Source organism: Hylobates moloch, unplaced genomic scaffold (assembly GCF_009828535.3).
Source record: "Hylobates moloch isolate HMO894 unplaced genomic scaffold, HMol_V3 SCAFFOLD_21, whole genome shotgun sequence".
Taxonomy (NCBI): domain Eukaryota; kingdom Metazoa; phylum Chordata; class Mammalia; order Primates; family Hylobatidae; genus Hylobates; species Hylobates moloch.
In genome coordinates this window covers 25,104,848-25,333,113 of record NW_026652296.1, presented here as the reverse complement: position 1 = coordinate 25,333,113, position 228,266 = coordinate 25,104,848, and the positions used below count along the sequence as shown (strand labels likewise).

The following is a 228,266-nucleotide window of genomic DNA, read 5'->3' as shown; positions in this document are numbered from 1 at the left end:
GGTAGTCCCAGGCAGTCCGCGGCGCGGGGCAGCAGCGAGACGAGGAGATTGCAGCCCGGGCCACAGAGGGAAAGGAAAGAAGGAAGGAAGGAAGGAAAGGAAGGAAGGAAGGAAGGAAGGAAGGAAGGAAGGAAGGAAGGGCTTCTCTTTTAAACTTTATTTAAATACTCCTTTTGTAGTATTTTGGATGAGAGGGGACCGAATACATAATTTATCTCACTCTTCTGTCACTTTCCACTCCAGGTTCACAGGTGGCTATTGGTCTTTAGTAAGGGTGCTGTCTTCCTCGTCTGATCCTTAGCAAAAGTAGGAAGGTAGGTCTTGTTCATTTCTGTACCACTGTGGCAGACTCCTGATACTGAGTTGAAATTCATGAGTGTTTATGGGATAAATTAATGTACAAAAGAAATGAATCTTTTCCCTTTTCCTGCAGTAATGATAACATTGGCTCAGTGGTTTACAGCTTAGAAGTACACTGACACTCATTATCTTATTTAGATGTAATCCAATTTGTTACAATTTGCCAGCTACTGTTCTTTTCCGTTTCTCAGGCACATTGAAATTTGCCTTCCCTTTGGGGGCTCTGCTAGTTTATTCCTAGCAGATCTGATCTGGCAGTGTGTTCGTAAAAGGATGCTGAACTGTGTCTTGAGGAAGCTCAGAATGAAATCTGAATTTCAGAAATATTCCTGAGATAATTTTTCTCTGTCTCTTCTCTTTTATTCTTGTTTTAATAAATTTTAGTTTTATGAGGATTGTTTTGGTTTTAGGTTTTAAGAAACTTTAAATCTTTTTTTTTTTTTTTTTTAATTTTATTTGAGACAGTCTCACTCTGTCTCCCAGGCTGGAGTGCAGTGGCACGGTTTTGGCTCACTGGAAGCTCCGCCTCCTGGGATCACGCCATTCTCCTGCCTCAGCCTTCTGAGTAGCTGGGACTACAGGCACCCGCCATTACGCCCGGCTAATTTTTTGTATTTTTAGTAGAGACGGGGTTTCACCGTGTTAGCCAGGATGGTCTCAATCTCCTGACCTCAGGATCCACCCTCGGCCTCCCAAAGTGCTGGGATTACAGGCGTGAGCCACTGCGCCCAGGCTAAATCATTTTTTACAACAATTTTAGGGTTACAGAAAAATTGCATAGTACAAAGAGTTGCTGTACACCTTGCACCCAGTCTCCCTTTTTAGTATGGTATATTTGCTATAATGCAAATCTTTTTTTTTTTTTTTTTTTTTGAGGTGGAGCCTTGCTCTTGTCGCCCAGGCTGGACAGTGTTGGCCAGGCTGGTCTCGAACTCCTGACCTCAAGTGATCTGCCCGCCTCAGCCTCCCAAAGTGCTGGGATTACAGGTGTGAGCCACTATGCCTGGCCATGTAAATCATTTTTTGAGATAAGTGGGGCATATAAAAATATAAACAAAATGAAGTTGCTTTATCTCTACAAGCCTCAGTTTCCTTATCTGCAAGATGAGGGAGGTTGGGCTAAATTTCTAAATAGCTTTAAAAATTTTTAATTATCTGCTAAAGTAAAATAATTATATAATTCTAATATAATTTCCTTTATTTGTTTAAGTATTACTAATACTATCTTGCCAAATCATGTTTGCAAGTTACTGACAGCCATATCCTAAAAGAAAACTTAATGAGAATTCATGGAACTATGTGTGGTAGGACTGCTTATTAGAGATATTAGGTTGAACGACGTGAAATTGCCATTTTTGTAGATAAAAAATAATGGGTGAGGCTGGGCTTGGTGGCTCATACCCGTAATGCCATCGCTTTGGGAGGCTTGGGCCAGAGGGTGGCCGCCTGAAACCAGGAGTTCAAGACAAGCTTAGGCAACATGGCAAAACCTTGTCTCTACCAAAGAAAAAAAAAAAGGCTTGGTGGCACACATCTTCAGCTCCTCTGAAGGCTGAGGCTGGAGGATCCCTTTAGCCTAGCAGTTTGAGGCTGCGGTGAGCTATGATTGCACCGCTGTACTCCAGCCTGGGTGACACAGCTAGATCCTTTCTCTAAAAATAATAATAATAATAGGATAATATTAGCAATTTCATATGGTTCAACCTAATGTTTTGGGATAGGGATTCAACAAAGTGTGAGGGGGCCTTTGGGGCCTCATAAACTCCCACTGCATGCAAAAGCCTGGTTCAGCCCTCACAGTACTAGGAGAGAAAAGGCTCCTCAGTTCCCTTGAAGTAACTTGGATCTACATTATTGTAGGTAGAGTTGTTGGCAGAAATCCTGGGATAAGAGAACAGTTTCCTGGAAGGTCTGTGCCTCCAACCAGCAGAGAGGGATTGAGCTTCATTGAACTCAACAGAGCCAACATTTCATAGCACCATGGTGAGTTGGTCACATAGCCTTGGCAAAAAGGCTGAAAAGGAGGGTGCCATAGTATGGGGAAAGGTTGTATTACCCTGGTTCTTAGGCTAGGAAGAGGCCTGGAGTACTGGTGCCACCAAGCCTTTATTGGTGCCATTCTATTCTCCCTACTTTATGCACTTTCCTTACTGCCTAGTACAGGCTCTGCAAACTCAAGTATCTTCGGTTGTTCAGGAGGTAATGTAAATTAGTAGCCGAGTTTTCATCTATAATGCTACTATAACAGAAACAATAGCACAGTCGCAATGATAACTGACAACTGAAATATGCTATCATTGTGAGGGAGAGAATCGGTGTGCATATAGGGGAGGCCACGATGAACTGGAGAGCACATGCCCTATCTAAAGGGGGCAGGCACTATTCAACTGTGCAGAGCACACACCCTGTCTAAAGGAGGCAGGCGCTGTTCAACTGCACGGAGCACGTGCCCTGTCTAAACGAGCAGGCACTATTCAACTGTGTGGCTGCTTGTTGCTTTATTGAAATATGGGTCAAGCGTCACTAGGTATTCTAATTTTCCAAAGGAGCCAGAAATATGGATTTTATGTACATTCTCCCAATGATAAATGTTGGCACCTAATTTGAATTCTTAAAAACTATTATGTGGACCGCATAGTGGCTGAAAAGAGCTAGCAGGGCACTGATTTGTCATCTCTGGCCTACGGCTTAGCTCTGCCAGGAGTGAGGCTCACATGCATTTCTTCATTGGACATTGTTGACAAGTTACAATTAAAATGAATTAGATGGCTCCTGCCTTTGAGGTACTCATGGATTAGCAGAGAAAATAGACAAGTAATGACGATAAGATGTAGAGTAGACATCAGAACATATGTATTCTCTCTGTGTATATAGCTATAAAAGTGATTAACTCTTCCTGGGTTCATCTGGGAGGACATGATAGGACGTGGCATTTGAGCCAGGATGTGGGAAATCAATAGTTTGGTGCATTAAAGGGATTTGGGGCCCTTGAAATTTCTACTGTATGTGCAAATGTTAGGTTTGCATTCGCTGTATATACCATTTTGTTGATAGGTAGTTGAAAATACAGATATTCCTTAGCCTTGCTGGTGAGAGTCTTAGGGTTAATAAAATGAGAGAACTCTTCCTCTGGCCCAGGTTATGGGATAATTGTGTGTTTTAGAGGCCTAAGTAACTCAGAGGTCATGATGCCCTCATTTCTGGATGAGGAAATTGAAAGGGAAGTAGCACATCTGAGGTCACAGAGCCCACTGGAGGCAGAGCTTGGACTAGCACCCAGAACTCTTCTTTACCACCATGCCTTCCCCTGTCCTGGGTATCTCTGATGAAGGTCACCGTTAGGCTGGCCGCCTCTGCCTGTGGTGGCCCATTGCCCTGTTTTGGCCCAGCTCCTGGTGGGTGAGGGGGTTTGGCCATCCTGCTGCCACTGGTTCTTTCTCTTTTGGATCCTTTGCCTGAAATGCCTGCTACCCCTTTTCTTTGTCAGATAGACTACTTGTGTTCAAATCTCTCATCAACCATATGCCAGCTGTGTGGCCTGGCACAAGTTTTTTAACCTTTCTAAGCCCCAGTTTCCTCATCTATATATAAAGAGTTATAATAGTACATTTGGTGAAGTGTAATGGGAAGGCATTGGAAGGTTTCAAGATTTTTGTAAAAACAAAATGACGTAATGCACATAAAGCACTTAAAGCAACAGCCCTCCAGAAGCACTCAGCAAGTGTTAACAATGATGATGATGATGCTTCACACAGTTCATAGGCTCCCAGGCTGGGTTAAGTTCTCTTCCTTTGCTTTCTCATACTATCCTATTATTTCACATGCTACATTGTATGTATTGTAACAGTTTGTGTCTATTTCCCCTGCTAGACTAAGAACACCTTCAGCAATTCATTCAACAAATGTTTGTGAGCCACTGTGCCAGGAACTAAGGATGCAGTGATAAACCAGGAGCTCTTGGTTTAGTGCAGAGTTCGGAAAGGCATGCCAGGAGACACTAGTCCTGTGAGCTTGTCTCATGGTCAGTTAAATTTGGGGGATGATGCTCATCATAGCGCCCTTCAGAGATGAGGGTCCCTTTTAGTATTTTAAAGTTCTGAGGAGTCTTGTGTATAGTAAAAGAACAGTCCTTTCAATTTGACTATGTGCTTTGTTCCCCAGTTCAAGAGGAGGTTGAAGTGGCATGGCAATGGTTAGAGACCCTGCTGGGCGTGAACACCCTCTGGCTACCTATTGACCTGTGGGCCTACCACCTGGTGCCCTCATGGAGACAAGAAGCCCTGGGTTGAACAACATGAAGCCCCAGTCACTGCAGCTGGTACTGGAAGAGCAGGTGCTGGCACTACAGCAGCAGATGGCAGAGAATCAGGCAGCCTCCTGGTGGAAGCTGAAGAACTCCCAGGAGGCCCAGCAGAGACAAGCAACCCTTGTGAGGAAGCTGCAGGCCAAGGTGAGGCAGCTGCCCTTTTGGGGAGGGGAAAGAGAACAACCCCCAGAGCTGGGTGCTGAGGTGAGATAAGGGTTGTAGGAGGCAGAGCCTTGTGGTGGGAGTGGCCTACATCTAGCTTGGTGAGATAAGACCCAGACCTTCTAGCTTTCATGTACAGCTTCTCTTTTGATGCTCACAACTGTTCCATGAGGTACGTATTATATCCTTTTAATTATATTTTATTTTTAAGATAGGGTTTTGCTCTGTTGCCCAGGCTAGAGTGCAGTGGTATGATCACAGATCGCTGCAGCCTCAAACTCCTGGGCTCAGGCAATCCTCCTGCCTCAGCCTCTGGAGTATCTGGGACCACAGGTGTACACCGCCGCTTTTGGCTAATATATCTCTTTTAAAGATGAAATTCACAAGGGTTAAGTTAGTTATCCAGGTTTCCTCAGCTAGTCTAAAGCCAAAGCCCATGATCTTGCCTCTGTGATATAAAAGGCTTATAGAAAGTATTTATTTATTTATTTATTTTTGAGACAGAGTCTCGCTCATATAGAAAGTATTATTTAAATGCCCAAATAAGGCCAGGCACGGTGGCCCATGCCTGTAATCCCAGCATTTTGGGAGGCCGAGGCAGGTGTATCACCTGAGGTCAGGAGTTCGAGACCAGCCTGGCCAACATGGCAAAACTCTGTCTCTACTAAAAATACAAAAATTAGCTGAGTGTGGTGGCGCGTGCATGTAATCCCAGCTATTCAGGAGGCTGAGGTAGGAGAATCACTTGAATCTGGGAGGCGGAGGTTGCGGTGAGCCAAGATTGCGCCACTGCACTCCAGCCTGGGACACAGAGCGAGACTCCATCTCAAAAAAGAAAAAAATGCCCAAATAGAAACTATAAGATGTTGTGGCCTTACCTTACTGTCACCACCCAGTTCCCCTGTTCATAGCAAGTTTGCCTAAGATCCTCAGGGGCCTTTGCTTTGGGCTGTTTGTGCCAGCTGTGTTCATTGCCCAGGGCCTGTTCTTTTTGCCACAGGTGCTGCAGTACCGGAGCTGGTGCCAAGAGCTGGAGAAGCGGCTGGAAGCCACCGGAGTGAGTGAGGCTGAGCTCTCTGTACCCCCTGGGTCCTCAGTGGATATACTTGTTAGGTTTCATTTGTTGACTGAGGGAGGTTGGAGTGTACAAGTGAGGTGTTTAGTAGAAGTCTCTCTTTCTCAGCCTCTGAGAAGTTTATCACACTGATATCTTCATTGGACCTAGCTGGCCTGTCAGATTCCAACCCTTGGTTCTCAAAGGACGAAATGTAAATTAGATTGGAAGTAGTGTGGTATTAGCGGGAAGAAGTGCATGTTTCCTCCAGCAGGTGTCAGTGTTTCTCGTAGAACACAGGCCTTTGCGAGCCTACAGCATGTCTGCAGCAAAGGGATGTCTGCTATTAGAACTGGCTTTGAAAAACCCATTTATTTGCCTTTGTTCCAGCTCCCTCTCAGTACCTCCTCACATTTTCCTCAGAAAAGTTCTCTCAGAGGAAGGAAAGAACCAAAACTTATTGAGCACCTTCAATGCAGGCCAGGCAGCATGAGGCACTGTCATATGACACTGTATATACAGATGGTCCCCCCCCAACTTAGGATGGTTGCAAGTTTTCAACTTTATGATGGTGTGAAAGCTATATGCATTCAGTATGCTCCTTGGGTTATGATGGGGTTACAGCTGGATAAATCCATTGTTTGGGGTTGTTTTGTTTGCTTGTTTGGTTGGTTTTTGTTTGGTTGGTTGGTTGTTTTGAGACAGGGTTTTACTTACTCTGTCGCCCAGGCTGGAGTGTACTGGTGCAGTCATGAGTCACTGCAGCCTCAGCCTCCTGGGCTTAAGCGATCATCCCACCTCAGCCTCCCAAAAAGTAGCTGGGACTACAGATACATGCCTCCACACCTGGCTAATTTTTTTTATTAGGGTCTCTCTAATAAACACAGGGTCTCTCTATGTTGCCCAGGCTGGTCTCAAATTCTTAGACTCAAGCAATCCTCCCACTGCTGGGATTACAAGTGTGAGCCACTGCGTCTGGCCCGAACTCACTGTTAAGTTGAAAATATCATAAGTTGAAAATGTCAGCCAGGCACAGTGGCTCACGCCTGTAATCCCAGCACTTTGGGAGGTTGACGTGAGTGGGTCACGAGGTCAGGGGTTCAAGACCAACCTGGCCAGCATGGTGAAACCCCATCTCTACTAAAAATACAAAAAATTAGCCGGGCATGATGGTGCGTGCCTGTAATCCCAGCTACTCGGGAGGCTGAGGCAGGAAAATCACTTGAACCCAGGAGGCGGAGGTTGCAGTGAGCCGAGATCATGCCACTGCACTGCAGCCTGGGCAACAGAGCTAGACTGTCTCAAAAAAAAAAAAAAAAGAAAGAAAAAGAAAATGTCATAAGTTGAAAACACACCTTTAAATTATGTTCAACTTGTGATGGGTTTATGGGATGAAATTCCAGCATAAGTCAAGGAGCATCTATAATTGTGTCTCTTAACCTGCACAGCAACTTTCTGAAGGGAATGATACCACTTTCATTTTGTAGCTAGAGACACTGTAGCTCCAAGAAGTTAAGTGACTTCACAGGCTGGGTGTGGTGGCTCATGCCTGTAATCCCAGCACTTTGGGAGGCTGAGGTGGGTGGATCACTTGAGGCCAGGAATTCAAGAACAGCCTGGCCAACATGGCAAAACCCCGTCTCTACTAAAAATACAGAAATTAGCCAGGCGTAGTGGCGGGTGCCTATAATCCCAACTACTTGGGAGGCTAAGGCAGGAGAATCACTTGAACCTGGGAGGCGGTGGTCGCAGTGAGCTGAGATTGTGCCATTGCACTCCAGCATGGGCGACAGACGGAGACTCCGTCTCCAAAAAAAAAAAAAAAAAAAAATGAAAGAAGTTAAGTCACTTCCCAAGGTCAAACCATTAGTGTAGTGGAAGTTAAGGCCATTAGTGAAAGATACATCACTTTTAGATTGAAGATTCTTTTTACTACCGAAGGCCGTCTTTCAGGAGAGGTCATCAGTTTACTTTTGGAGTGAGGGATGCAGTGATTGAGAAGAGAAGCATATTGCTAACAAAGGGGAGAAAGAATAAAAAGAAAGTGGACTGCCATGGAAGGGAGCCTTAGGGAACTGATCTGAGTGATGTTCTCTTTGGAGGTAAGTAAGGCTTGTCTCTGTCTGGCGCAGGGACCAATCCCCCAGAGGTGGGAAAATGTGGAGGAGCCAAACCTGGACGAGCTACTGGTCCGATTGGAGGAGGAGCAACAGAGGTGATGGACCCCAAACTTTATGACCTGGGTGATTGGCCAGTTGGTGGAGAAGGCTGATGGGAAACCTCTGTCCTGAGGGCTAATGTGGATTTCAGCCATAGCCCTCTAATTCCCGCAATGGAAAATTTCAGTGGTTGCCATCTTACTCCCAGGAGGTCCAAGGGTTGGACTAGACCTTTATTTTGCACCCGCTTTTACCCCTCCCAAGTGCAGGTGTGAGAGTCTAGCAGAGGTGAACACCCAGCTTCGACTGCACATGGAAAAAGTTGACGTGGTGAATAAAGCCCTTAGGGAAGATGTGGAAAAACTGACAGTGGACTGGAGCCGGGCCCGGGATGAGCTAATGAGGAAGGAGAGCCAGTGGCGGATGGAGCAGGAGGTAGGAAGAACAGGGACTGGAATTGCGAGAGGAAGGCTGTGTATTCTGGATGCTGCCCTGGTCGGTACTGGAAGGGGTTAACTTCAGGACTTGGATGGAAACTGAGCTGTTGCTGTTAAAGTCCCTGACCATCCTTACCTGCGCATGCGGGCAGCCTCACCCTTCTTGGGCCTTCAGCTTAGACCTGCCACTACCCGCCTAGTCTAGGTTCTGCTGGGAGGTAGCATGACACTCAGAGCAACTCTGTTCCTGCAGCAGTGACAAGCTTAGGTTTTCGATGGATCTGAAAGCTTACTGACTCCTGGTCTGGAGGTCTTGCATATTTAGATGCTAAGGAGGTAGATATGAAACTGAATGGGAAAGAAAGAGCAGTTATGGGCCCTGGGGAATTTTCAGGTCCCAGCTGAAGGAAACAAATGTTTCCTACATTTTTGCTTTGTGCTCAGTGGTTTATGTATATCATTGACTCCTCCTCAGAAAAGTCTGTGGTAATAGATCCCATTTGTTAAGCAGCTACTGTGTACCCTTTTCTAATCTGGCCCAGAGGAAGGCGATATACCATCCTAGGCCCTCTGACCTCTCGAATCCCACTGCCAACTTTATTAAGCCCTTCAGCGTAACCTGGATAGATATCCATTCATAAACTACCTCCTGTAAGTCCCTCCTTCCTTCCCTCAGTAGTCAGGAGGAATCCAAGACTCTTGTGTTGGCAAAAGATAGCCCTCTGCCTTTGGGTATGACCTGGGTTTCTGAACACACAGTTCTTCAAGGGCTACCTGAAAGGGGAGCACGGTCGCCTTCTCGGTCTATGGCGGGAGGTTGTGACGTTCCGACGCCACTTCCTGGAAATGAAGTCAGCTACTGACAGGTCAGTGTGTGGAGAAGAAGGGAGGAGGTTTGCCCCTACCAATTCTGGACTAATAACAGTGGGCTGCTATAGAAGCGGGATCAGCTGTGGGGGTGGGGTGGGTGGGGGACTTGGTGGTGTTGGAAGCAGATGATTTTTCCCAGCCCTGCTCCTCAGGCTTCACTGGGCCTGATCACCACACTCCTTCCCTGGTTCCTAATGGAGTCCGCTGTTTTCCTTGCTTGTACTCAGAGATCTGACGGAGCTAAAAGCTGAGCATGTGAGGCTTTCAGGGTCTCTGTTGACCTGTTGTCTGCGCTTGACTGTGGGAGCACGGTCTCGGGAACCCAATGGATCTGGAAGAATGGATGGGCGGGAGCCGGCCCAGCTGCTGCTGCTACTAGCCAAGACCCAGGAGCTGGAGAAGGAAGCCCATGAAAGGAGCCAGGAGTTAATACAGCTGAAGAGTCAAGGGGATCTGGAGAAGGCTGAACTTCAGGACCGGTGAGATGGCCTGGGGTCCCAGGAAGGGTTCGCTGAGAGAGAGCTGACTCCTTTAGAGGGTTAGGGACAGGCAGGGGAGATGCCAGGAACATTCCTACCATGGAGGGGTAGAAGATGTGCCCAAGGGAATCTACTTTGAAACCTGATGCCACGGTTGGGGCTTGTACTGACCTCTGCCTTCAGCCTGTCTTTCAGCCCAGTTTCTCTCCTGTTGATTTATGGAGCTAGCTATGACTCCATCCTCCATCAACACCAAAGCACTTGCCATTCCCAGAACAGCCAAGCTCTTCCCCTTCCCTGTCTTTGTACCTGCTGAATTTAGTCTGGAATGCCTCCCTCCCTTCTCTCTCTGCCTTATCCTCTAAGGCATAGTTCAAATATTAGCTTTTTTTTTTTTTTTTTTTTAGACGGAGTCTCATTCTGTCGCCCAGGCTGGAGTGCAGTGGCATGATCTCAACTACTGCAACCTCTGCCTCCTGGGTTCAAGTGACTCCCCTGCCTCAGCCTCCCAAGTACCTGGGACTGTTTACAGGTGCACGCCACCACACCCAGCTAATATTTGTATTTTTAGTAGAGACAGGGTTTCACCATGTTGGTCAGGCTGGTCTCAAACTCCTGACCTCAAGTGATCCACCTGCCTCAGCCTCCCAAAGTGTTGAGATTACAAGTGTGAGCCACTGCAACTCACCGAAATGTCACCTCTTCTATGAAGCCTTCTCTGACCTCAGTAGCCTACTAAGTTACAGTGCCCTTGCGGTCTTTTGACCTCTTATTACAGCATTGATCTCACTGATGATTTAGTTTCCCCTACCTTCTTTTTTTGGTTAGGCGGTTTTAAATTTTGGATTATAATGAAGTAGGTTTTTAAAAAATAATGATGTAGAAGGGCAGGGAAATGAGCAGAGAGCACCATTGAATCTCAGGACAAAGTTCATATATGCCCATGACGAGGGTTGTGTCTTCACCTGTTGGAGGTACATACATAAAACGCAGGGCTATTTTGTTTTGTTTTTGCTTTTGGAGGCACTGAGAAGTACAAAAGCAGAGGCCATGTCTTAGTAAGTTTTTATTTCTAGTACTTTGTACTTCACCTGCCAAATACTAGACACTCAATACATTTTGTTTCTTTGTTTTCTGAGACAGAGTCTAGCTCTGTTGCCCAGGCTGGAGTGCAGTAATGTAAACACAGCTCACCGCAGCCTTGACCTCCTGGGCTGAAGCAATTCTCTTGCCTCAGCCTCCAAATGGCTGGGACTGCAGGCACGCACCACTATGCCTGGCTAACTTTTTAATTTTTTTGTAGAGATGGGGTCTTGCTGTGTTTCCCAGGCAGGTCTGGAACTCCTGAGCTCAAGCAATCTTTCCACCTTGGCCTCCCAAAGTTCTAGGATTACAGGTTGAGCCACGGTGGCTGGCCAATGAATGTTTGTTGAGTGATACAATATTTAAACAAATGACCATACAGTTTGTTAAGGTTCTTAGAGATGGTATAGAATAAAATTATTAAGACTTTTGCTGAGCCAGGAGGATCGCCTGAGCCCAGGAGTTTGAGACCAGCCTGGGCAACATAGTGAGACCTTGTCTCTACTAAAAGTAAAAATAAAAAACAGCCATGTGGTGGCATGCGCCTATAATTCTAGCTACTTGGGAAGCTGAGGCAGGAGGATTGCTTGAGAGTGAGCTATGATTACACCACTGTACTCCAGCCTGGGCAACAGAACAAGACCCTGTCTCAAAAAAATTTTTGAAAAAAAATTGGAAAAAAATTTAAACTTTTAGATAGCATTCATTCAAGAAATACTTATTTACCCACTCACATAATAGCAAGCAGTAAGCTCCAAGATATAGCATTAAGTGTTTGGTGATTTTGCTGGACGTTGAGATTAATATCAAGAAGGTTGAACATAATCTTCCCCAAATTGCCCTTCCTTTTTCCCTATCAGAGTCAGAACCTCGGGCTGGAGGGACCTTGGGACTATCCCATGTGCAATTCTGATGTTCTTATTGGCTTCAGGGTGCTTGACTTCAAGATCAAGCGAGGCCTGGAAGGGCCTGGGCCAGGGCTTTCCTTCAGCTCTCGGGCCCCCAAACACGTGTTCCAGCCTTGAGATGTGGTAAATCCCTGCATGTGTCTGAGTGGTTTTTTGCTTCCCCACTTCAAGGCTATAGCATCATGTGGTATTCAGGGAGTGCAGAGGGGCTGGGGGTGCCTAAGGGATTTGGGGGAGGCTGCAGTTGGGAGTGGTTGGGGTTGGGGCTGGGGCTAGGGTGTGCTGCATCGTAGCTCTTTCCACATCCATGGGCTGTTCTGGTGACAGTGCTATGCTCTTCTCTTTAGGGTGACCGAGCTCTCTGCTCTGTTGACCCAGTCTCAGAAGGAAAATGAAGATTATGAAAAGATGGTAAAGGCTCTGAGAGAGACAGTGGAGATCCTGGTACATGATCCTTTGCTCTGGAAAGGAGTTGGGCGTGGGCTTGTAGGTTCCTTGTCCTTTATGGACAGATAGTGCAGGATACCAGTTACATATTCCGTGATGAAATCCTCTAAAGCTAAAAAATAAATTTTGGCTGAATCTGAAAATTAATTAACTCATTCATTTATTCATTGAATAAATACTATTGACTGTGTACTATCCCTACTGTATTCCTGGGGAAATTGCAATGGCATATGTACGCAGTGTGTCCTTACCAGAGAATTGGCACATACATTCGGAGACACATTGGCAAATTAGTGAGTTACCAGGAAGCGGATGTGTGGAGAGATTTAAAATCTAGTCACATGGGAAACAACTGAGCAGTATGGCAGTTTTTAGCTGGGAGAAGAAAGAGCTTGAGGCCCTTTGAAGGCCCTTGAAGACATGATAGCCGCCTTCACATAGCTGAAGGACTGACACTGGGAAAAGACAGTTTCAAAGGGCTGGGCGCAGTGGCTCATGCCTGTAATCCCAGCACTTTGGGAGGCCGAAGCGGGCGGATCACCTGAGGTCGGGAGTTTGAGACCAGCCTGACCAACATGCAGAAACCCCATCTCTACTAAAAAAGTACAAAAAAATTAGCCGGGCGTGGTGGCGCATGTCTGTAATCCCAGCTACTCGGGAGGCTGAGGCAGGAGAATCACTTGAACCTAGGAGGTGGAGGTTGTGGTGAGCCGAGATTATGCCATTGCACTCCAGCCTGAGCAACAAGAGTGAAACTCCGTCTCAAAAAAGAAAAGAGAGTTTACATATTTAATGTTTTCCAGGGCAAAACCAATGTCAATAGCTAGAAGTTAATAGGGGAGTAGATTCTGGCTCACAGCTAGACCTGTTCAGTAGTTGAACAGCCTGTCTTGTGAAGGAGTAAGGTTTTGGTCATTGACTTAACATCTGCCAGGGGTATTATCAGAGGGCTTCCCTAAGGTTGGATGTTAGAACCCTCTGGCTTAATACCATGTTTCATCTCTACAAGTTTTCAGATCTCTGATTTTAGGTAGCTCCTGAACCCCTATTCATATGCACACCCCTAGTCTTCTCATCCAAGCTGAGATCAACAGGAATTGTAGCTTTCTGATTCCCTCTTTTTTTTTTTTTTTTTTTTTTTCAGGAATTTGCCAATTCAGAATATCCATGGGGCTCAGATAATGTAAATAAATGAAATGGGTTCAGTTGTAAGAATTCTGGTTTTCCAGTGCTGTTGTATTTAGTTTTCAGTACTGCAGGGGACACTTGAGCTCAGTATTAAGGAAACCATGAGGAGCAACAGGGATTGTGGGACCCTCAATAATAAATGTCTCATCTAGAGGAGGCATCCACCATTCAACTTCAGTAAATCGTTTCCATGTAGGAATGGGGGCTGGGTGTGGCCCATTTGTTAACTTTTTGAGAGAAGCCAGAAATTTATATTTTTATGTAAAATCTTTCCATTTATAAATGTTGATTCAAATTTTGTATAAGCCAGATAAAACATAGTTGCAAGTCTGTGTCTTCAGGCCTTCACTAACACAAATAAGAAGGAAGAGAGGAACTCTTGAGTCTTCAAGATTATGTCTAGCTTTGGGGCTAGAGGATTCTCTGGTTTAGCGTTAGGTGTCAAGCATCCATTTACTGTTCAGAGACAGCACCCATCCCCTATCTAATAATAGTTTACATTTATTGAACATTTGCATTGTTCCAGACACTATGTTGAATAATTTACATGCATTTTTCATTTAAGCCTCAAAACAAGTAGTTGCTGTTAATTAATTCTATTTTAAAGAAAAAGAAGCTCAAAGAAACTGTTGCCTATGGTTACCAAGCTAGTAAGTGATAGAGCAGGAATTCTAATCTGTGAAGTCTAATTTGGAACTCGTAATCACTTAATCTAAACTTGTAATCACCACATCACATTGTCTTCAGACTCTTCAGACAACATTGGCATTGACGTATGGTCAGGGAAAAAGTGGGGCTGATAGAATAGACAAATGAGACTTTGGTTGTTTGGGGTCCTGGAATAATACATTCACTTTTGAGAGTTTGGCTCTGAGGCTCTATTCTGTTCACTGTTCAGGAGACAAATCACACAGAATTAATGGAACATGAAGCATCTCTTAGTAGGAATATGCAAGAGGAGAAGTTGTCTTTACAGCAGGTGATCAAGGATATAACCCAGGTACTGGGAAGCCTCCTGTTCATGGTAACCAGTTTATGCCTCCACTCCCCAGGTCTCCATGTCCTTTCAGTCCTGCCTAGATTTCCAGTCTCTGAGGTTCGGGTGTTTAAAGTCTTGTGGGGATGAGTTTTGTGTGTTTGAAGACCAGAACCCTAAGAGATAGCTAAGCATTCACATCTTAGCACTACCTGATGGGACAGGCTGTTCTTGTTTCTAGCTGCAGTTCTCGGGCTGGAGGCTAGATTCTGGTATTCAATATCTCAATCGTTTCTTCTTTCATTTCCTCATTTATTGTTACCTCAGACAGTGTTCTAGCCTTGTTGTTAGTCCTAGACTTGGGTGACCAAAGGTGGAGACTTGAAGGAGCCAGACTTTTATGCTCTCAGATACTCCCCTCCTTCCCCCAAGGGAGAGGACCTGAGAAGGAAAACATCAGGTTTGTCCAGCCTATAGGGTTAAGTCCCTGTATAGACTCTAGGCTTTGGTCAGTAGGGTGGTGACCTTGCTGTACTGGGTTTCAGGTCATGGTAGAAGAAGGGGACAATATAGCCCAAGGCTCTGGTCATGAGAACTCTTTGGAATTGGACTCTAGTATCTTCTCCCAGTTTGATTACCAGGATCCAGACAAGGCTCTTACTCTGGTGCGTTCAGTGCTGACTCGGAGACGCCAGGCTGTGCAGGTAGGAACCCTCAGCATTCCACCTCAGTCACAGGGGTGTGTGTCTAAACTGGTTTGTGCCTCAGGTACCTCCCTAGCCTGGACTATCCCTTTCACTTTTTTGACCAGTCATGAGGTGTTTTATCAACATCCCAGAGTAAATCTGCCTGTGTCTGCTGAATTGTGCTTGTGAGTAGCAGGCACGTCCTCCACGCCAATGGCATGCTTCACTTTGTGTACAATCTTTGCATAACGCTATGCAAAGACTGGGAACCAGAGCCCTGGGAGATTATCGGGTCAGTGTTCTCCAACTCTGAGAGTCCTAGGCACACTTAACACTCCCCCATGCCACTGTACATTTGGAGATGACAAACTCTAAGAATCTAGAGCCGCAGAAGCCCAATGACCTCTGATGGCCTGTCTTCTTGAATAGTTGCATCTCCCTTCTCAGCTTACTTTTGTTGCACCAGCCCCCGACCCCCTTCTCCAGCCCCACTTTCAGGGTTCTGACATCCCTCCTTTGCCCTTGTTCATCATCTGGTTTCTCTTGCTCTCCCTCCACAGGACCTAAGGCAGCAGCTTGCAGGCTGTCAAGAGGCTGTGAACTTGTTGCAACAGCAGCATGATCAGTGGGAGGAAGAGGGCAAAGCCTTGAGACAGCGGCTGCAAAAGCTCACTGGGGAGCGGGACACTCTGGCAGGGCAGACTGTGGACCTCCAGGGAGAGGTGGACTCTCTCAGCAAGTGAGCAGACAGGCTGTTCATCCCACCCTCCCAGCCTGGTCTCAGTCTCAGTCATCATCCAGCCATTTACCCATTCCCATTGGGTTTTTGGGGTGCTGATCCTGTTCTCCCTGAGACTCAGGGCTGTTTTGCCCTGTGTTCCACTTGTTTCTCCAGAACAAGCTTTTGGGGTTGGAGTCTTTGTGATGATAAAAAAGTTTCGCACTCAAAAGAGAAGATGGGATGTTGAAACAGGGTCTTTTGACCCTGTGATGCCTGCTTCCAGAAAGAATTTTAGGTCCCATGGCCTCTGCTTATCTCTGATTCCCTTCTTCCAGGGAGCGAGAGCTGCTGCAGAAGACCAGGGAAGAGCTGCGGCAGCAGCTGGAGGTGCTAGAGCAGGAGGCGTGGCGCCTGCGGAGGGCAAATGTGGAGCTTCAGCTGCAGGGGGACTCTGCCCAGGGCCAGAAGGAAGAGCAGCAGGAGGAGCTGCACCTGGCTGTCCGGGAGAGGGAGCGTCTGTAAGTGAGACTAGTCTCCTCCTCGGTGGGGCCCGGTCTTCCTTCAATTCTACACTCTCCCCGCCTACTCCCCTCTCTTACAAAGTAGAGTATGTAGAAGTCTGGCATGCAGTGGGTTCAGATTAGCTTGCTGCTTCTTCCTTTGCAGAAAGATGAATATGGAAAGTTCATGGTTGGTTAAGTCTTAGTTGAGCACCCATATGGGATGAGACACTGAGGGGGATACAGAAATGAGTAAGACAAAAGCCCTGATTTCAGGGAACTTGCCAGAAGACAGACAACTCACTGTGACATGAGGCTGGATGAAGTATGAGTTAGATATGTTTCAGACTAAGTCCTTTGGGAGCACAGGAGTGACAGCTAACTATTGAAGACTAGGGAATGCTTTATGGAGGAGAGAGTAGACTTTGAGCTGGGCCTTTACCTATTTGGTTAGCAGAGAGTGGGAGAAGAGCTCAAGGAACAGATTAGCAAAGAAAAGGAGGCAGGAAGCTTCATGGCATGTTCAGAGTAGGCTGGGCTGGCTAAAGGGTAAGATTTATACAGGGAAGTAGTGGGAAATGTGCTAGCTGGTCAAGAAAGGGAAATCCAGAATCAGTGGCCCCAGCTAATCTGTAAATTCCCCTATATGATGTCACAGAAAAAGCAAGGACTTTGAGCTGGGCAAAAGCTTGGTTTGAATTATGGCTCTGTCACATGGACAGATTATTTGTAGAATGATGATGATAATATTTACCTTGAAGGATTGCTGGGAAGATGAGAGCAATATTTTGGAAAACGCCAGCATAGAACCTGGCGTATGGTAGGTCTTTAATAACTGGGAGCAGGGATATATCGTCATCTTTGCTGTATTTCCCTCCTCTCCTGTGCCCCAGTTCCTTGTACCTGGTAGGCATGAATAGTGGAAGCTTGAAGGGCTGCCATAAGGGTCATGACTTATGCTAAGAATGATCTCCTTGTACCAAGGAGCAGGGCAGACAATCCACAGAGATCATAATATGTTTTTAAATTTATTTATCTGACTTGATAATACATTTATATGATTCAAAAGTCAAAACTATTTTAAGGCTAGGCACATTGGCTCACCCCTGTAATTCCAACCCTTTTAGAGGCCTTAGTGGGAGGATCACTTGAGGTTAGGAGTTTAAGACCTGCCTGGGCAACATAGTGAGACCTCTGTCTCTACAGGAACAACAAAAAATTAGCTGAATGTGGTGGCATGTGCCTGTAGCCACGGCAAGGTGAGATGGGAGGATCACAGCCCCCAGGAGTTTGAGGCTTCAGTGAGCTAAGAAGATATACAAAGAAGTCTCACTCTTATTTGTGCTTTCTCCATCCTATTTCCCTTCCCCCTTTAGGCAACCATTTTAGCTGACTTCTTGTTTATCTTGCCAGTGCTCCTTCATGCAAATACGGGCATATATTCTTTCTTCCCCCGCTTTCTTGCATAAAAGGTAGTGTATTATGTATATACTGTTCTGCACCTTGATTTTTTTCACTTGACATGTCTTAGAAATCTTTCCTTATCAGTGTTTATAGACCACCCTCATTCTGTTGCATAGCAAAGGTGATTATATTCCTGTTACCTTTGGGGTTATGGCCCATCCCTAAGAGTTCCTCTAGACCCCTCTCCTTCCCATCTTAGTCAGGAGACGCTGATGGGCCTGGAAGCCAAACAGTCAGAATCACTCAGTGAACTGATCACTCTTCGGGAAGCACTGGAGTCAAGTCGCCTGGAAGGGGAGTTACTGAGGCAAGAGCAAACGGAAGTGACCGCAGCGCTGGCTAGGGTGCGTGGCCTCCTCTCCTCACTTGCTGGGTGGGCGGCTTCGAAAGTGTGTTCCCATGCAGCCTGCCTCATTCTTCACCTTCAACCCAGGATCCCTCATCTTTCCTCAATCATTAGTCTGCTTCTGGGTTCTCTATTCCAACATACCCTCTATACTGGAATTAGAATGGGCTTTCTAAAGTATATACCTGGTTATGTCAGTCTCTTAAAACCATTCAACGGCTTTCTAGCTCTGTGGTGCCACATTCAAAGCTTTTTGTCATGTGCCCCAAAGTGTGTTTTAGCCTCCCCTTCTACTGCAAAACCCATCCTAACACCTCATATCCTTTGCTCCTGCCACAGCAGTAATTGCCTTCTCAGTTATTCCATGTTCTTCATGACTCTAATATTCTGCGTATACTTTTCCCTTTCTCTGCACTAATTCTTTCCTCCTCCTTTATGTGCAAACTGTTCCTCATCTCTCAGTACACAACTTAATTGTCAACTCCTCTACCAAGCATATTTGACTCTTCCAAACTATATTAATAGTTTTTTTGAGTTCCCAGAGCACTTTGTGCTTACATTTTCTGTGGCATCATTACGGTCATAGCCATTTCTCTATCCTAACATTGGTACCTCTATACTGTGAGCTCCTGTCTTACTCCTTAATGAATGAATGAAGGGAAAACTTTTTTTAGAATGCAGGAGAGGGAATGCAGTATTAACTGATCTCTGTACCAAAAAGCAGCAGTGTTGTGAATGTGAACTGTTTACTGTTCCAGGAAAATTGGAAATATGAAACTCTTTAACCCTCTTTGTTTTTTAGGCAGAGCAGTCAATTGCAGAGCTGTCGAGTTCTGAAAACACCCTGAAGACAGAAGTAGCTGATCTTCGGGCTGCAGCTGTCAAGCTCAGTGCCTTAAATGAGGCTTTGGCGTTAGATAAAGTTGGGCTGAACCAGCAGCTTCTCCAGGTGAGCAAAGATTTTCCTGGTCCCCACGGAAGGGCTGGGCCCTAACTGAGGGCAAGACAGATCAGCTCCCAAATGTAGGTCTGAAATGAGCAAAAGGAACATTTACAATGCAGAGGAGACCAAAGACTGTAAGGATTGGGCTTAGCCATTATAAATATTCCTCTCCCACACCTCCAGCAGAACCACCTCTGGACTTTAGGGTAAGACACCAAGGTTGGGAAGGGGCCCATGTCCTCTGGAAGGAAGACTAGGTTTTTGCTGGGGTTTTTTTGAGATGGATCTCCCTCTGTCACCCAGGCTGGAGTGCAGTGGTGCGATCTTAGCTAACTGCAGTCTTCATCTCCTGGGTTCAAGCAATTCTCCTGCCTCAGCCTCCTGAGTAGCTGGGATTGCAGGCATGTGTCACCACACCTGGCCAATTTTTTTTTTTTGAGATGGAGTTTTGCTCTTGTTGCCCAGGCTGGAGTGCAGTGGCACGATCTTGGCTCGCTGCAACCTCCGTATCTCGAGTTCAAGCAATTCTCTTGCCTCAGCCTCCCGAGTATCTGGGATTACAGGCATGCACCACCATGCCTGGCTAATTTTGTATTTTTAGTAGAGACAAGGTTTTACGATGTTGGTCAGGCTGTTCTCAAACTCCTGACCTCAGGTGATCCACCTGCCTCAGCCTCCCAAAGTGCTGGGATTACAGGTGTGAGCCACTGCACTTGGCCGCCCTGGGCTAGTTTTTGTATTTTTAGTAGAGATGGGGTTTCACCATGTTGGCCAGGCTGGTCTTGAACTCCTGACCTCAGGTGATCCATCTGCCTCAGCCTCCTGAAGTCCTGGGATTACAGACATGAGCCACCATGCCCGGCCTAAGACTAGGTTGTTAATCCTATTAGGTGAGATAATAGCAATCACCAGAAAAGAATCTGCTGAAGAGCCTAAGTCCCAAAGAATCTTTTCTATAGGTTATAAATTTAACCTATAATTATAGCGAGGGAACCTCCTTGCAACCTCTGTTTCCTTGAGTGTTCTCTATTCTATTATTCTGAATTATTTGAGAGCAGGATTTTGCCTTGCATATCTTCATCCCCAGCATCCAAGCCATCTAGTACCTGGAATATAGGCAAAGATCAAATGAATGGATTTTCCCCCCTCTTATAAACACTCCTTTGTTCATCTTTGGAGAATGGATTCATATCTCACTTGGATTTCAGTCTTAGCATTTGATTCCTAAACTAACCATTTGTCTTTGATGCCTGTACTCCCTTCGCTTTTTGGCCAGTAGTTAGAGGAGGAGAACCAGTCTGTGTGCAGCAGAATGGAGGCCACAGAGCAGGCGAGAAATGCTTTGCAGGTGGACCTGGCGGAGGCAGAGAAGAGGAGGGGAGCCCTGTGGGAAAAGAACATTCACCTGGAGGCTCAGCTGCAGAAAGCTGAGGAGGCTGGGGCTGAGCTGCAGGCAGATCTCAGGGACATCCAAGAAGAGAAGGAAGAAATTCAAAAGAAACTAAGTGAGGTGAGAAGGCAAAATGGACACCATCACGTCTAGGTGTAATACATGCTTATTATAAAAAATTAAAACACTACAGAAATTATCTGGAAAGTGGGCCGGGCGCGGTGGCTCACGCTTGTAATCCCAGCACTTTGGGAGGCCGAGGCGGGCGGATCACGAGGTCAGGAGATCGAGACCACGGTGAAACCCCGTCTCTACTAAAAATACAAAAAATTAGCCGGGCGTGGTGGCGGGCGCCTGTAGTCCCAGCTACTTGGAGAGGCTGAGGCAGGAGAATGGCGTGAACCCGGGAGGCAGAGCTTGCAGTGAGCCGAGACTGCGCCACTGCACTCCAGCCTGGGCAACAGAGCGAGACTCCGTCTCAAAAAAAAAAAAAAAAAAAGAAAGAAATTATCTGGAAAAAAAAAAAAAAAGAAAGAAATTATCTGGAAAGTGAAAAAGTCTTACTTCCTAGAAATGACCAGTGTTACTAGTTTGCAGTATACCTTCCAATTTTAAAAAAGAATGCCTATAACAATTCTTCACTGAGGCTGGGCGCAGTGGCTCATGCCTGTAATCCCAGCACTTTGGGAGGCCAAGGTGGGCGGATCATGAGGTCAGAGGTTCGAGACCAGCCTGACCAACATAGTGAAACCCCGTCTCTACTAAAAGTACAAAAATTAGCCCAGCATGGTGGCACACTCCTGTAATCCTAGCTACTCAGGAGGCTGAGGTAGGAGAATCTCTTGAACCTGGGAGGTGGAGGTTGCAGTGAGCCGAGATTGTGCCACTGCACTCCAACCTGGGCGACAGACTGACACTCTGCTCAAAAAAACAAGAAGAATTCTTCACTGATTCTCCTACTTCACACCACCCAGTTTGAATTAGAAGCTTCTCCTTATACTCTGATAGCACCTCATGCTTATTTTAACTGCCACATTCCTCATGCTATAATTATCTGTTTATGTGTCTCTACCATTAGACCAAAAGCTCCTTGAAGGCAAAGCTATATCTTATTTGTTTTTATTCCTCCAGCTTTTAGCATAGTGCCTACCACATAACAGGGGCCAAGTAAATTTTTTTCCTGAGCCAATGAATGACCTGGCTCAAAGGTCATCTTTCTCCTCTACAAAACCTCTCAGTGTCCTAAGAGTTGTACAGACTCTCCCTTCAGAGTCCATTTCTTGGGACATTGATGACTTTCTTCCTGGTATTATGTGTGCATCTTCTCAAGGCTAAAACCTCCTTAGGGGCAAGTCTTCTGCTGTCCCTAGCACAGGGTCTTGCTCACAGGGGAGCATTCTTCCTGGGCTGGGGGCTCTGTGGGCTGATCAGGGAAATAGATAAATGCCACGTGCTATTGGGTAAACAATCTGGGCTCACAGAGCTGGGTCCAGAATCTCTGAAGAGCCAATGACCCTAACCTGGTGGTAGCGGCCCCAGGGGAATCCAGCCTCTGCTCCATCTCTCACCACATTCTTCCCCTCAGTCACGTCACCAGCAGGAGGCAGCCACGACTCAGCTGGAGCACCTACATCAGGAGGCAAAGCGACAGGAAGAAGTGCTTGCCAGGGCAGTCCAGGAGAAGGAGGCCCTAGTACGAGAGAAAGCGGCTCTAGAGGTGCGGCTGCAGGCCATGGAGCGCGACCAGCAGGACCTCGCTGAACAACTGCAGGGGCTCAGGTAGGGCCCAGACTCAGTTCAGCCAAGCACAGAGAGAGCTTTGCAAGGCAAAGGCGTGAAGCTAAGCTCCCTGCCATAAGTATGTAGGTCCTAAATTGATTATGAATTTATAATTGCCCCCCTAACTTCTCCAGGTAGCCAGTACTTAGAACCCAACTCCTCTTGAGGAAGGGTAAGGGGCTTGATGGGTAAGAAACTCTTCTGATTCCTGAACCTCACAGCTCAGCCAAGGAGCTACTGGAGAGCAGTCTGTTTGAAGCCCAACAACAAAATTCTGTGATAGAGGTCACCAATGGGCAGCTGGAGTTCCAGATTCAAACTGTCACTCAAGCCAAGGAAGTAATCCAAGGTGAGAACCCAACTGGGATGGGGTGCACTCCATTCCATGGAGATGTTGAAAGGCAGGAAGACGGTGGGAGACTATTAGAGGTCCTTCTCAAGCAGGGTGCAGGGCCTCTGAGATGGGAGTTGCTCATGAGGTCAGGGGAGAGGGAGAATTTTATTAGGTAAAAGGAGGGGGCAGAGGCCTGATCCTGTCCCTGGCATGTTAGGGGAAGTGAGGTGCCTGAAGCTGAAACTGGACACTGAACGGAGCCAGGCAGAGCAGGAGCGGGATGCTGCAGCCAGACAGCTGTCCCGGGCTGAGCAAGAAGGGAAGACTGCCTTGGAGCAGCAGAAGGCAGCCCATGAGGAGGAGGTGAACCGGCTCCAGGAGAAATGGGTAAGTGGTCGATGTGGCCGGGGATGGTCTCCCTTCCATGAGTGCTCCACCTGCTGCCTCTTGGTCCGGTTATTGTTGCTCGTATGAGTGAAATTTGGTCACTAAGCTGTAAAATCCAACTTCCTGCTATTAAATGAGTTAATATATGAAAAGTACTAAGAGTAGTTCGTAGCATATAGTGGGCTCTCTATCTGTGTTAGCCATTATTATTGTTGTTGTATTGGTGTGTACAGAGAATTGAGAGTGGACCCTGGGATTTAGGATTATTAAACTGGCCTCAGGATGAAAATGGGGGAGAGGAATATCTTGGATGCATTCTTGTGCAGTTCAGAACTGTGTTTTGTCTTTTAATTATGTAATTTAGTCCATTTGGTTTTATTGTGATTTTAGGTGTATTTGGATGTATTTGTGCCATCTCATGTTATTTGTCTTGCCTTTTTATATCTTTTTTTTTTTTTTTTTGTCTCGAGACAGAGTCTCACTCTGTCCCTCAGGCTGGAGTGCAGCAGTGCAATCTTGGCTCACTGCAACCTCCGCCTCCTGGGTTCAAGCGATTCTCCTGCCTCAGCCTCCTGAGTAGCCGGGACTACAAGCATGCGCCACTATGCCCAGCTAATTTTTGTGTTTTTAGTAGAGATGGGGTTTCACCATGTTGGTTGGCCAGGATGGTCTCGATCTCTTGACCTCATGATCCACCCGCCTCAGCCTCCCAAAGTGCTGGGATTACAGGCGTGAGCCACCGCACCCAGCCACCTGGCTTATTTTTATTTTTATTTTAAATTCTGAATTACATTTGCATTGGGTGAAAGATAGTGGATTTTTTTTTTTTTTTTTTTGAGACACAGTCTTGCTCTGTTGCACAGGCAGTGGTGCTATTTCAGCTCCGCCTCCTGGGTTCAAGCAATTCTCGTGCTTCAGCCTCCCAAGTAGCTGGGATTACAGGCGCATGCTACCACACCTGGCTAATTTTTGTATTTTTAGTAGAGACTGGGTTTCACCACATCAGCCAGGCTGGTCTTGAACTCCTGACCTCAAGACAAGGTCTTGCTATCGCCCAGGCTGGAGTGCAGTTGTACAACTCTAGCTCACTGCAGCTTCAAGTTCCTGGGCTTAAGCAATCCTTCTGCCTCAGCCTCTAGACCAGCTAGGACTACAGGCATGCACCATCATGTCTGGCTAATTTTTTTTTTTTTGGTAGAGATGTGATCTCACTTTGTTGCCTAGGCTGGTCTCGAACTCCAAGCAATCCTCCTGCCACAGCCTCCCAAAGTACTGGGATTATAGGTGTGAGCTACCACACCTGGCCTACACCACAAGTCTTGCTTTGCTTTTGGCTTCTGTGGAATTTTTATTATTTTCCTGCTGGTTCTGTGATACATTAAAATACATATTTAATATTTTATCCAGCATTTTTTGCTGTTTCGTAGCTGGAGGGTTCAGAGATCTTGTTTATCAAGTATCTGGAAATGGAAGTTGACTTGTGCTTTGTGTATTTGTAATTTGTTATTATGAGGCAGGCTTGTTGGCAAGATGATAACCAGAAGTTTGCTTGTTTTTGGAATTATGTGCCTAGTCTACAGTCGGTGCTTAAAAGTATTTGTTGAATGAACACTGTCCAGAAGGCAGTTCCCTAGCAGGAATCAGATGTATACCATGTACTAAAAACTCCGTAAATAAAAGATGCTATAAAACTTCTGAATGATAAGCCAGCTACCTATGTGGCCTTGGTTTCCCTAAAAGGATTGACTATAGTGGCCATATCTGGGTCATGAAAGGGCCTTTTCTCTCTTTTCCTTTTCTGTCAATCAGCTAATCCTCCTGACTTCTGATTGTCCCACTTTATTATTTCTCTATGATTGAGCAGATTAACTGCCCTCTTAAAACTCTCCACAGCCTGTTCGTTTTAACAGTGACTGCCTTCTCCTGGAATCCTGGCAATTAGAAGCACTCTTGGGAGGCTGCGTGTAGTGACTCACACCTGTAATCCCAGCACTTTGGGAGGCCGAGGTGGGCGGATTGCCCGAGGTCAGGAGTTTGAGACGAGTCTGGCCAACGTGGTGATACCCCATCTCTACTAAAAATACAAAAAAATTAGCTAGGCGTGGTGGCATGCACCTGTAATCCCAGCTACTTGGGAAGCTGAGGCAGGGGAATTGCTTGAACCAGGGAGGTGGAGGTTGCAGTGAGCCGAGATCACGCCACTGCACTCCAGCCTGGGCGACAGAGTGAGACTCTGTCTCAAAGAAAAAAAAAGAAAAAGAAACACTCTTGGCAGTTGTATTCTTTATGCTTCCATCTACTGTCTGTCTCCCCTTTAAGAGTAATGATATTGGGCACTTGTTAAGCACTTCCCCATGCCAAGCACCATGCTGAATGCTTTATTCACACAATAAAGGTGAATAAATGCATAGAGAAGTCACTCAGGGCTGGGCGTGGTGGCTCACACCTGTAATCCCAACAATTTGGGAGGCCAAGGCAGAAGGATGGCTAGAGGCCAGGAGTCCGAGACCAGCCTGGGCAACATAGCAAGATCCCCATCTCTAAATAAATAAAATATAAAAAGAGAAGTCAGGGTTACGTGGCTAATAAGGGGTAGAAAAGGGATTCAGGGCCCAAACTCCTAACCATTTCTGCTTTGTCCACCTCTATAATGTCCCTTCCAAATGGTTGCTTAGCTGCTGTTATATTCCATCACTTGGCTGCCCATTTATTTTAGATAGATCTAATTATTAGGAAATTCATGTTGAACCAAAACCTATTACCAGGAACAAATGAGCCTTAGATTTGCTTGAAATACCCCACCAACATGCTTGCTTTCTTCTAGGCATGTTACAATGTACTCATGTCCCAGTGGTGTAAAGGTGGCACTTTGAACTGGGCAGAATATTCTGTTTATGGTCATACCAGCAATGTTGGACTGTTACTTCCTACACATCACAGAATTAGCTCTTCTTGTAGCTATAACACACTTCTAACTCACATAGAGCAAATAGATTAGTTTTTTTAACACTTGCAACTGCTATTAACATTCATCTTTTTTATATTTTTACAGTTGGCTTTGGCTTTTGGCAGTCACATACTCTGCCACTGAGCTATACCTCCTGTCTTTGGCTTCTTGAACCAGAGGGTGAAATGATTTGTCATTCATGACTGTCCTGTAACTGTGACATTACACATTGCCGGGTTTTATAAGGAAGAACAAAGGAAGACCTCTTTTTTTTCTTTTTATTATTATTATTTCTTTTGAGACAGCGTCTTGCTCTGTTGCCCAGGTTGGAGTGCAGTGGTGTGATCAGGGCTTACAGCAGCCTCACCCTCAAGGCCCTCCTGAGCTCAAGTGATCCTCCTACCTCAGCCTCCCAAGTAGCTGGGACCACAGGAGTGAACCACCACACCTGACTAATTTTTGTATTTTTTGTGGATAAGGGGTTTCACCTTGTTGCCTAGGCTGGTCTCAAACTCTTGGGCTCAAGTGATCATCCTACCTCGGCCTCGCAAAATGTTGGGATAATATGCGTGAACTACCACGTCCAGCCAGACCACTGTCAATTGTATGGTCTGGGAAGGCTTCACCAAGGGAGTGTTAGTTTAGGCGTGAGGAATGATGGAGCAGGGTGGAGAAGGGCTTTCCAGGTAGAAGGAAACATGAGTAAAGGCTCTAAGGCATGAACATGTTGGCTGGGTACAGTGGCTCACACCTGTAATCCTAGCACTTTGGGAGGCCTAGGCGGGCAGATCACTTGAGGTTAGGAGTTCAAAACCAGCCTGGCCAATGTGGTGAAACCATGTCTCTACTAAAAATACAAGAAAAATAGCTGGGAGTGGTGGCAGGCACCTGTAATCCCAGCTACTTGGGAGGCTGAGGCAGGAGAATCACTTGAACTTGGGAGGCAGAGGTTGCAGTGAGCCGAGATCACACCACTGCCTGCCAGCCTGGGCAACAGAGCTAGAGTTCATCTTAAAAAAAAAAGTGGTCCAGGCGCGGTGGCTCATGCCTGTAATCCCAGCACTTTGGGAGGCCGAGGCGGGCGGATTATGAGGTCAGGAGATCGAGACCATGCTGGCTAACACGGTGAAACCCCGTCTCTCTACTAAAAATACAAAAAATTAGCCAGGCGTGGTGGCGGGCGCCTGTAGTCCCAGCTACTTGGGAGGCTAAGGCAGGAGAATGGCGTGAACCTGGGAGGCGGAGCTTGCAGTGAGCCGAGATCGCGCCACTGCACTCCAGCCTGGGCCATAGAGTGAGACTCCGTCTCAAAAAAAAAAAAGTGTTTAGTGTGCTCAAGGACCTGCAAGGAGGCAAGTGTGTATAGGCAGGGTGTAGTGAATGAGGGGGAAAGCTGCACAGGATGACACTGGGAAGGCTGAAACACTAGAGGCATTCCCATTACGTGAATAAGCAATGACAAACTTACAAGCATTTTAAAGGAAAAGTGCAGGGAATACTAATGTGATGTTGATGCTGGCTGTTGTGTATTGCCCGCTTTCTGTGTGCTAAGAACATTTAAAGTGATTCACACGACTTATCTCCATCCTCAGTACAACCTGAGGAGAATGACACTGTTGTTATCCCCATTTTAATAGATGAAGAAACTGAGGCACAGAGTTGTTTAGAAATTGAGATCATGCTAGTAATGGTAGATTAAAGATTTTCACCCAGGCAGCCCAACTCCAGAGCCCTTCACCTCTATCCTGGACACCTAATAGAGGGTCCTGAACTAGTCAGAGAGCTTGGCAAAGCTTTGGTTGCTGGAGGACCGCTAAGACAAGCAGCACCCCTATCCTAATGCTCTTATATAATACAGGGAGACATCCTTACTGGGCCAGGCCTGATTCTTCAGGGGCTAACTCTGCAACTCTGAGTAGAGGAGAGCAGGCAGCAGACAGCCAGAATTGGCCACCTCAGTTCATTGTTATAACTGTCAACCATGATGTGGCTGCTTTAAAGATAACAAATACGGAGCTGTGTGTGGTGTTATGCCCCTGTGGTCTTAGCTACTCAGGAGGCTGAGGCAGGAGGACCACTTGAGCCCAGGAGTTCGAGTCCGGCCTGGGCAACATAGTGAGACCCCATCTCTAAAAATAAAAATTCCTAGGCTAGGCACAGTGGCTCATGCCTATAATCCCAGCACTTTGGGAGGCCGAGGCAGGCAGATCACTTGAGGTCAGGAGTTCGTGACCAGCCTGGCCAACATGTTGAGACCACATCTCTACTAAAAATACAAAAATTAGCGGGGCATGTTGGGGGGCACCTGTAGTCCCAGCTACTAGGGAGGCTGAGACAGGAAAATCACTTGAACCTGAAAGGTGGAGGTTGCAGTGAGTGGAGATCATGCCACTGCAGTCCAGCCTGGGTGACAGGGCAAGACTCCATCTCCAAAAAAAAAAATAAAAAATAGAAATACATTTTAAAACCCAGATACCTGTAGCATATGTAAGGGACAATTGCAGTTTGGAAGGTACTTCCACATGTATTATATAATTTTATTTTTTAAAATTGATCTCATTTGGTTGTCGTGAAATTTGGTAAGACAGATAAGGCAGGGATTATTAGCCTTGCTTTACAGATGAAGCAACAGGCTTAGAGAGGTACCAAGGTCACCCCGCTAGTGAGTAGTAGAGAGACTTTGTTTTTCCAATCCAGTACTCCTGCCTCCCCTCCTCACCCATTTGGTTCTAATAGTGTTTCCTTCATGTGGCCAGGAGAAGGAGCGCTCCTGGCACCAGCAGGAGCTGGCAAAGGCTCTGGAGAGCTTAGAAAGGGAAAAAATGGAGCTGGAAATGAGGCTAAAGGAGCAGCAGACAGAAATGGAGGCCATCCGGGCCCAGAGGGAAGAAGAACGGACCCAGGCAGAGAGTGCCCTATGCCAGGTGGGAAGCTAGGAGGATTGGAGCTGCATGTCCAATCAGTGATCTCCTTACCTTTGACCACTTCCTTTTCCACTCCCAAGAGTAGTGCTGCAGAGGGGCTTCCAGAAGAGAGCGTAGCTACCCACTTTGCTGCCAGTGAGCAGGGTGGTCCGCACCATTAGCCACAGTTCCGGCAGTATGTCATACTTCCTGAGGGAGGGCTGACATGTACCACATCCTGTCAGCTTGCAAACCAGTGGTAATCTTTGCACTTCCTTGTTCTGAACCCATGGGCTCAGACCTTCCTTTGCCCTCAGCCCCTTCGCATTTGCTAGAAGAGCCCTAGAGCAGCTGGGATGTGCTTGTGGCCTCATTGGTGAGCGTGGTAACCCTGAGCCCACAAGTCGTTACCCCCCTACCCCTCCACAGATGCAGCTGGAAACAGAGAAGGACAGAGTATCCCTCCTGGAGACACTGCTGCAGACCCAGAAGGAGCTAGCAGATGCCAGCCAACAACTGGAACGACTGAGGCAGGACATGAAAGTCCAGAAATTAAAGGAGCAGGTATGGAGGGTGGTCTCGGGCATAGGGGAGAAAGAGGCACTCATTTACCCATTCGACCATGAAGAGTTCTTGGACACTTCTTATGTGCCAGGCCCTGTGCTAGGTGCTGACACATGACAAGTACATAAAGGTATGGCACAGGCCGGGCAGGGTAGATCACGCCTGTAATCCCAGCACTTTGGCAGGCCAAGGTGGGTGGTAGATCACGCCTGTAATCCCAGCACTTTGGCAGGCCAAGGTGGGTGGATCACCTAAGGTCAGGAGTTCAAGACCAGCCTGGGCAACATGGTGAAACCCATCTCTACTAAAAATACAAAAATTAGCCGGGCATGGTGGCGGGCGCCTGTAATCCCAGCACAGTGGGAGGCCGAGGCGGACAGATCAGTTGAGGTCAGGAGTTCCAGACCAGCCTGGCCAACATGGTGAAACCTCATCTCTACAAAAATACAAAAATTAGCTGTGTGTGGTGGCATTTGCCTGTAATCCCAGCTGCTTGGGAGGCTGAAGCAGGAGAATAGCTTGAACCCAGGAGGCGGAGGTTGCAGTGAGCCAAGGTCATGCCACTGCACGCCAGCCTTGGTGACAGAGCGAGACTCAAAAAAAAAAAGGTGTGGCACAGCAGTCAGCATGACAGACATTGCCCCTGCTCTCAACAAACTTACATTCCTGTGGCAGAAATGGATGACAAATGAGCAGACACAAAGTAAATGAGATTATTACAGTTTGTAATAAGTTCTGTAAAGGAAATAGAATGATACAACTGAGAGTGATTCAAAGGAGGTTCACTTTGCACTTAGTGGTCAGGGAAGCCTCACTGAGAAAGTAACATCTGAGCTGAGACTTGAAGGTTAAAAAGAAACCAGCTCCGGCCAGGCACGGTGGCTCAAGCCTGTAATCCCAGCACTTTGGGAGGCCGAGGCGGGCGGATCACGAGGTCAGGAGATCGAGACCATCCTGGCTAACACGGTGAAACCCCATCTCTACTAAAAATACAAAAAATTAGCCGGGCGTGTTGGCGGGCGCCTGTAGTCCCAGCTACTCGGGAGGCTGAGGCAGGAGAATGGTGTGAACCCGGGAGGCGGAGCTTGCAGTGAGCTGAGATCGCACCACTGCACTCCAGCCTGGGGGACAGAGCAAGACTCCGTCTCAAAAAAAAAAAAAAAAAAAAAAACCAGCTCCATGATACAATATAGGTGAACCTTGAAAACATCAGGTTAAGTGGAAGAGCCAAACACAAGAGGCCATATATTATATATGATATGCTTCCATTTATATGAAACACCAAGAATAGGCAACTCTATAGAGGCAGAAAACAGATTTATGGTGGGGAATGGGGATTGACTGTGAATGGGCACTGGGTTTATTTTGGGATTGATGGAAATGTTCTAAAATTGATTGCGGTGATAGTTGCACAACTCTGAATATCCTAAAACCCACTACATTGTATACGTTAAATGAGTGAATTGTATGGTATATGAGTTATATCTCAAGCCATTTGAAAAAAAAGAAACGCCTGCCATGTGAAGAACACTTTAGGCAGAGGAAACACCTGTCGCAAGAGCCCTGGGACACAGAAGAGGGCTTGGGAAGTTCAAGGACAAAAAGGAGTCAGTGTGGCTCCAGCTTGATAAACTCAGGGGCGAGTGGAGTGGTAGCCAGAAGCCCTGTGTCAGCCATTGTAGGAGCTTGGATTTTGTTCTAAGAGCAATGGGAAACTGTTGGGTGGTATATATGTATGTATTTATTTGTTTGAGACTGAGTCTCGCTCTGCCACCCAGGCTAGAGTGCGGTGGCACTATCTCAGCTCACTTCAACCTTCGCCTCCCAGGTTCAAGCAATTCTTGTGCCTCAGCCTCCCAAGTAGCTGGGATTACAGGTGCCCGCCACCATGCTTGGCTAATTTTTGTATTTTTAGTGGAGAGAGGTTTCACCATGTTGGCCAGGCTCGTCTCAAACTTCTGACCTCAAGTGATCCACCCACCTTGGTTTCCCAAAGTGTTGGGATTACAGGTGTGAGCCACCGCGCCTGGCCAGTTGGGTGGTATTTAAAAAGCAGGGGTGGGATATGATTTATTTATATATACGTATACACATGCATATACATATATGTGTATGTATTCTCTACTCTCCTGAGTAGAGAATAGTGTGTGTGTGTTTTTAGGGGATCGTGGCATCAAGTGGAAGTAGGGATATGGTTAGGAGACTGTTCCCATGGTCTAGGTGAGAGACTATTACCAATTCATGGACTCTGACCAAGAAACCTGGGTGAGCCAGTGCACTTTGTGAGGGAGGAGAGGGACTAGGAAGTGAGAAGGTGAGGTGGAAACAATGTGGATTGCTGGCTTCTGCCTCAGCTTTTGCCACCCCACCAAAAGAAACAGTATTTCTACGACACAGATTTCCTCTACTCAATGATTTCTTATCCCTCTTCAGGAGACCACTGGGATACTACAGAACCAGCTCCAGGAGGCTCAGCGGGAGCTGAAGGAGGCAGCCCGGCAGCACAGAGATGACCTTGCTGCCCTCCAAGAAGAGAGCAGCTCCCTGCTGCAGGATAAGATGGACCTGCAGAAGCAGGTCCCCTCCTCCTCCCCATCCAGTCCCATGGTCCTTCCCCAACACAGCCAGGCTTTCCCACTTCCTCTTGCAGGACAGGGAGAACCTTGGCCCTGCTGCCTGGTTTGGGAGGGTAGATGGGTGGGCCACAGTACTGAGTGGAAAATTAGAGGGTGCTCAGAGTTGAGCATGTGCTTGGAAGAGCCCTGGGCTGGTAATCTCTTTCTCTGTAATGGCCGCAGAGCTTGTGTTTTCCCTGGCTGTCTCAGTTTCAATTGTTCTTTCCGTCCTTGCCATAAATCTAATATTTTTACATACTAGATTGCTTCTCCTCAGAATCCTATATCAAATGATGTTCTGACTTTTCATTTTTAAAAAAGCAATCACAATACATGTTTTGCCTTTGGGAGTAGTTATAGTCAGCCTTTTTTTCCTTCTTTTTGGTGGGGGAGACAGGGTCTCACTATGTCACCCGGGCTGAAGTGCAGATCACAGCTCACTGCAGTCTTGACTTCCCAAGCTCAAGCAATTCTCCCACCTCAGCCCCCTGAGTAGCTGGGACTACAGATGTGTGCCATCACACTGGCTAATTTTTAAATTTTTATAAAGACAGGGTCTCACTCTGTTGCCCAGGCTGATCTCGAACTCCTGGTCTCAAGCAGTCTGCCCGCCTTGGCCTCCCAAAGTGTTGAGATTACAGGTGTGAGCCACCGCACCCAGCCCAGCCAAGATTTTTGTTTGTGGCTGCCTCTGTGCAGCGTATGTGAGGCTGGGAGGCAGATGACCAGGCCGAATTGTATTGAGGAAGGGGGTGGTTAAGAACAGTGTGTAGGGATTGGTGGAATCGCCACAGCATTGGAAATGGCCACTGACTATGGTAAACCTCGAAGGACCCTGAAGCCCTAGGTGAGGAACATCTTCCCACCGGCCCCCTGCCCTGCCATCTTGGTCTTCATGCCCTTAATTTTCCAGGTGGAGGACTTGAAGTCTCAGCTGGTGGCCCAGGATGACTCCCAGAGGCTGGTGGAGCAGGAGGTTCAGGAGAAGCTGAGAGAGACCCAGGAGTATAACCGAATTCAGAAGGAGCTGGAGAGAGAGAAAGCCAGGTAGGCTAGATAGGCCATAGAGGTGGCTTTTGTCTATCTGGCTGCCATGGTCACTGTGATATTGACAGTTGTTTGCTCAGGCCACCTTGCCTTTCATGTCTGCAACTCTGGGATGTACATGTAGCCATGTGGAGAGGACATGGTTCCTGTCTTCAAGGCTTGAACTTCATTTATTTAGTAAATATTTCGAGAACACCCATTATGCACCAGGCACCATGCTTGGGGATACAGTGATAAACAAGACTGTATGGTCCCTGCCCCAGTAGAATTTATAGTTTTGTGGGGAAGACATTAATCAAATAATAACTCAAATTATTACAGGTTATGACACACGGAGGAAACAGGGTGAGAGAGAGAAGAGACCTACTTTAGAACCGTTGTTAGGGAAGGCCTTTCTCAGGAAGTTGCATTTAAACTGAGCACTCAGCATGAAGTGGAGCTACCCATGTAAAAGGGTGAGGGGGAGTTCTATTCTGTAAGAGAAATAATATGCAAAGGCCATGAGGCAGATAAAAGTTTACAGTGTTTGGTGGAACTGAAAGAGTGGTTGGAGCCTGACTGGATTGTAATTGGAGCCTGGTGAATGAGCAGAGTGGCATGAGCTGGGCAGGTCCACAGCATTCAGGATTTGGTAGGCCACAGCAAGGAGTTCGTAGTTTGAGTTTCACAGGAAACCTCTGGAGAATTTCAAGCAGGGAAATTGATACAATCCAACTTATGATGTATTTGAAGGGATTGTAATGATATGAGACATCAGGAGTGAAAGAAGACCATTCAGAGTGAAGAGCAGCTTGTATTCTTAGTGCTGTGGGAATTTGAGAAGGGGATGGGCTGGGTGCGGTGTCCCACGACTGTAATCCCAGCACTTTGGGAGGCTGAGGCAGGCAGATCACTTGAGGTCAGGAATTCGAGACCAGCCTGGCCAACATGTTTACTAAAAATACAAAAAAAATTAGCTGGGCTTGGTGGTGGGTGCCTGTAATGCCAGCTACCTGGAAGGCTGAGGCAGGAGAATTGCTTGAACCAGGAGGTGGAGGTTGCAGTGAGCTGAGATCACACCACTGCACTCCAGCCTCGGTGACAGAGTGAGACTCCATCTCAAAAAAAGCAAAAAACAAAAAAAACACAGTTTGAGAGGGGACACATTATTTTGGTGATGAAACTAGAGGCAGGAAGACAAGTTAGGCTAGTACACTTGTCCTGATGAGAGATCCTAAAGCTAAACCAAGGTAGGGTAGTGGGGAAGAGGAGGAGAGAAGCAAAGAGGTTTAAAAGATGTTAAGGGAGTTAGAATCAATTGTATATAATCATAGATTGGATGTAGGTAGGTTGAAGGGAGAACTCTGGAGTGGTCAAGGTCCTACGCTGGGACACTGTGTGGATGGAAGTGCCATTCACTGAGCTAGGGAACATAGTAGGAGATGATTGAGTGGGCAGGGGAGTAGAGGAAAGGGGCGGGGAAGATTTGGACATGTTGAACGTGAGGTACTAATATAAGGTATATGTGAAATTTGCCAGAGAAGAATAAGGTTGATAGCTAGGCATGGTGGCGCATGCCTGCAATCCCAGCTACTCGGGAGGCTGAGGCACGAGAATCATTTGAACCCGGGAGGCAGAGGCTGCAGTGAGCCAAGATCATGCCACTGCACCCCAGCCTGGGTAACAGAGCAAGACTCTGTCTCAAAAAAAAAAAAAAAAAAAAACCTGTGAGGTTGAAATGGGGCATCATCTGCAGGAAGTACCTAGGAGCACTTATTATAGTAAATGCTCAATAAATGATAGCTTTTATTGTTACATCATAATCATTATTACTATTTCTATTTTGATTATTAATGCTGTGTTTAGAATACTCAGATGAGAAGGTAATTTTTCATTCCCTAAGAGAATGGCCCAGCACTCTCCCCCTACTCTTTTTAGCCTGACTCTGTCACTGATGGAAAAGGAACAGAGACTCCTTGTTTTACAAGAAGCTGACTCTATTCGACAACAAGAGCTGAGCGCCCTGCGCCAGGACATGCAGGAGGCCCAGGGAGAACAGAAAGAGCTCAGTGCCCAGGTACTTCCCACTCTGGTTATGAGCTCTGCATCCCTGGCGGAAGCCTGATTCTGAAGCGGTGGATTGATTGCTCTGAGTCCTCTCGTGGAGAGGACCCATCTATTTTTCCTGATTACAAGATAGGCTGGTGCCTCAACACCCCTACAGGAGGGGGAAGCCAGGACTAGACAAGGCGGGGGCTTGGGAACCTGACCCAGAGATGGGCATGGCTCCTGTGGGAAACCTGACAGCCCAGAACAAAGTGCACACAGGAGTGGAGCCCACGCAGGCCTGGTTCCAGCACAGCCACTTCAAAGTATGCTGGGTCTGGTTGGCAAGATGTAGCAGGGAGAATGAGCAACCAGAAATACTCCAGATCAGGCAGGCAGCAGCAAGACTTCCAGGGACTCAGTCTGCTCCCATCAGAACCCCAGATGTTGTATACAGAGAAAAGATGGAACTAGGAGGGAAGGAATGGGGTGTAAGAGCCAGATGGTGGATGGCAGGGGTTAAGGGCACACAGGTTTGGCTGTTCAACAGTCTTGAGTTTGAATGTAAGCTTTCTAATTGTATGAATGTCAGCTTCTTCATCCATAAAACAAGGGTGATAATTCTTGTTCCTAATTCCTATAACCATTATAGGAATATGTAAAGTGTCAGGAACACAATAAGCATTCAATACATGGTAGCTATGTTATTGTGACTGGTCTTACTAGGCGCAGCGTCGGGGTTTCAGGGCAGAGTTCTGATCATAGCAGGGAGCCAGCATATCTGCCCAGGAAGCCAGGGCTGAAGCCCATTAGCATAGCAGCCTGGGCCCATGTATTCAGTAGTCGGCAGGCAGCCAGGTGTTAGATCTAGGGTAACACTCATTTCAGAGCCCCTCTACCTGCCTGAGAGCTGAGCTGAAATCCTCTCAGCCCTGACCAGAGTTTGTACAAGGATTGAGTGGGGTCTGGCCTGGGAACGCCTGAGGAGAGGGTATCCACTTCCTGCTTATAGTATGTACAATTCTTCTTTGTCAGATGGAATTACTAAGGCAAGAGGTGAAGGAAAAGGAGGCTGACTTTCTGGCCCAGGAAGCACAGCTGCTGGAGGAGCTGGAGGCATCTCATATCATGGAGCAGCAGCTGCGAGCTTCCTTGTGGGCCCAGGAAGCCAAGGCAGCCCAACTACAGCTGCGACTGCGCAGCACAGAGAGCCAGCTAGAAGCACTGGCCACAGAGCAGCAGCCCGGGAACCAGGCCCAGGCCCAGCTGGCCAGCCTCTACTCTGTCCTGCAGCAGGCCCTGGGGTCTGTTTGTGAGAGCGGGCCTGAGCTGAGTGGTGGGGGAGACTCTGCTCCTTCCCTCTGGGGCCTTGGGCCAGGTGAGACAGCCTCCCCAGAACTAGGTCCTTTGGGCCAAAGTCAGGCCTGGCTCCCAGAGGAAAGGGAGAGGAATGCTATTTATATTGCTTCGGGGTTAAGATTACATACTTGGGAATTAATTCTGAGTTCAAGCCCCAGCTCTACCGTTCGCTAGCCATGTGTCCTTGGGCAAGTCACCTATCCTCTCTGAGCTTGATTTTCATCAACTACAAAATGAAGATGTTAAAAGTACTTACCTTATAATTTCACCAAGGAGTTATGAGGCTGCAGATGTGAATCGCTTACACGGTTCCTGGCACTTATTAAGTGCGTAATAAGCGATAGCTGGTGTTAATCTAGCACCCACCATAGTGCCTGGCCCATACTTACGGAGAAAATATGTGATGAGTGAACTGCTGAGAAAGGGGTTCTTTGCGGAGAAGAGGGACCAGTGGGAAGAACAGGGCTGTGTCTGGGGAGGTCTGGCTGTTTCTTTTCATAGTGGCAGCCAGGTGAGAAGGTTTTCCTCATTTTTTCAGAACAGAATGGAGCTAGGAGCCTCTTTAAGAGAGGGCCCCTGCTGACTGCTCTCTCTGCTGAGGCAGTAGCATCTGCCCTCCACAAGCTTCATCAAGACTTGTGGAAGACTCAACAGACCCGGGTATGTTTCTCTGCTCCCCTTTCCTGAACTCTACATCCCTCGAAAAGCATGAGGCAAAGACATATGAAGCAGTTTGACCTATTTTATTCCTGAGATCAAGTTGGGATGAGTTTCACCTCTATCACTTACCACCTGGCAACCACAAATGAAGCATTTGGAGTTCCTGGGCCTTGTTTTCCCTTGCAGAGTAGGGCAGATAGTGCCTGCTCAGGGTTTTGAGGATTACATGAGAGAGGATCTTGAATGAGCCCTGTAAACCAAAAAACCCTGGGTAGGCCGGGTACGGTGGCTCACGCCTGTAATCCCAGTGCTTTGGGAGGCTGAGACAGGTGGATCACCTGAGGTCAAGAGTTCGAAATCAGCCTGGCCAACATGGTGAAACCCCATCTCTACTAAAAATACAAAAATTACACAGGGGTGGCGGTGAGCACCTGTAATCCCAGCTACTCAGGCTGAGGCAGGAGAATCACTTGAACCCGGGAGGTGGAGGTTGCAGTGAGCAAAGATTGCGCCATTGCACTCCAGGCTGAGCGACAAAAGTGAAACTCCATCTCAAACAAACAAACACAAAAAAACCCTGGGCAGATGTATGGCATTGTTTTCCATCGTTTTCCACTCATCCATGAATTTATTCTTGGTACCCAGGCTTCCAAGAGAAACCCTAGAAATCAGTGACCACTGAGATTTGAGGTTGGCATTTATAGGCATGTTCTAGGCCTAGGTCTGAAAGAGCTCATAAATTCCACCTCACAGTGAACCTATCAATCTATACAAATTGAGTGTCATCCATATGTCAGCCACTGTGGGCTGGGTCTACAAAAAGGAGAAAGACCTGATCTCTGCCTAAAGAAGGCTTGTGACATGGTGGAGGAACCAAACTGCATTCTGCTGGAAAGCAGAACTGAGAGAATTAATTGGATCAATAACAGATGCAAGTGATGCACTGTTGGAACTAGGAGGAGGGGGCAATTCATCCTGATTTGGGAAGGGTCAGAAGGAAAGAAGAGATGACCTTTGGGCTAAGCTTTGAAGTAGGAGTGTTGAGAGGGAGGAGGTGACCCCTGGGCTAACTTTGAGCAGGAGCTCTGTTTCAAAAGACATAGATAGGTCAGAAGGGGATGGATTCTCACTCCATCCAAGTGGAACAGAGCCTGTCATCACTTCAGGGAGCTAAATACACATGTGTTCACAGGAAGTAACCTGGCAATCTGGGAGTAGGTCCACAATGGCGGCCCACCACAGAGGCTGAGAATGAGGAGAGAGCTTGAGCCCTGCATTGCTTTGTGGAAGATGAGGAACTCACGTTTAGCCATGCCCTTCCTTTCCCAGGATGTTCTGAGGGATCAGGTCCAGAAACTGGAAGAGCGTCTAACTGATACTGAGGCTGAGAAGAGCCAGGTCCACACAGAGTTGCAGGATCTGCAGAGACAGCTCTCCCAGAATCAGGAAGGTGAGAAGCTCAAGACAGACAGGGAGATTCAGAGGGAGGAGAAGGGATAGGTGGGGAGCCCAGAAGTGGCAGGCACAGGCCTAGCAGCCACTCTGTTTATTTTATTTTTATTTTATTTTATTTTTGAGACGGCACCTCACTCTGTCACTCAGGTTTGAGTGCAATGTCACGATTTCAGCTCGCTGCAATCTCTGTCTTCCGAGTAGCTAGGATTATAGGCATGCACCACCACACCTGGCTAATTTTTTGTATCTTTAGTAAAGACGGGGGTTTTACCATGTTCACCAACCAGCAGAGCCACCCAGGTCTCTAGGAGCTCCTGCACAATTATAGGATTGGGGGCTAGAAGGGACCTCCAGTGTCATCTGGCTCAACCCTGTCTGGAATTGAGGGCCAAGGCTCTCTGTGATGAGGATGAGGACATATTGGGATGATTACCAGGTAGTGCTGCCAGGCAAATAGAAGCAGCTGGCGGATGGTTGATGTCTCTAGGACACTGGATATAATTCTCTCCTTCTTGGCCTTCCCTTTGAATCTGTTCCCCATACTCCATCTGCCTCTATATCCCTCTATATCCCAAACATGGGTCTTACTCCACTATCTCTCCTCTCCTCTCCTTTTCTCAAAGAGAAATCCAAGTGGGAAGGAAAGCAGAACTCCCTAGAATCTGAGCTGATGGAACTACATGAAACTATGGCATCCTTACAGAGTCGCCTGCGGAGAGCAGAGCTACAGCGAATGGAAGCCCAGGTAAAGTGGTACTGGTTTCAGGGAGGGGTTTGCCTCAGGAGTAGTCCCTTGGGCCCACCTTGGCCTGTGGGCATGTGTCCCACTTCCTTCAGCAAGTCTATCAGTTCCTCTGGCTGTCTCCACGTCCCTGGGGGCCATTATTAAGGTTCCAGTGAATCCTCCTTCAATTGCTTTTTCTGAATTGAGGTTGATATTTTTGCCCCTTGTCCTGAAGGACCAGCGTCTCCCCTGGGCATAGTAGAGTCCTGGGAGGTGTTAGGGATGCCTTTTTACAGTATCAGCTTAAGTGGAATATACCACCACTTTTTTGCCCAAGTCCTTATCACTGCAGCCACAAAATAAGAGAAGGGTCAGTGTTGGGGTGACAGTAGCAGAGAAGTGTAGTCTAAAGTGGCTTTTCATCTTGTCTTCTAGGGTGAGCGAGAGTTACTTCAGGCAGCCAAGGAGAATCTGACAGCCCAGGTGGAACACCTGCAAGCAGCTGTCGCAGAAGCCAGGGCTCAGGCAAGTGCTGCTGGCGTCCTGGAAAAAGACCTGAGAACGGCTCGCTCAGCATTGAAGCTGAAAAATGAGGAGGTGGAGAGTGAGCGTGAGAGAGCCCAAGCTCTGCAAGAGCAGGGCGAGCTGAAGGTGGCCCAAGGGAAGGCTCTGCAAGAGAATTTGGCCCTCCTGACCCAGACTCTAGCTGAAAGAGAAGGAGAGGTGGAGACTCTGCGGGGACAAATCCAGGAACTGGAGAAGCAACGGGAAATGCAGAAGGCTGCTTTGGAATTGCTGTCTCTGGACCTGAAGAAGAGGAACCAAGAGGTAGATCTGCAGCAAGAACAGATTCAGGAGCTAGAGAAGTGTAGGTCTGTTTTAGAGCATCTGCCCATGGCCGTCCAGGAGCGAGAGCAGAAGCTGACTGTGCAGAGGGAGCAGATCAGAGAGCTTGAGAAGGATCGGGAGACTCAGAGGAACGTCTTAGAGCATCAGCTTCTAGAACTTGAGAAGAAAGATCAAATGATTGAGTCCCAGAGAGGACAGGTTCAGGATCTGAAAAAGCAGTTGGTTACTCTGGAATGCCTGGCCCTGGAACTGGAGGAAAACCATCACAAGATGGAGTGCCAGCAAAAACTGATTGAGGAGCTGGAGGGCCAGAGGGAAACCCAGAGAGTGGCTTTGACCCACCTTACGCTGGACCTAGAAGAAAGGAGCCAGGAGCTGCAGGCACAAAGCAGCCAGATCCATGACCTGGAGAGCCACAGCACCCTTCTGGCAAGAGAGCTGCAGGAGAGGGACCAGGAGGTGAAGTCTCAGCGAGAACAGATGGAGGAGCTGCGGAGGCAGAAAGAGCATCTGACTCAGGATCTCGAGAGGAGAGACCAGGAGCTGATGCTGCAGAAGGAGAGGATTCAGGTTCTCGAGGATCAAAGGACCCGGCAGACCAAGATCCTGGAGGAGGACCTGGAACAGATCAAGCTGTCCTTGAGAGAGCGAGGCCGGGAGCTGGCCACTCAGAGGCAGCTGATGCAGGAACGGGCAGAGGAAGGGAAGGGCCCGAGTAAAGCACAGCGCGGGAGCCTAGAGCACATGAAGCTGATTCTGCGTGATAAGGAGAAGGAGGTGGAATGTCAGCAGGAGCATATCCACGAACTCCAGGAGCTCAAGGACCAGCTGGAGCAGCAGCTCCAGGGCCTGCACAGGAAGGTAGGTGAGACCAGCCTCCTCCTGTCCCAGCGAGAGCAGGAAATAGTGATCCTGCAGCAGCAACTGCAGGAAGCCAGGGAACAAGGGGAGCTGAAGGAGCAGTCACTTCAGAGTCAACTGGATGAGGCCCAGAGAGCCCTAGCCCAGAGGGACCAGGAACTGGAGGTTCTGCAGCAAGAACAGCAGCAGGCCCAGGGACAGGAGGAGAGTGTGAAGGAAAAGGCAAACGCCCTCCAGGGAGCTCTGGAGCAAGCCCATGTGACACTGAAGGAGCGTCACGGAGAGCTTCAGGACCACAAAGAACAGGCACGAAGGCTCGAGGAAGAGCTGGCAGTGGAGGGACGGCGGGTCCAGGCCCTGGAGGAGGTGCTGGGAGACCTAAGGGCTGAGTCTCGGGAGCAGGAGAAAGCTCTGTTGGCCCTCCAGCAGCAGTGTGCTGAGCAGGCACAGGAGCATGAGGTGGAGACCAGGGCCCTGCAGGACAGCTGGCTGCAGGCCCAGGCGGTGCTCAAGGAACGGGACCAGGAGCTGGAAGCTCTGCGGGCAGAAAGTCAGTCCTCCCGGCATCAGGAGGAGGCTGCTCGGGCCCAGGCTGAGGCTCTGCAGGAGGCCCTTGGCAAGGCTCATGCTGCCCTGCAGGGCAAAGAGCAGCATCTCCTCGAGCAGGCAGAATTGAGCCGCAGTCTGGAGGCCAGCACTGCCACCCTGCAAGCCGCCCTGGATGCCTGCCAGGCACACACTCGGCAGCTGGAGGAGGCCCTGAGGACACGAGAAGGTGAGATCCATGACCAGGATCTCCGATACCAGGAGGACGTGCAGCAGCTGCAGCAGGCACTTGCCCAGAGGGATGAAGAGCTGAGACATCAGCAGGAACAGGGGCAGCTGCTGGAGAAGTCTCTGGCCCAGAGGGTCCAAGAGAATATGATCCAAGAGAAGCAGAATCTGGGGCAGGAGAGAGAAGAGGAGGAGATAAGGGGCCTTCGTCAGAGTGTAAGGGAGCTACAGCTGACTCTAGCCCAAAAGGAACAGGAGATTCTGGAGCTGAGGGAGACCCAGCAAAGGAACAACCTGGAAGCCTTACCCCACAGCCACAAAACCTCCCCAGTGGAGGAACAATCTCCAAAACTTGATTCTTTAGAGCCCAGGCTGCAGTGGGAGCTGGAACGGCTACAGGCAGCCCTGAGACAGACAGAAGCCAGGGAGATTGAGTGGAGGGAGAAGGCCCAGGACTTGGCACTGTCCCTAGCGCAGACCAAGGCCAGTGTCAGCAGTCTGCAGGAGGTAGCCATGTTCCTACAAGCCTCTGTCCTGGAGCGGGACTCAGAACAGCAAAGGCTGCAGGTGAGTCACTCCACCGGGAGTAAGGGCCAGGGGAAACACCCCTGTCTGGCTGCACTCAGGGACTGCCCACCACCCTGGGCCCTGTGGCACCTCAGGAGTATGAGAAAGCTGAGATCATGAGCACCTCAACATCAGTGGGATTCAGACTACTGTGTTAGGGGAGATAAAAAGAGGATAAGACCCCTACAGTCCCTGCCCTCACAGAGTTCACAGTCTAGTGGGTAAACAACAATAACGCAGTGTGGTTGGTGCCTAATAGGGGAAGTTCAGTATGCCCCAGGCATGCTGGAGGCATGCCCACCCTTTCCTGGGAGTGGGTCCTGGAAGGCTTTCTGGTAAAAGCGGTGTTTAAGATTAGACCTGAGCCAGGCGCAGTGGCTCACGCCTGTAATCCCAGCACTCTGGGAGGCCGAGGCGGGCGGATCACTTGAGCCCAGGAGTTTGAGACCAGTCTGGGCAACATGGCAAAACCCCATCTCTACTAAAAATACAAAAATTAGCTGAGTGTGTGGTACGTGCTTGTAATCCCAGCTACTCAGGTGGCTGAGGCAGAAGAATCGCTTGAACCTGGGAGGCGGAGGTTACAGTGAGCTGAGATCACGCCACTGTACTCCAGCCTGGGCGACAGAGTGAGACTCTGTCTCAAAGAAACAAACCCATAAATGGCAGGACTGGAATGAGATCTGAGTCATCTGCCTCTAGAGCCCAGGCTTTCTATCACCAAGCTCTTCGTCTCTCCCAGGCAACCCGAATCCACATGCGTACACTTATTTCTCTTGTTCATCTCTTCTTGACCGTTATCATTTATGAACCACAGGGCACCTAGAAAGTATCTAGCATGAGGCTTCCCCGCTTATCTAAAGGGACTTAACCCAAGGACTTGATCCGTGTTTCATGGTGCATGTAGTCATTTTATAAATGAGGAAATTGGGGTTTGGGGAGAGCTTGTGCTTTTACCGGAGTCATATAGCCACTGAGTGGCTATATGGGCCACTGGGTGCTCCACAGGACACCCAGCCCTGTGTGACTCCAGAGTCCATGCTGTTCCCACAGCACATCAGTGCTCTGTGTCATTGCTCAGCCTTCTAGGAGATGTGAAGTGAGCTGGGGGCTCTGATCCTAGCTTCCTTGCTAGCTCACCGCATATCCTTGAGTAGAGGCCCCTCTGCTCTTTTGTTTTACCCATCTGTAAAATGAAGGTTCTGTACTAGAATGACTCAGAGCCTCTAGGAAAAATAAGACAAAAGCCTGAGGAGAACATTGAACCGCTGTTTGTGTGGAGGGTGGGTTGGTCTGGATATGAGGTTGGCAAGGTGTGATTTTCTCCATACCTCGGTACCCTAGGATGAACTGGAGCTCACCAGACGGGCTCTGGAGAAGGAGCGGCTACACAGCCCAGTTGCGACCAGCACAGCAGAACTGGGGTCCAGAGGGGAGCAGGGCGTGCAGCTAGGAGAGGTGAGCTAGGGGCTCTGGGGGAACAGGTGACCCAGCAGGGAGCTCCTGTCCAGGGGTTTGTCCCCTTCCCTTGGGAACTGGGTTCCTGAAGCTTAAACCTGCCAGATTGGTCTGTGTGTCCTCTATCTGTTCCCTACCTGTCTTAGGGGCTGCCCAGGTGAGATTCACAGGTCTTTCTCACAGGTCTCAGGAGTAGAGGCTGAGCCTAGTCCTGCTGGAATGGAGAAGCAGTCATGGAGACAGAGGCTTGAACACCTGCAGCAAGCAGTGGCCCAGCTGGAGATTGACAGGAGCAGGCTGCAGCGCCACAATGTCCAGCTGCGGAGCACCTTGGAGCAGGTGACCCCTCTTCTGGTCCAGTGGGCATGCATCTCCACTTCTCGTGTGGCCCCTAGAGCATAGGCTCAGTAAATTATAGCCTGTGGGCCAAATCCAGCCTGCTGCCTGTTTCTGAAAATTAAGTTTGTTTGTTTTTTTTCCCGAGACGGAGTCTTGCTCTGTCTCCTAGAGCTGGAGTGGAAAGGTGCGATCTCTGCTCACTGCAACCTCCACCTCCCAGGTTCAAGCAATCCTCCTGCCTCAGCCTCCTGAGTAGCTGGGATTACAGGCATGCACCACCATGCCTGGCTAATTTTTGTGTTTTTAGTAGAGACGGGGTTTCACTGTGTTGGCCAGGCTGGTCTTGAACTCCTGACCTCATGATCCGCCTGCCTCAGCTCTCCAAAGTGCCACCACGGCCAGCCCTGAAAATTAAGTTTTATTGGAAAACAGCCATGCATTGTCTATGGCTGCTTCCCTGCTATGCCCCACAAAGCCTACTGTACTTACTGCAGAAGTTTGCTGGCCTTTGCTCCAGAGGCCTGAGAGGCTGGCCCTGCCTCTTCTGCTTCAGGAGCACTTCTTTGCACTGAGGCCTGCCCTAGCTGTGCCTTCCTCAGCCAGGAGTTCTCTTCCCATGGTTACTGTCCCCTCATACACCTGCACAGGCATTGGCCACCTCTGGAGAAAGGCAGCTCTGCTCCAGCCACAGAGCCAAGCCAAGCCCTGATTTCTTATTTGCACTTTGGCAGGTGGAGCGAGAACGGAGGAAGCTGAAGAGGGAGGCCATGCGTGCGGCCCAGGCAGGGTCCCTGGAGATCAGCAAGGCCACGGCTTCTTCACCCATACAGCAGGTTTACCCGTTTTCCTCAACTGCAGCCTTAGAGAGCCCAACCCCAGCCACCAGAAACTCAGCCCTCCTCATTGCATATCCTGGGCCAACAGCACTTCAGCTAATCCAGAGAGCCCCTCCTGACTGCATTCTGCCCTCCTCGGCACAGCTCAGTCTGTCCCTGCCCTGAGAAGGAGGCCCAACATTGGGGTGGGGGTTGGGGTGGCATCAGGTCTAGTGGTCCTGCCTTCTGACGGACTTAGATCTGTGCACTCCCAGACCAGTGCCACAGGCTGGCCCGGGAGTGGGGCTCATGGGGCTCTGCTTAGGATCCCTGGTGTATGGGGGTTGTGTGGTGCTTGCCAGCTCCTGAGGAGCCTAGGACTTGATCACAGCTTGATCTCTTAGACCTTTTTACAATGTTGAGTTTACAGGCTTAGGGTCCATGGGCTTTCCTGGAGCCAGTGTCCCTTTCTTGGGTAAGAGGCTCGGGGAAGACTCCCCAAACCACTCGTTTATGTGAGGTATCCCTACCAACAGGCACAGGCTTGCAGCCTGGCAGGGAGGTGCTGTTTATGGTGGCTGAGCACTAGATCTCCATCCCCTGTTCTTTCATTAAAGTTCTCAAGGGCAGGCACCGTGTCTTCCTCTCTGCATCCTTAGCTCACAGCCCAGGGCTAGCACAAAGCAGATACATGGTGTAGTTCTGTTAAATTAAAACATGCCTCAGAGAAGCAAATGCCATCCAGGCCTTTTGGGTGTTTTGTGTCAGGTCTCCATGGCATTGCCCATTATGCTGGTGTGGGGCCTCTCCTTGCCCCAGGGCCTGCTGCCCCATAGAGGTCCAGTCTGAGTTCAGATGCTTCTGGTCCATAGCCCTTGCCCAGGCCCCTAAGATTGTGATGAGGTTCTGCAAGACAACTTGCAGAAACCCCAGAGTGGGAAGGCCTATTCCAACAAGAGTGCGGTTTGTCTTCCTTAGGATGGGAGAGGAGGACAGAAGAACTCAGATGCCAAGTATGTGGCTGAACTGCAGAAAGAGGTATGTTCTGGATTTTCTAAGCCCATATTCCCTCCCTTGCACTCAGGCCCTTTGTGCATCTCCAGCAGGGAGAGGGGAAGTTCCTGCCTTCAGAGAACTTCAGTCTCCATGGGAGGCAAAAATAGTCCCAGTCCCAACCCCGTCTCTCATATGCCTAGGGTGGGAGTGGGGAAGAAAGCATGATCCTGGCCTCCGACTTCCAAATCCATACTTAGAAGGGGAAAGGAGAAGGAAGAGGGCTGAGGAGCAGGCAGAAGATTCTAGGAGGACAGGTGGGAGCAAGCAAAGCCATCCTGGCCTCCCTGCCCTCAGAGGTGCCCTCGCAGCCAAGACTGTTGCCAGCGTCCCAGACAGAGGAGCCAGGCACCAGTACAGGCTCCAGGCCACACAGCTCAGCTCAAGCCGCCACTCGCAGAGAAGCGACTTGAAGAGGCTTCCTGCTTCTTAGGCCTCACCTAAAAGTCCACTCTCCCTTTCAAGGCCCAGGAGTCATAAGTGTTACCTTTTTATTTCTGAGCCTATTTCAGAAATCAGTAGTCACTACTGACTGGCAGGGCCTGACTCTGTAGCTAGACCTAGGCTATTACTTTGAACTCTATTAAACTCAGAATGTTTTTCTATTTTATTAAAAAGTCAAAGGCGGGCACAGTAGCTCACACCTGAAATCCCAGCACTTTCAGAGGCCAAGGTGGGCGGATCACTTGAGGTCAGGAGTTTGAAACCAGCCTGGCCAACATGGCAAAACCCTGTCTGTACTAAAAATACAAAAATTAGCTGGACGTGGTGGTGCACACCTGTAATCCTAGCTACTCAGGAGGCTGACACACAAGAATCACTTGAACCTGGTGGGGTGGAGGTTGCAGTGAGCCAAGATTGCATCACTGCACTCTAGCCTGGGCAACAGAGCAAGACTCTGTCTCAAAAAAAAAAAAAGTCAGATAGTGGTTATACTTGAGTATATATTGTTATCAGCCTCATCAAAATGTACATTTAAAATTGGGCATTTTTCACATGTAAATTATCTTTCAGTGAAGTTAATGAATAGCTTTGTTGTTTTCAAGCTCCCTATTTGAGTCACATGTGCAGCCAGGATTGCGAATCACTGGATTCTAGAATTCCTAAGCGCCCTTCCTCTAAACTCTCCAAAGCCTGTTTCTGAGATTCGTGTATGTGGTAGAGTTGATTCAGGTGCTCAGCCAACGAGCATCACAGGAACACAGAGCAGGAAAAGCTGGGACAACTTCAGGGCCCTCAGCTGCTCTCCCTCTTTTTTTTCCTGCCCACCAGGTGGCCCTGCTGCGAGCTCAGCTGACTTTGGAGCGGCAGCAGAAGCAGGACTACATCGCCCGCTCAGTACAGACCAGCCGTGAGCTAGCAGACCTGCACCACAGCCTCTCACACTCACTTCTTGCCGTGGCCCAGGCCCCTGAGGCCACTGTCCTGGAGGCAGAGACCCGCAGACTGGATGAGTCCCTGACTCAAAGTCTGACATCCCCAGGGCCAGTCCTGCTACACCCCAGCCCCAGCACTACCCAAGCCGCCTCCAGGTAGCAGCCGCAGCCAGGAGCACACAGACAGAAGACTGTACCATGGTTCATGGCCCCTCTGCACACCTACAGGTTTGCCAAAGGAAAAGCCTGGCTCTGTTAGGCACCCAGGGGCCCCAGGTCAGCGGGTGTTCCTAGGAAGAGGAAGTAAATCTGCAACCCTGGGGAGGGCCCCAACTTACCTGGGAATGAGGCAAATTGCATTTGCTTGCTTCCTATGGAATCACTCAGAGGAGTGCCTTGCCCTGGCTGAGGGACATGTACTGCCTCTCATCTAGAATTTATTTTCCTAGCACTTCACCACCTCCTTCAACTTCCTCTTCAACAATAAACCCTGGGATCTTTGCGTTAGTTTTCTGCTGCTGTCTCCACTTATGCAGCTGGGCGGCAGCACAACATCAAGGGAGTTTATCAGGGAAGAACTTGCCAAACATTCCTGTTGAGGTAGCATGCATTTATTGTACACCATGCACTGTGATAGGGAAGGGTTACAGAAAACACACAAGACAAAGCCCCTGTCCACAGAGAGCCTGCAGTCCAGTTGGTGAGAACAGGCTAACACTCATTTATGAGTCAGAGGCAATTCTGTATACTGACTAGAAGAACTGTAGAAATTCCAAGGGCTGAGGAAGGGAGGCATGAACTGGCCCTTGAAAGATGGAGTGGAGTCGGAGGTGTTGCCAAGCACGCAGTGAGAAGACTGGTCTGACTGTGGCAGGGGGTTGGGGCTGAGCTTGGGTGGGTTGAGCGGGGAGATTATGGAGGATTAAAAGAAGTTCTGGGGCCTCAAAAACACAGCGCTGACCTTTAGCTAAAGTCAGAGTCTGAGTTCAGAAGCTCCACATGGCCTCATTCCTCTTCTACTCTGGGTGAATGTCCTTGAGATGTCCCTTCCTGGGCATATCAGCTGGAACTGATCTGGTCACCTGTAGTGCAACTATGTGTGAAGCCAATCAGAAGGATGGACTATGGCGGAACTTCTCATCCATGGACTGGTCCTAGTGGAGGCTGGACAGAACCCAGCTCACAGGCTTAAGACCTATTGCTGGCAACCTCCTCAAAGCCTAAAAATTGTTTTTTTTTTTAAGAGATAGGGTTTTGTCCTGTCTTCCAAGCCTGAGTGCAGTGGCACAATCACGTCTTACTGCAGCCTGAAACTCCTGGGCTCAAGTGATCCTCCCACCTCAACCTCTCAAAGTCCTGGGATTACAGGTGTGAGCCACCATGCCCAACCAGAACAGTTTTCCTTAAAGAAGCAGGCCATTACCGTCCTCTGACACTCCCACCATAATCTGGAATTCCACTTCACTAAGCCTGGGGATGGAACTGAGACCTAGCCAAGAATCTAGGGGGGTAAGAGCAGCACCCACTCACCCAGACCTCCTAATTTGGGGCTCAGCCCCATTATGTCTCATTGCACCACACGGAGTGGAAATGGGGCTGTTCACAGCGACTAGAGCTTTGTTCCAGAAACCTACACATGCAGCTCAGCAACAGATGCTTAGTGAAAACTTCTGAAACCCCAGAAACGGATCTGGGGCCCCAGAAATGCTGTCCTCGTCCCTACTTCCAGTCAGAGTCCCTGTAGCTCAAAATCCTTACCTGGCTTTTAGGCCATTTCTTTTCCTTTTTTTTTTTTTTTTTTTTTTTTTTGAGACAGAGTTTTGCTCTTGTTGCCCAGGCTGAAGTGCAGTGATGTAATCTCGGCTCACCGGTGGCAACCTCCACCTCCTGGGTTCAAGCAATTCTCCTGCCTCAGCCTCCTGAGTAGCTGGGATTACAGACATGCGCCACCATGCCCGGCTAATTTTGTATTTTTAGTAGAGACAGGGTTTCTCCATGTTGGTCAGGCTGGTCTTGAACTCCCGACCTCAGGTGATCCACCCACCTCGGCCTCCCAAAGTGTTGGGATTACAGGCATGAGCCACTGGGCCCAGCCCTTTAGGCCATTTCTATGCTAGGAGTTGTCAGAGACAAGACTTCTCTTGGTTGTTCACTTGTTACGTCCTCCAGCCCTGGTTCTCAGGCTCAGGCTGACAGAGAATCCCTGTTTTTTACCTTAGAGTTTCTTCGCAGCATCATTTTCTGTAGGTCATGAGCCAGGGCCTCAGGCCCCACATACTTTCTGGGCCTCAGAGAGGTTCCAGCAGCTGAAAGACATCTTAGAGGCTGCCAAGCAGGGTCTTTATTCAGGACTAGACTAATGTGTATTTGCTCTTCTCTTTCCATCCAACCCTCAAGAGCCCCCCAGCTCCATTACAGACCTCGGCCTAGGGTCTCCCCTCCCCACCAGATATTCAGAGCAGGGTTGGCCTTCAGTTCAAGTGTAGACCGTGCTCTTGCCCTCACACTCGAGCTTGTGGACGATCTTCCGCTCCGGCTTTCTAAAGTACACTTTCCTTGCCCAGTAGCAGGATTGCCTCTGTGGAGTGTCCCACCAATAATGGTGACAACTGCTGTTTTCATCAGCTCCAGACCCAAAGAGACCTGAAGTGGGGAAGCGTGAAGGAAGGAATATGTGTCATCCAGGGGGGACCCAACTTTGCCTAAGGGCATGAGGCCAGAGCCTCCTTTCCTGACCTTGTCACATGTGGCGGGGTATAACCAGAATGGTGAATCCAGCGGATGGGAGGAGTCCCTGGCAGTCCAGCCAGTTCTCGTGGATGTACTTGAGGAAGGTGCAATTGGTCACCAGAACATGCAGGAGTAGAGGTTAGAGCTCAGCCACAGAGGTTATCTTCTTGCAGAAAACTTTCCCACTTCCTAATCTTGTCTGCTTTGATAGAAGCTGGTACTGGCTAGAAAGGCCTGAAAGCAGAAGGAGACAAGAGTCGTCAGAGGCTGGGCAATGTTCTTGTTTCCGGGGAGTACTGGGGTCTGGCGGGTGCTGCCCCTGTTCTCTCAAGGATTGCGCGTGCTTTGTGTGTTAGAGCAGTGACCATCACCTCCCAACCCAATGACCTTTGCTCCTCTGCTTCCCACATGGGACTGCCAGCACCCTGAAGGCAGAAAAACTGCCTGGCATGAATATACCCGTTAAAGGAGGAGAAGCTGGTGGTATATGTTGAGATAAGGAGGGTGGGGAGTGTACAGTTACAGGCTGCACAGGGAGGGCAAGATCAATGTTGACACCAAAGTGCCAAAGGCTGTCTGCACCAGGTCTTGGGGCCCCCACTGGTCATACTGCCTGATAAAACCATGAGTATTCTGGGTGCTTTAACTGCAGGGGGGTTCTGTTGTCCACATTATTCTCAAAGCCCAGAATAGGCCCTGTTTCATTCTACAGAGATAGGAAGGCACTGGGGCTCACAGAGTGGTGCTGCTTCCCACCCTCACCCTCCTGCCCCCACCTGAGCACAGTGTGGCGCTCAGCGATGGTTACCCTATATTCCAAATACCCATGGCCCAGCACTGGCAGAGGCGGAGCTCAGGGTCTAGCTGTGACCTGGAGGTCGGTTGGAGTAGCTTCTTGACCAGCTGGAATTGGGTTAGGTGTCCTAGCATTGGTGCCTATGGAGAAGAACACAGAACTCACCCCTGGTTCCAGTACCAAGGAAAGGCTGGAGCCATTGCAACTGGAGGCCCAGCAGTGGAAGGGATCAAGGAGAGGATGCAGCCCAGAGCCCAGGACCGAGCATCCACCGGCCTCTGGATTTGGGGTGGTCTCCAGTTGCATCGGAGCTTCAGGGCCCATCTGAAGAGCTGATTAAACCAGGCAGATACACCGTGCTGGTGAAGGCAAGCTTTGTAGATGTGGGGCTGAATTGAGCAGCCACAGAACCTCTGCAGCTCTGGGGCCAGTGGCAGAACTTCTAGAAGTACCTGTGGGGTGGGAAACCCCAGCCACAAAAGCAGCAAGCTGACCTCCAGGCCTGAGGCTTAGCCTGCAGGCCTCATCTCAGCCCATGGGACAGATTCCTGGTTTTTTTAGTTTGGCCTTGGGGCAGATGACACCTTCAGCTGTCCACCCTGCAATACCTCACCTCCTGCCTTCTGACTCACTACCCTGCAGAGCAGGGGAATGGGGCCAGGGGACGGGCAGGGAAGAGGAAGAAGCAAGAGCTTCCAGTGTGCTCCAAACGAAGAGACCCCTCCGCATGATTATGGGCACAGCTGAGGAGGAGTGCAAGCTCAACTCTGCTCACCACACTTAAGAAGCAGGCAAGGGAGGACGAAGGGCAAAAACATGGGGTCCTGAGGCCCTTTTACTCCCTCTACCCTGCTGGAGGTGAGGATGAGAGGTGAGACTTCGTTGGACTGTGCTCCTGGCCAGTTGATGTCACCCAACTCATTACATCAGTAGGCTGGTCACAGGGTGGACACTGACCTCTTCTTAGCCTTTCATTGCCAATACTACCAGCTCTATATGTGCCCTTATAGGGCCTGAACCTTGGCTCAGGTGGGTGGGCTTGAAGGTAAAATAATTGAATGGGTCGGGGTAGGAGGAGAGATGAGTCTCTGCCAAGGCTATGTGATGTGTCATCTGAGAGAGTGGGTATCCCCCTATTCCCAGCACATGGCCATTTATTTAGAGCCAGGGAGGGGGACGAGAATTCATATTCAAATGTGATTCTTTCTTAATTACTACTAGTTGTTCAGGTGAGGGAATCAGGGAAGGCTGTTTCAGTGCCAGATTAATAATCCACACATTGCCCCTGCACCTCCTGTCTTGGTTTCCTATCAAAACCTCTCCCGTATCTATGAACATTCCAGCCCTGCAGGTCAGATTGCTGGCCAGGAGTAGTCTCACATTCTAGCTGACTGATAGCCTCGGCTTCTGCTGTTGCATGTGGTTTGATGATTCATGCTGGAGCCTTTGGCTATAACCCTTTTCCCTGTATAAGGGCCATCTCTGAAGTTTGTCTGCCCGACTCCATTACCTGGTGAATGAGATTGGCTGGCTGCTGCTCCTGCCCCAGCTCTTCAGTCATTTGACAAATACTCATTTAAACAAAGCTCCACAAGGAGCTCTGAAAAGGAGCTCACCTCTAGGCACACAGAACCTGGACGCAGATGAAAGTTTGCAGAATGACCCGGTTGTGCAGAAGAGACCCACTGGCTGCTCTCAGTGAGGCCAGGGAGAGTCAAACAGAGCATCTTGGACAAAGAGAGGACTTGAAGCCCCTTTCAAAGTGTTTGTCAAGCCAGTTGGATGCACGGGATGTGTGGAGTTGAGGGGTACATCCAGGAGCAATGGCAGGTGTTATCCATTCATTCAGGTTAGACCTCTGAGCAGACAGCAGAAACGTCAGCTACAGGTGAGCATAAGCTCAAACCCCCCATTGAAGGCTACATTCTTGTCCCACAGGGCAGAGCACATGACAAGTGGCATGCTGATTCAGACACCGGGCACTGGGAAAAGTGGGAAGCCATGATCACAGACTCTACATCCCCCTCTCCTGTTGGCCTCCATCCCTTCCTCAACCGTCCACAGAACACCTCCTTCCAGCACCTTAGCTCCTGCCTCCCTCTGGACCTATTCAGTCCTCAAGGGTGCCCTGCTAAAGGCTGGGCTGAAAGCTAAGAGGAGAGGTGGCATTCAATGTGTCCTGTGGCCTCCCTGGGGTTGATGAAGGGGTTGATGCCCAATGGAGTCCTTCATCTTGGCATTCAGCCCAGGGTCCGGCTGCCAAGGGAAGGCTTGACAATCAAGGATGATGGAGATAAGAATGAAAAGGGGCATCACCCTGTACCAAGGCTGGCATGGTGTATATCTGAGAGAGGAGTTGCCTATTCACAGCATAGGGTTGTCAAGCTGGAGGCAGGGAGAGAAAAGCAAGAGCTTTTTGGTTCCTCTTGAGGATAGAATCTATAGGAAAACATTGTAATAGGGTTAAAAGTAAATTTCCCATGCATCCAACTTTTTTCTTTGGTAGCCTTTCTTGTCTATTTAAAATGAAACAAGTGCATGTATGTGGTTAAGAAATTTTAGCTAGGAATGATGGTGCGTGCCTGTAGTCCCAGCTACTTGGGAGGCTGAGGCAGGAGGATCGCTCGAACCTGGAAGGTGAAGGCTGCAGTGAGCCGAGATCATGCCACTGCACTCTAACCTGAGTGATAAAGTGAGACCCTGTCTCAAAAAAAAAAAAAAAAGAAGAAGTTAAACAGTGCCGGGCTTGGGAGCTCACACCTGTAATCCCAGCACTTTGGGAGGCCCAGGCAGGCAGATTGCTTGGGCTCAGGAATTCAAGACCACCCTGGGCAAAAAATATAAAAATTAGCTCGGTGTGATGATGTGCCTGTAGTCCCAGCTACTCTGGAGGCTGAGGTGGGAGGATCACCTGAGCCCAGGGAGGTCAAGGTTGCAGTGAGCCATGATCATGTTACTGCACTCACTCCAGCCTGGGCAACAGAGCAAGACTGTCTCAAAAAAAAAAAAAAAAAAAGAAAGAAAGAAATTAAATAGAAAGGAAGACAGCAGTTTCCCACTTAATTCTTCTCAAACTCCTCTTCAGAGGCAGCCGGTTGTTTGTTTTTTTTTTTAACTGTTTTTCTATTGGCTCACTTTATTCCTCTAAAATAGTAACTTGTCTATGTGGTACCGTAACAGGTCCAGTATCTGGACACGATGCCACACTGCCTACACCTTTGGGGATTCTTGGATCCTGACTCTGAGCTACCTCATTCCTAGACACCTGGTACACCACAATGTGTCAGGGATGTGGGTAAATGTGCTTTCGGTTTATGTGGGATATTTGCATTTTGTTAGGTTGTGTGTGGTAGTTGAGCAGCCAAGAGGGTAGCATGCGGTGGATATTTGTTTTAGATACACAGCAACTGGAAACTCATCTACTGAGGCTATTTGGTTACCCTGAACTACTGTTTCTACCAAAAAGGCAGGATAAATGCTCCCTCAACACACACCTTTAATTACCAATTTTCAGAGTAAGGGGTTGAGGTAACAGCCACCGCCAGTTTTCCCTTTCTCTTTGAGTATCATTATGAGCTCAAAGTTTTTTATATATTCACTATGATTCAATCATGACAGTTGCTATTTTTGATGCTCAAATTGCCGCAAATCTAATGTCCAAGTGTTCTTTGTACTTGTCTAGGCCTAGAATCTTTTAGTGGAAAAAAAGTATTTAGAAGACAAAAATCAGGCTGAGCGCAGTGGCTCACGCCTGTAATCCTAGCACTTGTGGGAGACTGAGGCAGGCGGATTGCCTGAGCTCAGGAGTTCAAGACCAGCCTGGGCAACACGGTAAAACCCCGTCTCTACTAAAATACAAAAAATTAGCCGGGGGTGGCAGCGTGCACCTGTAGTCCCAGCTACTTGGGAGGCTGAGGCAGGAGAATTGCTTGAACCCAGGAGGCGGAGGTTGCAGTGAGCTGAGATCGCACCACTGCACTCCAGCCTGGGTGGCAGAGCAAGACTCCGTCTCCAAAAAAAATACAAAAAAACAAAAAACATAATCTGGATTGCAGGGTTGATCATTGTTAATGGGGTGTTATGGCTGTTCAGATGACAGGAAGAAAATGTACTTTGTAAATTGTTAGTTCAACGAGGTTATGATTGCACAACAATGTGAACATACTTAATGCCACTGATCTTTATTGCCATTGATAACTTTTAAATGGTAAATTTTATGTATATTTTGTCACAATAAAAAGTTTGAAAATCGAGTTCATAATATTTCCAGTTTGGGCCGAGCATGGTGGCTCACGCCTGTAATCCCAGCACTTTGGGAGGCTGAGGCAGGTGGATCACAAGGTCAGGAGTTCGAGACCAGCCTGACCAACATGGTGAATCCCCGTCTCTACTAAAAATACAAAAATTAGCCAGGCGTGGTGGTGTGCGCCTGTAATCTCAGCTACTCAGGAGGCTGAGACAGGAGAATCACTTGAACCCAGGAGGCGGAGGTTGCAGTGAGCCGAGATCATGCCATTGCACTCCAGCCTGGGCAACAAGAGTGAAACTCTGTCTCGAAAAAAAAAAAAAAGCCAGGCGCAGTGGCTCATGCCTGTAATCCCAGCACTTTGGGAGGCCAAGGCTGGCGGATCACGAGGTCAGGAGATCGAGACCATCCTGGCTAACACAATGAAACCCCGTCTCTACTAAAAATACAGAAAAATTAGCCGTCCATGGTGGCGGACGCCTGTAGTCCCAGCTACTCGGGAGTCTGAGGCAAGAGAATGGCGTGAACCTCGGAGGCGGAGCTTGCCGTGAGCTGAGCTCGCGCCACTGCACTCCAGCCTGGGCGACAGAGTGAGACTTGTCTCAAAAAAAAAAAAAAAAAAAAAATTCCAGATAGAATTTAACATCACAGAGTTTTTAACCTGTCCACCTGCCCAATTTTGTATTGTTTCTTTTTTTTTTTTTTTTGAGACGAAGTCTCACTTTGTCACTTAGGCTGGAGTACAGTGGTGTGAACTTAGCTCACTGCAACCTCTGCCTCCCAGACTCAAGTGATTCTCCTACCTCAGCCTCCCAAGTAGCTGTGATTACAGGCAGCCGCCACCACGCCTGGCAAATTTTTGTATTTTTAGTAGAGACAGAGTTTCACTATGTTGGCCAGGCTGGTCTCGAACTCCTGACCTCAAGTGATCCACCTCCCTTGGCCTCCCAAAGTGCTGGGATTACAGGCGTGAGCCATCACGCCCAGCCTGTGTTTAGTTTCTAATGTTGTTAATATAAGTAGTTATTTACTTACTCAAGACCAGCCTGGGCAATATAGTGAGACCTCAACTCTACAAGAAAATTTAAAAATTAGCTGAGGGTGGTGGCACGCACCGATAGTCCCAACCATTCAGAAGGCTGATGTGGAAGGATCACCTAAGCCTGGGAGGCAGAGGTTGCAGTGAGCCGTGATCATGCCACTGCACTCTATCCTGGGTGACAGAGTGTCCTCCTGTCTCTAAATAATAATAATAATACCAACACTATAATGAAAATACTGAATCAAGTTTCAAAAAAAAATTTTTTTTTTTGAGACAGAGTGTCACTCTGTCGCCCAGGCTGGAGTGCAGTGGTGCAATCTTGGCTCACTGCAACCTCTGCCTCCCAGGTTCAAGCGATTCCCCTGCCTCAGCCTCCTGAGTAGCTGGGATTACAGGCACGCACTGCCACACCTAGCTAATTTTTGTATTTTTAGTAGAGATGCGGTTTCACCATGTTGGTCATGCTGGTCTCAACCTCCTGACCTTGTAATCTGCCCGCCTTGGCCTCCCAAAGTGCTGGGGTTACAGGTGTGAGCCATCGCGCCTGGCCTAACATTTCTTTGTAGTTCTTTTTGTCCACAGAGACTATCCTACAAAGAATATACAATCAAGGTGTTGAGTTAAAGGAACTTGAAATAATTATTTCTCTGGTGTTTATATTATCAATTAAATATAGTTAGGTCCGTTTGATGTGTTTTCAACTTCAGGGTTCACTTTTTTCTCATTTAATTTTATTTTTTGATAAGATACAGCATAAGAGAGTCACATGGTGATAAGACAGAATCAGTAATAGAATGTAGCCCTTTAATGCCACCAGAAATCCAGAGAGAGAAATAAGCTAGGGTTTTATTCAGTAGCAGAGTGATCTCCATCCAGGGTCTGCTTGGATGGACTCCCTCTCTGACACCACCAGGTCCCCTTGGCTACCTGTCAGCCTCTCGGAGACTCCAGTGGAAACATCTCAGCCATAGACAGCAATCTTCCTCTCACACTGCAGTTTCAAGATGATCTGGTATTCTGCTGGGAAATTTTGCCTGGTGTTCTCAAACTCATATTTGTCATCCCAGTAATGGGACTACTTTCTTCAACTGTCTGCCCCAAAACCAAACGAGGATACCTGGGAGATGGGATAAGACAAGAGATGGTGGTGGGGTAACGGGCTGGATCCTGCCCTGCCCCCATGCACACCTATCATGCCTTCAGCACCACTCACTCAACCGCTAGTGTGCCAGCCTTCCTCTTGGAGCTGGGAGGAGACTGGAGTTCACCTTCTTCAAGGAAGACAGACTCTAAATACTTATAGTGACCCCAGAGCCCAGAAAAGAGAGCACCAACTAGTTGTTCTTCATTATATATTGAGAGAAGAGAGGATTCCCCTGGGAGACAAGGGAAGCGCATTCCAGGCAGAGGGAGCAGGGTGTGAGAAGGTGTGAGGCAGCTGGTATGTCTGGGGAACCCCAGGAAGTCCGGTGTGGGAATCTGGGAGAGAGGAGAGGGGTCAGATCATGTAGGGTGTTGAAAGCCAGGCAGAAAGTTTTAGATTTAATGGGAAGTCCCTGGGAAGACAGATTTTTTTTTTTTTTTTTTTTTTTTGGAGATGGAGTTTTGCTCTTGTTGCCCAGGCTGGAGTGCAGTGGCACGATCTTGGCTCACCGCAACCTCCGCCTCCCAGGTTCAAGCGATTTTCCTGCCTCAGCCTCCCAAGTAGCTAGGATTACAGGCATGCGCCACGAAGCCCAGCTAATTTTGTATTTTTAGTGAAGACGGGGTTTCTCCATGTTGGTTCAGGCTGGTCTCAAACTCCTGACCTCAGGTGATCAGCCCGCCTCGGCTTTCCAAAGTCCTGGGATTACAAGGTGTCAGCCCCCATGCCCAGCCAAGAAGACAGAAATTTTGAGTGGCAGAGGAGTGAAAGTCTGTGAGTTGTAGGAGATATCTTACCTGGTCACAGGTATGCAAGGCATACAACAGAGCCACAAACTCCAAGGATGGATACTGACCGTGGTTCTCCAGGCAACTTTCCTGGATATACCTGAGGAAGTAGAGGCTGATCACCAGCACCTAGGAAGATGGAGAAGGGGACTGACCTGAAGCCTGTCCCATGGCTACACACCGTCATGTTGTCCTACCACTTTTCTCTTTCCTTCCTGGGACCCTCACCTTATCTTTGCTGTCTTTGGTTCCACCAGGAACCTGGACCATCTGAAATCTAAAAAGAAATTGAGGTTTGGGAGGATTTCAGAGTCATTTGACAAGCAGACTTCGGCCTTAAGTAAGCCTTGGGGGTGCCCCAGTATCCAGCCAGGGTCTCTTTGGAGTTACCTCTGTCACTCCCTACAGTGACCCCCCTCCCTGACATACCCAGGTTTTTTTTGCTTCCACATGCTTGTCTGTTTATGCAGTACACTTATGAACCACTCCAGACCAGATGAATTCAACGGAAGCAGCAGCAGTCGGGTACCGGGGTCCTGAGAGCTGGCAATCCCAGGGTACATAATGCGCATGATGATCCTGTTCCCCACATCTGCCTCAAAGCCTTGGACGGGGCCTGGTTCATCCTGAAAAGGAAGTTAGGATGGTCATTTAGAGGAGGAAAAGCCTTCGGCTTGGCCTTGGTCTCCACCTCCTACCCTGCACCCACCTGAGGACCACTTCATGTTGATTAATCCTGAAGCCAAGACCAGAGCTGCGTAGAGACCTTGAGTTTCCCACCACTGCACAGACCCGGCAGTTGGACACCACATGGCCCAGTGGGCATAGGGGAGGTGCTTTAATCAGCTGCTGCTGCTTATCCTCAACCTCCTTCTCTGATTTGACTCTCTTGAGTCCCTAGGAGCATAGGAGGGAAGAATTTAGGGGCTTGACCCATGCTCCACCTACCTATGGAAGAAGGTTAGAGCCTGGGGCCATGATAGAGAGATGGCTAGGACCTGGGGTTGGGTCAGAGACTGGACAAAGACCAATTTTGTGCACTGACCAGCCAGAATATCAGAGCATCATTGGACGTGGGATCTTGTGGCCTCTGTAGGGGTTCAGCGGTGCTGTCGAAGCGTCTGTCAAACCAATCAGACTTGCCAGGCATGTGGAGGCAGGCAGAGCATGTCTGGACCTCAGATGAGCAATTGCATTTTCTGGAAAAGTTGCTGGGACAGTGGCAGATTCCCAGGTGTATTTTGGCAATATTACAGAGGTCCTTCTGGCTGGAGTGTTGGTGTAGGAAGGAGGCGATCAGCCACAATGAAAGGACATAGGCAGCCACCAGGCCCAAACTCCTGTATCGAATCATGATCTCTGGCCCTGATGATGGTGCCCCTGGCAGACAGTAGATTGGCCCTGACACCTGGCACTGGGAAGGAGAAGAGGCTGGGGCCACAGACGTCCCCAGCATCCCCCATCCTAATGGCTTCCATCCCTCTCCCAACCCTTGACACTACACCTCCTCCCAAAACCTCGCTCCTGCCTCCCTGGCCACCTACTGATCACTACCAGAACTGCCAAAGCCTGGCCTAGAGGCAGAAAGAAAGGGATAGAGGACACTTTTTGTGTTCTGTGGCCTCCCTGAGGAAACTGATTCCTAATGGGGTCTTCTGTGCCAGCCCAGTGATATCAGGGACTCATCACAGAGGCCACATTGTGACCTACTACACCAAGGCCCCTCCTTCACCTTGGCATTCAGCCCAGAGCCCAGATGACCACGGAGGTGTGGTAGTCAAGGGTCCAGGGGACAGGAGGGCACACAGGGAGAGGTTGTGTCCAGGCTGGGGTGGGTGAGCAGGAGGCAAAGAGGGAAACAGAAGGGCCACCTTGGCGATGGCTCACACCTGTAATCTCAGAGCTTTGGGAGGCCAAGGCAGGAGGATCACTTGAGCCCAGGAGTTCAAGAAGGGCCACCTGGAATCTTCTGAAGAGAATTTACTATACTGATGAAAGTGAATATTTGATACTTTAGCTCTTAACACCTCTCAGGGGTCGACTTTTTAAGAACTGTTTTTTTTGGTTTTTGTTTTTTGGTTTTTTTTTGAGATGGAGTCTTGCTCTGTTGCCCAGGCTGGAGTACAGCAGTGTGATCTTGGCTCACTGCAACCCCCACCTCCTGGGTTCAAATGGTTCTCTTGCCTCAGTCTCCCAAGTAGCTGGGACTACAGGTGCATGCCACTGCGCCCAGCTAATTTTCTTTTTACTTTTAGCAAAGACGGGGTTTCACCATGTTGGCCAGGCTGGTCCCAAACTCCTGAGCTCAAGTGATCTGCCTACCTCGGCCTCCCAAAGTGCTGGGATTACAGGTTTGAGCCACTGCGCCCAGCCAATCCAGTGTATATCTTACACTTATAGTGTATCTAAATTCAAACCGTTTTGTCAGAAATACATGATTTATAAATTTGATAAAATTTTACAGTCAAAAAAGATTTACATACTCAAGTTATAACAAGCATACCGAAAAGTTTTCTAAGAACTGAATTGTTTTGAAATTTAGATTAATTAAAATAAATTTAAAAATTCCTTCCTCACTTGCACTTGCTACATTTCAAGTGCTCATCCATCATATTGGATGGTACAGAACTACGGGCTAATTTAATTCTAAAAGTCAACAATCTACTATCAGTGTTTACATTATTGTAACTAGATAAATATTTCCTATAGAATTTGTAAATGAACTAAGACTACTTTTTTTTGTTCATGATAACTTTTTTTTTTTTTTTGAGACAGAGTTTCGCTCTTGTTGCCCAGGCTGGAGTGCAATGGCACGATCTCGGCTCACTGCAACCTCTGCCTCCTGGGTTCAAGCAATTCTCCTGTCTCAGCCTCCCGAGTAGCTGGGATTACAGGTGCGCACCACCATGTCTGGCTAATTTTTGTATTTTTAATAGAGACGGGGTTTCATCATATCAGTCAGGCTGGTCTCGAACTTCTGACCTCAGGTGATCCACCCGCCTTGGCCTCCCAAAGTGCTGGGATTACAGGCATGAGCCACTGTGCCTGGCCTTTTGTTCATGGTAACTTTCTAAGAAAGGGTGTGTAGGAGATAAAACTTCTAAGTTTGCATGTCTAGAAAAGCCATTATTCTGCTTGCAGGAGGTAGAATTGTGTTACTAAAAAAATATATATATATTTAAGTTCTAACCCCTGATACTTATGTGACCTTATTTGGAAGTAGGGCCTTTGCAGATACATGAGAATGGGCCCTAATCCAATGACTAGTGTGTTTATAAGATGAGGGAAATTGTCCAGGCGCAATGGCCCATGCCTGTAATCCCAGAATTTTGGGAGGCCAAGGCAGGCAGGTCACTTGAGGCCAGGAGTTTGAGACCAGCCTGGCCAACATGGCGAAACCCAGTATCTACTAAAATACAAAAAATTAGCGAGGCGTAGTGGCGGGCACCTGTAATCCCAGCTACTCAAGAGGCTGAGGCAGGAGAATTGCTTGAACCTGGGAGGCAGAGGTTGCAGTGAGCTGAGATCATGCCACTGCACTCCAGCCTGGGTGACAAGAGCAAGACTCCATCTCAAAAAAAAAATATGAGGGAAATTTGGAAACAGAAGACACAGGGGAGTATGCCATGTGAAGTTGGAGGTAGAGACTGGAGTGATGCCTTTGATGCAGGGCAGGCAATCCCCAAAATTGGGGCTTAGCCTGAGAGGGTTCTTGGCTTTGCCCTGATGCAATCCAGTGGTGTTAGCAACCTGTATTGAAGCAGCATTGCACAGCAGCAGCAGAGGTACACTGCTTCTTGTGGAGCAGGGCTACCCCATAGGCAGTGTGCCCAGAGTTAGCAGCTCAGCAGCAGCTCTGCAATCCTATTTATACCCACTTTCAACTACATGCAAATTAAAGGGTTAATTATGCAGAAGTTTTCCAGGCACAAGCAGTCCTCCTGCCTCAGCCTCGCAACATGCTGGGTGTGAGCCACTGCGCCCAGCCAAAAGTCTGATTTTTTATCCTTTGTTAACTGTAGCAGTTGGATTCTTGGTCTTGTTCAACAGACTGGTAAACTTCAGAGAAAAACAATTTGCCAGCTAAATATTTAGTAGTTTACAGGATGATGCAAAAGCTAGAGAACCAGGCTCAGTCTATCATGAGATGCAAAACATGGCCAGACTACCCCAGGAATGGCCCACTTGGAATGCCACCACTGCTGCCAACACAACTGGGCCCTTGACACTGTGGTAGTCCTATTATGGCAGATTCTTTTCAGCTCTTTCCATAAGGAAGAGCAGTTCATTTCCCCACTTCTTGGATCTTGGATCACTTTATGACTTGATCTGACCAATAGAATGCTGCAGAAGTGACACTGTAAGGGCTAGGCACAGTGACTCACACCTGTAATCCCAGCACTTTGGGAGGCCAAGGCAGGAGGATTCCTTGAGTCTAGGAGTTCAAGGCCATCCTGGCCAACATGGCAAGACCCCCTTTCTACAAAAACAGAAATTAAAATTAACTGGGTGTGGTGACATGCATTTGTAATCCCAGCTACTCAGGGGACTTAGGTGGGAGGATCCCTTGAGCCCAGGAGGTTGAGGCTGCAATAAGCCATGATTGTGCCACTGCATTCCAGCCTGGGCAACACAGCAAGCTCTGTCTTAAAAAAAAAAAAAAAAAAAAAAAAAAAGCGAATTGGAACTGAGGCACCTAAAAAAAACTGGGAACCTCAAAATGCTAAACCTTCTGTGAAAAGCTGGGCAAAAAAAAAAAAAAAAAAAACCCTCACCCTCCGGCATGGGTGAAACAAGGAGGTTTACTTCTTTTATCGAAGTGAGTAAAGAGCTTCCCCCAACAACTCAAAGTCTGGGTTTGCACTTGGCATGAAATCGAATCTAAACTTATACCTCCTACATGATCCAGGGGACCAGGCAAAGAAATCAACTCAAATATTGCCCCTGAGATCTGGAAGGCACGTCTGGCCCATCCCTCCCGGACACTGTGGCTGCAGGTAAGACAATCAGGCCAGGATTTTATTCAGTACCAGACTGATCTTACAATTTCCTCCTGCCCTTTACCCACCCAGAAATAGGACTTGTATGGACTCAGCTAGGCTGAGTTTGTGTGAACAGTGAGCTTGTCCACACGCTAGCTGATGGATGACTTCGATTTCTGCTTCTGCACTAGATGTGGGCAGTATTTCCTTGGAGCCCTTGGTCTGATTATCCTCCTTCCAGTGATAGAAACACTTTCCTTGCTATTCTGATCCAAATCCAAAGAGGGTGACCTAGTGGATGAGAGAGGGACATGTGCGTCAGCAGGCAGATTCCTGTCCTCACCACTGCCTCCCTTCACTCAGCACCTAGGATGACAGGTTGCCCCTGGGAGCTGGGAGAAGACTGGAGCTCACCTCCAGGAAACAGACTCTGGACACTCTCCTAGAGTCACTGAGGATCCCAAAAAAGAGAATGTCAACTCGCTTCTCCTCATGATATTGGAGGAAGAGAGAGGAACCCCCCAGGACATAAGAGAAGGGCATTCCAGGCAAACGGAATGGTGCATGAGAAGGCATGAGGCAGCTCATGTGTCTGGGGAATTCTAAGAGCCCATTATGGGAGCCTGGGAGACAGGAGGCAAGGGGAGGAGTCAGAACATGTAACATGTAGAGTCCTTTTTTTTTGAAATGGAGTCTCGCTCTGTCACCAGGCTAGAGTGCAGTGGTGCAATCTCGGCTAACTGCAACCTCTGCCTCCCGGGTTCAAGTGATTCTTCTACCTCAGCCTCCCGAGCAGCTGGGACTACAGGCATGTCTGGCTATTTTTTGTATTTTTAGTAGAGATGAGGCTACCACCACACCTGGCTATTTTTTGTATTTTTAGTAGAGATGGAGTTTGACCATATTGGCCAGGCTGGTCTCGAACTCCTGACCTCATGATCCACCTGCCTCAGCCTCTCAAAGTGTTGGGATACAGGCATGAGCCACCACACTGGGCCTACATATAGAGTCTTGAAAGCTAGGCAGCAAACTTTAGGCTCCATGCTGAAGGCATTGAGGAGCAGGAATTTTAAGAGAAGAAGATACAAGAATCTTTCCTGCCTGGGCACAGTTGCGCAAGACACAGAACAAAGCCTTGGGCTCCAGGGATGACCCTGACCCTGGTAAGTCAGCCAGTTATCCTGGTTGCACCTGGGGAGGAAGCGGGAGGGAACTGACCTGGGGCCCTTCCCACAGCCACATCCTGCCCCTTTTCCTATTACCCCTCACCGTGTCTTTGCTATCTTCCACTCCACTAGGGAACCAGACCATCTTCCAAAATCTGAGAAAGAATTGGAGGTGGGGGAGTTTGGGCCACAAGACCTGGAAAAGTCCTGCAAGTGTCCCCAGTAAGCCAATAGAGGATCTTCCCAGAGCCCTTGCTGTTATTCCCTGCAGTGACCTCCCCTCACCCCCAAACAGAGAATGTCTGGGGACACCTCCTCCATCACCTCATCACTTAGAGCGTCTGAAGTCCACACCAGGTCAGAGAGCTTCCACAGTAGCATCTCCAGCTGCATCCAGGAGTCCTGGTCACTGGCATTCCTGGGATAGATGAAGCATTGTGTATGGTTTGGTTCCCCGCGTCCATCTCAAAGCCCTGGACTTGGGGCCCGCTTCATCTTGGGAAGGGGAGAAGAAACTGACAGAACTGTGGGGCAGGCCTGGCCCTCTTGCTCCCGCCCTCTCCCCAGCACCCACCTGAAAACCACGGGGTATTGGTCAATGTCGTTGCCAAGGCTGGAGCCCTGCGGGATCTGTGGGCACCCCAACAGCACACAAGTCCCACAATAGAAATCAAAATGGCTCACCGAGAGCCTGGGAATCCCTTTAAACAGCTTCCTCCACAATTTTCCAAGCTCGCTCCCTGAGTTCATGCCCTGGAAACAGCAAGAGGGAGATTGGGGGCTGGGCCCAGGGGAGAGAAAACAGAGCTGGGTGGGTGAGATCTCCATCCAGAGGCTGTGAAGACAGGGCCAAGGGCAGGGATTTGGGCGGAAAGTGGGAGATGGGTGAGGCCCGGGAAGTATGGGGGATGGAGCCGGGCCCAGTGTTGACCACTGACCAACCACCAGAGCACAGTGTCAGAGTTCATAGACTCTCTTGTCCTCATCAGGTACCCCATGGCCTTCCTGGAGCACACATCAAGCCAGTTCCATTCGTCGGCTGTGTGGTGGCAGGAGGAGCAGTTGAGGGTCTCAGAAGGGCAGCCACACTTCCTGGAACTGAACCAAGGGCAGTTGCAACGCCATGGTACCAAGTACATTCGTTTTTCCTGGGGTGCCGATTCAGGTGTCAGATCCAGATAGGGGGTCATCAGCCAGAGGATGAGCACCCAAAAGACCCACAGGACAAAAATCTGCCAGCGCTGCATGTCTGGCCCAGGCGGTGGCTCCCGTGGCGGGCCGCAGACTGGCTTCTCTACCTGGAAGGACGAAGGGCTGAGGCCACAGACAGCACCAGCTTCCCTCTGTCCTCTCGGCCTCCACAACTCCCCACCCTCCACCCTCCACCTCCTCCCAACCCCTCCTCTGCTGCCTCACTATCCATTTGCTCACTCCCAAAACGGTCTCTGACTGGGCATGGGGTAGAGAGACAGCATGTGGCTAGTCCTGTGAGGGGAAGGAATACCTCAGTGGGCCCTTGGTGTTATCCCAGTTATATCATAGATCTCATCACAAAGTACGCATTGTGACCTCCCTCCTTTAACCTGCCTGGAAAAAGCCACCACCCTTCCCTTTCTCTGACACCCAAACGACCTCCACTGGATGTAAGATCCATGAGGACAGGGCCTGACCTAGTCTCTCTTCTCCTCTGCAGCTCTAAGACTTAGAATCGTTTAATAAATATTTATGGGATAAATAAACGGGTTGAGAGGGAACTTTTTTTTTTTTTTTTTTTTTTTTTTTTGAGATGGAGCTTTTGCTCTGTCGTCCAGGCTGGAGTGCAGTGGCGTGATCTTGGCTCACTGCAACTTCCACCTGCCTGGTTCAAGCAATTCTCATGCCTCACCCTCCCAAATAGCTGGGACTACAGGCACCTGCCAACATGCCTGGCTGATTTTTGTATTTTTAGTAGAGACAGGGTTTCGCCATATTGGCCAGGCTGGTCTCAAACTCCTGACCTCAAGTGATCCACCTACCTCAGCCTCCCAAAGTGCTGGAATTATAGGCATGAGCCACCATGCCCAGCCGGGAACTTTATTTTTAAATTTTTATTATTATTATTATTTTGAGACAGATTCCCAAAGTGCTGGAATTACAGGCATGAGCCACCATGCCCAGCCGGGAACTTTATTTTTTTATTTATATTATCATTATTATTTTGAGATGGAGTTTCACTCTTGTCACCCCTGCTGGAGTACAGAGGCATGATCTCGGCTCACTGCACCCTCTGCCTCCGGGGTTTAAGTGATTCTCTTGCCTCGGCTTCCCAAGTAGCTGGGATTACAGGTGCCTGCCACCATGCCTGGCTAATTTTTTTTGTATTTTTAGTAGAGACGGGGTTTCCCCATGTTGGTCAGGCTGGTCTCGAACTTCTGACCTCAGGTGATCCACCCGCCTTGGCCTCCCAAAGTGCTGGGATTACAGGCATGAGTCACTGCACCCCACCCCAGCTGGGAACTTTAAATGTACTTGTGTGTGATGCCCTCTCTGGAGTTGTGTGACATCAACTCAATCCTCTCTTGTAGTCTCTAGACCCCATATCCAACAGCCTACTGAATTGCCACTTAGATGGCTCAGAGACATCTCACCTGAATAAGCCTGAGACTGAACCCAGGATTTTCCCTGTAAACCAACCCTTCCCAAAACTTCTCTGTCTCTTTTGTTTTGTTTGAGACAGAGTCTTGCGCTGTCACCCAGGCTGGAGTGCAGTGGCGCAATCTCAGCTCACTGCAACTTCTGCCTCCGGGGTTCAAGCAATTCTCCTGCCTCTGCCTCCCGAGTAGCTGGGATTACAGGTGCGTGTCACCAAGCCCGGCTAATTTTTTGTATTTTTAGTACAAACGGGATTTCACCATGTTGGCCAGGCTGATCTCAAACTCTTGACCTTAGGTAATCTGCCCACCTCAGCCTCCCAAAGTACTGGGATTACAGGCGTGAGCCACTGCACCCAGCTTCAAAACTTCTCTATCTCAATAAATGGTTCCACCATGTACCCAGTTATTGAAACCAGAACTCATGTATTCTTAATTCCTCCTACTCCTATGATACCCAAATTCTTTTTTTTTTTTTTTTTTTTAGGACAAAGTCTCACTCTATCACCCAGGCAGGAGTGCAGTGCCACAATCTTAGCCCACTGTAGCCTCTGCCTCCAAGGTTCAAGCAAGCCTTTCACCTCAGCCTGCCAAGATGCTGGGACTACAGAAGTGTGCCACCACACTAGACTTATTTATTTATTTAATTTATTTTTGAGACAGAGTCTCACTCTGTCGCCCAGGCTGGAGTGCACTGGCACAATCTCAGCTCACTGCAACCTCTACCTCCCAGGTTCAAGTGATTCTCATGCCTCAGCCTCCCAGGTAGTTGGGACTACAGGTGCACAACATCACACGTGGCTCATTTTTGTATTTTTTGGTAGAAACGGGGTTTCACTGTGTTGGCTGGGCTGGTCTCCATCTCCTGGTCTCAAGCAATCCGCCCACCTCGGCCTCCCAAAGTGCTGGAATTACAGGTGTGAGCCACCGAGCTTTGCCGATTTTTTTTTTTTTAAGTAGAGATGGGGTTTACCGTGCCAGCCCTGTCTCAAACTCCTGAGCTCAAGTGATCCACCCTCCTCGGCCTCTCAAAGTGCTGAGATTACAGGCATAAGCCACTGCGCCCGGCCTCAAATCCATTTTTTAATTCATTTGTTTCTATTTCTAAGTCATCTTCTTCAACTCCACTGCCACCCCCTTAATTCAATTGTAGTCTTGTAAAGACAGGAAAAAAATGAAAATTTTTGAGTTGTTTTTAAGGTTTAAGAAAAAACAGAACATTTTGGTTTTTTAAAAAATAAAAACATTTTATTCAATGGGATAAGAACAGTAAAATTCTTCATCTTAACTAGTGGAAGGCTGCACTGGATATTGTATAGCTTTTAAATCAATTCACCCAAAAATCTGAGTAAGGTCTGTAGGCTAGTTAATTATATCATACCAATGTCAAGTTCCAGGTTTTGAAAAAGTACCATATGGGCTGGGCATGGTGGCCCACGCCTGTAATCCCAGCATTTTGGGAGGCAATGTGGGCGGATCACCTGAGGTCAGGAGTTCGAGACCAGACTGACCAACATGGAGAAACCCCGTCTCTATTAAAAATACAAAATTAGCCGAGCGTGGCGACGCATGCCTGTAATTCCAGCTATTCGGGAGGCTGAGGCACGAAAATCGCTTGAACCCGGGAGGCGGAGGATGCGGTGAGCCGAGATCGCGCCACTGAATATGATTTTAGCTGGGCAAAAAGAGCGAAACTCTGTCTCAAAAAAAGAAAAAGAAAAAGAAAAATTACTATATGTACTATATGGTAAGACACTACCATTAAGAGAAAATGAAGGCCAGGCACAGTGGCTCATGCCTGTAATCCCAGCACTTTGGGAGGCCAAGGTGGGGTTTGAAGCTTGAAGCGAGGAGTTTGAGACCAGCCTGGGCAACACAGCAAGACCCCTTCTCTACACACACACACACACACACACACACACACACACACACACACACACAATTAGCTAGGCTTGGTGGTGTGTGCCTTTATTCCTGGCTATTTGGGAGGTTCAGGTGGGAGGATCACTTGAGTCCAGGAGTTAAAGGCTGCAGTGAGTTATGATAGCAGCCATAGCTGCTAGTGGATAGCAAGTTATGCACTCCAGGCTGGGTGACAGAGCAAGACTCTGTCTCTAAAAAAAAATAAAATAAAGCAAAAATAAAGAATAAAATGGGAAAATGGATGATGGGTACGTGGGAATTTTCTGTACTATTTTTACAATTTCTTCTGTGCCTATGGTTATTTCAAAATAAAAAGGTTTTAAAAATTATCTACCAGCCTGGGCAACGTAGGGAGACCCTATCTCTATAAAAAATACAAGAATTGGCCACTGCGGTCCCAGCTACTCAGGAGGAGACTGAGGTAGGGAATACTTGAGCCCAGGAGGTCAAGGCTTCGGTGATCTGTGATTGTGCCACTGCACTCCAGCCTGAGTGACAGAGTGAGACCTTGTCTCAAAGAAAAAGAAAATCATCTAGGAAAAGATGCAAAGCAAGTTTTATTGCTATTTCATTTACATCAACGGCTATATTTTTTTTTCTTTTTTGAGACGGAGCCTTGCTCTGTTGCCAGGCTAGAGTGCAGTGGCCTGATCTCAGCTCACTGCAACCTCTGTTTCCCGGGTTCAAGAGATGCTCCTGCCTCAGCCTCCCGAGTAGCTGGGACTACAGGTACGAGCCAGCACGCCCAGGTGGTTTTTGTATTTTTAGTAGAGACAGGGTTTCACCATGTTGACCAGTATGCTGTCGATCTCTTGACCTTGTCATCTGCCTGCCTCGGCCTCCCAAAGTGCTGGGATTACAGGCATGAGCCACTGTGCCTGGCCAACTTGTATAATTTTTAAAATTTTTGTAAACTCATAAAATTTACCACTTTAACCATTTTTAAAAATATTTTGGCTGGGTGTGGTGGCTTATGCCTGTAATCCTAGCACTTTGGGAGGCTGAGGCAGGTGGATTGCCTGAGCTCAGGAGTTCAAGACCAGCTTGGGCAACACGGTGAAACCCCATCTCTACTAAAATACAAAAATTAGCCAGGCATGGCGGCATGTGCCTGTAATCCCAGCTACCTGGGAGGCTGAGGCAGGAGAACTGCTTGAACCCGGGAGGCAGAGGTTGCAGTGAGCTGAGATCTAGCCACTGCGCTCCAGCCTGGTGACAGACTCCGTCTCAGAAAAAAAAAAAAAAAAAAAAAAAAAAAGAAAGTTCTAGGATACATGTGCAGGTTTGTTACATAATGTGTGCCATGGTGGTTTGCCGCACCTATCAACCCATCACGTAGGCATTAAGCCCTGCCTGCGTTAGCTATCCTGATGCGCTCCCTCCCATTGGCCTGCCCGCCAAGCAGGCCCCAGTGTGTGTTGTTCCCCTCCCTGTGTCCATGTGCTCTCATTGCATTTTATCCATTTTTTTATGTGCAACCATCATCACTATCTAGTCTCAGAACGCATTCATCACTCCAAGCATACTCTAGTGAATAATACATTGAATAAAACTAGAATCAATTATATGACATTCATATCCCCACTACCCATTTTTTCCAGATCTTAACATTTCTTTGCTTTTGCTGTTCTGGTGTTTAGGTATGAATATATGTTCATTTATCCTGTTACAGTACATTCAGGCTTCCTAAATATGAGAACTCTTGCCTTTCATCAATTCTGGGTAATTCTCAGCCATTTCTTTCAAATATTGCCTCTCCTTTATTCTCAGTATTCCCTCCTATTAGGAAATTCCTATTAGGCAAATGTGGGATTTTTTTCTTTCTATCCTTCAAGTATCTGAATCTCTCTTTTACATCTATGATTTTATTTCTCTATCTTACATTATAGGTAATCTTTTTTTTTTTTTTTTTTTTTTTTGAGATGGAGTTCTCACTTTGTTGCCCAGGCTGGAGTACAGTGGCCCAATCTCAGCTCACTGCAACCTCCACCTTCCAGGTTCAAGCGGTTCTCCTGCCTTAGCCTCCCAAGTAGCTGGTATTACAGACGTTCATCACCATGCCTGGCTAATTTTTGTATTTTTAGTAGAGAGAGGGTTTCACCATGTTGGCCAGGCTGGTCTCAAACTCCTGACTTCAAGTGATCCACCCGCCTTGGCCTCCCAAAGTGCTGGGATTACAGGTGTGAGCCACTGCACCCGGCCAATATTTCTCTCTTTAACTGTGCCTAATTGGTTGTTTAGCCCTTCTACTGGTTTTAAAACTTAAATGACTATTTTTCATTTCTAGAAATTCTTTGAAATGTATTTTCACTCTTTTTTTTTTTTTTTTTTTTTTGCTATGGAGTCTCACTCTGTCGCCAAGGCTGGTGTGCAGTGGTGCAATCTCGGCTCACTGCAACATCCACCTCTCGGGTTCAAGCGATTCTCCTGCCTCAGCCTCCTGAGTAGCTGGGATTACAGGTGTGCGCTGCCATCTTGGGAAAGTCAATTCACCTCTTGGCTTCCTCATCTATAAAATGAGACTTGAAGTAGCACCTAGGCTGCGCATGCGGTGGCTTACGCCTGTAATACCAGCACTTTTGGAGGCTGAGGCAGGTGGATTGCCTGAGGCCAGGAGTTAGAAACCAGCCTGGCCAACGTGGCAAAACCCCATCTCTACTAAAAATACAAAAATTAGCTGGGCATGGTGGCGTGCACGTGTAATCCCAGCTACTCAGGAGGCTGAGGCACAAGAATTGCTTGAACCTAGGAGGCGGACGTTGCAGTGAGCTGAGATCACGCCACTGCACTCTAGCTTGAGTGGCAGAGCTAAACTCTGTCTCAATAAAAAAAAAAAAAAAAAAAGCACCTAACTCCCACGTTGTTTGGAGGGTGAAATGGATTACAGCAATGGGCATATTGTCCATGTTCAGTTAGTATTAGTTTCTCCTTGCCTTTGTTCCTTGCTTGGTGAGCTGCAGTCAAGCTGCCACAAGTCACCCAACTCCAATGTCCCTCCTCTTCCTTTTTATGGAAGCATTCCCTAACCCAGCATGTTAGTTACTTTCTCTTACAGACTCCCATGGTCCCCTGTGCCACCTCTTATTAAAGTTTTGATCTTAAGTCATTGAATGATTTAAGCTATGCACTTTGAAATAAAACAGACTGGAGTTTAGATATTAGCTTATTAGCCACTCAAAGCTTTTAATCAGGGATAATAGTAGCAGTTAGCATCCAAGGTTGTTTTTGTTGTTGTTTTGTTTTTAGAGACAGAGTCTTACTATATTGCCCAGGCTGATCTCAAACTCCTGGGCTTAAGTGATCCTCCTTCTCCTGCCTCAGTCTCCCAAGTAGCTGGAACTATAGGTGTGTACCACTGTGCCCGGCCTAAGGTTGTTGTGAAGATGAACTGACATGATATAGATGAAGATAAAAGAGTTTACAACAGGGCAGATGCGGTGGCTCATGCCTGTAATCCCAGCAGTTTCGGAGGCCAAAGCGGGCAGATCACTTGAGGTCAGAGTTCGAGACCAACCTGGCCAACATGGTGAAACCCCATTTCTACCAAAAATATAAAGAATTAGCCGGGTGTGGTGGCAGACGCCTGTAATCCCACTACACGGGAGGCTGAGGCATGAGAATCGCTTGAACCAGGGAGGCGGAGGTTGCAGTGAACTGAGATTGCACAACTGCACTCCAGCCTGGGTGACAGAATGAGATTCTGTCTCAAAAAAAAAAAAAAAAAAAAAGAATTTACCACTGTATCTGCCACGTAGTAGCGGCTTGATAAATTCTAGCTATTTTTTTTTTTTTTTTTTAGATGGAGTCTCGCTCTGTCGCCCAGGCTGGAGTGCAGTGATGCAATCTTGGCTCACTGCAACCTCTGCCTGCTGGGTTCAAGCCATTCTCCTGCCTCAGCCTCCCAAGTAGCTGGGACTACAAGCACGCACCACCATGCCTGGCTAATTTTTTGTATTTTTAGTATAGACAAGGTTTCACTGTGCTGGTCAGGCTGGTCTCAAACTCCTGACCTTGTGATCCTCCCACCTCCGACACCCAAAGTGCTGGAATTACAGGTGTGAGCCACCGTGCTCAGCCAATGCTAGCTATTTAAAAAAATTATTATTAGCTTTTTTTTATTTTTATTATTTTATTAAGGGATATGTTAATATCCATTATTAGGACTGTAACTTTCTTTCTTTCTTTCTTTCTTTTTTTTGAGTCGGAGTCTTGCTCTGTTGCCCAGGCTGGAGTGCAATGGTGCGATCTTTGGCTCACTGCAACCTCTGCCTCCCAGGTTCAAGCAATTCTCCTGCCTCAGCCTCCTGAGTAGCTGGGATTACAGGTGCCCACCACCATGCCCAGCTAATTTTTGTATTTTTAGTAGAGATGGGGTTTCACCATATTGGCTAGGCTGGTCTTCTGGCCTGGCTGGTCTCAAACTTCTGACCTGGTGATCCACCCTCCTCGGCCTCCCAAAGTGCTGGGATTACAGGCATGAGCTACCGCGCCCAGCCAAGACTGTAACATTCTTGAAGGCAAGGACTGCTCTAATTCAACTCTCTCTTCGGAGGACTCAACACAGGGTGGGGAGCACAGTGTGTGTGTGTATATTTGAGTGTTGCTTGCATACATGGATATTACATTTTAAAATCTGAATTTAGTGCAATTTTTTTATTTTTATTTTTTAATACTTTTTATTTTATTTTATTTTGAGACAAAGTTTCACTCTTGTCCTCCAGGCTGGAGTGCAATGGCACGATCTTGGCTCACTGCAACCTCCACCTCCTGGGTTCAAGCAATTCTCCTGTCTCAGCCTCCCGAGTAGCTAGGATTACAGGCATGCACCACCACGCCCGGCTAATTTTTTGTATTTTTAGTAGAGATGGGGTTTCACCATGTTGGCCAGGCTGGTCTTGAACTCCTGACCTCAGGTAATCTGGCCTCTTCGGCCTCCCCTAGTGCTGGGATTACAGGCATGAGCCACCACGCCTGGCCTTTTTTTAAAAGTATTTTTGATACAGGGTCTCACTCTGTCGCCCAGGCTGGAACGCAGTGGCATGAACTCGGGTCACTGCAACCTCTGCCCCCTACCCCTGGGTTCAAGCGATTCTCCCACCTCAGCCTCCCAAATAGCTGGGATTAGAGGCACCCGCCACCACACCCAGCTAAATTTTTGTATTTTTTGGTAGAGATGGGGTTTTGCTATGTTGGCCAGGTTGGTCTGAAACTCCTGACCTCAAGTGATCCACCTGCCTCGGCCTCCCAAAGTGCTGGGATTACAGGCATGGGCCACCGTGCCTGGGTTTAGTGCAATATTTGAGGCACTCAGATTTTTTTTTTCCCTATGCTGCTGGTTTTGGTCCTATGTGGGCAATAAAACAAGGAACCTTTCAGGAAAGTACTTCTCACACTTTAATGTGCATGCTAATTATCTGGAGAGTCTTGTTAGAATGCAGATTCTGATTCTGCAGGTTTGGGGTGGGGCCTGGGATTCTGCATTTCTAACAGGTTCCCAGATAAGGCCAATGTTTCTGGTCCAAGGATCACACTTAGGGTAGCAGAGCTTTAAACTTAATTCTATCAGCAGATTCCTTATTACCTATTTCTGATAGAATTCTTGGTCCTCTCAGGAATCTGAAACGCAGATAATAGAGGGAGATCCCAGGTGTCCTCTGCCACCCTGTTAGCTGAGGGAGACCCAAAAACTTTGGCTTCCATGAAAAGTCCTCCTCCAATTGTCCCCAAAGGTGTAGCATGAGTCCTTCCAAATCTTTTCTCATGATTATACAAATACATATTTCCCCATATAAGATTAAGATTGTTTTATATATATATATATATATATGTTTTATTTTTTTATTTAGTTTTTTTTTTCAAGACGGGGTCTCGCTCTGTTGCCCAGGCTGGAGTGCAGTGGCGATATCTCGGCTCACTGCAAGCTCCGCCTCCCAGGTTCACGCCATTCTCCTGCCTCAGCCTCCCGAGTAGCTGGGACTACAGGCGCCCGCCACTAACGCCCGGCTACTTTTTTGTATTTTTACTACAGACAGGGTTTCACTATGTTAGCCAGGATGGTCTCGATCTCCTGACCTCGTGATCCGCCCGCCTCGGCCTCCCAAAGTGCTGGGATTACAGGTGTGAGCCACCGCGCCCGGCCTATGTTTTATATACATAACAATTTATATGTAACTATATATAATATATATAATGGTTTTTATATATATACAGAGAGAGAGAGACTCGCTCTGTCGCCCAGGCTGGAGTGCGGTGGTGTGATTATAGCTCACTGTGAGGCAGGAGAACAGGGAATCAGGGTAACCGGGGGTTAAGACATAAGCAAATGAACGGGTGCAGCCAGTTCTAGGCAGCATACAGGCCACATCTTCAATCCTATGATAACAAGACAGAAGTTTCCACTTCCGCCTCTGATTGACCGTGGGGCCAAATCTCCACTTCAGCCTCTGACTGGCTGTGGGCCAAGTCTCCACTTCAGCCTCTGATTTGGTCGCAGGCCAATCCTTCATAGGGTGTAGCCAATTGGAGGCCTCTAAAGGGCACCTGGGGGTGTTGCTGGGTCCCTTTAGCTTAATACAAACGCTGATTGAGGAGGCTCTTGAGCAGCTTGCTCTAACCAGCTGCAGCTCTGAATTGTCTTCAATAAATCTATGCTTTTGTTATTCCGTTCTTCTGCTGCTGTTTGTCTTTCGTTGCCCTTCTGTTACTTTATGCGCTTTGTTCAACACGCCAAGAACCTGGACAACTGTATCCTGGTAACAACTGCAGTTTCAAACTCTCCTGGGCTCAAGCCCAGCCTCCCAGGTAGCTGAGACTATAGACGCATGCCACCGCACCTGGCTAATTTGTTTATTTTTATTTTTATTTTTGGAGACAGAGTCTCACTCTGTCGCCCAGGCTGGAATGCAGTGGCATGATCTCGGCTCACTGCAACCTCTGCCTCCCAAGTTCAAGCGATTCTACTGCCTCGGACTCCTGAGTAGCTGGGTTTACAGGAGCACACTACCACGCCCGGCTAATTTTTGTATTTTTAGTAGAGATGGGGTTTCACCATGTTGACCAGGCTGGTCTCAAACTCCTGAACTCAAGTGATCTGCCTGGCTCGGCCTCCCAAAGTGCTAGGGTTACAGGTGTAGTTTTTAAAGTTTTTGTAGAGGTGGGGTCTTGCTGTGTTGCCCAGGCTGGTCTTAGACTCCTGGCCTCATGTGATCCTCCTCGACGTCCCAAAGTGCTGTGATTACAGGTGTGAGCCATTGTGTCCAGCCCAATTTTTAAAAAATGGAATGATAGAATGCACATTACTTTGCATCTTTTCCCCCTTAAAAATATATTCTTAGTATACCTAAAGGAGTAAATCTACCTCATTCTTTTGAAAAGTGGCCTAATAGTCCATAGAATGGGTGTACCGTGATTTATTCAATTTATTTAATGTATCAATGGGCATTCTGGCTGGTTTCAGATTTTTGCCATTGAACAATCTCATGCATACATCTTTATGATGTGGTGCACTTAAAATCTTTAAGAGACAGATTCAATATCCTAAGGTGTAACAACCACCCAGATCATGGTACTTTTATCCTTATATTAAAAAATTTTTTTTCTATTAACCTTGGATAGCTGCTTACATATTTTTTCTTTTTTTAAATTTTTCTGTTAACCTTGACATGGTGCTTTTACTTCCTAAAGTGGAATTCCTGTATGAAAGCCTATGAGCTTTTATATCTTACTCATTGCAACTGCATTACTGTGGGAGCTGTCCCTCTAGAGACACTGGGCTGCAATGGGAAGTGTCAGGAGCTTAAGCTCCACATCACTTGAGTCTAAACCTGGAGGGGTAGAGCGTGTCCGTGAGGATCCCAGGGCCTGGAGAGCAATTTAGGGTAATATTCAGAAAGCAGCGCTCAGGAGAAGCACTGGGACGCTGTTTAGGTAAAATCAACCCAGAAGAGCCTGGTTCCCAGAGTACTTTGAGGTCCAGAAAAACTGGGCTGGAAGCAGGTCCTGCTATTAATTGGCTGTGATCTTGGGCAAGTTATTTAACTTCTCCAGGTCACAGTTTGCTCTTTGGAAAACGGAGATATGTCACACCTGCTTTCAGGGCGGACATCCTTACTTTACATCAGAATCACCCGGGTGCCATTCCTAGCGTTTCGGCTTCAGCAGGTGGGAATCAATTATTTGCATTTCTAATAGGTAATCAGTTGATAATGATGCGGCCGGTCCGGTACACTCGAAAAACCACTGTTCCAGGATATTCCAGGATGTTCCAAGAGTCTTACACACCCGGCGCAGTTCCGAGCACAAGGCACACGAACGGTGCTACTAGCGTTTCTAACCCCGCAGAGAACTCCTTGCACCCCGGTCCTCAAAAAACCCGCCCTGGACAGCGGAGGCCCAGGCAGTAGCTTCCAGACCCAATCGCCCGCGCAAGGGGGCGTGGCAGCATCGGTGGGCGGGGCCGCCTGTAAGAGAACGCGGCTAAAGGTGGGGCCAAGCGTGCGGTTTGCTGCGCCTGCGTGAGGAAAAAGAGGGGGGCGTGGCTCCAGGCCGGAAGAGGGAGTCTGTAGGGGCGGGCCGGTTGGCGTCCCCTTTCCGGCCGGTCCCCATGGAGGCGCTGGGGAAGCTGAAGCAGTTCGATGCCTACCCCAAGACTTTGGAGGACTTCCGGGTCAAGACCTGCGGGGGCGCCACGGGTAGGCCGCGGCGGGGCCGGGGTCGCGGAAAGGGGGGCGTCCTAGAGCTTGGCCCGGGCTCCTGGACTCTCACTGGCCTGCCGGTGTCTGAGGGAGCGGATTCGAGGCCATTCTGACCCTCGCCCCTTGTCCTGCAGTGACCATTGTCAGTGGCCTTCTCATGCTGCTACTGTTCCTGTCCGAGCTGCAGTATTACCTCACCACGGAGGTAAGGGGCGGGGCTTAGTGCGTGGGCGGGGCTTGGCATTCTAGGAGTAGGACCTTTAGGGGTGGGAGTGGGGAAGGAGACGTTTGGGGCCAAGTCTTACTGAGGTAGCGCTGCCCCAGGTGCATCCTGAACTCTACGTGGACAAGTCGCGGGGAGATAAACTGAAGATCAACATCGATGTACTTTTTCCGCACATGCCTTGTGCCTGTGAGTACCTCACCATGGGTGGGACTGGAGAGACCCAGGGTTCTCATGTGGGCTGCCAGATTCACACCTCCACCCTTAGGTTTTGGACTGGACCCCAGGACAACCTCCTTCTCCTAATCCCGTTCTGCCCCAAGACAGGCGCAGTATCCCCTTCCCCTCCAAAACCCACATCGCCTTGTCCCTAGGGTCCCAGTACCTTAGCCTGATTTTCCTGCTTCCAGATCTGAGTATTGATGCCATGGATGTGGCCGGGGAACAGCAGCTGGATGTGGAACACAACCTTTTCAAGCAACGACTAGATAAAGATGGCATCCCCGTGAGCTCAGAGGCTGAGCGGCATGGTAACCAGGGGAGGGGGCCGGGTCTCAGATCCCAAAGCTGGACGTGCCCAAGCCTGCCTGGTAGCAAGTGAACTGTGGCAGGCATAGTGATACATTAAACAACTAAGAGCTAGAGAAGTCAAGTGACTTGCCTAGGGTCCCCCAGCCAGTAAGAGTCAGAGTGAGCTAAAATCCTCTATACATATTGAATCAGGTAATCTACTTGGCTATTATTCTCAGAGGTCCTCAATACCTGCAGATGGTAGTTTGAATACCAGAGGTTTGAAGATAGGTCTTATGTGCTCTTGCCTTGGTAGAACTGTCTAGATGGACCCAGGCTTCTCTGAGTGTTTGCTTTCCCAGCCAATTGGCTTAATTCAGCCCTTAATGCTCTTCCCCTTTGGAATGCAGGTGGTTTAAGATGAGAATTTAGGTTCTCAAGTCAGATTGCCTGGGTTCACATCTAGCTTTGTCTCCTGCAGTCTGTGAGCTTCAGCTAGAAAGTGGTGATAAAACAGTAGTACCAACCACATGGAATTGTAAGATCAAATGAAGTAATATGTGTAAAATGCCTGGTACAGAGTGGGTACCCACTTTTACCCTCCTTTCCTTTATCTTGGTGGCTTCCCAATGCCTCCATTAACTCAGTTTCCCACCACAGCAAAACTGTCCTCAAAGCTGGGATTTCTAACACCTTAGAGATTACTCTGGTGGGGAGTTTTATCATTTGTTGTTTCAGCAGATTAATGCAGGACACCAGTGGAACCAACATAATTTGCTATAGGATTGGATGTGGAGTGTAAGAGAGCAAAGTGATGGTTATTGATTCCAACGCTTTCAGCCTGAGCAAATGAATGACTTGAGATGGAGACGACTGGAGGAGAAGGTTTTTTTGGTGGGAGGGAGAGTGGCTATTAGATATCCACTGCTGTGTAACAAAGTACTCCAAAAGTTAGTAGTTTGATAGAATATTTGTTTTTTCAGTTTCCCTGGGTCGGGAATTTAGGAATGGCTTGTTTGGGTGATTCGGGATTAGGGTATATCACGAGGTTGCAGTCATCTAAGGATTGATGGGGCACTGCAGAATCTACTTTTATCTATCTATCTGTTATCTATCTGTCTGTCTGTCTGTCTATCTATCTATCTATCTATCTATCTTGAGACAGAGTCTCACTCTGTCGCCCAGATCGATCGATCTATCTATCTATCTATCTATCTATCTATCTATCTATCTATCTATCTATCTATCTATCTATCTATCTTGAGACAGAGTCTCACTCTGTCGCCCAGGCTGGAGTGCAGTGGCACGATCTTGGCTCACTACAATGTCTGCCTCCCAGGTTCAAGTGATTCTCCTGCCTGAACCTCCTGAGTAGCTGGGATTACAGGCGCGTGCCACCACGCCCAGCTAATTTTTTGTATTTTTAGTGGAGACGGGGTTGCACCTTGTTGGGCCGGATGGTCTTGATCTCTTGACTTCGTGATCCACCCACCTCGGCCTCCCAAAGTGCTGGGATTACAGGCATGAGCCACCATGCCTGGCCTACTTATTTAAATTTATTTTTTTTCTGTCAAGCTGTTCTTTATTTCAGAGAGAGGGTGGGGCAGGGGGCTCAGTCTTTCTTGGCATCGGCTTTCCTCGTGATGGCTGGGGCATTGCTCAGCTCCTCCTGCCTCCTCTTGGTGCGGATGTGTGTCCTCACTCTTTTCTTGATGAACTTGAGGGCCCGTTTGTCCTTGGAGACCTTCAGTAACTCCATAGCGTGCCGCTCATACGGGGCGAAACCACACACCTCTCGGATCATGTCCCACATGAATTTGGTAGGTTTGGCCAGGCGCCCGCAGCGGCAGCTATGCCTGGGCTTGCTCATGTTCTTGGTCATCCTTGCGGCCCTTGTCGAGGCACACAGCCATAGTGGGTAGCACAGAGCCATGGCTGCTGCTCTCCAATGGCAGCTGTGGCAGAAGGGCTGGTGCTGTGCGGGGATCTACTTTTTTTTTTTTTTTTTTTTTTGAGAGTCTTGCTCTGTCACCCAGGCTGGAGTGCAATGGTGCCATCTCAGCTCACTGCAACCTCTGCCTCCCGGCTTCAAGTGATTCGCCTGCCTCAGCCTTCTGAGTAGCTGGGATTACAGGTGCCTGCCACCACACCCAGCTAATTTTTGTATTTTTGGTAGAGACAGGGTTTCACCATGGTGGCCAGGCTGGTCTCAAACTCCTGACTTCAGGTGATCCACCCGCCTTGGCCTCCCAAAGTGTTGAGATTACAGGCATGGGCCACCACGCCCAGCAGGGGATCTGCTTTTAAAGGGCTTACTCATAGGGCTGTTGGCAGGATGCCACAGTGCCTCACCACATGGGCCTCTCAGTAGGGCTGCTTGTGTGTCCTTACATCATGGCAACTGGCTTCCCCCACTTGGATCTTGCAAGTGAGCTGAGAGAACAAAGTAGAAACCATAACCTTTGGCCTGGCGTGGTGGCTCATGCCTGTAGTCCCAGCACTTTTGGAGGCTGAGGCAGTTGGATCACCTGAAGTCAGGAGTTCAAGACCAGCCTGGCCAACATGGTAAAACCCTGTCTCTACTAAAAATACAAAAAAAAAAAAAAAAAAAAAAATTAGATGTGGTGGTGGGCACCTGTAATCCCAGCTACTCAGGAGGCTGAGGCAGGAGAATCACTTGAAGCCGAGAGGCAGAGGTTGCAGTGAGCCGAGATCACGCCACTGCACTCCAGCCTGGGCAACAAGAGTGAAACTCCGTCTCAACAACAAAAAAACCTGTAACCTTTTTTATGACCCAGCCTCAGAAGTTGTACACCGTCATTTCTGCAATATACTAGTGCTTACGCAGGTCAGCCTTATTCGTTATGGGAGAGGACTACATAAGGGTGTGAATACTAGGAAGTGGGGATCATTGAGGACATCTTGGAAACTAGCTTCCACAGAGTAAGGTCAGGATTTGTGGGAAAGAGGAATCTCAGGTTTGGGGTATGTTAAATTTGGGGTTCCTATTTTATACTCTGGTGATATTAAGAGTCAATTAGATGTACCAGTCTAGAATTTAGAGGAGTTATCAGCAGGTACAGAGTAGTTTAAACAATTGGACTAAGTGAGGAAACCTAGGGAGTAAATGTAGGTAGAGGAGAGGTCTAGGGCCTGTACCCTGGGCATCTCCAATATTTAAAAGTCAGGACAGTAAGGAAGATTGAGACGGATTAGCCATTGGCATAGAAGAACCAAGAGGTGTCCCAAAAGCCAAGTGGAGAGAGTTTCAAGAAGAGAGAGTGAGCAGTTGTATCAGAAGCTACTGATAGTCCAGTAAAATGAGGAGTGAGAATTGACCATTGAAATTAGCAACACAGAGATTCCTGGAGACTTTGAAAGGAACAATTTTGATACTGTTGAGGATGGAAATCGGATCAAAGAGCAATAAAGGAAGTGGAGACATTACCTATAGGTGACTCTTGGGAGTTTCACTGTAAGGGAGAGCTGAGAAATGGGGTGGGGTCTGAAGGAGAAAGTGGTGAGATGGTGGGTTTGGTGGTGAGAGCAAGTGAAGTTCTGTTGCTTCTCTTAGTGGAAATTGAAAGCAAGGACATTAGCTAAGTGAAGTAAGAGGAAGGGGTTTTGGGAGCCTAAGGAGAGAGGAGAAGGTCTAAGTCACCTTAGAGAGTGGGAGAGTGAACTGATTAGAGAAATGAAGTGGAATTGCCAGGCAGTCCTAAGGGAGCTTCAGGCAAGAAGTAGGTACAGAGAGTTGAATGGAACCAGGGTGTGGGTTTTGCTGGATTTGTAAAACGAAAGACGAGAGGAACAGGGAGTTGTGGTTATGTGCAAGAGAATAATTACAGTGGACCATGGGATTTCAGGAGGGAAGTGAGGACATGATAGTGTCAGTAGTGTCAAAGAATTGGTGGATTTCAGGGACTAAATAATGAACTTGGAAAATAAGGGTAAGTAGTTGAAGACTCAGACACTTGAAGTTGAATTTTGGAAGATTTGCATTTATTGGCAATGACAGGATCTAGGTATGAGTATGGAAATGGGCAACTGAGGTGAGATGGCAAAATCAAAAGATTATCATGAGTCGGGAGGTCAGTATTCAGTATTGAAATCACCAGTTATGATGGGGTGACTAGAGTGAGGCAAGGAGCCGGTGCAGAGGGAGAGGGCTGAGGGGAGGCGTCATGGCAAGAGGTTAGTGGCATACACGTTGGAATTAGCTGAAATCTGTTTCCTCGGTTGCATTGGGCAAAGTCACTTCTCATCAGTGAGCCTCAGCATCTTCTCAGTAAAACAGGGATAGTTACCTCCACCCTCAGAGAGTCATTGTGAGGATGAAATGAGATGATGGTTGTGAAGTACAGTGATCTGTACCCAGCTAATGTTCAGTATTTACTGTTGACTGTTTTCTTACTGTTTCTTTTATTAAAAGAATTGATATGTGTGTAGAAGTGCTTAATGCCTGACCTGTAGCATGTACTATATGAATATTAGTTACTATAAATTTTATTATCCCCAGGCCACTGGCCAAAGGGCTTGTGCAGGGACTGGGGCCACCGATTTCACTGTGTCTGGCCCCAGCTGATGCCTCTGCTTCTCCCCTCCCCTTAGAGCTTGGGAAGGTCGAGGTGACGGTGTTTGACCCTGACTCCCTGGACCCTGATCGCTGTGAGAGCTGCTATGGTGCTGAGGCAGAAGATATCAAGTGAGCCGGTGGGGAGCGGGAGCAGGGTTCCCATCAGGCACCATCTGTCAGTCAGCCTCAGCCTCAGTCAGACTGTGGCAGGTGGGGAGGTCAGACCAAGAATCTAGAGTGGGCAGGGTATGTGCCTCTGTCATTGATCCTGGTGCAAATGACTGAGGCTTTGTAACCAGGCCCTACCTGGGAGCTGCAGACCTAGAGATGAAGCTGAAGTGGTCTCTGCTCTTCCATCTAGAGAAATGGTTCAAAGGTGGTCTCTGGAGTCCAGTTGCCTGGGTTCTACCCGTTTCCTTGGGCCGAGCCATGTAACCTCTCTATGTGAAGAGGGATGATAATAACATCTTCTCATAAGAGTCACATATGGATTAGCTGTATACTGTATGTAAAGCACTGAGGTGGAAGGTCCGGCCCAGATTATTAGACCCTCAGTATCTGATAACTGCTGCTGTTTCCCAGGCCCTGACTTCCGCAAGACTGATTCGGCAGGTCTGGAGTGGGGCCTGGGAATGTGTACTTAGATTTTTTTTTATTGTGGAAAAATATGTGACATAAAATTTACCATTTTAACCATTTTTAAGTGTGCAACTCAGTGGCATTAGGTATCTTCACAGTGTCATGCGGTCACCACTCTCTGTCCTAAAACTTGTCATCACTTCAAACAGAATGGGAATATGTATTTTTCACAGTCCTAGTCTGGGCACAATGGCTCACACCTGTAATCCGTAGCACTTTGGGAGGCCGAGGTAGGTGAATCACTTGAGCTCAGGAGTTTGAGACCAGCCTGGGCAACATAGCAAGACCCTATCTCTACAAAAAATTTTAAAAATTAAAAAAAGAAAACAGTCCTTCTGCCACTGAGGAAACACATTTGGAGAATGTTTGGTGGTCAGGGATGAGGCTAGCAGAGCCTTCATTAGCAGGCAGAGCTGCTCGGGCTCTATTTCCCCAGATGCCAGCACTGGACTTATGCCTCTTTAACACTCTGACTGTCACTCCTTGCCCTACAGGTGCTGTAACACCTGTGAAGATGTGCGGGAGGCATATCGCCGTCGAGGCTGGGCCTTCAAGAACCCAGATACTATTGAGCAGTGCCGGCGAGAGGGCTTCAGCCAGAAGATGCAGGAGCAGAAGAATGAAGGCTGCCAGGTGTATGGCTTCTTGGAAGTCAATAAGGTATCAGGAGGGATCAAGGCAAGATAGGGCCAGCTGGGCTGGGCAAGCTCCGCTAGGAACTGAGGGCCCACTCAGGCCCTGAGTAGGCAAAAGGAGGACACAGCCAGAGAATGAGAGAGAATGTTCCTTACAGGTGGCCGGAAACTTCCACTTTGCCCCTGGGAAGAGCTTCCAGCAGTCCCATGTGCACGGTGAGTGATCTGCACTAGCTGGGGAGATTTAGATGCTGGCCACCTTCTTGGTGAGTTTGAGTGGTCCCCTCCTGCCTGCTGCTCATTTGTCTTGGGCAACCATTTGGCCAGAGCAGGCCTTCATCTCAGGGCAGCAGTTTGGCACGGTGGCTAAGAGCACAGGCTGAGGAGCCAGACTGCCTGCATTCAGATACCAGTTTCAGACCTTACTGGCTGTGTGACTTTGAGAAGGTTTCTTAATCTTTTTGACTCCTATTTTCTACTTTATAAAATGGTGATGAGAGCACTTATCTCACAGGGCGTGTGTGCAGGTTAAAGATGATGGCACGGAGCCTGGCTTGTGGTAGGTGCTTGTTGAAATGGTAGCCCCCACTGTCCAACGATGACCAGTGCATGAGGCTTTGGGAGAAGCAGAGCTAGGTTGGAGCACAGGTTCTGCCACTCCTGAGCTATGTCATATTTGGGAAATATTGAGCCCTATTTAGTTGCTTCTTCTGTAAAATGGGGATGATGATAATAGTACCCACTCACAGGGCTGTTGGGGTGAACAAATGAGATTTATTCTCATTCATTCATTCATTCATGCATTCACAAAATATTTAGTAATCACCTACTAGTCTAGTTGCTAAGGGTACAGTAGTGAACAGTCTGTGCCCTCAGAACATTCTAGTAAAGAAATAGACAATAAGTATATAAAATATAAATAGTCCCCAATTAACAATGGTTCAGCTTGCAATTTTTTACTTTATGATGGGTATTACATGCATTTTTCACTTAACGATATTTTTTCTTTTTCTTTTTTTTTTTTTTTGAGACAGAGTCTCACTCTGTCGCCCAGGCTGGAGTGCAGTGGCGTGATCTTGACTCACTGCAACCTCCACCTCCCGGGTTCAAGTGAGTCTCCTATCTCAGCCTCCTGAGTAGCTGGGTCTACAGGTGTGTGCCACCACACCCAGCTAAGTTTTGTATTTTTAGTAGAGATGGGGTTTCATTATGTTGGCCAGGCTGGTCTTGAACTCCTGACCTCAAGTAATCTGCCCACCTCGGCCTCCCAAAGTGCTAGGATTACAGGCAGGAGCCACCGCACCTGGCCGACTTACAATATTTTCAACTTGGAATGGGTTTATTGGGACGTAACCCCAGTGTAGGTCAGGGAGCATCTGTATATGGTATATCAGATGCTGTTAAGTCATATGGACCAAAGCAAGGCAGGATAAAGATGTTAGTGGGGAGGGGCTAGGGTAGGGCAGTGAGGGTCCTATTTTAAATATGGAGGTCAGGGAAAGACTCTTTGATGAGGTAATATTTGAGCAAAGACCTGAAGACAGTGAGGAAGCCAGCCATGTGGATGTCTGGGGAGGAAGTGTTACAAGCAGAGAGAACAGTAAATGCAAATTCCTAAGGCTAGAATGTGCTTGGCAAGTTCAAGATACAGTAAGAATGTTAGGGTGGATGGAGCAGAGGAGCATGCTTAGAAATGAAGTGAGAGAGGCCGGGTGCTTAAAAGCTCTCCAGCTGCTCTGTGGACAAGAATGGGCAGGGGAAAGGACAGAATCAGAGAGGTCTGTTAGGAGGCTGTTGCAGTGATCAATCCAGGCAAAAGATGGTGGGGCTTAGCCCAGATTGGCAGTGGAAGTGGTGGGAAGTGACTGGCTTCTGGATGTATTTTGAAGGTAGAGCTGAGAAGAGTTCCTGATGGGCATGAGGGATAAAGGAAAAAGGAGTCAAGGATGCCTCCAAAGTTTTGTACCTGAGTAGTAAGAAGGATGGAGTTGCCTGTAATCCTAGCACTTTGGGAGGCTGAGGCGGGTGGATTGCCTGAGCTCAGGAGTTTGAGACCAGCCTGGGCAACATGGTGAAACCTTGTCTCTACTAAAAAATACAAGAAATTAGCTGGGCGTGGGGGCATGCGCCTGTAGTCCCAGCTACTTGGGAGGCTGAGGTAGGAGAATTGCTTGAACCCAGGAGGCGGAGGTTGCAGTGAGCCGAGATCGTGCCATTTCACTCCAGCCTGGGCGACAGAGTGAGATTCCATCTCCATTTAAAAAAAAAAAAAGGATGGAGTTGCCATTTAGCAAGATGAGGAGACTCAGAGCAGGTTTAGATGTTCGGAAATGGGATCGTACAGCTGACATTTGGCTTTTGACGTGTTCAGACCAATAGCATCTGGGTGTCCTTCTAGATACCCAAAGTGTCAAGTAAGTTTTCCATTCAAGCCTGGAGTTCAGGGAGAGGACTTGCCTGGAGATGCAGGTGTTGGCGTCATCAGCGTGTGTATAGAGCCGTGGGACTGGATGAAATCACCCTGGAGGTGAGGGCAGATGGAGAGGAAGGGAAGCCCAAAGGGCTGGGTGCCAGGCCTCCCACATTAGAGGCCAAGGGTGTCAGGGGGAATTGGTAGGGGAGACTGGAGGAGGAGTGTAAGCCGGGAGTGTGGCATCCTGCCAGCCACGGACGGGTGTTTCAAATACCACATCAGATGCTTCTGGATGTCGAGCAGGAATTGACCATGGGATGTACATGCAATAGTCACTTATAGCCTTGACTGAGTCATTTGAGGGCTGTGATAGGACCACCCTAGAGTGGGTTCGGGAGGGAATGGGGGAGGAGTTGGAGCGAGTGAGTATTGACAGCTCTATAGTGGAAATTGCCTAGGGGAGGAGAGAGCATGAGCTGAAGCTGGAGGGAAATGTGGAATCGAGGGAGGCTTTTCTGAGGAGGGTGATGTAGCAGGATGTTAATATGCTGTTGGAAATGATCGACTAAAGAGAGCATAAGTGATGCTCCAGAGACGAGACAAACAGTGACCTGAGTGAAGTCCTGGAGAAGGAGAAAGAAGACAGAATCTAGTGCCTTACACACGTGGAAAGGCCAAACTTAGCAATAGGAGGAAGGGCAGGCTCTGTAGGAACAGGTAGGGTGGTAGCTGGGGTGGCAGAAGTACATGGAGAGTCTCTTCTGAGTCTTCCCGTCTTCTCCGTGTTGTAGGAAGGAAGGTCCTCAGTTGAGAATGAGGAGAGAGGGAGGTGTTGTAGGGACCAGCCCCACAGGGTCGGTGGGTCTCTCCCTGTGTGCGGCGACGAGAGAGTGCAGAAATAAAGACACAAGACAAACAGATAAAAGGCAGCTGGGCCCAGGGGACCACTACCACCAATGCGCGGAGACCGGCAGTGGCCCCGAATGTCTGGCTTCGCTGTTGTTTATTGTATACAAAGCAAAAGGGGCAGGGTAAAGAATGTGAGTCTTCTCCAATGATAGGTAAGGTCACGTGGGTCACGTGTCCACTGGACAGGGGGCCCTTCCCTGCCTGGCATCCGAGGCAGAGAGAGAAGACAAAGAGAAAGACGGCTTACGCCATTGTTTCTACATATCAGAGACTTTTAGTACTTTCACTAATTTACTGCTGCTATCTAGAAAGCAGAGCCAGGTGTACAGGATGGAACATGAAGGTGGACTAAGAGCGTGACCACTGAAGCACAGCATCACAGGGAGACGGTTAGGCCTCCGGATAACTGCGGGCAAGCCTGACTGGTGTCAGGCCCTCCACAAGAGGTGGAGGAGCAGAGTCTTCTCTAAAACTCCCCCGGGGAAAGGGTGACTCCCTTTCCCAGTCTGCTAGTAGTGGGTGTTGTTGCTTGACACCTTTTGCTACCGCTAGACCACGGTCCGCCTGGTAACGGGCATCTTCCCAGATGCTGGCGTCACCGCTAGACCAAGGAGCCCTCTGGTGGCCCTGTCCAGGCATAACAGAAGGCTCGCACTCCTGTATTCTGGTCACACCTCACAATGTCCCCTCAGCTCCTATCTCTGTATGGCCTGGTTTTTCCTAGGTTAAGATTATAGAGCAGGGATTATTATAATATTGGGATAAATAGTAATTACTGCCAACTAATGATTAATGATATTCATATATAATCATATCTAAGATCTATATCTGGTATGACTATTCTTGTTTTATATTTTATTATACTGGAACAGCTCGTGTCCTCGGTCTCTTGCCTCGGCGCCTGGGTGGCTTGCTGCCCACAGATGTTGGAGATTTGAAAGAAGAAAAGGTGTGACTGGTCATTTGGGGGTGGAAGAGTGCGTGGACTGGGGAGATTGAGTAGGACTAATGCAGCACTAGGGCCTCCCTGGAGTCTGCGGCTGTGAATGCAAAGAGAGCGGTCAGCGTGGTTGTCTGTGTGGGAATGGACTCAGTCAACAGAACATTGCAATCGCCTGGGGTTTGGTGTTGCCAGGTGCCTGCAGAGGTGAGGGAGTCAAATATGTAAAGAAGTCATCTTGATTCTGGACCACAGCATATAAGCTAGGAAAGGAGGAAAGACAGGATGTGGGGAAGCCAGTGAGGGGGCAGGAGGAACAAGGGACTGCAAGTCCTGAGTGTGGTATCAACAAGTTATTGGAATTGGGGGACTGGAGGAAATTAGAAAGCTGGTGGAGCATGAGTTGCTTAAAATTGAAGTCACAGAAGGGGCTTTGTTAATGACAAAGTTTAGGGAATGGCCAACAGAGCAAGTGGCTCAGGTAGGCAGAGCACAAGATCAGGGAGGAAAGGATGTCCAGGAACTGGGAGGCCCGGGTACTGGAAGGATCATCTACGTGGATATGGAAATCACTAGAAAGTGTGACAGAGGTAGTACAGGAGAGAGTGACAGGCAGTTGTCCAAGCTGTTGAAAAATGGCATGGGAAACTGTTCTGGAGGTTCCATATCGATATCTAGGTGACTGAAACAAGCAGGGCTGCTTTGCCCTGAGCTTCAAAGCTGGGGATTTTTTTTTTTTTTTTTTTTTTTTTTGAGCCTGGAGTGCCGTGGTGCAATCTTAGCTCACTGTAGCCTTGACCTCCTGGACTCGAGATCCTCCCACCTCAGCCTCCCAAGGAGCTGAGACCACAGGCACATGCCACCATGCCTGGCTAATTTTTTTTTTTTTTGCAGAGACAGGGTCTTGCCATGTTGCACAGGCTCCTGGGCTCAAGCGATCCTCCCGCTTGGCCCCCCAAAGTGTTGGGATTACAGATGTGAGCCATTGTGCATTTTTAAGGCAGATAAAGGGAAAGTGATCTGGAAGTGGCAGTAAGGAGCAAGAAAGACTTCTCTTTAGGCCAGGGAGGAGGTTGTGTATGGAGAGAAGATAGTCGCGCGTTGAGGGGATGCCAGGGAGTTACTGCCTGAAAGGAAGAGCCAGGCTGAAGCAAGAAAGTAAAGAGGAACCCAGGGGTTAAAGGCAGGGCTGGGGAAGGTGGGAGTTGGGGTCACAGTAAAGGATGGACAGAGCCGCACAGTGACAGAGCCCAGGGTATGAAGATAGCCTCTCAAAGTGGTTGAAGTGAACAGGAGGAAAGGGCCCCCTGGAGGGTAGCTCTGCTGGTCTTCAGGGCAGTCTGTGGGGGTGGGGCTGTGTTGAGGAGGGGCCAGTGTGGGGGCTGGAGGACCCTGCAGAACTCTGGAACCCCCTCTTCACTCTGGAGGAAGCTGGGAGAAAAGGGTCTTGCTGGGATGGTAGGAAGATGATCAGTGTCAAGCTGTTGACACAAGGTCTGGCGGGCACTCAGTAGACACACAGCCAGAGTGGCAGCCTCTCAGCCTGGGACTGTTAGACTTGTGGATCCCGGGGCCGGGGGTGCACTGTATTTGGAAGGATATAGAAATGCAAAGGTACAGTTGCCCAAGGCCAGAGATCTGGCTGAATTGAGGCCTGGGAGTGAGTTTCTAACATCCTTGTTGATGGGGGCCGGGGTGGGTAATAATCTCTTACAGAGTAAAGTTTACAAGTATTTTTCCATGTTAGATCCCACGTGATCCTTAGGACAGCCCTTTGCAAAGGAGAACACTGAGGCCCAGAAAGGGCAAGTGATTTGCCCAAGGCCACACAGTCAAGAACTTGGCTCTTTGGGCTCCAGGCCTCTTGTCCTTCCTAGGCCACTATCTCTCTTGCTCCTCTCTGGCCAGATTAGTTCACTCTCGAGGAGGGGCCCAGGAGGAGGCTTGTTAGCTGGGGCCAGACTGTGTTGCTGAGGCTGAATGTTCCAGTCTCCCCTCCTGCCACATATCTTGCTCTCATAGTTCTCATTGTGAAGCTCTGAATCTTTCTTCTCTCTCCTCCCTCCCCCATGCTGCAGTACATGCTGTGGAGAGTAAGTGGCCCTGCCCCCATGGAGGCCAAGCCCCTACTTCTGGAGCAGCCTGCCCTACCAGGATGGGGGGAGGTTGGATGGGGCTGTGATTGGGTCTCCTCTGACCTGGCTGCTGGGTGACTGTACAAAGGTCTGGGATGTATCTTTGAAGTATGGTTCCTTGCAGCAGGAGGGATTGAGGCTAGAGGGCAGGAATAAATTGTTCTGGAACAGTTGTTACAGGGTCCCCATGGGATTTCCTCTGGGGAGCTTTGAGGGTGGAGGCAGGGAAAGTGTGGATGGCATTCTCAGGTCCCACCTCACTTTGAGGTTCAGTGATTTGCCATCAGCTCTAGCTAGTGAGAGCCCATAGTCAGTGGGTTTTGTTTCCGGAGATGCAGGCAGGGCCATGGTGGTAGTCAAGGCCTACAGTTCCCTGTGGACGTCAGGGAGGAACCAGCGTCTGTTCTAATGACTCCTGAGGAGGGCGTGAACTCTCACACAGGCCCAAGGCTTGCTCTTTCTGGCTGTCCTTAAGCAGGACCAGGAGGTGCCACGCTGGAGAAAGAATGAGGGGTCAGAGAAGACAGGTGGTTTGCAGTCCAGGGGGAGTAATGAGGCGGCCAATGCTGCTCCTACTAATGACGCCTTCTCCCTTCTCTCCTAGTCCATGACTTGCAGAGCTTTGGCCTTGACAACGTACGTACCAGATGGAAACCATGGAGGGCAGGTGGGGGTGGGAGGCTTGGTTGCTGCATTCATTTCCTTGTAGGAACATCCTGGGATGGGGTAGTGCATATAGAAAAATACACCATGTTCTGAATGGGGATCCAGCCTGAGGGTTAAGTGAGAGTGACTTTTGAACTGAGCTCTGAGCAGGCTAGGGGCAAGATTGGGGTTGGATAAGAGCATCCTAGACAGACAGAGCCTCAGCGCAAGGTCAGGCGGGAGCATGGCCCTTCTAAGGAACTGCAGGGCAGGTGTGGATGGGTGAGGCTGGAGAAGTCGGCAGGGACCAGACCACACCGGACTCAGAGGCCACGCTGAGGAATCATGTCTTTCTCATGAGAACAGTGGAAAGCTGTTGGCCTTCTTTAAGCAGGGTCATGACATAACCAGATTTGCATTTTTGGAAAGATCCTTCTAGTGGCTGAGTCTGATACACAAGGGAGCAGGAAGGGAGTGCATCTGGGGGTTCATAGCCTCCAGCCTAGGCCTCCAGGCAAAGCCAGCACCTGCTACTCTGTGTGCCTAACGTACAAGTGAAGCTGGTATTTTAAGAAATCTGGAACCTGGCCAGCCATGGTGGTTCATGCCTGTAATCCCAGCTACTCAGGAGGCTGAGGCAAGAGAATCGCTTGAACCCAGGAGGCGAGGCTGCAGTGAGCCAAGGTCACGCCACTGCTCTTCCAGCCTGGGCAACAGAGTGAGACCTTATCTCAAAAAAAAAAAAAAAAAAATCTAGAACCCCAGGAGTTTGCAGGCTGTGGAAGGAGGAGTTTCTAGGTGGGGAATGGGGGATTCCTGTCTTGGGGAGGTTGTCCCCTTAGGACCATAGCCTCCCCTTCCTCCCACATCTCCGCAGACAGACCCAGGTGTCCCTGTCTGCTACTGTCATCAGAACTTTGGATGAGATCTGGATGGTGTTGTTTGCAGATCAACATGACCCACTACATCCAGCACCTGTCATTTGGGGAGGACTATCCAGGCATCGTGAACCCCCTGGACCACACCAATGTCACTGCGCCCCAAGGTACCAGCCCGGGAGGCAGCCCCCAGCTGCAGAAGGCCAGCCGGGCACCCATACCCAGTGCTTTGTTTTCCCCTCAGCCTCCATGATGTTCCAGTACTTTGTGAAGGTGGTGCCCACTGTGTACATGAAGGTGGACGGAGAGGTGAGTCAGGGAGCTCCCTACCAGAGTCTCCTGCGCGGTGCCAAGCACTGGAGTTCCTGCATTTCGTTCCGTCAGCCTGAGGAGTGAAAGCTGCCTTGTCCTCACATGGCGGATGAAAGACTGAGGCACAGAGAGAGTGGGGGATTTGCCCCCCCAGGCAGAGTGCAGGCCTGGGGCTGTCAGATTCAAAGCGCCTGCTCTTTCTGCTGCCCTGACCGCCTCCATCCGTTCCTCCAGTGCCCACCGTTTACCTGCCTCACTGTCCCCTGTGGTCTGCCTGGGCTAGGGGTTAGGCAGGGCAAGCCTGTGTGGACCCGCTCCCGAGGCTTCCCTGGCCTGTGGAGCAGCATCCCAGCAGAGTGGCAGGATGCGAGGGGCTGAGGGCAGAGGAAGTCAGGTCAGCCTTGGTGGTGCGTCTTTGGAGAGCTGCTTCTCAGCCTGGACCCCCGTGAGAACACCCACCAAATGCTGCCAGGATAGGTAAACTGTAAAGAGCTGGCACCTGGAGGGGAAAGCTGAGGCCAGGGCTAGGAGAGGGGGTCTGGCGGGCCAGGCCTTGCAGTGCGGGCCACTAGCACAGTGCTGTGTTCTCTCCCTACACGGTCAAGGCTCAACAGGAAAGGGGAAGGAGCAGGGGTGGGGCTGATGGTGGCTGGAGCCAGGTCCTAGCCCTAGCCCTGGCCCAGGCTCCCGTCCCACCCCAGGTGCTGAGGACAAATCAGTTCTCTGTGACCAGACATGAGAAGGTCGCCAATGGGCTGTTGGGCGACCAAGGCCTTCCTGGAGTCTTCGTCCTCTATGAGCTCTCGCCCATGATGGTGAAGCTGACAGAGAAGCACAGGTGAGGGTGGGGGCAAAGCGGCCTCTGGGGGCCTGGGCCTGAGGGAGGAGGGTGCCTGCTGAGCCCGCCCTCTCCTTCTACCAGGTCCTTCACCCACTTCCTGACAGGCGTGTGCGCCATCATTGGGGGCATGTTCACAGGTAAGAGGCCCAGGGCGTCTGTGAGCTGTGGGGTGGGGAGGGTAAAGCCTGGGTACCCCAGGTTTGGTTAGGGGTGAAGGGTCAGATGCTGACCTGGCCAGTTAAGTGACAAGGCTCTCAGCATCAAAAGCCAAGGCCCCCACTGGGCCAGTGCCAGCCCTTGTCTCCCTCCCAGTGGCTGGACTCATCGATTCGCTCATCTACCACTCAGCACGAGCCATCCAGAAGAAAATTGATCTAGGGAAGACAACGTAGTCACCCTCGGCGCTTCCTCTATCTCCTCTTTCTCCCTGGCCTGTGGTTGTCCCCCAGCCTCTGCCACCCTCCACCTCCTCGGTCAGCCCCAGCCCCAGGTTGATAAATCTATTGATTGTGATAGTACTCACTGGTCTCTGTGTGATCCTTGTCGTGGCCAGAGCCTGATCCTGGCTACTCATTGAAGGCAATTGTGACTGACGGATCGGGGCCCAGAGCCCTCGGGAGCCCCACATGGGCATCCCCTAGTTAACGGGGGTTATTCAAACCAGACTCATGTCCAGCCCACAGCCCTGTCCTAGGTCCCTCCTCCACTGTGGTCCTCAGGCCTCTTGGGTTCAGCCCCAGGGCTCAGATGGACCTTTTCAATGTGAGCTTCCTGGAGTCACCATGGCCCCCAGGCTCATGAGTGATCAACCCCAGGCCACTAATTCAGGGCCCTGAGTGCATATTGGGGCTTGGCACTTCTTCATTGATGGGTAAAGCTGGGGCCGCTCTCCGCCACCCTGGGCTCAATACACCTGATCCTCTCACACTCCCAGATCCCACTCTGTGCCAAGCCCCGCGCTGGCTCGCACTGCAGAGAGGAGTCCCTCCAGGTCCTCTGCAGTCTCCTAGATGGAAGCAAAACTGAACACTGAGGTGCGAAAGTAGCAGTGGCCATTCTGCAGCAGGGCCAGCACCAGACCCCTGGCTTGGGGCCTAATCAGGGTTTCCCATTAGAACTCTGGATACATGTGGAGAACCAGGGCCCAGCGACCGCACCAGTCTACAGCCTACAGAGCCAGGGGTACCTAAACAAACAGCCAGTTTATCAGATCATGTCTTGAATGTTGATGCAAGACTGTGGCAGGGGAAAAGCAAGAGGGGAAAGGAAGCGAAGTCAGGTAGTGACAGCAGAACTTCTGGAGTCAGACCCGAGATCCAGCTCGATGGAAGCCTCTCTCAGGGATGGTGAGGAATGGACAGGTTAATGGAGTCCGTCAGGTCCTTAGCTGGCCTGGAGCGGTGGAAGCCAGAAACAGATTAGGTGAGAGGGACCTGGCCACCAGCGGGAGCAGGAGCAGTGGTGGAGTTGCTCAGAGGGTGTGATAACTCAGCTGCCGGGGCCCTTTTCTTCCCTGTGGTGGGGATGGGGGCAGCCTTCTATCCCTGTGCATTCTTCAAGGAAGTCCCCAGCACCTGAGGTCACCCAAGAACATTGCTGTTCTCTGCCATCTGGAGCCAGCCTTGCATAGCACGTGATCACGGGTCAGTGGCTGTGATAGGTTTATTCAGAGGAAGCACTAGACTCTGGGGTAGCTCACGTTGGTAAAGACTTCCAGGAGCAGGCATTGAAGGGTTGGCACCCTGGGTGAGTGTCCAAGGTCAGTGAGAGTCACTTGTGGAGGGGACGGAAGATGACCTGGCTGATCTGGCCAGGGATGGTGTAGAAGACCAGGAGGAGGAACACGGTGAGCAGCGCCAGCAGCAGCAGCAGCACCAGGATGCGCCAGTACCGGCGCCAGATGAAGAAGACAAAGATCTTCAGCGGGTTCACAAACCAGTTGAAGGAAGTTTTGGGGCGGCTGTTGAGAAGGGTGGTCCCAGGATGAGGAGGAAGCCCCTTGGCCACCCCCACCTCCCCGTCGGCCCAGGCTGTGGCCCCGGCCCCGGCCCCCGTGCCTGACTCACCTGGGTTTCTCCAGAGGCTCTGGCTCCTTCCGCCCCTTCCCCACTGGCCGTTTCTCGGCCTCCTCCACAGTCAGCAGCTCAAACTCTGCCTCCACCTTGCCCTAAAAAAGACACTCCTGCATCACTGGGAGCAGAGGGTGGGCTCAGGCCCCAGCTCAGCCTGGCCTCTGCCCACGGGCACCCACCGTGAGGATGTACACATTGCCACCCGTGTCTGTGAACTCCAGGTCTTCTGGCCGGCCCTTCCTCCTCCTCTGCTTTCGCTTCTTCTTGCCAGCCTGAGCCTCCTGCGCCTCTCGCTGCATGTCCTCTGCCTCCTTCAGCTTCACTACCGGCCACCAGCCCTGCAGGCGGCGGCAGCGAAACAGATTGCACCTCGGCCCGGCCCCATCGCGGGCCAGCCGCACAGAGCAGAGCTCGGGGCCCCGGGCCCCACGCACCATGTCTGGTAGCTGCAACTCCAGGGATCCTGCAAGTCCAGAGCACACCGGGTTAGGCATGGGATCAAAGTTTCTGTGCCAGGGGTGAGGAGGCAACACACCAAGGTTGTAAGTTGGGGCATCGAAAGTTGCAGTGTGTGGTCAGGCCACAGCTATAGACCACCCAGACCACAGCCCAGTGGTCCACCCATTGCTACTTCCCAGTGGAAGAGGGCCAAGGATTGGAATCAGAGTGCCAAGGACCAAAGGCTATGGAGTCAGTGTCAGGGTGACAAGCTAGGGTCAAATCAGAGGTGAATCAGAGACTGTGGGAATGGAGGTTACTGTGGTCTGGGTTTGATTAACTCAGTAATTAGGCCAGAAAGCAAAGGTTTCAGACTTCGGGTCCAAAATCCCAAGATTCAAGGTTGGGTCAGAGTAGGGAACCAGGGGACGGAGGTGAGGGCTGGAGGCAGGGACAGAGGTGAGGGCTGGAGGCAGGGACAGAGGTGAGGGCTGGAGGCAGGGACAGAGGTGAGGGCTGGAGGCAGGGACAGAGGTGAGGGCTGGAGGCAGGGATGGAGGTGAGGGATGGAGGTGAGGGATGGAGGCAGGGGCTGAGGGTGGGGAAGGCTAAGCAGTGTAATACCAAGGAAGTCATTGGCGGAGATTCGGTCATAGTCCCAGACCTGCAGGACCAGCACTGCAGGCTGCCGGAACTCAGCCTCCTCCAGGGCGAAGGGTCCAGACCGGCACCGGACGCTCACCTCCCGCTCCGTGGGCAGGTAGTCAAAGCGGAACACAAAGCGCCAATTGAAGTTCCCCTCCCCAGTCAGGGAGTTGAAGTGAACGTCTGTCTCCTGCTTGTCATGCTCCAGCCCCTTCACCCAGCTGGGGCCGGGGCAGGTGAGCGTCAGGGCTGGAGCTACATGGAGAACCCACTCCTCACCCAGCTGTCAGCACCACGGAGGGCCTGGGGTCGGGGCTTTAGACTCAGCCCGAGGGCCCACACCCATTTGCAATCCCCCCTTAGTGCACCGCCGTTGCCCCACCCAGCCTGCAAGCTACCTCTTCACATAGATGTCACTCGACATCTCTCCAGTGAATGGATTCACGTCATCCAGAACCACATCCTCCGTGTTCCAGATGACAACTCTGAGCTCATAGCTGAGGGGCACATTAGGGGGTGGCTTCAGACTCTTGAGCGGGGCCCTAAAAGGGGCTGCAGGAAGCAGGAGGGACCTGGGCCAGGGCCACTGACATTCACTGGGCACCTGTGTGCCCAGCAGGGGAATCCAATGCCTGTGGTCCCATGAAAGGACAGCCCCAGGTGTCACTGACCACCCTGGCCACAGCAGATGGCCCCAGGAGTGGTCTGTGGGGCCCAGCGAGGTTCTTCCTGTGAATTTAGAATCAGGGCCCTGCACCGTTGCATGGTGTGGCATCAGATGCAAAGCTGGAGCCACAAGCCAGAGTTTGGGGATGCAAAAAAATGAGTGAACAGAGAAAGTCAGTCTGCAGGGAGAAGAGGGAGGATGAGAGACGGGGGACAGGAGTGTATAGCGCCTGAGGGACAGGAGGGCTGCGACACTCTGGACCCTACCCTCATGTAGCCCTGTCCTTGGCTGCCATGGGGTTGCCTGGATAGCTGTTTTCTCCAGCCCAGCATCAATTTCCCCTCATTTGTTGACAGCACCATGATTTTCTGCTGGTGACCCACCCCCACCCCAACCACCCCTCCCCACCACCACTGTCAATCTATGGAATTCTGGTGGGGCAGGCCCCTCCCTCCCTGGCTGGACAGGGTGGGGGAGACATCACTGGACTGGCCAATTCGAGTATTACAGCTCCTTGACCACAATGATTGGTTCAGGGCACAGCATTTGACCCAAGCTGGTCTGCTGAGTCAGCCCTGAGGCTTTTGCTGTAACTGGGAAAGAGGTGTTTTTTCTGCTCAAGTGGCCTGGCTGAGATGTAAGCCTCGCTCTGTTAGATGCCACTGTGCCCCCAGACTGCAGAGGGGGCTCCCTGAGAGTGACACCAAGGAAAGCAGAGCCTAGAGGCAGAAAGTGACAGGCTGCTGATATCCAAGCATCTGCATTCAGCCCTGTGTGAATTGGCTGTGCCCCACACAGAACTCCACTCAGATGAGCTTAGGTGGGAAGGGGGCTTACCAAAAGGTACTTGAACTCAGTTTACAAGAGACACTCAACTTGCAATGGCTTATGAATAACAGGGAATTTAATGACACCTAACTGAAAAGCCTGTGAATAACAACCTCTGCCTGCTTCACTGGGGACCCGGGTTTTCAGAGGACCCTTGTACAGGTAGACCAGGATGTGCACCCGCCTTGGAAGGAGGCGACAGAACTCTCACCTGATTGGCTGCCGAGGCTTGATGTCAACTGGGGGTGGAGGAGGCACATCTTGAGGAAAGATGTCAATCCACATGTGAAGAGATCCCTGGGGGGACAGGACCAGGCTGGAGGGTCTTGCCAGGCTCCCAACCTTCCCTGACAGCCCTGTGGCCACAGGCTGTGCCTTGTCCCCAAGTGGAGAAAAGAGCTAGGGTCAAAATGACAGGGTCAGGCAGATCCTGGGGGATGAGGATGAAGGTGGAGTCTGAAGTGTGGGTTCCAGGATCAAGGTTAGATTAGGGGTTCAAGGGTGAGGTCCAGGCTGGGCGCAGTGGCTCATGCCTATAATCCCAGCACTTTGGGAGTCCATGGAGGGTAGATCGCTTGAGTTCAGGAGTTTGAGACCATCCTGGGCAATATGACAGAACCCTGTCTCTACAAAAAAATACAAGAATTAGCCAAGTGTGGTGGCAGACGCCTGTAATCCCAGCTACTCCGGAGGATGAGGTGGGAGGATCACTTGAACCTGGGAGGCGGAGGCTGCAGTGAGCCGAGATCACGCAACTGCACTCCAGCCTGGGCAACAGAGTGAGACCCCATGTCAAAAAGGAAAAAAAAAAATGAGGTTCCAGAAGGGGAAATTGAGATTAAAAGTAATATGTGGTGTTCCAAGGTCCAGATCTTAGGGATGTGGGGGGAGGTCAGGTTAGGAACCCCACATCTGAGTCTTGGTGCCCAGGGGTAGGGATCCTGTAGGACTAGGGTTGGGGTGAAGGTGTGGTCCAGGATGGAGGTCCAAGATGAGCGGGGACACAGGGACCAGCAACAGGAACCGTAGTCAGGAGCTGCAGGTGGCACCCAGGTGGACATCTTAGGGAAGGGCTGTCCTGGGGGCCCAGGGTCCAGGATCAGGTGGGTGTCCTGGGATTCTAAGAGTCTTGTGATTCTAGGCCTGGGTGCTGAGCCCTCCCTCACCTGCAGCAGCCCTGGGCTGTGGGGATGGTAGAGAGGCCTGGTTTCTACATGCTCGGGTACCAGCTGTATCCCAAAACCCGGCATTTCCTGCCAGCGCCGCAGCACAAGCAATGCCTGGGCCTCTTCAGGGTCCCCACTCGCCACTGTGGGGCTGCTGCTGCCTGAAACAAGAGGTGTGTGAGCTTAGGGTTCCACACAGCTTCCACCTCACCTCCCTCCCTCCCCCACCACAGAAGCTCTAAGCTGGGGAAGCCACTGTTGGATAAAGCCCTGTGGACTAGGAGAGCAGCTCTGTAGTGCACAAAAAGTGGAAGATGCTGCTGTAACTTCACCCAGTGAAAAGCCAGCAGTCAGTGGGACAGTGGGATTGGAGGTACTGCCACCTTTGCCTAGACCCTATTTAGAGAATAAGCCACCAGAGCAGACACACTGGCTCATGCCTGTAATCTGGGCACTTTTGGAGGCCAAGGTGAGAGGACTGCTTGAGTCCAGGAGTTTGAGACCAGTCTGAGCAACATGGCGAAACCTCATCTCTACCAAAAAAAAAAAAAAAAAGAAACAGGCAGGCGTGATGGTGTGTGCCTGTAATCCCAGCTACTCAGGGGGCTGAGGTGGGAGGATCACTTGAGCCTGGGAGGTCCAGGCTGCAGTGAGCTGAGATGGCACCACTGCACTCCAGTCTGGGTGACACAGCAAGACCCTGTCTCAAAAAAAATAAATAAATAAAAATAAAAATAAGCCTCCAGCCATTTAATTCTGCAGCCACATTCTGTTATATGGGATGCTCTGTGGGACCTCTGTGTTCCAGGAACTTGAGTAGTTATGGGTCCACTTTGGCTCTTTGGGGGAATCTCACACTCACCAATAAAGACTGTTTTCTCCCTAATACCCAAGAACCTCGTCCTTACTCAACCAAATTCACATCTACTTCCTGAAGCAATGGGTTATTGTGGGGAGCACACAAGACTGGGCACCTGGGCCCCCTGTACCTTGTTCTACCAATATCTTGCTTGAACAGAAAGGGGCTGATACCTGGGAGCAGGGTCTCCGGTGGTGTCAGAAAGACTTTGCTGCCCACCTTGACAGCACCAGCTCGGTATTCAGGGGCAGGGAGGCCACAGCGTTGGCACAGCCCCGCCAGGATCTGTGAGGGCCGGAGTGCATCACGCCAAGCATTATAACCATCCCTACAGGCAGAAAAGGAAGATGCATCAGCTGGGGCTGGTGTAGGGACACAGTTGGGCCTGGAGCAGGGATGACATTATGAAGACATGAGGTCTAGGTTCAACACTCTCAACGGGAGACAGGTTAGTCCTTGTTTAGGATAACAATGAAAAAAAAAAATGTAGTCCAGGTGCTTCTATTAGAAGATACTGATCTTATTACCTGTTTTGCAGATGAGAAAACTGAGATTTGAAGAGGTTAAGTGGGTCTGGCGTGGTGGCTCACAACTGTAATCCCTGCACTTTGGGAGGCAGAGGTGGGCAGATCACTTGAGGTCAGGGGTTTGAGACCAGCCTGGCCAACGTGGTGAAACCCTGTCTCTACTAAAAATATAAAAATTAGCTGGACATAGTGGCCCACGCCTGTAATCCCAGCTACTGGGGAGGCTGAGGCAGGAGAATCGCTTGAACCCAGGAGGCGGAGGTTGCAGTCAGCCGAGATTGTGCCACTGCACTCCAGCCTGGGAGACACAGCAAGACTCTGTTTCAAAAAAAAAAAAAAAAAAAAGGTCAAGTGACATTCGTTATAGGATCCCGACTCCCAAACCCAAGTCTTGACCACTGAGCTATGTCTTGGTTGGCAGTGGTGGTGGGTGGGAGGGTCCCCTTCCATGAAATCATAGGATCTGGAGACACAAAAGGGAATGTGAGCTTGAATGTGTTTGGCCAGAAACTTAGAATGGCTTCTGTGGGCCCTGCCGGACCTACACGTCATACTGGGAGGCCAGCCCACAGTTTGCTCTGTGGTGGCTATAGAATCGGTTTTCCAGATCAATGTGGGTCTCCCCGATGAGGTCATCAGAACCCACAAGGTCATGATCAAATACAGCCACCGTCAGCTCCGTCTCAGCTGGGAGAGAGATGCTTAGCTCCAGGATCCTGGCAAGGAGGGAGAGGGGCTGAGGTCACTTCCATGCTCCAGGAGGTGGTCTGGGGATGGGGTGGGCATGTCAGCAGCCCCTGTCCATTCCCTTGCCATCCCTAGGCCAGCTGCCACAAGGCCACAGGGCTGGATGCTCCTCCAGCTACCCCATTTCCACCCCACAGGGCCCAGCCTCACTCTCCAAAGATGGGGTTGAGCTGCTTGGGGATGTAGCGTTCCTTGGTGTCCTGCCGTTCCCGGCCAGCGCTCACCACTACATAAGGGTCTGCTTTGCCATTGGGGTCTGCAGGAGCCAGGTTGGTAGCCTAGGGGAACAGCATGGAGTGAAACTGAGAGAAACGTCATTATGATAACCCAAGGTTACCTTTGTAGGACCTAATTTCCCATTGGGTGAAAGCAGAAAGTTATCAAGGAGAGATCTCCCACTGTGAGGAGCTAATGGAGAGGTTGGACAAGACGACTTTTATTTTCAATTAGTTATGAAATAGTTAAGTCATACAAATAGGTATAACGAAAAGTATAATGAAACAAAATATGTTGAAAGATGTATAAGGGACTTACTATTCAACTCATAACTTTCTATATGGTTTGACTTATTTTTTAATTTATGAATTTTTTTAATAGATATGGGGGTCTCGCTATGTTGCCCAGGCTGGTCTCAAACTCCTGGGCCAGGCGCAGTGGCTCACACCTGTAATCCCAGCACTTTAGGAGGCCAAGGCAGGTGGATCATTTGCAGTGAGGAGTTTGAGACAAGCCTGGCCATCATGGAGAAACTCCATCTCTACTAAAAATACAAAACTTAGCCAGGCATGGTGGCGCATGCCTGTAGTCCCAGCTACTTAGGAGGCTGAGGCGGGAGAATGGCGTGAACCTGGGAGGTGGAGCCTGCAGTGAGCCGAGATTGCGCCACTGCACTCCAGCCTGGGTGACAGAGGGAGACTCCGTCTCAAAAAAAAAAAAAAAAAAAAGAAATAATTATATCCTATGTAGTTTCTTTTTTTTCCCCCCTTTTCTTTTTATAGAGACAGGGGTCTCACTACATTGCCAAGGCTGGTGTTGAACTCCTGGCCTCAAATGATTTTCCCACCTCGACCTCCCAAAGTCCTGAGATTACACAGTGTGAGCCACTGCACCTCCAGCCCTATGTAGTTTCTTGACTGAAAGGTTTTGGGTGATTTTTTCCATTGTTGTTTGCCTAAAGAGGTCTTTCATTTTTTTCTTTCTTGCATGAGTGATTCCTAGGACACACAATTCAAGGGCGATAGTTATTTTTCTCTCAGTGCTTTGAAGATATTATTCTATTTTTCTTCCAGCACTTTTGGTTCCTGTAGAGAAGTTGATGGGCTGACTTGTCATTCCATTGTAGTAATCTGTACTTTCTCTCTGATGATCTTTACATCTTTTAATTTAGAGATTGGGTCTTGTTCTGTTGCCCAGGCTGGTCTCCAGAACTCCTGGTGTCAAACAGTCCTCCCACCTCAGCCTTCTGAGTAGCTGGGGTTACAGGCATGAGCCACTGTGCCAACTTGATTTTTTTTTTTTTATATTTATGTTTTCCATAGCACTTATGCTTTTTCTTCTTTTTTTTCCCCTGAGACAGAGTCTCGCTCTGTTGCCCAGACTGGAATGCAATGGCATGATCTCGGCTCACTGCAACATCTACCTCCCAGGTTCAAGCGATTCTCCTGCCTCAGCCTCCCGAGTAGCTGGGATTACAGGCACAAGCCACCACACCTGGCTAATTTGTGTATTATTAGTAGAGATGGGGTTTCACCATGCTGGCCAGGCTGGTCTCGAACTCCTGACCTCAGGTGATCCGCCTGGCTCAGCCTCCCAAAGTGCTGGGATTACAGGCATTAGCTATCACGCCTGGCCACACTTACGCCTTTGTAACTCACTGAAACATTTACTTATTTTGTTAATGTTTGTTTCTCCTACTAGAATGCAGTCTTCATAAAGGCAAAGCTTTTTTTTCTCCTTGTGATTACATATTAATTTTATTCTTTGAAATCTCTTTCCTCTCTTGTCCTGTCCAAATCCTACTTAGAGATACTCAGTCAAGCCTTAATTTCCTGTGCTGGCTCGGCTCAGTGGTTCACGGCTGTAATCCTAGTACTTTGGGAGGCTAAGACAGGCAGGAGCTCAGGAGTTCGAGACCAGCTTGGGCAACATGGTGAAATCCTGTCTCTACTAAAAAACAGAAAAAATTAGCTGGGCATGGTGGCATGTGCCTGTAGTCCCAGCTACTTGTGGGGGCTGAGGTATGATCGCTTGAGCCCGGGAGGTCAAGGCTGCAGTGAACCGTGATCACGCCACTGCAGCCCACCCTGGGCAACAGCGTGAGACCCTGTCTCAAAAAAAAAAACAAAAAAACCACGAATTGACTACAAAGAGACAGTAATAAAGGAGTATGGTAGTGGCATAAACATAGATCAGTAGAATACAATTGAGAGTCCAGAAAGAAATCCACATATCTATGATCAATTGATTTTCAACAAAGGTACCTAGACCATTCAATGGGAAAAGAACCATCTCTCCAGCAGATGGAGCTAAGACAACTGGACAGTCACATACAAAAGTGTGAGGTCAGACCCTCACCTCACAATAGATACAAAAACTAACCCCGAATGGATCACAGACTTAAACATGAGAGTCAAAACTCAAACTCACAGCAGAAAACAGGCAAAAGTCTTCATGACCTTGGATTTTGCAAAGGTTTCTTAGCTATGACCAAAAAACATAGTCAATAAAAGAAATAAAAATAGACTTCATCAAAATTAAAATCTCTTATGCTTTAAAGGACACTATCAATAGAGTGAAAAGGCAACCTAGAAAGTGAGAAAATATTTGCAAGCCATATAAGAATCTAGTAGCCAGAATATACAATGAACTCTTACAACTCAACAACAAAACAACAATCTAATTTTAAAATAGACCAAGGACTTTAGACGTGTCTCCAAGATATACAAAGGTCTAAAAAGCACACGAAGACTGTTCAGTGTCATTAGGAAACAAATCAAAACCACAATTAGATACCACTTTATACCCACTAGGATGACTTTTTTTGAGACAGAGTCTCTGTCGCCAGGTGGACAGTGGGGGGCTCGGTCACGCAACTCTGCCTCCCAGTTTAATTCTCCTGCCTCAGCCTCCTGGGTAGTGAGAGAAGAGGTCCTCCACCAGCCATTTTTTTTTTTTTTTTTTTTTTTTTTTGAGAGAGTCTGCTCACCAGGTGAGTGCAGTGGCAATTCGCCCATCCGCCTCCTGTTCAGGCTTCTCTTCACATCTCTGAGTAGTGGGATACAGGACCCGCCACCATCCAGGCTATTTTTGTTTTTTTTTTGGAGCGGGGTTTCACCATGGTCTCTATCCTGACCTCGTGATCCGCCTGACAAGCGTGAGCCACCGCACCCGGCCCAGCTAATTTTTTGTATTTTTAGTAGAAACTGGGTTTCACCATGTTGGCCAGGCTGGTCTTGAACTCCTGACCTCGTGATCCGCCCGCCTCGGCCTCCCAAGGTGCTGGGATTACAAGCATGAGCCACCGTGCCTGGCCTGACATTCATTTTTTTAAAAGGACAATAAAGGCTAGGAGCGGTGGCTCACGCCTGGAATCCCTGCACTTTAGGAGGCCTAGGCGGGTGGATCACCTGAGGTCAGGAGTTTGAGACCAGCCCGGCCAACATGGCGAAACCCTGTCTCTACTAAAAATACAAAAATTAGCCAGGCGTGGTGGCGAGCGCCTGTAATTCCAGCTACTTGGGAGGCTGGGGCAGGAGAATCGCTTGAATCCAGGAGGCAGGGGTTGCAGCGAGCCAAGATAGCACCACTGCACTCCAGCCTGGGTGACAGAGCGAGACTCCGTCTCAAAAAAAAAAAAAAAAAAAAAGAAAATGTAAGTTATATTCTGGCACTCCTTTGCTCAGAACCTTCCTATGGCTTCCCATGTAGTTCAGAATAAAGTGAATAACAAAACCCAACATGATCTGCTTCCTCCGCCCATCGCTGCTCCATTTCCTCTGAAGCCTTAATTCCTAAAACCTGTTCCTCATTTATCCTGCCTGCTACGGCCACAAGGGGTTCCTTGTTGTTTGTCACACACGAGTCATGGTTCCACCTGATGGCCTCTGTACCAGCCGTTCTGCCTGGAATGCTTTCTCCCTCAGGTAGCGACCTGGATAACTCCTTGGCCCCCTCCTAGTGTGTATTTGTTTAAGAGACAGAGTCTCACTGTCACCCAGGCTGGAGTGCAGTGGTGGCATCACAGCCCACTACAGCCTCAACCTCCCAAGCTCAAACAATCCTCCTATCTCAGCCTTCCTAGTAGCTGGGACTACAGGTGCAAGCCACTGTGCCCAACTCTAGTATTTGTTTAAATAACACTTTCTCAGCCGGGCATGGTGGCTCATTCCTGTAATCCAGCATTTTGTAGTTCGAGACCAGCCTGGGCAACATAGCAAGACCTCGTCTCTACCAAAAAAAAAAAAAAAGTCTTATTGAGGTCTGTCAACTCCGACCATCCATTTGCAACCCACCCCCAGCACTCCCCCATCCCTTTATCCTGACATATTTTCTTCACAGCACTTATAATTTTCTAACATATAAATAAGATATATAACTTTTTTTGTTTTGAGATGGAGTTTCCCTCTTGTCGCCCAGGCTGGAGTGCAATGGTGCAGTCTCGGCTCACTGCAACCTCTGCCTCCCGGGTTCAAGCGATTCTCCTTCCTCAGGCTCTTGAGTAGCTGGGACTACAGGCACGTGCCACCAGGCCTGGCTAATTTTTGTATTTTTAGTAAAGACGGGGTTTTGCCATGTTGGCCAGGCTGATCTCGAACTCCTGACCTCAGGTGATCCGCCCCCTCCTCGGACTCCCAAAGTGCTGGGATTACAGGCGTGAGCCACCACGCCCGGCCCATAAGCTATATAATTTACTTATTGATTATGGTTATTGTTAATCTCTTTTCACTAGAATGTAAAGTTCACGAGGGCACTGATCTTCGTCTGTTTTAACTCACTGCTTTTTATCACCAGTACCCAGAACACTGCCTAGTACCTCACAAAAAATGCAAGAAAGGCCGGGCATGGTGGCTCACACCTCTACTCCCAGCACTTTGGGAGGCCAAGGCGGGCAGATCACCTGAGGTCGGGAGTTTGAGACCAGCCTGACCAACATGGAGAAACCCTGTCTCTACTAAAAATACAAAATTAGCTGGGTGTGGTAGCGCATGCCTGTAAACCCAGCTACTTGGGAGGCTGAGGCAGGAGAATCGCTTGAACCCAGGAGGCGGAGGTTGCGGTGAGCCGAGATCGCGCCACTGCATTCCAGCCTGGGCAACAACAGCAAAACTCCAATTAAAAAAAAAAAAAAAAAAAAAAAAAGCAAGAAATACCTGTGGAATAAATGTTTGTAAGTGAAACTGGCCTATAATTATATTTTCTCATGTCATTCTTCTCAGGTTTTGCATCAAGATTATGCCACCCTCATGGAATTAACTGGGGTGTTTCTTTTTATATTCTCTGAAATGGTTTGTGTAAGATTAAAATTGTTTCATCCATAACTGGTGGAAACTGCTGCTGAGACCATTTGGTCTGGAGCTTCTGACACAATTTCTTTTAATATTTATAGTACTATTCAGGTTTTCTGGCCAGGTATAGTGGCTCACGCCTGTAATCCCAGCACTTTGGGAAGCCGAGGTGGATCACTTGAGGCCAGGAGTTGGAGACCAGCCTGGTCAACATGGCAAAACCCTGTCTCTATTAAAAAACAGAAAAATCAGCCAGGTGTGGATGCAGGCACCTGTAATCCCAGCTACTCAGGTAGCTGAGGCAGAATTGCTTGAACCCAGGAGGTGGAGGATGCAGTAAACCGAGGTTGCATCACTGTACTCCAGCCTGGGCAACAGAGCAAGACTGTCTCAAAAATAAATAAATTTTCTTCCTTTTTTTCTGGCACACTGCATCCTCAGTGGCTCAAGCAATCCTCCCACCTCAGCCTCCCGAGTAGCTGGGACAACAAGCAGGAACCACCACATCTAGGTAATTTTTATTTTTTTGAGACAGAGTCTAGCTCTGTTGCCCAGGTTGGGGTGCAGTGGCATGATCTCAGCTCACTGCAAACTCTGCCTCCCAGGGTCAAGCAATTCTCGTGCCTCAGCCTCCCCGGTAGCTGAGACTACGCACGTGCCACCATGCCCTGCTAATTTGTGTATTTTTAGTAGAGCATAGGGGTCTCACCACGTTGGCCAGGCTGGTCTCGAACTCCTCCTGACCTCAGGTAATCTGCCCACCTTGGCCTCCCAATGTGCTGGGATTACAGAGGCGAGCCACCACACCTGGCCTAACTTTTAAATTTTTTTGTAGAGATAGGGTCTCGGCCAGGCACAATGACTCATGCCTATAATCCCAGCACTTTGGGATCACTTCTATTTTATGTTTATCCATTTCATCAATTTTTTTTTTTAGATGGAGTCTCACTCTGTCACCCAGCCTGAAGTGCAGTGGCACAATCTCGGATCACTGCAACCTCTGCTGCCTGGGTTCAAGTGACTCTCCTGCCTCAGCCTCCCAAGTAGCTGGGATTACAGGCGCCTGCTACTGGGTCCAGCTAATTTTTGTATTTTTAGTAGAGAGAGGGTTTCACCATCTTGGCCAGGCTGGTCTTGAACTCCTGATCCACCCGCCTCGGCCTCCCAAAGTGTTGGGATTACAGGCGTGAGCCTCTGGGCCCAGCCTCAATTTCTTGAGATAGACTGAGCTAATTTTAACCTCCCTTCTTTTCTAATGCATTAATTGATAGCTATATATTTTCCTTTACCTACTGCTTTAGCTGCATCCACAATTTTGATAGGATGTATTTTGTCATTCAGTTCACATTATAATTTCCATTATGATTTATCTTCTGACTCATGTTATTTAGAAATGCATTTCTTAATTTTCAAACATGTAATGTTTTAGATATCTTTTGTTGCTGATATCTAGCTTAATTACATTATTGTCAGAGGACAGGCTATCTATTATTTCAGACTTTTGAAAGTTAAGACATGCTTTATACACCAACTTGGTCAATTTTTGTAAATGTCTCATGAGTACTTAAAAAATATGTTTATTCTACAGTTTTGAGGTACCTACACTTCATTCATTAGATCAAATTTGTTAACTGAGCAGGTCAAATCTTCTGTGTCCTTGCTTATTTATTTGAGAGAGGGCCTCACTCCATCACCCAGGCTAGAGTGCAGGGGCACGATCATCGCTCACTGTAGTCTCAGAGTTTTGGGCTCAAGCAATCCTCCTACCTCAGCCTCCCAAATATCTGGGACTACAGGCGCATGCCAGCATGCTTAGCTTATTTTTCATTTGATCATTTTATCAAAAGAGAAGTGTGTTAAAATATTCTGCTATACTTATGAATTTTCTTTCTCCTTATAATTAAATAAGTTTTTGCTTTATATATTTAACTTAAAATTGTATCTTCACCAAAAACTGGATTTTAAAATTATCATTATAAAGAGACACTCTAGGCTGGGCGTGGTGGCACACACCTGTAGTCCCAGCTACTCAGGAGGCTGAGGCAGGAGAATTGCTTGAACTCGGAAGGTGAAAGTTGCGGTTAGCCAGGATTGCGCCACTGCACTCCAACCTGGGTGACAGAGCAAGACTCCATCTCAAAAAAAAGAAAAAAAAAAAAAAAAGAGATAGTCTAGTAGTATCAGGTTTTGTGTGTGTGTGTGTGTGTATGTGTATTGTTGTTGTTGTTTGTGTGTGTGTGTGTGTTTGGCTTTAAATCTATTTTGTCTGATTAATTTGGCTATACCAGCCTTCTTTTGGCTAGAATTTGCCAGATGTAACTTTCTCTTCCTTTTACCTTCTTCGGTATCCTTAATCCATACATTTCAGATGTGCCCCTTAAAAACAGCATATATTAGATTTTTTTCTTTTTTTTTGAGACAGAGTCTTGCTCTGTCACCCAGGCTGGAGTGCAATGGCGCACTCCTGGCTCACTGCAACCTCTGTCTCCCAGGTTCACACCATCCTCCTGCCTCAGCCTCCCAAGTAGCTGGGACTACAGGCACCTGCTACCACGCCCAGCTAATTTTTTGTATTTTTAGTAGAGACGGGGTTTCACCATGTTAGCCAGGATGGTCTCGATCTCCTGACCTCGTGATCCACCCGCCTCGGCCTCCCAAAGTGCTGGGATTACAGGCGTGAGCCACCGCGCCCGGCAGCATATATTAGATTTTTAATGCAAACTTTTTCTTTTATCCAGAGTACTTAGTTCATACACTATTAATGTAATTATTATTATTTTTTTGAGATGGAGTCTTGCTCTGTCACCCAGGCTGGAGTGCAGTGGTGCGATTACAGCTCACTACAACCCCGACCTCCTGGCTCAAGCAATCTTCCCACCTCAGCCTCCTGAGTAGCTGGGATCACAGGTATGCGCCACCATGCCTGGCTAATTTTAAAAATTGTGTATAGAGACAGGGTCACTCTATGTTGTCTGAACTGGTCTGGAACTCCTGGGTTCAAGTGATCCTCCCACCCCAGCCTCCCAAAATGTTGGGATTACAGGTGTAATCAGCCATTGAAAGCTTCTGGTAGTGGTCTTAAGGGCAAACAGAAAGTGAAGAAACACCTAGTCAAAAAAATTTATGAAAATGTAGTAAGAAAGGAGTGTGTGGTATTTGAACCAAGACCACTCCTTCCCAACCCCCTTCCTAGCTCAGAAGCAGAGACTCCCCTCCAAAGGGCTGCTGCCTAGGGCACTGGGCTCCTCCTCCTCCTAGCTCCCAACCAGAGAGCAAGACATCATGTCCTTCATCCTGCCCCCAGCTGCCCTATTGCTGAGGCAAAGTCTCAGGCAAGTGCAGCTGAGAGTAAGTGGGGGTTCTGCTGCCCAGCCCCACCCCCACCCCCCGCCCATGGAATGGAGGCTCAACCATGGGTGCAGCTCACTAAGATCAGGGCTCACAGGGGCCCTGATCATCCTTGCCTTGGCTGGTAAGATGGTGGTTCCACACCAGGACAGGAAAGCTAAGGGGACCTCAGCCAACTGTCCCCTCCTGCCGCAAAGTCTCAGGTCCTGGAGTGGGGGCTGTCACCTGGAGAGAATTTTGTCCTAGTCCCCACCCCAGGTTCCAGAGCAAGGGCTCAGAGATTTTCCCTGGAGGGAGGAGACCATAGAACAGATCTCTAATCTCTTCCCAAAGGAATGGACTTCATTTGCAGCAACGCATGGAGAAGTTTAAACCTAAAAGCACTCTCAAAAAGAGTGGATGGGCAGGGCGTGGTGGCTCAGGCCTGTAATCCCAGCACTTTTGGGGGCCGAGGCGGGCAGATTACCTGAGGTCGGGAGTTTCGGACCAGCCTGACCAACATGGAGAAACTCTGTCTCTACTAAAAATACAAAATTAGCAGGGTGTGGTGGCACATGCCTGCAGTCCCAGCTGCCCGGGAGGCTGAGGCAGGAGAATCCTTTGAACCTGGGAGGCAGAGGTTGCAGTGAGCCAAGATGGTGCCCCATTGCACTGCAACCTGGGCAACAAGAGCGAAACTGCGTCTCAAAAAAAAAAAAAAAAAAAAAAAAAGAGAGCGAGCTAGAGAGAGAGAAAAGAAGAAAAAAGAAAAAAAAAGTCTGAATATCCAATACTATCATTACTGTTATTGTTGTTGTTTTTTGAGACAGAGTCTTGCTCTTGTTGCCCAGGCTGGAGTGCAATGGCACAATCCTGGCTCACTGCAACCTCCACCTCCCAGGTTCAAGTGATTCTCCTGCCTCAGCCTCCCAAGTAGCTGGGATTACAGGTGCCCGCCACCACACCCAGCTAATTTTTGTATTTTTAATAGAGACAGGGTTTCACCATGTTGGCCAGGCTGGTCTTGGACTCCTGGCCTCAGACTCCCAAAGTGCTGGGATTACAGGCGAAAGCCACTGTGCCCAGCCTCATTACTTATTCTGTTGCCCCAATTTTTCAAGTCTTAACCATTAGGAGCTCCTTCAGTTTGGCTCCTGTGTTCACTCATCAAGCCCGCATCCTTTTTTGAGCACTTCCTTACTCCTGCCCCACAAAATGCTCCAGATTTGACTTATATTTTCCCAGTCCTAGTCCTAGAATCAACTCCAAGGAGTCCTCAATCCTTTTATTAAATAATGGTGTTTAGAAACCAAAATCTGGGCACCTGGTGTGTTCATTGCTACTAGGATGTTGTTGCTTCTAGGCCTTCTCAGCAGACAGGGATAGCAAACATGAGTAACATAATCCACATATATATACATATATCTGTATTTCTGTATCTTTCCATCTGTGTATATTTAAAAACATGAGTTTATACAGATACTTCTGATTCTGATCTAATACCACAGCATTCATTTAATCCCCTTTCCTTATTTGTAACTTCTTTCTCCAACAGTAAGAAACCTGGTTCTCATTATCTACAATATAGTTTACTTATTCATGTATACCAGTATACACATAATATAGTTTCAGAATTGCTAACACATACTTCTAACTAGATTACAGCATTTATGTTCAGCTCTCTATCTTTAGTCTAGTTGGTTTTTTGTTTTTGTGACAAGCTCTGTCCCTGTCATTCAGGCTGTAGTGCAGTGGCACAATCATGGCTCATTGCAGCCTCAACCTCCTGGGCTCAAGTGATCCCCCTGCCTCAGTCTCCCATGTAGCTGGGTCCGGAGATACACGCCACCACATCAGGCTATTTTTTTCCTTTTTTTGAGACGACATCTCACTCTGTCCCTCAGGCTGGAGTGCGGTGGCACAACCTTGGCTCACTGCAACCTCCTCCTCCCAGCTTCAAACAATGCTCCTGCCTCAGCCTCCAAAACAGCTGGGACTACAGGCACGTGCCACCATGCCCAGCTCATTTTTGTATTTTTAGTAGAGATGGGGTTCACCCTGTTAGCCAGGCTGGTCTCAAACTCCTGACCTCAGGCAATCCACCCAACTTAGGCGATCCACCTGCCTCAGCCTCCCAAAGTGCTGGCATTACAGGCATAAGCCATCACACCCAGCCACATCCAGCTAGTTTTTTAATTTTTTGTAGAGATGGAGTCTCACTTTGTTGCCCAGGTTGGTCTTGACCTCCTGGACTCAAGTGATGCTCCTGTCCTGGCCTCCCAAAGTGCTGGGATTATAGGCCTGAGCCACTGCACCAGGCCCATCTTGAGTTTTATAGAACCCTGTCAAATTACTGTTTTCCAGAGTTACTTGGTTTTGTTCTTCACTTCCTTCAGTGTGGTTATATTGTTCATTTGTAATACAGTGAGGGTCATTTGTTAGTGTTTGTATTCCATGTTAGGTTTCCTCAACACGGTGATTGCTTTTAATTTTTTGTCTATTGTAGGGGCATGTGAAACATTGCTACAGTTCTAAGAGTCAGAGGTATACAAAAAGATCTACTTTGAGAAGTGTCATTTTTGTCCTCATTCTCGCAACCCTGACCCCTTTCCCCCTTTTGTTCCATCCCTTTGCCACTCACCCTCTTTTTTGTTTTTTTTGGAGACAGAGTCTCGCTCTGTCACCCAGGCTGGAGTGCAGTGATGCAATCTCGGCTCACTGCAACCTCTGCCTCCTGGGTTCAAGTGATTCTCCTGCCTCAGCCTCCTGAGTAGCTGGGACTACAAGCATGTGCCACTATGCCCAGCTAATTTTTGTATTTTTAGTAGAGATGGGGTTTCACCATGTTGGTTGGCCAGGATGGTCTCAATCTCTTGACCTCATGATCCACCCGCCTCGGCCTCCCAAAGTGCTGGGATTACAGGCATGAGCCACCGTGACCGGCCCCGAGATATCTTTAAGAATACTTCAAGGCCCTGCTGAACTCAGTATGAAAACTGCACCAATGGACAAAGTTAGACAAAGGTATTTGGTAACAAGCCTTCTGAAGCCTGAGATTCAGCCCTGCTCTCATCCTAGAATTATACTCGCCCGTCTACAGGACTAGAACTACAAACAGGGGACAGGAGACCAACTCCCAATTCTGGTTCTGCCATGAGCATGCTTTATAACCCTAGGAGATCTCCTAAATTTGTGGCTTAGATTTCTCACCTGAAAAATGAAGAACTTGAACTCTGTGATCCCGGGGTTCCTCCCGAAGCCTTCCTTCTGTAGGTTTCGTGTACATTACCTTAGCTATAGTTGGAGGCGTGCCAGGGCTATGGAGACTCACCTTTACAACATACACTCTGACCAGGAGCTTGATGGGCCGGTTCTGTGGGATCCCCCGGGAGATCTGGGGCTCAGAGAACGACACTGCCTCCGATTCAGGGTAAATGAGGAAGGAGCCCTGAGTTGGGGGGAGACAGAAAAGGCTCTGGTAAGACAATTGTCCTCCTGCATCCCCACCTGGGCTCCCTGGTTCCGCTTTCCTTCCCCAAATGTACCTTGAACTTCCCCACAAGATGTCCAGATCCTTCCTCTTCTCCACTTCCATCCTGGCCCCCTTGCCCTCGGTACAGAGGAAACACATTCAGCCAGTCTTCAAAGTGGTTAAATTCTTCCTCCAGGGACCTGTTGTAGATCTAAAAGGCAAGGACTTCAGTGACAGCCCAATGTCCAGAATCCAAAGGAGACTTTCCTCTTCCCAGTACCCAGTCACCTTCAGGGTGGCAACTGCTTTTTTTGGGGACACAGTGCCTTTGACTTCAGCCTCACCCTGGTCTTGGATCTCCCCAACCATAGAAATGAGGTTGACTCCACCTGCAAACAGCAAAAATGCCCCAGTCAGAAATATCTGGGTGAGTAGGGGATGGGCAGATGGAACAAGAGCAAAAAGCCCAATCTCTTACCTGAATCTCCAGGATCATCCATTTCATCTTCATCAAAGTTGTGCTGAAATTAAAGAGCAGATCCAGAGATTCTTCCCCAACCCCTTCAACTCCTTAGTCTACCCCCTTTTCCAGGAGAGTTGGGAAACCTTCATTCAAGTTCCCGCTGTGTATGCCACTTGCATTTTTTTTTTTTTTTTTTTTTTTTTTTTTTTTTTTTTTTTTTTTTGAGACGGAGTCTCGCTCTGTCGCCCAGGCTGGAGTGCAGTGGCGCCATCTCGGCTCACTGCAAGCTCTGCCTCCCGGGTTCACGCCATTCTCCTGCCTCAGCCTCTCCGAGTAGCTGGGACTACAGGCGCCCGCCACCACGCCCGGCTAATTTTTTGTATTTTTAGTAGAGATGGGGTTTCACTGTGGTCTCGATCTCCTGACCTCGTGATCCGCCCGCCTCGGCCTCCCAAAGTGCTGGGATTACAAGCGTGAGCCACCGCACCCGGCCACCACTTGCATTTTTAAAGCTCCAATTTATCATCCAGCCTGCCCTGTCTAGGGCAGTCACCACCAGCCACACGTGGCTACTGAACACTCAAAACATGGCTAGTCTGAAATGTGATGTGCTGTAAGTGGCCAGGCTTGGTGGCTCATGCCTGGAATCCCAACACTTTGGGAGACTGAGGTGACTACTTGAGGCCAGGAGTTCGAGATCAGGCTGAACAACACAGTGAGAACCTGTCTCTATGAAATAAATGCTTTTTAATTTTTATTTATTTATTTTTGAGACAGGCTCTTGCTGTGTAGCTCAGGTTGGAGTGTATTGGTGTGAACATGGCTCACTGCAGCCTCAACCTCCAAGGCTCAAGTGATCTCCCACCTCAGCCTCTTGAGTCGCTGGGACCACCGGCGTGCACCACCACGCACAGCTACTTGTTTTCATTTTTAGTAGAGATCATGTCTCACCATGTTCCCCAGACTGTTCTCAAACTCCTGGCTTCAAGTGATCCTCCCACCTCAGCCTCTCAAAGTGCTGAGATTACGGGCATGAAACACCACACCCAGGAAAAAAAAAAAAGTTTTTAATTAGCTGCGTGTGGTGGTATGTACTTATGGTCCTAGCTACTGGGGAGGCTGAGGTGGGAAGATCACTTGAACCCAGGAGTTTGAGACCAGTCTGGGTAACAGATAAAGACCCCATCTCTAAAAATAAAAAGAAAAGAAAGAAAAAGATGTGCTATAAGTATAAAATAAACACTGGATTTTTAAATGCTTAGTACAAAAAACAAGAACATAAAATATCTCAGAAATTTTATAATGATTACTTGTTGAAATTTTTTTTTTTTTTTTTTTTTTTTTTTTGAGATTCACTCTGTCACCCAGGCTGGAGCACAATCTCAGCTCACTGTAACCTCCATCTCCCAGGTTCAAGCGATTCTCCTGTCTCAGCCTCCAGAATAGCTGGGATTAACAGGTGCCCACCACCACGCCCAGCTAATTTTTGTATTTTTAGTAGAGATGGGGTTTCGCCATGTTGGCCAGGCTGGTCTCAAACTCCTGACCTCAAGTGATCTGCCTGCCTCAGTCTCCCAAAGTGCTGGGATTACAGGCATGAGCCACTGTGCCCAGCCTTGAAATGATATTTTGAATAATATATTACTAAAATTAATTTCACCTGTTTCCTTTCATCTTTTTTTTTTTTTTTTTTTTTGACGGAGTCTCACTCTGTCACCTAGGCTATAGTGCAGTGGCGCAATCTCGGCTAACTGCAAGGTCCGCCTCCCGGGTTCACACCATTCTCCTGCCTCAGCCTCCTGAGTAGCTGGGACTACAGGTGCCCACCACCACGCCCCACTAATATTTTTTGTATCTTTAGTAGAGACAGGGTTTCACCTTGTTAGCCAGGATGGTCTCAATCCCCTGATCTCGTGATCCACCTGCCTTGGCCTTCCAAAGTGCTGGGATTACAGGCATGAGCCACCATGCCCGGCCCCTTCTACTTTTTTTAAATGTGGCTCCTACAAAAGTTAAAATTACGTATGTGGCTTGTATTATGTCTTTTGGACAACACAGCTCTAGATAATGGAGTTAATAATCCCCAGCTTCTAGAATTGTGAAGAGAGAGGACTATAATGAAGAGCTCTGAAAATCTGTAGAGCTCCACCTTCAATGAGATCATTCTTGTTTTTTTTTGTTTTTTGAGACAGAGTCTCACTGTCACCCAGGCTGTTGTGCAATGGCATGATCTTAGCTCACTGGAGCCTCTGCCTCCGGGTTCAAGCAATTCTCCTGCCTCAGCCTCCTGAGTAGCTGGGACTACAGGTGCGCGCCGCCATGCCCAGCTAAGATATCATTCTTTTCACCATTTATACCCCAGCCCCCTCCCTGGCACCCTTCTCTGCCCCAACCTGCCCCTGGAGCTCCTGCAGCGACGCGTAGTACTTGGACCACCAGTCGAGCTCTTCTGGATCTGGAATGTCCTCCTCCAGCCCAGGGCCTTGTTTCTGGAGGCCTCCTAGTGGTAGCTTCTTCAGAGGAGGCTGAGGAAGAGCAGATTTTGTCCCTCTAACCCAGCACCATCCTAAGTACTGCCAGCCCCTTCCCCATCTATCTCCTCTACCCCATCACCTTCAGGAGTTGTCTGGATACACCTGCTTCAGCCAAGAAGGGATCCAGGGACTTTTGTCCTGGGAGGGGAAAAATGGCAGCATAAGGAGACTGGATTAGTAGAAGTCAGATTCCACACCCCATCGGAGGGCCTCTGAAGCCACGTCCACCAGGAATCAGAGGGGCTTCTGTCTGGTGGCCCTGAAGGAGAAGGTTCCTAACCTTGAGGTCCCTTGGGCATCATATCCCCTGTCTCCTCCATCTCTCCTTCCTCCTCAGGAGGATCCTCACGACCCCGAAATGTGAATCGCAGCATGTGGGGGACAATGTGGGAACCTACAAGGACTGTGCGGCCAAAGGCCCGGCGCTCAATCACCAAGATGCTGAGTGGGGGCTGCAAGTAAGGCTGCTCCGGCAAGTCCTGGGGGTGGAAGAGAGGAACTGTGTCTTTGAAGACCTGGGGAAGAGGGAAAGGTAGCCACAGAGACAGGCAGGAAAAAAAAATACATCTAAACCTGCATTCTAAGCCCAGCTCTGCCATAGCCTCACTGTGTAATCTCTGGTAAACCATTGCCTTCTCATCCTGTTTCCTAGCTAAAAAAGGGACACAGGCCAGGCGAAGTGTCTCATGCCTGTAATCCCAGCACTTGGGGAGGCCAAGGTGGGCAGATCACGAGTTCAGGAGTTCAAGACCAACCTGGTCAACATGGTGAAACCCCGTCTGTACTAAAAATACAAAAATTAGCTGGGCGTGGTGGTGGGCACCTGTAATCCCAGCTACTCGGGAGGCTGAGGCAGGAGAATCACTTGAAAACAGAAGGCAGAGGTTGCAGTGAGCCAAGATCACGCCACTGTACTGCAGTCTGGGCAACAAGAGCAAAACTCCATCTCAAAAAAAAAAAAAAAGGGGGGGACACAATCCTGGATTCAAAAGACTGTTGTAAATATCAAATGACGTAATAGAAACATAAGTACTTTGGAGCCTACAAAGTGCTGTCAGAAGCCAGTCACGGTGGCTCATGCCTGTAATCCCAGCACTTTGGGAGGCTGAGGAAGGCAGATTGCTTGAACTCAGGAGTTCGAGACCAGCCCGGGCAACATGGCAAGACACCATCTGTACCAAAAATACAAAAAAATAGCCGGGCATAGTGGTGCACACCTGTGGTCCCAGCTACTCAGGAGGTTGAGGTGGGAGGATCACTTGAGCCCAGGGGACAGAGGTTACAGTTAGCCAAGATTGTGCCACTGCACTCCAGCCTTGGTGACAGAGCGAGAGACCCTGTCTAAAATATATATGTGTATACACACACACACACGCGCGTGTGCGCATATATATTTTTTGGCTGGGCATGGTGGCTGACGCTTGTAATCCCAGCACTTTGGGAGGCCAAGGCAGGCAGATCACTTGAGGTCAGGAGTTTGAGACTAGCCTGGCCAAGATGATGAAATCTTGTCTCTACTAAAAATACAAAAAAATTAGCTGGGTGTGGTAATGGGTGCCTGTAATCCCAGCTACTTGGGAGGCTGAGGCAGGAGAATAGCTTGAACCTGGGAGGCACAGGTTGCAGTGAGCTGAGATCGCGCCACTCCAGCCTAGCGAGCAGAGTGAAACTCTGTCTTAAAATATATATATTATGGTTTATTTTATTTTATGGTTAAAGGCTATATATATACATATATACATATATATATATATATGGAATTCCGTATCTATCAATGGATCCTAAGGGAAACAATTTTACTACTGTATTGATGGGTTTATTTTATGTATTTGTAGATATATACATATATACACATATATATGACAAGTTTAGCACAAAAGAGAGGAAAAATAGAGCTATACCACAGAAAAGTTTGTATATTTTACTGGAATTAAATTAGTATTAATCTGAAGTAGACTGTGAAATAGTAGTATGTATATTGTAATCCCTAGAGCAACTACTAAGTAAAAATCAACAAATTAAAATAGTACATTAATAAATATCAAAATATAATAAACATCTATTTAACACAAAAGAAAGCAGTAAAAGAGGAACAATCAGTCCGCAAGACATAGAAAACAAACAGCAAAATGGCAGATGTAAATTCAACCAATAATATCAATAGCATCAAATGTGATCATATGAAATATCAATCAAAAGCCAGAGATTGTTAATTGGATTAAAAAAAGAGAGGCGACTCCATGCTGTCTAAGAGATACTCTTTAGATTCAAAGACACATAAAGGACGAAGTATAGGAAAAAAATATATCATGCAAATAGTAACCACAGAGCTGGAGTAGTTATACCACCAGAGAAAATAGACTTTAATACAAAAAATATTACTAGAGACAGATATTTTATAATGGTAAACAGGTCAATTCATCTAGAAGATATGACAATTATAAACATATATGCACCTAACAACAGAGTCTCAAAATACAAAAAGTTATAGAATTGAAGAGAGAAATACACAATTCATTAGTAATAGTTGGAGATTTCAATACCCTATTCTCAATAATGGATAGACAGAAAATAATCAAGGAAGCTTGTTCAAGAGGTCTGAATAACAGTAACGCCTAGAGAGTACCACAAGTCCATGAATTAATCCAGGGATCAGCAAACTACAGCCCATAGACAGAGTCTGGCCTGCTGTCAGTTTTTGTAAATATTCATTTACATATTCTCTATGGCTGTTTTCATGCTACAATGGCCGAGTTGAGTAGTTGCAACAGACTGGATGGTCCTCAAAGCCTAAAATATTTACTATTTGGCCCATTATAGAGAGTTTGCTGACCCTTGGATCATCTAAGATAACCAGCTAGAAAGTCACCATCCACTGCCCTCTTTCACTATTCTGCCCCCCTTGTCCCCTAGTCCATGGCCTCACCACTCTCAGATGCCTGACAAGCTTAGTGAAATTGGGGCTCTCACGGTAGCTGGCCAGGACCTCAGACTCCACACGTTGCCCAGCCACCTCCAGTACAACCTGGGGCTGCTCCACCTCGAACAGATGCACACGACCAAGGCCCCTAAGACCCCAGAACAGCACCTGGGGTCAGAAAGTGGGAGATTCAGGGGCCTGCACCAGACAAACGGGCACACGGATGTTGGGGAACAAGGGGGCTTTGAGTGCCTGGTGATACCTCAACACGGAACTCCCTGAGCACTGGGCACACATTGGGTGGAAGGGACAGGCGTCCAGAGTGGGGCTCAACCAGGGGTGCCAGATCCTGGGGCTCCACATCACTGGGCACTGAGGGCTGTAGGAGGGAAACAGTCAGAGGGCAAAGAGGAATCAGGCCAAAGGAGGAAAAGCCTAGGTGTGGGGAGGGGACACGGAGAGGTACTGGTGAAATATAAATGCACAGGAACCAACCAAGGCTGGATTGGTGGAAGGGAGGGGGTCTCAGGAAGCAGGAAGGGAGCAGGGTGTCTGAGGCATGCAGGATGGCCCAACAAGGTGAACCTAGCACATGAATACTTGCAATGTTCCTTGGGGTCAAGTGGTCCAATGAGGTGACCTCAAGACAAACCTGCAGTCTGTATTCTCTGGGGAAAAGAGATCTGGAGGCTGGTCCTGGGACATACCCATGTTTTATATTCCCTGGGGCTGGATGGCCTGATGGACTAACGAGTTGGGCTCACAGCCTGTGCTAGCCACGCCAGGGCATGCTGACCTCAAGTCGGCCACTGTAGTCCAGTTCAATGAGTTCAAAGGCGGCAATGAGCTCTCCGGCTGCCCGGGGTCCCTTCCTCAGGGGGAAGAACTGCAGCTCTGGGCGTTGGTATGGGTCCTCCATCAGCTTTACCCTCGGGGCGGCCAGTGCCCTGCCCAGGAACACAGGGGGGCCCTAGGGGGAGCAGGGCAGTGAAGACAAAGGAGAAGAGGCTCAGGAGCCGGGGAAGGTGGGCATCAAGGGGGAACTCCTGGCCAGGAACCCAGGGAGGGCCCAGGCCACACTCACAAACTTATTGTGGTCAAAGACATTGATGATCACTAATGGAGGCTCCTCCTGCAGGTGCTCCCTCCTCCCGTCCACTATCAACTGCTCAAATACCAGGAGTTCATCCCACAGAGGGCTCAGCGTCTGCTCCAGGACCTTGGGGACCATACAGAGAAGTGGGTAGCAGCAGATAATCAGGAGAAGGCTCCCAACACCCATGCCATGTGAGCACCCCTGCTCTGAAGGAATACTTTAAGTAAATGCTCATCACAAGAAGAGTGAGATGTGAGGAAGATGAAACCATCTTCAGATGGTGTTGCAGCCAGCCCCTCCCAGCCCTGCCTCCCCATTGCAATTGGCTGCCCTCAGAGTCCAGGCCTAAAGTCAACCCCAGAAAACGACTCCTCACTGCTAAGACCTCCAGTTCTACATCACCTGCTAAGTTAGGGCCATCTAGTACCCCATCCTGATACCCTGCTCTGCAAACCCAGAGTGGGAGGAGAGGGGCCTTGGGGAAAAGCTCAGACCCACCCTAACTTGTCTCCTGGGTCCCTTCCACCCCCATTGTCATCCCAGCCCTCACCCGTGTGGTCTGGCACTGGGTAGAGATGAGGACTCGAGCAAAGGGGTCCGAGAGGCCACTGTCATCTGCTGCCAACACACCTCGGGCCTGGTACAAGTGAGCCCGGAGTTGGAAGTAGCTAAAGTCTGGGGTGAGGCGCAAGGAAGGTGTCATGTTTGCTCAGGGGAACCACTGAAGTCCCCTGACTGAGCCCCACACCTTGGGCAGAGAGCCAGGTGGGCCTTATACCTGCCCTGCCCACATCTGCACTCACCGTCCCGGTGTAGGCTGGAGGGCAGCCCGGCCGAGGGCTCGGGCAGCAAATCCGGGGGCAGCTCAGAGGTGCAGGCCTTGGCTTGCTTGCCCAGGCCCAGCCACAGGAAGAGCTCCAGCTTGGCACAGACCTCACCAGGGGCTGCCCCTGGTGCCTGTGTGTGAAGAAGGCATGTCAGGGCCCCGATGCCGCTTTTCATGACCCCAGCTAGACCTCGCAATCCTGCTTCCCCAGGGCACACCTCTACTGCACATCACCATACCATGCCAAACTCCCAGTCCACTCCCTACCTGCCCAGCCTTACCCTCCTCCTGCCCTCCACCCTACGCCATGACCCTCACGCTCTCACTCCCTATACCTCTTGCCCTAACACTGCCACTTCCTGTACCCCACACCCCAGACCCCTAACTACACTCTGAGCTCTGCTCTCCCACCTTTGTCCCCTCCACCCCCCACACGTTTACATTCCCTGTCGCCAACCCCAAGGGTCACGGCATCTCCCTCCTCGGGACCCTTTTCGGTATCTTTTCCAGGGACACCTCATTTAGAAATCTTTGGCCCACAAACCAGCTACACTTTTTTTTTTTTTTTTTGAGATGGAGTCTCCCTCTGTTGCCAGTCTGGAGTGCAGCGGTGTGATCTCTGCCCACTGCAACCTCTACCTCCTGTGTTCAAGAGATTCTCCTGCCTCAGCCTCCCTAGTAGCTGGAATTACAGGTATACACCACCACACCCGGCTAATTTTTGTATTTTTAGTAGAGACTGGGTTTCACCATGTTGGCCAGGCTGGTCTCCAACTCCTGAGCTCAGGTGATCCGCCTGCCTCAGCCTCCCGAAGTGCTGGGATTACAGGCATGAGCCACCACCCCCGGCCAGACCAGCCACACTTGTAAGGGGTGAGTCACACTCTCTCATTTTTGATACCCTGCCTATCCATCAGGGCCTAGTCAGCAAAATGGCCCATGCAGTCCCAAAGCTAGGGAAGATTTGGGGTTTATCTGATTTCAAAGCTGCCCCAGGCAAAGGCACAATCCCTTTCTGGTGTTTTGGACAATTGGAAAGTGTTCAGGGGCCCCTAGTTGGGAAGCACAGGCCTCTACCCAAGGCCTATCCTACCCTTGCCCTATAAGCTCCACTCCCCTTCTCCCAGCCCCTCACCCATGGGTCCCCTCACCGTGAGCATTAGACTCTGGATCTTCCCACAGTCTCGGCCCCGTTCCTCCTCAACCACAGAGAACAGCACATCCTGGGCAGGGATCCGGGCCCAGGCCACGCGGCGCTGCCCGCTGAGCATCCAGACCAGCACGTCGGGGAGGGGTGGCTGGGGCTGCGGGTGGATAACTGGTCACGGAGGTGGATCTGGAGCCGACCTCTCCTGCTCTCACGGCTTGAACTGAATGGACCAAATAGCCACTCCAGCTCCTATCTCCCCGAGACAGGGTCTCACTCTGTTGCCCAGGCATGAGTGCAGTGACACGATCACGGCTCACTGCAGCTTGACCACCCACGCTCAAGCATTCCTCCCACCTCAGCCTCTCAAGGAGCTAGGACTACAGGCACATGCCACCATGCCTGGCTAATTTTTTATTTTTTGTAGAGATGGGGTTTGGCCACGTTGCCCAGGCTGGTCTCGAACTCCTGGGCTTAAGAGATCCTCCTGCCTTAGCCTCCCAAAGTGCTGGGATCACAGGCATGAGCTACCACACTTGGCTTTTTTTTATTTGTGGAAAAATACTTATAAAATTGACCATCATCCTAACCATTTTTAAATGTACACTTCAGGGGCATGAAATATATTCACAATGCCAGGCGCAGTGGCTCACGCCTGTAATCCAAGCACTCTGGGAGGCCGAGGTGGGCAGATCACGAGGTCAGGAGATCGAGACCGTCCTGGCTAATACGGTGAAACCCCGTCTCTACTAAAAATACAAAAAATTAGCCAGGCGTGGTGGCGGTTGCCTGTAGTCCCAGCTACTCGGGAAGCTGAGGCAGGAGAATGGCATGACCTGGGAGTCGGAGCTTGCAGTGAGCCGAGATCGCGCCACTGCACTCCAGACTGGGCAACGGAGCAAGACTCCGTCTCAAAAAAAAAAAAAAGAAAAAAGAAATATATTCACATTATTATGCAACCATCCCCATCATTCATCCCCAGAACATTTTTCATCTTGCAGAACAGAAGCTCTGCCCATTAAACCATACCTCTCCATTCCCCGCTCTCCATCCCAGCCCCTGGCAGCCACCATTCTTCTTTCTGTGTTTGGATTTGATTACAACAAGCCCTCCACATGAGTGGAATCATACAGTGCGTGCCCTTGTGCCTGGCCCAGTTCACTAGGCATAATGTCCTCAAGGCTCATGCACGTGGTAGCTGGTGCCAGCCTTGTCTCTTCACCTTTCCCTCGTCCCCAGTCTTATCTTCCCCAATGTGCACAGTGTGCACATGTGGTGCCCATCACATCAGCCAAATACCTGGGCTGGTGACACTTCTCCTCCAACATCCCATCGCCCAGTCCTGGCAGTTTCCCCCTTCTCTCCCTTCCTCCCTGCCCCACTTCAAGGCCATCTGCTTTTTTTTTCTGTTGCCAAGGCTGGAACGCAGTGGCACAATCATGGCTTACTGCAGGCTCAACATCCTGGTCCCAAGCGATCCTCCCACCTCAGCCTCCCGAGTCTCTGGAGACTATAGGCGCATACCACCATGCCTTGCGATGTTTTCATTTTTAAAATTTTGTAGAGATAGGGTCTCACTATGTTGTCCAGGCTGGTCTCAAACTACTGGACTTAAGCAATCCTCCCGCCTCAGCCTCCCAAATTGGTGGGATTACAGGTGCAAGCCACCATGCCCAGCCAAAAGACTACCCACTCTTGGCTAGACAATTGTGACAGGCTCCTAAGCAGTCTTCCTGCCTTGAGTCCTCCCTTCCTACCCACTCTGCCATGGCTGGCTGGCTTCTCCCTGTCCTCTGGGTGTCAGCTGCAATGTTGTCTTTGCAGAGAAGACTTGCCTGACCACCTTACCCAAGCAGGTTCTCCTCCACCCCTCAGCCTCTGTAACCTCTTTCTTACCAATTCCTATAGATCACAATTATTTTTCATATTCATTTACAGATGTATAGTCTGTCTCCCTAGAACATAAGCCTCAAAAGGGCAAGGAATATGGCAGGGGCTGACCCAGGGCCTAATACAGAGCCTGGCACACAGGAGGACTTGAAATATCATTGAGAGGCCAGGCATGGTGGCTGAGGCTGGGCATAGTGGCTCATGCCTGTAATCTCAGCACTTTGGGAGGCCGAGGCGGGTGGATCACCTGAGATCAGGAGTTTGAGACCAGCCTGGCCAACATGGTGAACCCCATCTTTACTAAAAATACAGAAGAGTAGGCAGGCAAGGTGGCATGCGCCTGTAATCCCAGCTACTTGGGAGGCTGAGGCAGGAGAATCACTTGAACTCAGGAGGCGAAAGTTGTAGTGAGCTGAGATCACATCATTGCATTCTAGCCCAGGCAGCAAGGGCAAAACTCCATCTCAAAAAAAAAAAAAAAAAAAAAAAATTCATAGCAGCTTTATTCATACTAGCCAAAAACATGAAACAGCACAGCTGTCCATCAATATGAGAATGAATAAACAAACTGTGATATATTTATACAATGGGAAATTGCTCAACAATAAAAAGAAACTAGGTATCTGCAACAACTTGGATGCATCTCAAAACAGTACACTGAGTAAAGGAAGCCTCTCACAAGAGAATACAGTCCTTCCTCGTTATTTGTGAATTCTGTATTTGCAAATTTGCTTACCAGCTAAAATTTGTAACCCCCCAGTCAATACCCCTGATGCTTTTGTAATCACATGAGTATGGGCAAAGAGTCAAAAGTTTGAACAGGTCAGGCATGGTGGCCTTGTACCTGTAACCCCAGCACTTTGGGAGGCCAAGGTGGGAGGATCACTTGAGCTTAGGGGTCCAAGAGCAGCCTGGGCGACAAAGTGAGACCTCAGCTTTATTGAAAATAATAATAAATTTTTCTTTTTTGAGACTGAGTCTCGCTCTGTCACCCAGGCTGGAGTGCAATGGTGCAATCTCGGCTCACTGCAACCTCTGCTTCCTAGGTTCAAGCAATTCTCCTGCCTCAGCCTCCTGAGTAGCTGGGACTACAGGCATGTGCCACTATGCCCAACTAATTTTTGTATTTTCAGTAGAGATGGGGTTTCACCATGCTGGCCAGGCTGGTCTCAAACTCCTCACCTCGGGTGATCCTCCTGCCTCAGCCTCCCAAAGTGCTGGGATTACAGGCATGAGCCACCGCACCCGGCCTCTACTAAAAATTTTTAACCCTTCTTTGGTTGAAGCCACAGAAGCAAGATGACGAAGGAAAAGTCATCGTTTGGAAAGCATCGCAATAAGACACATACTTTGTGCCGCCACTGTGGCTCTATGGTCTGCCAACTTCAGAAGTTGACCTGTGGCAAATGTGGCTACCCTGCCAAGCACTAGAGGAAGCATAACTGGCTAAAAGACAAAATACCACTGGGACTGATCGAATGAGGCACCTAAAAATTGTATACTGCAGATTCAGGCATGGATTCCGTGAAGGAACAACACCTAAACACAAGAGGGTACCCGTTGCAGCATCCAGTTCATCTTAAGAATTTCAACAACTGGCTGGGTGCGGTGGCTCATGCCTGTAATCCCAGCACTTTGGGAGCCCGAGGTGAGCGGATCACGAGGTCAGGAGTTCCAGAATAGCTTGACCAACATGGTAAAACCCCGTCTCTACTAAAAATACAAAAACAAGCCGGGCGTGATGGCACTTGCCTGGAATCCCAGCTACTCAGGAAGCTGAGGCAGGAGAATCACTTGAACCTGGGAGGCGGAGGTTAGAGTGAGCCGAGAGCTAGCCACTACACTCCAGCCTGGGCGACAGAGCAAGACTCTGTCTCAAAAAAAAAAAATTTCGAGTCATGCAAAATTTCTGTTTTTAAAATACAAAAGACATTTTTTAAAACTTTTTTTGCCTTGAATTTTTTTTTTGAGACAGAATTCCAGTCTTCGCCAATCTCGGCTCACTGCAAGCTCCGCCTCCCGGGTTTACGCCATTCTCCTGCCTCAGCCTCTCCGAGTAGCTGGGACTACAGGCGCCCGCCACCACGCCCGGCTAATTTTTTGTATTTTTTTTAGTAGAGACGGGGTTTCTCCGTGGTCTCGATCTCCTGACCTTGTGATCCGCCCGCCTCGGCCTCCCAAAGTGCTGGGATTACAAGCGTGAGCCACCGCGCCCGGCCGAGAATACTCTTGTCTGTAATCCTGATGTAACATCATATATACTTCTGTTACATCAGGATTAGAGACAAGTTCTGCTTAGAAATAACTCCAAGTAAGGTTTTTATATTTTATTTTCATATTGAAAATCAGTCATATTTGCTTCAGCCTCAAACAGTGAGTTTATGTAAAATTAAATGAGTGCTGGCAGTGAGCTGCACTTTTTTTCTCTAAACGGGAAATGGGTTTAAATTTTTTTTTTTTTGAGATGGAATCTTGCTGTCACCCAAGCTGGAGGAATGCAGTGGCACAATCTCAGCTCGCTGAAACCTCCATCTCCCGAGTTCAAGCAATTCTCTGGCCTCGGCATCCTGAGTAGCTGGGATTACAGATGCATACCACCACACCCAGCTTTTTGTGTTTTTAATAGAGAGGGGGTTTTGCCTTGTTGGCCAGGCTGGTCTTGAATTCCTGACCTCAAGTGACCTGCCTGCCTTGGCCTCCCAAAGTGCTGGGATTACAGGCATGAGCCACCACACTGAGACTTAGATTTTAAAAAAAAGTTTGAAGGGCCCTGAGTTGGAATAAAGCAATACTCTGCCTTTGTGAGCTCTGATACTGTAAGCATTTTTTGCTTTGTTTTGTTTTGTTTTTTGAGACAGAGTCTCATTCTGTCACCCAGGCTGAAGTACAGTGGCACGATCTCAGCTCACTGCAACCTCTGCCTTCTGGGTTCAAGTGATTCTCCTGCCTCAGCTTCCAGAGTAGCTGGGACTCCAAGCACCGGCCACCACGTCTGGCTAACTTTTTATATTTTTAGTAGAGACGGGGTTTCACCGTGCTGGCCAGCCTGGTCTCAAACTCCTGACCTCAGGTGATTCCACCCACCTCGGCCTCCCAAAGTGCTGGGATTACAGGCGTGACCCACTGCAATGGCCAATAATATATTATATTAAAGAAAGTATCTTTAAACAAACACACATAAAACAAGGTTTTGTACTGATCAGTTGACAAAAAAAATGTGACCATCGCCCACTAGGAACCTAACCCTGTATTTCTCTGGGGGCAGTGATTCAGTATTTGCTAATTCAGTGTTTGCAGCAACTTTATAGACTATGATGACCACCAATAACAAGAATTGACTATACATATGGCATGATTGCATTGTATTAAAATCTAGTACAGGCAAAACTATAATGAAAAAAATCAAAATATATTGAAAAAATCAGTAGTTATCTCTAGGGGGGTGAATGCAGACTGACTGGGAAGGAACATAAAGGAACAACTCTGGGGTGAAAGTAATATTCTAGATCTTGATACGGATTTGGGTTACACAGATACATGTATTTGCCAAAATTCAGCAAATGTGTGTTAGGATTTGTACACTTGGCCAGACATGGTGACTCATGCCTGTAATCCCAGAACTTTGGGAGGCCGAGGTGGCCAGATCACTTGACTCCAGGAGTTCAAGACTAGCCTGGCCAACATGGCGAAACCCCATCTCTACTAAAAATACAAAAATTAGCAGGCGTGGTGGCGCACGCCTATACTCCCAGCTACTCAGGAGGCTGAGGCAGAAGAATCACTTGAGCCTGGAGGCAGAAGTTACAGTGAGCTGAGATCTTGCCACTGCACTCCAGCCTAAGTGACAGAGACTCTGTCTTAAAAATATATATGTATTTGTACACTTCATTATATGTAAATTGTACATCAGAGGAAAACACTAATTTTTTTTTTTTAATCAGCGGAGGGCTGGGTGTGGTGGCTCTCGCTTGTAATCCCAGCACTTTGGGAGGCTGAGGCAGGTAGATCACGAGGTCAGGAGTTCGAGACAAGCCTGGCCAACAAAATGAAACCCCGTCTTTACTAAAATACTAAAATTATCTGGGCATGGCGGCAGGCACCTGTAATCCCAGCTACTCGGGAAGCTGAGACAGGAGAATCTCTTGAACCCGGGAGGCAGAGGTTGCAGTGAGCCGAGACTGCGCCACTGCACTCCAGCCTGGGCGACAGAGCTCTAGACTCCATCTCAAAAAAATAAAAAAAAATAGAAAAATAAAAATCAGTGGAGGGGCCCACTATTAGTTGGATGTAGAAAGACTCACTCCCGGCCTGGTGCAGTGGCTCACATCTGTAATCCCAGCACTTTGGGAGGCCAAGGCGGGCAGATCACCTGAGGTCAGGAGTTTGAGACCAACCTGACCAACATGGTGAAACTCCATCTCTACTAAAAATACAAAAATTAACCAGGTATCGTGGCACATGCCCGTAATCCCAGCTACTACATGGTGGCTCACACCTGTAATCCCAACACTTTGGAAGGCCAAGGCAGGGGGTCTGCTTGAGCTCAGAAGTTTGAGACCAGCCTGGTCAACACAGCAAGACCCCATCTCCATTTCTTTCTTTTTTTTTTTTTTTTTGAGATAGAGTCTCCCTCCTTCCCCCCGGCTGGGGGTTCGTGGCCCGATCTCAGCTCACTGCAGCCTCCACCTCCCAGGTTCAAGCAATTCTCCCTGCCTCAGCCTCCTAAGTACCTGGGATTACGGGTACCATGCCTGGCTAATTTTTGTATTTTTAGTAGAGTTGGGGTTTCGCCATGTTGGCCAGGATAGTCTCCATCTCTTAAACTCATGATCCTCCTGCCTCAGCCTCCCAAAGTGCTGGGATTACAGGTGTGAACCACTGTGCCCGGCCACATTATAGTATGTTTATACAATATAATGTTATATGGCAATGAAAATTGAAAAATTACAGCTACATGCAATGATATGGATAAATCTCATACACATAATATTGAGATTTTAAAAGCAAAATAATATAAAATCTGAAAAACAGCAACACAAAACTATATTATTTCAGAATGCACATCTATACCATGAAAATTTTTTTTTTTATTTATTTTTGAGACAGGGTCTCACTCTGTCACCCAGGCTGGAGTGCAGTGGCACAATCACAATTCATTGTAGCTTCAACCTCCCAAGCTCAAGCAATCCTCCCACCTCAGCCTCCTGAGTAGCTGGGACTACAGGCATGTTCCACCATGCCTGGCTAATTTTTATTTTTTATTTTTTGAGGAGATGAGGTCTCACTGTTTTGCCTAGCTTGGTCTTGAACTCCTGGGCTCAGGTGATCCTCTCACTTTGGAGGATCCCAAAGTGTTGGGATTACAGGCATCAGCCACTGTGTCTGGCCATAAAAAAATTTTATTTGCCAGGCATGGTGGCTCATGCCTGTTATCCCAGCACTTTGGGAGGCCGAGGTAGGCAGATCAGCTGAGGTCAGGAGTTCAAGACCAGCCTGGCCAACATGGCAAAACCCCGTCTCTACTAAAAACAGAAAAAAAGATTAGCCAAGTGTGGTCACCTGCGCCTGTAATCCCAGCTACTCAGGAGGCTGAGGTAGGAGAATCACTTGAACCCGGGAGGCAGGTTCAAAATAAAATATATTTTTTTATTTTTTTAAGACAGAGTCCCACTCTGTCGCCCAGGCTGGGGTGCAGTGGCACAATCTTGGCTCACCACAACCTCTACCTCCCGGGTTGAAGCGATTCTCCTGCCTCAGCCTCCCAAGTAGCTGGGATTACAGGCACGTGCCACCAGGCCCAGCTAATTTTTTTTAGTAGAGACGCGGTTTTGCCATATTGGCCAGGCTGGTCCTGACCTCAGGTGATCCACCCGCCTCGGCCTCCCAAAGTGCTGGGATTATAGGCATGAGCCACCACACCTGGACTCATAAAAAATTTTTAAATGTCAGATGACAAAAGGAGGTTTTCAATACAATTTTTTCTTTGAGACAGAGTCTCGCTCTTTTGCCCAGGCTGGAATGCAGAGGTGCAAACTTAGCTCACTGTAGCCTCGACCACCTGGGCTCAAGCAACCCTCTCACCTCAGCCTCCGGAGTAGCTGGGACTCTAGGTGTACACCACCACAACCAGCTAATTTTTGTAGAGACAGGGTCTCACCTTGCTGCCCAAGCTGGTCTCAAACTCCTGCGCTCAAGTGGTCCTCCTGCCTCAGCCTCCCAAAGTGCTGGAATTACAGGCATGAGCCACCACCTATAATTTTAAAAGCAATTTTGCACCAACATTTAAGATAATAGCTTCTAGGCTGGGTGCAGTGGCTCATGCCTGTAATCCCAGCACTTTGGGAGGCCGAGGTGGGTGGATCATGAGGTCAGGAGTTTGAGACCAGCCTGACCAACATGGTGAAACCCCATCTCTACTAAAAATAAAATAAATTAGCTGGGCATGGTGGCAGGTGCCTGTAATCCCAGCTACTCAGGAGGCTGAGGCAGGAGAACTGCTTGAACCCAGAACTCAGAGGTTACAGTGAGCCGAGACTGCGCCATTGTATTCCAGGCTGGGTGACGGAGTGAGACTCCGTCTTAAAAAAAAAAAAAAAAAGGTATCCCATCTCTTCATCCAATGCTCTGTCTTCCAGCTGCCCAGGCTTCTCAGTTCTGGGCCTTTGTATGTGCTATTTTTTCTTTCTCACTTGCCCAACTCCAATTTATCCTTTAAGGTCTGAGACTACATTTCCTCACTGTTTGAGAACCTACTGGCCTAAGCGGTCTAAACATCCTGTGCCTTTGGGAAGGACTGAGCTTCTGTCTTAAGCAGCTGCAGCATGGTGGACCAATCACTTTCCGTGTCTAACCCTCAGTTTCTGCTCCTGTCAACTCCCTTCACCCTTCACGCATGTCATATTTAGTGCTTCAGACAAGGGAGGTCATGCTCAAGGCAGCCTACTCTCAAATCTTCACCCAAAGAGATCCTGAATGTTCCCTGGGTCTCTGCTGGATTCTAGAACTCTCGTCCTCACCCTTAGCTACTGCAAATGGATCTTGGTCCTATGCCCATAGCAATGAGTCCCAGCCCTGGCATCATTCCAAAGGAAAAATGTTATGTCACGCCTGCCAGAGGCCTCTGGAATGGTTCAAAAGCTCAGGGAAAAGGGTGTACAGGGTAGGAAAGTGGGGTGGGCGAGGCATTACCTCCTCAGCCAGAAAGCGCAGTTTTGCCAGGAGCTTCTTGGCCAATGCCACCTTCTTTTGCACGTTGCCCCGTCTCAGGCCACGTAGAAGTCGCAGTCCTTGCTTAGCCAAAAGGTTCTGGGAGGGCAAAAAGACAGCATGAGCGGAAGGCCCCAGCTAGGCGCCCCTGAGTCCCTTCCCGAGGCCGTACCAGGCTGTGCACCAGGAGTTTCCCTCGGCATCGATCCAGGGCATTGGGCCGGGTCATCGTCCTGCGCTCGGCACCGCGGCAAAACTGTCTGCAGTGAGCAGGGATAGGCGCAGCAGACAGGAGTCAAAGGAAAGGAGAAGGAAGCTGACCTTGGAGCCACTTCCCTCCGAGCTGACCTCCCACCCCCAGCCTCCCTCATAGCCCTCTCAGTCTTGAGCTCTGAAGAGGCAACCTTTCTCCTGCAAAGATGGCCTATCTCTATTTGGACCACTCCCAAAAATCATCAAGGCCAGCTTTGCTCTTGAGCTCCAGAGCTCACTAATATTTAACCACCTACTACCCTGGCTATCCCAGGTGTGGCCCACGGACCAACAGCACTGGAATCACCTGCAGGCTATTTAAAACTGCAGGACCTCAGCCCCACCCCAGGCCCTGATGAATCAGAAGCTGCATTTACACCCTAGAGGATTCCTAAGCGCATTGAAGCCTCAGATGGCGATGGTGTGGTTTAGTCTCCAACAGGTTGGCTAACGTATAGCTTGAACATTACATGCCCAAGCCAAATGCATATTTTCCAATGATCCCCCTGCCCCCCAAAAAAAAAAAAAAAAAACCTATTTCACCTCAGAACTTTCGAGTCATCTCTCACTGCTCTTTCTCTCTTATTCCACATCAATTCATCAGCAAATTCTTTATGCTCTACCTTCAAAAAATATCCAGAATCTGGCCAGGTGTGGTGGCTCAGGCCTGTAATCCCAGCACTTTGGGAGGCCGAGGCAGTGAATCACTTGAGGTCAGGAATTCGAGACCAGCCTGGCCAACATGGTGAAACAACTGTGTCTACTGACACTGAAAGGTTGAGCATGGTGAAAACAGAAAAGTGACCACCTACAGCCTCCTACCTCACTGCCTCTCCTGATCAGGGTCCTTGGCTGAGTCCCTGCTTTCTCCCTGCCTCTAAATGCTGGAGCACTCCAGGTTCTCAGATTTCTCTTTTCTATGCTCTGTTAATGCTGTTATCCAGCTCCATCTACATGATGACAGCTCCCAAACTGACATTTCCAGCCTAGAATTCCCCCCAGAACTCAACTCATATAGCTAACTGCCTACCACACATGTCCACTTACAATTCAATAAGAATTTCAGTTAGCATGTCCAAAACTAAGCTCCTACTATCTGCCTTCCCTCAGATCCCACCTCATCCCTGCTTCCCTCAGACCTTCTCCTTTTGTTTTCTATTGAAAACAGATTTTTTCTTTTTTCCAAAAAAGAAGATTTTGGCTTGCATAACTATGTGGTTGGTACAGCCTTAACCTCCTGGACTCAAGCCGTCCTCCCATCTCAGCCTCCTGAGTAGCTGGGACTACAGGTGTGCACCACCACACCCAGCTAACTTTTGTATTTTTCATAGAGACAAAGTCTTCCTATATTGTTCAGGTTGGTCTCAAACTCCTGGGCTCAATTGATCCTCCCACCTTGGCCTCCCAAAGTGCTGGGATTCCAGGTGTGAGCCACCACGCCCAGCCCACAAGCCAAAATCTTAGCAAGTCCTGAGGTATCACCCCCAATTCCAAATTTTCTCTTGAATCCATTCACAGCACTCCATCTCCACTGCAACCATCCCCTAGATCAGTTCATCACCACCTGTCACCTGGATTATCACAATAGCCCCTTTACTAATTTCCCTGCTTCCTCCCCCACTGATCCCTTTTAAGGATCTATGTGTTAGAGTGTATCTTTTTCCTTTTCGAAACATTCACTGCCCCCCGGCCATTTCACTCACAGAAGAAGCCAAAGTCATTAAAATGGCTTGTGAGGCTCCCACAGGATCTGTCCCTCCCCACCATCATCCTCCTTCCCCCGGCCTCCTCCAGCCTCTTCTACTATGTCACACTGCCGCAGTCACACTGGTTCTGTGCTCCTCCTCAAACACTCCAGGCACGCTGTCCTCTCCACCTGGAACACCATTACAGGCAGGCTTTCTCCTCCATCTTCATGTCACCTTCACGGTGGCCTCCCCTCCACACCCTTTCTGAAATTGCAGTACCTCTTTCTAATGCTTCCTTGCTTAACACTTCTCCTACTTAGTATTTTTCTATCTGTTTATATGCTTATTTTACATGTCGCCACCCATCCCCAACCTCTACACCCAAACGTAAGCTTCAGGGTTTTTTTTTTAGAGTCAGGGTCCCATTCTGTCACCCAGACTGGAGTGCAGTGGCGCAATCATGGTTCTCTGCAGCCTTGAACCCCTGGGCTCTTCCCACTTCAGCCTCCCCCAAGTAGCTGGGACTACAGGTGTGAGCCATTGTGCCTGGCCAACTTCAGGGATTTTTGTGGGCAGGAATGCTTTTTCACTGATATTCCTGTGCCTAAAACAGAGTCTGGCATAGTAAGTGCCATAAATAGTTATCAAATAAAGAACCCTTTTGAGAAGAGGATCTGAAAATCACTTAAGTACCTGGAGCAGGTAATGGAATTCAGGGCAGTAGTGAAGGTCAAAGATGGAAGTAACTAGAACATTTTTTTGGTTGTTTTGTTTGTTTGTTTTTGAGACGTAGTCTCGCTCTGTCGCCCAGGCTGGAGTGCAGTGGCGCAATCTTGGCTCACTGCAACCTCCGCCTCTCAGGTTCAAGTGATTCTCCTGCCTCAGCCTCCCAAGTACCTGGGAGGCACCCACCATTATGCCCGGCTAATTTTTGTATTTTTTTGGTAGACGGGGTTTCACCATGTTGGCCAGGCTGGTCTTGAACTCCTGACCTCAAATGATCTGCCCGCCTCAGCCTCCAAAAGTGCTGGGATTACGGGTGTGAGCCACCGCGCCTGGCCGAACATGTTTATGTGGTTACAGCAATGACCTGGTAACTAGGGACCAATCAATGATGAAGGAGAGAAAATTGACAATTACAGAGCTAATTCCTCCAGTGATGAAATCCAGATCACAGCTGTGGTCACTGGAGCAGGAAAAGAGGAGAGCAGCTGGATGCAGAAGCCGGCAAGGAGGTAGACTGGGTGTGGGAAGGTGATTAGCAGGAACAAGTGTGGAGGAGAGGAGGCGAGGTTTGAAAAGAGACACGGGATAAGCCTCTAGGAGCGTGGGAAAGGGAACTCATGGAGATGGAAAACAGCTGAGGTGCCAGAGAATCAGGGAAGCCTAACTCCCAATAATCTCATCAGCTCCCTGGATAGGAAAAATTGTCTTCTCATTTTTCTGTAAGGTGCTGAGCAAATGCAGCTGCAAGCCACCCTTGGGTCCAGACAGCCACCAAGAGTCTCCCTTGACCTGGAGTTGGCCCAAGTACAGACAACAGTAGGGGTGGCTCTCAGCTCACCTGCTCCCAGCCACCAGCTCTTCCAGTGCCTGCTTGAGCTGTGCACAGGCGCCAGGCCCTGGCCTGCGCTGCAGTCTGTCAACCTCCTGCAGCCCCTGGTCCTGTGCAAGGTGGGAGAGGGTCAGAGTCTTGAGGGTCCCTGACTCAGAACTCTCGTAGACCACACCCCCACCTGGGCCCCACCCACTCATGACCACACCTCTTGGGCTGCCCTTCTTTGGCTCCATCAGGTTGATGGCTCCATCTTTCCAGCCCCCTACTGGCTCCACCAAAAGTGGGGCCCCACCAGCGGTACCTCTACCCATCTCCATCTAGCCCCTTCCAGGGTCCAGCAATTCTGAAACTCTGTCCTCCCACAACTCCTGGCATCCTCAGTTCGCCCAGAAGCTGTGCTCTTTGGCCCTTGCCCCCCTGGCCTTGCACCAACAAGGTGCTGGCTCTCTAGTGCCTGCCCATTAGCCCCACTGCAGAGCTTCCTTCAAAGGCTGCAGTGTCCTAGGCGTCCCTACGGCCCAGTCTCTCCCTGTGGGCACCGGTCTTGCCCTTACCAGCCTCTCGGCCACTTTGCGCACGCAGTTGCTGCTCTGCAGGCGCCAGGTGTGGTCCTCCCAGCGACTCCACACACGCATGCATGGCTTGCGGTGACGGAGGGGCAAGCAGAAATATGGACTGGCAGGTGGAGAGGAGGCTTCGCGGGCATTCTGGGCTCTTGGGGACCTCCCAGACCGCCCCTTCCAGCCACCGGGAGCACTCACCCACTGCCGTCCATGGGCTCAGGCCGCTGAGCAGGGGTCCCCGTTTCCTCCTCCTCTTTCTCCTCCTCTGGCCTGGCTCCCAGCAGAGGCTGAGCCTCCACCGCCGCACCCTCAGTTCCCTCCCTGGCCCTGGACCCTCGGCCCAATTGCTCCTCCAAGCGGCCTGCGCGACCTGCCCCGGGGCAGCAAGGGTCAGTGGGCGCCAGGCTGAGGGCCGGAACCCCCCCTCAACCACCTCTGCCTCAATAGAAGTCAGAACCCACCCCTTACTGAAAGTCAACAGCCCCTTCCAGGGTTCTAAGGTCTGAAATGAGAGTGCCCACCCTCAAACCCACGGCACTCGGGTTTAGCTAGGCCACACACCAATGGAGATCTCGAAGCTGATAGGCTGGGAGGCCACGGCGAGGTCGATCATGGTGGCCTCGAAGAGCACACCGAAAAGCAAGAAATCTTCACAGGGCGCCAGGACATTCTGGGGGAGGCCGTCAGGCTGGAGTCAGCACCTACTCTCCCAGGGAACAGCCTGGACTATGCTTGGCCGCAATGCCCACATAAAGAAGTGCGACCAAGGCTTGGAAGTCACTGCAGGTTTCTTACTCCCTCTCCCTCCTCGCGGCCCCAGCATTGGCCCTGGGTATGGGTCGTCTCTCCCACAACATGTGTGCATATACCAGAGCCCATGTGGGCATACACCTCACTCTTCGCCCAGGCCCCCAAATTGAGACCCCTGTCGTGGTGTTTAATGCCTGAGAGTGGATTCCACCTTCCAGAGCTGAGGGGACCCCGCCCCCTTTGCTACCCCCCAGCCCCCACCTCTGGCAGCGGCAGCAGCTCCTCCACCTCCACCTCCATGGCACTGGGAATCTCAGGCCCCTCGGCACAGGGGCTGGCGTCCACGTGCTGCGGAACCGCCTTTGGGGTCTGATCCCTTCTGGCTTTCTTTTTCTTCTTTCGGGTGAGCCGAGACAACGTGGACCCCTGCTGGGCCCGGGGAGGCTCAGGTTCAGCTCTCCCTTCCAACACCTGCACGGACACAGCCAGCAGAAGGCGGCCGCGGAACCAAATGCCTTGGCCAACGCCTTCGTTGAGACCTTGAAGACCATCCCGGAGCCCCGCGCTGGGGGGCGAGCCATAGAGGGGCACCCAGGCCGGGCCGAAGGTAGGATTAAACCCCGCTGTGGGGAACAAGAGCAGCGTGTTGGAGGGGAGCGCGGGGAGGGCGAGTGCTGGTAAATCTCTGCACCTCACCCTGATCTCCTCCAAGTATTCGGGGCTGAGGGCAGGGGAGGGGGACTAAGCCGCTCTGAAAGGGAAGAAGTTGGTCAGCAGTTGCGGACGCGCCCCTGTGAAACACGACCTGGGGGGCCTCCAAAACAGCTCAGCGCCCCAAGGAGCTAGAAACCGCGGGAGCCCGGGCTCGGGGGGACGCAGCCTGAGCTCTGGGGGCGGAGTCGGGATTGATTGGGGCGGGGTCGGGATTGGGGCGGGGGCGGGATTGGGGCGGAGCTACGGGCGATCCGCCAGGCCTGGGGGTCGGGGAAAGGAGTGGACCGGCAGTGTCAGCGCGTGCACAGCTGTAGAAGGGTGGGACTGGGCTGGTTACTGGACAGGCGGCTGTGGTCAGAATTTTGCCAACGGAGCCAAACCGATGGTGGGGTTCACAGTCTGGGGGCGGCTTGAAGCAGTTTGTTTTGCGGGCGGACCAGCCCTCCTAGGCGGAGCGGGGTCGCGAGGATGGGGCTTGCGGTTGGGAATGGGCCCTACAGCGCCCTATGGACCGAGGCGAGTGAGGCCGGATTTGCCGCGGCCGGAAGCTCTCACCAGCGCGGCCCGGATGGGAGATCCGCCTCAAGTCCAGCACGTGCGTAGCGAGGGCCGCGTCGACCAGGGGCGCGTCGTCCCGCAGCTGCAGGCGGAGGCTGCGCGTCAGCGGCGGGAAGAGCTCCACGAAGCTCAGCTGCTCGTTCCACTCGGGCGCCGCCGCTTCGGCGCGCACCGACGTCTCACCCTGAAGGTGGCGTTAAAGACAGGAGGAGGGAGATCAGCGCGGAGTCGGGGCCGGAGCCTCGGCGCCGTGGGCCACGGAGGGACTTACCTCCTGCCCCAGGAAAGACACCCGCACATAGGGCTCCACCAGGACGCGCTGGTCGTGCAGGGCGCGGGCCAGGCTGCCCAGCAGCCCGGGGCGCAGCGCGGGAAGACCCTCGGCGCGGTACAGACGCACGCGGAGCCGCGCCCACGGCCTCTCGGCGGGCACCCCGCGCGGCAGGAGCAGGTTCCTAGGGGAGGGGGCACCGAGCCGGGGGGAGAAACTGGGATCTCGGCCCCTCCCCTTATCCGCGCCCCACGGCCACCCCCGGATCCATGTACCCCTCCCCACCTCACCCCGGCTCACTTGTCGATGTCCGAACAGTGCCCTGGGGCCGGGGGTAACATTGGAGGGGGCAGGTCCCCGCGCGCCCTCACGGACAAGGTGACCTTAACAAAACCCTTGGTCCCGGCGCGGGTGTCCCGGGGATCATGCAGCGGAGCCCATCTTTGGTAGAATTGGCCATCTAAGGGCGAAGGGGCGAGCCAGGGGTAAGGGGCGACCGGTGGGACGCACAGGGTGGCCGTGAGGCTGTCATCGGAGTGACGGACAATGGCCAGGGCTTCTCTGGCTCAGCAGGGAGGAGCGGAAGTGCCAAGAATTCAGAGATGGCCCTCTCCGAAGTGAGTGTATAGGGGTCCATGCGGAGTCACCGCAGGGTCAATCTCTGGGGCCCTTGTCCGTGCAGAGTCTCAATAAGGGGACGATTCCATACCTGGCTGGTCCAAGATGATGCCCAGGTCCATCCTGAAGGTGCCTATCCGGGTGGCCATAAAGGGGAGGGTCTGCGAGTGGAAAGCCTGGGGGGAAGGTGGTGTTAGTCCTGCAGCTTTCCCATCCCCCCTTCTCTGAAGGACATTGGTCACCCCTACCCCACTCACCGTGATCTCCAGCAGCAAGTCTTGGAGGCGAAGCCGTGTGTCATGAAATTCGAACAAGAAGTACTGAATTGAAGTGGGGATGAGAGGTTAGATGTGAAGGGCTCCCGCCAGCTTACCCAGGTCTCTTGCTCAGAAGACCCTCCTTCTCCCACCCCCAACCCTCTCACTGCAACCTTTTCCTGGATCAGCAACCCCCCAAACCCAATCCATAGGCCCAGCATCTGGCTCCATTTCCACCTAGGCCGCACCCCCTCCGGGAATAGTTCTCACATCAACCCCTCCCATTCTGTCAGGCTCGCCCTCTTCTGTGGTGGCACCCACCTCATTGTAGAAGGGGCAATTGGTCCCACGCTGTGTGGCGGTCACACGGCGCTGTTCCCCCACTTGCACGGCCACATAGGGGTTAATGTTGACTCCAACCAGTTTCTGGGCTTCCAGCACGGTGACTCCCACCTGAGAGGTACAGAAAGATGAGGAAAGGAAGCCAGACCTTCCTGGGTGGAGGGAAAGAACAATGGTGCCAGAAGAGGTAGTACTCCCAAGGGTTAGGCCTTGGAAAAAGAGCAGTACCTGGAAGTCTTGAGCTCTGGACACCTGGAAGGGATCCCCATGGGCCAGGGCCCTGGTGCGGCTGGAGAGAAGCTTAAGGTTAGCACTCACTTGGTCCCTCCCCTGCACACGCGCACGCGTGCACACACACACACGCGCACACACACACGCTTGGTGCTGGGAATGATGTTTTCTCTCCCTGTGAATTTTTGGATTCCAAGTCCTTCAGGTCATGTCTTGCTGCCTCTATCTCAACCCTACACCCAGAATTTGACTCATTCCTGGAGCCGGAAACCATTCATTCATGCAACAGAGGTTTATTGAGTACCTACTATGTGCTAACACTGTCCCAAGCACTGGGACGCTGTAGTGAAGAGACAAATCTTGCCCTCATCAAGCTCTCATCCCCTGCATGTGTGTGAGCCACTGTAACTATGTGTGTGAACATGGCAGTGTCTATGCCTATGAGCAAGTGACCAGAGAATCCACCTTTCCCACACACCCTGGGACGGTGTGTTTGTGAGGGCAGATGGGTGTGGGAGCAGGTGTGCCATGGGTACAAGTTACCTCTTGAGGGGGCTGAACATAACACCAGAAAGTTCCACGTCAGGCTCATCATCCAGGTCCTGCTCCAGCTCAAGCTCCAGCTCATTCTCATCGTCCTGCTGGCCTAGGCTTCGAGCTAGCCTGCGGCCTAGAGCCACTGCCCGCCGCTCCAGCTGGGCCTCCCCAGGCCTGATAGGAAAGGCCCTCAAGGGACATGCCTGGAACCCATCACCCATCTCCGGGCAATCCCTTGACTTCCTGGAGCCTTGGACTGACCCCTGACCCTTGAACTGATCCCACTGATCCTAGGACCAGTTATTGACCTTGTGGCTGACTTCACTGTTCGCAGGACAGACTCTTAACCCTGGGACCTTTCTAATTCCAGAACTGACCTCTGATTCTAGGACTGACCTCTGATCCTGGAACTGATTCAGTTCTGACCCAAGACCCTGGGGCTGCCCCCATATCACTGGCTCCTAACTCCAAGACTGACCTCGGTGACTCCAGGTCATCCCCACATACTTACTCCAGTTCCTGGAAGCCCACATTGGGGATGATTAACTCCAAGCTGGGGGGAAATAAATGAAAGGACTAAGACGAACATTCCTGGCTACAGAGCAGCACCTGCTCAGCACACGTCCAAGGGTCACTGAATCGGCAGATCCAGAGTGGAACTGGGCACTACTTCTCCCTTTCCAGGGTCTGCCTGGGCTGGGACCACCAGGTCTTGCTTCAGTTGCTGGGGGGATTACCTGTCCTGGATGGGTGCCCCAAAGTCCTCCTCTGACCAGGCTCCAGTAGCGCCCTCTGGGGGCTGGTACTTCAGGTCAAGCTCCACCTGGATCTAAAACCAGATACAGTATCCCCTAGGGGCCCCCCTCTAACTGCCCTGGGTCTAAGAGAGGCCCAAGGACAATGCCAATGCCTTTTGCTCCAGGCAGCAGAGATCTTTCTGGCCAGCATCCATGGTGCCTTGTGGTTCCTCTCTGATCATTAATAATGTAGACTACTCATAACCTATTACGAAATAAGTAACTAGGCAAGTTTCCTCGTTATTTATTTTCTTTCTTCTTCTTTTTTTTTTTTTTTTTCATTTTTAGTATTGATGAGGTCTTATTATGTATGTTGCCCAGGCTGGTCTTGAGCTCCTGAGCTCAGATGATCCTTCTGCTTTAGCTTCCCAAAGTGCTGGGATTACAGGCATGAGCCACTGTGCCCAGCCACAAGTTACCTCTTGAGGCCCAACAGGATTCCAAAATTCTCTCATTTTTGTTGGAAATCCCTTACGGTGGCCTTCAGTACTCTGCCTGGTCTGGCCCCACCAACCTTTCCAGCTCCATCTCACTCCAGGCACCCCAGCTGTGCTCCTTCAAGGTGCTGGGCTTTTGCATATGCCTTTTCCTCTGCCTGGAACATTCTCTCCTCCCAGTTAACATCTATTATCCTTCAAGTCTAAGCTCAGGCACTATTTCCTCAGGGAACCTTCTCTGGCCCCCAAGTAGATCATACTCCCCTGTTGTACCCTCTCCCAGCCCCTACCAGCTTTCTTCTAACACCTGCCAGTTCCAGTTTCACATTTACTTGTGTGAATATTTGTTTAATGTTTGCCTCCCTTCCAAGGGTGTGAATCCTTATCTGGTTTTGCTCACCACGGAATCCTCATTGCTCAGCTCAGCATTTGGCTTATCATAAGAGCTCAACAAATGATGACAGACTGAACAAAAAATTTCCACATTATATAAATGAGAAAACAGCTTCCAGGCCAGGTGCAGTGGCTCATGCCTGTAATCCCAGCACTTTGGGGGGCCAAGGAGGGTGGATCACAAGGTCAGGAGTTCGAGACCAACCTGGCCAAGATGGTGAAACCCAGTCTCTCCTGAAAATAAAAAAAATTAGCCGGGCGTGGTGGTGGGCGCCTGTAGTCCCAGTTACTTGGGAGGCTGAGGCAGGAGAATCGCTTAAACCTGGGAGGTGGAGGTTGCAGTGAGCCGAGATTGCACCACTGCATTCCAGCCTGGGTGACAGAGCGAGATTCCATCTCAAAACAAAACAAAAAAAAGAAAACAGCTTCCAAATGCTAAAGAACTTGTACAAGTTCCCAGACAGGAAATGGCAGATCTGAGATTTGAAGTTAGGTCCATGTCTACTAGGCTATGAGCCCTTCCATGAAACACCAGGAAAATCCAGCCAGGTTCATCTTTGTCTCCCAAAAGAATTGATTGCTGAAAGGAATCCTGGCTAGAGGCCTTGTTACCACTCCTCTCTGGGTCTTAGGTTTTCCCCTGTGAGAAATGGAACCCTTCATCTAGAGGTACTTGAGGGTGGCAGCCTGGGGGCCGGAGGGGCTCACCGGGGACACTCGAAGATTCTCATCCACTAGGGCTTCCCGTAGCACCAAATGCCCAGCATTCTGTAGCTGCTGCAGGGAGATTACCAGGGTCCCTAGAGGCCTAGGGGAGTGGCATAGAGCAAAACAGTGACCCAGGGGAATGGCTCTAAGTCACCCCCAGCCCGACCTGCATCCCTGTCTCCCCAGGCCTACTCACCTAGGGCTGAATACACGGCTGCAGTTGACCACCTGCACAGACAGACACTCCCCAGCCAGTGGAGCCCCATAGTGGGGCCATCGGAACAGCTGGGGACAGGAGGAAGCTTGTGACACCCATGCTGTGCTGATCCTAAACTCTAATCCAAAGCCTATTCTTGGCTGGGTGCGGTGGCTCACGCCTGTAATCCCAGCACCTTGGGAGGCCAAGGCAGGCAGATCACTTGAGATCACGAGTTCAAGACCAGCCTGACCAACATGGTAAAACCCATTCTCTACTAAAAATACAAAAATTAGCCAGGCATGGTGGTACATGTCTGTAATCCCAGCTACTCAGGAGGCTGAGGCAGGAGACTAGCTTGAACTTGGGAGGTGAAGGTTCCAGTGAGCTGAGATTGTGCCATTGTACTCCAGCCTGAGTGACAGAGGCCCTGTCTAAAAAAAAAAAAAAAAACAAACAAACAACAAAAAAAAACTATTCCTAACCCTCAGACAGGAGCCAATCCTCCAGACTTAGAGCTAACTTTAGGTCTAACGTCCCCAAACCTGGAAGGGATCCCTGCACATGGGTTTGAATCTGAGTGAGGGCTGATCTGGGGCTAACTAGTGACCAAGAATGAATTCCCCCAGTCTTGCAACTAATTTGTTCCAATCTGGGTCTGATCTCTCAGGTCTCAAACTGACCCCACCTCCCAAGACTATACTTCCCCAAACCCAGGAATGAGCCCCTGAACCCCAGGTTGGACTTGGATGGGAGACAGATCAGGAACCAACTGTACTGACCTCACCGATATCTGCTTCTTGACCACAGTGAATTTTTCTTGTTTTCTGGGTAAATCCTGCTCAGAACTGAAACTAGTCATATATCAGCCCCTCCCCCCACACAAAAAAAAATAATTTGCTTCCCCCACCCTTGGCCCAGTTTCAAGTCCCTCCTGGATTCACCCTTAAAGAAAGGTAGACAATGGGAAGGAGAGGCAGAGGGTTGGAGATACCAGGGTGGGTGGAGAAAAGAGATGGGCTATAGAGATGGGAAGGCATTGGGTCAAGGGCCCAGGGAATGGAGGATCCAGAGCCCCCAGTTTCAAATGTCCTTAGGGCACCCCTGCAAGCCTCACCTCGAAAGGTGAGCTTCACTTGTCGGTCGTGGGTGCCGGTCAGCCCTGTTAGTCGTTGCACGCGTACCGTCAGAGCCATGGTCCCAGTGGCACTGGCACTTCCTCTGCCCATCTGCCCTTCTGCCCACCAGCCTGCCCACCTTAATCGCCTCTGACTCACTGGACTCACCCAGCAGGTTTAGCAATCCCTGCCCTTTAGTCAAACACACAGGGAGCAGGCCTGAGGGTCATGGGTGGGGAGGGAAGAAAGGACCAAGAGATAGGGGTAAGGTCCTGGAGGTAATTCAGCCCTCCCTGCCTCCACCAGCTGCAAGCTGGCAGGACTGCCTCAGCCTGCATCCTCAGGGAGTGAGAGCTGTGATAGGGTGGGAGGGAGGCAAGGGGAGTGAACAGGACCCCAGCCTGCTCCCCACCAGCCGATGAGGCCTCAAGGACATGGACCTCATGCCTTTTCGTTTCTTTTTTCTTTGTTTTCTTTTTTTTTTTTTTTTTTTTGAGATGGGGTCTTGCTCTGTCATCCAGGCTGGAGTGCAATGGCACGATCTCAGCTCACTGCAACCTCTGCCTCCTGGGTGCAAGCAATTCTTCTGTCTCAGCCTCCCGGGTAGCTGGAATTTCGGGTGTCCATCACCACAGCCAGCTAATTTTTTGTATTTTTAGTACAGACAGTGTTTTGACATGTTGGCCAGGCTGGTCTCGAACTCCTGATCTCAGGTGATCTGCCCGCCTTAGCCCCCCCAAAGTGCTGGGATTATGGGCATGAGCCACCGTGCCCGGCCTCTCCTCTTTTCTATCTCTCTCTCTTTTTTTTTTTTTACTTTCTTTCTTCCTTTTTACTTTCTTTATTTTTTCCTGAGATGAAGTCTCGCTCTGTCGCCCAGGCTGGAGTGCAGTGATGTGATCTTGGTTCACTGCAACCTCTGCCTCCTGGATTCAAGCAATAGTCCTGCCTCAGCCTCCCACATAGCTGAGATTACAGGAGCCCGCCACCATGCCCGGCTAATATTTTTATTTTTAGATGGAGTCTCCCTCTGTCACCCAGGCAAGAGTGCAAGGGTGTGATCTTGGCTCACGGCCACCTCTGCATCCCGGGTTCAAGCAATTCTCCTGCCTCAGCCTCCCAAGTAGCTGGGATTACAGGCATATGCCACCATATCTGGCTAATTTTTGTATTTTTTTAGTACAGATGGGGTTTCACCCTATTGGCCAGGCTAGTCTCAAACTCCTGACCTTGTGATCCGCCTGCCTTGGCCTCCCAAAGTACTGGGATTACAGGCATGAGTCGCTGCGCCCTGGCTAATTTTTGTATTTTTAAGTAGAGACGGGGTGTCACCATGTTGGCCAGGCTGGTCTCGAATTCCTGACCTTCAGTGATCTGCCCATCTCAGCCTCCCAAAGTGCTGGGATTACAGGAGTGAGCCACCATGCCCAGCCCCTTCTTTTCTTTTTCCTTTTTTTAAGGCAAGATCTCACTCAGTTACCCAGGCTGAAGTACAGTGGTGCAATCAAGGCTCACTGCAGCCTTAATCTCCCAGGCTCAGCCTCCTAGGTAGCTGGAACTACAGGCATGTGCCAGTGGGCCTGGCTAATTTTTGTATTTTTTGTAGTGATGGGGTTTTGCCATGTTGCTCAAACTGGTCTCAAATTCCTGGCCTCAAGTGATCCTCCCACCTTGGACTCTAAGTGCTGGGATTACAGATGTGAGCCACCACACCTGGCCTCATGTTGTTTCTTGTTCATCTTCCTGTTCTCAGTGCCCAGATCAGGGTTTGGCACATGGTAGACCCTTAAAACACTGAACAAATGGATGAACTAATAAATGAATCCCTTAGCCCTCAGAAGTAGTGCTGTAGGCATTCAACACATTTATTGAATTAAAAAGTGATTAAATGTGTGTTCCTAGCTTGCAACATAGTAAGCATTCAGCTGGAAGCCAGGTGTCCTTAACTTGGGGTCCTAAGATCCTAGTGGGACCATAGAAAGGCTCCATGGAGGCTGCAAATCTTTGAAATTTTCTGCAAAATGTTGGGCGTGTGTACACTTTTATGGACAAAGAGCTCATCACTTCGGTTAATAACCCTAAAACAGATGTACAATACTTTTGCTGAGTGAAGTCATGAATGTATCTTGAAATCTGAACCCATAATATGTGAAAGTATGTATTCATTGGAGTTCACAGCCAGGCCTTTTATATATATATATATATATATATAATTTTTTTTTCAGAAAGGATCTTGCTCTGTCACCCAGGCTGGAGTGCAGTGGCACAATTACAGCTCACTACAGCCTCAACTTCCCAGGCTTAAGTGATATTCCTGACTCGGCCTCCCTAGTAGCTGGGTCTACAGGCTCATGCAATCATACCAGCTAGTTTTTTTAAGAGGTGGGGTCTCACTGTGTTGCCCAGGCTGGTCTCCTGGGCTCTAGCAATCCTCCTTCCTTGGCCTCCCAAAGTGCTGGGATTACAGGCATGATCTACCATGTCCTGCACCTTCTATTTGCAGGACTTGTGCTATGGCACCCTGCAGGGTGTGCAGCCAGAGAGAGGAGAATCACATGTGTCTGTCTGCCAGTAACTTCATGACTCCAATAACTAACACAGCCTAGAAAGACTGGAATTACCCTGAGAGCAGAAAGGGTCAGGGCCCAGGAGCTCAGATGAGGGAGACCAGAGGCGCTTCCCCAAAAAAAGGAATGTTTAAAATGAGTTTAGGCTCCCGGGAGGCGGAGCTTGCAGTGAGCAGAGATTGCGCCACTGCACTCCAACCTGAGCGACAGAGCGAGACACTGTCTCAAAAACAACAACAACAACAACAACAACAAAAATGGGTTTAGGCTCAGCACAGTGGCTCACGCCTGTTGGGAGCCCAAGACAGGAGGATTGCTTGAGCCCAGGAGTTCGAGGCTGCAGTAAACTGTAATCATGCCACTCCACTCCAGTCTAGGCTATTAATAGAGCAAAACACTGTCTCAAAAAAAAACAATTTTTTTTTTTTTTTAAAGAAAAGAAAGCAGCCGGGTATGGTGGCTCACTGCTGTAATCCCAGCACTTTGGGAGGCCAAAGCAGGTGGATCACAAGGCCAAGAGTTCAAGACATCCTGGCCAACATGGTGAAACCCCATCTCTACTAAAAATACAAAAATTAGCCGGGCATGGTGGCATGCACCTGTAATCTCAGCTACTCAGGAGGCTGGGGCAGGAGAATCACTTGAACCGGTGAGGCAGAGGTTGCAGTGAGGCAAGATCGGGCCATTGCATTCCAGCCTGGGCCAACAGAGTGAGACTCCACCTCAAAAGAAAAGAAAATTGGCTTACAGCAGTAGTCCCCAACCTTTCTGGGCACCAGGGACCGGTTTTGTGGAAGACAATTTTTCCATGGACAGGGTGGGGCGGCAGGGGCGGCGGGTGGAGACGTTGGTTTGGAGATGAAACTCTTCCACCTCAGATCATTAGGCATTAGATTCTCATGAGGAGCACACAACCTAGATCCCTCACATGCACAGTTACCAATAGGGCTCGCGCTCCTGTGAGAATGTAATGCTGCCGCTGATCTGACAGGAGGCGGAGCTCAGGTGGTGATGCTCCCTTACCCACTGCTCACCTCCTGCTGTGCATCCTGGTTCCTAACAGGCCATGGACTGGTACCAGTCCGTGGCCTGGGGGTTGGGGACCCCTGGCTCAAAGGACAGGAGCTAAGAGCAAAGATAGAAACCCAGGCAGTGGGAAGAAATGCTGAACGTGTTCTGGGCCACGTAATGTGTACAGTTTGGCCTGAACACAAGGAATGTACTGGGCGGCGGCAGCAGCAGCAGATAAGATTAGACAGAGGAGCTGGGTCTTGCTGTGTGACCTTGAGCCAGTCATGGTCCCTTCCTGTGCTTCAGCTTTTCCGTCTCAGTACTGGGTTGGAAATCCCTGTTCTGCCTATTTCTCCATTGTTGTTGTTTTGAGATGGAGTCTCACTCTGTCACCCAGGCTGGAGTGCAGTGGTGTGATCTTGGCTCACTGCAACCTCCACCGCCCAGGTTCAAGTGATTCTCCTGCCTCAGCCTCCCGAGTAGCTGGGATTAACAGATGTGCACCACCATACCTGGCTAATCTTTTTATTTTTAGTAGAGATGGGGTTTCACCATGTTGGTCAGGCTGGTCTTGAACTCCTGACCTCAGCTGATCTGCCCTTCTAGGCCTCCCAAAGTGCTGGGATTACAGAAGTGAGCCACTGCACCTGGCCAGTTGTTATGTATTCAAATGAGTTTGAGGGTCTAAAACACATCAGACAAGAGGGACAGGCTGTTCTGTTTTTTAAAAAGGCCCAGATTAGACCTGAAACCCTCAGATGCTGGGGGAAGGCTTCACCTCCCCACAGTCTTTTTTTTTTTTTTTTTTTTTTAAGACAGTGTTGGCCAGGCACAGTGGCTCACGCCTATAATCCCAGCACTTTGGGAGGCTGAGGAAGGCAGATCAAGAGGTCAGGAGATTGAGACCATCCTGGCTAACATGGTGAAACCCCATCTCTAATGAAAATATAAAAAATTAGCCAGACGTGGTGGTGGGCACCTGTAGTCCCAGCTACTCAGGAGGCTGAGGCAGGAGAATGGTGTGAACCTGGGAGGCGGAGCTTGCAGTGAGCCAACATCGCGCCACTGTACTCCAGCCTGGGTGACAGAGCAAGACTCCGTCTCAAAAAAAAAAAAAAACAGTGTCTCACTCTGTTGCCCAGGCTGGAGTACAGTGGTGCGATCTCAGCTCACTGCAACTCCGCTTCCCAGGTTCAACCAATTCCCTAACTCACCCTCCCCAGTAGTTGGGATTACAGGCATGCACCACCACGCCTGGCTAATTTTTGTATTTTTAGTACAGAGACGGGATTTCACTATGTTGGTCAGGCTGGTCTTGAACTCCTGACCTTGTGAGCCCACCTCAGCCTCCCAAAGTGCTGGGATTACAGGCGTGAGCCACTGTGCCCGGCTCACCTCTATTAAAAGGACCCAAAGGAGTTAACGGACAGAAAACGTGGCAGAGGCAGAGATGGGGTGATATGGACCAGAATTTGTAGTTTTGCAGTGCCTTCGCCTTCCTCTCCCTTCTTCCGTGTGGGCCCTGTGGCACATAATGAAGCAAGGTATTGATGTCATCCCTCTGGAGCCTGGCATGGGCATCTCCCCTCTGGGCTAGAACATAGCTTAACAGATTGTCCGTGTGCCTCAACCCCTCAAAAACTGCCACTTCCAGTTCCTAACATTCTTGTTTTGTTTTGAGACGAAGTCTTGCTCTGTCACCCAGGCTGGAGTGCAGTGGTGCGATCCCAGCTCACTGTGACCTCCCCCTCTCGGGTTCAAGTGGTTCTTCTGCCTCAGCCTCCCAAGTAGCTGGAAGTACAGGCACACGCCACCACACCCAGCTAATTTTTGTATTTTTAGTAGACACGGAGTTTCACCATATTGTCCAGGTTGGTCTTGAACTCTTGACCTCAAGTGATCCACTGCCTGGGTCTCACAAAGTGCTGGGAGTACAGGTGTGAGCCATCATGCCCGGCCCCAGTTCCTAACATTCTAAGGAAGGTGTGAGATGGCAGTAAGAGGACTGCACTCAAGGGCAGGATTTGGGAATTCTAATGTGATGCAGTGTTATTCCCCTACCTGGACCTGTCTGCCTAGCTGTGCAACTTGTGCATGATGCACTGCATTGTCTTTCAAAATGTGGTTGTTGTTTTTTTCTTTTTTTTTTTTTTGAGACAGAGTCTCACTCTGTGGCTCAGGCTGGAGTGCAGTGGCACAATCTTGGCTCACTGCAACCTCTGCCTTCTGGGATCAAGTGATTCTCCCACCTCAGCCTTCCAAGTAGCTGGGACTACAGGCACGGGCCACCAAGCCTGGCTAATTTTTGTATTTTTAGTAGAGACGGGGTTTGACCATGTTGGCCAGGCTGGTCTCAAACTCCTCACATCAGGTGATTCGCCTGCCTCAACCTCTCAAAGTGCTGGGATTATAGGCATGAGCCACCAAGCCTGGCCCCAAAATGTGGTCTTCAATCAGGATCACAAATGTGGCTCACACCTGTAATCCTAGCACTTTGGGAGGCCGAGGCGGGCGGATCATGAGGTCAGGAGATCGAGACCATCCTGGCTAACACGGTGAAACCCCGTTTCTACTAAAAGTACAAAAAATGAGCCGGGCATGGTGGCGGGTGCCTGTAGTCCCAGCTACTCGGGAGGCTGAGGCAGGAGAATGGCCTGAACCCGGGAGGCAGAGCTTGCAGTGAGCTGAGATTGTGCCACTGTACTCCAGCCTGGGCTACAGAGCAAGACTCCATCTCAAAAAAAAAAAAAAAAAAAAAAAATGCATGCTTTAGCCGGGCACAGTGGCTCATACCTGTAATCCCAGCACTTTAGGAGGCCGAGGTGGGCGGATCACCTGAGGTCAGGAGTTCGAGACCACCCTAGCCAACATAGTGCAACCCCGTCTCTACTAAAAATACCAAAAAAAAAAAAAAAAAGTTAGCCAGGCGTGGTGGCACATGCCTGTAATCCCAGCTATTTTGGAGGCTGAGGCGGGATAATTGCTTGGACCCAGGAGGCAGAGGTTGCAGTGAGCCAAGATAGTACCATTGTATTCCAGCCTAGCCACAGATCAAGACTGTGTCTAAAAAATAAAAACAAAACAAAAGCACATTCCTGGGCCAACTCAAATTCCGCAGTATCTGCAGTAGAATCACAAGGTGTGCCTGGGAAGCTGAATTTCTATAAGCTGCACTGATATTCTGTTACATAGCAAGAGTTTGGGGACCTCTAGTCTTCTGGCTGTGACCATCTGATTCCTCATTCTTTCCTCCATGGCTCAGGTGTGCAGCCTGAGTGTGGGTATGATGATTGGTGGGTGCTGAATTCTCAACCCACAGACCCCTGGGAAACATGGGTCTGGGGGAGAGACCTACAGATCCTGAATGAGCTCTCTGACCTGATGTCTAGGATGAGAGGAGGGGGCTGAAGGGCTTGCAGAACAAAGGGGACTAAGTATTTAGAAGTGGCCTGAGTGATGCCCTGCTCCTTCTTAACATTCATTATTTGCAAATATTTGAGCACCTACTACATGCTAGGCTTATCTAGGTGCTGGAGGATACAGTAGTGAATGAAAATCTGTGCCCTGATTAAGTTTATGTTCTAGTGGGCATGGCAGGCAATAAGGAAATAAATAAACGGGCCGGGCATGGTGGCTCACATCTGTAATCTCAGCACTTTCGGAGGCAGAAGTGGTGTATCACTTGAGGTCAGGAGTTGAAGACCAGCCTAGGCAACATAGTGAGATCCCATCTCTACAAAAAATACAAAAATTGGCCGGGCGCGGTGGCTCACACTTGTAATCCCAGCACTTGGGGAGGCCGAGGCAGGCGGATCACGAGGTCAGGAGATCGAGACCACGGTGAAACCCCGTCTCTACTAAAAATACAAAAAAATTATTAGCCGGGCGTGGTGGCGGGCGCCTGTAGTCCCAGCTACTCGGAGAGGCAGGAGAATGGCGTGAACCCAGGAGGCGGAGCTTGCAGTGAGCCGAGATCGCGCCACTGCACTCCAGCCTGGGCAACAGAGCGAGACCCCATCTCAAAAAAAGAGAGAAATGAAATACATAGCATGTTAGTGACACGTGCTGAGGAGAAAAACAAAACAGGGAAGGGGGATAGAAACTGGTATTTGCTAAGTGCAATTTTAGATGGGGTTTTCTAGGAAGTGCTGTGACATCATCGCTTGCTTTAAAAGAGGCCAGGCACAGTGGCTGACTCCTGTAATCCCAGCACTTTGGGAGCCCCAGGCAGGCGGATAACCTGAGGTCAGGAGTTCAAGACCAGCCTGGCCAACATGGTAAAACGCCGTCTCTACAAAAATACAAAAATTAGCCAGGCATGGTGGCTCATGCCTGTAATCCCAGCACTTTAGGAGGCCGAGGCAGGTAGATCGCCTGAGATCGGGAGTTCAAGACCAGCCTGACTAACATGGAGAAACCCCGTCTCTACTAAAAGTACAAAATCAGCCAGATGTGGTGGTGCATGCCTGTAATCCTAGCTACTCAGGAGGCTGAGGCAGGAGAATCGCTTGAACCCGGGAGGCGGAGGTTGCAGTGGACCAAGATCGCGCCATTGCACTCCAGCCTGGGCAATAGAGTGAGACTCCATCTCAAAAAAAAAAAAAAGAAAGAAAAAAACTGTTACAGACTGAGTGCCATTTTAGATGGGGTTTTCTGGGAAGTGCTGTAACATCATCGCTTGCTTTAAAAGAGGCTGGGCGCGGTGGCTGACGCCTGTACTCCCAGCGCTTTGGGAGGCCGAGGCAGGAGGATCACTTGAGCCCAGGAGTTCGAAGTTACAATGAGCTATGATCAGGCCACTGCACTCCAGCCTGGGCAATGAGAAAGACCCTGTCTCTTAAACAACAACAACAAAGTCAGAAGGAAAGGCTACCATGGTTACAGCTCCCGGTGACGTCACGGCCAGCTCCGTGACGCGCGGCCAGGGCAGCCCGCGGAGACCGAGGCTCCTCTGTGACGTCAGCAGCCGGCCGGGACACAGCGGGAGGGCAGGTGCGGCCGCGGGGCCTGCCGGCTTCACGCAGGGTCCGTGGGGTCCCCGCGGCGCCCAGCGGCTGAAGGAGGCCCCAGGGCCTTGGCGACCGCGGCGGCGGCTTTAGCGTCAGTGACTAGGCAGCAGGGCGTCAGGATGCGGCGAAGCTCCCGCCCGGGCTCGGCCGCGTCCTCGCGCAAGCACACGCCCAACTTTTTCAGCGAGAACAGCTCAATGAGCATCACCTCGGAGGACAGCAAAGGGCTCCGGTCAGCGGGGCCGGGGCCTGGGGAGCCCGAGGGCAGAAGAGCCCGGGGCCCGAGCTGCGGTGAGCCCGCCTTGAGCGCGGGAGTGCCCGGAGGAACCACATGGGCAGGAAGCTCTCAGCAGAAGCCGGCGCCTCGGAGCCACAACTGGCAGACAGCCTGTGGCGCGGCAACCGTGAGGGGCGGGGCCTCGGGTGCGGGCGGAGTCTACCCCGGGTGAGCCAGTGGAGGGGGCGGGGCCTAAAGGGCGTTGCTGGGCGGGGACGGGGCTAAGATGATATCTGGGCACCTCCTACAAGGTGGGTACTGTAGGGTAAAGGGATGGTGCTAAATGAGATCCCTTAAGGGGCGGAGCCTCGGTGTCCTGGACGGTTATGGAAGGGGCGGGGAAAATCTTGTGGTTGGGTGTCACTGAGGAGGCGTGGCCTCAATGTTAGCGTGAGTAGCTCCCAGGACAATTGGGTTCCACCAAGATCTAAGGCTGGGGGCGGGTCATCCGTTTGGGGGTGGGACCAACTCTTTTTTTTTTTTTTGCAACGGAGTTTCGCTCTTGTTGCCCATGCCATGCAATGGCATGATCTCGGCTCACCGCAACCTCCGCCTCCCGGGTTCAAACGATTCTCCCGCCTCAGCCTCCCGAGTAGCTGGGATTACAGGAGTGCGCCACCATGCCCGGCCAATTTTTGTGTTTTTAGTAGAGACGGGGTTTCTCCATGTTAATCAGGCTGGCCTCGAACTCCCGATCTCAGGTGATCCGCCCGCCTCGGCCTCCCAAATCGCTGAGATTACAGGCGTGAGCCACCGCGTCCGGCCGGGAGACCAACTCTTGACGGAGCCTCCCTGAGGGGCGGGGCTTCAGAGGGCGGAGCGGGAGCTGGGATAGGGCTGCCGTGGGACCAAAGCCTGTGAGAGGCTTCCCAGCTTTCTGGCTTCTGGACTGAACAATCTGCGGCCGGGTCTCGAGGGGAAAATAGGTCTGTGGTCCGCAAGGCCCCAATGGAGCCCTTGGGTTCCCGCAGAACCGACTGGGTCTCCAGTAGTCTCTGAGGAGCCGCTCGACCTTCTCCCGACCCTGGATCTGAGGCAGGAGATGCCTCCCCCGCGGGTGTTCAAGAGCTTTCTGAGTACGGGCCAGGCCAGCTGCGATCCCCTCTGACCCTCGGGTTCCCCTCTCCGAACTCCAGTTCTCTCTGAGCCCCCGGCCCCCGTTTGAGTATCGAGCCCCTCTCCGAGCCTCAACTCATTCTCCTAGCCCCCATCTAATTATCCTAGCCCACCCCTCTCTTCCTGAGCCCCAGGCCCACCCCCAGCCCCTCCCAAGCCCCTTCTGAACCCGGACACCAAGCTGGCTGAGCCCCCGCCTCTCCCTGCCGTGGGCCCCTCTCTGACCCTCCGTCCTGGCCTCAGGCCTGCTCTTCCAGGGGCTGAGCGTGTTGTTATCCCTGGCAGGAGACTTGCTGGTCAGCATGTACAGGTCAGAGGGAGGGACGCTGGCGCCCCAGGGGCCGCTCTTTGGAGGGGGTGGGGAGCAGGGCGGGGACCTCGCTGGCGCTTGAGCCGATTCAGATCTGATTGAGTCATGTTGGCAGGAGCTGGGTCTAGGACACTGGGGTGGGGACTGGAGGGTTGAGCAGGTCGGGGCCTCAGCCTCCCTCCGGTTCCTCAGGGAGGTCTGTTCCATCCGCTTCCTGTTCACGGCTGTGTCGCTGCTGAGCCTCTTTCTGTCAGGTGAGGGGCAGTGAATTCCCTGGAGCCCCTGCCCTGGGTGCTTTGGAGGCAAACCCAGCACATTTTCTCCTACATCCTCGCTCCTGCAGCTCCTGGCATTCCCCTGCAGAGCCCCCTAATTCCCCCTCAGACTCCCACGGTCCTCCCCAGGCTTAACCCCCTCAAGCCTCTTTCCACTGTCCCCCTTTGCCGGGGAAACCCATTCTCTTCCTTTTCCTTCTCCTAAGACCCCTTCCTGTCTTTCCGCAGCATTCTGGCTGGGGCTTCTGTACCTGGTCTCTCCTTCGGAGAATGTGAGTTGGGGAGACTGTCCTGGGGTTGGGGGCTGGCAGGTTGTGAACCTGGAGATTGTGGGGGTCCCCTGGACTGTTGGTCTGCTGGGGTGGGGGTAGTGCTGCCAGAGGCTACAATCCTTAAGAAGGGCTGGATATAAACAGATTTATGAGGGATTGTGCTTGAGGGTCTCTTGGGGTCTCTGATACTGGGAGGTCAAGGAGGAGTCGAGGAAAGGGGACACAGTCTTCAAAAAGGAAGCCCTGGCCGTTTCCAGGTTGAGGTAGGAGCAAGGACGACCGGAGCTGAGCGGCTCTGTGTTTTGTCCCTTCATCCAACAGGAACCTAAGGAGATGCTGACTCTAAGGTGAAAGAGGACACCTAGGGTGGGAAATTGGGGGGCTCAAAGTTGCTTCTTTGAGAACCTGGAAGGCGTGGGGGCCTTTGGGAGGTGTCCAGGGGGACAGGGAGCCAACCCCACGGCGCCCACCTCCCACCTCTAGTGAGTACCACGAGCGCGTGCGCTCCCAGGGGCAGCAGCTGCAGCAGCTCCAGGCCGAGCTGGATAAACTCCACAAGGAGGTGTCCACTGTTCGGGCAGCCAACAGCGAGGTGAGCCCCGGCCCACCTCGGAAACCCCTGATGGATCCCTGCTGCCAGGGTCCTGAGACTTAAGCTCCGCCCAGAGCCCTGCGGGATTTCTCCCGGTGCCCACGAAGTCCATCCCAAAGCAACCAGCTCCCAGAGGTCCCGTCCACCTGTAAAAGCAGCCCGCAAGCCTCGCCCCTCCAGGCCTCGCCCTCCCTCCTTTCAGAGAGTGGCCAAGCTCGTGTTCCAGAGGCTGAATGAGGACTTTGTGCGGAAGCCCGACTATGCTTTGAGTTCTGTAGGTAAGACCCGGAGACACTGGAAGACAGAGACGCAGACAGGAAAGAGGCCAAGACACTGACACAGACAGACCTATGCACCTGACCGGCCGAAGACAGAGCCTCGGACAGCCCCCCCCCCGCCCCCGCGCCCCGACTCCAGGCAAGGCCTGGGAGCCTCTGAGGGTTACTTCTCACTGTTCCAGGAGCCTCCATCGACCTGCAGAAGACATCCCACGACTACGCAGACAGGAACACTGCCTACTTCTGGAATCGCTTCAGCTTCTGGAACTACGCACGGCCTCCCACAGTTATCCTGGAGGTGGGTCTGGAAACATCCCGGGATGGGAGCCGGGGCGGGACGCTGGGAAAAGCACCAAAACCCCGCCCTACAGGCGGAGCTTGGCTGAGCCGAGGGCGTGGCGCTAGGCGGGGCCTGGCTTGGCCTGGGTCGGGCTCTGGACGAGCCCGAGGATGGCGTTTAACCCAAGGAGAGACCTGGCAATGCTGGGGACTGGGTCCTGGGTGGGCTGGAGGAGGAGCTCCGGGCAGGCCGAGGGATGGGGTCGAGCTGAGGCCCGGGCTGGGGAGCGGCAGCAGTCGCTCTGTCCGACGGTTCTGATGGTCCCTCCGCCCGCCTGCAGCCCCACGTGTTCCCTGGGAATTGCTGGGCTTTTGAAGGCGACCAAGGCCAGGTGGTGATCCAACTGCCGGGCCGAGTGCAGCTGAGCGACATCACTCTGCAGCATCCACCGCCCAGCGTGGAGCACACCGGAGGAGCCAACAGCGCCCCCCGCGATTTCGCGGTCTTTGTGAGTGCGGACGAGGTCAGGAGGTGGGGGATTTTGCCTAGAGAGCCCCAAGCAGTCTTGATAACTGGTGCCATTATCTGAGTCTTCGCTTGCTCATCTATAAAATGGAGATACTACTATTTGCCTCTCAGAGCTGCTGTAGGTTATAGTCATAACCATATCCAGATATTAGTTATTGCTTGCAAAGCACTCCGTGCCAAGCAGTTTACAGGCATTCTTATTTTGTTGTTTTTTTTGTTTGTTTGTTTGTTTTGAGACGGAGTCTTGCTCTGTCACCCAGGCTGGAGTGCAGTGGCGCGATCTCAGCTCACTACAAGCTCCGCCTCCCGGGTTCACGCCATTCTCCTGCCTCAGCCTCTCCGAGTAGCTGGGACTACAGGCACCCGCCACCACGCCCGGCTAATTTTTTGTATTTTTAGTAGAGACGGGGTTTCACCGTGGTCTCGATCTCCTGACCTCGTGATCCACCCGCCTTGGCCTCCGAAAGTGCTGGGATTACAAGCGTGAGCCACTGCGCCCGGCCTTTGTTGTTGTTTTTGAGACAGAGTCTCGCTCTTGTCACCCAGGCTGCTGGAGTGCAGTGGTGCGATCTCAGCTCACTGCAACCTCAGCCTCTGGGATTCAAGCGATTCTTGTGCCTCATCCTCCCGAGTAGCTGGAATTACCGGCGTGCGTCACCATGCCCGGCTAATTTTTGTATTTTTAGTAGAGATGGGGTTTCACCATGTTGGCCTGGATGGTCTCAAACTCTCGACCTCAAGTGAACCGCCCTCCTTGGCCTTCTGAAATGCTAGGATTACAGGCATGAGCCACCGCGCCTGCTGTGCACCCACATAACAACCTATGATGTACTGTTATTATCTCCCCCTTTAAAGATGAAGAAAGTAATGCTCAGAGAGGGGACGTTATTTGTCCAAGGTAACACAACTAACAGTTGGCAGGATTAAATTTAAAACCTGGTTTCAGCCGGGCGCGGTGGCTCACGCCTGTAATCCCAGCACTTTGGGAGGCCGAGGCAGGCGGATCACGAGGTCAGGAGATCAAGACCTTCCTGGCTAACATGGTGAAACCTCGTCTCTACTAAAAATACAAAAAATTAGCCGGGTGTGGTGGTGGGTGCCTGTAGTCCCAGCTACTCGGGAGGCGGAGGCAGGAGAATGGCTTGAACCTGGGAGGCGGAGCTTGCAGTGAGCAGAGATCGCGCCACTGCACTCCAGCCTGGGCAACAGAGCAAGACTCCATCTCAAAATAAATAAATAAATAAATAAATAATAAAACCTGGTTTCTTCCCGGGAGGCGGAGCTTGCAGTGAGCCAAGATCTCACCACTGCACTCCAGCCTGGGTGACAGAGCGACATTCTGTCTCAAAATAAATAAATAAATAAATAAAAACCTGGTTTCTTAGAGCCCACATTCTGAATTACAGTATACGACCATCAAAAAATACATGAGAACATGCATATAGCTATTTAATACATAGAAGATCCTCAGCAAAGTTTTCTTCTCCCCCCTCCACCTGTCCCCCTCATAGTCCCTCCTTTCACTCTTCACCCACCAGGGCCTCCAGGTTGATGATGAAACTGAAGTTTTTTTGGGGAAATTCACCTTCGATGTTGAGAAATCGGAGATTCAGACTTTCCACCTGCAGGTGTGTTTGTCTCTATGGTAAAGGTGCCAAGGGAGTGGGGCAGTGAGGGATGAATGACTCAGGAGGAGGGCAGCCCTTGGCATGATCCATTTGTCTCCCCAGAATGACCCCCCAGCTGCCTTTCCCAAGGTGAAGATCCAGATTCTAAGCAACTGGGGCCACCCCCATTTCACGTGCTTGTATCGAGTCCGTGCCCATGGTGTGCGAACCTCAGAGGGGGCAGAGGGCAGTGCCACAGGGGGGCCCCATTAAACATGCTGATTGTTGGACTAGAATTGAGTTCTGCTGAAGGATGCTGGATCAGTGATTTGGGGAGCTCTGTTGGGAGAGCTCTGGCTGCCGCTGCATCTAAGTATGGTGGGGGTGACTTCCCAATGCACCCTCTTTTCTTGGAGAAGTCTAGATCAAGATCATAATAGCGGCTCCTGTTTATGGAGTGCCTACCATGTACAAGAAACAGTGCTGTGGACATTACACACGTTACCCAACTTCATTCTCACAACCAGAGAGGGAAGCTGCTCAGGTCAGGAAACTTGTTCAATGTCACACAGCTAGTGAAAGGCAGCACCAGAGCAGTACCCAGGCCCACCTTCCTCCAGAGGCTGTCCTCTAACTGCAGAGCTGCAGGCAGCCTGAACCTACCTTTGTGCTCAGTTCCCAGCCCCAGTGGGAAAGTCCCCAACTCCTGCTAGGTACAGGTGGAGGGGTAGCTACCCCCTTTCTGCAGGTACACACTCAAAAGCTAAGGAGACTTAATAACCTCTAGGAAGCTTCTGAGTCACAGAGCTGATGCAGGCCTGGTAGCCCCTACATAGGTTGTCTTACTGAGACCTGAGTTCCCAACTCTGTGTGAGGCACAGCATAGATGATTTAGTGTTCACCAGTCCCTGCCCTCAAGGAGCCTGACAGGGGAAAGAAGAGGCTCCAGGAAACAGGACAGTGCATTTACAGATCCAAGAATTCTTCACTCTAAGGATCAAAAGTGGAATTGCAGGGAAAAAAGACGGAGGAGAAGGCAACAAAGGATTAATGAGTTCTACCTAGGGGTAGGAAAGGAGGACCAGCATGAGCAAAGCAACATGCACCATCTTGGAGGGCAATGTGCAATATCTATTAAAATTTTAAATATACCCTTTGATCTAGCACTTCCACTTTTAGGAACAAATTCTTCAGAAACATTCCTGTTAAGTGCACAAAGATACTACGTGTACAAAGATGTTCATTATAGCATTGTTTGAAAAAAACTGGGATTCAAATCTCCATGAATAAGAGACTGGTACACTCCTACAAAAAAATAAGATGTAGGCATTAACACCTTCCCAATGTGTTCATGCTTTAGAAGAATATACAGACTATTAATAGTGTTTATACCTTTAAGAAGTGAAATTTGGCCTGGCGTGGTGTCTCATGCCTGTAGTCCCAGCACTTTGGGAGGCTGAGGAGGGTGGATCATGAGGTCAGGAGATCAAGACCATCCTGGCCAACATGGTGAAACCCCATCTCTACTAAAGATACAAAAATTAGCTGGGTGTTGTGGCATGTGCCTGTAGTCCCAGCTACTTGGGAGACTGAGGCAGGAAATCACTTGAATCGGGAGGCAGAGGTTGCAGTGGGCCAAGATCATGCCACTGCACTCCAGCCTGGCGACAGAGTGAGACTCTGTCTCAAGTAAATAAATAAATATTATCTGGGGAATTTTTTTATAATTTGAAGATGAAAGAGACCCCACTGAGTGCTCTCGAGGCCTATTTTTATTTTTCATTTATCAAAGCCTAAGTTTAGAATTATGAACTAATGCAGCTTTGCTGGAGGGCAGTTTCACAACAGGAACCAAAAGCCTTACAACTGTTTGTACTCTTTACTCATAGAAATTCCATTCCTAAGAATGTATCTGGCCGGGCGCCGTGGCTCACGCCTGTAATCCCAGCACTTTGGGAGGCCGAGGCGGGCGGATCACGAGGTCAGGAGATCGAGACCATCCTGGCTAACACAGTGAAACCCCGTCTCTACTAAAAAAAATACAAAAAAATTAGCCGGGCGAGGTGGCAGGCGCCTGTAGTTCCAGCTACAAGGGAGGCTGAGGCAGGAGAATGGCGTGAACCCCGGGGGGCGGAGCCTGCAGTGAGCCGAGATCGCGCCACTGCACTCCAGCCTGGGTGAAAGAGCGAGACTCCGTCTCCAAAAAAAAAAAAAAAAAAGTAATTCCATTCCTAAGAATGTATCCATAGCATACATAGATGTATTCAAAGGTAATATTTATAAGGAAATTTAACACAGTGTTGTTTATAAAGAAAATTGGAAACTTAGTAACCAAGCAGATAAACTGTTATAAAAAATAAGCAGCCAATAGAAATGGTAATATTAAGAGAATGTCTGAAGCCACTGAAAGTAATTAATGATATATAGGCTGGGCATGGTGGCTCACACCTGTAATCCCAGCACTTTGGGAGGCCGAGGTGGGTGGATCACCTGAGGTTGAGAGTTCGAGACCAGTCTGGCCAACACTGTGAAACCCCATCTCTACTAAAAAAATACAAAAAAATTAGCCGGGCATGGTGGCAGGCCCCTGTAGTCCCAGCTACTCAGGAGGCTGAGGCAGGAGAATTGCTTGAACCTGGGAGGTGGAGCTTGCAGTGAGCCGAGATCGTGCCACTGCACTCCAGCCTGGGCAACAGAGCGAGACACCGTCTCAAAAAAAAAAAAAAAAATTAGCCAGGTGTGCTGGCAGGTGCCTGTAATCCCAGCTACTAGGGAAGCTGAGGCAGGAGAATCGCTTGAACCTGGGAGGCAGAGGTTGCGGTGAGCTGAGATCGCACCACTGCACTCCAGCCTGGGCAACAGAGCAAGACTCTGTCTAAATAGTAATAATAATAAATGATATATGGATAGCTTTTTAAAAAGCAAGTTAAAGTGGCATAAATAATATGTCCATATTAAAAGAATTCTATATGCCAAAGGACACTATAAATAAAAAGACAACCTGGGAAGAAATATTTTCAACATGTATGAGATGAAGGGGCTAATAACCTTAACAAAATAAAAGCTATAACACATACATGCAGACTATGAATAGGCTATTGAGAAGAACTATGATTTACAAATAACCATATAAGATACCTATCCTTCATATTTAAATAAATTCAAGCTGGGCGTGGTGGCTCACGCCTGTAATTCCAGCACTTTGGGATGCCGAGGTGAGCAGATCACGAGGTCAGGAGTTCGAGACCAGCCTGACCAATATGGTGAAACCCGGTCTCTACTAAAAATACAAAAAATCAGCCGGGCGTGCTGGCGCATGCCTGTGATCCCAGCTACTCAGGAGGCTGAGGCAGGAGAATCACTTGAACCTGGGAGGCGGAGGTTGCAGTGAGCTGAGATTGTGCCACTGCACTCCAGCCTGGGCAACAGAGTGAGACTCCGTCACAAAAAAAATAAATAAAATAAAAAATGAAGGCTGGGCACGGTGGCTCACGCTTGTAATCCCAGCACTTTGGGAGGCCGAGGCGGGCGGATCACGAGGTCAGGAGATCAAGACCACGGTGAAACCCCGTCTCTACTAAAAATACAAAAAATTAGCCGGGCGTGGTGGCGGGCGCCTGTAGTCCCAGCTACTCGGAGAGGCTGAGGCAGGAGAATGGCGTGAACCTGGGAGGCGGAGCTTGCAGTGAGCCGAGATCGAGCCACTGCACTCCAGCCTGGGTGACAGAGCGAGACTCCGTCTCAAAAAAAAAAAAAAAAAAATTTCAAACTAAAAATGATTTTTTGCTTCTTTTTTTTACCTGTCAGATTAACAAAAGGGGTAAGTTTGACCATAATTTTTGTTATGAAGGATAATTTGCAATATCTATTAAAATTTTAAATATAACCTTTGATATAGCATTTCCACTTTTAGGAACAATTGTTTCTTCAGAAACATTCCAGTTAAGTGCACAGACATATATGTACAAGGATGTTCATTATAGCATTGAAAGAAACTAGGACTCAAATCTCCATAAATAAGAGATTAGCTAAATAAGCTACACTCCCACCAAGAAAAAAAAAAAAAAAAAAAAAAAAAAGATGGCCAGGTGCAGTGGCTTATCCCAGCACTTTGGGAGGCCAAGGTGGGCAGATCACCTGAGGTCTCGAGTTCAAGACCATCCAACATGGTGAAACCCCATCTCTACTAAAAATACAAAAATTAGCCAGGCATGGTGGCGCGCGCCTGTAGTCCCAGTTACTTGGGAGGCGGAAGCAGGAGAATCGCTTGAACCCAGAAGGCAGAAGTTGCAGATCGCGCCACTGCACTCCAGCCTGGGCAATACAGAGAGACTACGTCTCAAAAAAGAAAAAAGGAATGAAGCAATAGGTTCTGATAGGTAAGACACCAAAATGTATTAAATAAAAAGGTCCAAGTAGTATGTATAAATATCCCATTGATAAAAATCTGTTTCTCAGATCTAGGAAAAACAGGGGCCCTTACCTACTCCACTATTTGTACAATGTGTGTGTGTGTGTGTGTGTGTGTGTGTGTGTTTTTTTTTTTTTCAGAGGGAGTCTCGCTTTGTCGCCCAGGCAGGAGAGCAGTGGCACCATCTCGGCTCACTGAAAGCTCTGCCTCCCGGGTTCCCGCCATTCTCCTGCCTCAGCCTCCCAAGTAGCTGGGACCACAGGCACCTGCCACCACGCCCGGCTAATTTTTTGTATTTTTTAGTAGAGACGGGGTTTCACTGTGTTAGCCAGGATGGTCTCAATCTCCTGACCTTGTGATCCGCCTGCCTCGGCCTCCCAAAGTGTTGGGATTACAGGTGTGAGCCACCGCGCCTGGCCTATTTGTACAATATTTATATTTGAAATAACTTCATACTAACAAGCACGTATTTTAAAATTAGAAAAACAAATTTTAACACATGCTAAAACAGTATGTGTAGACAAAACGTTATGTGCCCAATGTTTTATCAGGACATGGGAGTTTGAGTGGTATTTTTTCTGCACTTAAAATTTTTTTCTTTTCTGAGACAGAGTCTCGCTCTGCAGCCCAGGCTGGGGCACAGTGGTGCAGTACTGGCTCTCTGCATCCTCCGCTTCCTGGGTTCAAGCAATTCTCCTGCCTCAGCCTCCTGAGTAGTTGGAATTATTGGCGCCCACCACCACACCAAGCTAATTTCTGTATTTTTTTTTTTTTTTTTTTGAGACGGAGTCTCGCTCTGTCGCCCAGGCTGGAGTGCAGTGGCTCAATCTCGGCTCACTGCAAGCTCCGCCTCCCGGGTTCACGCCATTCTCCTGCCTCAGCCTCTCCGAGTAGCTGGGACTACAGGCGCCCGCCACCACGCCCGGCTAATTTTTTTTTGTATTTTTAGTAGAGATGGGGTTTCACCGTGGTCTCGATCTCCTGACCTCGTGATCCGCCCGCCTCGGCCTCCCAAAGTGCTGGGATTACAAGCGTGAGCCACCGCGCCCGGCCTTAATTTCTGTATTTTTAGTAGAGATGGGGTTTCATCATGTTGGCCAGGCTGGTCTTGAACTCCTGACCTCAAATGATCTGCCCTCCTCAGCCTCCCAAAATGCTGAGATTACAGGCATGAGCCACCATGCCCAGCCAGAATTTTTCTACAATGAATACATGTATTCTCTATTAAGAAAAAATTAGCTGTTAAAAAAATTCAGGATTTTCACCTGTCTTTAGGACCAAAATTACCACTACTCCTTCCCCTCCAGGAAGTCTAACATAGCCTTTGCTCCACCTTAAAACTCATCCATCCTTCTCCTTTTGCTACTTTTTATGAGGTCTGACACTTTCCATCTTTGTATTCCCAGTCCAGCTCTGCCCTGAGGGAGGGAAGGTGAAGGCTGGGTGTTTAGCTTACATTCAAACTTTGTAGTTCCTTTTCTTGTGTGTGTAATGGGGTCTTGCTATGTTGCCCAGACCTGCTCTGGAACTCCTGGGCTCAAGCAGTCCTCCCACCTCAGCCTCCCAAGCTGAGGATTACAGGTACATGACACCACCCCTGGCTGTATTTTCAAAAACAGTGAGTCAGTGTCTCTAGAATGAATAGGTATCTGCCCAGAAATACTCAACTTTGAGTGGGGCTTTACACCAGAGGCATCCTTCACTTAACAACCCCTAAGTCAACAAACTGAGGTGCAGAGAGGGGATGTAAACATTGCTCAGAGCAGCCTCCCACCTAAAAACACACAGAGTGGTGGCAAAGCATTAGTCTTCACTGGTCTTTATTGAATGAGGGTTGTCAGGAGCAAAGGTGGGATCAAGAGCAGCAAAAGCAGAAACAAGTATAAAAGTATCAAAAAATACAAAGTGCTAGCACTGAGGAGAGTGAGAAGGGTTGGGTTGTGGCCCAGAGGGACCTCTGGGACACAGGACTGAGGACTTGCCACAGCCTCCAAGGGAACCTAGGCCTGGGGGGCCTGTGCAGGACCCTTGGCTGAGGGTGGAAGTGGCTTGAGCGGGGCCCAACCCTGGGCCCTGAAGTATGAGACCAGTTGTGTGGGCACTTCTGCAAGCACGGTCTGTGCCAATGCCTCCCGAGGGGCCTGCCAAGAAAAGGGAAAAGTCAGTGGTGGCCCAGAACAGCTGCCCAAAATCTGTATTTCATACCCAAGAACCCAATCATACCCCAGACTTAGAGGAAAAGGTGAGCATCCCTTGGGCCTCAACCCTACTCACATCAGGGAAAAGTGAAAGGGTAAACTCCCAGATCAAATTTGCACCCACTCACATTCTGGAACCGGCGGTAGGGTACAAACTGCACAATGTCGCGGGCAGCGGCCTGCCCAGAACGTGTATGCAGGGGTCCACCATCAGCGTCCAGCTGCTCCATAGCCTCAAAGTCAGCACCACCTACACCCACAATGATCACTGACATGGGCAGGTTTGAGGCGCGCACCACAGCCTCACGTGTGGCTTCCACATCGGTCACAGCACCATCAGTCAGCAGCAACAGCACGAAGTATTGCTGGGGACAAGCCCATTCATGTCCTGAAACAGATCCTCTCCCAAACCCCTGCAAACACCCCAGCCACACATCCCCACACTCATAAGAAGTCCCTTGTTACAGGCCGGGTGCGATGGCTAACGCCTGTAATCCCAGCACTTTAGGAGGCCAAGGCAGGCGGATCACTTGAGGTCAGGAGTTTGTGACCACCTGGCCAACATGGTGAAACCCTGTCTCTACTAAAAATATAAAAACCAGCTGGGCATGGTGGCACACGCCTGTAATCCAAGCTATTAGGAAGGCTGAGGCAGGAGAATCACTTGAACCCAGGAGGTGGAGGCTGCAGTGAGCTGAGATCGTGTCACTGCACTCCAGCCTGGGTGACAGAGCAAGAGTCCATCTCAAAAAAAAAAAAAAAAAAGTCCTTTGTTCCATAACCCTCAAGGAAGCCCTCGATTGCCACCACTGCCACTGCCGCCCACGACTCTCACCGAGGCAGTCCCCTGATGTGCAGCCTGGGCTGCAAACCTGGCCACATGGTTGATGATGGGTGCAAAGTTGGTGGGGCCATAGAGGCGAACTTGGGGCAGGGCTTGGCGGTAGGCATCCACAATGCCCTGGATGCCTGCAGAGGACAGCAAGAAATACCGTAAAACCCTGGACCTCTCAGGACTACACCAGTCCTGAAATCACCCCATCCCAGCCCAGGAGATCTCGGAACCTGGGTGAATTTCATTCATTCACCCTTATAAACCAGGGTACTTAACTCTCTCCTATACATGAGGAAACTAAGGTTCAAAGAGAGGAGGGGACTTGCCCTAAATCACAGCTTGAATTAACACCCAGATAAGAGGGATTCTCCTGGACAAATCCAGGGGAGTTTGAGCATCAGATTATAACCTATTTAATAATGATCCATTTGATACAATAAGGATCCATACTATGGATTAATTACTGGGGGAGAAGGGAAAGCTCCTAATAAATGTAGAAGGAAGAATTACACAATCATTTGACAATCACAGAAATGACTGATTCAGGCAAGGATCATCAATGGATGTTAAAACTAGAGAGTATAGCCAGGCACAGTGGCATGTGCCTGTAGTCCCAGCTACTCACCAGGCTGAGGTGGGAGGACTGCTTGAGCCCAAAGGTTCAAGGCCAGCTTAGGCAACATAGTGAGACCCCCGTCACTTAAAAAACTAAGGCCAGGCACGGTGGCTCATGCCTGTAATCCCAGCACTTTGGGAGGCCAAGGCAGGCGGATCACGAGGTCAGGAGATCAAGACCATCCTGGCTAACACAGTGAAACCCCGTCTCTACTAAAAATACAAAAAACAAATTAGCGGGGCTTGGTGGCGGGCGCCTGTAGTCCCAGCTACTCGGGAGGCTGAGGCAGGAGAATGGCATGAACCCAGGAGGCGGAGTTGCAGTGAGCCAAGATCGCACCGCTGCACTCCAGCCTGGGTGACAGAGCGAGACTCCATCTCAAAAAATAAAAAATAAATAAATAAAAAAAACTAGAGGGGACAGTTGATGCGTATGTGATGGGTATTTATATAGTCTCTTCCCAAAATATACTTATTAAATAGAAAGGAGAAAATAGTACTTGTATAGTGGAGAAACCTGGTAGATCCTACCTTAACTAAGTGACCAAAGTTAACATGACTGGTAATAGGACAAACCAACATCATGTTCCTCTGAATATGATGCACTGAGAATATACAGCAGCACTTTGGTGGTATTCCTGCCAAAAATGTACAATCTGAATCTAATCCTGAGGATTTATCAGGTAAACCCAAACTGAGTGACATTCTAGAAAATATCTGGCCTATACTATTTATATCATGAAATGTGAATATCATGAAAGGCAAGAAGTCTTCCATATAAAAAGATACGTGCTAACTGAACGCAATGTGTGATCTGAGATTTTCTTTTGCTGTAAAAGACATTAGGACAATTGGCAAAATTTGAATAAATGCTATAAATTGGATAATGGTATAGATGTTAATTTCCTGATTTTGAGGATTGCTCTGTGATAATGTAAGAAAGAGTCTTTGATTTTAGGAGATACTGAAGTACTCAGAGGTAAAAAGCCAGCTGGATAATGATGGGTACAAAGCTGGTAGGGCCACAGAGGCAAACCTGAGGCAGGGCTATTCACTACAGCATTCTCCAACACACGTATACATGTGTGTACATACATAAACACATACATTTTTAATTTTTCCCTTGAAATGTGTGAATGTGTGTGTATATGTATACATGTGTACACACACACACACACAAACATATATACACACACACACACACACATACACACTGTATACATGTATGAGAAAAGAGAAAGCAGGCTGGGCGCGGTGGCTCACGCCTGTAATCTCAGCACTTTGGGAGGCCGAGGCGGGCGGATCACGAGGTCAGGAGATCGAGACCATCCTGGCTAACACAGTGAAACCCCGTCTCTACCAAAAATACAAAAAATTAGCCGGGCGTGTTGGCGGGCGCCTGTAGTCCCAGCTACTCGGGAGGCTGAGGCAGGAAAATGGCGTGAACCCAGGAGGCGGAGCTTGGAGTGAGCCGAGATTGTGCCACTGCACTCCAGCCTGGGAGACAGAGTGAGACTCCGTCTCAAAAAAAAAAAAAAAAAAGAGAGAAAGCAAATGTGATAAAATGTTATGTTAGGGTAATTGGGATAAAGGTGAAGAGCCCCTGTGAACTCAGGCCCTGACCCCTGAGTTCCAAGGAACTGAGCTCCTATGACTATTCTTGCAACTTTTCTCTAAGTCTCAACTTATGTTGAAATACAAAATTAAAATTTTAAAACCCAGATCAGATCAGGTCAGGTCAGATTTTCCACTTCAGCTTGTGCCCACCTGGGGGTGCTGGGGAGTCAAAAGGTTTGGCCCTAAACAAAAGGGCTTGGTGGACTCTGGCAAAATGCACCCTGCAAGGAGGTAAACAAGGCTTCCACTGATGCTCAAATAAGTACCTGTTAGCTTCTAAGCAAAGATAATAATGATAATATAACAGATACCATTTTTTGGAGAACACTTAATAAGTACCAGGCTTACTGCTTTACTTGTATTCTCTCCTTGAGTACTCAATTTCCTATGTTTAGTCTTCTTATGAAACCAAAGCACACAGAGATTAAGCAACCTGCCCCAAGTCATGTGGCATGATTTTTTTTTTTTTTTTTTTTTTTGAGATAGGGTCTCAACTCTGTCACCTAGGCTGGAGTGTAGTGGCATGATCATGATCATGGCTCACCACAGCCTCAACCTCCTGGGCTCAGGTGATCCTCCCACCTCAGCCTCCTGAGTAGCTAGAACTACAGGCGCCTGCCACCATGCCCGGCTAATTTTTGTAATTTTAGTAAAGATGGGGTTTTGCCATGTTTCCCAGGCTAGTCTCGAATTCCTGGGCTCAAGCGATCCACCCACCTTGGCCTCGAAACTGAGTGCTAGGATTACGGGTGTGAGCCACCACTCCTGGCCTGGCATGACAATTTGATTCCAGAGGCCTAGCTCTCAAATCCACCCTCTAGGCCAGGCGCTGTGGCTCAACACCTGTAATCCCAGCACTTTGGGAGGCCAAGGCAGGTGAATCACCTGAGGTCAGGAGTTTGAGACCAGCCTGGCCAACATGGCAAAACCCCATCTCTACTAAACATACAAAAATTAGCCAGGCATGGTGGCAAGCGCCTGTAGTCCCAGCTACTTGGGAGGCTGAGGCAGAAGAATTGCTTGAACCCAGCAGGCAGAGGTTGCAAGTGAGCCAAGATCACACCACTGCACTCCAGCCTGGGTGACAGAGCAAGACTCCTTCTCAAAAAATAAATTAAAATTAAATAAAATCCACCCTCTGGACAATGAAGGCAGGTATCTGTCCCCACTCTCCCTTTTACTCGTGCAGGCTTGCCCCTCTTTGTGTGGACAGACCTGCCTCAAGGTGGATGGGGGAAACTCACCTGCACAGTAGGGGTTACTGGGGTTAAAATTCAAGGCAAATTCATGCGAGACCTAGAGACAAGAATGAAAATGAGGTTCTTTCCCCATGACCTCTGCTAAGAATGAAAAAGGACACTGGCGTGTGCCAAGATTCCTATAGGAGCTATGGAGTCCTGAGCACTTGGCTGTCTACATGCCTGCAGGAATCCATCCCTGCATCTCCTCTTAAAGCTGAGTGCCAGGTAGCAAGTAAATTTACCACATCCCCCAAAATCAGGACCCTGAAACTGAAAATAGGAGTGGCAGAAAGAGAGGAAGCTCACCTGCCAGTCAGGGGGAACCTGGGCCCCAAATCCAAATGCAGGGAACAGCTTGTCTCTGTGGGAGGACAGTGTATTGGGCAAGAGGCAGTGAGGAGACTGTAAGCCAGAGGCTGAAGCATCTGCAGGGAGCGGGTATAGCCAAGAGAAGCAGGTACTCACGAGTCATAGTCCTGAACCACGCTGCCCACACTCCACAGTGCCATCAGATACTCATTGACCCCTGTTGGACTCAGGTAGTGTAGCGAGTCAGGTGAAGAGGGGTCTCCATTGGAGCCAGTGAAGTCCACACCCACCTGGGAGGAGGTGAGGAAGGCAGCTAAAGACCACCCTGAGCCCCAGACCTGTTCTCTTGCCCTTGGTAAAGCAACTTACAGTGAAGTTGATCTGACAGCCTCCCATCACGTAGTCCAGAAAGGAGTACTCTGTTTCTACCTGCAAATGAAACCAGGGTCATGCCTGGGGTGATAGCAGTTGGTGTCATGGAGCTCAGGAATCAGAGCCTTGGTTACATGGGCTTTTGTCTCACCCGGCAAATCTTGACATGGATAGTTCCAGAGTTCTTGTAGCTTTTCTTTTTCTGCTGCTTCTCAGGGTGGATGCATTCAAACTCAGCCTGGTGAGGACAGAAAAATTAGGGTAGGAAATTCTCACAGAGCATCAGTCAAGGACTCGAGCTGCCTTCTCCTTCCTCTCTCCCCCAAGCTTCAGCTATCTAGGCCCATTTCCACACCCCTGGCAGGACCAGCACTCACCGGGACTGCCTGCAGCTGGGCCAAGCTGGTGTGGAAGGTACCGATGAGATCATGTGACCCGTCACTGTCATAATCGGAGCATCGCACCTGAGGGGAAGGTGTGTGTGGACATAAACAAGTCAGGTGGCAGATGAGAGTAAGTCTCTCCCCAGGTTTTCCCCAGCGCAGTCCACTCAGGGGGCAAGCTCCTCACCTGGATGGGTGTGCTGGGGTCCCCACCACAGAAATGCTGAACGGGGACTGAGAAACACTTCCATGTAGGGTTTAGGTTGTTCTTGATGACCTGAAGGTGGAGGCCAAGGCCTCCAGTGAGCTCTGGCATGGCCCGTGAGGAGCTGCCACACTTCTCTACCCACCTGCAGTCTCTTTCTCCCTGAATTCCAAACCTTGCTAGTCACAGGCCCCAGGAGATTCTCTCCTACCCCAACCTACCCAATCCCAGGGGTCTCATACCTCAGATCTGTACACCAGGTGCCATTTCCCATCACCCTGGCGGAAGAACTCCAGAAATGGATCCGATTTTCCCAGGAAGTCCTGCCAATGCGAGACCCCAGTTACAAGACTCAGGAACAACCAACCACTATGCCATCCCTCTGTCCACACCCCCATCCCCCATATACCATCCTTGGCCCCTTAACTCTTGGATTACCAGGGCCTACTTCCAGACACACCTTCTTATCTAGGTTTCTGGCCTCTACCTCCATGGTTACTACACGATTGTCCTTCAATTCTTGAGCTGAGACCTAGGTAGGGGAGACTACATCACCTCATGAATTCATTGATGTTAAGTCCCTCCCCAACCCTTGCTGGGTTCCTTACCGTGATGGTCCCCCGCCCAGCAGGTTTTCCAGGCTTCAGCATCAAGGGGAGAGTCAGTACCTGGCTGGACACAATCTGGGGAAAAGCAGGGAAGGGAGTTTCAGGATAACAGGCAGGGTTAGGTCCTGCTTGCCCCCTACCTCCAGGCAGGCTAGGTTGTCTCACAGACCTGCATCTGAAGCATCCTAATCCCCAGCCCTACATACCTGTCCTAGGGAACACTCAGCACCCCCTAGGAAGTCATCATCCCTCAGCTCTGGCGTCTTGTTGTCTATGTCATAGATTCCAAAGCGTAGCTTCTGGACTGTCTCAAAGTGGTATTCAAGCTGCAGAGTCTTGGAGAACTCAGGGCTTGAGCAGTTCTGCACTCGTTCAGTCCGGCCAAGCTGTGGGCAGAGGCCAGTAAGCATCACAGTCACAGCCTCCACCCCAAAACACAATCCTAGCCTCCCTCCACAACCTTAACCTCCATAATCCGCCTCACCTCAGCCCAGCTGCCCCCGCCCACATCCTGTAAAAGGACGCAGAGTGGGTCAGACTTAGAGCCGATGTCCTTGTCAATGAGATGGTCACAGGAAATGGACAGCTGAACCAGGGTCACACAGTGGGCCATCTGAGGGAAAAGAAGCTGTGTCAAGCACCAGAGAGCCTTCTCTCCCCTTCCCCGACTGCAGGTCCCAGCTTGAGAAGGCCAGCAGGCATCACCCAGGCAGGGCTGAGCATACGTCCATCCCCGTGACACCCAAGGAAGAGAAGGCCTTATAGCCTTCAAATCCCTCCACCCCTAGGTGAGCTCACTGGCACAGAAGATGGCAGTTACAACCAACCCTGGTCTGAAGATACTGAAAGGGGGTACTAGCCTCCATCTACAACTGTGACCCCAAACTATCCTCACCCTAAAATTTGTCTTAATCCCAATAGGGCTGTCCAAACCCAGACTCTAATCTTGGTCTTTGCAAAGACCGATAAATCTTTCTGACCCTCTTACTGGCCCCAGGTCAGACCCTAATCCAAGTTCTGATCCTAACATAACCCCAAATATAACTATGATCCAGATAATATCCTCCACAAAGTATCTTCTTCCAATGATTTCTCACTAACTCTGGGGACCTAACTCTTGTGGTGGAGTTATGATCCCCCTACTAATTCTCCTCACCTCTACTGCTAATGTCCAACTCCTATTTCCACTGCTGCTGCCCAATCTAAGCCATCACTGTTTCTCACCTGGCTTACAGCATTAGCCTCTTCAACTGGTCTCCCTTATTCTATGCCACCTCCACCTCCATTCCCCCATCTCCACCCCAGCAGGCTATTCTAAATACAGCAATCAGGGTGATCCTATTAAAACATAAGTGAGGCCGGACACAGTGGCTCATGCCTGTAATCCTGGCACTTTGGGAGGCCAAGGTGGGCAGATCACTTGAGGTCAGAAGTTTGAGACCAGCCTGGCCAACATGGTGAAACCCCGTCTCTACTAAAAAAAATACAAAAATTAGCCAGGCATGTTGGCGTGTGCCTGTAATCCTGGCTACTGAGGAGGCTGAGGCAGGACCCAGGAGGCTTGAACCCAGGAGGTGAGGTTGCAGTGAGCCGAGATCGTGCCACTGTACTCCAGCCTGGGCAACAAGAGCAAGACTCCATCTCAAAAAAAAAAAAAGGCCGGGCACGGTGGCTCAAGCCTGTAATCCCAGCACTTTGGGAGGCCAAGGTGGGCAGATCACGAGGTAAAGAGATCGAGACCATCCTGGCTAACACGGTGAAACCCTGTCTCTACTAAAAATACAAAAAATTAGCCAGGTGTGGTGGCGGGCGCCTGTAGTCCCAGCTACTCGGGAGGCTGAGGCAGAAGAATGGCATGAATCCAGGAGGCAGAGCTTGCAGTAAGCTGAGATCACGCCACTGCACTCCAGCCTGGGGGACCAAGGTTGACTCCGTCACAAAAAAAAAAAAAAAAAAAAAAAAAAAAAAAAAAAAAAAAAAAAAAAGTGAGGTCATATCACGCCTCTTTCTGAACCCTCTAATATTTCCCATTTCCCACTGAGCTTAGAAAAACTCCGAACTTGGCCAGATATGGTGGCTCACTTGAGGTCAGGAGTTCGAGATCAGCCTGACCAACATGGTGAAACCCTGTCTCTACTAAAAATAAAAAAATTAGCTGGTATGGTGGTAGGCACCTGTAATCCTAGCACTTTGGGAGGCTGAGGCAGGAGAAGTGCTTGAACCTGGGAGGTGGAGGTTGCAGTAAGCCAAGATCGTGCCACTGTACTCTAGCCTGGGCAACAAAGCTAGACTCCATCTCCAAAAAGAAAAGAAAAGAAGGCCGGGCGTGGTGGCTCACGCTTGTAATCCCAGCACTTTGGGAGGCCGAGGCGGGCGGATCACGAGGTCAGGAGATCGAGACCACGGTGAAACCCCGTCTCTACTAAAAATACAAAAAAATTAGCCGGGCGTGGTGGCGGGCGCCTGTAGTCCCAGCTACTCGGAGAGGCTGAGGCAGGAGAATGGCGTGAACCCGGGAGGCGGAGCTTGCAGTGAGCCGAGATTGCGCCACTGCACTCCAGCCTGGGCGACAGAGTGAGACTCCGTCTCAAAAAAAAAAAAAAAAAAAAAAAAGAAAAGAAAAGAAAAAATCCAAACTATACCACAGCCTATAAGGTCCTGGAAGGTCCAGATTTCTTTAACCTGATCTCGTAATATCATCTCTCTTGCTCACTCCATTTCAGCCACCTGTCACTCCTCAAATAAGCCAAGTTTGTTTGTTCCTTCTTTCTTTTGTGAGACAGAGCCTCACTGTCACCCAGGCTGAAGTGCAGTGGTGAGATCTCAGCTCACCACAACCTCTGCCCCTTGGGTTCAAGCAATCCCTCCCACCTCAGCCTCCCAAGTAGCTGGGACTACAGGTGTGCACCACCATGTCCAGCTAATTTTTTTTTTTTTTTTTGTAGAGACAGGGTCTCACTACGTTGCCCAGGCTGCTGGGCAACTCCTCGGATCAAGCAATCCACCCACCTCAGCCTCCCAAAGTCCTGGCATGATAGTGTGTGCCACCACACCCAGCCAGCCAGGTTTGTTTCTACCCCAAACACTTTGCAGTACCTGGAATGTGTTCTTTCTCTACATTATATATACCCACATGGCTCACTGCTCCCTTTCCCCACAAGTCTTTACTCAAAATAATCTTCCCTGTTATATGTGAGTGTGTGTGTGTATATATATATATAAAGGCTCCCTTTAAGCCCCTCTAAAATTTCAACCCCCTGCCCCGGCATTGCATACCCCTTTTCTGCTTTTTCTCAATGTCTAACATTATATACATGTATATACTGTTTCCCCCACTAGAATATAAACTCTGTGAGAAAGGAATATTTAGCTGTTCTGTTTATTGCTCTATCCCAAGCACCTAGACAATACGTATTTGCAGAATGAAATCTGAAAGTTCATCTCCAGCCCCAGCTCCCTGCCCAGCCAGCTCCAAACTAACTGATGTCTTGCCCTTGTAATCAGGCAGCACCAAGCTTCTCTGATTCACCCCTTCCCTCTGCTGGAAACATTATTTTCTTGCATGGATCACGACAACACCTGGGTATTCCGTCCTCCTGCAGCCACCATAACAATCACCCTCAGACCTCTTGTTATCCCTGTGTCCCCCTTGGCCCATATACCTGAAGACCACTCTACCAGCAGTGCACACGAGGTCAGATCTTTCACTGAGCTTCACTCAGCATTCCAGGTTTCCCAGAGCTATACCCTGAGATGCCTCCAGCGTCAGCCCTCCCCTATACTGATCCTCAGTCAATCGCTCCTCCCTCGCAGCCCACAGCACCCCATCTTGGTCCCTCATAGTCTCCATCTGGAATGCTATTATCAAAGTTGGAATGCTTCAGAGTTCAACTTCCTTCACATACTGCCCCTCCACAGCACCCTGGCCCCTGCATGAACACTCCCAGTGATAGAAAACCCAGTCTTACAATTCAATTATCAGAAAGTCTAGGTCCATATAAATCCTACCCAAACTGACCTGTGTGGAATTCTTACTTCTACCTGGTAGTTCTTCCCCAGCCTAGGGCTCCATGGGAAGGCCTTACCCTATCTCCCTATGAGAACTCATCTGACACCTGGAAGCTGTGAACAGTCCCAGCTGAAATCTGGAGAAACAGCCCCAGTTCTTTTGACTGTTGCCCCTAGAATGTGGCCTGCAGACTTCTGACCATCCTGATCACTCCCTTGGAGGTTCCTCAAGGACAGACCCAGAGCAGAATACATGCTCCCTCAAGGGATCAGGATCACAGCTTCCCCCAAGTCACAATCTGAACTCCATGCATGTCACCTCACATGCTCTCCAAGGCAGTGTTTACACAATACAGAGACAAATAAAAAAGAATGCTCATTTCACTAATGCTGGGAATAGCGAAAAATCTAAGGCAGCTTAAAGGTCTGTCAACTAAATATGATACATCTGAACAACGGCATGCTGAATAGTGGCTAAAAAACAAGCCAGAACTATATTATATTGGTATCCTATGAAAAAATAAAAAATAGGCCAGACGCAGTGGCTCACTGTTGTAATCCCAGCACTTTGGGAGGCCGAGGTAGGTGGATCGCTTGAGGTCAGTTCAAGACCAGCATGGCCAACACAGTGAAACCCAGTCTCTACCAAAAATACAAAAATCAGCTGTGTGTGGTGGTGCACACCTGTAGTCCCAGCTACTCGGGAGCCAGGAGAATCACTTGAACCTGGGAGTTGGAGGCTGCAGTGAGCCAAGATCACCGCACTGTACAGGAGACTCCATCTCAAATAATAATAGTAAGAAGAAGAGTATGACCATTTTTTACTTCAATTGTAAACTTCCATTTTAAATTTCAATTGTAGGTGTATCTTTATAATAGATTTGAATACAAACATAAAATAAATACATACACACACAGAAAAATGGAAGACACACCAAATGTTTTAGGTAGCTCAGAGTGGAAGATGAGAATTTTGTGAACTCCATACTTCTGATTGTTTCAATATTTTATACTGTTTTGTATTTTTTAAAAGGCCTCATATGAAATAAAAAACAAAAACAAAACAGGCAAAATAAATAAAAAGGCCTCATTAGCTTTTCCCCCCAATCCACACCTCAAATCTTCTTGACTGTTCATTCTAAGCCCAAAGCCTCCACTTCCAGTTCAACACCTCCTACCTAACTTCAGGCCTTATTAGTCTCTTGCGTCCTGCTTGGTTTCTGTCCTAGCACTGCCCGACCTGGTCATCCCAGATGCCAGCTTCCAGTCTCTATCCTAAGTAAAAGCCCCATATAGCTGCCTTTAGGTTCAGAGCCAAACTCCCTAGCAAAGCTACCTTGCTGCACAACTCCAAAGGACATACCTACATAGAATTTGGTAGTTGTGCAACTTGGTAACCCTGCATCCCTAGATCAACCTTCAAAGCCCTTCCTAGTTTGCCATCAGCTCTACCTCCTGCCGCTCACTCACCCATCCACCCAACTAGTCATCCTAAGTTATTTCTGGTTCATCTAACACACATGCCTGAGTTTCCTGCCTAGCAAATGTCCTGTCATCCATGGTTCTAATATGACATTATTCCTTTATGAACCCTTGCCTGTTTTCCCCAAGAAGGATTTTCTTGTCTCTGCTCTGGATGACTGCGATGTTTCCTCATCAGTGTTTCTGCGACCACACACACACATTTCTGGGTTTATTAGCCAAACAGAAACCTGATCATGTCATTTCTCCACTGAAAACTCTGGAATGCCTTTCCAAAACACTTAAGATAAAACTTAAAGTTCTTACCATGGTCTTCAAGGCCCTGCAAGACCTTACCCTTGCCTAACCACTCAACTAATCTAGCCACTCAACTATCCTCCAGCCAGGTTGGCCTTTCTGATCCACATATACCTAACACCAACCTTTTTTACCACCTCAGGGCTTCTGCACTCTGTCTCCCTCCTTATACCCTCCAGAAAATAAGCTATACTAGAGTAGGAACTCTGGCTAGCTCCAGGACCCACAGCAGTATCTATCTATCCCACAGTAGATACTCATCAGTAAGTATTTAGTGACTGACAACATTGAAGCCACACCATAATTTTTACTTTTGTCTGTCTACCCTGTAAACTATGGGGTCCTTGGACTAGGGCTGGATATTATCTCTGTATCACTAGTATTAGTACTTAGTATATAGCTGGTACTAATAACCATTTGCTGAACAAATGGTGAATGTGCTTTTGCTCAAGTCACACTTCAGGCCTTGAAGTGATGTGTAACAGTAAATCTCCCCTATCCTAAACTTGTACAGTTCAACTTTAAAATTTAAATGCAGGACTCCTAGAATTCAATATTAAATGATAGTCAATTAAAATGGGCAAAAGATTTGATCAGGCACTTCATAAAGGAAAATATGTGAATCAGAAATAAGCAAAGTGATCCACAGCATTAGTTATCAGGGAAATGAAAAATAAAACGACAATGAGATACTGTTACATACCCACCACAATGGCTAAAAGTATAATTAAAAAGACCACCACCACCAAATGCTGGCAAGGATATAGAACTCTCATATATTGTCAGTGAAAGCATTAAATGTACCACTTTGGAAAGCAGTCTGGCAGCTTATCAAAAAACCTAACATACACCTAGCCCAAGAGCGATTCCACTCCTATGTTTTTAGCCAAAAGAAATGGAAACATTATGTCCACAAAGATTTGTATAAGAATGTTCACAGCAGCTTTATTCACAATAGCCAAAAACTTGAAACAGCCCAGGTATTCATCAATATGAGAACAAATTGTGATGTTTATAGAAAACTATTCAGCAACAAAAAAATCTATTAGTATCTGTAACATGAATAAAAATGAAGAATAAACAGATCCCATTTATGAAGTTTCAGAACAGGCAAAACAAATCTGTGATGTAAATATTCAGAACACTGGTTGTCCTCCCTTCTCCCCCAGGGGAAGGGCAGGTATTAACTGAGCAGAGGCAGAGAGCTCCCAGTGGGAAGGGAAACGTTCTTAGCATTCTAAGAATGTGGGTCACAGGAGTGTGTGCATTTGCCACTTCCATCTAAAGGAACTCTGAGTGTACACATCTGATTGTAAAATTTTACCAACAAAAAACACAAAAACCCAACAACCCATAAACAAATGTTGCACTAAAGTTAAGGCATGTTGAAATGTTTAGAAGTGTACTGATGCCTGCAACTTTTTTGAAATCCACCAAAAAATAAAAGGAGTTGTTGAAGAAATGTGATAAAACAAGATTTTAAGTTGTAGGATCTGAAATGGTGGATATATGGGTATAATTTTTTTCAACTTTGCTACATGTTGAAAATTTTCATAATAAAATGTTGGGGAAACTATTTTTTTTTTTTTTTTCAGACAGTCTCACTTTGTTGCCCAGGCTGGAGTGCAATGGCACCATCTCGGCTCACTGTAACCTCCGCCTCCTGGGTTCCAGCGATTCTCCCACTACAGCCTCCAGAGTAGCTGGGATTACAGGCACCTGCCATCAAGCCCGATTAATTTTCATATTTTTGTACAGACAGGGTTTCACCATGTTGGCCAGGCTGGTATTGAACTCCTGACCTGAGGTCATCCGCCCGCCTTGGCCTCCCAAAGTGCTGGGATTACAGGCATGAGCCACCGCACCCAGCTAGGGAAATTTTTAATTGGAGAACTACAGGTCCTCCCCCTGGTAAGAGATTGTTGTGAATGACAAAAGCATTAGCAGTCATTATTTGGGGTGGTAAGATTACAGGCAACAATTGGAGCTGCTGTCTTCTCACTCCATGACTTCTCAAATGTCCCCAAAAGAGATGCCCTTGGTCTGGGCCAAACACATGTAGTGGGCTACGATTATCTTCCTGTGCAGGCCTCAATTTCTGGTGGACTATTCCTTCCTAATCATTATCATTACACCACTTTTCCTGGACTACATCCTTTTTCAGTTTTTTGAACCCAGAATCAAACCCCAGCCATACTGTTGTGGGCTCATGTGTGCCTCAGGAGCATAAGGGGCTGAACTCTCACTGATGTGATGCCCCCTAAGGTGGCCTGGCTTCCATTCTGAGGTCAGAGCTTCCTGTGCAAGCAGTTTTGTTCACAGATTTGTCTCCTTTTCTTTCTCATTGGAATCACAACTCTTTATAAACAAATCTTTTCCATCTGTAGTTTTCTATCCTTTGAGCAACATTTCCTTTAAATGATCTATAAACCATGGTATTATTAATCTCTTCCAAAACATGTTTAATCTCCTTTGAAATCTACCTCTAAGCCTGTCTCTGCTTAGAAATCTGTGATTAAAACTGTTCATGTCACTCTTCTGTCCTACATCTCTTGAACAACTACCTACTTTAAACCAGACTCATGCATTTTTCATATACTGCCATTATAATTAACCCCATGGACTTTCAACCTCCTTTTTAGGACCAAAATCTTCCAGAACTGTATTAAATATCACATTTGAGTCAATAAAAAAAATTTTATCATTGATTTTTGTGCAGTCTTTCATCACTGAGCACATCTTGGCTCGATGTCTCTAATAGTCTAACTGGTTTTACCATTTCCACTCTCAGTCCCCTCCAATCTGTTATGTTGAAGTCACAGATATTCCCTGACTCTAATCCAACAAAACCCCAATTCTTATAATCCTATCAAAATGTGTAACTTGCTTATTATGTATTTCTCCTCTTGGACTGTAACTTCAACAAGCAGAGGGACCAGATTAGTCTTGCTTCTGTGCCAGTGCCTGGAACACAGCAGATGCTCTATTGGTATGTTAAATTTATGAATGCTAGGAAAGGAGTGATACTCAAGGATCCTCAGAAATGACCCAAATCTAGCTCTGACCTGCTGCTGAGCCAGCGAGAGAAGTAGGCTTTCTAGGAATATCCAACACAAAACACCAGTTTATCATCTCTGTTATGTCCCCACCCCCCTGACCCTTCCATTTGGGGCTGGTCAGGTGTTGTGAATGGAACAGCTGAGTCTACAGCTCCAACATTTTTCTGCCTCTGCTTTCTACCACTTGGGAGTCACCCTTTATAGTTTGTTTTCTTCTGGTTACTCCCTCTGCCAACCTCAATGTGCCCTAGCAGGGCACATTCTCTCACTGTCCCTTAAGAAAGGCATACTCATTCCCATTTTTACAACTTAAAAGTCACAATATATCAGAAATATAAAAGAATTGAGTGGCCATCTAATTCAAGTCCCTCAATCCAAGGCATAGAGGGAAGATGTGGTTTGGCTAAGGCCACATATATGGATAAGTGAAATGAAGACTAGAACTCAGATATTCTGATTCCTACCTAATCTTGAACCTTGGACTGTTGTTAGACTTTTCTTTGAAAAGCTTCCCTTTTTATATTCAATTGCAATCTGATGCAGTGGGCAAGAGTGTGGGTTCTGCACTGAAGTGACCAGGCTCCAAATACTGGCCTTATTCCTTCCTAGCCACAATAATGACATAATACAACACTAAATTGACGTCATATCTATATAACTTGGGTGAATACTTAATCTCACTAAACTTCAGTTTCCTCAGGTGTAAAGTGGGGGATAGTATCTATTTCTGAAGATTAATATAAATGATGTATGCATGGTGCTTAGTACAGAGTCTGGAACTGCTGTGACCACGTGTTAGCTATTATCATTATCCTTCAAGCCTAGCTTACATATGCTCCCCTTTTCATGATCTTTCTAGCACTCAACTTCTCACTCTGGACCACTATATTCAATTCATGCCACACGACTGTATTCTGTCGATGTTTCTCCAGCTTCTTGCCTGTCAATTAAATGACAAAGTTCTTCAGAATAAACAGTTTCAGCATCTCCTGCCACACAGCATATACCTGAGCACATAATGAGAATTCAAATACTTGAGGGAAGTCTGCAGCAGTGTGCTGGCGCAAGCTTGTATGGCTTGCGAGAGCCAACTGTTACATATTAGAAATTGTGTAAGTAGGTGGCCTTGATAAGTTTAAAACTATAGAAATTGGGCAACTGCAAAAAGTCATGGCTTCCTTCACCCTGCCAGCCAGTTTACCAGCATACTACTGTCGATAGGGAATCCCATTCTCTGCTACAAGGGAGTAACTTGCCCTTCATTTTCTGTGGCCGCCCTTCCCTTGCCTTGGGAGGTTCTAATTTTCCTATTCATAATCAAGAACAGATTTCTCCTGGGTCCAGTGGGATCTATTTCAGTGCCAAATGAGCTGAAATTGATTCATCAGTCCTTAACACTTCCCTCTTCCACTTCCAAAGTCCTAACCCGGAAAGGCACCAGCCTCCAATTCCCAATTCCTTATCCACCCCAGGTAATGACCAAAAGTTGCACAGAGGCTGCAAGAAGGTGGCATAGAGGGCTGAAGGTCTGGGTGGCAGGATCACTCCTTTAATAAACCAATGTCATGCTCACACTCCTGTTGCCTACCTTGGCATGCTGGATCAGCTCACAGATGCAGGATCAAGTCTTGAAAGCCAATCAGAAAAGCCTCCATAGGCTTACAAAGGACCACCCATGGAACACTGTTTCCCGTAAGATTGAAAAGACAAACTACACCGACCACCACCACTCTTCTTTTTCCTTTTTGGCCTCATCAAAGGACATGGAGAAGTTAGACACGTTTTCTTATCCCTACTTCTCTAACTCGGGGATTCTCCAAATTTACATCAGCAGCTCTAAGGATATTCCTCATAGGTCACAAACTGAACCAAAAATGAAAATCCTTTCTATAAAACTATACATTCCTTATTCATACATATGACTAAGGGCTACTGAATGGTACTCATAAACTGAAATTTTCAACAATAAATTTGGCTTAGATCCATATACTACTAAGGAGTCAGGCTGACACAAAGTATTTGGCAACACTACAAAGCTTAACATATGCACACAAAAACTAAAAGGTGGGAAAATACGAGAAAGAAGATGGCCACAAGGTTTCCCACTTTGCTGTACTGGGTGAAGGTCAAAAACAAAAAACCGGAAGCCACTAATCTAACTCCAACATCCCCAAAGGCTTATCCAAAAGTTGAACAAATCTAACCACTGTACAACTAAGTCTTCAAAGAATCTAACTTGAGGACAAAACTGGATACGGAGAAGGAAGCAAACTGAGGAGGACTACATGGTCTTCAAATGCAGGATAGGGAAGTGAGGACGATCTGGCTGCGACATCTGTCACCCCATTGATCACCAGGGTTGATTTGGCTAATCTGGCTGGCTAGGTGGGTGTCCCCTTCCTCCCTCACCGCTCCACGTGCATCCGTCCCGAAGCTGCATGCTCGAGCGAAGAGGACCATCCCTGACAGAGGAGGACTGGTCTTCAGTCAAGGATATACGAGTGCTCCCCTGCTAGAACCTGCAAACAGGCTCTCAAAAGCAGGATAGGACTGTAGTGGAGTGGGTGTTTTTCTCTGCCCAGAGACTCTGAACACACTAAGTCTTCATGTGAGCACTTCAAAATAAGCTCAGGCTGGGTGCAGTGGCTCACACCTGTAATCCCAGCACTTTGGGAGGCTGGATCACCTGAGGTCTTGAGTTCAAGACCAGCCTGGCCAACATGGTGAAACCCTGTCTCTACTAAAAATACAAAAATTAGCCAGGTGTGGTGGTGCACACCTGTAATCCCAGCTACTTGGCAGGCTGAGGCAGGAGAATTGCTTGAACCCAGGAGGTGGAGCTGAGATAACACCACTGTACTGCAGCCTAAGCAACAGAGTGAGACTCTGTCGCGAAAACAAAAAAACAACAAAATAAGTTCAGGTCCCCCTCTGCAATCATAAGCTTGACTGTGGAGGCCAAGAAGCCTTACCAATAGGTAAGGGCCCTCCACACTATAGTTGGAGTTGGCAAACTGAAAAGGCTCCTTCCCCAGCAGCTCAGAATCCATGACAGAAGACTGCTGCCAGTGGCCTCCCACTTTCCTTAAAAGTCAGGGAGGGGCTGGGGATAGTTGAGGGAGTGTTTCTACCTGTGGAGTCATACAGGCATCCATGATTAAAACATCTTTGTTTTCCTTACTATTAATTATTTTTCTCTGCCTGGATTACCCCACCTGTAAAGTAGGAATAATAATGTTAACTTTACAGGGTTATTTGTGAGGATTACATGGGGACAGTCATGGAAAGTATCCCCTGCCCGGCACAGAGTAAGTACTCAGTGTCAACTGTCCCTTTAGGTGCTCACAAACAGGGAAGTGCATCTTTGGGTCCTTCTGCAGTATCATTAACTCCTTCTTGGTTAATTGGACCAAGGAGGAGTGGATCCAGGAGGAGGTAGCCTCTGGTCTACCTGCTCCAGGATATAACTAGCAGGACAGGGACAGCCTCCAAAAGGAGAGATGAAGACTCTTCCCCTTTGAATTTCTCAAGCTGCAGTGTGGCATCACTATCACACTAGGGAAACCAGGAGAGCAGTACCCAGATCAAAATTTGGAGCTCCATTCCTGGTCACTTTAGTTTAAGGTCCAAACTCAGTACAGATTTCCAGAAACCGAATGGCTAGGTTCATACAATCACAGAAGCTTAAAACTGGACACAAGCTTATCTAATTTAATCCCATATTGTAAAAGAAACATTGAGGCCAGAGGGAAATAATCTGTCCTAAGTCACATAACTGATGGAACCACGAACCGATTCCGAGAATGTTATTTCTATATCCAACCATTTTAGCAACAGTTCACATTCTGTAATTCACCCCAATCTGAAATCTACCCTGCCACTACAAGAGCAGTGAGACTCATATGGTCTCCCCTCATGATCTATGCTAATGTTAGCCTTGCACAAAGATGGAATATAATTCTATTTGTCTGACTGCTGGGGCAGGAAGGTAGGAAATCCTGGACTCCACATTTACAAGACTTGATCAAAGGAATAAATTTTAAGTAGCAAGCATACACAGTGCAAATAAGGTAGAACTCACCTCTAAAAAATGTGATCTGTATCAACATTTTCAAAGGACATTTATAGGGTAGTCAATTCTGCCCCCATCCCTCCCAGCTGAAATCTACATTCTTTTAATGTCTATCACCTGTGGGGTGTCTGAGACAACAGTACTATCCCGCCTTCCTGATGATCTCCAGGACTGAGGCATCACCAAATACCTGTGCATCTACAGTGTGCACAAAAGGAGTGTATATCTCCTACAGTACAAAAGGAGATGAGTAAATGAACAAAAGCAGACCAGAGCTCTTGGAAAACAAACCTACCTATTGTTCATAATGCAAGCCCCTTACCCTTCACTGGAATAAATTCATTTGGGACACTGGGGAGAGTTTAAGATGGGTCTTCAGAATTTACATGTTAGGGAAGCCAAGAAAGCAAAGGAATATTTCAACAACAGGAAACTACACTACGACAAAGACTAGTTTACACTTTTTCCTGTCTAACCATGACTTAGCAAATGGCCAGGAAAGCCACTACCTGGTTCCCGTGGTATAGGAATGTACCTAGTATAAGCACAACTAAGCACTTAGTTGTGACTTAAAACCCTAAACTGTTGAAGAACAGGTACCTTATTTTGCTTTTCCACGAAAGTAAAAGTGCTGGGTGCACAACACTGCAAAAATCTGTTAGTATGAGATACAGCTATGGCTAAGCTGTACATTCATGTGAAGTTGTCTTAAAAGCTTGAAGGTGACAGGTGTTTCCAATTCCAATCTGTCAATTCAATGGTCATAGATGTAAAGCAGCTCATCTACATCAGTAATTAGTAGTTGCATTAATGTCCATCACTTCAGAGTTATAGCACAGGGACCCTACTGGTCCCACAGGCCAAACCACAGAAGGGAGTTATGTATAAAAGCTGGGCCACTCTCCAGCCCCCACTGCAATCTAATGTGTGGAGTATAGTGGAGTGTGGCATTAACAAACTTCCAAGTGGGATCAAAGAAAAATCCAGGCAATCAGAGGCACTGGTACCAGTTGGTGTAATTTAAAACCTTTTAAGAAACTGAGACCAGGCATTGTGGCTCACACCTGTAATCCCAGCACTTTGAGAGGCCAAGGCGGGAGCATTGCTTGAGCCCCGGAGTTCAAGACTGGCCTGAGCCACATAGTGAAACTACCCCTCCACTCCACCACCACCCCTCCCCCGGCAATTACCTCATCTCTACAAAAAAAAAAACAACAACAAAAACTAGCTACTTAGGAGGCTGAAGCAGGATTGCTTGAGCCCAGGACGTCGAGGTTACAGTGAGCTGACTGTACTACACTCCAGCCTGGGCAGCAGAGCAAGACCGTCTCAAAAAAAAAAAGAAGAAACAACAAAAATAAACTATTTAACCTTCTTAAATCATTCCCACTGTGTGACTTGTGGTAGCACAATGTGGTTGTTATCATTTGATATGAGGCACAAACTCTAAGTGACAAGGCTTTTTTTTTTTTTTTTTTTTTTGAGACAGGGTCTCGCTATGTTACTCACGCTAGTCTCAATTCCTGGGCTCAAGTGATCCTCCCACCTCGGCCTCCCAAAGTGCTGGGATTACAGGTGTGACCCACTACACCCAGCCTGACAAGTCTTATCCACTAATCAAAAGCTATGAATGAACTACTCCCACCCATTAGGAGGCTGAGGCTAGAGACAGCAGTGAAGGGGCTTCAGTCTGAGAGTTTTAAGTCCTGGTTACGAGCAGATTTACTATATAAGCAAGCAAAGGGAGGAAATGAACAGCAGCAGAATGGAGGGAATGAACCATCAAGTAGCCCATTTGAATACAGTACAGCACATTCCTAAAATGAGTTAAATTCACTCAACACCTTTGACTGTTCATACTGAATTATGTTCTCTTGCTGGTCATTGCTCCATAACAAAATAGTCATCTCCTCCTACCATGAAATGGCAAGCCATTAATTAAGCAAAATGACTTGAAACTAGTAAGTTACTAAGGTCAATATCCAGATGTCTGGAACAACTGGGGAGCCAATTCCAATGCTCAGCTGTGCCATTTACCACTTCTCTATGACATTTGCTGAGTCTCTATGCCCTAACCTTTAACATTTTAATTTAAAAAAATAGAACCGGGCGTGGTGGCTCACGCCTATAATCCCAGCGCTTTGGAAGGCTGAGGTGGGTGGATCACCTGAGGTCAGGAGTTTGAGACCAGCCTGGCCAACATGGTGAAACCCCGTCTCTACTAAAAATACAAAAAAATTAGCTGGGCGCGGTGGCAGGTGCCCACAATCCCAGCTACTCGGGAGGCTGAGGCAGGAGAATCGCTTGAACCCGGGAGGTGGAGGTTGCAGTGAGCTGAGATTGTGCCATCGCGCTCCAGCCTAGGGGACAAGCGTGAGACTTTGTCTCAAAAAAAAAAAAAAAAAAAAAAAAAAGCGCTTCACAAATTGCGTGTCATCCTTGTGCAGGGGCCATGCTAATCTTCTCTGTTTAATTTTTAATATGTGCTGCTGAAGCAAGCACACCTTAAACATTTTCACTGGAAGGAGGTCCGTGGGGCTAGTGACAGAATTCAAGGGATTTGGTTGTGATTTTTCCCAGCACTCTTTCCTGCCCTTAGACTTTTAGAGTGCTGCCCTTCTGTCCCTGGGTCTGAAATGTTTATGTCAGGTGGCTTTTTTCTCCTTCTGGACTCCAGCGATAGAGCAGCATGTAGAGGAGTATGCCACCGTGGCTGCTCACTGCTAGTTACGTTGATCCAGAAAAGGAGTCATACTCTAGGATGCTTTTGAGACTCTAACACAAAGCAGCCAAAGCACCAAGGATAAACCCAAGAACAGCATGGTAAAGAATTACCATTTACCAACTGGGCACGGTGGCTCACGCCTGTAATCCCAGCACTTTGGGAGGCTGAGGTGGGCATATCACGAGATCAGGAGGTGGGGACCATGCTGGGCAACATGGCAAAACCCCGTCTCTACTAAAAATACAAAAAAAAAAAAAATTAGCCGGGCATGGTAGTGTGCACCTGTAGTCTCAGCTACTGAGAGGCTGAGGCAGAAGAATCACTTGAACCCGGGAGGTGGAGGTTGCAGTGAGCTGAGATCGCACCACTGCACTCCAGCCTGGGAGACAGATAGAGACTCCGTCTCAAAAAAAAAAAAAAAGAATTACCATTTACCTGAGCAGATGAACTTGCTTATGTTGTTGAATAGAGAGGGGTTTTCCCAGAAAAGTCACTATAACATCAGAGAACTGTGCTACTACCAGAGTACACTCTTTCCAGAACATTTTACAATTCAAAATGATCAGATTCTATACTAAAAAGATGAGACTGAAATAAAGCTATTTTTAATAAAAAAGGAAAGCCGTAAGTTTAGATTCTACCATACCCCGTAAAAGCTCTACTTTTGGGAGATTAGTGATGATGCACATAGTTGATACACTATTTCTTGCTGTAAAACACTGGAAAGCAGGTAACAATGAATTACATAACTGATCTCTCTTGAACAAGAAAAGGAGACATATTATCACACAGTCCACCCCTTTCAGATGGTAAAAGCCATTCTGGATATCTGTAGGCAGCTGATTTCACTCAGTGACTTGTCCACTGCTTAGTCAAATCCTGATTATTTAATAATGGCTCAGCTACTACCTGGAATTATGTATGTCTAGACCTCTCTAAAACACACTGGGTATCCAAATTCTAATACAAGCTAAACTCTTTCAAGATAAAGTTTTCAACATTTAAGGGCTTTGTTTGCCAACACATCATACACATAAAATTCTGAAAAGCTGGATACTATGGACTTGAACTAGAATCAAGTTTCCTCCCTGCTGTTCCAAGTATCCTCTTCTCTTGACACTTCAGCATTAGCAGGCAAGGATAAGCAACAATTTTTACCTCTCCAAGATTACCAAATCTACCTTTCCAAAGGCACAAAATATCTTCAGGTTTAAAAACAAAACAAAACAAAAACCCTGACAGGATAATATTACAGCTCAGTGAAGTACTTTTGTGCAGTTAAAGCATTAAAAGCATCAGCCTGTTTTATTTTTTGACAAGTTTATTGAACAGTATTCAAGACTTCATCTTTATAAACAAAAACCTCTGCTGAGTGATGCCAAGGCAGTATTTGCTGGCAATGTTGTGGCCATATTGGCAACAAGCCATTTTATTGTGTTTGGTTTCTAAAGTCTGGACTATTATAGAACTGCCAGTAAAACAATTTAAATGTGGCAATTTTGCAAGGGTGGAAAATAATTTTTAAAGTGACCACTTCCAGAAATTCTTTCCAAAAGATTTGACTAGCAGCAATTTTACATTTTCTTTACTCATTTCCCGAGTGTTCTTAAAATTGATGAGATTTTACACTTGGCCCATACCTGTACACAACCACAGACTCCAGTAAAAGGGAGCTGGAGTTTAAGGCTTTCACGCATCCTTGTTTTTATGCAAGGTTGACTATTTCCACCTAAAAATGTAATGTTTGCTTACTTCCATACAGTCCTAGATTTTCATCCAGTGGGTTAAGACTAGCCTTAACTACATTGAATATTACTATCTGAAATTTTAAATAAAGTTTCCTAATCGAATTTTCATTGTTGATGCTTTGACAACTTGGAGTACAAAGCTAGGAACTACATTTCACTTAACACTGTTTCATTTTTTAAAAAGCCACTAATAATAATTATACATCCAAACTACTGTGTAAACACAGAACACACCTCCAAATTATGCTTGTGAACTAAATGTTTCACTAAAGTTCAGAAAAGTTTACAAATTTGCTTATTCGTGACATACATTTGTAGATTTCTCTAATCCTTTAAATCAAAAGAAAAATGAACACCAATAAAAAAAAAATCAGAAGGGAGAGGAAAAAAAATTAAATCTAATGGAAAATATTCTCTTCCATTAATGTCAGAATCACCAAAAACAGACAATAAAATTTACACATAAAATTGAAAATATCATGATAGTGTTTACAAATGCACACAACTTTGAGCAAAGCTTTACAAATCCTTCATACCATACAAAGCAAATGAGAAAATAATGTCAATTGATTTCTACCCCAAACCTAGTTCTTAGGAGAAAATTCGCAGGAAGAGAGGTATGAGTAGTTTCACACAATACATTTTCAAGAATTTTTTAAAAACCGAAACTCCAATGCCCAGAACAAGATAAACAGTATCCTTAGCAGTTAGCACTGTTAATAAGTCTCAGATACACAAAAATCAAGTTCCAGAGGGCAAAGCATTTAATTACAGTCCACAACGAGCACTGTTGTGATTCATATAAAACACAGTTCTCTCCAATTTCTACACAAACCGCTCTTTTCTTAATTTATTTAATTAGATGAACAATGAAATCATTTTCCTTTTCAGCATTTATCTAAGATGTAGAAATAACAAAGTAGTTGCAATAAAGTGTATGAAATATTTAATAAGAATGTACGAACATATAACCAAAATAAATTGTGAAAAAAGATAAAAGACTTTCATCTTCAAACAACCCATTTTTCTAAAATGAAAATAGCTTTCCAATGGGGAAAATATCTGTGGTTGAAATACAACTCTCAAGCAGTGCTGAAGTTTTTTGCATTGTCTTTGGAATGAGAAATGATTACTTAACATTAACTTAAATTAAACAGCATATACAAACGTTATATTGCTTTTGAAATTGAGGAGGCAGTATCTAGTGATCTGTCAAAGCAAATTTGTATTCATGAATTATCAAAAGACCCACAACATAGTCACCTCTTCTTTGAGTCTAAACAATCCTTCCCTTAAACAAAAATCCTGTACTGTCAATCCTCTAAGATTGTAGTGATAAAAAGCCTTTTCAAATCTTATCAAATCAAACTGTTGCCACTCTTAAATCTAAATTACACAACCACTGTATTTCAGTGTTCCACTGACTCACAACACCAAAAAGGCACTGTATATATATATATATTTTAACAGGAAATACTTATTTTAAAAGACTGACCCCTTTGTAAGTACACTAATTTGTAAGAAATGTTGGGGATGTTTCAAACGAAGACAAAGGGGCCATGTAAAAGATAAAATTTGGTTTTCATGATCTCTCATCTATCTCTCCTTCTGTATTGTTTATAATATAATGTGACACATTTTCAGAGCACTGACTAGGGAAAGTAACCATAATTAGAGCCTTTTATGACAGTAAGAAAATTTGTTTTTCGTATCATCTCACCTATCTCCCCTTCCATATTGTTTATGTGACACATCTTCAGAGCACTGACTAGGGAAATCATAATTAGAGCCTTGTAAGGCAAGTGTTTTCATGACAAAGACACTTACCAACCAGAACTCATGTGGTCCTCCTGCCTTAGTGTCCTGAATACCAAAGAAAAGAGTATGAAAGGGTCAAGAATCTCAATTTTCTCCCCTCTGGCAGCTGCACTTGTATTCTGTATGAAGACTTTTAGTAAACAGGCTCCTGATCAAACAACTACGCCAAAAAGCCTCCAAATAACAGGACTAACACGTATCAATCTATGAACCAGCATACGGATCTTTTATTCTATACTACTACTGCTAACAAAGATAATTTCAACTTCAGTTTGAAAAACCTAGATATGACACTCTCTTATGAATGGGCCCCTCTTTGTTTAAAGGCCAAAATTTCACATAAATCGGGACAGGAGGAAATTGATACTACAATTAGTCCATCATGAAAAGGACTTCAAATCAAGTATCTTAAACACATTATTAAAAGTGGTTTCTGGTTTTCGATACCATCCAAACAACATGAACAATTTTTAAACTGACTAACCTAAATCGTGGCGGTCAAACCAAAAAGGCTCTGGTAGATAAAGGACTCCATAGTTTATTTTTATGGCAAAAGTCTTATTCCACACAGTTTTAAGTGTGACATTAGAAATCAAAGTTTGAGGTTATAGCACAAACGAAGTGTGGACTTTTATATTTAGGGAAAAAAACCAACAAAACAGTTCTGCTCATTTACAAATTAGTCAATTAGACAAACAAAGCAGCAACTTCTGAAGCAGGACTGTCTATACAGCAAGGACCCTTAAGAAGCAATAAAGGTACATACAATGAATCTGTATACAGAAATTTTATTCAATTTTAAAAGAAAATGAGGACTTTAGACAAAGCTTTACCCTATAACAAAGCAAATCTGTCCAGCTTTAAACCAAATTCTGAGAGTAGCCAACTTCTATTTTCAGCAGCTGGCAAGAGCACCCTCAATGAGTTCTACTGACATTTCTATTTTCTTCAACCCATATGGTACAAAACAAAACCAATCTAGACTCCTTGATAGCTTTATGTGGTCATTTGAGTTTTACAAATGGTTTCTCTAATGGTATGCCAAAATCATTTATGTGTTCTCTCCAGATAGATTTACTGTAACATACAGCAATGTTTATCCTGGTGAGTGAGTCTTCTGTAAACAGTCAACCAATGCTCTATGTTATGGAAACCAAGCTATATGCAATTGAAACAATCCACAGGTTCTAACCTGGAAATACTAGGAAAACAATCTGGATGCATTAATCACAGCAATATGAAGATCTACCCTATAAAGAATGATGTGAATGGCTACCCTAATACAAGTTTTACTTTTCTTGAACCTATAGGCCTGTCATTTAAGTCAATGACAGCAGCTGTGGCTTCATCCCGAGACTCAAAGGCCACCATGGCTTCACCTGTGGGCATACCTTTTTCATTGTATTTTAAACACACTGAGCCTGGGATTACTTGATAGCCATAAAAGAAATCTAAAATCTCATCAATAGACACAGTAAAGGGCATGTTCTGCACTTTAATTACTGTCGGTCCTGGTTTTCCAGAACTAGATGCAAAGCCAGGGGGACCACCAATATGGATTGGGCCAGGGCCAGGGCCAGGGCCAGGGCCAGGCCCAAAAGCTGGTGGCCCACCCAAATGCCCAGGGGCACTTCCAAGACCAGGAGGGCCACTTCCAAAACCCGGGGGACCGCCTAAGCTACCAGGGCCATTTCCAAAATTCTGAGGGCCCCCTCCAAATCCCGATGGCCCACTTAAATTGTTTGGTCCACCTCCAAATCCCGGAACATCCAGTCCTAGACCAGGCAAACCACTGTTTCCAACTGAAGGCATACCAGGCCTAGCATCACCAAAGGCCCCGCCTCCTAATCCTGGAGGAGGGATTGGTGGCCCAAAGGCATTTGATCCACCAAAATTACCAGGAAAGTTAAATGGAGGCCCATTGTTGGCTTCCTTTGATCCTACAGTCAGGAAGGCATGCTCTTCACCTCCTGCACTAGGTATTCCTGCACTGGGCATTCCCACACCAGGCAGTCCTGCACTGGTTATTGCTGAACCAGGCAGTCCTGTGCTGGGCAGGCCCGCACCGGGAAGTCCTGCACTGGGCAGTCCCACACCGGGCAATCCCGCATTGGGCATTCCTGGAACTGCAGGATTACCTGGCACAGGCATCTTTAATCCCTTTTTTCCTTGGGCAGGAGGATTTTTCTCAATCTCTCTCATATCTTCTAGGGTAACTACATGAACAAAAGCTTCTCTCCCATTAAGTTTTTTACGGTGTAAGCGTTCAGACTTACGTGCATCATCTTCATTTTTAAACTGAACCAATGCCTGTCCTAGACCTTGCCCATTGTTATCAACAAGAACATGTACAGCATTTTCATCCACTGGGATTCCTTCTAGGAACTGAAGAACATCCATCTTTGTAATGCTGAATGGAATATTTGTTATGTGGGCACAGACTTTGGCAGAGTTGACATCCCCCTCTGGATTTAGTATCATTTCCCTCTGGTCATAGCTGAAGTTCTGCAGTCTTTTTCGAATCATATCTATCTTTTCTAGCATACCTTTCTTAGTAATTGGATGAACTTGAATAAAGCGATTGCCCATGTACTGTTTATGACGACACAGAGCAGCCTTATAGTCAGCCTCATTTCTGAACTCTACAAAGCCTTCGCCAGTTGCTTTCCCATTGGGTCCATAAGCTATATAAATACTATCTTCCACAATATCCAGCTTTTTAAAAAAATCAATGACATGTTTGTTTTCTGCTTCAAATGGTAGCCCTTTCAAGTAAACACAAAAACCAGCCTCATGTGGTGATCTTGACCTTGATCTTTTCTGCCCACTGGGCGATTTTGACCTGGGAAGTGTCTGAGGAGGGGGATGAGTTTGTCCAGAAGGTCCCATATTTTGCTTAAAAGTGATATGGCCTCCAGCAGCTACCCACTGTCTTTCTGTGGCAGGGCTAACTTCCACATAGCGTTGAATCATCAGCATTCTGTTTCGTTTCAAAGCTTCAAATGTATCTTGAGGGGAGAGAAACTTAACCAATCCATTCCCATTATTTCGACCTACATGATCTTTCAACAAATGCACTGCATCAACACGGAGCCCATGGAAAAAATCTCTGACATCATTTTCCATTGCAGAAAAGGGCATTCCATGCACACTGACATACAGATCATCAGGGTTGATGGGGAGTGGCTTCACACTGCTCTGAGAGTTCATCTGGATAGGGTTAACAGGATTCAATGGACCAAGAAACATAGGATTCAGGTTATTGTTCAAATTAATAGGTGCTCCAGAGCCATTCATTCCAGCAGGTAGAGGTGCCACAGGTGGCGGATTCAAGGGCGGCATGCCCGACATGGGTGGCAGTGGGGTCATGGGTGGCACAGAAGGAACTGGGGGAATCGGGGGCACAGGAGGCACAGGAGGCAATGTAGGTACTGGAGGAGGAACTGGAATTGGGGGAATGGATGGCATTGGTGGCAGAGATGGCATCGCTGGAATTGGAGGAATTGGTGGCGGTGGGACTGTGTTCATTGGAGAGGCTGTGCTTGGAACGGTTGAGCTAAACGTTGGGCTCCCAAAGGAAGCCCCCATATTTGGAGGAGCTGTTCCTACGCTGGCTGTGGAAAATGTCTGTATGTTTTTGTTGCTTTCATGAACAGAAGTGGTGGCAGTAACTACACTGGGTGAAGGATTATTAAAGTTGGATACTGTTGTGGGCAAGTTTACCCTGCTACTCATTCCTGAGCTAGGTGGTGGTCCTGATCTACTGGCATTTGCTGGTGGTATATCTAAGTTGGCAGTTTCAAAACGCCTACGACTCAGTTCAATCATATTCTGCATTTCCGTTTTACTACTCAACAATAGTGTTACTTTTGACCCTTTAATTGTACCACCTGTGCGCATCATACCAAGCCTTGCATCTTCATCAGTGGCAAAAACGATGAAAGCCTCACCCAGTTCACCCCCTACAATATGCACGCCCCCATCAGGAATGGTCAATCCAGAGAAGAAGTGGCGAATGTCCATGGTCCCCGCCACAATTGGGAGACCTTGCAAACGGATGACCACAGCCATGCTGCGCTGAAACCACACACACCTGCAGATGAGAAAAGGCAACGGCCAGGTCAGACTCCTGTTTATCACACCAAGTTTTTAGCTACAAGAATGACCAGCTACCATATTAGGCCCTCAAATATTCCCTCACGCTATCACAGGCAATGTCTTTAATTTAGATATTCTAAAAACTGAACATTACGTGCCATTTACAATGTAAAATGCAGACAATTTCAACTTCCAGAAGGCATTAATTTTGGAAACAGTTCAGTCCCAAGACTCAAAAAGTTCAAGAAAAAATAACTGTAGGACAGTAAAATACATACACATCATTCAGACCACTAATCATTCAGTAAGATTTAAAAGAAATGTGTAAGTCAAATCAGGAAACAAAGTTTAACAATCTATAGGGAAAAAACATGCAAAGAATTTATCAAAGTTAGTATTTAAAACTGGCTTAGCATCTTCCCTATATAGTTGATAATTTCATAGAATTATCAAGAGTGTGATTTTATAGCGCTCAGCCTCAAAATCCAACAGAAGCAAAAAACTAGAATACTAATGAACTGTAAATAATACTTAAGACTAAAAGTAGCTTCAAGTCTTAAATGAGAACTGGTTCCATTATTTTATTCATCCTGAAACTTTTCAATCTGCCTTATAGATTATAAAACATTACATATGGAATTATTTATTATAAACAAGGTTAAGACATACTAAGAAGCCAAAAGAACTACTGAATAGGACAGCCAAAATATGAGTTACCTTGATTCATTACCCCCAAAAGTAGAACCTGGTTATAGTCCCATTCACTGTGACTATTTTAATTAAAACTCAGGTCCAATGACTCATAACCAAATCTTCTATTTAATAAAATTTTTTAAAGTATTATTTTCCCCTAGGAGAGAGCTGACAATAAAAATATTTTTTGTTTTTGTTTTAGAACCAGAGTGTGAATTACTCGGTGGTTGTTACAGTCTTGGACCTACACAACTCCTGTAGGATCTCTGTGATCTCCTTAGATCATGCCTGTTTTGACATAATCAAAAAAGAAATGTTCCCCTCAAATTTCAGTATTTCAGTTCTAAAGGCTTCTAAGAGCAAATCCAAGGGCAGCCCTTTGGAAAATGACACAAACCAAATTATTGGGACTGGGAAACATACTACTTTGAAATTAAGGTGGTCAACAACATAGGGTGTTTTCCAACCCATCTGAAAAGTCAACTTTTATTTATTTATTTATTTTGAGACAGAGTTTCGTTCTTGTAGCCCAGGCTGGAGTGCAATGGCATGATCTCGGCTCACGGCAACCTCCACCTCCTGGGTTCAAGTAATTCTCCTGCCTCAGCCTCCCGAGTAGCTGGGATTACAGGCATGCACCACCATGCCTGGCTAATTGTTTGTATTTAGGAGAGATGGGACTTCACCTGACCTCAGGTAATCCACCCTCCTCAGTCTTCCAAAGTGCTGGGATTACAGGCGTGAGCCACTGCGCCCCGCCTGAAAAGTCAACTTTTAAATATAAGCCCATAAAATCAGCTCATGACCCTCAGAAAGGTTATAAATTAATGAAGAGATTTGGTTTTATCACTTCTCAAGAACATTACAAGGGGCAAGATTTTCTATTATATGCTCTAAGAATTCTCTAACTTCAATATCAAATATTATATAAATACTAATTCAATGCAACAAAATCTGTAATTATATCTCAATATTACGACTGCTTTATACAAACAAGAAACAAACTGCTTGGCTTTGACAATTTTCTCACAGACACATACACAAAAATAAAAAGCCACCTTCAAATTTAATCCAGAAAAATGGACTAGCAAACAGAAAATGCTTTTTGTGAGGCCATTATAAAGCACTAGAAATTTGGGAAGGGTGGGGAAGCTTTTCATTTACAAACTTAAAGAGTCAACAAGAAAAATTAACGCTAAAAAACATCACACCAACAGTCTCTTTTCTCATTTACTATTTAGCAGCCTATAAGGAGGTTCATCAAGCAGTTTCCAAGTCATTAAATCAAATTCACATTCCTTGCTCAATGTAGAATATGTGGCTATATGCAAAATGTGATAGCATTTCCTGTTCAACTTCAAAAAGTGGTTAATCACTTTGTATAGGGGAAACATCATGGGCAATCCAGGTACTCAAAACAACTTGAGAGAGAGAGAGAGAGAGAGACTAGTTTGCACTGGGACAATCAAACAGGAACTTGATATAGTTCCAAGAACACAAAAATTAAACACAGGGCTAAAGTGACATACACAGTTAAGTCTTCAAGCCATCTTCTGTTAAGAGCAGGGATTTACTGAAAGTTTGTACAAGGTGGCCGGGCGTGGTGGCTCATGCCTGTAATCCCAGCACTTTGGGAGGCCAAGGCAGGGGGATCACCTGAGGTCAGGAGTTCGAGACCAGCCTGACCAACATGGAGAAACCCCGTCTCTACCAAAAAATACAAAAAAATTAGCCGGGCATGGTGGTGCATGCCTGTAATCTCAGCTACTTCGGAGGCTGAGGCAGGAGAATCGCTCGAACCCAGGAGGCGGAAGTTGCGGTGAGCCAAGATTGCGCCATTGCACTCAAGCCTGGGCAACAAGAGCGAAACTCGGTCTCAAAAAAAAGAAAGTTTGTACAAGGTACACATGAGAATATGCTATTGAAAATCTGCCTCAGATTACCAGCTGGAAAGGGCTGAATATTAAACCAAAGTGGAATACAAGATTTATTCATAAAGCCATCTGATGAGGAAAATTGTTTCTAGCTTCCAAAAAATATGAAGTAATATCTGCAGCCAGGTGCGGTGGCTCACACCTGTAATCCCAGCACTTTGGGAGGCTGAGGCGGGTGGATCACCCAAGGTCAAGAGTTCAAGACCAGCCTGGCCAACATAGTGAAACCCTGTCTCTACTAAAAATACAAAAAATTAGCTGGGCATGGTGGCAGGTGCCTGTAATCCCAGCTACTAGGGAGGCTGAAGCAGAAGAATCACTTGAACCCGGGAGGCGGAGATCGCGCCATTGCACTCCAGCCTGGGCAACAAGAGCGAAACTCTGTCACAAAATAAATAAATAGATAAAACAAAAATTTTAAAAAATTTTAAAAATTATCTGCTGTTCTTGTTACTAAGTAACTGTTTGACAGCGAAGTCATTTCAACCTAACTTGGGCCTATCTTAGTTACTTAAACAAGAGGGTTAGAATCCACTTGCTGAGGTTCCATTTGAAGTCTAAAATCTGTACTCTAAAACATGTGACCCAATATCTATACTTAAACTTTTAGGAAATATAAATAAACATATCAATAACAAGCATCTGTATTTGTAATTAGTCTAAAATGCTACTAAGGAATAAAACTTACTGCCTATCAGGAAAATCGCAAGATAAATAGATCCATATAAATGAAATTGACCCCCAAAGGAACAACTACTCAAAGCACCATCTACCCCACCCCCATCCCTCAGATAAACTTGTAAAAAACCACACCAGCCTGGGCAGTGGCTCATGCCTGTAATCCCGGCACTTTGGGAGGCCAAGGCAGGTGGATCACAAGGTCAGGAGTTCAAGACCAGCCTGGCCAAGAGGATAAAACCCCATCTCTACTAAAAATACAAAAAAATTAGCCGGGTGTGGTGGCAGGCGCCTGTAATCCCAGCTACTCGGGAGGCTGAGGCAGAGAAGTGCTTGAACCTGGGAGGCGGAGGTTGCAGTGAGCCTGGGCAACAGAGTCTAGCCTGGGCAACAGAAAAAGACTCTGTCTCAAAACAAAAAACAAGCAAACAAAAACACACACACACAATATAGTTGCTACACATATTTTCATATTTCTTAATAAGCTATCTCATTTTATTTTGTATAAAAACGAACTCTCTATTCAAAATCTCTTACCTGATAAAACAAGAGATGTATTTTCTTAACAAGAAGTAGAGGCCAAGTCAATCCTGTGGGCAACCAATTAAAACCAACTTTTAGACTGCAATAGAGAATAAACGGAGGCAAAAATCAATGCAGGAAACACAAAACAACACGCACAGGCCACACTGTACATTACGAAGGCGAGTCTGAAACCACCAGAGTACTTCATTAGAATGCATATCAAAAAAAAAAAAGGAAAGACACCATAACAAAATCCCGCACATGCTTTTTGGTTGGTATTGCTTTCAAATTTGAGTATCTCAAAATATTTATATATTTACATACATCAAGAGTGTCATAACTTAGCCCAATAACAAATCCATTGAAAATTAAAACAGTCATAAAGCTCAGCTTCACAGCTAATTGCTTTGATCACTTTATAATTAAACCAGTCCAGAAAACTCCGTAACACAAGTCTATTTCCCCAGGTTCTCACCAAATTTGTGATGAAAAGGCACATGTTCGCACAATAACAATTCTTGGACAACTTAAGATAGCAATTCAAGGGTACTCAATGGAAATTACTGCAATTATTCTTTCAATATATTTTATTTTGCATAAAATAGCATCCAACATCACAAAACAAATGAAATATGAGTTCTTGCTATAAGGGCTAATTCCACTGGAGCTCAAAATATTAACAAAATATTAAGGGAAAGTGTTTTTTCCTTTGACACCACAACAGTTCTCAAAAACTTGTAAAATTTAAAAAAATTAAATAAATAAAAAATTTAAAAACACCCTAAAAATGCCTGACATATTAAGAGTATATCCCAAAATAAAAACAGGTCACTCATCTTTCACTGTCATTTCTTCCAAACTGGTGAAGTTATTAACAAGTCACAAGCATATATGACCAAATGCCTAGACAACTATATTCAAAGGTCATTTTTTACTTTTTTTTCCAAAGGTCATGTTTTAATTCGGAGAGAGAAGAAATTTGCCACTGTTCAGTATTAAGATTACCTATGACTACTTTTCCAAATGACGCTCATCTTAAATTAGTATCTTCCAAGACCAAAATACAACTAATGACCTTAATATTCATCACCAAAAAGTAAAACATATTTCAAAAATTCTGTGTGATTTTCTAAAGGACAAACTATTCATCTTCTAGTCAACTACTCAAGTTGCTAAAGAACAATGAGATTGTTTTGCCACAAAAAGCTATGCAAATATGTAATCAACACACTCAAAAGCCTAGAGCATTGTATTAATCTTTTACATGTTGTAGAAATCTAGCCTAATTAAGTCTTTTTTTTTTTTTTTTTTTTTTTTGATACAGGGTCTAGCTCTGTCGCCCAGGCTAGAGTGCAGGGGCGCGATCTAGGCTCATTAGGCTCATTAGGCTTATTAGGCTCACTGCAACCTCCGCCTCCCTGGGTTCAAGCTATTCTCATGCCTCAGCCTCTGGAGTAGCTGGGACTACAGGCGTGCACCACCACGCGCAGCTTATTTTTGTATTTTTAGTAGAGACAGGGGTTTCACTATGTTACCCAGGCTGGTCTCGAACTCCTCACCTCAAGTGATCCACCCGCATCAGCCTCCCAAAGTGCTGAGATTACAGGTGTAAGCCACCACGCCTGGCCTCGCCTAACTAAGTCTAAGGAGTTTTAAAATTCTTCATTTAAAAGCCGTATCTAGTAGTTTAACAGGTCACAAAGGGAAATGTGAAACAGAAAAAAAACCTGCTTCAAGTAAAGGAATGAGCAAGAGCACGAAGTACTGCAATATTTATATACAGGTTTGACTCCAGCAGCCACGTAACAGGGTAACTTTCTAGTTTCTAGAACTTGTAATAAACATCTGATCCCTACTGGAGATTCCAATTCAAAAGGTCAGGTATGGGGCCAGGGCATATGCCTGAATATAAGGTAAGAAGGTTCCTCTCAGCCTCTTCCCTTGCAAACTCAAAAGATACCGTATGTCCATCTTGAGAAGGACAAATCTGGGGTCAGCCAGTTAAGCTCAAAGGGAACTCACCAGGTCTACTCTCAAAAATTTCTAAAAGGTTACCAGAAATTACCTTTAAAAGGAAGAAATTTCTCATTCCACAAGGCAAGGCTGAAAGGCCCAACTGAATTTGACAACTTAGTTCAAGTTTTATGTGTACAACTTAAAGCACAAAATCAGTCCAGATAGAAATTTATGATTCTCTTCTATTTCAGCAAAGGGGAACATATACCAAGGAAAAATATGCAGAAAGTTGATGCTACAAGTCAGAACTTCACAACCCTTGGTATTATACCTCTTCAAAAGGGAAAGGTAAATGGAAATAGAACTGAAATACTTTTGTGTTGACACCTCACTTTGTAAAAACCACAAGAATTTAATAGAAGTGTCACTGTTTTCCAGGAAACTACTATTCCTGTATTCTAAATGTCAGCTAGCGACTGAATGCAGGATTTCAAAAATCCACGCCATTCACTTAAAGCTTTGCAGAACTTTAGAAGGATAAGACTAAAATAATAAACAATAAAACATCTAAAATACATATTCTATCTATACATACAGCATAATGATAGGAAAGGAGAAAATGGGCCTGATTTGTCATTAAAGCTACTGATATACTTCAGAAGATCTAGAACAAGAAGCTGGCTTTAGTATGTTTTCCATTCATACTATTAGGAATTAGTCCTAACATAAAGGCTTGCTTCAACTTGACAAAATACCAGATGCATGCACAAATCACAAGTATCTGCTACAAAAACTTAACATATTATGACAAGACAGACTTTCATATTTACTAGCCATTCTAATCACTTGGAATTTCAGAAAAAAATGTCTGACAACAAATCTCTTCATCAAGAAGTCAAGGCACAAACTAAAACGACTATTTTCACTCTTCATCTGGTAGTAAACATCCAAAAGTGAACTTTAACTTTGTTCAGTTATCACTCTTTAATCAACAAGAACCAGGGTACAGCAGAGCTAGGTTCTTCAGATCCAAAAGAAACAATTAAACTCTCAAATGTTCACCTCAGAGATAAGCAACAGAGAACCAATCACAACGGGCACAATGCTAAAAACAGCATAATCACATTATAATAAACATTATGAAACAACCACAGTTTCAGCCACTTGATTTTGTTCCCCATTCCCAAATGGACCATATTTCAAAGTCTGGGATCATTCTTAATGAAAAAATTATTCTGACACTGATGGAGATGTATACTTTTTATAACGCATTACTCAATTTTTCCATTAACCTCCATTCCGTACTCAAAGGCAGCAAATCAGAAGACATTTCTAAATAAGATATTCCTCCTGTCAAAAATACTGTTATGTTTCAATCCCCCCAAATGCCAACAAAAATGTTGCTACCTTCATTTTCACTTCAGAGCAAAATTATACTTCTAACCTAAACAACCACATTCACTCGATGTTTTTGAGTCTTTAAAAGCTAGCTTTAAACTTAATTAAATTTTGTGCAAACCAAAAGGTATATGAGTGTGGTAGTAAAATCTGATAAAACTGTAGTTTAGATAAAATTATCTTTTCTGTTTAGTTGAAAACATTTAACAATATTCCTTTACTCCATGAACATTTATTATTAAGCACTTGTGGGCCAGACAAAAGATATAAAAGTGGACATCATCAGTCTCTGCATTTTAGGGAGGGACATCTAAAAGCATCTTTTGTGCAACCAACTACTGACACTTGGTTCTTCCTACAACATCTACAGAAGAAAACATACATTCAAACAATGACAGAGTGGCTCTCTGCAAAATGGAGTAAAAACTATCAACACTGTCACTGGATTCCAGCACCTGGAACACATTGGCCCACAAAATCAAGTTTCACATCTAAAAATTGTACTAACAACTCCCAAACTCTCAATACTCAGTCATCAAAACATTTGACGTGTCAAAGAAGGTGAAAGAAGCCCAAAGAGTATTAGCATGTAACAATACGTTGCAAGTAACTACACAATTATTTCTAAAGCTTCACATTTTTCATCTAACAGATTTGAACATAACGAAAATGAAAATTATACATTACAATCCATAAGCAATCAACATTTAATCGAGCATATATAAAAATGCATTCCGTTTCATTAAAAATCTGTCCAATAATATATACTAAACACATCTTCATTGTCTGTTTTGTATAAACACGCCAAACATTTCACTTTCTTCATAAATTACCATAACGTTACTTGAATCACCTGTAACAGTTCTTCCCAACTTTTTATATTCTTTGAAAATGTCTGCACACTTTCCACTAAATCCAGAAATCCTCCATTCTTATCAAAACTACCAAATTTCAAAAACAAGTACAACCAGTCTTGTATTGTAGTTCTATAATTTAAAAAACAAGGATTTCCCTATGTGTCCAGACTTGAGGGATTTTTCTCGACTGCAAATGCTCTGAGATGCATTAACAATATACACTAGTTAACAAGGTCCTAGACAATTCTTGTTGCTAAGACTGCATTTTGCAAAAATTACACCATTTCAAACCATTCAAGCAAGAAGCTCTAAAAGAAATACTGCAATCACAAGCCTAGCCTCTCCCTTCAACAAACCTTCAGTTGCCATCACTTTTTTTTTTTCCAGTGGGTTATACTGACTCTATTCTTGAATAATATAAAACGGTCCCTACCAACTTCCTCAATTTATATTAGGTTATCTCTGAGAATCCTGGAGCCAAGGAGGGTTTTAGGGCCCAGAAATCTCTTAAAGTCTGCAATTCTCAGCATGACACCACGCAAATGAGTAAATGTTTAGCACTTAATACTGAGTAACCCTCACAAGAGCCCCTCAGATTTGTCACTATACAGCATACGTTGGAGGCACACAAAAAGCCCGTACGTTTACAACCTAGCAGCTAAGCCTGCTGCACTGGCGTCCATCCCCGTCACTAACCTGTAGATCCTCAAAGTCCCTCCCACCACCCAATTCACGTGGCTGCAAACTAATGCAGCCAAGCTTCAGAGAAACTCAATTAACTCTCCATCAAAAGCACCCACCCTCCGCAGCCCAACTGGATCTCGTCCTCCTGAAATGCCAGAGGATCCTCTCCCGAGAGAGCCGTGAAAGTGCTGCTCACAGCAGCCCCTTCCCTACTGGGGGACCAAGGCCTGGCATCTTACTATAATTCTCAGAGCCTCGGGAGGCGTACTCACCCCACCCCCTCATTTCCTAGCTTCAGACGCCGGCTTCTCAAAACTGCTACACCCTCGAGCAAAGCCGGCCCCCAGCAATGGACCTCGGAGGCATTTCACTGCAACCCCCTCCACCTTCAGGCCACGAAGGCGGCCGGTTGTGAGACTCCCTTTCTGAACTCACAGGAGTGTACCGACTACAGCTTCCTCCCCACAGGTGTGACCTGGGTCCCCTTTTGCTGGTAGGCCACAAAGGCCTCCTTTCCATTTCGGGTCGAGGGAGTGTCCTCACTACGATTATCTCCCCACCTCCAGGCACAGAGATGTAGTTATAACCTCTGCTTCATTGGGGGAGACAAGAAATCCTCCGTACTCGGGATGTAGGCGTGTTTTTACTGCAGTCCCCGTTAGCTCGCAGGCCGCTGAGCCAGCCAGCTCTGGCCTGCCCCCTCTCAGACCACGGGGGCGTCCTCGCTATGGCCTCGTCCCCACTTCGGTACGCAGGCTCATCCTCTCTTGCGTCCTCCTTGCATCCTCTCAGATCTGAGAGGCCTAAGTGGCACCCCACTCCCCCTGCAGCCCTGCCTCGACCCTTTGTGTGGGGCGCTAGTTGCCGCGGGCTCGAAGGCCTCCGAAGGCCCCGCCCCGGGCCACCAAGGGGCACCACGAGCCCCGCACAGCCCCGCCCGTTCAGGGGCTGCGGGAGTCTTACCGGGGAAAGCTGCGCGGCACCAGAACCCAGACCCCGAATTACCCCCCGCGCGAGTGCCTCCGCCCCGCGGCCGACAGCCCCAGCCCGAACGGCTTCCCGGAGCCCAACGCAGCCACCACCTCCTTCGCTGCTTCACAAAATGGCCGTCGGCCCGCTCAGCGGCTCCGCGTTCCAGAAGGGGGCGGAGCGGCGTGGTTGACGTCAAGGGGCCGCGCAAGCGCGCTGACGGTCTCGGGCGATGTCCCGGAAGTTACTGGGTTTTGTGCTAAGAGGGGGATATTCAGTCCCTGCTTGCGACTGTTTGCGCACAGGACCGACCTTGGGCTAGTGGCCCTGCCGGGTGGGCTGGGTATGAGTGTCCAGCTTGGCCCTTCACTGCAAGACTGTGCAAATTGCTTCACGTCTTCCAGTTTCCGCGGAAGGAGCAAAATGTGCTTACCTCTAAGTTTTTTCAGGATTAAATGGACCACAACGTGGTGGCTGGTTATTATATCCTGACAAAACAGCCAAAACCTGATTCTTTTTTCCCATTTAAGAGTTTATACAGGCCGGGGGCCGGGCACGGTGGCTCACGCCTGTAATCTCAGCACTTTGGGAGGCCGAGGCGGGCGGATCACGAGGTCGGGATATCGAGACCATCCTGGCTAACACGGTGAAACCCCGTCTCTTCTGAAAAATACAAAAAATTAGCCGGGCGTGGTGGCGGGCGCCTGTAGTCCCAGCTACTCGGGAGGCTGAGGCAGGAGAATAGCGTGAACCAGGGAGGCGGAGCTTGCAGTGAGCCGAGATTGCGCCACTGCACTCTGGCCTGGGCGAAAGAGCGAGACTCTGTCTCAAAAAAAAAAAAAAAAAAAAAGAGTTTATACAGGCCGAGCGCGGTGGCTCACGCCTATAATCCCAGCACTTTGGGAGTCCGAGAAGGGCGGATCATGAGGTCAGGAGTTCGAGACTAGTCTGGCCAACAAGGCAAAACCCAGTCTCTACTGAAAATACAAAAACTAGCCGGGTGTGGTGGCGGTGCTTGTGGTCCCAGCTACTTGGGAGGCTGAGGCAGGAGAATCGCTTGAACCCGGTAGGTGGAGGTTGCAGTGAACCCAGATGGCGCCATTGCACTCCACCGTGGATGACAAAAGCGAAACTTCGTCTCAGAAAAAAACAAGAGTTTTAATCTAGGGCAGGGCGCGGTGGCTCACGCCTGTAATCCCAGCATTTTGGGAAGCCGAGGCGGGCGAATTACCTGAGGTCAGGAGTTCAAGACCAGCACGGCCAACATGGCAAAACCTAGTCTCTACTAAAAATACAAACATTAGCTGGGCGTGGTGGCTGGCGCCTGTGGTCCCAGCTACCTGGGTGGCTGAGGCAGGAGAATCGCCTGAATCCGGGAGGTGGCGGTTGCAGTGAGCCAAGATAATGCCATAGCACTCCAGCCTAGGCAACAGAGCGAGATTCCGTCTCAAAAAAAAAAAAAAATTCAATCCATCATGACCCCTCCACAGCTTCACTATGGTATTATTTTATCATAGAAAAAGCTATTCTCCGGCCGGGCGCGGTGGCTCACGCCTGTAATCCCAGCACTTTGGGAAGCCGAGGTGGGAGGATCACGAGATCAGGAGATGGAGACCACCAGGAGAGCGAGACTACATCTCGGGGAAAAAAAAAAAAAAAAAAGGCTATTCTCAAGCTGCTTTGGTCCTAGCCCCCCGAACTTCATGCCCCTGCTAATTAAAAGCTGGATGTGGTGGCTTAAGTCTGTAGTCCTATCTATTGGGAGTTAGAGGCAGGATCCCTTGAGCCCAGGAGTCCGAGGCTGTAGTGAGCTATGATTGCACCACTGCACTTTAGCCCAGGTGACAAGAGCACTTAAAAAAAAAAAAGAAAAAAAAAAGGGTTGAAATTATCACAATTCCAACAACCTTTTGGGATTTCTATGGCAGACTGGACTGGTGCTAGCCCAGTATGCCAAAAACAGCAAGTTGGAAAACCAGGCCACACTGTTAAACTAAACCTATGCTTTATAGGTTTTTATAGGTTTGCTCTGTGTAGGTAAAACATAGTCCATTAAAAACAAAACCAGCCGGGCGCGGTGGCTCAAGCCTGTAATCCCAGCACTTTGGGAGGCCGAGGCGGGCGGATCACGAGGTCAGGAGATCGAGACCATCCTGGCTAACACGGTGCACAAAAATTACCGGGGTTTGGCGGGCCTGTTTCCGGCTATCGGAGGTGAGGCAGGAGAAGGCTGAACCAGGAGGTGGAGGGCAATGTAGCATCCAGGGTTGGATCCTGGAACAGAAAAAAGGCATTAGGAAAACTGGCGAAAGCTGAATAAAATCTGAAGTTTAGGCCGGGCATAGTGCCTCACGCCTGTAATCCCAGCATTTTGGGAGGCCAAGAGGCAAGAGGATTGGTTCAAGACCAGCCTGAGCAACATAGGCCCAGTCTGTAGAAAAAATTTTTTAAATAATAATTTTACCCCGTTTGGGAAGAAGTGAGGAGCGCCTCTGCCCGGCCGCCCCGTCTGGGAAGTGAGGAGCGCCTCTGCCCGGCTGCCCCGTCTGGGATGTGGGGAGCGCCTCTGCCCGACCGCCCCGTCTGGGAGGTCTACCACGGAGGCCAGAAGCAATGTAGGGGCTGGACGTGGTGGCTCACGCCTGTAGTCCCGGCGCTCTGGGAGGCCGAGGCGGGTTGATCACTTCAGGCTAGGAGTTCGAGACCAGCCTGGCCAACATGGCGAAACATATGAAAAATACAACAGACAAACCAACCAACCCAGCGACAACAAAACAGGTCTACCCTGGAGTCGTACTCTAATTTTTTCTATTTTCCTCCCTTTCTTTTTTTTTTTTTTTTTTTGAGACGGAGTCTTGCTCTGTCGCCCAGGCTGGAGTGCAGTGGCGCAATCTCGGCTCACTGCCAGCTCCGCCTCCCGGGTTCACGCCATTCTCCTGCCTCAGCCTCTCCGAGTAGCTGGGACTACAGGCGCCCGCCACCACGCCCGGCTAATTTTTTGTATTTTTAGTAGAGACGGGGTTTCACCGTGGTCTCGATCTCCTGACCTCGTGATCCACCCGCCTTGGCCTCCCAAAGTGCTGGGATTACAAGCGTGAGCCACCGCGCCTGGCCTATTTTCCTCCCTTTCTGATCCTTTATCCCACTTTATTTTTCTTCCTCTTCCTTCTCCTTCTTCTTTGTCAAATAGAGGATTGAGTTATTATCATTGATCCATACAAAGTCCCTCTCTCATTCATTTTCTTTAATTCCCACTCCCCATTTCTATTCCCCGTCTTCCCATGTGCAACCTTCCTAATATGTTTGATACGCATCTTTTTGTTTGTATGTATTTTTAGAAAATGTTTATTGTTTTGTGTGCAAAAAAATTAATAAAAAAATAATTTTAGAAAATCACGTTTCATTAATACCAATATACCGATGTTAACCTCTAAGTTTTGACAAATGTACCATAGTTTTCTTTTGTTGTTTTGTTTTTTTGAGACAGAGTCTCACTCTGTCGTCTAGGCTGGAGTGCAGTGACACGATCTCAGCTCACTGCAACCTCCACCTCCCAGGTTCAAGCAATTCTCCTGCCTCAGTCTCCCGAGTAGCTGGGACTACAGGTGCGTGACACCACGCCCGGCTAAGTTTTTGTATTTTTAGTAGAGACAGGGGTTTCACCGTGTTAGCCAGGATGGTCTCCATCTCCTGACCTCGTGATCCACCTCCCTCGGCCTCCCAAAGTGCTGGGATTACAGGCATGAGCCACCGCGCCTGGCCTTGTTTTTTGAGACGGAGTCTTGCTCTGCTGCTTAGGCTGGAGTGTGGTGGCACCATCTCGGCTCACTGCCACCTCAGCTCACTGCTACCTCTGCCTCCAGGGTTCAAGCTATTCTTGTGCCTCAGCCTCCCAAGTGGCTGGGATTACAGGCACCCACCACCATGCCCAGCTAATTTTTGTATTTTTAGTAGAGACAGGGTTTCGCTATGTTGGCCAGGCTGGTCTCAAACTCCTGACCTCACATGATCTGCCTACCTCAGCCTCCCAAAGTTCTGGGATTACAGGCATGAGCCACAGTACCTGGCCTATTGTTGTTTTTGAGACAGGGTCTCACTGTCACTCAGGCTTGAATACAGTGGTGCGATCAAGGCTTACTGCAGCCTTGATCTCACGGGCTGAAGCAATCCCCCCACCTCAGCCTCCCAAATAGCTTGGACTACAGGTGGGCACCACCACGCCTAGATAATTTTTGTATTTTTTTGTAGAGACAGGGTTTTGCCATGTTGCCCAGGCTAGTCTTGAATTCCTGAGCTCAAGCAATCCATCCACCTTGGCCTCCCAAAGTACTGGGATTACAGGTGTGATCCACCACAGCACACCCAGCCAAATTAGCATAGTTTTATGTAAGACTTTTTAATTAGAGGAAAACTGGTAATAGATCTACAATTCTACTATCTTTGCAACTTTTCAGTAAATCTAAAACTATTCTAAGTAAAAAAGATATTTTTAAACAAGAAAAATTCTATAATTTCATCTCCTCCTTCCACTGTCCATCTACATTTACCAAACTTTAGCCCAGTGGCTTTCAAACTTTCTTGTCCCCCTGCTACTGGCAAGTATGAAAAGCAACTAAACTTTTTTGACCATTATCCACAATAAGAAATACATTTATAACGTGGTACACAAATTCAAATATATGATCAAAATATATTCTTAAAATATGCATAAATGTACTCTAACATATTCTCTCCTTTTTTAAGTACTGGTAACTATCCACCTATGGGTTCAGACCCACAAATGAAAAGCTCTAGTTACAATGGCCTTCTCTTGGTTTCTGAAGTATAATACTCTGTGCTTTATCACACTTCAGGCCCTTAGCTCTTGCCATTCCTTCTCACCTTTCATTCCTAGATTAGCGAGCTCTTCATATTTTTAACCACTACTTCCTCAGAAAAACTTTCCTCAAACACTCAGCATGGTAGGTTTTCCCTGCTATGTCCTCTTACCACTTAATTCTTTCATAGCACTTATCACAATCTATAACATTGTTTATTTGTTTACTTATTTTCCATCTCTCCACTAAAATTTAAAACTCAGTGAGGGCAGGGTCTTTTTTGGTCCTGTTAACCAGCGTATTCCTAATACCCCAGAACAAATCTGGCTCCTGGCAGGCATTCAAATAATTGTTAAATGAAGAGATACAAAAGCCCACTGAGTCATTTATGCAAATTAGATGGAGTGGCAGTCTTCTCCACAATTCCCAAGTACAGCTTCCACTTTTCCCTCAACCTCTCATAAAGTCACCGAGTAAATAGAAGGTGAGTTTATTTCTCCAGTCTTGAAATTAACAATTTTCAAGGAAACAAATTATTAGAATAACTAGTGGAGTCATAGACATTTCTAGCTCCATTAGGTAAAAGGAAAGGAAAGAGGACAAGGGTAGAAAGGAGACAAGCCCTCTAAGAAACTGTCCATTCAGTATGTCTGCAGTCAATATGAAGAGATACCCTTTGGAGCTACAGAAAATATTAAATTGAAGTGGATTATGCTTGTTGTTAAAGAAGCTGGTCCACCCGAGCAGCAGCAGAAGACGAAGACTCAAATGTCCATGTAGAGCATCATGGTCCCTGACCAAAGAGACTTCTGGTTCCTCTTGCTCTCCTCACCAAGAGCACAGATGTGTCCAGCAGCAGTATGACAGCAAATGTCTCTATGGCTTCAGGATGAAAATGTCCACACACTGTAAGACCCAAGAAGAAATAGGGAGTGCTCCACACCCAAGGAACTGAAGGTAGGGAAAGACAGTTTTCTTGTGTTTCTGTCATAGAGGTGGACTGATGCTGAAGTCAACTGGTCTATACCAATCTGGAGCATCCACTAGGCGTAACAAGGTGTCTGGTTGTGCATGCGTTAGTGAGGCAGGAGGGGCCAGACCAGTACAGTCAGGGCCCTATTCTTCTAGTGTTGGGTCCACTTGATGCTCTTGAGGTCAATGCCATCCTGAACCATCTCCCAGAGAGGGCTGCCAAAGAGAAGAGGCATTAAGTGAGTGAGGGCTTAGATAGGAAGTGGACAACATTGGCCCCAAGGCCCTGAGCAATGGCTTGCCTCCTTCTGTCCCTGTCTGTCCTCTGCCTCTTGCCCTGGTAGACCCTAACACAGGTGATTAACAAGTCTTTCCCAGCTCCCTGTAAGTCCTTGTCAGCTCTCCTGAGAGCTCCCCACTGCCAACAAACAGGAATAACTAGGTTCCTCAGGCTCAATTGCAGTGGGGCCCTGAGCCAACGGACACCAAACATGGTCATATTTTTGAAGCTTTCATCCCACTTGTAAGAGGCTATGGCCATGGTTTCCCCTGGAGGAACTAAGACCCTTGAGACTTGTATAAGCATCTAGTTTAAGCCTCTCTTCATATGACATGTATAAGCAGCTAGTTTCAGCCCACCACATATTACCCGCTTTTCAGCATTTGTTTCTTGGTTTTGTTCTAGTTCCCAGTTAGGGGTGGAGCTTAACCCTAAATCATCTTGATATGCTGTACCCTTACCCAGTTCTTGCCAGCTTCATCTCCCCAGAGTTGGCCTGTGCTTCCAATATCCCTGGCTCTAATCCAAAAGAATTCCTTGGATCTTAGACCTGAGCATCCCATCTCACACAAGAGCTGCTGCTAAGAAATCTCTGCTAAGCTCTGATCGATCCCCAAGCAGAAGCTTGGATATCTTGGATAATATTCCCAGACCAGATATTACTTCAGTGTGCTATGAATATGGGATTTTACAGTTTAGGTTTCACCAGGTAATTTTATCAAATTTCATTATATTCTTGACTTGCCCCTCTCTTTTACACTAAACATTCCCAGAACGCCTTTCTATTCATGAGATTTTCCATGGCCCTTAAAGTTAGCCATCTCCTTCCTGTCCTTCCTCTTTAGGGAAGGCCACTTATTATTATAGGTTCACAAAATAAGACTCTGAGAGCTAATGGGACCAGGCTGCATTCAGTTTGTAAAGGGTCAGAAGGAATAGGGTGCAGATGCTAAAGCCACATAGATAGGAAACAAAAGGCTTTGCTGGCTGCGTGGTCAGTAGAAATGCCTTGAGTACACCACAGAATACCAGAAAGCGAGGACAAAGGAAGGATCCTGCAGTTGAGCAAGCTATAGACACTTAAGCAATACAGCTAGACCCTACAAAGAAAAATCCAGAACACAGAAAGGCCTGGGAGAGCTCATAAAGGGAAGCAGGGTATATACCTGAAATTCCTCTCTCTACCAATTGGACCAAGAGAATCCTGAAAGTCAAGGTTAACCAAGACAGAGCCAGGCTCTGAAAAAATCTAGAGTCCTCAAGGTTCCCAGGAGGAAGATGAGCTCTGTGGCTACTAGGGGAAGCCCTGGTGCCAGCTGACTGGCCAAGGACCTCATTAACTTTATAAACACATTGATTGATTGATTGATTGATTGATTGATTGATTGATTGACTGACTGAGACAGAGTCTTCCTCTGTCGCCCAGGCTGGAGAACAGTGGTGGGATCTCGGCTCACTGCAAGCTCTGCCTCCTGGGTTCACGCCATTCTCCTGCCTCGGCCTCCCAAGTAACTGGGACTACAGGTGCCCACCACCATGTCAGGCTAACTTTTTTGTATTTTTAGTAGAGACGGGGTTTCATCGTGTTAGCCATGATGGTCTTGATCTCCTGACCTCATGATCCGCCCACCTCGGCCTCCCAAAGTGCTGGGATTACAGGCATAAGCCACCGTGCCCAGCCACAAAAAATATATTTTTAAAATTAGCTAGGTGTGGGGGCACACAGCTGTAGTCCTAGCTACTTGGGAGTCTGAGGCAGGAGGATGACTTGAGCCCAAGAGTCCAAAGTTACAGTGAGCTACAACTGTGCCACTGCACTCCAGCCTGGATGACAGAATGAGACACTTTCTCTAAAGATAATAATAATCATAATGAAGACTACTCCCTGGGCCAGGTGCGGTGGCTTGTGCCTGTAATCCCAGCACTTTGGGAGGCCAAGGCAGAAGAATTGCTTGAGCCCGGGAGTTTGAGACCAGCCTGGGCAACATAGCAAAACTCCGTCTCTACAAAAAATACAAAAACTAGCCAGGCATAGTGGCACATGCCTGTAGTACCAGCTACTTGGGAGGCTGAGGTGGGAGGATCACTTGAGCTTGGGAGGCACAAGTTGCAGTGAGGTGTGATTGTGCCACTGCACTCCAGCCTGGATAACAGAGCAAGAACTTGTCTCCAAAAAAAAAAAAAAAACTACTACCTGCATTACCTGCATTCATCTAGTTCTTTAGTTTGTTTTTGTTTTTTGTTTTGTTTTGTTTTTTTTTTTTTTGAGACGGAGTCTCGCTCTGTCACCCAGGCTGGAGTGCAGTGGTGCGATCTCGGCTCACTGCAAGCTCCACCTCCTGGGTTCACGCCCTTCTCCTGCCTCAGCCTCCCTAGTAGCTGGGACTACAGGTGCCCACCACCACGCCCAGCTAATTTTTTTGTATTTTTAGGAGAGACGGGGTTTCACCATGTTAGCCAGGATGGTCTCAATCTCCTGACCTTGTGATCCGCCCGCCTCAGCCTCCCAGAGTGCTGCTGGGATTACAGGTGTGAGCCACTGCGCCCAGCTTTTTTTTTTGCTTTTTTTTTTTTTTTTGAGATGGAGTTTGGCTCTTGTTGCTCAGGCTGGAGTGCAATGGCGCAATCTTGGCTCAACGCAACCTCCCCCTCCCAGGTTGAAGTGATTCTCCTGCCTCGGTCTCCTAAGTAGCTGGGATTATAGGGATGCGCCACCACGCCCGACTAATTTTTTTGTATTTTAGTAGAGATGGGGTTTCTCCATGTTGGTCAGGCTGGTCTCGAACTTCTGACCTCAGGTGATCTGTCCGCCTCGGCCTCCCAAAGTGCTAAGATTACAGGCGTGAGCCACCCTGCCCGGCCTAGTTCTTTAGTTTTTAAAAACACTTTCTCGGGAGCTGCTGTGGCTTAGGCTGGTTGCCCTGGCACTCGGGGAGGCGAGGCTACACGTTCCAGGCCAACCTGGTCAACATTGATTAAAAAAAAAAAAAAAAAAACACTTTCTCATTGTGAAGACAAGTAGCCAAGAAGATCTACTTTCTTGCTTTGTGGACTCTAAATCCTAAAATCCAAGTACTCTTGAACTTTGGTTTTGGCAGTGTAAACACACAGCCTAAAGACAAGAGGGGAGACAGCACTAGAGTTTCTTCCAAAGGGTCTCTGATACAATATGTATACCTCATTTCTCGAAGACGCTTCACATGCTGAATGCATTTCTCCACTGTGTAGTCCACTTCCTCCTCTGTAGTGAAGCGGCCAATTCCAAACCTGAAAAAAGGCACAGGAGAATGGCTCCTCATCAGAGCTCTGGCACTGGGATAAATTCATTCCGCAAATACTCACTAAGGATCTACGACACAAAAGATATGGAGAGAAGAACATGGTCCTTCCCCTTTAGGGCAGAGTTTCTCAAAACATGGTATACGGATCGGCCGGGCATGGTGGCTCACGCCTGTAATTCCAACAATTTGGGAGGCCAAGGCGGGCAGATCACATGAGGTCGGGAGTTCGAGACCAGCCTGGCCAACATGGTGAAACCCCGTCTCTACTAAAAATATAAAAATTAGCTGGGCCTGGTGGCACACGTCTGTAATCCCAGCTACTCAGGAGGCTGAGGCAGGAGAATTGCTTGAACCTGGAAGTCAGAGGTTTCAGTGAGCTGAGATCATGCCACTACACTCCAGCCTGGGCGACAGAGTAAGACTCTGTCTCAAAAAAAAGGAACATGGTCTACGGACCACCAACATTAAAATTACCTGAGATGTTTTCTACTTCTCCTCCGGACCTAGTGAATCAGAATATCTGAATGTGGGACTCAGATATCATATTTCACAAACTTCCCAGGTGATACTCAGTGAAGTCTGAGAACCACTGCTCTAGAAACTTTCACAAGGTTATGAGAAGAGATAAGGAGAACTTGATTGAGAAAAACTTCAGGGTGGAAAAAGAAAAAAACTGTTAACAGGAGATGAAAAATATAAGAGGATGCCTTTCATAAATGTTGCAGCTCAACTCACTGACCTGATAGAAGAGTGCGCTAAATCCTCATCAGTGCCAATTGCTCTAAGGACATAAGAGGGCTCCAGGGATGCAGAGGTGCAGGCACTGAGGAGAGAGACACGAACCCTGTTCAGTTCATCATCAACATCTACTTTTAGTCACAAACCCTCAGTCTTGTTCCCATGCCCCAGGGCCCTGGAGTCATACCCTGGAGAAAACAAGAGACTTTCTAATCTGACAGAACTAAAGGACCTGATGCTCCCCTGCACATCCTAGGATGTGTGAACCTAGCTCCTCTGGCCCCCATGGTGGATGACTTCCTTAAGCAAGGACGCTGACAAAGTGTGACAAAGCATGATACCACATGGGTTTGACAAGAAGAGGCAGCAGAGGACCATGTGCTCACTTCCCCAGGACACAATACACCATCTGCACCAGCCTGAAGGGCAGCCAAACACTTAGTGGCCTTTGGAGCATCTTCAGTTCTGGAGGCCTGTAACAGAACTGCTAGTGTAACCCCACAACAGATACATACATCCGTTGGGACCATAAAAGGCACAAAATTCTACCCCAGGAAGCCTTCCTAGGGTGGTAAACTTCAGTCTGTACCCAGCTACCCAGCCAACCAAAAAAAGAGAGGCACTTACAAAACGACCTTTACCCTTAATCAAGAGGTCTTGTGCCTATCATCTCCACACTGGGAAGTTTAATAGCCTGTATGACTCTTCTAAGTGGCCCTGCCACAGGCCCTGTCTATGCCATCCAGCTCACCTCCCTGAGGATAAGGCAACGTCCTTCAGTGCCATCAGCAGACTCTCCCCTTCCACATATGCAAAGGAGAGGTTGATACAGCCTGGAGGAAAGAAATACTGTGAGAGAGGTCTCAGAGTCGCAGCCTCTACCGGAATGAGGATAGAAAGAGCAAGTCCATACCGGGATAATGGTGCTCAGGGTCCCCATTCATCACCACATCTGGAAGGCTCTTCATTATATTCTGTATCAGCCGCTCTGCTAACTTTGAGATCCGCTTGTGGTCATACTAACGAGCAGGCAAGGAAGGATTAGGCAGTAACCATCAACCAGCTCAGAAAGACATAGTTTGAGAAGCCCTTCTCCTATAACTAGGAGAAGGCCCCACCTATCCCCATCCTATGTACTCATGGAGACCACTGTATCTCCAGTACTGAGCATAGTGCCTGGTATGCAAAAGGCGCTTGATAACTGGACACAGGGTTCATTTACTTATCCAGAAATAAATGAGCTGATAACTACTAGAAGGCCATGGGTTTTGGAGCCCATAATGTCTCCCTCAGAACAAGGTGCCAGCAACACCAGGACAAGGAAGAGTTTTCTTAAGCCCTCTCTCCCTGCATAGATCTGCCTCAGTCATGCTGAGAAGCCTCTAAATAGGAGACCCAGCACAGGGGAAGAAGTTGTGGGAGGGAACTGCTCTCCCCATACCTCCATCTCTTGCTGTGCCACCTCACACGCAGCCCCCAGCCCCACCACTAAGGGTGTGGGCACTGTCCCAGACCGCATACCCCGCTCCTGCCCCCCTCCACTCTGCAGGGCCTCCACACGCACACGGGGCCGGCGACGGATGTAGATGGCACCAACCCCTGGGAAACAAAGTTTGTTACAAAAAACAGAAAGAGAGAAAAGTAGATAAAATAAAATATTTCTTTCCAAAGGGATCAAAATATTATTTCAACTTTTCTGTAAGCATGAAATTTTTCTAAATAAAAAATTTTAAGGAAAAGAAGAAACAGCAGTAAAAGCATAGTATTTAGTAAAATATTTAACATCTGGAGGATAAATGCCAGAAGGAGTAATGATCAAAATGGTTTAAAGTAGCTCCCTATGCTATATGAAATGCCATCATACATTACAGTATTATTCATAATAGCAAAAATACTGGAAACAACTTAGATGTCCATCATCAGGGTAATGGTCAAATAGATTATGGCATGTCCATACAATGAAGTACCAAGCAGGTGTATAAAAGAATGAGGGGGCCAGGTGTGGTGGTTCACGCCTATAATCCCAACTTGAGGTCAAGGCGGGTGGATCACCTGAGGTCAGAAGTTCGAAACCAGCCTGGTCAACATAGTGAAACCCTCTCTCTACTAAAAATATAAAGATTAGCAAAGCGTGGTAGCAGGCGTCTGTAATCCCAGCTACTCGGGAGGCTGAGACAGGAGATGAACCCAGGTGGTAGAGGTTGCAGTGAGCTGAGATCAAGCCACTGCACTCCAGCCTGGGTGACAGAGCAAGACTCTGTCTCCAAAAAAAAAAAAAGAAGCAGCAGCTTGTTCTGAACTGACAACCATAAAATCTCCAAGATACATTGTTAGAAGACTGGTGAAATCCAAAAAAAAAGTCTGTACTTTAGCTTTAAAAAACAAAGATGTATTGGCGGGGCGCAGTGGCTCACACCTGTAATACCAGCACTTTGGGAGGCCGAGGTGGGCGGATCACTTGAGTTTGGGAGTTCGAGACCAGTCTGACCAACATGGAGAAACCCCATCTCTGCTAAAAATACAAAATTAGCCAGGCTTGTTGGCACATGCCTGTAATCCCAGCTATTAGGGAGGCTGAGGCAGGAGAATCGCTTGAACTCGGGAAGCAGAGGTTGCGGTGAACTGAGATGGCACCATTGCACTCCAGCCTGGGCAACAAAAGCGAAACTCCATCTCAAAAAAAAAAAAAAATGTATTATGGGCCGGACATGGTGTGGCTCACATCTGTAATCCCAGCACTTTGGGCGGCCGAGGCGGGCAGATCACGAGGTCAGGAGTTCGAGACCAGCCTGACCAACATGGTGAAACTCCATAATTATTAAAAATACAAAAATTAGCAGGGCGTGGTGGCACGCACCTGTAATCCCAGCTACTCAGAAAGCTGAGGCAGGAGAATCGCTTGAACTTGGGAGCCAGAGGTTGCACTGAGCCGAGATTGCGCCACTGCACTCCAGCCTGGGCGACGGAGCAAGACTCTGTCTCAAAAAAAAAAAAAAGATGTACTATTAGGTGAAAAATGCAAGATCGAAACAGTGAGTACAGTATGCTATCATCTGGATAAAAAACAAAGCTGGAGGAGAAGTATATATTTGTTTCTAAACACATAGCATAATTGTAGAAAAACCCAAGAAATTGCCTCCCAATAACCAGAGAAAATCAGAAAAAAAAAAAAAAAAAAAAAAAAAAAAAAAAAAAAAATTACCTCCCCAGAAGGGAACTGCATAGCTGGAGGACAGAGGTGAGAGGTACACTTTTGTCTGTGCCTTTTTTTTTTTTCTTTTTTTTGAGACAAGAGTCTTGCTCTGTTGCCCAGACTGGAGTGCAATGGCACGGTCTCAGCTCACTGCAACCTCAGCCTCCTGATTAGCTGGGATTACAGGCACCCGCCACCACACATGGCTAATTTTTGTATTTTTAGTAGAGACGGGGTTTCACCATGTTGGCCAGGCTGGTCTCAAATTCCTGGCCTTGTGATCTGCACGCCTCGGCCTCCCAAAGTGCTGCAATTACAGGCGTGAGCCACTGCGCCTGGCTGTCTGTGCACTTTTTTGTAGCTTTTGAATTTTGAATCACATGAATATTATTTTTTCAAAATAAAATTTAAATTTAAAAAAAATTGGTGGAGCACAGTGGCTCATGACTACAATCCCAGCACTCTGGGAGGCCAAGGAAGGAGAATCACTTGAGACCAGAAGTTTGGGACCAGCTTGAGAAATACAGTGAGACCCCGTGTCTACAAAAAAAAAAAATTAAAATTTAGCTGGGCATGGTGGCATGCACTTATAGTCCCAGCTACTCTGGAGGCTAAGGCAGGAGGATCACTTGAGCCTAGGAGGTCGAGGCTGCAGTGAGCTATGATCGTGCCACTCACTGCACTCCAGGTTGGGCAACAGACTGAGACCTTGACTCAAAAAACCAAAAAACTTAAAAATGTGTATAACCTGTGACTAAACAAGCCGAATTACAGAAATTTTGTGCCAAAATATGAGCATGAGCGTGCAAAGTTATTCACCAAGTAATCAGGGCTTCTGAATAGAATTGGCACTTGACAGTTCTCCCACACAGAAAAACTGTTTATGCTGAGAACAGAGGTACTATAAAAATTAAGGCAGTGGTTTCCAAATCTATCATGAAGGACACCAGATTTTAAATAATAAGCTGGGTGCAGTGGGTCATGCCTGTAATCCCAGCACTTTGGGAGACTGAGGCGGGAGGGTTGCTTGAGGTCAGGAATTCAAGCCTGAATAACATAGTGAAACCTCTATCTCTACAAAAAGTGTTTTAAAAATTAGCCAGGCATTAGGCCGGGCACAGGATTACGCCTGTAATTCCACACTTTGGGAGGCCGAGGGGGGCGGATCACCCGAGGTCAGGAGTTCGAGACCAGCCTGGCCAACATAGTGAAACTCTGTCTTTACTAAAAATACAAAAATTAGGCCGGGCGCGGTGGCTCACGCCTGTAATTTCAGCACTTTGGGAGGCCGAGGCGGGCGGATCATGAGGTCAGGAGATCGAAACCATCCTAACACAGTGAAACCCCATCTCTACTAAAAATACAAAAAAAAAAAAAAAAAATTAGCCAGGCGTGGTGGCAGGCGCCTGTAGTCCCAGCTACTTGGGACACTGAGGCAGAATAATGGCATGAACCCTGGAGGCAGAGCTTGCAGTGAGCCAAGATCGTGCCACTGTACTCCAGCCTGGGTGACAGAGCGAGACTCCATCTCAAAAAATAAAATAAAATACAAAAATTAGCCAGGCGTGGTGGCAGGCACCTGTAATCCCAGCTACTCGGGAGGCTGAGGCAGGAGAATCGCTGGAACCCGGGAGGCGGAGGTTGCAGTGAGCTGAGATCTCACCATTGCACTCCAGCCTGAGGGACAAGAGCGAGACTGTGTCTCAAAAAAAAAAAAAAAAAATTAGCCAGGTGTGGCCAGGCACAGTGGGCCTGTAATCCCAGCTACTCAGGAGGTTGAGGGAGGAAAATCCCTTCAACCCAGTAGGCAGAGGTTGCAGTGAGCCGAGATCACACCACTGCACTCCAGCCAGGGCGTCAGAGTAAGACTTTGTCTCAAAAAAAAAAAAAAAAAGGAAAAAAAAATTAGTCAGGCGTGTTGGTGCACACCTGTAGTGCTAGTTACTGGTAAGGCTGGGGTAGGAGGGTTGCTTGAGCCCAGAACATTGAAGCTGCGGCAAGGTAGGATAGCACCACTGCACTCCAGCCTGAGCAACAGAGTGAGACCTTGTCCCTAAAAAACAAATGAATAAAATAATGTACTAAACTGTATTTATTAAGAATTATTTCATTTCTCCATTTAAAAAAATTCAAGAATCTTATACTATCTGAGTCTATACAGTTCCCAAATTCAAACAGCAAGTGCTCAAATACCATGTCTGGACAGTGAAGAATACATTATCTAAATCTATTTAGATTCTGGACTTGGAAAACAGGAGGTCGGATAATGAGGGACACCTGTACATATGTAAGTGTTGATCAGAGCTTCTGATCAATAAGTTCATTGGTTTTTTGTTTTTTAAATTTTTGTGAGTACACAGGAGGTATATATATTATGGAGTACATGAGTTTTTTTTGTTTTTGAGAGGGAGTCTCGCCTGTCGCCCAGGCAGTGGCGCAATCTCGGCTCACTGCAACCTCCGGCTCCTGGGTTCAAGCGATTCTCCTGCCTCAGTCTCCTGAGTAGCTGGGATTAAAGGCACATGCCACCACACCCGGCTAACTTGTATTTTTAGTAGAGATGGGGTTTCACCATGTTGATCAGGCTGGTCTCGAACTCCTGACCTCGTGATCCACCCGCCTTGGCTTCCCAAAGTGCTGGGATTACAGGTGTGAGCCACCATGCCCAGCCCATGAGATGTTTTAATACAGGCATATAATGTGAAATAGGCACATGATGAAGAATGGGGTATCCAGCCTGAGTTCATTGGTTTTTATCAAAAAGACTTATCTACAATAAAAGCAACATTTTATTAAAAGACAGAATGCTTATTGGGCTTTTTGAAATAATAACTCACAAAAAACACTCTTTACGACCTCTGGGAACCCTTAGAAGAAGCCATCTTCCATAATTCCAGAAGCTATTACACCTACTTCCACAAGGTATACACCCAGATAATACACCCTGCAGACACAAAAAGGGTACCAGCACAGACATCAACCCCAAAAAGGCCCTCACTTGAGAAAGAGGAGTTATATTTTATATTTATATTTTATGGTTACTTTCACAAAACAGAGGACAACAGTCTATTCCCGAGGGTTAAGGGAAAGAGGCATAACTCAAGCTTGAACACATTCCAATAGGACCATAGGGAACAAACATGTATCCTTGAGAGACTAACAGGATAACAGACTATGAAGTCTTCTCAGAATAAACACAAAGATAGCAGGGCATGGTGGCTCACGCCTGTAATCCCAGCACTTTGGGAGGCCGAGACGGGCAGATCACGAGGTCAGGAGATCAAGACCATCCTGGCTAACATGGTGAAACCCCATCTCTACTAAAAATACAAAAAAAATTAGCCAGGCGTAGTGGCGGGCGCCTGTAGTCCCAGCTACTCGGCAGGCTGAGGCAGAAGAATGGCGTGAACCAGGGAGGCGGAGCTTGCAGTGAACCAAGATTGAGCCACTGCACTCCAGCCTGGGCGACTGAGTGAGACTCCGTCTCAAAAAAAAAAAAAAAAAGAACACAAAGAGATGTCAAATCCCATGCAATCTTCCCCTGAGCTATAGCAAGACACTGGGAATGAAGGACTCAAATAGTTGCTCTGCACATCATAGTGGGGAAAACAAGATAGCTGGGACTATCTAGATAAATTTGATTTGACAAAACCCCTTTTTCCTCAACCAAATTAAGATCTACATGCTTGCTAAGGATTTGTTAAAGAGAGCAAGAAAGAATGGCCTGATGTATAGTAACTGCTAAGGTCTACAAACAGGCAAGTGTTTCTGGCTATTGCTAAATGACATTTGCATTCTACAAGGGACTCTGAATGTACAACTTCCTCTGAGAGCAACAGTAGTCCCAAATGACTCTGAAAAACATCTATCAAAGGTCTTGCTGGAAGGTACAGAGAGAAGGAACTCTAGAAGGGGCTGGTACCTTTGGGACCGTAGATTTTGTGACCACTAATGCTCATGAGATCAATTTTCATGTCATTGACATCAAGTGGGATTTTTCCAACAGCCTGGGCTGCATCAGTATGGAAATATACCTTTCTGGAACTGCAAATCCGCCCTGAGGAAACAGGGGAAGACCCACAGCACAATGTTGGAAAGTCATCTGTCAGTGTCCCACAGTGCACTGTGAATTATCTCCACCAATAGTAAATGACCTCTGTCAATATTAAACTCCTCCCCTCCCTCCTTCTACCCCTTCTCCTTCCTCTTTTCGTTCCCTCCTCCCCCTTCCCCCTTCCTCCCTCTCTGTCTCTCAGTAGCTTCCCTTCTTTAGAATAAAAAAGATGAAGGGCAAAGCACCAGATCAAAACACTCCTGATATTCTTATTCATACGATTCTTACCACCTCATTAACACCAGCCTTTCAAAATGTCAGATTACTTTCTAGATCCCTTTTGATTAAAGAAAAACAAACAAAACAAAACAAAATAAAAAAAAAAACACAAGATTAACAGATCTTTGTGCTAATGTGCCTAAAGAAATTACAGGGCGAGGCCGGGCGCGGTGGCTCACGCTTGTAATCTCAGCACTTTGGGAGGCCGAGGCGGGTGGATCCCGAGGTCAGGAGATCGAGACCACGGTGAAACCCCGTCTCTACTAAAAATACAAAAAATTAGCCGGGCGTGGTGGCGGGCGCCTGTAGTCCCAGCTACTCGGAGAGGCTGAGGCAGGAGAATGGCGTGAACTCGGGAGGCGGAGCTTGCAGTGAGCCGAGATTGGGCCACTGCACTCCAGCCTGGGTGACAGAGCGAGACTCCGTCTCAAAAAAAAAAAAAAAAAAAAAAAAGAAATTACAGGGCGAGCTCTATGTGGGGAGAATAAAGAGATGTTCTAAAAGGAAAAAGAGTAGAAGACTCTTTTGTTTTGTGGTTGGTTTTGGCAGCAACTGCAATAAAATTAAAAACCATAAAAGGTGCTAGACCTGGACAGGAGCAGTGGCTCACGCCTGTAATCCCAGCACTTTGGGAGGCCAAGGCGGACGGATCACCTGAGGTTAGGAGTTCGAGACCAGCCTGGCCAACATGGCAAAACCTCATCTCTACTAAAAATATAAAAATTAGCCAGGCATAGTGGTACACACCTGTAGTCCCAGCTACTTGAGAGGCTGAGGCGGTAGGATCATTTGAACCCGGGGGAGGAGGTTGCAGGGAGCTGAGATCACACCACTGCACTCCAGCCTAGGTGACGGAGTGACACTCTCTCTCAATGAAAAAAAAAAAAAAAAATGGTAATAGACCTGGATTCAAATACTGCCTATGACACTTCCAATGTCCTTGAACAAAGTACTTAGGCTCTCTTTCCCTTGATTTCCTAACTACACTCCACAGAGTATTACAGCTCTCAGTTTACTACCTCATACAGACCCCCATGGTGGGCAGGGATCAGGGATAAGCCATGATACTCACCTATTTCTGCAATAGGCTGCTTCACTCCAATCTCATTGTTCACAGTCATGACTGACACCAGGCTAGTATCTGGCTGGATAGCAGCCTCTAGTTCCTAGGGATATGCAAGAGTAAGGTGACTAGATAGTACAAAGTCCTCCTAAATCAGAATATAGGCAAACTTAGTTATGAAAAGGAGTCTTATACTACATACCTATCTGAATAGTTAACTAAAAACAGTGACAACACAAAATATTGGTAAGGATGCACAGACTCTGAATGGTTCATACATTGTTAGTGGGAATGTAAATGTCACAGCCACTTTGGAAAAGAGTTTGACAGTTTCTGTTTCTCATCAAACTAAACATGAAATTACCATACAACCCAGTAACTGTACGCTTGGGCATTTATCCCAGAGAAATGAAAAATTAAATTCACAAAACATCTTACACAAATGTTCACAGTAACTTTATTCATAATAGCAAAGACCTAGAAACTACCCAGATTCCTTCAACAGACGATTTTGGTACATCCATAACATGGACTACTACTTATCAATCAAAAGGAACAAACTACTGACACATGCAGCAGTGAATGAATTCCCGAAGACTTATGATTAGTGAAAAAAGCCAATCAAGGCCAGGCGCAATGGCTCATGCCTGTAATCCCAGCACGTTGGGAGGCTGAGGTTGGTGGGTCACCTGAGGTCAGAAGTTCGAGACCAGCCTGGTTTACAAGGAGAAACCCTATCTCTACTAAAAATACAAAAATTAGCTGGGCCTGGTGGCGCACACCTGTAGTCCCAGCTACTTCGGAGCCTGAGGCAGGAGAAATGCTTAAACCCACGTTGCAGTAAGCCGAGACTGCACCACTGCAATCCAGCCTGGGTGACAAAGTGAGACTCTGCCTCAAAGAAAAAAAAAAGAAAGGCCAGGTATGTTGGCTCATGCCTGTAATCCCAGCACTTTGGGAGGCTGAGGCAGGCGGATCGCAAGGTCAGGAGATTGAGACCATCCTGGCTAAAGGTCAGGAGATTGAGACCATCCTGGCTAACACAGTGAAACTCTGTATCTACTAAAAATACAAAAAATTAGCTGGGTGTGGTGGCGGGTACCTGTAGTCCCAGCTACTCGGGAGGCTGAGGTAGAAGAATGGCGTGAACCTGGGAGGCGGAGCTTGCAGTGAGCGGAGATCACGCCACTGCACTCCAGCCTGGGCAACAGAGCAAGATTCCATCTCAAAAAAACAAAAAACAAAACAAAAAAACAAAAACAAAAACAAAAAAGCCAATCCCAGAAGGTTACATACTGTATGATTCCATTCACATGACAGTATGAAATGACAAAATTAAAGAAACTGCCAGCCGGGTGTGGTGGCTCACAAATGTAATCCCAGTACTTTGGGAGGCGGAGGCAGGTGGATCAGAAGGTCAGAAGTTCAAGACCAGCCTGGCCAAGATGGTGAAACCCCGTCTCTACTAAAAATACAAAAATTAGCTGGGCGCAGTGGCAGGCACCTGTAATCCCAGCTACTTGAGAGGCTGAGGCAGGAGAATCGCTTGAACCCGGGGGGCAGAGGTTGCAGTGAGCCGAGATCAAGCCACTGCACTCCAGCCTGGGCAACAGAGTGAGACTCCATCTCAAAAAAATTAAAAAAAAAAAAAGGCCAGGCACGGTGGCTCACACCTGTAATCCAAGCACTTTGGGAGGCTGAGGCGGGCGTATCACAAGGTCAAGAGATCAAGACCATCCTGGCTAACATGATGAAACTTTGTCTCTACTAAAAATACAAAACATTAGCCAGGCGTGGTGGCACGCACCTGTAGTCCCAAGCTACTCGGGAGGCTGAGGCAGGAGAATCGCTTGAACCTGGGAGGCAGAGGTTGCAGTGAGCCAAGATTGCACCACTGAACTCCAGCCTGGGCAACACAGTGACACTCCATCTCAAAAAAAAAAAAAAGAAATTGCTGGGTATGGTGGCTCATGCCTGTAATCCCAGCACTTTGGGAAGCCAAGGCGGGCAGATCACCTGAGGTCAGGAGTTCGAGACCAGCCTGACCAACATGGTGAAACCACTGCTCTACTAAAAATACAAAAATACCTGGGCATGGCGGCGGGTGCCTGTAATCCCAGCTACTCGGGAGGCTGAGGTAGGAGAATTGCTTGAACCCAGGAGGCAGAGGTTGCAGTGAGCCAACACTGTGCCATTGCACTCCAGCCGGGGCAACAAGAGCAAAACTCTGTCTCACAAATAAACTAAACTAAACTAACCTAAACTAAACTAAACTAAACTACAATACAATAGGCTGTGTGTGGTGGCTCATGCCTGTAATCCCAGCACTTTGGGAGGCCAAGGCGGGCAGATCACGAGGTCAGGAGAGCAAGACCATACTGGCTAACACAGTGAAACCCCATCTCTAAAAATACAAAAAATTAGCCGGGCGTGGTGGCAGGCGCCTATAGTCCCAGCTACTTGGGGAGGGGCTGAGGCAGAAGAATGGTGTGAACCCGGGAGGCGGAGGTTGCAGTGAGCAGAGATCGCGCCACTGCACTCCAGTCTAGGCGACAGAGCAAGACTCCATCTCAAATAAATAAAATAAAATAAAATAAAATAAAATAAAATAAAATAAAATAAAATAAAATAAAATAAAATAAAATAAAATAAAATAAAATAAAATAAGGGCCAAGCATGGTGGCTCACGCCTGGAATCCCAGCACTTTGGAAGGCTGAAATAGGTGGATCATTTGAGGTCAGGAGTTTGTGACCAGCCCAGCCAACACGGTGAAACCTTGTCTCTACTAAAAATACAAAAATCTGTGGAGCATGGTGGCAGACACCTGTAATCCAAGCTACTTAGGAGGCTGAGGCAGGAGAATCATTTGAACCCAGGTGGCAGAGGTTGCAATGAGCCAAGTTCACACCACTGCACTCCAGCCTGTGTGACAGAGCAAGACTCCATCTCAATAAAAAATAAATAAAAATAAATATAGCTGGGGACGGTGGCTCATACCTACAATCCTAGCACTTTGGGAGGCTGAGATCAGAGGATAGCCTGAGCCAAGGAGTTTGAGACCAGCCTTGCAACATAGGGAGACCCTGTCTCTCTTTTCTTCAGATGGAGTCTTGCTCTGTTTCCCAAGCTGGAGTGCAGTGGTGGGGTCTCACTCGCTGCAACCTCCGCCTCCCAGATTCAAGCAATTCTCCTACCTCAGCCTCCTGAATAGCCAAGATTATGGGCAGATGCAACCACACCCGGCTAATTTTTGTATTTTTAGTAGAGATGGGGTTTCACCATGTTGGCCAGGCTAGTCTCGAACTCCTGACTTCAGGTGATCCACCCACCTTGGCCCCCAAAGTGCTGAGATTATAGGCATGAGCCACAGCACCTGGCCAAGGGGAGACGCTGTCTCTACAAAAAGAAAAAAGAAAAAAATTAGCTGGGCATCATAGCCTGCGCCTATAGTCCCAGCTACTCAGGAAGGAGGCTGAGGTGGGAGGATCATTTGAGCCTAGGAGGTCAAGGCTGCTGTAAGCCTTGGTGGTTCCAGAGCAAGTTCCTGTCTCATTCATAAATAAATATATAGCCAGGTGTGGTGGCACGCGTCTCTAGTTCTAGCTGCTTAGGATGCATAGGCACAAGAATCGCTTGAACTTAGAAGGTGGAGGCTGCAGTGAGCCGAGATCCTGTCACTGCACTCCAGCCTGGGCAAGAGAGCAAGACTGTGTCTCATAAAAAAAATTATATATTATATATATAAAATATTATATAAAAATATATATATATATATATATATATATATATGGCAGCTGGGCGCGGTGGCTCACGCCTGTAATCCCAGCATTTTGAGAGGCCGAGACGGGCGGATCACCTGAGGTCAGGCGTTTGAGACCAGCCTGACCAACATGGTGAAACCCCGTCTCTACTAAAAATACAAAATTAGCCAGGTGTGGTAGCGCATGCCTATAATCCCAGCTCCCAGCTACTGAGGAGGCTAAGTCAGGAGAATTGCTTGAACCTGGGAGGTGGAGGTTGCGATGAGCTGAGATTGCGCCACTGCACTCCAGCCTGGGCAACAAGAGCAAAACTCCGTCTCAAAAAAATAAACTAATTAAATAAAATAAATATGTATATACAAATAAGAAAGAAAAAAAGGCTGGGCGCGGTGGCACACGCCTGTAATCCCAGCACTTTGGGAAGCCAAGCCGGGTGGATCACCTGACCTCAGGAGTTCGAGACCAGCCTAACATGGTGAAACCCTGTCTCTACTAAATATAAAAATAAACAGCCGGGCATGGTGGCACATGCCTGTAATCCGAGCTACTTGGAGGCTGAGACGGGAGAATCGCTTGTACCTGGGAGTCAGAGGTTGCACTGAGCTGAGATTGCGCCACTGCACTCCAGCCTGGGTAACAAGAGTGAAACTCCATCTCAAAAAAAAAAAAAAAAAAAAAAGAAAGAAAAAAAAGGAAAAGGAAAAAATAAGGTAAGTAGATCAAAGTGGGGTATGTGAGGAAAGGCTCAAGACAGGATTGGTGATGGGCGGGGTGGTTCACACCTATAATTCCAGCACTTTGGGAGGCCAAGGCAGGCAGATCACCTGAGGTCGGGAGTTCAAGACCAGCCTGACCAACATGGAGAAAACCTGTCTCTACTAAAAATACAAAATGAGGCCGGGCGCGATGGCTCACGCCTGTAATCCCAGCACTTTGGGAGGCCGAGGCGGGCGGATCACGAGGTCAGGAGATCGAGACCATCCTGGCTAACACAGTGAAACCCTGCCTCTACTAAAAATACAAAAAAATTAGCTGGGCGTGGTGGCAGGCACCTGTAGTCCCAGCTACTTGGGAGGCTGAGGCAGGAGAATGGCGTGAACCCGGGAGGCAGAGCTTTCAGCGAGCCAAGATCATGAAACTGCACTCCAGCCTGGGTGACAGAGCGAGACTCTGTCTCTAAAAAAAATAAAATAAAATAAAAATACAAAATGATCCGAGCAAGGTGGCACATGCCTGTAGTCCCAGCTACTTGGGAGGCTGAGGCAGAAGAATCACTTGAACCCACAAGGCAGAGGTTGCAGTGAGCTGACATCAAGCCACTGCACTCCAGCCTGGGCCATAAGAGCGAAACTCTGTCTCAAAAAAAAAAAAAGGACAGGATTAGCAAGGACCATTACGGAGATGTGAAGGCTAGTGTGGCTGGAACAGGTTTTTTTATGAAGGGGCGCGGTGGTCAGCAATACTAAAAAGTAGGTTAGCAGCCGGGCGCAGTGGCTCATGCCTGTAATCCCAGCACTTTGGAAGGCCGAGGCGGGTGGATCACGAGGTCAGGAGATCGAGACCATCCTGGCTAACATGGTGAAACCCTGTCTGTACTAAAAGTATAAAAAATTAGCCGGGTGTGGTGGCGGGCACCTATACTCCCAGCTACTCAGGAGGCTGAGGCAGGAGAATGGCGTGCACCCAGGAGGCAGAGGTTGCAGTAAGCCGAGATCGCGCCACTGCACTCCAGCCTGGGCAACAAAGCAAGATTCCGTCTCAAAAAAAAAAAAAAAAAAAAAAGTAGGTTACCACCAAAATGTTGTATAAAACCAGTATTACCCTGATAACAAAACCAGAAAAGGGTATCAAAAAAAACTACAGATCAACATCCCTGGCTAGGCACGGTGGCTCATAACTGTAATCCTAGCACTTTTGGAGGCTGAGGTCCTGGTCTCAAGTCCAACCCTCCCCCACTTCAGCCTCCTAAAGCACTGGGGTGTATTGAATTTTCACAATGATGCCAGGACTATTCAATAGGGAAAATCAGTCTTTTCAACAAATGGTGCTGGGACAACTGGATAGTCACAAGCAGAAGAACGAAATTGACTATTATCTAATACTATATACAAAAATTAATTCAAAATGGATCAAAGACCTAAATGTAATAGCTAAAACTATAAAATTCTTAAAGGGAAACACAGGCTGGGCACGGTGGCTCACGCCTGTAATCCCAGCACTTTGGAAGGCTGAGACAGGCGGATCACCCGAGGTCAAGAGTTCGAGACCAACCTGGCCAACATGGTGAAACCCCGTCTCTACTAAAAATACCAAAAATTAGCCGGGCGTAGTAGCAGCCGCTTGTAATCCCAGCTACTCAGGAGGCTGAGACAGGAGAATCATTTGAACCCAGGAGGTGAAGGTTGCAGTGAGTCAAGATCAC

The 228,266-nt window shown here is 48.2% G+C and overlaps 7 protein-coding genes and 2 pseudogenes across 40 annotated transcripts in view; 4 read left to right on the top strand and 5 right to left on the bottom strand.

Annotated features, from left to right (window-relative positions):
* CEP250 (centrosomal protein 250) overlaps positions 1-47,877 on the top strand; it is a 61,262-nt gene extending 13,385 nt beyond the window's left edge. For 3 of the 7 annotated variants that reach the window (XM_058432779.1, XM_058432777.1, XM_058432778.1), the window contains exons 2-36: positions 244-318; positions 2,225-2,343; positions 4,522-4,810; positions 5,829-5,885; positions 8,015-8,097; positions 8,311-8,476; positions 9,238-9,344; positions 9,576-9,827; positions 11,771-11,941; positions 12,166-12,262; positions 14,352-14,453; positions 14,975-15,133; positions 15,676-15,854; positions 16,172-16,354; positions 18,000-18,144; positions 18,949-19,095; positions 20,369-20,599; positions 22,065-22,258; positions 22,480-22,607; positions 22,810-22,979; positions 28,683-28,850; positions 29,259-29,393; positions 31,827-31,970; positions 32,922-33,055; positions 34,973-35,111; positions 36,116-36,458; positions 36,978-37,099; positions 38,429-38,549; positions 39,178-39,299; positions 39,714-42,329; positions 43,674-43,787; positions 43,971-44,126; positions 44,858-44,959; positions 45,920-45,979; positions 47,267-47,877. In XM_058432779.1, the coding sequence (XP_058288762.1) occupies positions 4,625-4,810; positions 5,829-5,885; positions 8,015-8,097; positions 8,311-8,476; positions 9,238-9,344; positions 9,576-9,827; positions 11,771-11,941; positions 12,166-12,262; positions 14,352-14,453; positions 14,975-15,133; positions 15,676-15,854; positions 16,172-16,354; positions 18,000-18,144; positions 18,949-19,095; positions 20,369-20,599; positions 22,065-22,258; positions 22,480-22,607; positions 22,810-22,979; positions 28,683-28,850; positions 29,259-29,393; positions 31,827-31,970; positions 32,922-33,055; positions 34,973-35,111; positions 36,116-36,458; positions 36,978-37,099; positions 38,429-38,549; positions 39,178-39,299; positions 39,714-42,329; positions 43,674-43,787; positions 43,971-44,126; positions 44,858-44,959; positions 45,920-45,979; positions 47,267-47,530 (7,497 nt within the window). In that variant the 5' untranslated portion in view covers positions 244-318; positions 2,225-2,343; positions 4,522-4,624 and the 3' untranslated portion in view covers positions 47,531-47,877. Of the gene's footprint in view, positions 1-243; positions 319-2,224; positions 2,344-4,521; positions 4,811-5,828; positions 5,886-8,014; positions 8,098-8,310; positions 8,477-9,237; positions 9,345-9,575; positions 9,828-11,770; positions 11,942-12,165; positions 12,263-14,351; positions 14,454-14,974; positions 15,134-15,675; positions 15,855-16,171; positions 16,355-17,999; positions 18,145-18,948; positions 19,096-20,365; positions 20,600-22,064; positions 22,259-22,479; positions 22,608-22,809; positions 22,980-28,682; positions 28,851-29,258; positions 29,394-31,826; positions 31,971-32,921; positions 33,056-34,972; positions 35,112-36,115; positions 36,459-36,977; positions 37,100-38,428; positions 38,550-39,177; positions 39,300-39,713; positions 42,330-43,673; positions 43,788-43,970; positions 44,127-44,857; positions 44,960-45,919; positions 45,980-47,266 lie in introns of those variants that run through there. The other 4 variants (XM_058432780.1, XM_058432781.1, XM_058432782.1 and 1 more) reach the window with 4 other exon arrangements.
* Positions 47,878-49,746: 1,869 nt separating this feature from the next.
* CUNH20orf173 (chromosome unknown C20orf173 homolog) lies at positions 49,747-65,774 on the bottom strand. 7 transcript variants are annotated; one of them, XR_009211442.1, is made up of 14 exons: positions 65,696-65,723; positions 65,203-65,562; positions 64,839-65,017; positions 64,589-64,682; positions 64,368-64,419; positions 59,162-59,384; positions 58,826-59,013; positions 58,546-58,742; positions 58,345-58,393; positions 58,126-58,245; positions 57,112-57,301; positions 56,668-56,774; positions 50,107-50,334; positions 49,747-50,013 (listed from the first exon to the last, which is right to left on the bottom strand). XR_009211442.1 is itself a non-coding variant. In XM_058432784.1 (6 exons), the coding sequence occupies exons 2-5, from the start codon at positions 65,509-65,511 to the stop codon at positions 64,393-64,395; spliced, it is 609 nt and encodes a 202-aa protein (XP_058288767.1). In that variant the 5' UTR covers positions 65,512-65,562; positions 65,696-65,723; the 3' UTR covers positions 59,156-59,384; positions 64,368-64,392. The 7 variants fall into 7 exon arrangements, 3 of the variants coding, with proteins under 3 accessions (XP_058288767.1, XP_058288766.1, XP_031998948.1); XR_009211443.1 differs by lacking the exon at positions 58,345-58,393 and having other exon boundaries at positions 58,610-58,742; XR_009211441.1 differs by having other exon boundaries at positions 58,126-58,742.
* Positions 65,775-77,352: 11,578 nt separating this feature from the next.
* Positions 77,353-93,684, top strand: ERGIC3 (ERGIC and golgi 3). 3 transcript variants are annotated; one of them, XM_032143054.2, is made up of 14 exons: positions 77,353-77,507; positions 77,645-77,715; positions 77,835-77,922; positions 78,144-78,263; positions 82,855-82,948; positions 83,953-84,118; positions 84,252-84,309; positions 90,434-90,448; positions 91,095-91,126; positions 92,084-92,180; positions 92,258-92,322; positions 93,027-93,163; positions 93,248-93,303; positions 93,479-93,684. In XM_032143054.2, exons 1-14 carry the CDS (start codon positions 77,420-77,422, stop codon positions 93,556-93,558), a joined length of 1,167 nt encoding a protein of 388 aa, XP_031998945.1. In that variant the 5' UTR covers positions 77,353-77,419; the 3' UTR covers positions 93,559-93,684. The 3 variants fall into 3 exon arrangements, with proteins under 3 accessions (XP_031998945.1, XP_031998946.1, XP_058289026.1); XM_032143055.2 differs by lacking the exon at positions 90,434-90,448; XM_058433043.1 differs by lacking the exon at positions 93,027-93,163 and having other exon boundaries at positions 93,479-93,677.
* Positions 93,685-94,810: 1,126 nt separating this feature from the next.
* On the bottom strand, positions 94,811-143,622 carry LOC116461362 (fer-1-like protein 4). Its single transcript, XM_032143053.2, has 45 exons — positions 143,488-143,622; positions 143,153-143,208; positions 142,371-142,459; positions 142,175-142,274; positions 140,577-140,668; positions 140,351-140,392; positions 139,846-140,013; positions 139,300-139,360; positions 139,051-139,182; positions 138,730-138,792; positions 138,564-138,648; positions 138,155-138,314; positions 137,855-138,038; positions 137,581-137,767; positions 136,573-136,934; positions 136,123-136,231; positions 135,760-135,931; positions 135,553-135,673; positions 135,005-135,105; positions 131,673-131,760; positions 131,483-131,599; positions 122,409-122,561; positions 121,235-121,388; positions 120,982-121,106; positions 120,420-120,554; positions 120,132-120,305; positions 119,598-119,714; positions 119,342-119,503; positions 116,696-116,930; positions 116,495-116,553; positions 116,275-116,406; positions 113,897-113,939; positions 113,707-113,807; positions 113,492-113,629; positions 113,278-113,394; positions 101,266-101,393; positions 100,914-101,084; positions 100,015-100,169; positions 98,983-99,143; positions 98,028-98,113; positions 96,720-96,818; positions 96,301-96,542; positions 95,418-95,701; positions 95,233-95,333; positions 94,811-95,126 (listed from the first exon to the last, which is right to left on the bottom strand). Exons 1-45 carry the CDS (start codon positions 143,597-143,599, stop codon positions 94,937-94,939), a joined length of 6,063 nt encoding a protein of 2,020 aa, XP_031998944.2. The 5' UTR covers positions 143,600-143,622; the 3' UTR covers positions 94,811-94,936.
* Positions 125,594-125,877, top strand: LOC116461361 (large ribosomal subunit protein eL37-like; annotated as a pseudogene).
* An 8,344-nt stretch (positions 143,623-151,966) lies between the features above and the next one.
* Positions 151,967-158,831, top strand: SPAG4 (sperm associated antigen 4). 4 transcript variants are annotated; one of them, XR_009211429.1, is made up of 13 exons: positions 151,967-152,498; positions 153,324-153,428; positions 153,712-153,778; positions 153,971-154,032; positions 154,282-154,325; positions 154,647-154,672; positions 154,809-154,917; positions 155,120-155,195; positions 155,378-155,493; positions 155,816-155,983; positions 157,542-157,631; positions 157,734-158,154; positions 158,583-158,831. XR_009211429.1 is itself a non-coding variant. In XM_058432711.1 (12 exons), the coding sequence occupies exons 1-12, from the start codon at positions 152,195-152,197 to the stop codon at positions 157,881-157,883; spliced, it is 1,185 nt and encodes a 394-aa protein (XP_058288694.1). In that variant the 5' UTR covers positions 151,967-152,194; the 3' UTR covers positions 157,884-158,831. The 4 variants fall into 4 exon arrangements, 3 of the variants coding, with proteins under 3 accessions (XP_058288694.1, XP_031998942.1, XP_031998941.1); XM_058432711.1 differs by having other exon boundaries at positions 151,967-152,366; positions 157,734-158,831; XM_032143051.2 differs by having other exon boundaries at positions 151,967-152,479; positions 157,734-158,831.
* Positions 158,832-163,824: 4,993 nt separating this feature from the next.
* Positions 163,825-203,556, bottom strand: LOC116461359 (RNA-binding protein 12). 13 transcript variants are annotated; one of them, XM_032143049.2, is made up of 18 exons: positions 203,400-203,556; positions 197,554-197,638; positions 190,898-193,706; positions 170,889-171,017; positions 170,611-170,790; positions 170,405-170,479; positions 170,257-170,328; positions 170,039-170,119; positions 169,779-169,868; positions 169,586-169,672; positions 169,360-169,446; positions 169,206-169,265; positions 168,993-169,126; positions 168,834-168,888; positions 168,531-168,582; positions 165,055-165,188; positions 164,348-164,584; positions 163,825-164,162 (listed from the first exon to the last, which is right to left on the bottom strand). In XM_032143049.2, the coding sequence occupies exons 3-18, from the start codon at positions 193,682-193,684 to the stop codon at positions 164,022-164,024; spliced, it is 4,401 nt and encodes a 1,466-aa protein (XP_031998940.1). In that variant the 5' UTR covers positions 193,685-193,706; positions 197,554-197,638; positions 203,400-203,556; the 3' UTR covers positions 163,825-164,021. The 13 variants fall into 13 exon arrangements, 12 of the variants coding, with proteins under 12 accessions (XP_031998940.1, XP_031998935.1, XP_031998934.1 ...); XM_032143044.2 differs by having other exon boundaries at positions 193,564-193,706; positions 197,554-197,606; positions 203,400-203,555; XM_032143043.2 differs by lacking the exon at positions 190,898-193,706 and having other exon boundaries at positions 203,400-203,555.
* On the bottom strand, positions 185,726-185,824 carry LOC116461600 (U6 spliceosomal RNA; annotated as a pseudogene).
* A 5,140-nt stretch (positions 203,557-208,696) lies between the features above and the next one.
* NFS1 (NFS1 cysteine desulfurase) overlaps positions 208,697-228,266 on the bottom strand; it is a 34,523-nt gene continuing 14,953 nt past the window's right edge. For all 5 annotated transcript variants that reach the window (XM_032143027.2, XM_032143025.2, XM_032143021.2 and 2 more), the window contains 8 exons: positions 222,092-222,185; positions 220,609-220,743; positions 214,935-215,092; positions 214,407-214,512; positions 214,245-214,326; positions 213,495-213,578; positions 212,652-212,741; positions 208,697-209,410 (listed from right to left, as the gene is read on the bottom strand). In XM_032143027.2, coding sequence (XP_031998918.1) covers positions 209,347-209,410; positions 212,652-212,741; positions 213,495-213,578; positions 214,245-214,326; positions 214,407-214,512; positions 214,935-215,092; positions 220,609-220,743; positions 222,092-222,185 — 813 coding nt within the window. In that variant the 3' untranslated portion in view covers positions 208,697-209,346. The remainder of the gene's footprint in view (positions 209,411-212,651; positions 212,742-213,494; positions 213,579-214,244; positions 214,327-214,406; positions 214,513-214,934; positions 215,093-220,608; positions 220,744-222,091; positions 222,186-228,266) is intronic.

Bases quoted from the DNA above. Each gene is read 5' to 3' on its own strand.
- SPAG4 (XM_032143050.2), top strand. From the start codon at position 152,195: ATGCGGCGAAGCTCCCGCCCGGGCTCGGCCGCGTCCTCGCGCAAGCAC. The intron at 154,673-154,808 runs GTGAAAGAGGAC...TCCCACCTCTAG, and splicing joins AAGGAGATGCTGACTCTAAG to TGAGTACCACGAGCGCGTGC. The intron at 155,196-155,377 runs GTAAGACCCGGA...TCACTGTTCCAG, and splicing joins CTATGCTTTGAGTTCTGTAG to GAGCCTCCATCGACCTGCAG.
- LOC116461359 (XM_032143049.2), bottom strand. From the start codon at position 193,684: ATGGCTGTGGTCATCCGTTTGCAAGGTCTCCCAATTGTGGCGGGGACC. The intron at 169,673-169,778 runs GTGAGGAGCTTG...CCTTCCCCTCAG, and splicing joins ACCCCAGCACACCCATCCAG to GTGCGATGCTCCGATTATGA. The intron at 168,583-168,833 runs GTGAGCTTCCTC...TCTTGTCTCTAG, and splicing joins AGGTTCCCCCTGACTGGCAG to GTCTCGCATGAATTTGCCTT.
- LOC116461362 (XM_032143053.2), bottom strand. From the start codon at position 143,599: ATGGGCAGAGGAAGTGCCAGTGCCACTGGGACCATGGCTCTGACGGTA. The intron at 138,315-138,563 runs GTATGGAATCGT...CTTCGCCCTTAG, and splicing joins CATCATCTTGGACCAGCCAG to ATGGCCAATTCTACCAAAGA. The intron at 95,127-95,232 runs GTGAGTCAGGCA...CCTTCTCAACAG, and splicing joins GAGCCTCTGGAGAAACCCAG to CCGCCCCAAAACTTCCTTCA.
- ERGIC3 (XM_032143054.2), top strand. From the start codon at position 77,420: ATGGAGGCGCTGGGGAAGCTGAAGCAGTTCGATGCCTACCCCAAGACT. The intron at 77,716-77,834 runs GTAAGGGGCGGG...GCGCTGCCCCAG, and splicing joins AGTATTACCTCACCACGGAG to GTGCATCCTGAACTCTACGT. The intron at 93,304-93,478 runs GTAAGAGGCCCA...TCTCCCTCCCAG, and splicing joins CATTGGGGGCATGTTCACAG to TGGCTGGACTCATCGATTCG.
- CUNH20orf173 (XM_058432783.1), bottom strand. From the start codon at position 65,511: ATGCAGCGCTGGCAGATTTTTGTCCTGTGGGTCTTTTGGGTGCTCATC. The intron at 65,018-65,202 runs GTCAGTGGTCAA...TGCTGTTTCCAG, and splicing joins ACACTGTGCTCTGGTGGTTG to GGCATGAACTCAGGGAGCGA. The intron at 64,683-64,838 runs GTGGGTGCTGGG...CATCTATCCCAG, and splicing joins CAATACCCCGTGGTTTTCAG to GAATGCCAGTGACCAGGACT.